The following is a 231706-nucleotide window of genomic DNA, read 5'->3' on the forward strand; positions in this document are numbered from 1 at the left end:
TGATAGTAAAATAAGGCACTCTTCTCTTCTTTTTTTAAAAATTTTATTTAATTAATTTATTTATTTGAGAGACAGAGAGCATGAGAGGGAGAAGCAGAACCCCCGCCGAGCAGGGAGCCCGATGCGGGACTCGATCCAGGGACTCCAGGATCATGACCTAAGCCGAAGGCAGTCATTTAACCAACTGAGCCACCCAGGCGCCCCAGGCACTCTTCTCTTCTTCAGGGGAGAAGGACATCAACACAAATGAAGTTCTATTGAGTGAAAGACCCAGGAGTTCAACCAGCGGGGCCAGGCAAGTGCCTGGATCTTCTGACTTGGTTTCAGCATAGCTGGTTTTTCAAATCTGAATATTGTAGCTGGCTGGTCTTACTCCTAGTCGTCGCTAGGTTTCCCAGATAGCATTTCCGCAGCCACGCTATTCTGCCCATCGCAGTTTCCTGCATCTGTGAACAGTCCCATGACAGCATGTCCTCAAAGTGTGTGCGTTGCTCCAGGAATGACTCAGTTAATACTCCTGTGACTTTTAGTAGCTCACACAACTGTGTAATGATTGAACCAAGTCCACATTTGGGGTGTTTTACTTCAATGACTGTGAAGTCATGACATGCTCGGAACAGGAAAGGGTCACAGAAGGCATCTGACCTAGTCCTCTCATCTTGCAGATAAGTAAACATTCCCAATGAAAATGGGAAAGCTTTCGAGCTGCATCCTTCAGCATTTCAAATGGACACATTTGGAAGAAAAATTAAGTCACTAAGTACTTGGGAAGAACCGGCCTATTTATGAGATATGAGTTATATGGGGAGGCAAGATCACAAATGGTGAAAATAAAAGTAACAATAAATGATTTAAATAGTAACTTATTTTTTTATTATAATTTTTTTAAGTAATCTCTACCCCCAATAGGAGGCTCGAACTTATGACCAGAAGTAGGCCAGGTAGGCCAGGTGCCCCAACTTAAATAGTAGTTTAAAACCAAATTAGAAGCAATAGAACAAAATAGTTTGTGATTAATTACATACAAATATAAGATCTTTTTTTGTGATTTTGCACGACACCAATAATTATATAAATAGTTTACCATTGGACATCCTTCTATTACCCATATAATGAGCCATCTTTTATCACAGGAGAATGTTTATGCTTCAACTTTAATTCCAAAAAACGTGATTGCTTCCCGTGCTGCCATTATAAGCAAATAATATAGATATATGATGTCTTTTCACTTGGGGAGGAGGTAGAAGTATATTTTATCAGTATATAAGAGTATATGTAAATATGTTCCTATTATGGAAGCCTTCTTTAAGCTAGCAGATGATAATAAAAAGAACAACAGATACTGTTTTAATTGGTTACTATGGGTTACACACAATGCTTAATGCTCATATGTATATGGTTGTGTATGTATGTGTCAATATTATAACAATTCAACCACATATATACATATAAATACATGTGCATTTACATACATATGTGGGTACATAGTTTAATGTTTATGAAAACACTTTTTTCTTATCCCCTTTTCAAAATTTAAGCTCAGAGAGAAACTTGCTCAAAGCCAAACAATCTCTATATAGTCAAGACAGACTTTGAAACCGTGTTGTTTCAGCCTCCTAAAAGTCTTTGCTTCTGACCATCATACAAACATGGTACCAATTTTTTCCATCCTACCATCAGACATATAGGTCGGACTGAGTCTGTTTTGCTTATGCTGCTTGTTTTTTAAATATGTTCGAAGTTTAACATTCTGAATTCCCAAATCCCAGAAAATAACAGGATATGGTAAAAACTGGCAGACTGGATTTTTTTAAGGCACAATATTGGTAACTTAAAGTATCTTATAATATTGAAGATGTCCGTGGAATAGAACAGATGTAAACTTTATTATACTGATTTTATAAATGGAAAACGCAAGCAAATAAAGAGGCCTAACACACATTTACTTCTAGCCGATGCCCTCAAAATTGGAAACATAGGTCGGTTGAAAAATAAGCACACAGAAATTATGGTAGAAGTTTAACTCCAATGATCTGGAGTGGCAACAACAATTAGTAGAGATTATGCAGAAATTTTGGGGAAGCTTGGAGTAAGAGCTATTCTTCTGGGACTCCAGCTAAAAGATCAACCTCTCTTCAAACAATAGCATCGTGGTTAAGAGTTGTGGGCTTCATTTTCTGACATACTATCAGAATCCGTATCAGGGGACGCCTGGGTGGCTCAGTTGGTTGAGCGTCTGCCTGGGATGGAGTCCCACATCGGGCTCCTTGCTAAGCAGGGAGCATGCTTCTCCTTCTCCCTCTGCTGCTCCCCTTGCTTGTACTCATGCTCTTCTCTCTCTGACAAATAAATAAGATATATTTTTTTTAAAAACCCGTATCAGTGGTACCATGTGAAAGAACTGTGGTGTCCTCAGATGTTGACGTCAACAGCAAATTGCCTATAAGAAAGTGTTAGAGCAAGCACATTTTGTGTGTTGTTTGTGTTCCTCTCCCCCTCTTCTTGTTTCTATTTGGTCTTTTGTTTCAACAGCTAGAAAAGTGGGGCAGGGTGGAGAGACAGGTCCATGTGGGAATTAGAGGGCACAGACAAAAGTAGGTGCACGCCCGTGGACCAGGTGGGATGATGACATGGAGTGAGGCAATTCTCCAGATGCCGTCCTAGGTGCACAAACCTTTCTCACAGCTGGTGTCCCACCAGGGCAGGTGGCATGATGGCTGGATGGAGTCACTCTCTGTCCCTTTACAATGAGCAAAAGCTGTTGAAGGAACAGATGCTGTGAATCAGTGGACACTGGATGAAGTTTATTAATTTTATGACTTCAACTGGGATTACTAAAAGGGTAGAATTTCTCCAACCTCAGTACAATATACCAAAACAACATGTCATCACTGGTAATGAGTTTATTAAAAGCACAATATCCAAGATTATAGAAAAGATCATACAAAGAGAATTAACTTAAATCCATAAATCCTTCTTCATGGCCCTGGGCAATTGGATACAGCGTGTTAAGAATTTGCCACGATTTTTTTTTTAAGATTTTATTTATTTATTTGAGAGAGAGAGAATGAGAGACAGAGAGCAAGAGAGGGAAGAGGGTCAGAGGGAGAAGCAGACCCCCCGCCGAGCAGGGAGCCCGACGTGGGACTCAATCCCGGGACTCCAGGATCATGACCTGAGCTGAAGGCAGTTGCTTAACCAACTGAGCCACCCAGGCGCCCCACGATTGTTTTTAATATATGTATATACCTCTAATGAATTGTATTGGCCTATTTTCTTCTTCTAATTGATTCCAATATAAAACTGGCTACCTACCATTCAACATATGAAACCGGCTGCTATTAAAATGCCAACATGTGTATGGTGAACAATTTTGTGATCAGAAACGCATCGACAGTCTGTCAAATTTGAAGCTATTAATTTTGTAATTTACATATGAGTCTAATATAAAACCATTCCACTTAAAGAAAAATAAGCAGCTCTAAGTTTGCCTTATATTTCAGCTTTATGTACAGTTGCTAACCATAATACATAAACTAACAAACTCAGGAGACTTAATGACAATATTGCTTTATTAGATTTGCTTTAGAGAATTATCTGGAATTCTGCTGTCAAATGAGAACGAATAGCCAGAAGGCTGGCCAAAAACTGAAGTTATTAACAGTGATCTGTAGAGTGGCAGTCGTACAAAGGACAAGAGGACTTTAAATGGAATGATGTTTATGTTAAAGTAATATAAAATTCACATCCATCAAAGATTAAGTCGACCCTAAACACAAAACTGTAGCAATAAAAACGAAGCAAAAAAAATTTAAACGGGACCACCATGCCCCTGGCACATAGAAGGCCTAACTCAGAAATAATGGCCTTTTCCACAGGGGAATGGTATCCTCTGTCTAGCAGGTCTCCGTGGTATCGAAGTGAATACAGAAAAATCAGGTGATTCTAGGCCAGCAGTTGCAGAGGTAAGGGGGAAAAAATCACTGTTTTCTTTAAGGCTCTGGAGAATCCTCTTCCAAGGAGAGAGTGGAAAAATCAATGCCAGATGGCTTTCAAGGAGATGCTGCTAATGCTTCTGCTATGCAAGTCCTCTGTGAAAAAAAATTCCCTCACGGTGAATCAATGCAGCAATGCAGCAGTGGAAGCCTCATAGCTCGGGGCACCCCCCACTTCCCTAGTGGAGGACGGCGCCTTCCTCGGTGTCCCCGCTACAGGCTGAGCAAAGATTGTTTCTCACGGTGTCAGTGATTTATGACTTGGTTCAGACAAAGCAGGAGAAAATGTTCCCCTTTTCACTTCTTATTTGTTGTTGAAATGCTGTTTTAACCACTTAAAGAAAATTTATAAATAATATTAGATGCTACTTATAAGGTACTTACTGTGGGCCAGTAAAGTGCGAAGGGCATTACTTTTGTTATTGAAGTTTAACTGACATACGACAATTTATGACACGGGGCTTGAACTCACAATCCTGAGATCAAGACTTGGGCTGAAGAGTCAGACGCTTAACTGACTGAGCCCCAATGACACCTTCTTTATCCATTCATCCATCAGTGGACAGACACTGAGGTTGTTTCCATATCTTGGCCATGGTGAATAATGCTGCAGTGAACACAGACGTGCTTATACCTTTTCGAATAAGTGTTTTCTTTTTCTTCGGATAAATACCCAAAAGTGGAATTGCTGGATCTTATAGTAGCTCTATTTTTAATTTTTTCAGGAACTTCCATCCTGTTTTCCATAGTGGTTGCCCTGGTTTGCATTCCCACCAACAGGGCACAAAGGTTCCTTTTCCTCCACATCCTCACCAACACTTGTTATATCTTGTCCCTTTGATAATAGCCATTCAGACAGGTGTGAGGTGATATTTCATTGTGGGTTTTGATTTGCATGTCCTTGATGACTGATGCTGAGCATTTTTTTGTAATGTTTTTCTTTTTTTAATTTTTTTCTTTCTTCTTTTTTTTTTTTAAGATTTTATTTATTTGAGAGAGAATGAGAGAGAGAGAGCATGAGAGGGAAGAGGGCAGAGGGAGAAGCAGACACCCCGCTGAGCAGGGAGCCCGATGTGGGACTCGATCCCGGGACTCCAGGATCATGACCTGAGCCAAAGGCAGTCGCTTAACCAACTGAGCCACCCAGGTGCCCGATGCTGAGCATTTTTGATGCGTCTGTTGGCCATCTGGATGTCTCCTTTGGAAAAATGTCTATTCAGATCCTCTGCCCATTTTTAAAATTGGATTTGTTTGTTTTCTTGTTATTGGAACTCATTTAGCCTTCACTCTTAGACAGGTATTACTTTCTCCATTTGAACTGAATGAAGTAACTTGCACGAGGCCATGCGGCCTATACGTGCTGGAGCTGGGATGTAGACATACGCTTGTGTGGCCTGGTTTCTAACCGCCACACTATATATTCTGTTTTAAAATACAAAATTGAGAAGAATAATTTCATAAATAATCCCATAGCCCTGGGAAAACAGTTTTCATTTTCTCATAGTCCCTTTCTTTGTGGTTCATGTGAATATTGCCGCAAACGTCTTTTCGGTTTATCGTTGCCCCGCCCACTCTCTCCTTTCGGTTCAGCAAGAGTAACTGCTTTCCTAGATGTGACCTTGTACCCGACACACCTCCCCCAGCCACCAGTCACCGTTTATTAGCTTAAGGGTGGCTACCTGATCCAAGCTGGGCTCGGAAGTTTGTTCCGTAGGAGTTTTGAAATTTGGGTGGAGAGACTTCACAAGCTAGAGGAGGGAGAAATGGCGGGAGGAGAGGAAAGGAGTCCATTTCTCTCTGCGTTAGCTAGAGCATGGAAGCTTCAGAAGCTATGTGTAGTCATGATCTTCCTCGTGGCCTGCAGGAGAGAGAAGAAAGCCTTTGCGCGGTGAGAAAAAGGCAGAGGCCCCCGAGAGAGATGGAGAATGAGGACCCTTGGACTCTGCACAGTGTTTTGGGCTTTGCCTTATTCACTAGACCCTGCGGTGACTCTGTCCTTGGGTTCTGTGAAATGCGTCGATTTTCCGAAAAGGTCTCTCTCTTGCTTAAGACAGTTATAGTCGGCTCTTGTCACTTGCTACACGCGTCTGAACTAGTATTTTATAACAACAACAACAAAATAACAATAAAAGCTCTAAGCATTTCCCCAGTTGTCTGTCTCAGAAACACGTCGATGGGTGTGGAGGGGAGGCAGTGTGAGTGAAGTCCACAGATGCCCCTGCGATCCGCTGTGAGCAAGGACAATCCGACTCTCACACCTGCTGGACGGGGAAGGAGACTTCCCGGCTCCTGCAGCCACAGGCCCAGAGCAAGTGCAGGCCTCTGGGCTGAGTTAATCCGGAGGCAGCAGCACCATTTCCTTCTGCCTTGCCTCCTCCATGCCCATCTTCTTCCTAGGCCAGTAGCGAGACAACTGCCACCTGTGACTTAAGGAGGCCTTCCTACTGTCCCCAGTGCATTTTCATGGCTCTCAGTTCTTGCTACGATTCCTGTGGCCAGGGCGGTGCATGTGCTCAGGGGAGGCCCGAGTTCCTCAACCAACTTCTGGAATGTTGGAGGCAGGATGGAGATTATGAAAATCATGGCTGCTCCCGTAGGGCAGGCGTAGAACAGACGAGGGAGTTTCTTCCACAGTGTCTGCCCAAGGTGCCTGGGGCTCGACTAGCATCCTTAAACGCGCACCTTCTTCTTCCCTGCTGAGAAGCAATGGGTATGAACAACACTGGCTGTAGAGACGAGACTGCCTGGGATTTTTCTGATTTCTGGCTTTCCTCTGAGTCTTCTTCCTGTCTTCAGCAGCAGCTGCCCCTGTCACATTCTTTGCTTAAAGAAAGCCCTGGAGTCTTTGGTCTGCACTGAGGGGCCTTGATATGGCAGATGATCGCCCCTTCTGAGACAGCCAGGGAGGCCAGGGAGGAGCCAGGCGGCTCCTGGAGTCGGTAATCCTTGTGGCCATGTGCAAGCTGAGCCCGCTGTCGAGCTTTATCTGGGGTGATCTGCTTCTTGTGGCAACTTGCTATTTTTCTTGGCCCTGAATTTCTCAGCAGTGGTCCTGGGTCTGGAGATGGTTGGCACACAGTAAGTACTACCCAAGGGGTTGAGAGGCAGAACAGAACTCTCAAAACAGAATGGCTAGGCTTGGATCCCAGCTTGGACACTTACCAGCTGTGTGACCTTGGACAGCCTACTGAACCTCTCTGTGCCCCATTCTCTTCATCCGTAAGACAGGGTTAATGATGGGTCATGAGAATTAAGTGAGTTAATGTATGTGAATCATTTTGAAGAGTGACGGGTACATAGTAAGCCCTAAGTATTTCCTAAGATTCTCATTATCATTTATTATCGGAGGTTGAATTCCCAGGAAGTAGACTCTGAGATAGGAATTTAGGTACAGTCAGGTTATGGGGCAGTACTTTGAAGTCAACCACTGTGAGTGAGATTGGGATTGGGCAGAGGGAGGAGTTGAGCTGTGATGCAGTTGTAACAGAGCCCAAAGGGAGAGGTGGGCAGGGCATTGTCCTTCCTTGAAGACTTTGTGCCGCCCCTCACTCCACCTCCCTACCCCCTGTGAAGAATGTTGGCTGCAGGCTTCCCCTGAGGACAGGTGTGACACGGAGGCAGGACAATTTCTAGGGTGAGACCTGGCTGTAAGCCACTAGAAGTCATCGCTCCTGGTATGAGTGCTTCGGTCATGGAGGGGAGATCTGTGCAGTGCACTGAAGCATCCCCCACGTATGTCTTCCTACGGGACCCACTTAAGAGAGGACTCAACCCAAAGACTCTGAGTTGTGGTATCAGCAGCAGCTTCAGCAAGCCGGGCATTGTGCTGTCCTCTTTACTGATTCCAGCTATAGGTCCTCAGGAGGCCTGTGTCTGAATGATAAATCACCCCCAACACCCCAGTATACAAAGAACATGACAACTGATTAAAAAGTTGTAAAATGGGAGGCTGGGCAGCAAGACACAGTTCCAAACACATATCCAGGGCAGGAATAGCAAGAGCTCCCTGCCATGCAGAGGGGGCGAGGTCCTTGCTTAACCACATTGGCAGCCTGAGGCTGTGCCCCCAAGAGGATTGCCCTTTCTATTGTGTTTGTGGAGCCCTTGTTCTGTCCTCTGGGAGGATCTCTTCTATCCAATGTCCCCTGTGGCCATATCTGGGGTGAACATCTGCACAGAAATCTCCTCCTAGGGGCTATATCTATTAAGCCACCTGTTTCTGGATGGTGAGTTTTCCAGGTCATAGAATTACTTGGAGGTTGAATGGTCATAAGATATCAAAAAACACTTCCCCAAAAGCCCCACAACAAACTTCCCTTATTGGCTTGAATTCAGTCACACTTAAAGCAAGAATGCTCTAAATAACTTAGGCCTGGGACCCTGAATTAGTATTTGGGAAAGGGGCTAGGTCTCTCAGGTTGGGTATGCCACTACAGAGGCCACCAACGTCTCCACCCCTGGGCTGCTATCCAATGGAAGAGTGAAGTAATCCATGTTGGGCAGTGATCCATATATTGCCCCATTAGCAATTTAATTGGATCAACTGGTTGAAGAGGCAAGATATATAAACCGCTAATGAATGTTGAAAAATTTGCAGGCTAATCTCCTCTAGTCACACTCAAGAATCCACCAGCTGTACTTTTAGCCTAAAAAAATTGCTTCAGGGAGATAATCTATTCTAGAGTAAGGCTGAGGTAAAGGCTTAGCAGGGGATTATATCAGCAGCTTAGAGGAACAATTAGCAAATTGATTATTTGGCCTTACTTATATCACTATTATATGATGGCTCATTGTTCATTTCAGAAATACCGATTTTGAAATCGTTAATGACAAGGGTTACCTAAAATGCAATTATCAAATGCCTTGTTTGTCTCCCAATTAGGGACCTGATCTCATTCAACCTTACAGACCTAACATCTAGCAGGTCTTAAACACGGTAAGAACAAGGAGAAGTTCCTTGTATCTAGCCACTCACGGGTAGTCCATATTTACTGATACTTTTAAAAATGAGCTCTGCTTGGGGCGCCTGGGTGGCTCAGTGGTTAAACGTTTGCCTTCGGCTCAGGTCATGATCCCAGGGTCCTGGGACCGAGCCCCGCATGGGGCTCCCTGCTCGGCAGGAAGCCTGCTTCTCCCTCTCCCACTCCCCCTGCTTGTGTTCCCTCTCTCGCTGTGTCTCTCCCTGTCAAATAAATAAATGAAATCTTATAAATAAATAAATAAATAAATAAATAAATAAATAAATAAAATGAGCTCTGCTTGGAATGCAACCTTTTCTTCTCTCATCCATCTACAGACTTAGCACAAAATGCAGGAATACAGTGAGTTTTTGAGAAATGGAATCATAATACTAATGTGAACATACCTTTATAAGCAAACGAAGTCTTCTAAATTATTTGAAAGTGATGGAAAACAGTTTGCTTTTTTAGGTGTATGAATAGGTCAGCTATGTTGTGTAGTGAAAACTGTTCATTTTGGGAAAAGTAAAAACGTGTCAAGTTTTCCGAAGACTTATCTGTTTATAAGCACATGGAAACATATTAACAATTTCACTGATTCTCAGCCCTGCAATCAGTGAGGCGGGAGCTCTCCCCCCCCCTTCCTCTATGAGCATCAGGGCTTCTGGGGGTTATCGTGAGGTTTCCCACATATGCTTGCAGCAGTCTGTCCCCATGGGGAGCTGTCACTGGTGCACAATACCTTCTTCCTCGGATTGTACCACCCTTTGCTGGCTGCTGCTGTATAGCCTTGCAGGGCTGCTCCGATTCTCTGTCTAACACAGGGTTGTTTGCCTGATATCCTTAGCTACTCATTCATTCATTCATTCATTCATTCGAGAGAGAGAGTGAGAGCGTGCAAGCCGGTGTTGGGGGCGGGGGTGGGAAGAGGGAGAAGGAGAGAGATAATCCCAAACAGGATCCACGCTCAGTGTGGAGCCCGATGCTGAGCTGTATCTCATGACCCTGAGATCATGACCTGAGCCGAAATCCAGAGTCAGATGCTTAACTGACCGAGTCACCCAGGCGCCCCTTACCTACACTCTTAATAGGCACCCCTGTCTCTGTTGGTTACTATCACTGTTTCTATATTAATACATATAATTATATAGAATATTTTCATTTGCTCATATTGTTATTTATGGACACATGAGAATTTATATAGTTTCACTGACTATTTTCATGGCATTTTATGCATGTAGCATAACAGATTTAACGAATCCCCTATTACTGGACATTAGGTTATTTTCTTTTTTGCTATTATAAATACTGCTGCAATGAATATCCTTGCAGTCAAACTTGTACCTTTCCTTAATTTTTGTTTTAAGATCATAATAGCTAATTTAATCTGTTTTACATGCTTCTTAAAAACAAGGAAATGATTTCGTAAGTAGTTCAAGGACTGAACAGTTTTCAGAATTTAGAAGAGCCACTGACAAAAATAGAAAACACTAACAATCGTACCATGTATACCAGCTTAATTACCAGCTACAACAATTCAAGGAAGAGCTGTCCAGTGGCCTAGAGCAACTATCTTCCTGGCGACTTTGGTTTTTGTGTAGAAACTGCTTACCATCAAGTAAACAATGTGGTTTTGAAGTAATTTTCAGATGTTTTATTGTTTTTGCTTTCAATCTGTAATTAAGCCACTTGAATCTAAAGAAAAGCACAATTGAATAAGAACTAAAGGAGCTCCTTTACTTTTACCATTTTTATCTGTTTAAGTAGTATAAACATTTAAACAGGAGAGTAGAATTTATAGAAGAGCACATTCTGGAGAAACTAATAATGGGAAATCTAGTGAGGGCAAAGAAAGGACTTCAGGAAATTTCTAAAGCAGAGCCGGCTGTTTGATTTGCTAGGACCATAGGAAAACTAGCTGAAAAATGGAAATTAGGAAGGAGACCACCGGTCTCACCATTTATGTTAGTTCTACTTTTTTCCTTCTGTTGGTTTTCTCACTATCAACCAGAACCTAAATCTGCTTTGCCAGGGGCAAATCCCAGGTCAACTATCTACCTCTTACTCCAGTGTTCTCTCCTTTTCCATAGTGGTTTTGTGCACCATAACCCTTACTCACTGATAGGAAATGTCTCGATTATATCCAGATAGATCTCCCAGTCATGACCACTACATTGGGTGACTTACAAATTACCTGTCTGCCTAAAATAATAATAGCTATTATTTATATGTACCACATGCTGGAGTAAGGTCTTTACTTTCATAATTTGATTTTACCCTCTTAATAAACCTAGGTTGCTGTAGTCAGCAAGTAACAGACATCTGGCTCAAGCCTGCTTAAACAAGAAGAAGTTGTACTAGTTCATATTTTAAAAACTGTAAAAGTAGTATTGGCTTCAGGCAAGGTTTGATCAGGGTTCTGTTTCCATTCCTCTGTAATTCTGTTCAATTGTATATGTCTGCTGTGTTCTGAAGCTCAATTCCCTGGTTATATGGAATGGGTGCTGGTGGTAGTGGGGGCTACTTATATGCTTTTTGAAACATTGTGGGGTAGGGCTTCAACATATGAATTTTGTGGGGACACATTTCAGTCCACAGTCTTTCATATCTCCTTAGCCATCATCCCTGGCCCAATCATTAGCAAGGAGAATGGGATTCTTATGATTGTCTTAGGTGGATCAGCTGAGGTAAAAAGAATTTGGGGAAGTCAACCACAAAGCACATGGTAAAGTTGGTACATTTTCCAAATAAGGAAACTGAATCTGAGATATGTTAAGTGAACAGCCAAGGCCATGTGTATAATGAGTGGGAGAGTCAAGATTTTAAACTCAGTTGACTCTAAAGCCCTTGTTCTTTGCACTCCATGACACTAGTATCTATTTGCTTTTCTAGTTTGCAGTTTATCTGTTCCTTCTAATTTTAGGCTGTGTTCTTTTTTTTTTTTTTAAGATTTTATTTATTTATTTGACAGAGCGAGAGAGATAGTGAGAGCAGGAACACAAGCAGGGGGAGTGGGAGAGGGAGAAGCAGGCTTCCGGCCAAGCAGGGAGCCCGATGCAGGGCTCGATCCCAGGACCCTGGGATCATGACCTGAGCTGAAGGCAGACGCTTAACGACTGCGCCACCCAGATGCCCCGCTGTGTTCTCTTTCGATAGCAGATAACTTGCCCTGGCCTTGCAACCTGAGTGGACAACCCAGGACGCTGAGCTCCATGCCCCACCTTGGGCTGCAGGCATGGAGGGCCAGGCCCAACACGAGAAAGGCTCCCCAGCATTCCTTGGGCTGCTACTTAAAAATTTTTTACAAAGTCCTTACTTTCTAAAGGCCTTTTAAATGCTTCTTACTTAACTTCTTTGGTGGGATGCCACCCTCTACTTTCTTGAAATTTCCACTCCACTTTTAGACCTCCTAGCACTTGTTCACACTGTTCAACCTGACTGGAGGCCTCTGACTGAATTTGGGGCCCTCCTGATGGAAAAAGTAGAAATGTTGAGGTAAGATAGCCATGATACTGTGATTTATAACGGGAAATATAGATTTGGTCTTCATCCTTGCTTCCATTTCACAGACCTCCAAAAACTCTTGGCATTTCCTAAGTGATAGGAGCACTGGGAGCATCTTTTGTTATAGCACATGGTCTTTTATTCTGGGTTCCTGAAACAGCTCCAGAGCCATAAAACTGAAAGGAATGTCTTGTTATTCATAACAAGCCCCTTTCGACCACACATGAGCTTATGTTATTGAGGTGACATCAATATTTATATTGTTATTCTAGGGATGGGGGCTGGTTGCCAGAGGAACCAACCATGGTTACAGGATGGAACTTTTGGTCCCACCCTCCAACCTCCAGTAAGGGGAGAGGGGCTGCAGGCTGAATCAGTTGCCAGGGGCCAATGATTTAATCCATCATGCCTATGTCATGACATCTCCACAAAAGCTTAAAAGGACAGGGTTTGGAGAGCCTTCGGGTTGGTAAACACATGGAGGTTTGGGGATAGTGGCATGTCCAGAGAGGGCAGGGAAGCTCTAAGTCCTTTCCCACATACCTTGCCCCATGCATCTCTTCCATCCGGCTGTTCATGAGTTATATCTTTTTGAAATAAACCAGTAATCTAGTAAATAAATTGTTTTCCTGAGTTCTGTGAGCTGTTCTGGCAAATTAACCCAAACTGAGGAGGGGTTGTGGAAACCTCCAATTTGTAGCTGGTCAGTCAGAAGCAAAGTAGCAAGCTGGACTTGTGATTGGCAAGGGAAGTGGGGGTGGGGGGCAGTCTTATGGGACTGAGACCTGTTGAAATAAATGGCTGGGCCCAAGATGGAGCCGCTCCGGCCTGGGGTGCCAGATCAGCAAACTAAAACTTAGATATCGCATCCCTGTAAATGCTTGCTTGTCCGGAATCACCGTATATCCAGCCAGCCAATTCTCAACTGCCAAGAAACTGTAATTATTTCCTTGTTCTAAATAAGGGCAGATATGCAACCTCAGCCAATCAACTTAAGCCAAATACTTTTTCCCTATTCTGATTGACCTGCTAGTCTTATAAGGAAATCCCCGACCTCCTAGCCAATCATGCCCTGTTTCCACGTTGCCTCTCCTGACATTTTCTAAAAATCGCCCTTTCCCAAACAGCCCTGGGGAAGAGCGCTCCACCGCTTGGGAGGCACTGGACTCCCCCAACCATGGAATGCTTTCCAGTGCATAAAGGGCATCAAACTTGTTACTAAATTGTTTTATTTTTGTCATTTGACAGCCCTTACTTAACCCGTGGGATCTGACACTATTCCCAGGTTGATACTGTCAGAATGGAGTAAAATTGTGGGACACCCAGGTGGTGTCCCAGAATTGGTGGGTGTATGGAAAGCCCACATGTCTGGTGTCAGGTGTATTGAGAGTAGGGGTGACACAGAAGGAGTAGGTTTTGTTTTTTGTTTTTTTCCTTTACAGACACATGGGTTCAAGCTTTCTCTTCTGTTTCCTGGCTGAGTAACTGAGAACAAGTTCCTTAAACCTTCTGATCCTCAGTTTCCTCCTTTGTAGATTCTGATACTAATACCCATTTCATAAGGTTGTTCTGAGACATTAGAATCCATACGTGAAAATGTCTGACAAGAAATAAGTCCTTAAGGATTGGGGTGTCCTACTTCATAAGTTTTCTTTCATCTCAACCTGAACTGGTTACTCTCTCTGAACTGTCATAAAGACCACAGCTGGGGCGCCTGGGTGGCTCAGTCGTTAGGCGTCTGCCTTCGGCTCAGGTCATGATCCCAGGGTCCTGGGATCGAGCCCCGCGTCAGGCTCCCTGCTCAGCGGGAAGCCTGCTTCTCCCTCTCCCACTCCCACTGCTTGTGTTCCCTCTCTCGCTGTGTCTCTCTCTGTCAAGTAAATAAAGAAAATCTTTAAAAAAAAAAAAGAGCACAGCTAACACAACTGTTTTGACTATTAGCTGGGCACTATGTTGTGATAACTGTTTTGTTGCTTAGACTTCCATTTAAAACTCATAACTAGTTAACTTTCCAATTAGATTACAAGCAACTTGTAATCTCTGTATTATGTAGCACAGGGTCTTGCCCATAGATTTGGGAAGAATACCCAGTGCAAAACTTTCTCTTCTTCAGGCATAGTTAACACTACTTTAATATGTTAAATACCAGTCATTCTCAGCTATGAGGCTGACAGTAGAAACATGATGTAGAAAGACTATGTCCACCTGCATTTTGAAGGATGGCAGTGGTCATTGTGAATAAGGACACGGACTGTTATAGCTATTCTGATGTGGATGTGGTTCCTACTGACTCAGATTCCCAGTAACCTCAAGAGCAGTCTGCTTAAGCCCCCACAGGTGGTCCTGGGCCACAGTTTCCATTTCAGGCCTCCCTTTATCCCAATTTTTAAAGATTGCTTCTGCCGTGGTTCCTGTTGCAAAAGTTGTTTTCCTGGTATCCTTCCAAGCATTCCATGCCAAGAATGACATGATTTATTGTCCTAAGTAGGAACCTACTGGGGACGAAAGGGGATGCTATTTATATTTATATTAAGACAACAGGCCTCATACAGTACTACTCTAGACTAACTACCCATCCTTCTCCTGGGACTGGAGCTTGGCCTTATGTTTGCTTATTCTTTCCTTGAGGACCAAGAGCCTGCCGCTGACATCCAGGCTGGTTGGTGAGTAGAGGTCAGCACCAAACAACAGATATCCTACACACGGAGTGCCTTACCTGAGGACACTGTCCTTTGCCCTTCTGGCTGGACTCCTGTTGTCAGCTGAGTCAGAATCTCCCACCCCCTTCCCAGAGGAGTGAGTTGGGCCACGTCCCAAGATTAGTGCCTGTTTTACTCTGAGAAAATAGCCACGTTTCCATGCGATAGGGCAAATGCTGCTATTAACCAGTTATCTGGTTAAAGTACAAACAGTCCAGGCCCTGGGTGGCTCAGTCATTAAGCGTCTGCCTTTGGCTCAGGTCATGATCCCAAAGGTCCTGGGATCGAGTCCCACATCAGGCTCCCTGCTCGGCGGGAAGCCTGCTTATCTCTCTCCCACTCCCCCTGCTTGTGTTCCCTCTCTCGCTGTGTCTCTCTCTGTCAAATAAAAAAAAATAATAATAAATAAATCTTTAAAAAAAAAAAAAGATCTTCCTTGAAGTAAGTTTAGTCCCCTTTCTTGGTCTATATCGCTCTTCGGTGATCTCTCTGCTTCTGGAAATTCAAATAATCTCAATTCAGTAAGCATTTATTGAGGCCAACTTTGTTCATGGTATTATAATAGGCACGGTGATACCAAGAAGAATGAGACATAGTCCTGGCCTTCAAGAAACTCAAAACCTGGGGCGCCTGGCTGGCTCAGTCATTGGGCATCTGCATTCGGCTCAGGTCCCTGGGATCAAGCCCTGCATCGGGCTCCCTGCTCGGTGGGAAGCCTGCTTCTCCCTCTCCCACTCCCCCTGCTTGTGTTCCCTCTCTAGCTGTCTTTCTCTCTGTCAAATAAATAAATAAAACCTTAAAAAAAAAAAGAAAGAAACTCAAAACCTGGGGACACCTGGGTGGCTCAGCTGGTTAAGTGGCTGCCTTCAGCTCGGTCATGATCCTAAGATCCTGGGATCAAGTTCTGCATCGGGCTCCTTGCTCAGCTGGAAGCCTGCTTCTCCCTCTGTCTGCCGCTCCCCCTGCTTGTGCTCTCTCTCTCTCTCTGATTAAAAGAAAGAAGAAAGAAAGAAAGAAAGAATGAAAGAAAGAAAGAAAGAAAGAAAGAAAGAAAGAAAGAAAGAAAGAAAGAAAGAAAAAGAAAGAAAGAAAAAAGAAAGAAAGAAAGAAAGAAGAAAGAAAGAAAGAAAGAAAGAAAGAAAGAAAGAAAGAAAGAAAGAAAGAAAGAAAGAAACTCAAAACCTGGTGGACCATTTGAGAGAACTATGTATCCCATAAAAATTATTATCTGCCCTCATTGTCAAAACTTCAGCACCCACGTTTTTTGTTTTTTTAATATTTATTTATTTGAGAGAGAGAGTGTGAGAGAGAGAGCACAAGATTGAGGGGCAGAGAAAACCTCAAAGCAGATTCCATGCTGAGCACAGAGCCCGACATGGGGCTCGATCTCACAACCATGAGATCATGACCTGAGCAGAAACCAAGAGTTGAACACTTAACCAACTGTGCCATGCAGGCGCCACACCATGTTTTTATTTCCTTTCCACTAAAAATGATCTACAACCCAAGGGTACCTACCGAAAAAGAACAGATTATACCTGCCTCTTTTAAGAAAAAATTCTCATTAGGTTGCAAATGCATTCTAATTCTCTGTCTTTTTTTTTTTTTTTTTTTTGGTTATTGAGTCTCTGTATAAAGTAGATTAAGTACAACTAGATTCACATTTATAGTAAATCCTAATGCATAATTCCTTCCCACCTGAAGGAGCCAGAGAAAAGACAAAGACGGTGGAAAGAAATATCACAGCTACCTCCATAAAGCTGAAAAGCTGCAACCTGCATGGGTGATGTGCTCACTCTGGTTTTCTTCAAAAGACACATGGGTCTGGGTAGGCACCTATGGGCACATTCAGAAGGAACGTTAGCAAAGGTCTTCTAATTACTAAGTTTCCTAAAAACAGGAAGAGGTTCCATGAAGCAATGAGTTCCTTTTCACTGGCTTTAAACAAAGTTGAAGCTAGACAACCTGTTGAAAAGGGTGCTATAAAGATGAAGATGCCTATATATATATATATTTTTTTTTTTTTTAAGATTTTATTTATTTATTCATAAGAGACAGAGAGAGAGAGAGAGAGGCAGAGGGAGAAGCAGGCTCCCCGCCAAGCAGGGAGCCCGATGCGGGACTCGATCCCAGGACCCTGGGATCATGACCTGAGCCGAAGGCAGACGCTTAACCATCTGAACCAGGCACCCGATGCCTATATATTTTTTAATGAGGCATCTGTGGGCTGCACTCTAGGGAGGGAGGGACCTGTGGAGGATGCTAGGCCAGTTTGAACCGTACTGAAGATTTTGAAAGCCAACTTTTTTGCTGTCCTCTAAATTATGAGTATGGCATATTTACTGAAAGAACCTCTTCTCTTGGGAGTGGAGGGAACCTGATAAAACACAATATTATCTACAGGATTACGCAGGTTTGGAAACTCTCAAGGAAACTAGGATCACTGACTGGGTCCGCAGGTTTTGGCAACTTAGAAACTCACATCTGTTGGAGGAGTGACTCACTTTAGGCTGAAAGGCTGTTGCTTTAAAAAAGAGACAGAATGAGGGGTGGGAGGGATGGGGTGGCTGGTGATGGACGTTGGGGAGGGTATCTACTATGGTGAACGCTGTGAATTGTATAAGACTGATGAATCACAGACCTGTACCCCTGAAACAAATAATACATTATATGTTAATTAAAAAATTTAAAAAAATTAAAAAATAAAAGAAAGAGACAGAATCTGGGACATTATTCAAGCATTTAGAACAAAGTTTAAACCCAAACTGGGATCAGTGCCTGGGTATTCATCAACTTTGCAAATGAAAGCAAAGTAAGGGGCGTCTGGGTGGCTCAGTCAGTTAAACGTCTGCCTTCAGCTCAGGTCGTGATCTGGGAGTCTCAAGTCCAGCTCCCTGTTCAGTGGGGAGTCTGCTTCTCCCTCTGCTCCTCACCCTTCACCCCACTCGTGCTCTCTCTCTCTTTCAAATAAATAAATGAAATCTTAAAAAAACAAAACAAAATTGAAAACAACCATAGGTACATTTGCCTGTTTGTGAAGATGTACTTTTAATAATGTTGTTGCTTGTAATGTGCCATAGATACATTGATTGTATCTAAATTGATGTGCTAATTTAGATACGAGTTTTAAACCAATTGCACATTTTCTTCACAACTGTTTTAAATAGGACTGTATCATTAATTTAAAAAACTGGTCACTGTGATTTTGTGATTTATAGTAAGAAATAAATATTTGTTCTTTATCCCCTTTGCTTGCACAGAGTTCCTTAAACGCTTGAGATTTTCTAAGTGATGAGAACAATTAAAGTGCCTTTTGTTATGTTAATGAAGTGACTTTGAAAAGCACCCGAGGAAGCTAGCTGGTTGCCACTCCCAACCTTGGGGAAGACGAGAGAAGCTGGAAGTTGAATACACCACCACGGGCCATTCAGTTCATTAGTAATGTCTATGTAGGACTAAACCTTTAACCTGTGGGATCTGATGCTATCTCCTTGAGATAAGTCAGAATTGAGTTGACATCCAGTTGGTGTCCCAAGAATTGCCTGTTGGTGTGGGGAACCACCCCTCCGCCAACACTGGAATGAGTATCAGAAGCTATTTTAGATACTGTAATAGCCTCTCAAGTAACTATTTGCTTGGTTCGTTGTCTGGAAAACTAGCATTCTTGCAGTCCATCCCAGCATCATTTATAGAGTTGATTCATCTATGTAACAACTGTTCTTTTATGTTTCCTAAAAAAGAAATTCAAAATAATAGCTTATACTTACCCATATTCTGGGCCAGGCATTGTTCTTTACATGTATTAAGTCACTTAAGAAAATCTACTTTCCAGGTTAACAATCTTAAGGAGAAAAATACACCTTTTTCTTTTAAAAGCAGTCCATATGTCAGTGATAAATATAGCAGAAATGATCTTTGGTTTTCTGTTTTTGTTTTGTCTTTGTGTGTGTGTTTGTTTCTCAAGGGGATTGTCATGCTTCCCTTTTCTTGAGCCTTATTTCAGAAGCTTCAGAAAAGGGAACTGATTCCAAGACTCCTAAGACTCACGGTATCAGAATCTCTGCCCACAGGGTTTGTTTGTTTGTTTTTAGCAATTTAAACATTTTAAAGAGTGCCCCTGATGATTCTTGTGGATATTAAAGTTTGAAAACCCGCAGCTGCTCTCCCTCTTGAATTTCCCCAAACACCGGTAGCCCCCCCCCCCACCTTTCGGAGCTCCCCCCCTCAGGGTAGTCCTGCTCTTCAGCAGTTTCTTGGTTTTTCTCTATCACCCATGCTTCTACTCGGTTGCAGGCAAAATGGACAACCTGTATTATCCTGAGAAAATATATTTGGAGCTCTCTTCCTGTATTTTTTTGTAATGCCGTAGGTTGGGGGAAGAGATAGAATAGAGAACACATGCCCTAGGCAGAGATGGTTCTTGTTAATAAGGTCAATCACGGGGCGCCTGGGTGGCTCAGCCGTTAAGCGTCTGCCTTCGGCTCAGGTCATGATCCCAGGGTCCTGGGATTGGGCTCCCTGCCCAGTGGGGAGCCTGCTTCTCCCTCTCCCACTCCCCCTGCTTGTGTTCCCTCTCTCGCTGTGTCTCTGTCTGTCAAATAAATAAATAAAATCTTTAAAAAAAAAAATAAGGTCAATCACTATAACACATACATACGCCTTCAAGATTTGAACCTAGAGGGCGCCTGGGTGGCTCAGATGGTTAAGCTTCTGCCTTCGGCTCTGGTCATGATCCCAGGCTCCTGGGATGGAGTCCTGCATCAAGTTCCGCATCGGGCTCCCTGCTCAGCGGGGAGCCAGCTTCTCCCTCTGCCTCTCTCTCTATCTCTTATGAGTAAATAAATAAAATCTTAAAAAAAAAAAAAAGATTTGAACTTAGAGGTATCCTTTTATTTCCCATAGATACCATCACTAGCAGTGGCTTACAAAAGCAACACTAAGTTTCTTGGTTTTTCAGATTTTCTCATCTCTCATTATTTATCCAGCTAGTAGTGTATTATTGTTTTGAAAAAGTGATACATGTTTATGGTAAAAACAATTAAAACAGTACAAAAGGATACACAGTGAAAAATAAGGGTATCCCCACAGTAACACCCACCAATGACATACAACTGTGGCCAGTTTATGGGGTGTTTTCACATCAAACATATAGATGTACATATAAACCCTTTTTGTATACAAATGGGAACATGCTGTAGACAATATTCTATGTCTTCTTTTATTCATTGAATAGATCCTCTTTTTTCACTTCATGGGTCAAAAGATGATACTAAGGTCTCTTTGATACTATGCTCATTCTGTTTCCAGGTTTTCTGAATTATACTTCCTGGGTGCCTGGGTGGGCATGATTCTGGAGTCTTGGAATCGAGTCCCACATCGGGCTCCTTACTCAGTGGGGAGTCTGCTTCTCCCTCTGCCCTTCACCCTGCTCTCGCTCACTCTCTCTTTCAAATAAATAAAATCTTAAAAAAAATGAATTATGCTTCCTTCAAGGTATGCTTCGGTATAACCATAATGAAATGGCTGAAGATTATCTAACCCCACTCGATTATTTGGATCCATCCCAGGTAAATCTTTGATTCAGTCAACAATATTGCAGCTTACAGGTAAGAGGAAGCTAAAAAGGATACAGAGGAGGAGAAATGACTAAATCACACACCAGTACTTATTAGGGCAGAAGTTTACAACTATAGATTGTGACCCACAGGTAGGTTGTGAAATCCATTTACTGGGTTTCAAAATCCAGGATTCATGGGAATGCAAGAAAAGCAGGATAGAAAATAGGCACAGCACCTATAGAAGAGCTAAGTATTGTCTTATAAACATTCCTGTCAGTGTTACATTCACAAGTATGTGTGTCCTGGTTTCCGACACGAAATCTATCCCCCTACCTGAAGTCACAGAAAAAAAAAAAAATTGAAAACCATTGTCCCTGAGTGTACTCCTTGGGAAATTAAGTCCATTAAATCTTCAGAAAAAGTTAGAGGTTCGTGGCCAAATACATTTGACAATGTCTGAGAACCAATTTGCTTTTTGGAGTTTCAAAACTCTTATTAGTATAGAAGTCTTGCAGTGAAGCTCATTTAACCAAACATTTCCCAAAGACTGGCTGCAGAACTTTTCTCTGTGTTCCAGAGATAGCATGAACCTCCTCCAGCGCTGGTTCAGGGAGAAGCGCGATTTCATCTGTGTTGTCAGGGCCTCGTTTCTACCCGCAAGCTGTCTTCTTTGAGAGTGCTAAGTCCTGTTCCCAATTTTGAGCCCCTTTTGTCTAGCCCTGAATAGTACAAAGAGGGCTAAGACCTTTTCTCAAGATTCCTCCAATCCGGACATGCTAAGGTAACTAGTCTGGGGCCAGAATGCAAGAACCCAGGGCCTTTCCTTTTTTTTTTTTTTTTTTTTAAGATTTTATTTATTTATTTGAGAGAGAGAGCATGAGAGGGGGGAGGGTCAGAGGGAGAAGCAGGCTCCCCGCCGAGCAGGGAGTCCGATGCGGAGCCCGATGCGGGACTCGATCCCGGGACTCCAGGATCATGACCTGAGCCGAAGGCAGTCGCTTAACCAACTGAGCCACCCAGGCGCCCCCCAGGGCCTTTCCTTAATAATTCCTTTTGCGGCTCGGCTGGTATTGGGTAAGGGGCAATGGCTTAAGAGCCGAGGCCTAACATGGAGGGGTGGTGCAGTAACTAACTAGACTAGGATCTGTCACCCTGGACAAATTACTTAACTCCTCCGTGTCTCCAGTTATGATATCTATAAGGAGATTGGATGCTGATTTTGAAAGTCCCATTTTGCACCAGTATTTGGGTCTTTATCTGCTGTTCTTAATCTTCACAGTAATCCTGAAACTTCTCTCCAGCCTTTCTTCCCTTCCTTCTTTCTTGACTTACTTTCCAAAGTTTTTTTGAGAGTCTGCTCTTTGCCAAGCACTGTATCGACTGCTGGAGATATGATGGTGAACAAATAATTTTTATATCCCGTTCCCAGCAATCACCTGCTTGGACAAAATGGTGCTTCCTTAACTCTGTCCAATCTTGGCCCAAGGGAATTTTGAGAAGGATATTCTCGCACCTGATCCCTATCATTACTACAGAAAACATTTCTTCATTTTACTGAAACATCTACTCTGCTCAAAAATAAATAAGTAAATCTATCTCTCATATTTACATTAGAAAATGGATCATGCCGGGGCACCGGGGTGGCTCAGTCGTTAAAGAGTCCGCCTTTGGCTTGGGTTGTGATCCTGGGGTCCTGGGATCAAGCCCCGTATTGGGCTCCCTGCTCAGTAGGAAACCTGCTTCTCCCTTTCCCACTCCCCCTGCTTGTGTTTCCCCTCTCCCTGTCTCTCTGTCAAATAAATAAATAAAATCTTACAAAAAAAAAAAAAAAGAAAATGGATCATGCCAGTTTTCTATTGGGGATGCTTCCCCAATAATATCCCCCTTGTTCCCTTGGAGAAGGCCCATGATATCTATAGGTGTTGCCACCATACAGTAGCTGGTCTCAGTTCTTATTATATTCATGCTCTGAATAAGTCCTACCCAGTGGAATTTTGTGCAGGCAAGAATCACTTCTGAGCAGCTGACAGACTGACTTAAAATTAAGTGAAAGTGCTTACCAATGCTAATGCAACCATTCCTTAAAAAGGGTGTAATACCCATGTTAAACATAAATATCAAATATACTGAGAAGGTGGACACAAAATTAGATGTCCCATAAACTTTAACTGTATATTCTGCAAGTTTTCTTTAAAATACACATACAGGGGCACCTGGGTGGCTCAGTCATTAAGCGTCTGCCTTCGGCTCAGGTCATGATCCCAGGGTCCTGGGATCGAGCCCCACATCGGGCTTCCTGCTCAGCAGAGAGCCTGCTTCTCCCTCTCCCACTCCCCCTGCTTGTGTTCCCGCTCTTGCTCTCTCTCTCTGTCAAATAAATAAATAAATAATCTTAAAAAAAAAATACACATACACACACAAACAAAAAAACAAAATAAGCAAAATATGCTGGCTATTCTTTTTTTTCTTTTTTTTAAGATTTTATTTATTTATTTGACAGGGAGAGAGAGCGAGAGCGGGAACACAAGCAGGGGGAGTGGGAGAGAGAGAAGCAGGCTTCCCACTGAGCAGGGAGCCCGATGTGGGGCTCGATCCCAGGACCCTGGGATCATGACCTGAGCCGAAGGCAGACGCTTAACGACTGAGCCACCCAGGCGCCCCAATGCTGGCTAGGCTTTTAACAACATTCAGAAATACTTTTGGAGTGCTTGCAACATACATGACAGTCGCTATAAAAAATTCCTACATATTAAATGACATTAAAAAGGTATACTCTCCAGGGGTGTGTGGCTGATTCAGTCAGAGGAGTATGTGACTCTTAATCTCGGGGTTGTGAGTTTGAGACCCATGTTGAGGGTAGAGGTTACTAAAAAAAAACCCCAAACTTTAAAAATACATAAAAAATGAAGTATACTCTCCAAATGATGGAAGATAATCATTGTGTTATACTTTATACTGATCAGATCACATCTGGAATGCTGTTCAATTCTAACACTGCATTTTTAGGGCAATACAGACAAATGGAAGTGTTCTCAGAGAAATGAGGGGAAAATGGAAAAGGAACTTAAAACCATGCCTAAATGGAACTATAAATAGGTGTACATTTTTAGTTTAGAGAAGAGCAGATTATAAGGGCACACAGTAGCTAGCTGGCTCTCTTTGCATATGTAAAAGGAGATAGTATTTTTGCTATATATTGCTCTGGAAAGCAAAATCCAGACAAAGGGTAGAAGTCATGAGGAGGCATGTTTCAGCTCAAGCTAAGATGTGGATTAGACTTTTGCTTTGGTACTCGATCATCAGAGGCAACCAAGCAGAGGCTAAACTATCACCTGGCTGGAATTCTGTAGCTTTTAATTCTATTTTGAAAATTAGATTTTTAGGTCCCTTCTTGCCCTTTGATCGGTCAGTGTGAAAACCAGAATCCGATGAAGGAATGAGGCCACACTGCGCAATTCTACGATACATTTGAAAAGCTTTAGCTGGTACAAGTTGATACAGAACCTCTGGCTATTGTTTGGAAACATGTTACTCACAGCTCTAAACCGACTGCAATGCTGTGCGTGGTCTCATTCATATTTCTGATGTCTATTTCCAAGCATAAGTAGGATAAAATATCTCTTCTTATGACCTCAAGGACATAATTTCAAGATATGTATAACTTGCACAGCCAGAAATATAGTCTTTTGGCTTTTTAAGAATCGAAACTTTAAGAGAATTTTCTTAAGATAGATTGAGTTCAACTTGCCCTGCAATTTTCTGCAAGAAAACCTGTTATCAATTTTCAGAGAATCATCCTGGAAAGTGCTCTCTGACTTTCAGAAGGAGGATGAGAATCGCATCTCATGTGTATCACATCCTGTGTGTGGGCAGAGTGGCTCAATAAAGTGTCCCTCGTGGATGCATGCCCTGAGTGAGGGGGTGGGGAGTAGGTGACAGGGCAAAGCCAGTGAGGGCATATGACATAAGGGGGGGGCATGATAGGAGGGTGGAGCTCTGCAGAAGGAGACAGGAAGGACTGGCAGGGCCTCTGCAAGCAAGGGGTTCAGCATTCAGCAGAGCAGTGAGATTAAGCACAGATCCATGCAAGGAGACTGGAAAGAGTAAGGGTCCTTTCCTTTCCAGAAGGCATTTAGATGCACAAAAGGAGAACTGTATATTCTCAGATTTCAGTCCATTGGTATTGAGAATAGAGAAGCCTACAGATTCTGATGGTAAAAATACTACTTTATATTTGAATACTACCTTTGAAATACTATTTTGAATTGTGTGGTATTTTGAATAGTATTTGAAATACTATTTTTCAAAGTTCTTTGTCATTTAATGGGACCAGTTTTAACACTGTAGAAACTTTAATAGTCTTGAAATTTTTGGAATCCCAAACCTGATTAATGACTGCAAAACTCAGGGTATCAAATGTCTTCGTAAGGCCAGTGAATTTAATGGGTATCAGTAATAACCTCTGCATTTTATTTTTGTAGTAACTTGTATAAAGATCATGTCCCTAACTTCACCATTCTGGCCCACTGCATATTTTGGAAGGTTAGAGTTAGTTTTGTGGTAGCAAAATACTGTCCAGAGGGAAACTGGGCCAGGACATTGACTCAGTTGCTTAAAAGCATGAACAGCGGGCGCCTGGGTGGCTCAGTCGTTAAGCGTCTGCCTTCGGCTCAGGTCATGATCCCAGGGTCCTGGGATCGAGTCCCACATCGGGCTCCCTGCTCGGCAGGAAGCCTGCTTCTCCCTCTCCCACTCCCCCTGCTTGTGTTCCTGCTCTCGCTATCTCTCTCTCTGTCAAATAAATAAATAAAAATCTTTAATAAATTTAAAAAAAAATGCATGAACAGCAAGTCCAAGATGTATTTTATAAGTTTATTCTGGTGTATTCTAATAAACCTTTGTTCTTACGGTTTTAAAGCTTGTGCCAGTATTCCTCAAACTAAAGCAGAAATGCTGAGTATTATTTTTAAATCAATATTCTTCATACCTTGTAGTATTACTTAGAAAATGCCAACTCTATTTAATTTTTCAAAGACATTATTATTAAGAATTCTAGGGGCGCCTGGGTGGCTCAGTCAGTTAAGCATCCAACTCTTGATTTCAGCTCAGGTCATGATCTCAGGGTGGTGAGATAAAGCCCTGTGTGGGGCTCCATGCTGAGTGTGGAGCCTGCTTAAGATTCTCTCTCCCTCTGCCTTCCCCCTCCCCCACTAGCACTTTCTCTCACTAAAAAAAAAAAAAAAAAAAATTCTATTCAGATTCATTTATTGAGTATTATTGAGGAGAAACTTGAAATACAAGTTATGATATTATAAAGATTCAGGGCAACAGAAGGGGTATAGCACATAGTAGATAATAGTGTGGAGTCAGAGTCTGTCAGAGATTAGATTCCAACCCTACCACTTACTACATGGGACTTCTTGGGTGAGTCAGTTTCTCTGTGACTTGGTTTCCTCAGTTGTGAAGTCAGGATAATAATAGGACCCACTTCTTAGAACTGTTGCAAATTTTCAATGGACTAATGCATGTAGAACACTCTGAACAGTGTCTAGCCTTCGGTAAGTGGGAGCTATCATTATTCAGAGATTTCTACTTGGAATTCTAAGAGTTCAAGCAAAAGTTTCCTTAATCTTACCATATATTTTGAAGTATTGGGAAAGGATTTTAGATCTTTGGACCTTTGGGAATGCCCTACTGAAAGAATTTCATTTTAAAAAATGAGAGAATTTAGGTATATGTAGACTAAGGGACTTGCTCAAGATTCTAAAGACAAAAACAATATCAGGAATTCAGTCTTCTTATAATCTTTAGAGCATTGCATAAATATGCAAGCAATCATATGCAAGCAAAAGTAAATAAGTACCCAGAGCCAACTTTGGATCACACAATCTATTAACACTTGTACCCTTTGGTGTTTTTATGTACACAGCTTTATTTATTTTTTAAAAAAATTATTATTATGCTTTGTTGTTGTTGTTATTGTTGTTTTGAGACAGAGAGAGACAGTGGTGGGGTGGAGGGGCAAAGGGAGAGAGAGAATCTTAAGCAGGCTCCATGTGGGGCTCCATCTCACAACCTTGAGATCATGACCTGAGCCGAAATCAAGAGTTGGATGCTTAACCAACTGAGCCACCCAGGTGCCCCTGTACACAACTTTAAATGCAAGATGAGTTATTCCAAGGTGAGTTTAAATGAGTGACCTGAGTCATCTTACCTTCTGGAAAATGTACTCATTTGTTTTTCCATGCTAGCAACCTTAAGACAATTATCTATACATAGGCAAGGTAGAAGGATTCATTGGGGAAAGCAAACCATATAATTCAAACCAAATGACCCTTTTGGTCTGAACTGTCCAAATAACTCTGACTAACTTGGTTGTGTTTTATTTTGTTTGCTTCATTTTGGAAACTGTGGGATCAGCAAGAAAAGTGGATGAAGAAAGAACTGAATTTTCCAAACAATTGTCTCAATTTTCTACAGTGTTAGAAACAATCAGTGTTTGACCCTTAAAATAGATAATAGAAGTGCTATTAAAGTGTTTTACCTCAAAATAAGGGCCCCCCAGATCTGTCATTTCACTATTATACAAAATTTCCATTTAAATTTTATGTCTGAAGAGCATTTTTTTTTTTTTAAGATTTTATTTATTTATTTGACAGAGAGACACAGCGAGAGAGGGAACACGAGCAGGGGGAGTGGGAGAGGGAGAAGCAGGCTTCCCACTGAGCAGGGAGCCCAATGTGGGGCTCGATCCCAGGACCCTGGGATCGTGACCTGAGCTGAAGGCAGACGCTTAACAACTGAGCCACCCAGGCGTCACTGAAAAGTATTGTTATTCTTAAGATGTTTACTCTAAGCTGCTATCAGCCAAAACTTGAGAGTGCAGCGTCACTACTGCCCATCAGCAGAAAGCAAGGCTAGCACATTGATTTCTAAATATTTGTCTCAGAGGAGAAAAGGTCTTAGACATGGGGACCCAATTTTCCAACATGCATGCCTTGGATTTAGTCCAAAATATAAACCCTAAAATCACCTATCAGTATGAAATTAATTGAGTTATTACACATAGAAATGAAAAAGTGTAGAGCAAAATTAATTATTAGTTGCCACTATTTAAAAATACTAGAAACCTCTTAAAAGTATTTGTCACCATAGTTGGTGTGAACTAAACTATCAACTACCTTAACTGATATTGACAGAACTCTACACCTAACAACTATAGAGTTGTTCTCTTTGCTTGCACCTTTCAAATTTCTTTTCAAATTCATGTTTACTCATGAATATTGACTCAAAGATGTTGACTCATTAAAAAATATCTAGTGAGTCAATCATAATCATGTAGAAAATGCTATTTGACTACAGCAATATTAAATTAGAAATCACAAACAAGAGATCTTGGTATATTAGGTTGCTCAGGCTGCTACAACAAAATACCACAGAATAGGTGGTTTAAAGATTAAGGTGCCATGGGACGCCTGGGTGGCTCAGTCGGTTGAGTGTCTGCCTTTGGCTCAGGTCATGATCCTGGAGTCCTGGGATCGAGTTCCACGTCGGGCTCCCTGCTCATTGGGGAGTCTGCTTCTCCCTCTGCCCTTCACTCTGCTCATGCTCTCTCTCACTCTCTCTCTCCCTCAAATAAATAAATAAAATCTTAAAAAAAAAAAAAAGATTAAGGTGCCAGCAAATTTAGTTTCTGGTGAGTCCTCTCTTCTTGGCTTGTACATAGCCAACTTCGTGCTATGTCCTCACATGGGTGCATGAGAAGAGAGAGGAGAGGTGAGAGGGCTCTCTGAAGTCTCTTCTTAGAAGGACATGCTAATTCTATTGGATCAGCGCCCCGCCCTTATGACCTCACATAACTTTTTTTTTTTTTAAATCTTCTTTACCTTAATTACTTTCTTAGAGTCCCATCTTCAAATATAGCTACACTGGGGGTTAGGGCTTCAACATATGAATTTTGGAAGGACACAAATGTTCAATCCATAATACTTGGAAAACCTCAAATATTTAGAAGTTAAAAAACAAACTTCTAAGTAATCCATAGATCAAATAAGAAATGACAGGGGGAAATTGGAAAAATATTTCAAACTGAGTAACAATGAAAATATAGGATATCCATTCTGGGGAGGATGCAACTAAGGCAGTGCTCAGAGAAACATTTATAGCTTTAAATTCTTTATTTTTTTTTTCTAAAGTTTTATTTTTTGAGAGAGAGAGAGCATGCACAAACAGGGAGGGGGCAGAGGGAGAGAAGAGAGAGAATCTCCAGCAGACTTACTGCTGAGCATGGAGCCCCATTGCCAGGCTGAATGTGGGGCTCGATCTCACAACCCTGAAATCACGACTCCATTGAAATCAAGAGCTGGACGCTCAACCGACTGAGCCACCCAGGCACCCCTATAGCTTTAAATTCTAATGTTAAATAGAAGAAAGGTCTGGGGCACCTGGGTGGCTCAGTTGGTAGAGCATGCAACTCTTGATCTCCAGGTGATAAGTTCGAGTCCCATGATGGGCGTAGAGTTTACTTAAAAAAAAATTAATAAATAGAAGAAAGGTCTAAAATCAATGATCTAAGATTCCACCTTAACAAGCTTAAAAACAGAAGAGCAAAGCAAACCCTAAAAGTGTAGAAGGCAGAAAATAAAGCAAAAAGTAGAAATCAATGTAATAGGAAACCTCAAACAATAGAAAAAGTTAATAAATGTACGAGCTGATTTTACATTATTCACTAGTAATGCTAAAAAGATTAGCATAATTAGTCAAGCCTTAGAAAAGTAATCAAGGGAAAAAAATAAATACATTACCACCAATAATAAGAATGATACAAGAATTATTACCATAGATCCTATAGACATTAAAGTAACAATAAAAAGATACTATTAAAACATTTTACCAATACATTTGATGCATTATATAAAATGAAAAAGTTCCTAGAAAAATAAAACTTACCAAAACTGACGAAGATGGAATAATATTTGAATACCGCTATACAGTAGTCCCCCCTATCTGCAGGGCATATGTTCCAAAACACACAGTGGCTGCCCGAAACTGAAGACAGTACCAAACTCTCTGTATCTTATGTTTTTTCGATACATACACACCTATGATAAAGTTTAATTCATAAATTAGGCACAGTAAGATATTAACAGCAAGAGCTAATAAAATAGAACAATTACACTAACAGTGTAATAAAAATTATATGAATGAGGTTTCTCTCTCTTTCTCAAAATATCTTATTATATTGTATTCACCCTTCTTATGATGATGTGAGATGATAAAATGCCTATGTGATGAGATGAAGCGAGATGAGTGATGTAAGCGTTGTGACATAACATTGGGCTACTATTAACCTTCTGACATATGGTCAGAGGATCATCTGCTTCCAGACTGCAATGGACTGCAGGTAACTGACACCATGGAAAGCAAAACCAAAGATAAGGGAGAACTACTGTATCTATTAAAGAAATTGACTTTTTCATCAAAAACCTTTCCATGAAGGAAAGCCCCAGTTTCATTTGTGAATATTCAAATATTCAAGAAAAAACATCACTCTTACATAAATTCTTTTAGAAATAGATGAAGAAAGGGGCGCCTGGGTGGCTCAGTTGGTTAAGCGACTGCCTTCGGCTCAGGTCATGATCCTGGAGTCCCTGGATCGAGTCCCGCATCAGGCTCCCTGCTCAGCAGGGAGTCTGCTTCTCCCTCTGATCCTCCCCCTCTCATGCTCTCTGTCTTCCATTCTCTCTCTCAGATAAATAAATAAAAAATCTTAAAAAAAAAAAAAAAGAAATAGATGAAGAAAGAACAGTTACCAATTTGTTTTATGTGGCCAGTATAACCACAAACCAGACAAATATAAAAAATAAATAAAATTAAAGACTAACATCCTTCATAAACACATACTCAAAAATTCTTTTTTTTTTTTTTAAAGATTTTGTTTATTTGACAGAGAGAGAGACAGGGAGAGAGGGAACACAAGCAGGGGGAGTGGGAGAGGGAGAAGTAGGCTTCCTGCTGAGCAGGGAGCCCAATGCGGGGCTCGATCCCAGGACCCTGGGATCATGATCTGAGCCGAAGGCAGACGCTTAACGACTGAGCCACCCAGGCGCCCCCATACTCAAAAATTCTTAATAATTAGTCAATGAAAGCCAACAATATACAAAAAGGATAATACATCATGATCAAGTAGAGTTCTACCCTGGAATGCAAAATTGGTGTCACATTTGAAAATCAGTATAATTCACCATATTAACTGAATAGAGAATAACACTAACATCATTTCAATAGATGCAGAAAAAAAACCTCAATACCAGAAAAAAAATCTCAATACCCATTCATGATTCATTTAACATCTGAATCATGAATACAATCAATGGTGAAATATTGAATGTTTTCCTTCTAAAGTTCAGGACCAAGTAAAGGACACTCTTCTTCATTACTTCTATTCAACCTTGTGATGGAAGTCTTAGTCATTGTATTACGGAAAGAAAAATAAATATAAAACATGAATATCAGGGATGAATAATGCTATCTTTGTTGATGACATGATTATTTACTTATAAAATGCTAAAGAACACGTGCTAGAAATAAAGGAGTTTAGGGATGCCTGGATGGCTCGGTCATTGAGCGTCTGCCTTTGGCTCAGGTCATGATCCCGGGGTCCTGGGATCGAGTCCCACATGGGGCTCCTTGCTCAGCAGGGAGCCTGCTTCTCCCTCTGCCTGCAGGTCCCCCTGCTTGTGTTCTCTCTCTCTCTGACAAATAAATAAATAAAATCTTAAAAAAAAGAAAAGCTATATACCAATGAATTAAAAAAAAAAGTTTAGCAAGGTCATGAGGTAAAAGGTCAATATACAAAAGTCAATTATATATACATATTTTTAAAGATTTTATTTATTTTTTGACAGAGAGAGAGAGACAGCTTGTTGAGCAGGGAACCCTGAGATCATGACGTGAGCCAAAGTAAGGCGTTCAACCAACTGAGCCTCCAGGCACCCCTTTGATACAAATTTTAGAATCAGTTTTACTAAATTTTCTATTTCTGCAAAAAACTTGCTTTAACATGCAAAGAATTGTCATCTTTAAAATATGGAGTTCTCAAATCCATGAAGATAGCACAACCTTGATTTATTTGAGTCTTTAATTTTTCTCTGTGATGTTTTGTTATTTTCTGATTATAGTTCTTGGATATCTTTCGTTAATTTTTTCCTTAAGTATTTGATGTCTTTTGATGCAATTGAGTGTTACACTGTTTTAACATTTTATTATTTAATTTTTTAGATTGTATTATGTCGTCTTTTCTCTAGGATGTAGAAATATATGTGATATTTATTTATTTATTTATTTATTTATTTATTTGAGAGAGAATGAGAGAGAGCACATGAGAGGGGGGAGGGTCAGAGGGAGAAGCAGACTCCCTGCTGAGCAGGGAGCCCGATGCGGGACTCGATCCAGGGACTCCAGGATCATGACCTGAGCCGAAGGCAGTCGCTTAACCAACTGAGCCACCCAGGCGCCCAGTGATTTTTATTTATTTTTATTTATTTTTTATTTTTTTAAAAGATTTTATTTATTTATTTGACAGAGAGAAACACAGCGAGAGAGGGAACACAAGCAGGGGGAGCGGGAGAGAGAGAAGCAGGCTTCCCACCGAGCAGGGAGCCCGATGCGGGGCTCGATCCCAGGACCCTGGGATCATGACCTGAGCCGAAGGCAGAGGCTTAACCGACTGAGCCACCCAGGTGCCCCGAAATATACGTGATTTTTATATAAACTGTCCTTATATCCAGTAACCTTGCTAAAATCACTTATTGAATCTACTGGTTGATGCAAAGTTCTGATTTTCATGTGTACAATTATATCATCTGTGAATAATGACAGTTTTATCTCTTTCTTTCCATTCTTTGTGGATTTTACTTGTTTTTCTTGTTAATTGCATAGTTTATATCAAGTAAAATGTTGAATAAAAGTGGCGATAGTGGACATCCTTTTCTTTCTCTTAGAAGACTGAGTATTTCATCACCAAATATATTTTCTGTAGGAGTTTGGTAGATACCTCTTATCAGATAGAGTATATCCTTTTTCCTTATTTGCTGAGAGTTTTTAGCATCAATAGGTATTTTCATATGAAGAGATATTAAATTTTACCAAATGCTTTTTGGGATCGATTGAAATTATTGAATGATTCTCTCCTTTGTTTTGTTATTGTGGTAGATTATAATGATTGGTTTTATAAATGTTAAATGAACTTTACACTCCTTGGAATAAACCCAATTTGGTCATTGTGTCAACACCTATATCCATATGAATTTAATTTGTTAGTATTTTATTTATAATTTTTGCACCTATGTTTATGAATAAACCAGAATTTCCTTGTTTTTGTAATTGACTGTCAGGTTTTGATAACAATGTTATGGTGGTTAGGTAAAATGAGTTGGGAAGTGTTCTCTCTTTCTCACTTATCTGGAAGAGTTTAGGATACATTTTTTTGAACATGTTTGATAGTATTTACTAATAATGCCACTAGGGACTGAAGTTTGCTCTGTGAGAATTTTTTTTTTTAAGATTTTATTTATTTATTCTTAAGAGACAGAGAGAGAGAGAGGCAGGCTCCCTGCTCAGCGGGGACTCGATCCCAGGACCCTGGGATTATGACCTGAGCCGAAGGCAGACGCTTAACCATCTGAGCCACCCAGGCACCCTGTGAGAATTTTTTTAAATTACAGATGCAATTTCTTCAATAGTATAATATTATATACATATTCTGTTTCTTTTGGTTTCCATTTTGTAAGGGATTTACTAGTTTCATCTAAATATTCAAATGTATTGACACAATTAATTCATTCTCTCCTTATCCTTTTAATGTCTTTCACATCCTTTTGTCTGCTTTTTCATGCCTATATTTGCACCTTCTTTTTTCTTGTTAAATTTTGCAAAGGGTTTTGTTTTCTTTTAAAGATTTTATTTATTTATTTGAGAGAGAGAGTGCACGCGCGTGCTTCTGCGCACAAGCGGGGGAGGGGCAGGCAGAGGGAGAGGGAGACGTAGACTTCCCGCTGAGCAGGGAGCCTGATGAAATGCTGAGATGCGTGCACAGTGGGGCTCAATCCCAGGGCTGAGATCACGACCGGAGCCAAAGGCAGATGCTTAACCTTAACCGACTGAGCCACCCAGGCAACCCTGCAAAAGATTTAATAAAAACTTCAAAGATAAACATTTTGCCTTGTTGAATTATCCCAATTTGTTTTCTATTTTTTTATTTCTGATCTTATCTGTATTGGTTCCTTATTTTCTTTAATTTGCTAATTTTCTTTTAGCTTCTTTAAATAGTTGACTGCCAGCATTTCTTTTTATTTGTAAATATTTAAGTCTTTTTTTTTTAAGATTGTATTTATTTATCTGACAGAGACACAGCGAGAGAGAGAGAGAGAGAGAGAGAGAGAGAGAGCACAAGCAGGGGGAGTGGGAGAGGGAGAGGCAGGCTTCCCGTGGAGCAGGGAGCCTGATGTGGGGCTCAATCCCAGGACCCTGGGATCATGACCTGAGCCAAAGGCAGATGCTTTAACGACTGAGCCACCCAGGTGCCCTAAATAGTTAAGTCTTAAATTTCCCTCTAAGCACTACTTTAGCTGAGTTCCATAACTTTGAAATGATATATTTTCATTAGCATTTAGCTCAGAATATTTTTATTTCATTCTGATTTCTTATTTGGCCAGGAGTTATTTAGAAGTATGAAATTTCCATGCATTTGTGGATTCACTAGTTACCTTTCTGTTATTTATTTCTAGCTTAATTTCTTTGTAGTCAGAGAACATACTCTCTATGATTGTAATCTTTGATATTTGATTTTTTAAAAGGATTTTATTTATTTATTTGACAGAGAGAGTATGAGCAGGGGAGAGGAGCAAGGGGAGAGGAGAAGGAGGCTTCCCCCTGAGCAGGGTGCCTGATGCGGGACTCCATCCCAGGACCCTGGGATCATGAGCTGAGCTGAAGGCAGATACTTAACCGACTGAGCCCCTAGGCACCCAATATTTGATTTCTTGATTTCTCACAAGCATATGATTTATTTGAATAATTTTTCCATGTGCATTTGAAAAGAATGTGTATTCTACAGTTGTTGGACTATATTTTATTGTACTATATTTTGTGTAATGATTAGGTCAATTTTGTTAATTGCCTTATTCAAATATTAAATAACCTTATTGACCCTTTTCTGCTTGTTTTATCAATTATTAAAAAGATTTGTCTGTTTTTCCCCTAATCCTTCAAATATTAGCTTTGTATATTTTGAGGTTGTATTATTAGGCAAACAACTTCATTTTTATTCCATTTTTAAATTAAATTAAATTTTATTTTATTTTAAGAGATCTGTCCTCTTAACAAATGTTTAAGTGTGCAATATATTATTGATGACCGTATGTGCAGCAAATCTCTAGGGCATATTCATCTTGCTTGGCTGAAACTTTATGCCCATTTATTAGTAACTCCCCATTTCTTCCTCCCTTCCACCCCTGTCAACCACCACTTCACTCTTTGCTTCTATGAATTTTTAGATAACTCATGTAAGAGAAATCATACAGTATTTATCTTTCTGTGGTTGGCTTATTTCATTTAACAAAATGTCCTCAAGATTCATCCATGTTGTTGTATGTTGAAGAATTTTCTTCTTTTTAAGGCTGAATTATATTCCACTCTATGTATATACAATATTTTCTTTATTCATTCATCAGTCAGTGGACATTTAGTTTATTTCCACACTTAGCTATTGTGAATAGAGCTATGTGGGACATTAATGTGCTAACATTTCTTCAAGATCCTAACTTTAATCTCTTTGTATAATTTCCCAGAAGTGGGATCGCTGGATCATGTTGCAATTCTGTTTTTAATTTTTTGAGGAACTTCCATACTGTTTTCCATTGTAGCTGCACCATTTTGCATTTCCAGCAACAATGTACAGAGTTCTACCTTCTTCATATCCTTGCTGACACTTGTTTTTTTGTTTTTCTGATAATAGCCATCCTGACAGGTATGAGGTGTTACCTCATTTTGGTTTTGATTTGCATTTCCTTGATGATTTGTAACATTCAGCACATTTTCATATGCCTGTTGATCATTTATATATATTTTTGAGAAATGTCTATTCAAGTCCTTAGCCCATCTTATTAGTTATTAGTTTCTTTGCTTTTGAGTTGTAGTATATATTAGATATATGGTTTGCAAATATGTTCTCCCATCTCATTTGTTGTCTTTTCACTCTATTGGTTCCTTTGCATTGATTCCTTTATAGTGGAATTTTGCAGCTGAAACTATTTGAAAATAATCTCAAAATAAATCTGTTTTCTACCTGAATCTCTAAGTGATTATGCCTTTGTAATAATCTCTCTTCATCTGTCTTTTACATTTCTTTTCTTATTGCCTCCTCTTTCCTACTCTGCTTCACATCTCTGAGGAAAGATTACACAGGAGATATTAGTGAACTAGACTTGTGTCTTGATGGTCAAGTATAGTTCAGAACCATGGAGAGCAGCCCATATGGTTCAAACTTTCAGTAGTCAGGATATGATTATAGAAGGATTGTTGGCCTTATTCTAAACCAATCTGTGCAGGACTATGAACACTTCCATAGCTCTTGATACATGCCACTAAACTGCTTTTCAAAAGTGGGACATTAATTTACAGAGCTGCCAAGTAAAACTTCCATGATTTCTCTCTTTATAGCCTTCTCTCATTTATCTTACATGGGTGATGAAATGAGTGCCTACTTTGTACTTGCTCTCAAAAAACTAAAAATTTAGATGGGGGAACAAGTAAGAAAACAAATAATTATATTACAATGAGATAGATTCTATATTAAAGTATGCTATGAGACATGTAGAAGTACACATTATTGCTAAACTTGAAAGTCAGAATTGTATCTCATGAGAAGGTGAAATTTGAGCAGAATGCATTTGAGGGGCAAGAGACTGGTGGGAGGACAAAGGTGAGGTCAAAATATATCCTAATATGTTATGCCAGCGATTTGGCCTATGGGGAGTCACTGACAATTTTTATGAAAGTGAATAACATGTTTAGATATGCATTTTAGAGAGTTTACTCTAGAGGATGTAATTGAAGCTGGGCAAGACTGGAGGGTGAAAGAGCAATTAATGAGCTATTGAAAAATTGAGGTGAGGTGTAATGAAACAGGAAAGTGAGGCAATAACTGAGGATGGAAAGAAGTGGGACTGATTTGAGATATGCATAAGAACAAAAAGATAGAAAAACATTTATCATAAATATAACAAAAAGCAAATATGTTTCTCACTGAAAGGCTTCATAGAAACTATACATGAGGAACATGTTTGCTTTTTTTTTTTAATATTTATTTATTTATTTTAGAGAGGGGTGGAGAGGGGCAGAGGGAAAAGGAGAGAGAAACCCAAGCCAACTCCGTACTCAGCACGGAACCTGACGTGGGGCTTGATCCACAACTCATGCAATCATGACCTGAGCCAAAAGTCTGATGCTCAACTGACTACACTAACCAGGCACCCCAAAACATATTTGTTTTTTATTATGTTTATGATAAATCTTTCTTTCTGTCATGTTATTTTCTGAATATTACATTTTTTGCTAAATAATAGTTTTAAATTTGAAGTAGTAAAATTTACTGATTTCTTCTTTTGTGATTCCTCATATTCTTAATTTTAGAATTGAATTTACAGGTTAATTTGGGAAGAACTGTCATTTTCACAGTGTTGAGTCCATAAAGTATATCTATTTACTTAAGTATTCTTTTAAATTATTTAGCCTTTAAAAAAAATTAGTTTTTCTTTTTTTTTTTTTAAAGGTTTTATTTATTTGACAGAGAGACACAGTGAGAGAGAGGGAACACAAGCAGGGGGAGTGGGAGAGGGAGAAGCAGGCTTCCCACAGAGCAGGGAGCCCGATGTGGGGCTCGATCCCAGGACCCTGGGACCACGACCTGAGCCGAAGGCAGACGCTTAACGGCTGAGCCACCCAGGCGCCCCAAAAAATTAGTTTTTCAATAAAGTTTTGTAGTTTTCTTCACAAAATACTTCCATGTTTTAAAAATTATATGTGTCATACACATAAATATATATTATATATATATATTCCAATAAGGTCAAATATTTAATTGCTATTGAAAAATGTATCTTTTCAAATGTCTATTTTCTAGGGATCTGTTGTTGATATGTAAAAGCAAAATTGATTTTTTGATCTTTTATCTAGCAAACCTGTAGAACTCTTTCTGTTGTAAATAATTTTTCTATGATAATAAAAAAAAATTTTCTCTCTAAATAATATCATCGGGGTGCCTGGGTGGCTCAGATGGTTAAGTGTCTGCCTTCGGTTCAGGTCATGATCCCGGGGTCCTGGGATCGAGTCCTGTATCAGGCTCCCTGCTCCTTGGGAAGCCTGCTTCTCCCTCTGCCTCTCTCTCTGTCTCTCATGAATAAATAAATAAAATCTTAAAAAAAAATAATATCATTGGCCAAATAATGATTTATTTTACTTTTCTTTCTGATCCATAAACCATATATTTCTTTCTTTCCTTACTATGCTAACAAGACCTTCAGTATTATGCTGAATAGGAGCAATGATAGTGTACATTCTTAACAAAGAAGCCTATTTATCAAGAGGACTTACAATACCAAATGTTAATGCACCAAATAGAGAGCTTCAAATACATAAAGCAAAAACTGGTAGAACTGAAATGAGGAATGGACCAACCCACTATTACAGTCAGAGATTTTCAGATTTCTCTCGCAATAATAATAGATGTACACCAAAAAATCCACTTTAAGGCTAAAGAAACAGAGGACAGATGTAAGATATAAGAATAGATATAAGGACAGTGTTGTGGATTCAAATGCATCATGAAAGAGATGTGTTGAAGTCCTAACCTCTATACTTATAAATGTGACCTTATTTGAAAATAGGATCTTCACAGATGTAATCAAGTTAGATGAGGTCATATTGGATTACAGTGGGCCCTAAATTCAATAAGTCGTGTCTTTATAAGGAGAGAGAGATTTGAAGACACAGAGACATAGGGAAGCAATTCAAGTGATAACAGAGTCAGAGACTAGAGTTGCCACAAGCCAAGGAATGCCAAGGATTGTCAGTATCCAACATAAGCTAGAAAAGGGAAGAGGAAGAGGATTCTGCTTTAGAGCCTTCCAAGGGAGAATGGCCCTGCTGACACCTTGATTTTGGACTTCTAGACTCCAAAGCTGTGAGAAAATAAATTTCCGTTGTTTTAAGTCACTCAGTTTGTGACAATTTTTTTGTTATAGCAGCCCTAAGAATAAACAGATAATAATAAGATAACAGATAAATGTAACAGATAGATATAAGAATACAAGCCAAAGATATAGAAGACTTGAAGAACATGACCAAATCAATGTTACCTAATTAACGTTTAGAAAACATCCTCCCAACAAAAGCAGAAAACATAATTTTTTTCAAGTATGCACAGAACATTTACCAAGACAGACCATATTCTGAGCCTTAAACCAACTCTCAATAATTTAAAATCATTCATTCATACAATGTTCTGACCACAATGGCATTAAATTATGAATCAATACTAGAAACAGATCCAAAAAATCCCAAATATCTGAAAAATAACTGAAATTTTCACTAATTGAGCTAACCTTCTAATTCAGGAGTATGGATTTGAATGTGATACCTTTTTAAAAAAAATTTTTTCTAATTAGGTTAGTCTTGTTCATTGCTATTGATTTTATGAATTTAGGACCCTTTCTTGAATACTTTTACTAATTCTCATGGTTTTTTTTCAGTAAAATTTGTCTAGGTTTTCTGAGTATATAACAACCTGTTTTTCTTTCCCAATGTTTACACTATTTATTTTTATTTCATTTGCCCAAATTTTCAGAACAATATTAAATATTAATAGTAATTAACAGTGCTTTGTTCCTGATTCACAGAATGCTCCTGATGTTTATCAACTTCTCAAAGAGATCTGTGATCCTAAAAGTTAAGAACCATTGTTTAGAATCATGAGTTACTAGCATTGATACAATCCTTAATCTATAGGAGATGATTCTTGAGATCATAAAGGTTAAGTGACTAGTGTTCCAAGATCTTACAACTAGACACTGGAAGAACCATGACTAGAATTTCTTTCCATTTATGGTTTTGTTGTTACCAGACTTTATAACAGAAATTGTAATGCTTTTCCTCATCTCTCTTTTTTTTAATTGCAAATTATTGCAGGTGCACTTTTTAAAGTAACAAGTGTATTAACCTATAATTCACGTAACATACAATTCACCCACTTAAATTACACAAAGCAGTGGCTTTTTAGCATATTCACAGAGTTATGCATCATCATCACAATTATCTTAGAATATTTGTATTATCCCAAAAAGAAGCCTGGCAGTCCTTGGCCAAAACCTTCCAACTCTTCCACTCCTCCTCCCCTCTCTGCCCCCAGCCCTAACCTATTTTCTATCTTAATAGATGTACCTATTCTGGATATTTCATATAAATGGAATCATATGTGGTCCTTTATGACTGGCTTCTTCCATGTAGCATGTTTTCAAGGTTCATCCTTGTTGTAACATGTATCAGTAATATTAATAATAATATTCTGTTACATGATATATACTTATTCACTCATCAGTTGATGAACATTTGGACTGTTTCCACTCTTTGGCTATTGTAAATAATACCATTATGAATGTTCATATACAAGTTTTTATGTGGACATACATTTTCATTTCTCCTAGGAGTAAAAGTGCTGCATCATATGGTAACTCTATATTTAGTAGTTGAGAAACTCTATGTTTAAGGAGCTGTTGTCCAGACCACGGTACCACTTTAACCTTCTCGCCAGCAGTATAAGAAGCTCGAATTTCTTTCTTTCTTTCTTTCTTTTTAAGATTTTATTTATTTATTTGACAGAGAGAGACACAGTGAGAGAGGGAACACAAGCAGGGGGAGTGGGAGAGTGGAAGCAGGCTCCCTGCTCGGCGGGGAGCTCAATCCCAGGACCCCGGGATTACAACTCAAGCCGAAGGCAGACGCTTAACGACTGAGCCACCCGGGCACCCCAGAAGGCTCATATTTCTCCATATCGTTGTCTTACTTGTTATTCTTTGTTCTTTGATTATAGCTATCCTACTGGGCGTGAAGTGGTGTTTTAGTATGGTTTGATTAATGATGATTAATGATGTTGAACATCTTTCCATGTGCTTATTGCCTATTTATTATCTTTCTTTGGAGAACCATCTATTCATATCCTTTGCCCATTTTTTTAACTTTGAGAATATTTAAATGTTTATTGACAGTTCAAGTTTCCTCTTTTGTGAAATGACTTTCTGTCACTTGTCTATTTTTCCATTGTAGTTTCCTTTTTTTCTTATTAATCATAGTTCTTTAGTGTAAATATGTATCTTTTCACATTTGTAGCTTGTATTTTTGCTATCTTTGTGGTCTTTTGATGAAAAGAAGTTCTTAGATTCAATTATCAATCTTTTCTGTTAGGATGTCCACTTTTGGAATCTTGTTTTAGAAATCTGCCCTTCCCAGGGGTGCTTGGGTGACTGTTGCTTAAGCATTCAACTCTTGATTTCGGCTCAGGTCATGATCTTGGGGTCATGAGATAGAGCCCTGCATGGGGCTCCATGCTTGGCATGGAGTTTGCTTGAGCTTCTTTCTCTTCCTCTCCCTCTGCCCTTCACCCTGCTCTCTAATTAAACAAATAAAATCTTAAAAAAAAAAAGATGTGCAGTATAGCGTATCAGTGTACAGCATATTAAAACAGATTCAAGAGGCAGATTACCTAAGTTCAAATCACAGCTCTGAGACAATTTAACTAACCTCTTTTGCCTCAGTTTCCTCATTTATAAAATGGATGATATTAACCATGTCTACTACTTAGGGCTGTTAGGAGGAAGAAGAGTTGGCGTATGTAAAATGCTTAAAACTATAGCAGGCATGTAATAAACATCAAGTAAGGTTTCCTATTATTATTTGCATCTTTTCTCTACCTGATCTGATTTTTTGAATGAATTGGGTTTTTTTTCCAGAGATAACCAATTATTAAAGCACCATTTTTCGAATAATTCATCTGTTCTTCCTTGCTTTGTTCATGTTTCAATTTGGTCTATCTTGCGGCTCTCTATTCTATTCCATTGGCCTACTCAACTATGCCTGTCTTTTAATAACTGTGTTATAACCTTAGTATGTCTGGCTTGCTGGAAGAATAAATCCCTTGGTATTTGCCTTCAAAATTATATAACTATTCTAGACCTTTGCTCTTAAATATGGATTTTAGGATTTGTTTGTCAAATTCCATAAAAACTCTGTGGGTATTTTGATTGAAATTGCATTGAACCTGTAGATTAATTTTGGTAGAATTGACATCTTTATGGTGCCTCTGCCACTACCAATGAGAGCATAAATTAAAGTTCTCCAAAAACATGTTTTCTCACACAATACACTTTCAGATAGAATTCTTGCAAGTATATGTCTAGCTGACCAAAACCAAGTCAAATGATGATGCCTTAAGTCTAAGAGCTAAAAATAGGAGTTCTGCCTTCTTCTGGGAAAGCAAATGAAGAGATGAATAGCCACATATATATGATGAAGGTACCTATATATTTAGTTCACTATATCATTCCCAAATGAGTATACTTTTTAAAAAAGATTTTATTCATTTATTTGAGAGGGAGTGGAGCACAAGCAGGGGGAGGGGGAGAGGGAGAGGGAGAGGGAGAGGGAGAAGCAGACTCCCCCCTGAGCAGTGAGCCCAGTGACACAGGGCTTGATCCCAGGACCCTGGAATCATGACCTGAGCAAAAGTGAGACCCTTAACCGACTAAGCCATCCAAGCACCCCTAAAATGAGCAAAATTTTGTTTCCTCCTTTTGTTTTTGTTTTAAGATTTATTTATTTATTTTAGAGAGAGAGAGCAAGCTAGTGCAGGGAAGGGCAGAGGGAGAGGGAGAGAGAAATTTTAGCAGACTCCTCACTGAGCTTGGGGCCTGCCTTGGGGCTCAATCTCACGACCCTGAGATCATGACCTGAGCCAAAACCAAGAGTTGGAAGCTTAACTGATTGCACCACCCAGGGGCCCCTTATTTCTTCCTTTTGAAATCCTCTAAATTTTGCTTATTTTTTTCTCTTTAGCTGCTCTTATAGAAAGCTAGAAAAGTATTGAATAGAAACAGTGATAACAGACATCTTTGTTTTATCCTGATTTTAAAGTAAATGATTCTTATATTTCACCATTGAGTATAATATGGATTTTTGCTACATTTTTATCCAGTTTTTGGAAGTACTAATATATCATTTAAAAGCAAATAGTAAAAAAAAAGCAAACATTAATATTATCTCTTATTTTAGAAGCATAAGGGAGAAAAATATTTATAAAAGATTTTTACCTGCAGATTTAATTAGAGAAGACTTATATGGAGCTTAAAAACCTCTAAGTATAAAATAGAATTACGGGCTTTGGAGTACAACACTGTAATTATGATTCATCCTTAAAATAATCAGGAAATGGATGTCATGTTAATTTTAGAACGTTAATAAATAATCTTAAAACATCCAGTGCAGTAAATAAAATAAAAAATGTGGGCCAATATATGGGTTATATATTTAAGTCGTTTTCCCCCCTAAGGTTTTAAAGTAACATAATGTAAAATCTTTGAGCTTAAAAAACTTTTAATGTATAAATATGCTGGGCATCCCCTGACCTCTAATGCTCTGATACACAGGTAGGTATTACCTATGTGATGACTATGCACTCAGTAATTAGAGTGGTTTTTACTGGGTTTTAAAACCAATACTCAATAGCGCCATCTATTGTTGACACAGTGAAATGTAATAATAGTGGAAAGAAAATAGATTCTCAGATCTTCACATTGAAACAAATACAAGATATCTTCTAGCCCCAACTTTCTAAGCTTACTGATAAAGAATGTGAGGCTCAGAAAAGATAAGGGACTTGTCAAAAGCCACAGATTTCTTGCTAAAACTATGTATGCTGTTGCAAACTAAAACTTCTGGAGGTGATTTCAAAGGAAGGAAACATGGAAAAGCAATTTATCCTAGTGATCAAGTCTCAAGGGTTAAACTGTGCTGGTTTTGTTCCTGGCTCCAGTGCTGATTATCTTTGGGCAAATTAATTAACTGATCTGTGCTTCAGTTTCTACATCTGAAAATTGGCGATGCATGTACTTCTCAGGGTTTGTATCAGAAGCAGAAGCAGTAGAGAACATCAAGCATTGTGCTTGGTAGACAGTGACCAATAAAGGTGATATTATTTCTATTCACAAGTGGTAGCACTACTTTTGAACCCCCTCTATGACTTCAGCATCTGTGTTCTTTAAACTTGACTTCACTAGCCATCAGAAGAGACTGGAAATACCATACATACAAAATAAAACAATCAATGTATGCTTGATATCACAGTATAGATATAAATATAAGCCCATTGGCTTAGCAGAAGTTTTACAGCATTCTTTTATTTTGGGGAGAGAAGGAAGCTGGTTCTCATATTTGATATTGGAAAAGAGGTCCTTAGTTGTTTGTGTTATTGTTACTGTTTTGTCCAACAAGTTGCCTCTTGTGATAGACCCTATCCTCTTGACTTTGAGGGCGGGCACATGGCCAAAGCCTGCACAATCAAAGCATCTAATTTTTCGTGGACACAGTGAATAGTCCAGAGGATGTGTGATGAAAATGGGCCAGTGTCCAGAGGAATCAGAGAAACGAGAGATGTGTGGTATCATGGACCCCACACAAATACATTCCGTAGGATACCTCATTCCTAATAAAGTGTGGTAGACACCCTTGACTATTTATTTATTTAAATATTTTATTTATTTATTTGACAGAGAGAGGCACAGCGAGAGATGGAACACAAGCAGGGGGAGTGGGAGAGGGAGAAGCAGGCTTCTCGCCGAACAGGGAGCCCGACGTGGGGCTCAATCCCGGGACCCTGGGATCACGACCTGAGCCGAAGGCAGATGCTTAACGACTGAGGCACCCAGGTGCCCCACCCTTGACTTTATAAATAATATTCCCTCTCCTCCTCTTCAGGAGAAGCCTATGTTTTGCAGTCTCTGTTGGAGATATATGTGATCGTGAGACTCACTGAGGCCAGTGGGATGTGAGTGAAATTTTTGAATGCCACTAATACAATTTGATCCTAAACCATTAATCATGTGCTTTTCCATTCTCTTTTCTCCATTCCTGCAGCCTGGAAAGCAGATGTGGCAGTGACTCTGCATTAACCTTTAGATGAGGACAACACTTTAGAAGATGAACATCTTAGAAGACCAGGAGAGAATGGGAAGAAATAGTTTTTTACAGTGAGTTACTTACTGGAAACACTATGTGTGAATGTGGTGTTAGACTGTAAAGTCAATGCATAAGACAAAAAGCCATTTAGGGTCAGCCATAAAAAGGAATGAAATACTGATACATGAAAGAACCTTGAAAACATTATGCTAAGTGAAGAAGTCAGACACAAAATGATTCCATCTATATGTAATGTTCAGAATAAATAAATCTATAAAGACAGAAAGTAGATTAGTGATTGCCCGGGGCTGGTAGGGGTGAGGGGTAGACAGGGACTGCTAATGTGTACCAAGCTTCTTTTTAGGGTGATGACAATGTCCTGGAATTAGATAGAAGCAATGGTTGTGCCACTTCAAATATACTAGAAGCCACTGAAATGTACACTTTAAAGGGGTGAATTTTATGGAATGCAACTATCTAAAAAAATTCATTCAGGCTAAATTACTCTTGAAAGTTCTTCTCAGAGAGCCTAATACAACTAGTTTTAACTTTAGTGTAAAAAATATATTGCCTTTTTAACTTTTACTTTGAGCTGAGTGCTAAATAAAGTAGTATGCTTGCACTGAGGAGCCCTCTTAACCAAAAAATATATATATATATATGTAATATATATGTTAATATATATATGTAATATATATATGTAAATATATATATGTAATATATATATGTAAATATATATATGTAATATATATATGTAAATATATATATATATATAACTTGAGTCATACTCACTCGTACGGATTCTCACATAAGGGATTGAGATCTTAAGTATCAAAAGGAAATGTGTGCTCCTGGAGATACAAGAAGAATTTCCAAGAGGTGCTCTGGCACAAATAGTTTTAAAATGAATTTCCTGATCCTCAACTTGCACGTTATCTTTTCTAAACTGATTTGTGGCTTAGCTGTCAAGTCCTTATGTCTTTTTGTCCTTTCTTACCTCCCACCTTTCAATTTACAGGAGGAAGGCATACACCTCTTGCTTGTTATAAATTCTTATGACGGTAAAAACCCCAAGGCGCCAAACAATCCGACAATTTGAGGTACTCGTGTTGGGAAAGCCTCCTTTAAGTCAGGGTACCATAAAATCGCTATAGAGCGTTGTATTTTTCCTTGCTTTATATTTTTGGCAAACAATTCAGAAGGAATTCAAGCCATTCCGTGACACGATAGTAGAATCCCTTTCATTCACTTCCACTTATGTAAAAGAACAATCTATAAAAAGGAACGCTAAGAACGGAAGCCAGTTTAAGACTCCATTTGGTAAGGAATTACTGGCTTCTCACCTCTGCGGCTGCGAAGAAAACCTCCCGGCACAGTGAAATAAAGCACGCGGCTGCGGACGGAAGACTCAGACGTTTGCAAGCATACTCCTTCCCTGCGACCAACAAAAACGCGGTAGCGCGAGCTTTCCGTTACACTCGCGTTAATTGCAGCACATACATTTCTGCTCACTGGTTAAGTCCACGTTCGCTCGGTAGCCCGCTTCTAAAAGCATGGTTGTGTTCAAGCGATACCAGGCCGGCGCCACGGGAACCACTCTTCCGCGAGCAGGTGCCCCATGCCGTTCTGCCGGGAGCTCGGGAAGCAGAGCGAACAGCCACATTATTTCCCTATTGTTTCTAGGGAGAGGCTTTGGGGCTCCAAGCAGACCCGGCTCGCGTGCAAGGCGAGCGAGCGCCCGTCCACCACTGTGACAGACGGATCTCGAACGCCGACCTGTACGCTCGCCCCGAGCAGCTCTCTCGGCGTTGCCAAGGGCCCGCCTGAAAACCAGGCCTAAAGTCGCGCGTCTCCTGTTCGGCTCCGCCCACCAAGTTGGTAGCCCCGCCCCTCCCCGTAGGGGCCCACCCACCCCACCATTTCCGGCACCAGTCTTCCCACCGGCCTCCGTCGCTCTTCACTTCCCTCTCCTCGCCCTTTCCCCCCGCCCCCATCGCCTCCTTTAATACCGTCACGTGAGGGGCGAGCGCGGGGCCTGCCGGGACGGGCACTGCCGGTGGGTCAGGGTTCGGCCTCAATATGGCGGTTCCGGTCGGGCAGTGACCAAGGTTTTGCCGTCGGGAGGATTAACTGGCGATTGTCGGCGTCTCCACTTATCGGGGTGGAATGCGAGGACGCCGGGGCGAGCCCTGAGGAGCGGCGGTGCCGGGGAGGGGTCGGTGTTGTGTGCCCGAGAGCCGAGGCAGCGGCGTCTGTTCCTTCTATTGGTCTCAAGGCTTCGGTGTGGGGCCCCGCCCGGCCGGGCTAGGCCGGCGGGCGGCGGCAGTAGCTGCTGCAGCCGCAGGATCGGCCTCTGAGAGTGGGCCGGAGGGCGCGCGCCGCCGCTGCTTCTGCCGCGGCGATGGCCCAGTGTGTACAATCAGTGCAGGAGCTAATCCCGGACTCCTTCGTCCCCTGTGTCGCCGCTCTGTGCAGCGACGAAGCCGAGCGGCTCACTCGTCTCAATCACCTTAGCTTCGCGGAGTTGCTTAAGCCCTTCTCTCGCCTCACTTCGGAGGGTATGTGGTCTCCTCCCTTTTTCACTGTGCTCCCTCAAAGCCGGGCTGGGAGAAGGAAGTTGGGAGCGGGCAGGGAAGAAAAGGGCGATGTTTACATCTTGGAGCCGGTAGAGTGGCGTCTGGGGCTGGGGCCCCGCGGTGTCTCCGGCGGCGGCTGGGGGAGGGGCCATGAGTGAGGTTGTCAAGACAGCGCGGTCCTATCCTCCGGTTCTTCTGGGCACTTTCCTTCTTCCCGGGACAAGCCGAGCTGCTTGGTAATGAGAGGAAAGAAAAACATGAGCCCCAGAGAAGGGCATTGAGACGGTTTTCAACGGCCATGGGGAGGGAATTGGAAAGTTGCAAGGCGGGTAAGGGTAGGAAGATTGCTGCCTAAGTAAAGAAGACGAATCATCTTCCTCTGGGTGTTAAACTGGACTTTGAAAGTTGTCTTGAATATTACATTCTTCGGGTAATGGGGTCTGTCTCTTTCTAAGCTTCTGTTTAGTTATTTCATGTATTTTCCTTGAAAATATAAACATTTTAGTAGGTATATAATATTTTATTTAACCTCTTCCCAAAAAATGTTATGAAAGCCTTTTGCTTGATGGACGAGGAAGTAAGGACAAGTTGTAATTAATCTAGATAGTTGGATTTGAATAGATTTATAGGAATGGAAACCCCTAAAATTTAGCTTTTCAGATAAAAGTTTAATTAACAGGAGAAATGTGTCTTTTATTTAAGAGCTACCTGTTTTCTCCACCTTTAGGTTCTTTATTAGGGAGAAATAAGCATAGTAAAACTCCCGACTATTTAACCAATAATATATCTGCCTTTGTGAACAGAACATAAAGTATAGGTGAAGTTCTTTGTTAAGGGCTGTATAAAATGAAGGGTTCTATAACAAGGCTGTGTCAGGCGAACGACTATGATGTTTATTTGGTTATGATGATTTCTCCACAAAAAGTGCTGTGCCATAAATTTATGTATTTACATGCCACAGGTGTGTATTCTTTGGGAGAATAGCTCCGTAAGTTCACTTTATTATTTAAAGGAGAGCAGGAGCTGTCCAAAAAAAGTTTGGGAACTCTTGGATTTCTTCAGCTTGTACCTTAGTGATCAATCTCAGCTCCTCCAGTGTTATACTAAATCAACAAGAACAACAAAGTGCCCTACATTCTTAAAGTCTTTTAAAAAATGTGAGAATCTGTTTGACTTTGATGTGTATGCCCTTTCCTGCTTTTTAATAAAGAATAATACTAATACCTGATACCTGCTGTATTTAGCTTTTCTCTTTTAGTTCTCATTGAATAATATGAGGTAGCTAACTTACCACCATTTTAAATTTGAGGACATTGAAGCATAGAGATGTTAACTTGTCCACAGTCTTCCATGTGGGAAAGATTTAAAAACAGGCAGTGTGACTCAGGGTGTTCTTAGCTCATCTTATCTCCTGGCAATAGAATTGTTTATTCACACTAGAGAGCAGTGCTATCTAGTAGAAATAAAATGGGAGTCACATACACAATTTTAAATTATTTAGTAGTCACATTATAAAAAAAGTTAAACAGGTGAAATTAGTTTTAATATTTCCAAAATGTTAGCATTTCAACATGTAATCATTATAAAACATCTTTGTATTTTACATTCTTTTTCTGTTGCCAAGTCTTTGAACTTTGGTGCGCATTTAGACATTTATATTTTAGTTTGGACTAGACATTTCAATTGCCCATTGACCACATCTGGCTTCTGCCTTCTACATTGAATGGTGCAGTGAATAGGGGCTCACTTCAGTATTCTGATTTCCTTCTGTAAACTGCAAAAGATTTAGGGAAGAAATACAATGAATTGGACTTTCATCCTTGAGTAGACAGTTGGTGGAAAGGAAAAGTGCCAGCATTCCCTGTTGAGGAGGGGTGAGGTTAGAATGGCATGGGCAAAAGGTGTAAATTATGGTTGAGTGGTTGGGGAACAGTGAGGAAACTGTCCCTATCAGAGTACAGTATAGTAAGGGAAGATGCCTAGATGAGGGAGGGTCTTGAATTCTAGGAAAGGGATTTTGGATTTCATATCTATTGGTTAAGTGTATAGCAGTCATAGATTCTTGAGCAAGGGTATCAAATTGGGGAGATGAGAATTGTTTGGTTTATAAGGGTAGATAGTAGTTGATAACAATTTCAAAGTTCAAGAGAATTAGGGCATAGACTTTGGTGGTGGCATTAGAAATTTGGTGAAAAGGACTTAATTTTTCTGTGGTTTAATTTTTTGGCTGGTAAATAAATTTTGGGGTTCTTTGCCATCCAGAAAAGCCTACTTTTTTTTTTTGTCTCAAGTGTGGGGATTCCTCGAAGTTAGCTTATCTTTAGGCAGTGAGGCATGAGAATATAACTTCAGGCACATAATTTAAAAATACAACTAACCAAAACAGCTAAAATTTCCTTAGAAGGAGAAAGGAATGTTTAAAAAATGATTGGACTGCATTTCTGGCCTGCAGGTATTTGAGGTCAAAACTTGCTTTGACTACTGAGGTATCAATGTACACTGTTGAGTATTTCCAGGGGACTTTTTTTTTTTTTTTTTAGATGTCAGTAGAGAAACACATGGTTTAAAACTGTACTGGGAGGGTTGAGAAAACAAATTTGAATACCATCCATGTGTAGTGCCTTACAAATACAGTTTAGACCTGAGGTATTAGGCAGTGGAGAACCATTCTAGATTCCTTGGATACATTTTTTTAAACGCAAGTATTTATTTATATTAAATAACAGCAATTAGATATATTTTTATGATCGTTATGCTAGATATATGTTTGAAACTTAAAGAATATATATTTGTCATTTCAACACAAAGTTTGTAATCATAATACTGCTTGAGAAATTTCCACTGGCCATCCATTCAAAGAGTAGTGGTGGTAGTATTACTTAACCAAACCTCACTGTTTTGCTGCAATCGTGATAGTTCTTTAATAATTCTAAGCAGTTTTCAACACATCATTTAGACATTTATAAGACTTAAGAAAATTTAACTTAAACACCAACTTTTGAAAGTACTTGGTTTTTACTTTCAAAAGGTATATATTACTATTTTTAAATGGATTAAATTTAAGGGTTTAAAAAGAATAGAATGTAATTTTTATGTAAATCTTGAATATTTTCTGAAGGACCTTTGAAGGATACTTACTGCCTCTTGTTTTCTTAAGTTTCTTTTAAAAAGTATTTCATCAAGTTTTTTCATCAAGCTTAACTACTTCAAGTACCAAACTGGGTAAATTCAAGTCAAGTTTTCAAAATTTAGATATATATGTTGTTTGTGTCATTTTTGTACAAGTTATGATTTTTACCCAGCAATTGAGGTTTGCTTTATACAGTAAAGTTTCTTGTGCTAGGTAAAAACATAAAAAATACCATTATTACATTTTTCAAAATATGTTCCATAGAACACCCGATGTATTATCCGTTCTCTGGAAATGAATTTTGTGATCCAATAAGTTACCTTAAAATAGATGTGTTTGGGAGAATTACAGTGTCATTTAGCACATTAAAGGCTCTCGGAAGACCTGGTATAAAGAGACCTTTTAAAAACTTAATCCTATATTTCTCAAATTTACTTAAACCTGGAATTGATTTTTCTAAAACAACTCTTAACTAGCTTGAGGAAAAAGTATTCCATGGAACTGCACATACTAGGAAATGTTACTTCATAATAACAGTATTCAAGAAATTATATGGTAACTTATAAAAGTAAGACAGTGGTAGAGCTGAATTTTATTTTGAAATTGAGATGTTATGTGATATATAAAGTCAGCTTTTGTGATGTTGTACTCTTAATTAAGCTGAGCTTTTGAATTTTTTGTGTGTGATTTTTTTTTTTTTTTTTTTAAAGAGAGAGATTTCTTTTTTTTTTTTTTTTTTTTTTAAAGATTTTATTTATTTATTTGAGAGAGAGAGAGAATGAGAGAAAGCACATGAGAGGGGTTAGAGTCAGAGGGAGAAGCAGACTCCCTGCCGAGCAGGGAGCCCGATGCGGGACTCGATCCAGGGACTCCAGGATCATGACCTGAGCCGAAGGCAGTCGCTTAACCGACTGAGCCACCCAGGCGCCCTGTGTGTGATTTTTTAAGAGCATATCTCTTAATCATTCTTAGTTCTTACCTTCCTTTTTATTAGGTTAGTTTTGTGATACTCCCGTGTTTTACTTATCTATTGTTGTATAACAGATTACTCCAAAATTTAGCACCTTGGGGGGAAAAAAAAAAAAGCATTTATTTAAAATCTTTCAGTTTCTCAGGAATCTGGGAGTAGCTTAGCTGGGTGGTTCTGGCTCAGGGTCTCTCTTGAGGTTGCAGTGGAACTGTCGGCAGAGACTATAGTCATCAGGGGCTGGAGGATCTGCTTCCAAGCTCACTCATGGGATTGTTGGCAAGTCTCATTTCCTCACTAGAAGTTGTCCCGAGACCTCTGTTCTGTGCCATGTAGGCCTCTCCACAGACTCCCTGAGTGTCCCCATGGCGAGGCAGTTAGATTCTGTCAAAGGGAGGGATGAAAGAGAGAACCCAAGGTAAGAGCTGTACTCTTACAATGTTATTTCAGAAGTAATAATGCCCTTGCTTTTGCTGTGTTCTACTGGTCACATATGCCAACGCTGGGATGTGGGAAGGGACTACACAAGAGTATGTATAACACAAAATATTGCATCATTGGGGACCATTTCAGAAGCTGGCTGCCACATCTGTTAACTCATTTCTGGATTTATTAGTAGGATTATCTAATAAATCACCTCTGAACATAGAATGTCTTTTTTTTTTTTTTTAAGTACCTTTACCTTCAGCGAGCGGCTCTAACTCACAACCTCCCTCCCCAAACCAAAAGTCAGTGCTCTGTGGACTGAGCCAGGCAGGCACCCCTAGAATGTCTTTTTTTGTGTTAACACTTAGGAATACTAAAAGATAATTAGCCAATTTAAAATTTTGAGAGACGTTTAATACACACATGGCTACTTCTGTTATTTAGCAATTATAGACCAACTTTAGGGAGAATACTTAATATTTTCTTAAAATATCAGAAATACAACATGGTATTTTCATTTTTTTCATTTGCTCTATTTCATAGACCAGCTGAGAAGTTTACTTAGAGAGGCTTGTGTGTGTTTATTTAAATTAGAAAACAATGAATTCAGAGAAGCGAATTTCCTACTACCCAGCTCCCCACTATGCAGAACCAACTAATATTAATCTTTATGTCATATTTACATTGTATTTTTTCCTTTAACAAGAAATCAAACATTATACGATTGAAGTCCCCTTTCCTACCTTCTTTCATTGTGGGCAATCATAATGGAATTTGCATGTATACTTTCTATATATGTATTTATTCTTATAAGTACACATATTTATACCATATATACTATTTTTAAAAGATTATTGTCTATTTTTAAAAGGAGGTATTGGGGTGGGAGAAGGGATCTGGGCGTTATGGGTTTTTTGTTTTGTTTTGTTTTTTTAAGTAGACTTTATTTTTTAGAGCAGTTTTATGTTCATAGTGAAATTGAGCAGAGAATACAGTTTCCATATACCTCATGTTCTAGCACATACACAGCATACCTACTATCAACATCCTGCACCGGGGTGGGCACTGACTTTTTTGATGGTGGAATAGGGCTGAGAATGCAGGCAGTACACTAGGAGAAGCAGAGGAAGCCCACATGCAGCACTTAATTTCCCTTTCTTCCCCTTTACTGTTTTCAGCAGTGATACCACAGATCTCACAGGTCACACTGCCCTGCACTGGTCTGAGGGTGAGGTGAGAATTAGGGTTTTGGTATGGATGGGGATTGGTCCCTGGCAGGTCCAAACATAGGGGGAAGGAAAGGACCTACAAATAGGAAAATTGGGAGCAGTAGCATTGTGGGAGGTTAGACTGTCTAGCTAGCCCTTTTGGTGTATAAGGAAGTATTCTAAGTCAGTTGTATTTCTGGAAGACTGTTCCATTTGGAATTTCTGCTTTTTTCTTTTTTTTAAGATTTTATTTATTTGACAGAGAGAACAAGCAGGGGGAACAGCAGGCAGAGGGAGAGGGAGAAAGCAGGCTCCCTGTTGAGCAGGGAGCCCAATGTGGGGCTTGGTCCCAGGACCCTGGGATCATGACCTGAGCCGAAGGCAGATGCTCAACTGACTGAGCTACCCAGGCGACCCCCCTTTTTAAAAAAAAAAATTTTTTTTTTTTAAGATTTTATTTATTTATTTGGCAGAGAGGGCGCACAAGCAAGGGCAGCAGCAAGCAGAGGGAGAGGGAGAAGCAGGCTCTGACGTGGGGCTCGATCCCAGGACCCCGGGATCATGACCTGAGCCGAAGGCAGATGCTTAACTGACTGGGCCAACTAGGTGCCCCCCAAATATTTATTTATTTATTTATTTATTTGACAGAAAGAGCACGACCAGGGGGGAGGGGCTGAGGGAGAGGGAGCTCCCCGCTGAGCAAGGAGTTGGATATGGGACTTGATCGTAGGACCATGGGATCATGCCCTGAGCCTAAGGCAGATGGCAGATGCGTAACTGACTGAGCCACCCAGGTGCCCCCTCTGTTTTCTGATTTGAGCATTCTTTTTGTGAAGTATTAACCCAATTGTTTATTGTTGTTGTTATAGTTGGGTTGTTAATGCATTGTGTAGAATTAATTTCAAGTTTTTTTCCTTTTTTTTTTTTTTTAAAGTTCATATGAGAGATCCTAATAATCAGCTTCATGTAATCAAAAATCTGAAGATAGCAGTAAGCAACATTATCACCCAACCACCTCAGCCTGGAGCCATTCGGAAGCTTTTGAATGATGTTGTTTCTGGCAGTCAGCCTGCGGAAGGATTAGTAGCTAATGTGATTACAGCAGGAGATTATGACCTCAACATCAGTGGTATGTAATAAGTTTTATTATTTAAGTAAAGTTTTCTTTTGTTAGAAAAAGCAGTTCTGTATCTTGGAAATCATTCAACAAACACTTAAATGCCTACTGGGTGCTAGGGGCTGGGAATACAGTTGTGGAAAAAACAGTTCTTGTTTTTATGGAGGTTACAGTCAAGTAGACAGCCAACTATGAACTTCATGATTTCATTTTATATTTTTATAATGAAAATGTTTTTGTAGTTCTCCTTGTAAAGTTAATAGAAAGCTCCATGAGGGCAGGAACTTAGGCTCTTTATTTTCTTTCCAGTGCTTAAAGTAATGTCTAAAACATAAGCATAATAATTTTTTTTTTTTTTAAAGACTTTATTCATTTATTTGACACAGAGAGAGAGAGAGAGAGAGCAGCAGGCAGAGGGAGAGGGAGAAGCAGCCTCCCTGGCTGAGCAGGGAGCCCGATGTGGGGCTCGATCTCAGGACCCTGGCATCATGACCTGAGCCGAAGGCAGACGCTTAACAACTGAGCCACCCAGGCGCCCCAATAAATATTTCTTGAATGAAAGAACTAGCAGTAGACAAAAAACATTTTTTTTGTGACATAAGTAATACTAAAATAAAGAACATTAAGTTTATTTTACTTTTTATCCAGCTTAGTGTTAAGTTGAAGAAATTTTTATAACATATGAGTATATATTTAATCTTTTTAAAGTGTTTATTAATCTGATTTAAATGGTTTATGTTTTCTTAATAAGATTGGTAGGTGAAATATATTAATATGTAAAATGAGTTGGCAATGTTTGGTGTGACTCTTTTCTAGTATGAAAAAGGCCAGAGAAATGGAATAGACTTTTAGAGGGAAAAGATTAAAAGTACATCATCTAATCAGGATATTTCAGCAACCTAATAAAATAATCTTTTTAGGTTGGTATAATTTATAATCTAATTATTTTAGCACCTGCTTGCATTTCCTTAAACATTCAAAGAGAATTTAAGTGGTATCTTTTAGGTCGTAAAGTTAGTTGGTCGCACTTGTATAGCTAGAAACGTTTGTAGAATTATTTTGTTTAGATATCTTTCTATGTTATTAGCTTTAATTCCAGCAAAAGTTAATTTGATTATTTTAAGTTTAGAATATTATGGTTATCTTTTACATGTTAAAAGAATCTGAATTTCAGGTTATGTATTTGAGCAGTTCCTGGCATAATATGTTTTAACACAAGACAAATTTTTGGATATTTCTGGGAGTAAGTGTTGGAATTTGAACTATTGTTTCCCTGTCACCATGGAAAATTCATGTTGAAATGTGAAGGACAATAAATGCCAGAGTGTCCAAGTTTTTATACTACTGTAGTCATTAGTTAATTGGATAATTTGAAGAAGTCACTTATTCAGACTTGGTTTCATTTTTTGATAACAAGAGAATTTATTTAGATTCTTTCTTAAGGCCTTTCCTAGAACTTTAATCCTGTGATTCTGTTTCATGGGGTCTTTAACACTTTCGTGATTCTTGCAACAAATATTTATTGATTTCCTACTATATGCCTTGCTTCGCAATAATAGAGATGAATAAGACGTTATATGAGTTCATAATCTGGTGGGGAGATAAACATCTAAATCAGTAATCATAATACATTCTTTTTTTTTTTTTTTAAAGATTTTATTTATTTTTTAACAGACAGAGAAACAGCGAGAGAGGGAACACAAGCAGGGGGAGTGGGAGAGGGAGAAGCAGGCTTCCCGCTGAGCAGGGAGCCTGATGCGGAACTCCATCCCAGGTCCCTGGGATCATGACCTGAGCCGAAGGCAGACGCTTAACGACTGAGCCACCCAGGCGCCCCAATCATAATACATTCTAATTTACAGTATCTTATAATCATAATACATTATGACAGGGATGTGGCATATCTGATATGCCAGAGTGCTAAGGGGGCACAGAGCGGGATTAACTATCATATTTAAAAAACAAAAATTTTTTTTTAATACTGCAAGTATCTTCCTAACCTCTAAAGGTACACAGTACCTTTTACTTTAAAAAAAATTATCAAAATGATATGTGCACATAGATAAAATGCTGAAAAGACTTGTGCTCCCTGAGTCTCTGCCCCACCAATTCTTTTTTTAAAGATTTTATTATTTGTTTGACAGAGAGAGCACAAGCAGGGGGAGCTGCAGGCAGAGGGAGAGGGAGGAGCAGGCTCCCCACTGAGCAGGGTGCCTGATGCGGAACTCCATCCCAGGACCCTGGGATCATGACCTGAGCTGAAGGCAGATGTTTAACCGACTGAGCCACCCAGGTGTCCCTGCCCCACCAGTTCTTTTAGTGGTTTCCTCGGGTATTTAGTTAAGCGTTTTTTGTTTTGTTTTGTTTTTAAGATTTATTTATTTAAGAGAGAGAGAGTGAGCGAGCAGGGGAAGGGGCAGAGGGGGAGGGAGAGAGAATCTCAAGCAGGTTCCACACCCAGTGCAGAGCCCAGTGTGGTGCTCAATGCAGGGCTTGATCTCACAAACCCTGAAAGCATGACCTGAGCTGAAATCAAGAGTTGGACGCTTAACCGACTGAGCCACCCAAGTGTCCCTTTGTTTAGTGTTTTTAGGTACTATCTCTATATGGCTGGCTATGGCTTAATCAATTTTAAATTTTATTTATTGATTTCTCATTATAATTGATGAAGATTTTTTTTTAAGTTTTTGTTTTTTTTTTTTAAAAGATTTTAGTTATTTTTGCAAGAGAGATTGAGAGAGAGAAAAAGAGGGAGAGAGAGCACGAGTGTGGGGAGGGACAGAGGGAGAAGCAGACTGCCCACTGAGCAGGGAGCCTGACACGGACTCGATCCCAGGACCCTGGGATCATGACCTGAACCGAAGGCAGACGCTTAACCATCTGAGCCACCCAGGCGCCCTATAATTGATGAAGATTTAGCTTAATTATCCCCTCTTGTCCTTTCCCCATCTTCCTAATGTAGTTTTCAAAATTTTTGGTTAAGAATGCTGCAGTCTCGGGTCAAAATGGCGAGCGGGCCTGCTGTTGTAGCATCAAGCCGATGGCTGGAGGGTATTCGAAAGTGGTACTACAGTGCTGCGGGGTTCAATAAACTGGGGTTAATGAGAGATGATACAATATATGAGAATGATGATGTGAAAGAGGCCATAAGAAGGCTTCCTGAGAACCTTTAGAACGACAGGATGTTTCACATTAAGAGGGCACTGGACCTGACCATGAGGCATCAGATCTTGCCTAAAGAGCAGTGGACAAAATATGAGGAGGATAAATTTTACCTTAAACCATATCTGAAAGAAGTTATTTGGGAAGGAAAAGAGAAAGAAGAATGGGCAAAGAAATAACATGGAGTTGAAATCTGTGGTTGCAGCTGCCCTCAAATATTTTTAAGAAGTTGAATGAACCTGAAATATACAATTTAGAACTAAAGGGGCTGCAAATGTATTACTTTAAATAAATGTCTATTGTGATTATTAAAACAAGCATTTGGTTAATATTCACTGTTTACAATATTAAGATTAAACATTATTCGCTTCTTTATTTCAAAGCCAAATATTGGGCTCAGTTTGTTCTTATCACTTTGTTTTTTTAGGACTTAGTAATTGCCTTTTTTTTTTTTTTTTTTAAGTAAACTAGGCCCAACGTGGGGCTTGAACTTAGACCCTGAGATCAAGAGTCACGTGCTCTACAGACAGAGCCAGCCAGGTACCCATAATTATTATTTATTAGAGAGAGAGAGAGCATAAGCAGGGGTAATGGCAGGCAGAGGGAGAGGGAGAAACAGGTTCCCTGCTGAGCAGGCAGTCCGAATGGGGAGCTCAATCCCAGGATCCTGGGATCATGACCTGAGCTGAAGGCGGATGCTTAACTGACTGAGCCATCCTGCTCAGCGGGGAGCCTGTTTCTCCCTCTGTTCGCGTGCTTGTTCTCTCTCTCAGGGTCATAAAGTGGAGCCATGCTCAGGGTGCAGTCTGCCAGGATGCAGTCTGCTTGGGATTCTCTCTCTCCCTCTCCCTCCCTGCTCTGCACATGCTCTCTTTCTCTCTCTCAAATAAAAATAAATATATGAAATCTTAACAAACACACACACACACACCGGAGAGCACCTCATAGTAATATATAAAGATTTTCTCCCTTCTTATACAGCTGCATGGTACATCCTTTAATGGATGTGCCATATTTTATTTCACCAGTCCCCTCCTGATGAGCATATGGGATTTCTAGTCTTTTATTACAGATAGTGTTTCACTGAATAGCCATTTTGGAACATTTAATTTGTTTATTCAGAACTCCTCAAAAAACCCCAGAAACTCCTCAACCTCATCATGAAACAAACACCTTTTTATATATCTACAACTTACCTATTATTTGTTAATTTGAAGCAGCAGCGAAGCAGCAAAGTAACTAAAAAAATAAAGTAGATAGAGAACATTTCCGTGTATCTGTAAAGATTCCTTCCTATTTAACCAAATTTTCTTGTCCTTGGTGCTGAGTGAAAATATACAATAATTTTCTAGACAGACTAATTTTCACTGATTTGGGGGGGAAGATACAGGATATTGGTTGGTTAGAAAATTGGTTTTTGTAACAGACTAGTATTGTCATTTATTCTCCAATTTTTGCCACTTTTCATATAGATTATAATATTTCTGGGAATGCTTTTTCTCTCATAGCAGTGAACATGAAATGGTTACAGTGATAGCCCTCCTAAACAATATATGAGTTATTCTCATAAGGTATTTGTTGGAGTGAAAATTATATATATATATATATATGGCACCAGGTTAGATATTACTATTTGGTCAAGATGAATGGTTCTTTTTCCCCTTTACCTTCCAGTTGGTTAATGTAGTATTATAATGTGAACAAAGTATATTTGCTGTTTTCAATGATTAAGATGAAAGGTTTGGTAATCAGCATAAATAGCTGGGAATGGAGTGTCTTTATTTGTTTATTTTTTGAAGGTTTTATTTATTTATTTGACAGAGAGAGACATAGCGAGAGAGGGAACACAAGCAGGGGGAGTGGGAGAGGGAGAAGTAGGCTTCCCGCGGAGCAGGGAGCCTGATGCGGGGCTTGATCCCAGGACCCTGGGACCATGACCTGAGCCGAAGGCAGACGCTTAATGACTGAGCCACCCAGGGGCCCGGAATGGAGTGTCTTTTAGTAAAATTGATTTAGATAATCTTTTTAAACCTTGTGAAATGACCAGTCTAATGACTTAACTTTAAGTAAGTTTAAAAAAAAAAATCGTAGAATGCTTAGCATGGAACAAGGGAGGTTTGACATTTTAAGGATTGCATTATATACATTTATTAAAAAGTGAAAATACACCTCTTTATATTTGATTATATAAGGTAAGTATAGTTTGAAATTTCATTTAAAGAGGTTTTGTTATTGTTATACTCAAGTAATCAAATTATAAGGTAGAGGTTGTCAATCTTAACCACTATTGACATTCTGAACCAAATAATTCTTTTTTGTGGGGAGCTGTCTTGGTCTTTTCATTGTAGGATGTTTTGCATCATTTCTGATGTATTTCCCTAGAAGCCAGTAGCACCTGTCTCCATCCCTAGTTGTGACAACCCAAAATATCTCTAGACATTGTCAGATATTTCCTGGGGGTCAAAATCACTCTTGGTTGAGAAAACATTGCTTTGAAATGATATTTATGAAGAAGAGCCACTTGTGACAACGTGACTAGTGGCAGAGGCACAAAACTTTATTCTAGGATCTTTTTACTCATATAGGTAATATTTAACGGATGAATAGGTAAGTAGGTTCTGGGATCATTGTACAGGTTTAGGAATAAGTCAGTTTTATTTTTGCAAATATGTATATATGTAAACCTTAAAGAAGAGGTGAAATCTTAAAGAAGAGGTGAAAAATTTTTATCTTTAAGTACAAGTGAAAAGTACTTATTTACTGCTGGGAATTATCTTTCACACCTTTTACGAGTATGGACTTAAAATATTGTCTGTTGTAGATTGAGAATTTTAACTATTTTATTTTAGCTACTACTCCATGGTTTGAGTCTTATAGAGAGACCTTTCTTCAGTCGATGCCAGCATCAGATCATGAATTTCTGAACCACTATTTAGCCTGTATCCTTTGACCTTTGCGTTTTCTTAAAATGAAATGTTTTGGAAGTTATCAATCTCAGAAATAGTTCTATGAAGGCAAAATTATTGAGAGGATATGGAGAATGGAGAAATTATTTTTTATTGATGATGCTTCAAGATTTTGTCATTGTTGTTTTGTTAAATGGCACTTTAGATACAAGACTGGTTGCAAGAAGTTAATTTTTTAGTACAAAGTAAGAATACTTTTCTCCAGCTCAAATATTCCACATTTAATAAGTTTCTAAGCCATTTTACAAAGAGGAAAGGTAAACTGTCAGTGTTAACTGCTTTTGCTGATTGCCTCAAAATTAATTGCTTATGCAGAAACTCATATTTAAAGATAGTTTTCCATTTTTTTAGTAACCTGTTTTATAGCTGTTAACCTCTTCTGACCATTATGGCTTTTTAGTTTTCTTAATGAAGTTGCAGAGAGAAGTTAAGAGGTAGGATAGATATGAAATTGCAGTGAGATGGATTGGGGGAGGAACAGGATTCAGCAGAGTTGTTGAGGATGTTGATGTATAATTTTGATACTGTTTATTTTTATGTTCATGGATTCCCTTATATATGTAAATGACCTAAAAATTGTTAACAAAAAACTAAGATTTAAAACCTTGAATTATTTGGAAATGTTGGAGGAATTATTTTGTGTTTGCAGTGAAAATCTATGAAATCAGACTTTTTTTAGCTTGAAAAATAAAGTTTTATTTTAATAGGATAAATATCCTATTAAGGATAAGTGATAATTACCTTAATTAAGTGATAATTACCTTAATATGGTTTATAAGGTATGTTGGTAGCATCATCTAGTGAAGCTGAACCTGTGGAACAGTTTTCAAAGTTATCACAAGAACAGCATCGAATTCAGCACAACAGTGACTATTCCTACCCCAAGTGGTTTATACCAAATACCCTTAAATATTATGTACTTTTACATGATGTAAGTGCAGGAGATGAACAGAGGTAAGCTTTATTTTTTTAATTTAAAATTTTCCCTGTTAAATGACTAAACATTAGTTTGGACATGGCTTGTTTAAATTTTAGATGTATTTTTTATCTAAGAAAGTAAAAGCTTATTAATAAAACATTTAACTATATCTTTTATTCCAGAGTTATATTTGACAACAGAGTCATTTTATGTTAGATTTCATGTGCATATCCAAACTTCCCTTTCACTATATATCTCTGTTACTACAATGTTTGTACAAAAGTGCCTGCCATTTTACACCTATAGGTCTTATCTGTTATTTCTTACTTTAAATTATTTCCAGTGTTTTTCTTTTCTCCTTCCCAGATTTTCTCTTACTTTTCACTTCTTGACTGTTTTTTAAAGACACTTCTTTTTTCACTCTTCACCCTATTGTCACTTTATATTTTTAGCCGTGATATTTTCACAGTCTCAGAAACATTGAGACATTTCTTTCTTAACGTGCCCTTTAATAATCATTATTAGTGAGTTGCCATAGTCCTTTTATCTTTGGAACAAATGATTAACTTATCTTTAAAAATAAGTCTTGACAAATAAGAAAACATAAAATGCAGTTTTATTTTTATGGTTTTGGAGTTTATTTTGACTTTTGATTCAAGATGTGGATCAAATTAATTTTTTGTTTCAAACTGTCACTGTGATTTCTCAATGCCATTTAGGAAATGCAGTCAAATAATTGTTTCTTGCCATTGTTCTGAGCACATACCATTATCTTTTAAATAAATATTCCTTTCTTTTTATTTTTTAAAGATTTTATTTTATTTTATTTATTTTATTTTTTTTTTTTTATTTTATTTTATTTATTTTTTATTTTTTTTTTTAAAGATTTTATTTATTCATTTGAGACACAGAGATACAGAGAGAGAGAGAGAGAGCATGAGCAGTGGGAGAGGCAGAGGGAGAGGAAGAAGCAGACTCCCCACTGAGTCAGGAGCCCGATGTGGGACTCGATCCCAGGACCCTGAGATCATGACCTGAGCTGAAGGCAGACGCTTAACCATCTGAGCCACCCAGGCGCCCCTATTTATTTTATTTTTTTTAAAGATTTTATTTATTTGACAGAGAGAGACACAGTGAAAGAGGGAACACAAGCAGGGGGAGTGGGAGAGGGAGAAGCAGGCTTCCCGCAGAGCAGGGAGCCCGATGCGAGGCTCGATCCCAGGACCCTGGGATCATGACCTGAGCCGAAGGCAGACGCTTAATGACTGAGCCACCCAGGCGCCCCTAAAGATTTTATTTTTAAGTAATCTCTACACCCAGTGTGGGGCTTGAACTTACAACCCTGAGATCAAGAGTCCCATGCTCCGGGGCACCTGGGTGGCTCAGTCGGTTAAGCATCTGCCTTACACTCAGGTCATGATCCCAGGGTCCTGGGATTGAGCCCCACATCAGGCTCCCTGCTCAGTGAGGAGTCTGCTTCTCCCTCCTCGCTCTGCTGCTCCCTCTGCTTGTGCTCTCTCTCTGTCAAATAAATAAATAAAATCTTAAAAAAAAAAAAAAGTTGCCTGCTCTACTGAACCAGCCAGGCACCCCATAAATTTTCCTATATAACCAAAAAATTTTTCTGAGGAATAATTATTAGTTGGGATTTTTTTTGAAATCATAGTCTGTAGCCTGTGGATAAGGTATACCGTATAAATAGAAATAATTTGAACTGGCTATTAAAATTAATTTCTATCAGTTGAATATGGTATATATCTTTCATACTGAATATTTGTAACTGGGATATTTAAGTAATCCAGGTATTAGATCAGTCGTTAGTATGTTTAGCAGTATCATTGGTAAAGTGAGCAGTTTATTGTACTTAAGTGTATATACATACATACACATACTTGTATCTGTTTATACAAATTTATAACTTTTATTTATCCAGTCTTTTTTTTTTTAACATTTTATTTATTTATTTGATAGAGAGAGACACAGTGAGAGGGAACATAAGCGGGGGGAATGGGAGAGGGAGAAGCAGGCTTCCTGCTGAGCAGGGAGCCCGATGCGAGGCTCGATCCCAGGACCCTGGGATCATGACCTGAGCCGAAGGCAGATGCCCAACGACTGAGCCACCCAGGTGCCCCTGTTTATCCAGTCTTAATTTTATAGTGTATAAATATGAATTAATAGTTTGTCACGCCTGCTATTTGTGTGGTACTATTTTTTACATTTGAATACGATATAAGATTTCTGGGTTTGGGTTTTTTTTTTTTTTGCACTAGGTGGCCAATTAACTAAAAAGATACTGTTTAAATTAGGTTAGCTCTATGTACTAAAATGTCATTTTTCATCAGAATATGATGTTTGGTTCTTAGGCTGTCTTATCACTTGAATTATCTTTTTACCTACCAACTAGCGTGGTTTAGTTAAAGTATGGAAATAAAAATGCTTTTTGTTGCATCTGAGATGTAACACATGGATCTGGCTATTATAAATTTTGCAAGAAAAAAGGGTGGATTTTATGCAATAAAACCTTGGCTGCTCTTCAATTTTCTCTCTTTTTCTTCCTTTGAACTGTGTCCCTTTGAAGACAAGGGAAGGGTAAACTGTGGCAGTGAAAGATGTTTTTGAAGTTTTGGGGTGCTATACTTTTCTGTTTAGCCCTTACTTTTTTTTATAAATGTTATTTAAGATGGAATTTCCAAAAGTTTACTTCCCAAAGCCTGGTTGTCATAGTTGAAAGAGTTCCTGATCTGTAAGTTTGTAGCCATTCTTTGGAAATTCATAGCGGACATTATTTGCAAATGGAAGGCTTGGACGTGGTCTCCTGGCTTTGTTTACTGTGGTTCTCCAACTAGTTTGACTACCAGTACCCTCTCTTTGAATAATGTAGGAGTATCTTGCAAAATTTTATTCCATGAAGCACATTTTGGTAACTCTGTTTTTTTTTTTTAAAGATTTTATTTATTTGAGAGAGAGAGAGAGAGAATGAGAGAGAGCACAAGAGCAGGGAGGGTCAGAGGGAGAAGCAGACTCCCTATGAGGGACTCGATCCCAGGACTCCAGGATCATGACTTGAGCCAAAGGCAGTCGCTTAACCAATGAGCCACCCAGGCGCCCTTGGTAGCTCTGTTTTAAGGTGATATCCAAGCTAGCTAAATTTCAGTTAGGATCATGATCTTTGTTTTAATTTTTTTACTACTTTATCTCTGATTTTCTGTTCTGCCTTTTTTGGGGATTATTTTTACATTTTACTATCTATTATTGCTTAAGGTATGCTCTCCATTTACTACAAACTTTTTTTCCATTTTTTATTTTAGAGCTGAATCAATTTATGAAGAAATGAAACAGAAATATGGAACTCAGGGTTGCTATTTACTTAAAATTAATTCTCGAACATCTAATCGAGCATCAGATGAACAGATACCAGATCCTTGGAGTCAGTATCTCCAGAAAAATAGTATTCAAAACCAGGTATATGTAAAAAACAACAATGAAGCAAACCACAAAAGCTGTATTTCAGTTTTATGATCTAATGATATCACTGTAGAATTTTTTTTTATGTCTTCATCTAACTAGTAGAATTGTTAATATTTATTTTGTGGAATCTGGCTAGTTCTGATCCATCAGCATGTGAGCTCTTAATTCAATGGTTTAACACTGTTTTAACTAATACGTAATCCCTTATGCATACTCCTTTCAGGTATATAACATCAGTGTTACTTGATCTTTTCTTAAAAGATGAAAAGTAAATTACCTAAGAATTGAATTAGATTGGCTAGACATGTAGCGAATAGAATTTTTTACTTGTACATTTAATTCCTTATGAATGCTTACAGTCAATTCTTTATTATCCACATGCTCTGGGGTTGCCTTCCTTCATTTTCAACATGCTGTTCTTATGGCCACCTTTTGGAGCTCATACTTTTTAGGTGGGTGGGCTTTTTTCCCTAACTTTCCTTTGATTTCCTTTCCTTCTGAATTTTCAGGAAGTGTTGTTTCTTCCTAATTTGCTCCTTTCTTAATCTAGAATTCTACACTAATGTTAATTGTTGTCTATGGGTTGAAGTGGGTAGGTATAAATTTTCATGGTCTGTCAAACTTTTTAGATAGAATTGTATGCCACTTGGTAGTAGTCAGGTGCCAGTTTCCCATGCTTAGTTCAGATAATCAAGAGTTGACTGTTTTCTGTATAGAAGGGGGATTTCGTAAGTAAATGGAAAATGTATTTGTATTTTGTACATTTAAACTACATGTGTACTTTGTGATATTTTTAAAAATATCAATTATAGTTTATGTAATTTTGGATGTCCTAATATAAATATTGTTTAATCTGTTTATTTGCCTTATTTTTCTATTTTACATATGGAATTTTTGATCCAGATATAGTGCTATGCTGATATTTACTTTAAGATAATGCTGGGGGAAAGTGAGGAAAAAAAGAACCAGTTGAATAGGAAGGAGTTTTATTTTAAAATATGGTCTTTCCAGGCCACACTCAGAATAGGAACAATATTGAAAAAAGGAATTTAGATAGAGTCCAGTCATCCTAAGGAAGGGAAGCATAAGTCAGATTGTCCAATTTGAGAACTTTTAACAGAAGACAGAAGTATCAGAAATTCTACCGCTAGAAGCCTGGGATTGGAGGATAGTTTTAAAGCTTATCAGATCTAACCCCCTAATCTAATACTTTTAATTTCCTTTACCTAATGAATAACCTCATCTAGTACTCACTCTCTTAAGTGACCTGTTCCATGTCTGAACAGCTGGAGGATCAACCAAAAATCATCTCCCTTTGCTTGTACTCATTGGTCCTTTGGGACCAGTTTTTCATTTAGTCAACTTTCAAAATATAGTTCCCATGTCCTCTTTTATATTTTTTCTAGGCTAACTATACCTAGTTTTTTCAACTCTTTCTTGAATGGTGGTTTCAGACTGTTTCTTGTCCTAATCACTTTTATCCTGTTAAGTTCCAGCTTATTATATATTTCTCTAAAAGCAAGACACTCAGAATAGTACCTCAGATTTACTACTCTCACAGAGTAGTCTGGGTATTTATTTATTTATTTATTTTTCGTCAGCTGGGTATTTTTATTTTAAGTTTTTTTGTTGACTGAGAAACCAGCGCCTTTGTACAAATATCGCTTTGGATATTTTAACACACTATGATGTATTCAGAATTACTCCAGCCTATTAACACTGTATCCATGACCCAGGAGATTCCATACCATCCCTCTTATTTTCCCCTTCCTGACTAGTAGTCCATCTCTCTTCGCATTTATTTACTTCAGACACTTGTACAGGTATTAGTTTGGGCATGTACTTACCATATGTAAACGGGAAAACTGAGATAGAGATCATTTGAAGTCAGAAGAATTAGGGTAGTAGATTGAATGTGAAAAGGAAGTTAGGAATATAGGAGGTGTGGATTGGAATGATAAGATAGATGGAAGAAGTTAAGAATTTGGAGGACTGGAAAGAAAGTGTCTTGCTAAAACAAATAAATGAGGCTTACAGTTAGCAGAAGTTGTTGATGGATTTGGTGGTATCTTAAACATGATTAATTAACTATGACTGCTAATGCTTTTTTATTTTATTTTGATAGGAATCATATGAAGATGGCCCTTGTACTATAACTTCAAATAAGAGTTCTGATAGTAACTTGCTTTCATTGGATGGATTAGATAACGAAGTCAAAGGTCTTGATATACTTTCTCTAAGTTTCTCTTTTGATTGGAAATATGCACTGTTCTCAAAGCATGCTAATCCTTACAGATAAAAGATGAGGGAAATTTTCATAATAAAAAAAATGAGCAGATTAGCTTTTCCTTTGAAGAATTTTTTGGATCATTTGAGTTTGACTTTTTTTGACATTTAAAAATTTGTAAGAGGGCGCCTGGGTGGCTCAGTTGGTTAAGCGACTGCCTTCGGCTCAGGTCATGATCCTGGAGTCCTGGGATCGAGTCCCGCATCAGGCTCCCTGCTCAGCAGGGAGTCTGCTTCTCCTTCTGACCCTCCCCCCTCTCATGCTCTCTCTCTATCTCATTCTCTCTCTCAAATAAATAAATAAAATCTTAAAAATAAATAAATAAATAAATAAAAATTTGTAAGAGTAATATAACGTATTTCTTTTATTTTTTTTATTTATTTTTATTCTTTATTTTTTTAAAGATTTTATTTATTTATTTGACAGAGACATAGCGAGAGAGGGAACACGAGCAGGGGGAGTGGGAGAGGGAGAAGCAGGCTTCCCGCTGAGCAGGGAGCCCGATGGGCGGCTCAATCCCAGGACCCTGGGATCATGACCTGAGCCGAAGGCAGATGCTTAACGACTGAGCCACCCAGGCGCCCCTCATATTTCTTTTAAATAATTTGTAGAAAGCAAGGGGGAAGATACTGTGTGCAGCATTAATTATTCCCAAAGTTGACATGATTTTGAGAGCTTTATTTCTGTATTTTAAATAGTTTTGATAGTGACAGCTCTAAAATTTGTTAAAAATTTTTATTAGCTGTGTTATTTTAAAATGACTCTATTATTTTAACACTGTATTTTTCTTTTATTTACATGAATCTTTAAATTTCTATTATGTGTAACAAGTATTAACCCAAGTTCTATAATTTTAGGAGGGAAAATGTTAATGTTATTGTATCTTAGACTTATATACAGAAAGATAAAGGGTTCCAACATTGTTCTTTTTTTTCTTTAGCAGTATGGTAGTAATATCACAATTTTCTGTTGCATTCTGAGAGTAAAAGAAAGATCTGTTTTTCAGTAGATGGCTTACCAAATAACTTTAGAGCTCACCCACTTCAGTTGGACTCATCCAGTGACCCTTCTAACAGCATTGATGGCCCAGATCATGTAAAATCTGCTTCATCATTACATGAAACAAAGAAAGCAAATACTGGAATTATTCATGGTGCATGTTTAACTCTTACTGATCATGATAGAATTCGACAGTTTATACAAGAGTTCACGTTTCGGGGCCTTTTGCCCCATATAGAGAAAACAATTCGGCAATTAAATGATCAGGTAAGCTTTAATTGTTCGGATTAGTATTTTTAAAATTTCAGCGAAGAGTTAACTTGGGAATATAGTAGTGTAAGGTATTTACTAGGATTTATTGGTGTCACTGTTAGTGATGAAATTTTGTTAAATCCTGGAAGGTACCTATTCATTTACATTAGGGATTTTGCTAGCATATTGAACAATTTTCTTTAAATTGATGTTGTTAAAATGAATATTTGCTCACTTTTAAAGCTTTTTAGTTATTTAGAATTCTTTTGTATGTAAAAGTAAACTTAAATTCTCATATTTGTAATAATCTTTTTTGGTAGCTAATATCAAGAAAAGGTTTAAGTCGATCTCTATTTTCTGCAACTAAAAAATGGTTTAGTGGCAGTAAAGTTCCAGAAAAAAGCATTAACGAGCTGAAAAATACATCTGGATTGCTGTGAGTAAAATATTATTGTTTTTTGTTTTTCCTGTGTTTAACTCTGACTGGTGTTTGACTCTGTGATGTACGGCAAAAAATGATTATGTTTTTAGATTTTTAGTTTCATATTGGTTAAAACTGAAGTAGATAAGAACAGTGATTGTAAGTTAATTATAGTAAAAAGTTTTTTTAAACCATTAGGTAGATATCTAAAAATAAATAAGAACTGGGAAGGTCCCTTACTTTGGGTTTCTTTCCCTATTTGTAAAAAGATGGAGTTAGATTAATCCATTAATAACTCATCTAAATTAAAATATGGTCTAGTGATTCGGAGTCATGGCATACATTTAGACAGTTTTCATTAATATAAAATCTTATTTTAAGGGAAAATAAAATTCATTTTGGGTTTTTATGTTTTTCTTGGTTATATATAAAGTTAGTCACCTAGAATTAACCATTTGCTTCATAATTTGACTATGGAGAAAATGCTTGCCTGCTGTTGAGAAGTTCTCAGTATAGGGCTATAAATTATATAAATATAATTGTTTCCAAATATCTCTGAGAAATGACGGTCTCTCGTTGGAGATAGAATTCTTTTTTTTTTTTTAAAGATTTTATTTATTATTTGAGAGAGAGAGAATGAGAGAGAGCACATGAGAGGGGGGAGGGTCAGAGGGAGAAGCAGACTCCCTGCCGAGCAGGGAGCCTGATGCGGGTCCGGGACTCGATCCCGGGACTCCAGGATCATGACTGAGCCGAAGGCAGTCGCTCAACCAACTGAGCCACCCAGGTGTCCTTTTTTTTCCTTTTTTCTTCTTTTTTTCTTTTTGTTTTTTTATTGTTATGTTAATCCCCATACATTACATCATTAGTTTTAGATGTAGTGTTCCATGATTCATTGTTTGTGCATAACACCCAGTGCTCCATGCAGAACGTGCCCTCCTCAATACCCATCACCAGGCTAACCCATCCTCCCACCCCCCCCTTCCCTCTAGAACCCTCAGTTTGTTTTTCAGAGTCCATCGTCTCTCATGGTTCGTCTACCGCTCCGATTTCCCCCGCTTCATTCTTCCCCTCCCGCTACCTTCTTCTTCTTCTTTTTTTTTTCTTAACATATATTGCATTATTTGTTTCAGAGGTACAGATTTGAGATTCAACAGTCCTGCACAATTCACAGCGCTTACCAGAGCACATACCCTCCCCAGTGTCTATCACCCAGTCACCCCATCCCTCCCACCCCACCCCCCACTCCAGCAACCCTCAGTTTGTTTCCTGCGATTAAGGATTCCTCATATCAGTGAGATCATATGATACATGTCTTTCTCTGTTTGACTTATTTCACTCAACATAATACCCTCCAGTTCCATCCACGTCGTTGCAAATGGCAAGATCTCATTCCCTTTGATGGCTGCATAATATTCCATTGTGTATATATACCCCATCTTCTTTAGGAGATAGAATTCTTATAAGACCAGATTCGTTTTCCTAATGTTTTAGACAGTTGAACAGCTTGTTAGACATTTTATAATATTTAATGGTTTAGGGGTCGTAAATTACAAATTACTTTTTAAATTTATTTTATATTTACAGGTATCCACCAGAAGCACCAGAGCTTCAAATCCGAAAAATGGCTGACTTATGCTTTTTGGTGCAGCATTATGATTTGGCTTACAGCTGCTATCATACTGCCAAGAAAGATTTTCTTAATGATCAAGCAATGCTTTATGCAGCTGGTGCCTTGGTTGGTATTCTATAATACTGTAATTTCTTACTTCTGTTGTCATAAATGATTTAGAAATTTCTGTTTATGAAACGGCAAGCAAAATACCTAGGGATGAAGTTGTACTCAAGGAGGATATAATGCTTTATAGGTTTTGAATTAGTTTATGCTGAATTGATGGATTTTCCTGAAACTAGTATATTTAAGTATATCATATATGAGAATTGATGTCTTAGCTTTGGCTAGTACATTCTAATTTTTGTGTATGCAAAATTTAATTTGAATTTCAGTTATTATATTGAGTGTAACTTTTTTTTAGCAGATGCTTTTAGACCTATTGAAAAATCTTTTAAAATTGCTTAAATTCTTTTTTTTTTTTGACGTATGACTATATATATCAGTTAAGAACATGTACTTTGGTGTGAGACAGACTGTCATCTGAGGCAAATATTGAACATCCCTAAGCCTCAATTTTTTTGCCTGTTAAATGTGAATCCTAATGGCATAAGGTTAGATAAGGTATAAGGCCTGTGCTGTGTCTAGCACACTGCTTTGTATATAAAGAACTGTAAGCATCAACTATGTTAGTTTTTATAATTGATATGTAAACCTTGGTGTGGCAGTATTTTTTTTTTTTTTTTTAGAGAGCGAAAATGAGTGGGGGGGAGGGGTAGAGGGAAGAGGGGGAAAGAGAATCTTAAGCAGGTTCCATACCCAGCAGGGAGCCCGATGTGGGGCACCATCTCATGTCCCTGAGATCATGACCTGAGCCGATATTCAAGAGTTAGATGCTTAACCGACTGAGTCACCCAGGTGCCCCCAGAAAGAATTTTCTATACTTGTTTGCCTTATAACATATTTTTTAAAAGTTGTCATACATAAATGCATAATCTGCTTTCTGTGTGTAGAAAAGAGTAAAATTAACACTGTTCCTTTCTACATAATCACTTTAAAAATATATAAGCTTGTAAACAAAAGTGTGAAGAACAAAAATGTATAAGAATAAATATTTCATTGGAAATTATCATGTAGACACTCGTTTAATAATTGCCATTTATTTTGCATTTGTTTTAATATTATGTATGTATAAAACTAAAATAGGTAACTTAATGTAAAGCTAAAATAGCAAAATTATATTTTTCTTTTTATTTCTGTAACATTTTTAATGAAACACGTCTGCTAACTTTTGAAAACCTTGTTCAGGAACTGAAATCTTTATGAGTTGAAGTGCTTAAAAACTTATATGATTTGTCCTTGGCTAGGCATTCTGTAATCTCATCTAAAATAATGACTGTATGAATATGAAATCATAAATACTTAATGTTATTTCATAAATACTTTACAACATAGGTATGAATTGATAACAGGTATATTATATAACTGCTAATTGAATATTTGTATATAGGTAGAATTTTATAAAGGTAGGGCAAAAGATTTCTGTGGTTTTATGGTATGTAAGCTTTTTCATTTTTATCTACAATCTGTTAAATACCATATTTAAATCATTTAGGTAGAGGTATTAGTAGCAACTATATGAGAGAAAATAGTTTCACCCTGGAAAATAAAGTCGTATCTCCTATAACATAATATATGAATACCTGAAAATTCTTGTAGTCTATAAAAACTGCCCTAAAAATAACAGGCTTTGGAGAAAAATAAGGTTGGGACAGATCTTAAAACCTGTATATGTATCTTTGAAACCAGACTACAAACAAAAACATAAAATGTGTTTGTTCCTTGCGAGGTGATCTATGTAATGTAGTCAGGCTACTCCAGCATGGCTAGAAGTTACCTCAAGGAATAAAAAACATACACAAAACCAACATGTAAATACTAGCTGGAAGTAGAGGTGGAGGAGAGTAGCCTAACCAGTGGACATGCCATAAAATAGAACATGGAGGGAAGTGCAGCTGCCTTGAGCCAAGAACTGTGCAAATACACTGGGTGTGTACTTCTCTGGAGAGAGGATCTGTGTGCACCGAAGTGTAGGTGGTCATTTTCTGTTTTCTTAAAATACAGATGAAAAGAGCTCCTGCCTGTGCAACAGCTGAGGTCAGGGCTTATTCCTTTCCTGCCAAAGGTTATAATTTTATATTTGCTATTTTTGAACCCCTTGTCTAAGAAAAATTGTTTATAAATGAACACAAATTTTATTTGTACTGCTACCACTTTCCTATTTACCATTCACGTATTAGCTAATTGATAAGGTCAGAATGTATCATAGTAGAACAGACCATACTGCCTGCCTTTTTAGCTAAAAATTGAAGATATTTAGTTATGGTAACTTTAAGTTAAATATCATAGCAAAACTAGTAATAGGAACTTTTTTTTTTTAAGATTTTATTTATTTATTTGACAGAGAGAGACAGCGAGAGAGGGAACACAAGCAGGGGGAGTGGGAGAGGGAGAAGCAGGCTTCCCGCAGAGCAGGGAGCCTGATGCGGGGCTCGATCCCAGGACCCCGGGATCACAACCTGAGCCGAAGGCAGACGCTTAACGACTGAGCCACCCAGGCGCCCCTAGGACCTTTTTTTTTTAAGAGGGGGAGCATGCATGCATGTGCAAGTGGGGGGGGGAAGAGGAGAGGGAGACGGAGAGAGAGCATCTTAAATAGACTCCACGGTGAGCACAGAGCTTGATCTCACAACCCTGAGATCATGACCTGAGCCAAAATCAAGAGTTAGACACTTAACCGACTGAACCACCCAGGTGCCCCAGTAATAGGAATTCTTAAGGAAATATTGGTTTGTTTGTTTTTTTTTGTAGTTTAATCTGTCATAACTACCTTAACTAACTGAAGGCTAAGTAGATCACTCCTTGATGAAAATCTTTGTAAAAAGTATTAATCCACATCAAAGACTATGGGACATGATTTAATGGATTATTGAACATCACATGGTAACTTCGGGTGATCATTTTGAATGTTCTCACCAGATCTGTAGAAATTATGTCAGTTTTGTTTGATGTATATTGATTTAATATTTCTTGCAGAATTAAGTTAGAACATAACTTAGAATTTGGGGGCATATTTTTTTCTTCTACAATTTTTTCTTAGTACCCTTTCATGAATGTATTGATATATAATATATATAATTTGTATATAGTAAATATGTGTTTCTGTACAATATAACATTCTACCATATATTCAATACGTATTTGCTTTTTTGTATAATAGAAGCATATGTATATTCATTATGTATATTAGTTAAATTATAAAGTAGCTAAAACATGCTTCAGAGCTGTAGTATATTTTGTCACATGGATATAATATATTTTCATTCAGCTTATTCATTAAATTTTGGAACAAATACTACTGGACACCAAGGATAGAAATCCATTCTGAAACAGATACAGTTTATATTATCATGGAACCTATAGTCTGTCGGGTTAAAGGTTTTAATCATTCTCCCAATTTTTAGATAATTTTTTGTTTTTTTCTATTTAAAAAAATGTTGTAGAGAAATACATTTATTCATTCTAAAAGTGGATTGGCATTAACAGTCCCCCCCCCATTTCTGAAAGTTTCATTTATTTCTAGTTAAATTTTTATTGAAACTTAGTCTATAAGAGGACATAGTAGTGTAACGAAGGCCAAAACCCCGTAATTTAGTCTTCATTTCTAAATTCCTTAGCACCATTGTGTATTATTTGCGTTATTAACTAAAAGCATAGACGTCAACAACAGAATGGCTTTTAAAAGTGAAATAAAAAGTCCTAGAAAATTGACAGTAATATAGATCTAAGAAATGGTCTTTTGTGCCTTTTGTATGGTATAGGATATAGAATGTGTAAGTAGCTAAAATATATATGGTGCAAGTTGTGAGCTCTGCTATCATGCTAGTAATTAGAAAGAGATGTACTTTACCTTATCTCTCTCTGTATGGTCCTATCATCAGTCTGTTTACTCATTGAGGGATAAGGAAGAATAGGGAGGAGGTGGTAGCGGAATCTTAAACTAGGTACACCTTGTAGTTGTATATACCATAACTCAATGTGTTTATCAGGTCTTCTTGAAAAATCTTATTTAAATACTGAATGACAGACTTTGGTATTTGACTAGAGAATTTAAAAACTAAAAGCATATAAATATATTTTTCAAGTCTGCATTAATCCATGAAATTTATACATGTGCATACATAAAAAGCTCCAACAAACTTCAGTCCAATTTGTAGGCTTCCAAATGCTTAATAATAAATATTTCTCCTTTTGAAGTAGTATAAATAATGTCTTTTTCTTTAGGAAATGGCAGCAGTGTCCGCTTTTCTTCAACCAGGAGCACCTAGGCCATACCCTGCGCATTACATGGATACAGCAATCCAGACATATAGGGATATCTGCAAGTAGGTGACTAGAATGTTTATGTTCTATCCATTTAGAGGTAAATTTAACACTAATATTGTTATTAGGTATAAATGGTTCTTTGTTTTTCATGCTTTAAATTCAAACAAGCTCCCGAATCAAGTTAATATACTCAGAGACAAGATGAGGTGATTTTTTAAAACTAGTGTTTTATTACGTCCTTTCTCTTCCTATTTTGTTTGGATTTGTGGTTAGGCATTTGTTATATGTAATGTTGAGGTTATATGTTACAGTGAGGGTGATTTTATTGTGGGGACATTTCTAACCTAAACTACTCTTAAGCCAGGGGGTAGCCATTCTGAACTTTTCTTGTTAAATAGGCAGAACACAAAGAGTTAAATAAGAGTCCAGGGAAGAAAATGAGAAGTGTTTTGTACACATAATGAGCTCTGTCAGAACTCCATAGGAGTTAGAACTTGCCACCTGTGAGGAGACTGAACTGATCCAGAAAGTGGTCAGAGAGGTTTCATAGGATTTTTGAGGAATGGATCTGAAAGAAAGGTGGTTGGGATTTGACAGCCATGAAGACATTTCAGGAATTGTGATTGGCAGAAATATTGTTTTGGATGCGTCATCACTGGTGAAAGGGAATAGAATCCTGGCTAGGTTAGAGGATGTATATGAAAAGGTGTTTTGAAAGGTATTGGTGTGGGGAGCCTTCATTCTCATTTATCATTGTTATTGTTAAGCTGTAGTTAAAATTTATGTAGTTGCAAATGGAGAGTTCTTGAATATTCTGTAGAGGCTTGACATAATAAGTTATTTTTTAGAAAGATTGATCTGACTGTTCTATGTAGAATGGGTGGGTTGGAAGACAGATATAGAGGTAATTCCGTCTCTTATAATATTATTTAAGGAGTAGTGATAGTAGTAAAGCAGTGCGTTTACAACACAGCACTAATAATCATTAACATTTTTTTGTGTGCCCGGCATTTGCCACTATGCCAAAATAATTTACACACTCATTGAATCTTCATAACAAATCTGTGAAATACAGATGAGGAGAATGAAACTTAAAGAGTTTAACTTGCCTTAGGGCTACAGCTAATAAGTGGTGGAGCCAGTTTTGGATCCCACCTCTTAAACTTTACAATCTATTCTAGAATGTATTTAGAGATTCTGGCAGCAGATACAGCCCTCTGTGAGAACACATAGTTACTGTGATGTAACAAGGTATTACTGTAGTGCTAATTATATTTTTCTTGTCTTTTTTTTTCTTTAGGAATATGGTATTGGCTGAGAGATGTGTATTGCTTAGTGCTGAAATCTTAAAAAGCCAAAGCAAATATTCAGAGGCTGCAGCTCTTCTAATACGGTTGACTAGTGAGGTACTGAAAATGTGTAGTATTTATTTACTTCAGTAACATTTCATAAATTTTAAAAAATGTTTCTTTTTTTTGAGAGGGTGTGCAAAACATGAAAGTAGAGGGAAATTTCTTTTTGGGAGTTTACAATATGGCTACTTATTTGTTGAATTAATTTTAAATGTATTTTAAAAATATTTTATGAATTTATTTTATTTCTATATTTTAAGTCTACATTATTAACTACCAACATGTACATCTTTTATGAATTAGATTTTGACTTATGCATAGCAATATTGATTTATTTAGGATCTTTTTTTGTTTTTTAATTTTTTACTTTGAGTATAGTTGACATACAATGTTACATTAGTTTCAAACGTACAACATAGTGATTCAACTTCTCTATACTTTAGGTTCTGCTCACTACAGGTGTAGTTACTCTCTGTCACATACAACAGTATTATAGCATCATTGAGTATATTCCCTATGCTGCCTTTTATTCCTGTGACTTATTCATTCCATAACTGGAAACCTGTATCTCCCACTCCCCTTCACTTGTTTTGCCCCTTTCCTTATTCCCTTCCCTCTGGCAACCTTCAGTTTGTTCTCTGTATTTATAGGTCTGATTCTGCTTTTTTTTAATTAATTTGTTTTTAAGTTTCCACATATGAATGAAGTCATATGGTCTTTGTCTTTCTCAGTCTGACTTGTTTCACTTAGTATAATACCCTCTAGGACCATCTATATGTTGTTGCAAATGGCAAGAGTTCATTCTTTTTTACGGCTGTGAATGTTATATTGTATATATATAAACCACATCTTTCTTATCCATTTGTCTATCTGTGGACACTTGGGTTGCTTCCATATTTTGGCTATTGTAAATAATGCTGCAACAAACATAAGGGTCCCTATAGTTCTTTGAATCAGTGGTTTCATTTTCTTTGGGTAAAAACCCACTAGTGGAGTTATTGGATCATATGATATTTCTATTTTTAGTTTTTTAGAGGAACTTCCATACTGTTTTCCACAGTGGCCATAACAATTTGCATTCCCAGCGGGGCATGAGGGTTCCTTTCTCTCCACATCCTCGCCAATATTTGTTATTTCTTTTCGTTTTTATTTTAGTCATTCTGACAGGTGTAAGGTGATATCTCATTGTGGTTTTGATTTGCATTTCCCCGATGATGAGTAATGTTGAGTGTCTTTTCATGAGTTTGTTGGCCATCTGTATGTCTTCTTTGGAAAAATGTCTATTCAGGTCCTCTTCCCACTTTTTAATGGGATTGTTTATGTTTTGGCGTTGAGTTGTTAAGTTCTTTATATATTTTGGATATTAATCCCTTATTGGGTATATCATTTGCAAGTATCTTCTCCCAATCATTAGGTTGCCTTTTTTGTTTTGATGGTTTCTTTTCACTATGCAAAAGCTTTTTATTTTGATGTAGTCCCAATAGTTTATTTTTGCTTTTGTTTCCTTTGCCTTAGGAGACATATCTAGAAAAATGTTGCTACAGTCAATGTCAGAGAAATTACTGCATTATCTTCTAGGATTTTTATGACATCAGGTCTCACATTTAGGTCTTTAATCTATCTTGAGCTTATTTTTGTGTATGGTGTAAGAAAGTGATCCAGTTTCATTCTTTTCCATATAGTTGTCCAGTTTTCCCATCACCATTTATTGAAGAGACTTCCCCTGTTGTATATTCTTGCCTCCTTTGTCATAGATGGATTGATCATATAAGGATGAATTTATTTTTGGACTGTCTACTCTGTTCCATTGGTCAAAGTGACTCATTTTTATGCCAGCACCAGGCTGTTTTGATTTTTAGAGCTTTGTAGTGTGTCTTATAATCTGGAATTCTGATATCTCTAGCTTTGTTCTTTTTTCTCAAGGTTGCTTTGGGGTCTTTGTGGTTCCATACAAATTTTAGTATTATTTGTCCTATTTCTGTGAAAAATGCAGTTGGTATTTTGGTGGGGATTGTATTGAATCTGTAGATTGCTTTGGAAGTATGGTAATTTTAATAATAGTAATTCTTCCAGTACATGATCATGGAATATCTTTCCATTTATTTGTGTCATCTTCAATTTCTTTTTTTTAATCTTTTTTATTATTATGTTAATCACCATACATCATTAGTTTTTGATGTAGTGTTCCATGATTCATTGTTTGCATATAACACCCAGTACTCCATGCAGAACGTACCTTCTTTAATACCCATCACCAGGCTAACCCCATCCCCCACCCCCTTCCCCTCTAGAACCCTGAGTTTGTTTCTCAGAGCCCATAGTCTCTCATGGTTGGTCTCCCTCTCCGATTTCCCCCCCTTCATTCTTCCCCTCCTGCTATCTTCTTTTTTCTTCTTTTTTTAACATATAATGTATTATTTGTTTCAGACATACAGGTCTGTGATTCAACAGTCTTACACAATTCACAGCGCTCACCATAGCACCCAATGTCTATCACCCAGCCTCCCACCCCCCACCACTCCAGCAACCCTCAGTTTGTTTCCTGAGATTAAGAATTCCTCATATCGGTGAGGTCATATGATACATGTCTTTCTCTGATTGACTTATTTCGCTCAGCATAATACCCTCCAGCTCCATTCCTTTTGATGGCTGCATAATATTCCATTGTATATATATGTATGTGTGTGTATATATATACCACATCTTCTTTATCCATTCATCTGTCCATCTGTCGATGGACATCTTGGCTCTTTCCACAGTTTGGCTATTGTGGACATTGTTGCTATAAACATCAGGGTGCACGTACCCCTTCAGATCACTACATTTATATCTTTGGGGTAAATACCCAGTAGTGCAATTGCTGGGTCTTATGGTAGCTCTATTTTCAACTTTTTGAGGAACCTCCATACTGTTTTCCAGAGTGGCTGCACCAGCTTGCATTCCCACCAACAGTGTAGGAGGGTTCCCCTTTCTCTGCAGCCTCTCCAACATCTGTCGTTTCCTGACTTGTTAATTTTAGCCATTCTGACTGGTGTGAGGTAGTATCTCATTGAGGTTTTGATTTGGATTTCCCTGATGCTGAGCGATGTTGAGCACTTTTTCATGTGTGTGTTGGTCATTTGGATGTCTTCTTTGGAAAAATGTCTGTTCATGTCTTCTGCCCATTTCTTGATTGGATCATTTGTTCTTTGGGTGTTGAGTTTAATAAGTTCTTTATAGATTTTGGATACTAGCCCTTTATCTGATAAGTCATTTGCAAATATCTTCTTCCATTCTGTCAGTTGTCTTTTGGTTTTGTTGACCGTTTCTTTTGCTGTGCAAAAGCTTTTTATATCGATGAAGTCCCAATAGTTCATTTTTGCCCTTGCTTCCCTTGCCTTTGGTGATGTTTCTAGGAAGAAGTTGCTGTGGCTGAGGTCAAAGAGGTTGCTGCCTGTGTTCTCCTTTAGGATTTTGATGGACTCTGTCTCACATTGAGGTCTTTCAACCATTTGGAGTCTCTTTTTGTGTGTGGCGTAAGGAAATGGTCCAGTTTCATTCTTCTGCATGTGGCTGTCCAATTTTCCCAACACATTTGTTGAAGAGACTGTCTTTTTTCCATTGGACATTCTTTCCTGCTTTGTCGAAGACCATAGAGTTGAGGGTCCATTTCTGGGCTCTCTAGATTCTGTTCCATTGATCTATGTGTCTGTTTTTGTGCCAGTACCATACTGTCTTGATGATGACAGCTTTGTAATAGAGCTGGAAGTCCGGAATTGTGATGCCGACAGCTTTGCTTTTCTTTTGCAACATTCCTCTGGCTATGCGGGGTCTTTTCTGGTTCCATACAAATTTTAGGATTATTTGTTCCATTTCTTTGAAAAAAGTGGATGATATTTTGATAGGGATTGCATTGAATGTGTAGATTGCTGTAGGTAGCATTGACATCTTCACAATATTTGTTCTTCCAATCCATGAGCATGGAATGTTTTTCCATTTCTTTGTGTCTTCCTCAATTTCTTTCATGAGTATTTTATAGTTTTCTGAGTACAGATCCTTTGCCTCTTTGGTTAGATTTATTCCTACGTATCTTATGGTTTTGGGTGCAATTGTAAATGGGATCGACTCCTTAATTTCTCTTTCTTCTGTCTTGTTGTTGGTGTATAGGAATGCCACTGATTTCTGTGCATTGATTTTATATCCTGCCACTTTACTGAATTCCTGTATGAGTTCTAGCAGTTTTGGGGTGGAGTCTGTGGGGTTTTCCACATAAAGTATCATATCATCTGCAAAGAGTGAGAGTTTGACTTCTTCCTTGCCGATTTGGATACCTTTTATTTCTTTTTGTTGTCTGATTGCTGTGGCTAGGATCATCTTCAGTTTCTTTTATCAGCATTTTATAGTTTTCAGAGTACAGCTCTGTCACCTCCTTGGTTAAGTTTATTCCTAGGTATTTTATTCTTTTTGGTGCAGTTGTAAATGGAATTACTTTCTTATGCATAACAATATTTAAAGCAACATGCATGTGCATCATTCTAATATAAAATTGATACTTAAAATGAGTAATTACTGAGGAATTTTTAATCTTAGTTTCACTAGTATGAACTTGTAAAAACATTGTCTTAAGCATTCAAAATTATCTATATTATGAATATTTCAGAAGAGGAGAAAGCAATCCATTTATATAGTTGCTATTGAAAGTTTAAAGCAGGTATTATTTTTATTATTTTTCATGTATTACCTTTCTACCCCATCTCCAAACTGGCCAACAGTATTTGCATATTTGCCTTAATCTCAAAGAATAAACATCTAATGTCAGCATGCCAGGCATCTGCTGCAGGTGGCTTAAGGTCAGATGTTTCTGACCATATAAGTTCAAAGGTCTGTAGTTAAGGGGAAGGGTTGTATGCTAGGGCTCAGTTTCAAAGCTACTTTTACAGCATCTGACTTACTCTCTTCCTACTTTGAATCTGATTGGTAATAAAAGCATCTAATAGATAAAATTTGATAGGTAATACATTAATATTAAACAAGGGTAAAAGAGTGTGTTTTTTAAAGATTTATTTAATTTAGGAAGAGAGCATGTGGGAGGGGCAGAGAGAATGAGGGAGGGAGAGAATCTCAAGCAGACTCTTCACTGAGCATGGAGCCTGACATGGGGCCTGATCTCACAACCCTAAGATCATGACCTGAGCTGAAATCAAAAGTCAGACCCTTAACTGACTGAGCCACCCAGGTGCCCCAAAGACTGTGTGTAGTTGGAAAGTTCCAGAAGAGCCACCAGCGCTGCCACCTCCTCTTCCTCCTCCTCCTCCTCCTTTTTAAAATTTAAATTCAAGTTAACATATAATGTAGTGTTGGTTTCAGGAGTAGAATTTAGAGATTCATTACTTACATACAACACCCAGTGCTCATCCCAACAAGTGCCCTCCTTAATGCCCATCACCCATTTAGCCTATCCCCCCACCCACCACCCCTCCAGCAACCCTCAGTTTGTTCTGTGTAGTTGAGTCTCTTATGGTTTGCCTCCCTCTCTGTTTTTATCTTATTTTTTCTTCCCTTCCCCTGTGTTCATATGTTTTGTTTCTTAAGTTTCACATATGAGTGAAATCATATATTTGTCTTTTTCTGACTGACTTACTTCGTTTAGCATAACACACTCTAGTTTCATCCATGTTTTTGCAAATGGCAGGATTTCATTCTTTTTGATGGCTGAGTAATATTCCATTGTGTGTGTGTATGTGTGTGTGTGTGTGTGTGTGTGTGTACACACAGCAGATATTATTAAGTTGCATTGACTCCGGGCTTGTAAAGAATGGTAATGATTTTTTTTTATAAGTATGGCTAAAGACAGATTTTTTAGATGAATGCTCAAGAACAAAAGAACGAAATCAAACACTTCCTTTGTTTGCCTTTTAAATATTACTACACCCTATGGTTTTAATCCTTGGATCACTGTACTTTTTACTGTACACATTTTTTGGGTGATCAGTTCTTAGTGATGATTTTCACTCTTAAATCTGACTGACTTCTCTTTGAGCTTTAGATTTGTAACGCCAGCTGCCTTTTTTTTTTTTTTTTTAAGATTTTATTTATTTATTTGAGAGAGAGAGAATGAGAGAGAACACATGAGAGGGGGGAGGGTCAGAGGGAGAAGCAGACTCCCTGCCGAGCAGGGAACCCGATGTGGGACTCCATCCAGGGACTCCAGGATCATGACCTGAGCTGAAGGCAGTCGCTTAACCAACTGAGCCACCCAGGCGCCCCAGCTGCCTTTTAGACTTACCTACTTGGGTGCTTCCAAAGCAACTTAACAACATATCTATACTAAAGTCATAAACTTGCTTACCTTATTGCTCATGATTTAAAATTACGTTATAACCAGCTAGTTCCTCATCTACTCAAGGCAGAAACTGAGATGTGCCTGTAGTCTCCTATCCTATCAGTAATCCATTTTTTTAATTTCTTTTTTTTTTTTTTAAGATTTTATTTATTTATTTGACAGAGAGAGACACAGCAAGAGAGGGAACACAAGCAGGGGGAGTGGGAGAGGGAGAAGCAGGCTTCCCGCAGAGCAGGGAGCCCGATGCGGGACTCGATCCCAGGACACTGGGATCATGACCCGAGCCGAAGGCAGACACTTAATGACTGAGCCGCCCAGGCACCCCTTTTTTTAAAGTTCTTAAACATAATTTACTTCCCTCCCCCCGCTTTAAATTCCTCTTCCTGCTTTCCTGGTTCATGTCCGTAATGTCCTTCTGGACTATGGCCCTTTTCCTCTTTGTTCCCTTGTCTACTAGTCCTTGTATCAGTCATGTCCTTCAGATAGTCATCTGCAATACCCCAGTTATCCTAAGTGTCTCTATCCTCCCCTCTCATATAATGCTGTAAGACCTGACTTGTCATATTATATTAGAAATTTAAGTTCTTGAGGGTAGGGAATTGTGTTGTCTTCTACATATTTATCTTCTGTGCCTGACTCTAGCCTTGGCACCTGGTATATAATTTACATATGTTTGTTGAACTGAACATTAATTATTCTAAAAAGGTTTCTGTAAGATATAACTAATTAGGTTAAGGGATGATATTAACAATGTCGAATAATTGATATTGCATGGACACTGGCCAATATGAACAGTTGCTAGACATAAACTATTTAGTAGAACTGAATATAGATTCTTGAGTGTGTTGATGTTTTGTATTGTCATAAATAATCTTAACTTGGGTTTGAATATGTTGCTGTTTTTCAGTCTAGGTGAATGTAAAGGGAATTTTATGGTTTTAGGAGCTTGAATAAAAATTATTTGGACCAAATTCTTCTGTCTGCATTACAACCTTGTTATTTTCTGTCATTATTCTTTCTTCTTTTCCAAGTTTGTTTTCACCTTTTCAAACCTGGATGATTTGTTTTGTCATCAAATTTGAAGAAACTTATCATAGTCATTGTTTTGGGGTGAGAGGTGGGATGAGTGGTGGTACCTTTCCCCAGAAATTGTCATTCCCAGTGTTTTTTTTGTGCTATACCTTTCAGATATTTCTTTGAAAGCAAAGACTACTAGGCATAGTGTGCATAAAGTTATGTTAAATTTTAAGTACTAACTGTATTTATTGTGTGCATTCTGTTAATTAAAAAGGTTTATAATACGTGAAAAGTGCACTTGTTTTGAGGATAGAGAACAACAGAGTTATATACTCTTCACATTAGTGAATTAGGTTTCCTAGATTTTTGCTAGCACTGTTTTGGAAAAGACAGCTGTGAGGCCTGGGTGGAAAGAGTTGTACTTTGGCTTTATTTTTTGGACTGCAAATTTATGGGCAAGTGGATTTTATTCTTGTTATGGATTCTCAGGATGACAGAGCAAAGCCAGGTAATGATAAAACATGCCACAGTTACCACCTCATAGGACGGTATGTCTGAATTTGGTGCTTAAGATGTGATGCTTTTTCCCTACTGTGTCTGTGTTTCTGTGCTGAACATTTATTCTGGTCTTAATAGCCCCTTTGTCTGTTACTGCATTTAAACACAGTAAGTCAGGGTTTTTACCATCAGCGATAGTAGTAACAGTTTTTACCAGTTTCTCCACCTTGGGAGAAACTGTTCCCGTGGTAAACTGATCAGCTCATAGCACCTTTCCTACTAACCTGTTACACAAGGAAAAAATCTGAAAGCCGTACTTGAGATTTGATTTATTTAAGTCTGTGCAACCAGTGCCCACATCCATTGTGTTTTTATGGAAGCGTTTATTGAATCCTCTACCTCAGATGATCCCCCCCCCATATTTATCCTCATATTTTAAGTTAATGTTGCAGTTTTTAAAATTATCTCTTGGGTTATGGGCAAAGTTCATAGGCTGGAATTCCTGTTGAAATAGTATCACAGATTTTTTTTTTCTTAGTTCCTTGTAGAGCATATGTAATACTTGTCATATTGTAGGTATGAACCACCACTAAGATAAAACTTTATTCTTCAACTCATTAAAAGCCTCTGCTTTCTAGATAAAACTATCACCTTGTGAAATTCTTTCATTTTTCTTCCATCAACACTGAGGGCAGTTGTCATTTTTTTTCAGGACTATTTTTTGGTTTAAAGTAATCTATTTTCTACTTTAGGTGTCACTTTAAGAGACAGGGACTACAGAAGAACAAAGTTGCAGTGAGTCATGGGAGTAGGGCATTCAGTTCAGCAGATCAGTTCTTTCTCAGACAACTGCCATACTGGATGCAAGAGCGAAAAATACATGCCATGGACCTCCTGGTCTCTCCTAAATTGGTCAGCCCTTGAGTATTAAATTTGACAATGCTGAGGGTTTACTGTGCTGGTCTCGATTGGATTGTACATTAGAATAATTTACACACCCTCAAAGTTATCTAGGGAATGTTCCTTATCTTAATTTGAATGTCCAGGATTGCTGCCCTTCCAGGTTTCTAGCTTAATGAAGCCTCACAGGCAATTAAAAAAATATGTATTTATGCTTTATGTCTGCATGTGACTGCATGTGTTTGTGTGTACATACTAGGAATAAGTTTATAGCACTTAAAGACTGTGAAATACTATTGAAAAGCCTAAATAAAATTCTGAAATGGAAGAAGTAATTAGAGGTAATTGCCTGTTCCAGATATTAAGATGTATTATAAAGCTACAGAAATTGAAACTGTTTACAGTGATAAGAAAGAGTAACGGAGTAGAATGAGAATTTAAATATAACATATGATTAGGTGTCATTTAAAATTAGTAGGGAATGTTAGGTTATTCACTAAATGGTATTGTGACATCTAGCTGTTTGGGGTTGGATTCCTATCTTACTCGCTATGTGATGATAATAGCTTGATTAAGTTATAATATGAAAAAATGAAACATATATAGTAGAATATATAGGAAAGGATTTTTTTTTTAAATCTAGGAATAACATCCTTTCTTAGTTTGACGCAATATCTTGAAGCCATAGAGGCAAAAGTTAGTATGCTTGACTAGTAAAGAATAAACTCTTTCATGTCAAAACTGGGAAATACTACTTGCAAATGTATGACAAAGGCCTAATATTGATTAAGTGTACAAAGGGCTCTTACAAACCACATAATCACAAAAACCCATTCACAAAAGAGTATAAATGAGCAATTCACAGAAAAAATACAAAGACCCTTAAACATATGAAAAGATTACCAGCCTTACTATTAAATGTATGTTGAGGAGCAAAGTGTCTTTTTTTTTTTTTTTAATTAAAGAGGTAAAAATTTTTTAAAATAATTTTTGGCTGAATAGAGTGGAAAACCTACACTCTAATTCTCTGTTGATGAGATTATATGTTGGTACTACTTTTTTTTGTAGCAGTTTGGCTCTGTCGATTAGAATTTGAACTATATACATAGCTTTCATTAACTCAGTGGTTCTACTTCCAGAAGTGTGTCTAATAAAAATATATAATTACTCAAAAATGGTTTTATAAATATGTTTATCAAAGCACTTTTTTGTAGTAACAAAAGTAATAAAAGTATGAAGCAGTGTTAGTCAATTGGAGACTGTATTAATAAATTGTGGTATATTTATATAATAGAATACAATGTAACTTTAAAAGAAATAAGAGATGTAGATGTCTTAGAAAGATGTCCATGATACTATATTAAGTCCAAAAATGAGATAAAGAATATTTTGTATAATACCATTTATGTATGAAAAAGTATGTGTATTTTTAGAAAACTGTATATATTTAACATAAAAGCACAGATATAGAGAGGAAGAAATGACAGATAACAACACCAGCCTGGTAACTGTAGTTACCTATGTATGGCAAGTCAGATGAGGCATGGAATGGGGAAGAAAAATGTTCACTTTTTTTTTTGAAACATTTATTCTTTAAGGAAAAAAAAAAGTATTTTTTAAAGAAGAAAGCATTTTCCTAAAAATTAAAAATGCACTCCCTAGCTCCCCTAAGTAATTCTTATGTAAACCTTTGGATAAGAACTGTGTGTCAATTGTACATTCCTGATTTTCCCACTTACTAGCTTTTGGATCTTACTTGGACAGAAACATTTGATCATTAGTTTTTGTCACAAGGGGGTTGAAATAGGTAATAATATCTACCATTTACTGAATGCTTTCTAGATTGTTTCCTCAGATCTGTTTCCACTCTAATTTTGTAATTGCTGCAGAGATAGTTATAATAATCAATGATCTATGAGCACTTTTTTGATGTAACTATAATTTGTTGACATTATTGCATTTAAAGTAAATGTTTTCTGTTTTCAACTCTCCCTGGGGAAAATAATGGCAGCAGAACACATGGAAGGGCATGGTAAGTTCAGCTTGAGAATAGCTGAAAACGTAGAGAAAGTTTTGGTGAAAATGTTGTTGATACTTGATCAGCATCCTTCACTACTTTCTCTGTTATTTGTAAAGTGATGATGGCTCTTTCATTTGAAAGGTTATCATTATGGGTGAGGATGTAAATGTGGTATGTGGTTTTTGTAGATACTGATGTAGGAGTCCATTGAAGTGGAAACTAATTTGAGTTGTACCATTTACTAATAATGCTAATAGCTGGTGATAATCTTTGAAGGGGAAACCTTCTAAACTTTTTAATGAAAAGCAGTCATTTTGGTATCTTGAATTAAGCAAAAATTGAGAATTGCTTTTAGATACAGTAAACTTAATAGAGGATAAAGCAGTAGATTAGATTATTTCATAATTACACACATTCTCTTTTATCTTTCCTTTTTTTCTTGGATAAATGGAAATATGCTATTGGATATCTCAGATCAATTTCCTGAAGAAATTAGATTAGTGTGAGTCTGTTGTTTTCTGTGCTCTCCTTTCTGGTTTATCTGTAATCGGTATACCTGTATTAAATTCTCAGGTTATATACTTTTTTTTTTTTTTTTGCCATTTAAAAAGGGATTGTATTTCTTCAGATTTATTACATGCTGCATATCATAACCAGACATTTGGCTTTATGAAAAGCAAAAGAAAATATTTCATAGTAGGGAATTTTTTGAAGGGTTTTGAGAAAAATTTGTGCTTATTCGAAGAAAGAATCGTCAAGATTGGATTGCCCCTTGATCTCTGCCCTCAGATACTCTTACATTAAACAGTGAATATGCTATAGATTATTTTTAGAAAGTGAATTTTTTTTTGAAAGTAAATGTTGAACTGTTATCTTTTTACTTTTAATTTTGTGAAACTAACCTTATTTTCTTTTAAACATTCAATAGGATTCTGATCTTCGAAGTGCACTTCTTTTGGAACAGGCAGCACATTGCTTTATAAACATGAAGAGTCCCATGGTTAGAAAATACGCGTTTCACATGATATTGGCAGGCCATCGGTTTAGTAAAGCCGGGCAGGTGAGTGCATTTTCTTAAAAAAAAAAAAAAAAAAAATTTGTAATAATTTAATTTTTGTTATAATTTGTTATAATTCTGTTATTTTATAAATGTATGTCATTTGTATGGCATTTCTCCAGCCCCAGTTGCCCCTTTTAGTATTAGTTGGAGGGAGAATTGCTAGAGGCAGAGTGGTAGCAGAACTAAGTGGTGGTTTACTATAAATATAGATAAATGTGGTTTGAAGAATCATCTCTGTATTCCTGGGACTGTACAAGGAGCTTAGCATGTACCCATAAAACCATGGTCTTATTTCTTAAAGAGCTTTTTATATGGTAGGGGACTATGAGGCCTTAAAAAAATTTGGTTAATAATAAATTTTTATGAACATACTTATATTTTTCAGTCTGTGCTAACCAAACATGTCAGTGTTTTAAATTGTATGTTATTACAAAGGTGCAAAGAAAGAAGTGTTCAAAAATTACTCTCAATTTCATGTAAAAATGCCATGGGTTTTTTTTTTTTTTTAGTTTTTTTTTTTTAATTTATTTGACAGAGGGGGACATAGCGAGAGAAGGAATACAAGCAGGGGGAGTGGGAGAGGGAGAAGCAGGCTTCCCGTAGAGCAGGGAGCCCGATGTAGGGCTCGATCCCAGGACCCTGGAATCATGACCTGAGCCGAAGGCAGATGCTTAATGACTGAGCCACCCTAGTGCCCCCAAAATGCCATGATTTTTAGAAGACAAGTATTTCAAGATTGGGTTCCTCCCTCTATTTTTGGAAACTGGCAAGTTAGAAAATAGGTGAACTTACTTTATATTAGATGCAAAACTGTAAAAATATTTATAAAATTATATATCTTTTTATAATAATTGATACACTCCATCAACTAGAATTTCTCAGGTTCTAAAGTGGAACATAATTTTAAACTATCATTTTTCACCTCCTTCCATAGTAAATGCAAATGCATCTGAAACATGTTATCCCATTGTTTATTGCCGTTTAAAAGTGTTTTATTTAGAAATTAACAAAACGTAATAAGCATGTGGTTCCCTTTGCTTGGGAGGAAAATTAAATACCCCATTAGGAATGGTCCATTGTCTCTTATTAAAAGTAAGTAATCTTTTTCCACATCTTTGTCCACATTTGTGAATAGTTTCATTTATGAACATGATGATGTCACTGGAACTGGAAATAGCTGCTCATATTTCATCTTCTGAAATTATAGGGCATGTTGCTTCTAGGAAATGCATGCAAATTAAAAATGCTACATTTGTAGTAGGTTGACATACATTTACTATCTGGCTTATTAATCATCTTTTTCTTTTTTTTTTTTTTTAAGATTTTATTTATTTATTTGAGAGAGAGAATGAGATAGGGAGAGAGAGCATGAGGTGGGGAGGGTCAGAGGGAGAAGCAGACTCCCTGCTGAGCAGGGAGCCTGATGTGGGACTCAATCCTGGGACTCCAGGATCATGACCTGAGCCGAAGGCAGTTGCTTAACCAACTGAGCCACCCAGGCGCCCTCATCTTTTTCTTTTTAATAAGATTTTATTTATTCATTTGAGAGACAGAGCACAAGCAGGGGGAGAGGCAGAGGGAGAGGGAGAAGCAGGCTCCCTGCTGAGCTGGGAGCCGGACACGGGGCTCAATCCCAGGACCTGGAGATCATGACCCAAGTCAAAGGCAGACACTTAACCATCTGAGCCACCCAGGCACCCTCTTATTAATCATCTTTAACTGTAGTTATCGCGTGGTGTTAATGATTCCAGGGTACCCAGTTTTGTATTTTGTGACCACTCTATATATACCCTGCATCCAGAAAATCTCTTTCTCAGACAGTATGTAGAAACTGAAAGTATAACTAGAAATGCTTTTCTATTGAAAAAACAAATATATGTCCTATTGTAGCTGGTCAAGAATAGTATCTTCCTTGGAAGGTGGGACATAGAACACAAATAGTTGTGACTGAGGGCAAGTTATTTCTGAGACACACCAACTTTTCATGACATTTCCATTAAAATGTGTGTTGTTGGCAGGGATGAGAGGACGCTAGAGAAGATCATATGTGTATATAGAAAGGCCATTTCTCAGTCCTTTCTGACTGAGAGCTCATGCTGAATCGCTTATCTTGTCCCCAGCATTTTTAATAGTTCCTTTTTTTTTTTACCATTAGTTTTCCATTAAGAATTATCAACAAGTAAAAGGCATTTAAAAAAAAGAACTGGCGGGGCACCTGGGTGGCTCAGTTGTTAAGCGTCTGCCTTCGGCTCAGGTCATGATCCCAGGGTCCTGGGATCGAGCCCCGCATCGGGCTCCCCGCTCTGCGGGAAGCCTGCTTCTCCCTCTCCCACTCCCCCTGCTTGTGTTCCCTCTCTCGCTGTGTCTCTCTCTGTCAAATAAATAAAATCTTTAAAAAAAACCAAAAAAACAAAAAACTGGCATTACCAAAGATTAAAATTAGTAAAAAATTTTAAGAAAGTGCTAGAGAAGGGTGTGTTTGTGTCCAGTATACCCTGGGACAGTGTTTCAATTTTTACTTTAAAAGGCAGATTTTATTTTTTTTATTTATTTTTATTTTTTTAAAGATTTTATTTATTTATTTGAGCGAGAGAAAATGAGATAGAGAGAGCATGAGAGAGGGGAGGGTCGGGGAGAAGCAGACTCCCTGCTGAGCAGGGAGCCTGATGTGGGACTTGATCCCAGGACTCCAGGATCACGACCTGAGCTGAAGGCAGTCGCTCAACCAACTGAGCCACCCAGGCGCCCTTAAAAGGCAGATTTTAAATCCTTGTTACCTTTTAAATCTCTTTAGATGCTTTTCCAAGAAATCCTAAAAAATGCACTTGAACTCAACATTTTGACATATTGTTTCTTTGTATCTTAGTTTTTTTTTTTTTTTTTAAGATTTTATTTATTTATTTGACAGAGACGCAGCGAGAGAGGGAACACAAGCAGGGGGAGCGGGAGCGGGAGAGGGAGAAGCAGGCTTCCTGCAGAGCAGGGAGCCTGATGCGGGGCTCGATCCTGACCCGAGCGGAAGGCAGACGCTCAACGACTGAGCCACCCAGGCGCCCCTGTATCTTAGTTTTTAAGACTCAGTGTTTGTGTTCCTTTTTACTAAATGCAATATGGAGATTGGGAGTGTTTTTTCAAGAAACATCACTTAAAAATTATTTTGAAACAATCTCAAACTTATAAAGAACTTACAAGTACAGTTCAGAAACTTGACCTGAGTGATTTGATGGTTGTCTACCTGGTGCCTCATTACCCACAAATACTTTAGGACATATTCCCCGTTTCCTGGAAACAAGACTTTTTCTCCTGTATAACCATAATACAACAATCAAATCAAGAACTCAATACAGTACCGCTAGCTAATCCTCCGACCTTATGCAGGTTTTGACAGTTGTCCCATAAATGTCTTTTATAGCATAAGGATCCTGTTCAGAAGGATCCTTTGACTTTATGACCTTGATACTTTTGAAGATTACAGGCCAATTATTTTTATAGAGTGTCCCTCAATTTGTTTGGTGTATGTTTGGTGTTTCCTCATGTTGAGATTCAAATTGGGTATCTTTGTAGGAATATCACAGAAGAGAGACTGAGTTCTTAAACTGCATGCTATTAAGTGGCAGATGATTTTGATTTGCTTTAATTATTTACCAAGAAAACATTTCTTTAAAAAACAAGCAGTCCTGGATATACATGGTACAAAGTTTGTAATCCACCCTCGAGAGGGGAGTAGGTACAAGAGTATACTCTGAAGTAGAAGGTTTAGTGGAGTGAAGCCTCTTCCTTGGTACCAAATCCCAGGTTTAAGATAGAGGTTGTCTGACTTCAGAGGGTAGCAGTGATAGGTAATTAATGGCCAAACATATGCTCACAGGTGTGGCAGGATGCAGCAGTGGGCAAAAGAAAAGAATATACCATACTCTTTTTAAATTTTTTTATTGTTATGTTAATCCCCATACATTACATCATTAGTTTTAGATGTAGTGTTCCATGATTCATTGTGCATAACACCCAGTGCTCCATGCAGAACGTGCCCTCCTCAATACCCATCACCAGGCTAACCCATCCTCCCACCCCCTCCCAATATACCATACTCTTAACCAAACGAAACAGTGGTTTAGTTAGCCTTCAGCCCAGTGCAGTGGTATAGAGATGACCATAAGAAAATTAGTAAGATAGTTCCCAGTTATAAAATAACAACCTGACTAATTCACGACTCTGTATGCTACTGCTCTGAAAACTCCCGGATGGTTTTTCATAAAGTCATGATTATTTTTGACTTCTTAGACTTCCTGCCCTTGGACAAAGCAGTCACTTGCCTGCTTTAGGACCTCTTGTTTTTTAGTAATAATTGCAAAGGGGTCTTCATAAATGTTAGTTTCATTTTCTCATCATTCTAGTCTCTTTTAGAAGAAACACCAATTACCACGTTCGTGATTATGTGTGTGTGTTTATTTTTTCTAGTCCAAGAGAAATTTGGATTTTAATACTTCGTTTTGTTTATTTTCTTTCAGAAAAAGCATGCTTTACGCTGTTATTGTCAAGCCATGCAAGTTTACAAGGGAAAAGGCTGGTCTCTTGCAGAAGATCACATTAACTTTACTATTGGGCGCCAGTCGTATACCCTTAGGCAACTGGACAATGCTGTGTCTGCTTTTAGGCATATTTTAATCAATGAAAGTAAACAATCTGCTGCTCAACAAGGGGCCTTCCTCAGAGAGTATCTTTATGTTTACAAGGTGAATACTTATTTTCAGTAGTAGATATTAAAATTTAAGTCATTATTTTTAGTAAAAAAAAAAAAACTCCTTTAGTAGTTGTTTAATAAAATGGTTTTCTTAAAATTTATGTAATTATCTGTCATAATAAAGTGTGGCAGTATGCCCTTTGGTCATAGATGTGAGTTGCATTGCCCTTCTACAGATCTTTAAAAGGGAATTTTAATATTCCAGTAAACATTTGATCTGTGCCTGTTCTTGGAACTTAAAAAAAAAAAAGAGAAGACGAGATGCCACAAACTTTCTGGACTGCTTCTTCTTTATTATTATTTTTTTTGCATCATAACTGATTTTATAATATACTGGGTCCTCATACCATCCTTTGGAAAAAGTGCATAACTTTCTTTTACCTATGAAAGATGAAAAGGTATGTGTCTGTGGGAAGTGGACATATTATTATGGTCTAACCCAGAAAATAGGAAGGAAAAATACCTCACTGAGACAGGAGGTTAGAAAATATAAAACATTGTTTTACGGAAAAATTTATTTTTCAAATTTTAAAAATTTTTCCTCAAGACTTGTCAATAAATGAATATTTTATCTATCCTGCAGAAAATACCCTTTCATACTTTATAAATTTGAGATCATATGGGTTAGAATTTTGACAGATAGGATGCTGTAATGAGTCACAGAAAATAAAGTGCATAGCAAAATAATATTTGGAAATTTCCACATCCAAAGAGACCTAATTAGCTGAGGAACTTTAGAAAGATTCTCTTGGCCAGGATAAATGTTATTTAAAATTTTAAGGCTGATAAATTAAGTAAAACTAGTAATTCTTTATCTTAATATTCTTGCTTAACATATTTTTAATACCTTGCATGTTAAAAAATGAGGCAAATATAAAGAAAGTAGAATTTTCTCAAAAAGTTCTTTTTCTTCTGTATTTCTCCTAGAATGTAAGTCAGCTATCACCAGATGGTCCTTTACCACAGCTACCTTTACCGTATATTAACAGTTCAGCAACACGGGTTTTCTTTGGCCACGACAGACGACCGGCAGATGGTTCGTAAAATTTTATTTGGCCTTGTTACCTAGTGACTATTTTTTTAAGTGTTTTTTTTTCTTTATTTAAGAAATGATGTTGTAATTGTTAAAGAATATTTGAAAATAAATAACTCTGTACCGAATCACTTAACCATCCTACCACTACTTCAGTGGTGTACCTTCCAGCTCTACAAGCTAAAAATAACAACAAAAAAGCTATAATTATAATGGGTTTTTTCACATAGTATAAAGAATGCTCATGTTATTACGTAGTCTTATTAAGCATTTTTAATGTCAGTAAAATACTCTATTCAGTACATATAAATAAAGTACTTTAATATTTGCTTGTTATATAGTTGGACTATTTCCTTCTTTCCTTACATAAAATTATGTTGTGATGACATTTTTGTGGATAAAACTTTTCTTAAGTTTTTATTTTGGAAATTTCAAATATTCTTAGAAGCAGAGAACAGTTGCCAATATTCTGCTGTTCTTGTAAGACTTTTTAAAATATAGGCCTATTTTCTTAGGATTGAGCCTTAGAATGGCAGTACTGGGCCAAGAGTATAAATATGTTAAAGTAAACTTTGTAATTCTAAGCATTCTTATATTTGAACTTATTAATATGTTTCTCCTTGAGATTTAATTTAGTATTTTATTTAAAAATATTTATCAATGGGTGCCTGGGTGGTGCAGTTGGTTAAGTGTCCAACTCTTGGTTTCGGCTTGAGTTGTGGTCTCAGTGTCCTGGGATCAGGCCCTGCATTGGGCTCCATGCTTAACGCGGAGTCGTCTTGAGACTCTCTCTGCCCTTCCTTGCTCCTCTCTCTCTCTCTTTCTCAAATAAATAAGTAAATCTTAAAAAAAAAAAAAATGTATATATATAGATTTATCAAAATGATTATGGCAGCATTGGTTTTAATAGCAAAAAAAGTAAAATGATTGAGGAGATGATAAATTTTGGCATATTTATATAATGGATTCATGCTGTAGGACATGAGTGAAATTGTTCTACATGTTTCAATATGAATAATACACCATAATGTTCAGTGAAAAAAGTTACAGAATGATCAATCAAACGTAATTCCATTTATATAAATTTCAAGCATACAAACCAATTTATACAATGCATACATTGTTTATGTATACACTAATATGTGGTAAAGTAAAAAATACGGATGAGAACACTATATTTCAGCTTTGGAATAGCTCTGGGAATAAGTGCTAGTGGAGATGAAGGAGAGTAATAGGATTTGGGAGGGTTACAGAGAGGACAGTAATTATTTGTAACATTTATCTTATAAAGAATATTTTGGGTCTTATGACAAATGTTGACATTTGTTAAATTTCAGTATATAAATATTGTTATTCTCCATGTGTTTCTGTATGTTTGAGGTATTTCATATAAAATTGTTTGTGCAATATTAGGGAAAATATATTCTTTCAGAGTTAAGGAGAAAAGAACATCAATATTATAAGTCAAGTTCCAGTTAGACTAGGGTTATAAGAGGATATTTTTCTCTCAGATAATTAGAGGCAAGAGTGAGTATGTATATATACTTATTTGGCTACTTTGGATTTTTATTTAAAATGTGTTTCATTTGAGGGCAGGTGCTAATAAATGTGTGCTTAATTGTGACTTTTTTTTTTTTTAGGTGAAAAGCAAGCAGCTACTCACGTAAGTCTTGATCAAGAATATGATTCTGAATCCTCTCAGCAGTGGCGAGAACTTGAAGAACAGGTTGTAGCTGTGGTTAACAGAGGAGTAATTCCATCCAGTTTCCACCCCACACAGTACTGTTTGAACAGTTATTCAGATAACTCAAGATTTCCACTGGCAGTTGTAGAAGGTGATGTACTTGAATTTTTATTCATGGTTTTTTGTTTGGTTTACTTACAGCAGATACAAGATCATTTTCTATGGGCCAAAAATCACTGGAAGCCGGGCATGAAAAAATAAATTAGGAAACATAACTTAGTGAGCTGCATCTATAAAACCAGGCCTTGTGGGCTCTAATACTGGTATATACAGTATGCTATTGGAATATAGAAGAGAGAATGACATTTGTTAGTACAAAGAAATTGGGGGGAAATCTTTTTTTTTTTTTTTTTTTTAAGATTTTATTTATTTATTTGAGAAAGAGAGAATGAGAGACAGAGAGCATGAGAGGGAGGAGGGTCAGAGGGAGAAGCAGACTCCCCGCCGAGCAGGGAGCCCGATGCGGGACTCGATCCAGGGACTCCAGGATCATGACCTGAGCTGAAGGCAGTCGTTTAACCAACTGAGCCACCCAGGCGCCCCAAGGGGGGAAATCTTTTAGAGGAAGTCTTTTTTTTTAAGATTTTATTTATTTATTTGAGAGAGAGTACAGAGTGACAGTGAGAGGGAGAAGCAGATTCCCCGCTAACCGGAGAGCCCGATGCGCAGCTCAATCCCAGGACGCTGAGATCATGACCCGAGCCTAGGCAGCCGCTTAACTGGCTGAGCCACCCAGGTGCCCCTAGAGGAAGTCATTTTAAAACTAAATCCTGAATAAATGGACATGTACAAGGTGATAAAAGATAGTCTAGGCAGAAATGAAGAGCTGTGAAAGTAAGATGTGTTTAGAAAATTGAAGAATAGGGTTTAGAGGTTTAGGTATAGGTTTAGAGAATCGAAGCGTAGGTGGGGTTTATTAAAGTTATTAATTTAGGCCTTTCTTTTGTAGAACCAGTAACAGTGGAAGTGGCTTTTAGAAATCCTTTGAAGGTTCCACTTTTGTTGACTGATTTGTCATTGCTGTGGAAGTTTCAACCCAAAGATAGTAGTGGAAAGGATAACGAAGAAGTTAAAGAACTAGTAAGTTATTAAAAGGTATTTGTAATAAGCATGTTTCAGTAATAGCCTTAACAGATGCATAACATTTCAATTTTTTCTGTTCAGTGAGCTATACTTATTCTTTTTTATGCTTATTTGCCCTAGTTATAAAAAGTATGACATATGCTTATTGTTGAAAATGAGTATACAAAAAACATAAGGAATAAAAATAAAACTGTCTTCTCAGTATTTAGAAGTAACCACTTTAACACTTTTCTGTATCTTTCTAGTCATTTCCATTTGTATGTTTGCTCTCATATTTGGGATTCTATTATATTGTGTATGTTGGTTTTTTTCATTCTGTGTTGATTCATATGCATATTTTGATATTAAAATGTCTCAGTATTTCATTTCTTTATAATATTCCATCATGGATGACCTGTAAGCACTTCTAATATCTCTCCACTGATAGTAGTTTTAGAAGTTTCCATTTGTTTACTATCATCATAATACAGTGGTGGAAATTTGGGTGTATAGTTTTTTATCCTGATAAATTCTGTAGTAAAGATTCCTGGGCATGAAGTTAAAACATTTTAGGGAAAAGTATTTTGCTACTCTATTAGTTTCCCCAAAGTCATACCAACAAGCTTTTCACTAACAGCACGTGGGATTGCATATCATCTTTGCAGCATTAAGTATTCTTATTTATTAAAAAAAAAAACCTTACTGATTTGATAGGTAAGAAAAATGCTATTTTTATTATTTTCCATGTCATTAATTTCTGGTGAAGTTGAAGTTCTTGTATTTCCTTTTTTTGTGGATTGTCTTTATATATATGTATCTTTTTCTTTTCTTATTCACGTCTGTAGAAAGCTCTTTATCTAGGATAGTTATTTTTGAAGCGGGAATGACTTGAACAAATAATTTTTGTTACCAAGCTGATTGTAGCAGAAAGAACTGGGATAGTACATTTTTTACCCATTTATATGTTATTCACCAATATCTACTCTATAACTTTAGCTTTTTTATACCACCTAACTATATGTTTTAGAAATGTGGTAAATATTATTTTGGAACTGGGAAATACCCCAACATTTTGGCACTGATTTATGGAAGGAGAACTTGAAAGAAGATGTATGTCATACTAACTTTAGTATAAATTATTTTTCTTGAAGTGTTTTGATTTTTAAAGATTGCCTTATTTAAAGTCTTGTCAGTTAAGTCCATTAAAGACATTTTGTGATTATTTACACTCATTGTGAATAGTTTGAAAGATTGAGATTTTGTAGGCTCTATTCTGACTGGAATTTTAGCAACTTTATGAATTTCTCTAATGTTTTTTAGATGTCTGGAATACAAATTAGAAGCATATAAACTGTTTACTCTTGGGAAAGTTTTTTTTAAAGATCCATTAGCTTTTTAAAATATATTAGTCTGTTTAATATATTAGATTTTAAAGGAGGTTTATTAAAGTTGAGTGAAAATTTTCATTGTGTATAAATTACACTTTTTGCTGTAAATTTCAAACTCTTTGGATTTCTTCATAAGCTTCTGCTGATGGATTAAGATGCTGAAATGGAACTTAGGGAAATGTAATTTTTATATATTGTGTGAAATAACTAACTTCATGGTAAAAGTAAAACAGTGTTTATGAGGACCAGCTTTACCCCAAGTGTAAGTCAGTTAACTCTGCTTTGTTACATGACCAGAGATTGTTACAGAAGTCCTTGATTTGGAGGCCACAGGCCTTTTTTTGCTCTCTCTTACTGCCCTTATTATCCACCAGTCTTTTATGCATCTTGCTTAGGTGCCATTACTTTGGCCAATTTGGAAAGAGAGGCTAGTCAGAGTACAAAATGGGGAAATTTGCTCTGATTGTAAGATTAAATGGCCATTTTGGCCATTGTTGAGCATTAGTAACTGAACTTTATCTCTTGAAGTTTTATCCTCTTGGCTGCAACTTAGAGTAGGTCACTTACCCCCCTCACTTGAATTGGACTGAATGAAATGAAAAAATGTATATATCATGCATTCTGCTACTTGCGTGGCTTTACTCCAGGTGTGAAAGTAAAACACTTTGCATCTTGCTTAGCACATAGTAAGAACCTAGTAAATACTAACTATAATTATTGTTATTGTTCTTAAGTACTGACGTATAGGAATGTTAATATACTGATACTTTATTCATTAGAATGTATGTTTTACAAAATAACTTATTTTTCAGGTAACAGGTGAACCTGAAATGATTGGAACTGAAGTTATTTCAGAATTTTTAATTAATAGTGAAGAATCTAAAGTGGTAACTATTTTATTTTTTTTTGTCTTAAGCCTTTCAAAAAGTAAGATGCAAACAAATTTTAAAAATCAATTTATTCAGTTTGTTTTATATTCTAGTTTTCTTAAAAGGTAAAATTTGGAAGATTGGGAAACAGGAATTGCACAAGAGGAAATTGGTGGGAAGAGTAGATTTGCAGTGGTCTTTGGTTTGTTAATTTCCAAAGAAGCCTGGTGAAAAGTTTTTGCTTTTTTGAAGGCGGTCGGTGTGATAATTTCATATAATATTTGCTTGACCAGAATATTTTGGTTTTTGTTGACTTAGAAGTGTTAATGAAGATCCAGGCCTGTTTACAGATTTTCTTTTGAAGAAAATGCTTTCCCATATAAGAAATTAATTGATTATTCAAAAGTTTAGGTCATGAGTTTATATTTTTGCAGTATTACAAAATTTAGGTATTGCGCTATTTAAGATATTATGAAAACAGGTAATAAGAGTGACTTAAATGTCTCCACAGGCAAGACTAAAGCTCTTTCCCCATCACATAGGGGAGCTGCATATTCTGGGAGTTGTTTATAATCTTGGCACTATTCAGGGCTGCGTGACAGTAGATGGCATTGATGCTCTTCCTAGATGTCACACAGGTAAAACTATAGCATTGCTAAACAGATAACAAAACTAATAATTAAATCTCCATAGAATAAATGAATGAAAATGAGGTGTTTTTAAAATAGGTTTAATGTGCCTTAACAAAGGCATTTAGTCAGATTATTTGGGTTATTTTAAACTCTGCCATTGCTTCAAAAATAAACTTTATTCCCTTCTAATGTATTTTGTATCTGCAAAATAAGTAAATCCTAATGAGAAATTAATCAGCATACAGTAGATGTGGTTAAACATAAAAATAAAGTACTCTTAATTCTTTGATTAACCATGCTACTCAATAATTATTTAGGATTTTTCTAGAAATAATCTGAAAGTTACAGTATTCAAGTTAAATTGATGTCATTTAACATATCAAATTACTTTAGGGCATTGACTGTTTTTTGTTTCAGGAAAACATTCCTTGAGTATGTCAGTCCGAGGGAGACAGGATTTAGAAATTCAAGGTCCTCGACTTAACAATACAAAAGAAGAGAAAACATCTATTAAATATGGTCCTGATCGGCGTTTAGATCCAATTATCACGGAGGAAATGCCACTATTGGAGGTATTTCACTTTTTAAAATTTCATGGATTAGTAAATTGTCTATAAGGTCAGATAATATTTTCAATAAAGTAATCTTAGACTTTGAAGTTACTGATATTACATTGAACCATACTTTTTATTATTAAGCTAGGTTTAATAGATCTAATTCACAAAGATAAATCACAGCCAGGTTATAAAATATAAACCTCAAAATATTAATGGAAATTGAGAAAATACATTTAAAGGACACTTTGTTTAATAAAATCAATGACTTTGTTTATTAAAATCAATGGCTTTTTTTTGATAAGGTACAAAAATAATATGGGAATTAATGCTTATAAAAAGTTTGAGCAAAATAGATAAATATATGATTAAAAAACAATATTCCCTTCATTCTCTCTGTTTCCCACCTCACCCTACTTTCATGCCTCTAAGTTGAAACTTTTTTAGTTACAGAAGATAGAAACTGATGGCTAGGTGTAGCATAAGCCAGAAAAGAGAAAATGTTTATTATTTAGTTGAAGGTTATTGGAACATCTCTGAGAAACTGAAATATTATAGAACAATAAATCTTAAAGAAGAAAAAGGACTTGGCACCTCCAGGAAATGTAGCAGCAAATGTTTGTAAGCCTTTAGAAGGCATTACTTTTGATATGACTTTAGTCAAACAACTTTCCTAGTCTTTGTGCCACTTTATTACAAATTTCACGTTTCTGGGAGAGAAATCTGGCCTATCTTGGATCAGTTGTCTACCTGAGAGGCAAACTAATGGCAGGGTCATGCAGTGTTACAAACACTGGCAGGAGGTCTGTCTTCCTGCATCCTCAAGTTTTCCTTCTAAAAGTGCTGGTGATATTAAATTGGTGTTTCTCTTTTCAGGCCTTTCATTGTACACTCATAGAGTTTTAGTAATTATAAATGGAATCATACTGCACATTTTACCCTTACTTGCTTGGTCTTTGTTTTCATTCAGTAAAAATTCTTTTTTTTACAGCCTCATATGGCATTCTTTATTTAGATATATCATAATGTATTTTAACCATTTATCTGTTGCTGAGTGTAGTTCTGGTTTTTCATTACTGACAGTTCTTCAGTAAGTCACATTATGTATATATGTTGTCCAAGTTGTAGTTTAGATCAAAATGGAGTTGCTGGGTCAAAGGGTTTATAAATAAAACATTTTGCAACATACTACAAAATTACCTTCAGCAAGGCTATAGCAATTTGCACTTTGCTTGAGAATGGGAATCCTTTGCCTCACATCTATGCCATATTGGATATGATCTTTTTTTTTTTTTTTTTTTTAACTTTCGTGAATTAGGTTGGTGAAAAACATTTTTTTTTTTTGGAAGATTTTATTTATTTATTTGACAGAGACACAGCGAGAGAAGGAACACAAGCAGGGGGAGTGGGAGAGGGAGAAGCAGGCTTTCCGCTGAGCAGAGAGCCCGATGCAGGGCTCAATCCCAGGACCCTGGGATCATGACCTGAGCTGAAGGCAGACGCTTAACGACTGAGGCACCCAGGCGCCCCAAAACTTTTTTTTTTTTAAAGATTTTATTTATTTATTTGACAGAGACACAGCGAGAGAGGGAACACAAGCAGGGGGGGTGGGAGAGAGGGAGAAGCAGGCCTCCCGCAGAGCAGGGAGCCCTATGTGTGTCTCAATCCCAGGACCTTGTGATCATGACCTGAGCCTAAGGCAGATGCTTAACAACTGAGCCATCCAGGCGCCGCATAAAAATGACATTCTTTATTTACATTTCTCTAATGTCTGCTAAAATGATCAGTCTTTGTGTTTTTAGTTCATATGATTTTTTTCCTTCCATATGTCTATATGATTACCTGTTGATATCCTTTGAATTGGCTATCATTTCCCTTTTCTCATTGGATGATTTTTATGGGCACTAATCCTATACCTATAGTGGGGGCAGGGTAGGTATATTCATGAAAAGGTGGCGTGTGTGTGTGTATTGAGGCGAGGTTATTGTATTCTGCCCAAGTTTTACACTTGCTTAATTATGTTTCATTTAAAGAGTTGTGTAGGGCAAATAGAAGACTTATAGACTGACTTCAGTGCTAGTTTCTGGTTGATAAATATTTCACACATATTGATTTGGTGTCTTTCACCCTGTTAAGATTTTTGACATACATGAAGTCCTATCTGATTGTCCTTTGTTGCTTCTGAATTTTAGACTTACAGAGACTTCTGTAGTCAAAACTTTTATAGTTTTATTTTTTAATGTCTGTGTTCTTTTTTAAATCCAAGGGAATAATACTCTTCTGAATGTCTAGGGGTAGGGAATCAAACTTTATCTGTTCCTGGTCCTAATTACCATTAATTGAATATTGGCAACTCACTATACCTTCTTTCTAATACACTATTAAATATCCTGAAAGTATGCATACCTGTTTTTTGGTTTTGGGGTTTTCTTTGGATGATAACCTATTCTGCTTGATCATAGTTCCTCATCTCTCTGTGTCAATGCTATATTCTTTTTTTTTAAAGATTTTTTTTTTATTATTTATTTATTCATGAAACACAGAGAGAGAGAGTGGCAGAGGGAGAAGCAGGCTCCCAAGGAGCAGGGAGCCCGATGTGGGACTCGATCCCAGGATCCTGGGATCATGACCTGAGCCGAAGGCAGACGCTTAACCATCTGAGCCACCCAGGCGCCCTCAATGCTATATTCTTGCTTTATCATTTTTCTTAACCAAATCTTTCTCATAATCTTTTTTTTTTTCTTAATACTTGCACCATTTTATCCAGACTTGTCAAGTTCCCATAGTAATGCATGGGATTTTTATTATGATTTGCATTGCTACACCTAGGAGTTCTAAGGCTGAAGATGGATTGAAATGAGTTGGGATCCAAATTTTATTTTAGGTTTAGTCATCATTTTAGGTTAGAAATCACTAATTGATAAACAGTTTGCTTGGAATTCTATACGTAAGAATTTGCTAGAGCTTACTTTCAAAAGAGAAGATTCTGGCTACTCTGGTTAAATTGAGATCAGTCAGTACAGGACACCAAAATACTCCGTTTTTATGATTTTACTAGCTTATAATTTTCATTGTACCGTATTACGATGGTCTTTGTAAGATTGGTAAAAGTAGGGGCGCCTGGGTGGCTCAGTCGTTAAGCGTCTGCCTTCGGCTCAGGTCATGATCCCAGGGTCCTGGGATTGAGCCCCGCATCGGGCTCCTTGCTCAGCGGGAAGCCTGCTTCTCCCTCTCCCACTCCCCCTGCTTGTGTTCCCTCTCTCGCTGTGTCTCTCTCCCTTAAATAAATAAATAAAATCTTAAAAAAAAAAAAAAAAAGATTGGTAAAAGTACAAATGGTTTTTAAGTGCAGTACTTCTCAGATGACATATTATGTATAGAGGCTTACTTTTAGACTTCTTTCTAAGCCCCGTCTCTAATTATCTGACCTTGGAAAGTTTCTTTTCTTATGAAATGGGGTAAGTTGAACCAGATGATGTATGATTTTAAATCTATTTAACTCAGTAGTTTTAAAATTTGTTTTTTATACTGCTAGTTCTGTACTTAATTTTTCTTCTTGTATACCATAATGAGTTTTTAAAAAACTTTAAAGATTTTTTTTTTTTTTTTTTGAGAGAGAGAACGAGATAGAGAGCATGAGAGGAGGGAGGTTCAGAGAGAGAAGCAGACTCCCTGCCGAGCAGGGAGCCCGATGCGGGACTCGATCCTGGGACTCCAGGATCATGACCTGAGCCGAAGGCAGTCGCTTAACCAACTGAGCCACCCAGGCACCCGAGCCGTTAAAAAACTTTATTGTTATAGATGCAGTTCTCCTTGAAGAGGGTATTTTAACAGAGGACCTCTTACTCTACATAATAACTGGTGTTTTGTTGATTAAACAAAAAAGCTTGTAAAGTGAATAACAAAAAAACCACAATAGGTCCATACCCTAAATATTTTACCTTAAGAAAACATACAAATGTACACATTTATTCACTATTTTGAAGGGGGGGTGGATTTAGGTCAGAGGCCTTTTCTGTGAGTTCTTTGTATTGGTACAGGTTTCCTAATATGAATTATTCACCCACATCCATAAGTTGTCATTTTAAGTTTCCAGTTTTGGTTTCATTAGAGTGAGAATCTAAAGATCGTTGTTAAGCAGTTTAAGTACAATATATATCTAGAGTAGAGTTTATTTAAAAATGAAAGCAGTACTTTCAGGCAAAGATAGAAGCAGTTTACATAATAATTTAATTAAGCAAGTTTGGGAATAAATAGTAACTCTTGATAAGGAGAAGAAGGAGGGCATAGTAGAAAGCCTCAAGTCACTAATGCTCACTTCCTTAAACATTACTCAGTATTTTCTACTAAGATGCTAGAGAAATTGGTTAATCCAACAAACCACAGTATGAAGTCAGTTAAAAAGACCTTTTATTATATTTGGGTCAACAATGGTAGACATTAATATTGGTAAGAGATTTCATGGAATATTCCTATTTCTAATATCTTATGTCAGAAGTATTTTATACAATTCAAAGTGTTTAAGGGAGTAGTGAAAGAAGTGACCAGTCTAGTGTCTGATGAAATAATCTCTTAAGATGTGTTTACCAAGACAAGAGTGAGGATGAAGGTCTACACATGGTGCGTCACTGTTCTGCTAATTCCAGCACCCTTCCCATTTTATCAATGCCTTAGCCTTCTTGATGGTATTCAGGTGTCTGTGTATTTTAGTGTGTCTTTTTGGTACTCTTTCAACTGTTTTTGACATATCATCTCAAAATTTATATTCCTTCACAAATTTTAACTTATTTGACTAAGTTTATTTGACACTGGCTAATCAGTACATACTCAGTGTCTTTAATATAATCCTATGCCTGTTTTTCTTCTAACCTGTTTTAGATTTCTACATTAATTCCTTATTTTCTCATACCTGTTTTTAAAGCTTCTGATGTCCACAGAATTTATCTTCTTCCGTAAGACTATGGCCATAGTGAATTTCCATTTAAATTTAGATTAAGAAACATAGGTATTTCCAGTGGTGGCTCAGTCGGTTAGGCATCTACCTTCTTTTCAGATGATGGTCCCGGGGTCGTGGGATCAAGCCCCAAGTCAGGCTCCCTTCTCCCTCTCCCCGCCCCCTACTCGTGCTCTCTCACTCTCTCTCAAACAAACAAATAAATAAATAAAATCTTAAAAAAGAAAGAAACATAAGTATTTCCACTGGATTTTAATAACTCCTGTGGGACTGCCAGCCATAACTTTATTAGAACCTTTTTTTCCTCATACTTGTACCTTTATATTCCTCCTTTCTTAGGTACTGTGCGTGTACCTCTGACATTTACACTTAAGCATCTTTTAAATGCAAATAACTTACTAGGTGATTTTGTTAGCCCATGTTTCTACCTCTCTAGTACAGCTTCACATTCACTTATCTGAAATCCTGAGGCCAGATGTGTGTTGAAAATCATTTTTTTATCCTTAATTTTTAGAAAGTGTGTGTATGTGTGTGTTTATATCCAAAGTGTTATGTAACCCCTTTTGGGTTTGTGGTAGCATCTGGAAATCAAGCACATTAATATTGCGTGAGTGAACCACATGAATGTCTTACTAAATGGGAAAGGGTATAAAACGCCTTTGTTAGATCAGGTTTCATTCCCATGTGAGTTACTAAAAGTTTGAGGTTGTTCAGAGCTTTTTGGGTTTTAAAATTATGGATATGGAATCATGGATCTGTGCATTCTTCCCTTTTAAGATCTCTGGTGTATCTTTGCATCTTAATGATGTATAAAAAATAGTTGAATTATTTTTCAAGTTGACATTGATAAGGGCTTTTCAACTGATAATCATTTAATTTACATAGCCATGTTAAATTACTTGTAACTTGTCCATAGTCTACACAGTTGTCAAAGTTTTGTTGATAGCTCACTTGTCACTGATGTTTTATTTTTAATTCATAACTCTGCAATCTGCTACTGAATAACATTGGTCTCTGTCTCATCTTTTCTAAAATGGAGTTGTTAATTGCCATATATTCAGGGAGATATCAAAGAGAATTAATAATTGTAAACCTTTCATAAAGAAATACAGCATCTTAAATTGTTTTTCACTAGAGGTTCAGAATTTTTAACAGACAGTATAATAATATTTTTTCCCTCCAATGCAGGTGTTCTTTATACATTTTCCTACAGGGCTCCTCTGTGGAGAAATCCGAAAAGCATATGTAGAATTTGTCAATGTCAGCAAATGTCCTCTTACTGGATTGAAGGTTGTTTCTAAACGTCCAGAATTCTTTACTTTTGGTGGTAACACAGCTGTTCTAACACCACTAAGTCCCTCAGCTTCTGAGAACTGTAGTGCTTACAAGACTGTTGTGACAGATTCTACCTCTGTATGTACAGCACTCATATCGTCAGCTTCCTCTGTAGACTTTGGCATTGGCATAGGGAGTCAGCCAGAGGTGATTCCTGTTCCCCTTCCTGACACCGTTCTTCTGCCTGGAGCTTCAGTTCAGCTACCAATGTGGTTACGTGGGCCAGATGAAGAAGGTGTCCATGAAATTAACTTTTTGTTTTACTATGAAAGTGTGAAAAAGCAGCCTAAAATACGGTGAGTATTATAAAACTTTCTTGATTTAACCTCTGTGTTTAATGTATGTGCACAAATTCAAATAAACATTTTGATATTTGTTAACACATGTCATTGTTTCTTAAGAAATTATGCCCTTCCAAATTATACATGATGTTTATATTTGAGCTTGTCCCTAATATAAGGTCTGAGTAGCCAAAAGTAGAAAAAATGAGGCTACCTTAATCTTTTTAGTGGCTTCTATCTATAAACTTCGTGATTCTTTGATACAACTAAGTACTCTGGCCAAAGTTACCACATAATAATGAAATTCACAGGTACCATTTGTATATGAAGACAACCTGCTATAGTCATCCTGTTTCAAGAAAATTATTTTGTTTTACCTTTCCTTTTCTCTTGTGCCCTCTCGTGACCCCTGAGAATGTATGGGGGAAAAGGTATATATTTGTAGAATAGATGATTAGGGTAGTGTTATAATGAGGGTCACTGAAGAAATCAAACCTTGGTGCTCACGAGGGTTGGTGGCCTATATATTATGAAACAACATATTATTTTATTTATGATAATGCCGTTGTCATTTTTATAAAATGAACTAGGAATAATTGTGTTACTCCATTTATTAATGGAATATTTAAAATATCTTCTAAGACTTACTGTGAGGACAAAATGATACAGTACTTATAAGCATGGGGACATTTTAGATGCTCAATAAATATTAATTCTTCAGAAGACAATAGAGCATACTCTGACCAAGCAGTCAGGGAAGGCTTTGTGGAATATAGTAGTGGTGAAATGAGCTTCCAAAGAAAGTAAAGATTTCAGAATTTGGATATCAAGGGGGATAGGCAAGAAAGTAGTGGGTATTTCAGGGAGTAACTATATATAAATGAAGATTTGTAAATTAGGAAATATAAACTGAATATAGTTAGTTTGGTCACAGTGTAAAATATGTGTAAAAGAAGTAAAGGGGAAACTATTAGAACTAATAAATGAATTCAGTAGAGTTGTAGGATACAAAATTAACATATAGAGATCGATTGCATTTCTATAGTTCTATAATGAACTATCAGAGAAATTAAGAAAACAGTCCTATTTACAGTTGCATAAAAAAGAATACCTAGGAATAACTTTAACCAAGGAGGTCTTTTACATTGATGAAAGAAATTGAGATGACACAAAGAAATGGAAAGATATACTGTGTTCATGGATTGGAAGAATTAATATTGTTAAAATGTTCATACTACCCAAAGCACTCTACAGATTCAATGTAGTCCCCATCAGAATACCAATGGCATGTTTTACAGAACTAGAACAAAGAATCCTAAAATTTGTGTTCAACCACAAAAGACCCCAAATAGTCAAAGTAATCTTGAGGAAGAAGAATAAAGCTGGAGCTATCATGCTCCCTGATTTCAAACTGTACTACAAAGCTATAGTAATCACTGCAGTATGATACTGGCACAAAAATAGACACAGATCAATGGTACAGAATAGAGAGCCCATAAATAAATGTATGTGTATGTGGTCAATTAAATCTATGACAAAAGAAGCAAGAATATACAGTGGAGAAGATCATTTCTTCAATAAATGATATTGGGAAAACTGGACAGCTGCATGCAAAAGAATGAAACTGGACCATTATCTTATACCATACACAAAAATTCAAAATGGATTAAAGACTTGAATGTAAGACTTGATACCATAAAACTTCTAGAAGAAAACATAGGCAGTGAGCTCTTTGACATTCATTGATCTTACCAGTATTTGGGGGGATCTTCTCAGGCAAGGGCAACAAAAACTAAAACGGGATCACATCAAACTAGAAAGCTTTTGCACAGTGAAGGAGACCATCAGCAAAACAAAAAGACATCCTACTGAATGGGAGAAGGTATTTGCAAATCATGCATCAAAAATATATAGAGAACTTACACAATTTAATATAAAAAATTAAAAAATGGACAGGGGATCTAAATCCACATTTTTCAAAAGACCTACAGATGACCAACAGGCACATGAAAGGATGCTCAGCATCACTAATCAGGGAAATGCAAATCAAAACTACAATGAGATATTACCTCAAATTTGTCAGATTGGCTATTATCAAAGACAAAATAATAAGTGTTGGTGAGGTAGTAGAGAAAAAGGAACCCACATACACTTGGTGGAAATGTGAATTGGTACAGCCACTTTATGGAAAACAGTGTACAAGTTCCTCAAAAAACTAAATAGAACTACCATACGATCCAGCAGTTCCAATTCTGGGTATTTACCTGAAGAAAACAAAACCACCATATACACTCCTATGTTCATTGCAGTAGTGTTTACAATAGCCAAGATATGGAGGCAACCTAGGTGTCCCATCTATCAGGAAAAAGAAAATGCGGCATGTGTGTGCACAGGCACACACACACAAATGTTACTCAGCCATAAAAAAGAATGAAATTGTGCCATTTGTGATAACACAGATGGACCTAGAGGGTATTATGCTAAGTAAAATAAGACACAGAAAGACCATATTTTTTCACCTATACGTGGAATCTGAAAAAACAAAACAGAAACAGACTCATAGACACAAGGGAGAAGCTGCTGGTTATCAGAGTGGGGAGGGGGTTGGGGGTGCGGGTGAAACAGGTGAAGGGGATTAAGAGGTACAAACTTTCTAAAGTAAGTCATAGGGATGTAATCTATAGCATAGGGAATATAGTCAGTAATATTACAATAGCTTTTTATGACGACACGGTAACTAGATTTATCAAAGGGATCATTTCATAGTGTATACAAATACTGAGTCAATATGATTTATCCCTGAAACTCCTCGGACATTGTATTTCAGTTGTACTTAAAAAAAAAAAAAAGAAAGAAATTTAAGAGGTAATATTAAAAAAGAGTAGTAGTAAAGGGGACTTAACATTGAAATGTAAAAAGCTCTATTGTGGAGGGCCTTCAGTGCCTGGTGAAAGTTTGGGGTTTACTTGATAGGGGATCAGTTGCTTTGAAACCACTGTCAGAGAAGGGGCATAATCAGGACATTGCTACCTGAAAATTATTTTCATGTGCTATACTGATGAGTTTGGTGAGCAGACATGCCTAGAGTCTGAGAGACCGTTAGTTTCCTTCCAAACTGAGAAGAAAGAATTTGAAATGAAGTTATGCTAACTAGATAATTTTACTGCATTGTATTCTTTGTTTTTGTTTTAGAGTACAAATGGTCACGAGAGCAATTAGGTTTTAAAAGCTTTGTTTGGAATTAGAGAATCATAACACATGGAGAGGTTCTTCCATTAAATTTGCAATTTTGTATTTCTTCAGTCACAGAATATTGAGACACACTGCAGTTATTTGTACCAGCCGATCTTTGAATGTACGAGCTACTGTCTGCAGAAGTAATTCTCTTGAAGATGAGGAGGGCCGAGGGGGCAATATGCTAGTCTTTGTGGATGTGGAAAATACCAATACAGTAAGTTGGTTTAAAACTAAATTTTATTTTTAATTATATTAAAGTGTTTCCTTTGTTTTTAGGGAAGGATTTTTTCCCCCACAAGTTAGCGTAAGGTAGGAATTTAGGAATGTTCATCTACAACAGTGTGAAAACATCTTAATTTTCCATTAACTTTGTAATTTTTTTTATGTATATATATTTAAGATTTTATTTATTTATTTGTCATATAGAGGGGGTGCACAAGCAGGGGGAGCAGCAGGCCAAGGGAGAGGGACAAGCAGGCTCCCCACTGAGCAGGGGGAGCCCGATGTGGGACTCGATCCCAGGACCCTGAGATCATGACCTGAGCCGAAGGCAGACACTTAACTATCTGAGCCACCCAGGCATCCCTAACTTCGTAATTTTAAGTCTAAAAGGGACCTGGTGGCATTAATATATTCGTATGATATATAGCTCCATATGTGAGTAATTCAGTACCACAGAGATCTAATAAAGTGCTTTCTAGTCTCACCATTGAGAATCTATTGATATAACTAAATTTACAAAGTTGTGTTAGGATTTCACATTCCATATTAACTTGATAACCTTCATTTACACATTTCTGAGAGTATCATTTTCTTCATATAAAGCATTTCAAACATTTTACCATTCCTGTATAAATACTCTAAATATAAAAATGAATATTAAAGAAGGGAATTGAGATCTCATGATTAAAATAAGATCTTAGCTTCAGGTTGACTTAGTTCAAATACTTACTTGAAGTGTTATTCTGAATGTCCTTTGCTTTTGGCTTCATAAACTTGTAAGGTTGCTTCTTTTTAAGATATTTGGGGTTTATATGCTAATACTTTGCTGATCTTCAACGAAAGTAACATTTGTAAAAATAAGATTTTAAGATTTTATTATTATTTAAAGATTTTATTTATTTGTCAGAGAGAGAGAGCACACAAGCAGGGGGAGCTGCAGGCAGAGCGAGAAGCAGGCTCCCCGCTGAGCAAGGAGCCCGATGTGGGACTCGATCCCAGGATCCTGGGATCATGACCTGAGCCGAAGGCAGATGCTTAACCAACTGAGCCACCTAGGCGTCCCTAAAATTTTAAGATTTTAATAATTTCAGGAGAATAAAAAATTATGTACAGTTTAACTTTATGTGCATTGGCTGTATATTGGGATTCTGATTTGTTTTTGTTGTTTGTTTTTGCCTTAGTGAGAATGAGATATCTCAGAAAGATTAGAAGAAATGAAAATGCTACAGTTTTGATTCAAAATTGACAACAAGGGGTGCCTGGGTGGTGCAGTCGGTTAAGCCTCTGACTCTTGATTTAGGCTCAGGCTCTGCTCTCAGGCTCCAAGCTCAGGGCAGAGTCTGCTTAAGTTTCTCTTTCTCTCTCTCTGCCCCTCCCCTCCGTGCTTGCACACGCACTCTCTGTCTCTTCTCTCTAAAAATAGATAAAAAAAAAATGGATAACAAATACTGTTTGGTCTAGTAAATACCACCAGTAACTCATTATGATAGGTTCTAATAACTGAATACCTTTCAGTATTTTAAAATTTGCCACTGGTGGACATTATAGTTAGATACAGTTTTTGGATAGAATGTTGACTTCTGTGTTTTAAGAACGTTTAAGGAGAGGGTGCCTGGATGGCTCAGTCAGTTAAATGTCTGACTCTTGATCTCAGCTCAGGTCTTGATCTCAGGTGGTGAGCTCAAGCCTGGCATTGGGCTCCATGCTGGGTGTGGAGCCTACTTAAAAGAAAAAAAAAAGAATGTTTAAGGAAGGATTTAAATAACTTAAGCTTTCTGAAATGTATATTGTTTATTTCAAAATAAAAATTTCATCTTATGTTAGTCAGTACTTTGGTAGCAGTGTCAGAATATTGTTTTCATTAGAACACTCTACGTTTGTGCTCCTAAATCCTGAACGACTCTTCTTTCTTTTCGATAGAGTGAAGCAGGTGTTAAGGAATTTCATATAGTACAAGTATCAAGTAGTAGCAAGCACTGGAAGTTACAGAAATCTGTAAATCTCTCTGAAAACAAAGGTTTGTGACTTTTTCCTTCTTCATAGTGAATTCTCACGTCTTCATTGCTTGATTTTTTTTTTCAGAGTAGTACTATAATATCATAAGATTGTTGGCACCTTTTTAATAATTAACTTTAAAGCATTCAATTGTGTTTTCATTAGTGTATTTGTGAATCAAATTACCTTTCTTAATTCATTCTTTCCCATTTTTTATTTCCTTCCACATCTTTCTGTCTGCATTTTCTTTAATCAATTGGAAAATCAGTGCCTGAGTACAGGATCACTTTCAAAATTTCAAACAATGCAGAAACACATAGACTAGAATATGGAAGGTTCTTTTTGTTTTCTTTGCTGTTTTTCTGTGTATAATGATACCTCTGTAGTGACTGACTTCTCCATGTATTTCCATACCTAGATAACGCTCAAACAGAAGAATATACATACTTGTGATATATATTGACAAATTGGTTTCCAGAATATTTCTATCAATTTATTATCCTGGCAGTAATATGAGAATGCCAAGTGTTTGTAAGAGTGTAATGAAGCTAGCAAAATGATATTTGCTCTTTCTGGAGGATTGTACAGTATATTTCAAAAAATATAAAAATGTTTAATCTCTTCTTTAGTTTTGGTAATCCTTATTTTTGGAATTTATACAAAGGAATTAATTCAGAATACATGAAAATCCATACATTGAAAACAGAGCAGTGTATTGCAAGTTATGTTTAGTACGGAAAAATTCAGTGTGGATTTAATGTAAATTATAACTCAGACTATTTTTTAGTCATTAAAATATGTTAACATTTTTAAAATGTTTACAATACTGAGAAAATGCATCATAGACAGTATGTGCATATAATATTGATATAAATCATACATACGAAAAAATACTGAAAGGAAATGAAGAAATGATAGAGTGGTGGGATTGTGGGCTCCCTGGTTCCCAGGTTCTGATCTTTTAAACTTTTCTGTTTATCTGTAATGTCACACACACATACCCCAACATGTATTTCAAGAAAATTGAATTTCATCCTTTTTAAGAGCTAAAATTTGCTTTATGGAGATGAAAAGAAAGATTTTTTCATTAAACATTATTTATAATTGTGAATTATTTTTCAGTTTGACTAAGGAAGCTTGAATGAGTAAGGTTTTACCGTGTCATAAGCAGCTAAGAAAGATCTTTGAAATTTTTTAATTTCTTTCTAGATGCCAAACTTGCCAGTAGAGAGAAGGGAAAATTTTGCTTCAAGGCAATACGATGTAAGGAAAAAGAAGGTAAATTCATTTTATTTTCACACTTTCCTAAGGGTCATTTTATATTTCATGCCAATGATATTGATTAGTTTGTTTTCCTGTTTTTCAGTTGCCACACAGTTCTCAGAAAAATATACCTTTGCAGATATCATCTTTGGAAATGAACAGGTATGCAAATGAGCACAGTAGCATTTGATTTTAAAAGTCACAGTTTTAGAATATCTGACTATTTTGGCAAAACTATTGATTTAGTAATCCCCAGAATCTTTTGTGGATGAACATGTCAACTTTGTTGGGTTTTGCAACTTATCTTCATGTTTCAAAACAGAGCAGAAATGCTATATGGATTATACCATTTAAATTAGTAAACTAACTTCCTTTTGAGAGTATCACAGGTAAAAAGTATAATCCTTGGGATTAAAAAGTGAAACCGGATTATACAAGGGAACCTATTTATTAGGGAAAGTGGTCACAGTGGAACATAAAGATGATAATCGTCTGGATTTTGGTGTATCATATGGTTCTGACATCCAAATAATAAACTTTTTTGTGATTTTAAATATGTTGTCTAGGACAGTGATAATCCAACTTAATTATTTGTAAGAATCACCTAGAGCAGTGGTTTTCAAACTTTCAGAGACTGTACATATGAGTATCTGGGGCAAGAGCAGATTCTAATTCAGTAGGCCTGGGATGGGACCTGAGAGTCTAAATTGCTGTAAGTTGGGGCACCTGGCTGGTGCAGTCAGTAGAACATGTGATTCTTGATCTTGGGGTCATGAATTAAAGCCCACATTGGGCACAGAGTTTACTTAATAAAAAATATGCATAATAAATTGTTATAAGCTCCTAGATGATGTTGAGGTTATCAGTCTGCAGACCCTATTTTTGATCTAGAAAATTTTGTAAAAATGAAGGCTTTGTCTCCTCAACTCTAAAAATTATGGCTCATTACGTCTTGGGTGGGGTTTAGGAATGTACATTTTCAACCAGCTCTGCACATAATCAGAAGAGGTGATCTGGTGATCTGCTTTGAGAAATACTGGACCAAGGGTGTAAAATTCCATGTAGTTGTGCCCTGTTACTGTTATTATTGCTACTGTTTCAGTTACTGTTTCTTCTTTGTGTTTTTTTCTTTGATAATCCTAGACATTCTTACACTTTTGTATTTCTCTTATCATTTGCCTTCATCAGACACATTCTTTGTGGCTGTCTTTTGACTACTTGAAGAAATAGTTACTTAGAATATCTCAGTGTACCAAAAGCCCAGTAATTCCCAAACAATGTGACTTTTGGCAGCACTGTGCCTCTTGAGTGATTGAATTTAGGTTTCATGATTTCAGTTGTTTGTTCTGTTCATTTCTTTTTGAAACTTAAAATCTTTAGAGACATAATTAAGACCCTTAAGTTATATTAAGATTGTAATTTTTATTGTATTTGTTGCCAAATAATTTTGCATAGGAGTACTGAAGAAGGCAGAAACAAAGACATTTTCCCTTTTGACGAATCTGGTTGAATAAATAGAACTCACCAAGCACTACAGGTTACTGAGAAACCTATAGGGACAATTGTTTACCAGAAAATAGTTCACTCTTAAAGGAGAAAACATCTATTTATTAATATTTAATAATTAACTTGAAACTTAGCATCTATGTAATATAGCCTATAATGCAGGGAATCTTAAGTATAGAGATTTTACTATGAAACACAGTATTCTGTGAAAGGAAATCCTGTAGTTCTGATTCCATTTAAAATTTTTTTAAAAATTCTTTTTTCATGTTCTCTCCCTTCAAGTATAAAAACCATATTAAGACCAGTAATTCCATTTGCATTCTGTTTCATTGGACGTTGTCTAGGGTTCTAAGTATTTGAATGAGAAATACTTCTGTTATTTTAATAGTACAAAGAATATTACTTTTCAATAATTTATTTTTTATGCATTTTCTTAGAACTACCCATTATCCTCCCTTGATACTTGGAAGGTCAAACCTAATGTCATGGCAGTGTAGTTTAATTACTTTGAGATAGTAGCTTTAAGATTCAGGGTAATGTGTACCAAATATTTTAGGTGTTTAACTGTCTTCGTGTGTTTTACAGCCTCCCTGTACTGACAAATTGACAAGAAATTATTGAATAAGCCTTTTGGTTATATAGAAATATAGAGAGAAATATAAATTTTGGTAGGGTATATTTAGTTGAAAACATTTATATAGATAAATGATTTTCTTTTAACAGATAATAAGTTCAGCAAGTCCATGTGCAGACTTCTTTTATCGAAGTTTATCTTCTGAATTAAAGAAACCACAAGCCCAGCCATCTGTGCATGCAGAAAAACAGTCAATAGAGGATGCTGTGAGATTAATTCAGAAGTGCAGTGAGGTGGATTTGAATATTGTTGTATTATGGAAGGTATGTGTTATTAAATTATTTCAGCAAGCCTTGCTTGTAGATTCTTCAGCCTTAAGCTAAAGAACAAATGTAAGCTGGTATTATATTTTTTCTGTGTAAAATTTTCGGTTTCAATATTTAAATTATTTTATAACTTTTTTTAACAATTCCATAATGACTTTTTAAATCTTTTTTTTTTAAGATTTTATTGATTTATTTGAGGGAGCGAGAAAGAGTGTACGTGCATAAGCGGGAGGAAGGGCAGAGGGAGAGAGACAAGCAGACTCCCCACTGTGCAGGGATCCTCATGCAGGGCTTGATCCCAGCACCCTGAGATCATGACCTGAGCTGAAGTCAGACACTTAACTGACTGAGCCACCCAGGCGCCCCCCAAAATGACTTTTTTTACTTAGAGAAAGAATTCATTCAAATTAGATAACTTTCTTCTTTGTTACTACTGTTAGTTCTTAGTGGTACTGAGAACATTGTAGATATAGTAAGCTCCATGAAAACAAGTATCATTATTAAACTCTTTATTATGGGCATTTTCAAACACCAGAAAGAGAAAAAATAGCACTGTGAACCTTCAGGTACCCATTACTCAGGCTCCATAGTCATTAATATGTTGCTTTTCATTTTTCATCTAATCCAGTAGCCCCTCTCCTTTGTTTTATTTTTACCTTCCTTTATTTTTTGCTGTAGTATTTTTTTAATAACATAATATTTTATCTGTAAATGCTTCTGTATTTACTTCTAGCAGATGAGGACTCTCTTATATAACATAACCCCAGAGTATTTTTTATCTCACCCAACCAAATAACAATAATTTTGAATTATTATCTCTTTGTTGGTTTGTTTTCAGTTTTTCCAGAGTATTTGAAAATATTTTAAGTTTTTATTTTTTTTAAAGATTTTATTTATTTGAGAGAGAGAGAGAGACAGAGCACAACAGGGAAGGGCAGAGGGAGAGGGAGAAGTGGACTCAACTCTGAGCAGGGAGTCTGATTCGGGACTCGATCCCAGGACCCTGAGATCATGACCTGAGCTGAAGGCAGAGGCTCCACAGACTGAGCTACCCAGGCACCCTGAAAATATTTTAAGTTTTTAAAAATCACATCCAGATAAGATCCACACATGGCAGACCAGAATGAAATGGTTTAGACTTTAGTCTTCCTTAAAGTTATTTACTATAATACAGAGGAGGCTTGTTTCTCACAGTGCACCCTTTTGTATTTTATGCATGTATTATAAGAATTTGTAATTATATATAAATTATGTTACCTATAATATATAATAAAATTACATATTATTTTTTAAAAGACAGTTCTACAGTGCAATTAAGGATCTTGCCCTAGGATATTCACCTGAACAGGGTGGAAAGGTTTGATTTTATGTTGTTTGAAACAAGGGCTCACATAGAGATATGCCCATAGTAGATGATCAGTACACGTATTTTTAAATTGGTTCAGATACTCTATTCTTTTTTACTACATCACACATTTTCTAATAAACCTTTTTAAAACCAAGGTGGCATGAGTTTTTTTTTTCTTTTTTGCATGAGTTTCAATAAAATTTAAACAAAATGGTACTTTAATTGATTTAGGTGTATAATAATAAAAAGATCAGTTTCCCATTTTTAGCTTGAAATCAAATCTTCTTGAAGCTTAGGAGCAAGAGGCTTCTATTTTCAGGCTCAGTGGTATTGCCCCTTAATGCAAGCCAACCACTCATTAAATGTATACTAGACCCTTGAAGTATGTGGCTGCATTCCAGATTTCTGCCATGTAACAATTTGAAATATTTCTGAGACAAGATTTTGAGTAATGTATCTGTACTCTGTATTAATTGTTAAGTCCGCAGTTTGGCTGGGGGGAAAACAGCCCTGAATAGCAGCCCACTCCTACTAGTATTGCTGATTACATGAAGAAGAAAACTAAGCTATGATGCTCCTTGGCTAGAAAATGGAAGTTTGAATAGAATAAAGAATAGGATATTAAGTTGATTGTGGCTAGTATCTAAGATAAGTTTAGCACATACTCATTTGAGAAAGTGGTAGATTTTCTTTAGTGAAGTGTCTAGATAATGCAAAAAAGCACTGCATGAAAGGAAACTTGAAAAGTCATTTAAGTTGTGGAGTAGGAAACAGGAAGCATTAGGAGTCTTTCAGTAAAATAGGATGCAGGAGAAAAACGAAGAGCTCAGACAACGTTTTTGTGAAAAATAATTGGAAAAGGGGCACAGAACAATTCCTAACCAGTCTTAACCAAATGTAAAGGTTTGTTTTAAAAAGTTAAGTCTTTGTGCAGAGAGAAGAATACATTATAGAATTTGACAAGGCTATGGATGATTTTTGTTCAATCCCATGAGACCATTGGAAAAAACATAAGACGTGTCTCAGAACTTTACCCTGTCAGCACTCATCCTCTCAGCTGAAGGCCCACCCCAGCAGGTGTTTAACTACAGCATCACTGGACTGTGTAGTAATGCACACTGAGCAGGTCCCGGCTGTCCTGTGTCTTTGTGCAGCACTGCTCCAGGTGTGATATATGGGTGGCAAAACTAGCCATGATAAAATAAGTACACAGATTGAAAATATGAAATGAAAACATTTAGAAACTTTTATAGCATTTTGCCTGAGAAATGTTATGTCTGTTGAATCTAATAGTAAAAAAATTGGGCTTGTCAAAAAATTTTTAAGCCTTTGTATTTGCATAATGTGATGATAACAGTATATCAGAGCCATTTACATATAACATTTTCTCTGGGGCAGAAGCAATTCAAGAGGGTGATGAGTTATATGCTGGAACCAGTGTTTTGATATAGATGAAATCAGCCTTTTTTTTTTTTTTTTTAAGTGTATGTACTTACGGTTAAGATATCCAAGGGTGTGACATTTTCACTTACAAGATTAATGATTGTACTCACTGATTTTGTTCTACTAGGTGATAAACCCTGAGGCATTTCAGAAGCAAGACTATGAGAAAAAATGTTTTGCCTGTGTATCGTCAGTCCAGTAACAAAAAGGCTTGTGTTAGAGCACTGCTCTTTTGGACTAGTTTCTTAAGAGCTCTAGAGAACATTGAAAAAGATTTTAAGATGTGTCCCTTAAATATTCAGGTCAACTGTGTTAAATTGAAGCAAAACAAATTTTGACAGATTCTCTGTTGATTGAATGAATAAATAAAAGTAGAAATTCTGACGCATCCATAGTGTTGATAATTGTTAAGTAGCCATTATATTTCTCCCTTCCATCAAATATTGCATTCGTTACTTTTGAGGTTACTGCCAAGAAAGGTAACATTTTTGTGCTTTGTATGTTTAGGCTTATGTAGTGGAAGATAGTAAGCAGCTTATTTTGGAAGGTCAGCATCATGTTATTCTTCACACTATAGGAAAAGAAGCCTTTTCATGTCCTCAGAAACAGGTAATAACAGAGTTTTCTTTGGGTCTTCTTGTGAACTGTGGAGTTTTTTTGTTTGGTTGGTTTTGGGGCTTTTAAAGGGGTCTGGCTCGTGCAGGCTTTTATATTGAGATTGGAGTGGGGGGGTTGGTGGCAGAAGACTAATTTAAATGAGAAATGAACATAAATTAAAATTTATTAGCATCTCGTAAGAGTATGAAGATACACTTGTGATCTTGAGGTTTCTAATAAATATTCTATACTGAATCTAGAATTCGTAGTATAAAAAGAATTAATTTGCTTGAGAGGAAGGGAAACAAGCCTATACCACTGCCGAACTCCAGGGAGGGCAAAGCATAAAATGTGAAGGATGCTCCATGGAGTGGTGCAGCAGCTGGTAATAGTGTTTAATGTGTTTTCTGATTTCTCATAAAATACTGTTTCATCTTACCAAAAAGTTCTCATAGTATATATGAACAAAATTTAAGCACATCCAGTAATTCAAGCAGTGACCTTGTATTGTGTTTATAAATACTGGATCTTAATTTCCAGCTTTCTCATTATTTTTGAAAACTTTTATTTTGAAATAATTTTCAAACTTGCAGAAAAGCTGCAAGTATAGTATAAAGGACTCTCTCATACTTTTCACCAAGGCTCACCAGTGGTTAGCATTTTACCTTCTTTGCTTTATCATTTTTTTCTCTATTTATGTATACATTGATTTTTTTTTTCTTAATTTACTCCCAAGTAAATTGCAGACATCCTTCTCTACCCCCATTTAGTTCACGAGTATTCCTAAGAATAAGGACAATCTCTTATATAATCACAGACACCATTATTAAATTCAGGAAGTTTAACATTGATGCAGTACTCATATTAGTCCATATTCAGATGTCATCAGAGGTCTCCATTATATGCTTGACAGTTTTTTTTTTCCTACCCAGGCCAGTCCAGGATCATGAGTTGCATTTGCTTGTCATGTCTCTTTAGTCTCCTTTAATCTGGGACAGTTTCTGAGCCTTGATCTGTCATTATGTCATTGACATCTTTGAGGAGCATGGGCCATTTATTTTAATGTAGAATAATACCTCTTTGGGTTTTTCTTGTGTTTCTTCATGATTAGATTAAGGTTATACATTTTTTGGCAGGAATACCACAGAAGTGATGTTTATGTCCTTGTCAGTGTATTATATCAAAAAGCACTTGATATTAATTTGTTTCATTATCAGTGAGGGATCATTTGATTAAGATGGTCTCCACCATATTTTTCTACAGTAAAGTTACTGTTTTTCCTTTCGTTTTCTAATAAGTAATTTGTGGGGAGATAATTTGGACCTATGTAAATGTCTGATTTCTTATCAAGCCTATGTCCACTAGTTTTAGCATCCATTGCCAATTCTATGACTTGAATCCGTTTTTACTTCAAAGGTTACAAATGGCAATATTCCACTAGTTTTAATGAAGATATCAAATTTAACCCCAAATCTATTTCTTAATTAAAAAATTGTTTCTTCACCTTTGATTAATACAGAAGTCCCAAGTTTTAGTTGTATATAAACTTTTGATAATTTGGATCTCAAACATTGGCAAAATTAGCACTTAGAAAATGAAGAAGTGATTTCTATAAAAGTTATTCATGTTATATTTTCATTTTACATACCATGAATGGCATATCATTTTTATTTCTCTGTATTTCACCTTTGAAATATTTTTTATTCTCTTTATATGATTAACTGAGCTTGGGAGATAAGGCAGTTTCATAATACTGTGAATAATAGATTTGGAGCCCAAAGACTTTGAGATTGATGACCAAATTACTTGCATAACTTGATGATCCTTAGCTTACTACTCACTTACAAGACAAAGATAATAGTTCTTTACTCCTTGCCTCTCTTGTGTGGAACTGTCATAAGGTATGAATCAGATCCTTATTGTCAAATTACTGGACAAATATTTAGCGCTGGTTGTGAAAATACTTTTTGCTACTTTTAAGCTGGGAGAAGGGGAAACTCTTTTAAATATTCTCTCAGTAAATTAGCTCAGGCCTTTGGTATCCTTTTATGGCTGTTGTTCGTGTGTTTTCTACCTAAGTGGCATATGGAAATTTATTTAGTATAGTTTAGAAGTCTCAAACAATAGCTTGGTTTTTTTGATGTTTAGAATATATTAAACAATAATACATTTTTTGGACTTTCTATTAAAGTGTAAGATAAATACAGAATAGTTGAATAGCTCATTGAATTTCACAAATTGAAGAACACTTCAGTATAACCAGGACCCAGATCAAGAAATAGAACATAAGTAGCACCCCAGAAGTTCTGCTTCTCTTCTCTTCTTTCCTCCAGAGTAAACCTTTAGTTACTTTTCTCTGACTTCTAAATCAAAAGCAAATTTAGTTCTTGCTTTTACAGCTGTATACATCAGGGATCAACAAACCTTTTCTGTCAGTAGCCAGATGATAATATTTTAGGCTGTGCTGGCCAGAAGGTCTTTGTCTTAATTACTCATCTCTGTTGTTGGAGTCCAAAAGCAACCATAAACAGTATGTAGACAAATGGATATGGCTGTTTCAATAAAACTTTCTTTACAAAAACAGGAAGCAGGCTGGGTTTGGCCCGTGGGCTATAGTTTGCCAATCCCTAGTGCAGATCAAAATCCCAACTAGGCTAGCAGGAAATTAAAAATCAAAATTTCCCTGGATGGTAAAGAAAAATGGAGAAAAATGGTTAAAAAAGATAATAATAGTAGAAAGGGGGTGATATTCTCTGTTTTCATTTAGGTGATAATGATATTTATTGAAATGTTTACAGTGTGCCTGGCACTGGCTATACTGAGACTTTTACATGCATGATTAACCTTCAGTTAATACAGATGAAGTACTGTAATCTATAATAAACACAGCAGTCTATTTTCAAAATGAAATTTTAAAGCAATTTCAGTTCTTCAACTAGTAAAACAGGTGCTATACAATTCAATGTCTATGGCTTAAGTACTAAGTAACAACCACAACAGATTTTGAAATTATTATGAACCCCTTTTTATAAATAAGGAAATTCAGTCTTAAAGTATTAAATACCTTATGTGAAGTGGCTGGAACTTAAGTCTAACTCCAGCACATAATAAATAGGGAATGAATAAATGATTCTGATCCTAGATTGTTTATCCTCAATTGTATCGCAGATGATTCTGTTAGTTTAAATAACAGCAGAAAAAGTATTGTTCTTGCTTTCCTTTATCTCAACTGGTTTTAACTTCTTTTATTTGTATATGCTATGTTTTAACAAGACAGTGTTTTTATTGTCATATATGTTTTTTTCTTTCCTCAGGAGCCACCAGAAATGGAACTATTAAAATTTTTCAGGCCAGAAAACACTACAGTTCCTTTAAGACCATCCGTAGAGCAGCTTTCTAATCTCATTAAAATGAGTCTTCACTATCCAGAATCATTTAATCATCCATTTCATCAAAAAAGGTCTGAGGTTTATTTTTGTTAAAATTTTTCTACAGTGCACATGTGCGTATATACGCACACACTCTTATTTATTTATTTTAACAATGGCATTAACCCCAGTATTGAAGAAGAAATTTAGAATAATATTGAGTCTATGGAAATTGCTCTTAAATAATTTACCCTGTACCATGATTACTATATGCTGCAGCTGTGGTTAGAGGTAGATAATTGCCTTCGACACCTCAGTTGCTGCAAGTTTCCTTTTGGTGAGCATGTTTATCATTAAGTCAAAACCAAGAAAAAATTTAATTTTGGTTTTGTTTTAGACACAAATTAAATGTAAGAAATGACTATAGTATAGACTCATCAAACAGTTCAAATTTAGACAGCATTATGAAGCTTTACTAAGTGCTAAATGCTAACTTCTTGGAGAATGATGTTCAGTTGACCCTTGAACAGTGTGGTTCCCTCTATGTGGGTCTACTTATACATGATCTTTTTTGATAAATACAGTATTGTAAATGTGTTTTCTCTTAAGGATTTTCTTGATAACATTTTCTTTTCTCCAGCTTACTTTATTGTAAGAATATAAAATATAATTCATGTAACATACCAAATATGTGTTACTCGACAGTTTGTGTTATTGGTGAGGCTTTGAGTCAGCAGTAGGCTATTAGTAGTTAAGTTTCTGGGTAGTCAGAAGGTATACACAGATTTTTGGCTGTGTGGGGGTTAGCACCTCTAACCCCTTTGTTCAGGGGGCATCTGTATTTGTAATTTTGGTAAGTAGCTTGATTATATAAACTTAAAATGACACTTCAAAAAGTTGCTAGTTTGCAGGTATAAGAAAAGATGGAGAGACGTCTATTAGAACCAGTCTATAAGTAATAAGTGAAGGTATGAATTTTGGTGAAAAATTCACCCTGGATAAGGGTGGCGATGGGGTGGGATAGAACAAAAAGAGAACAGTGACCTGCAGAACAATGACATCTGAGAGAAAAGCTAAAGAAAAAGGAATCCACAAAGAAGACTAGTTGAGAAGTAATTAGGAAGAAAAGACCAATGAGGAGAAAGTGGTATCTCAAAAATTGAGTGAGAACAGTTCAAGGAAAAAGAATGGTTTAATTGTTTAAAATGCTGCAGAAATGTCAAGTAGTAAATGGACCAGAAAATTATTTATTGGATCTGACAAGAGGTCATTAATGGTTTTTTAGAAGAATGTTACTATATAATGGGAGTGCAATCAGGGTATAATAGGTTGAGGAGAGATTGGGAGGTAAGTAAGTCAAGTGTAGTCTACTAGTGTAGACCACCCTTTCAGAAAGCTGGGCTATGAACAGGGATCCAGGAATATCCATTCAGTATTGTTTTCTTACTAGGTAAGATATGGTTATGTTTATGGTCTTGAAGGAAATGATGGGATATAGGGAGAATAACAGAATCCTTAATAGATGGAAAGATACACAGTCCAAAGAATCACAGGATTAGCTTTGGACTGCAGAAGGGATCTCCTTACTATTGAAACAGGGAGAGAAGAAAGTAGGGAGAAATTTTAACGTATTCACACATTATGGAGTGCCTCCATTTTAGGGAATATTTCTAGGAGCAAAGTAATATAGGAGATAAGAGAATAAAGGATAGAACATTTGAGAAGTAAAATTTGAGGGTAACTTCTGAGAGGAATGAGAAGAAGCTGGCTAAGGACACACAGATTGCTGGGCAAAATTAAGACCTTGACAGAGACTTAACATCAGACATATTTAAAAAGTAACTTAAATGGTGCTAACCACTTTTAAACCTTCTCTTTATTAAATATAACACACAGAAATGTGCTCAAAAACAACATGTATGACCACGGTGATTTTTTTTTTTCCCACAGAGTTAACACCCAAATAACCACTTCTGTGCTACTGCTAGCATCACAGAAGCCCCCTGTGTATTCCCTCCCAGGCACTACCCCGTGTGCCCCCAGTATTGGTAGTCACTTCTTTGCTTCTCTTTATAATTTTTCCAACTAGGTATACAACTCTATATTTTGATTTGCTTGGGGCATTTTTTGAACTTCTTATAGAAGTGGAATTATAGAGTATATTCTTTTTATGTCTGGCTTCTTTCATTTAATATTATGTTAGTAATTGTTAACTATTGCACGAAGCAATAGAATTTTCATTGCCTTATGAATGTTTGAACATACCGGAACAGTTTATCTATTTATCTACTCTACTGTTGATGGACTTTTGGATTATTTTCATGTTTGAGCTATTTTGAATTCTTCTGTGAATAATCTTGTGTATAATCTCCTGGTGTATGTGTGCTTGCCTTTTTTTCCAAATTCTTCCAAAGTAGTTTAACCAACTTGTACATCCCACTTAGCGGTATATGGGAATTCCCTTTGCGCCATACCTTTACCAACACTGTTGTCAGATTTTTAAAAATTTTAACCATTTAAGTTATTTATAAAACTTTTTTGTCTAGGTCTTAATGTTGCTCTAAAGTGCAGCCATAGTTGAGGAAAAAAATTTTATGTTTTATCCCTGTTGAACCTGTTTTGACCTCATGTACTTTCATGGGCAGTTTTGATTCCCTGATGTTTCTTTTTAAGCAGTTGTTCTACTTCGTTTATCAGACCCATCCTGCTTCACGTACTTCCTGAATATCTTAGATTCCACAGTGCTTCTTTTTAACCTTAGAGGTTAAAACCTTGGCTGTGCTTTAGAGGCAAGGATATTTAGGAGTTTTCCACATGATTTTATTGGGGTTAAAAAGACTCATAGAATCTAGGCAGTGTAGGGAAGTATGTGAAGCAAGACAGGTTTGATCATCACTTCACCTCCCATTCATCTTACACATCTGTGAAGCAGGGGCACACCACCTAAATGATCAAGCTAAAGTAGAATAGTGGGTTAAAAGCAAAACATCATAGTTAAATAAAACTGTGCATGGAAGTATGTGGAAACAAGACAAGTTAGATAAGGATAAAATGCGGCCTTTTTTTTTTCCAACCCTGGCTGCACAGAATTACCTGGGGAATTTTTGAAAATCCAAATGCTCAATGCCACTTTAATCAGAATCTCTGGGAATAGAACCCAGGCATCTGTATTTTTTAAATGTCCTCACATGATACCAGCGTGTGTCCGTATCAGTCATGGTTGCCACAGTAATGCTTCATAACAAACCACTCCAGAATTCAGTAGCCTACAAGGCATTCTCACACTCATGGATCTGCAGGTCAGCTACCATTTGGCTTGAAGCTCATCTTCAAGCTGTGGGTTGGTTGGGTTCCTGTCTGTACCACATATATTTTGGGCTCAGTCCAAATGGGCAGCAGCTACTTGGATATGTCCTTCTCAGTGAGTATCTCTGGAGTACAAATGTGAACCATATTGTGAGAGCACATTTAAGACTTCTGTTTGCATCAAAGACATGAATATTCCATTGGCCAATTAGCCTCACCTTCACAATCAACAGGGATGATCCACAGTCCCCCGGTGGGAAGGGTGAAGGGAGTGAGTAACTGCTACACAGTAGTTATAGTTATACCACACTAACTGAGATTGAGAAACACTGAAATAGAGAGCCCCAAATTGATTGGTCATCCCTGTGACACTAAGAGTAGAAGTATAATTGAGTGAGAAAGCTAGAGAGATGGGAGATAATTGTCAGAGAGTGGAGTGACAGAGTATTATTTCAGAGGTAGCTATTTTAGGTCACTAAAAAAAAATCACAGTATGGTCACGGAAAGTAGATGGCTGAGTTTTGAATAGTACTAAATTTGAGAAGATGTTGAATGGGTCGTCTACTTAGTAAAGTTGTCCACATGATGACAAGACTCGGGATTAAAGAGAAGAAAGCAAATTCATGCCGAAGCTTTTAATAATTGAAGCGAATAGATGATACGGAAGAGATGCGTAGAGCAGTGGTATGCCCCTGCTTCACAGACGCAGGAGATGAATGCGAGGTGAAGCGGTGTTTCCCTCATCTTTACCTAAGATATTTCAAAATACTCATCCTTTCCCCTTCCCCCAAAGAATCTGCTGTACTGAGTTACTGTTGCTGGGTTTAGTATGTCAGTATGAGGACATAAAAAAAGATGAAAAACTGTGGAGTAGTTTATTACAAATAAATGGGTGTTTTGACAGAGGAGATAGGAAGAAATCATCAAGGAGTGGTATTGGAACTACATTAATGATACATTCTGACCGGAGATGTGGAAGATGTTGGAAGAACAGCATCTCTTGTCAAGAGGGCTATAGAGGAAGCTGTGTACTCAGCCAAATTTCAGTTCAAGTAAGATATAGAAACATAAAGAGAAGAGATTGAGGACCTGGAGGAGTGTTCTTCATGTAATACAGAAATGTGGGAGGGGATGCGTCATGAAGAGGTTTGATTACAGCACGTAGCACACGGACCATACAGGAATAAGAAGGTGAGAAAGAATATGTGACCAGACATAACAAAGATGTGAAACATACTGAGTTTAACTGCCATAGCTTTCAAAATAAGAAGTCACATTAGACATGTTTGTGGAGCTTTTGAACATGTGCTAGGCATTATTCTCAGCACTTAGCGTATTTGATCCTACCTAATCACTATCATGAGCCCAAGATGTAGGTACAATTATTGTTCCTAGTTTACAGTTGAGAAAACTAAGATATGGAATTGTTGAGCTAATATTTAAACTTTAGTCTAACTGTAGAACCCATGCCTTTAATAATGCTAAATTTGGTGGCCGGGGGATAGTTCTCAGCAGTTTGGTCTCTGTGTGGCTCATCAGATTAGCATTTTTGAAAGACTGTTATATAAAGTGGTTTTTAAAACGTGGTCTCGGACCGTGCCCTCAGCATTATCTGGGAACTTGTTAGAATGCAAATCCTTGGGCCATTCCCCAGACCTGCTGAACCAAAACTGGGAGTGGGGCCCAGTAGTCTTTTTTTTAACATGCCCACCAGGTAATTCTGGTTCATGTTCAAGTGTGGGAAACACAGGTCAGATATGAGAAACACCCCATGTAAAGAATGGATTGTATCAGAGTGCTTATCCAGAGGCTGTTGCAGTACACCAAAAGACAAGATGCCTTGAACTTGTAAGGAAAAAAGATTAAGTAACCAGGTTTCAGAGTGTGTGGGAGAAAGAATTGACAGGAATTTGTGAAGAATAATAGAAAATTGGGAATGGGGACTAGTGAGGCAGGAGCTCCCATTCCCAAGTAAGAAACACTTAGTATGATGCCTAAGGTTTGCTGGGATAGATGGGGGTGCTATCCACTGAAACAGTGAGTGGAGGAAGAGAAGGAGTGAAGATAATGAGTCTGGTTTGGGGCTAGGAAATACCCAGATGTTCACATTTCTAGAGGCATTTAGATAAGGCCTGGAACATTTGAAATTTGAGGATCAGATGGGAACAGAATAGCAAAAGTTCCTGAGGTTTTGCTTTGTGTTACAAATTAAGTAGTTGGATTTAATTTAAGGAGGCACTTCAGACTGGAAACCTGTCTTTATTATCCTCCTTTCCTTGTGAGAAGTTTGTGGGGGAGGTAAGGGCATAGCACGGCACAGCTGGAGGGTATGTTTTTGAAATTATCTGAGCTTTTTGGTTGAGGGAAATCTGTTATTTGCAGTATTGTTTGGAAAATATTTCTCAGTAAGAGGATCTAAAATTTCTGAAAGCATTAAATACATTGAGCAGAATTTTAAAGTTATTTTGTGTGAACTTATAAGGTTACTGCATTTTGTTTTTTACTATCTCTTTATTCTTTGTGTTTATAGAGTAAAATATTAACAATAGTATGTAACCAACCTTCATTTGTGCCTAGGTTATGTTTATTATGTTCTTGATTTGAAATTTATACCAGTCTGTTCATATGTCCTCTTCTGTCACTGCCTGTCCATTCTATGCTTTATTAAATGCTTTAGTAATTTATTAATTATAAAGCAATATCAGAAACTGGATTACCTGAGTAAATGTGTCCACTTAAAAAGGCTTTCCTCGTAATTTGTTTTATAGAAATAATTTTCATATTCTCTAAAACATGGTGGTTTTTATGCAGATTTGGTAGAAAAGCAAATGTCAATCAAGGCCAAGTTCTCAAAATAAAGTAATTTTCAAGAAACAAAGAGAACAGGATTAGTTGTTGGCATTTTCACGATTTATTTTTTCTTCATTGATCTTTCCTAGTTGAGATTATTTATAAATTTTTGTTTTTCATTTTGAGAAATAACCACCAAGAAACACTTCAGTTATTTTTTAAGAGTAGCTCTAATAAATGGAAACAAAATGGTTTTGTGGACGTGTATATTCTGATATTTAGCATTCAGGCATCGTAGGAACATATTTTCCTTCTTATTTACACAAATAATGTGTCTTTTTGAATTTTGGAACTCAGTTTTTTCCCTTACTTGAATCTAATTGTCTTTTTTAAGGAGCTTGTTAGGTATTCGTTAAGTGTTATTTTCAAGAAAGTTGATTTTAAAAAGAAAATGCACAGCTTAACCTCTCTATTTTCCTTCCACAGCCTTTGTTTAGTACCAGTCACCCTTTTACTGTCTAATTGTTCTAAGGCTGATGTTGATGTAATAGTTGATCTTCGGCATAAAACAACAAGGTAAAGATTCACTTGGTGCAAGATTATTTTGTAGCTTAGGATTGATGTGAGAACAGTTTAGCATTTTGAATTATGCACATAATGACCTAACACGGATAGAGAAAGTTTACTCAGGTGTGCCCTGGATTTGTGTTTGACATTACAGAAGTGTTATAGAGGAGTTACAGAGGATTGTCTCTGCATCATAGTGGTGACAGAATGACAAGCGATTTCCAAAAGAAGCAAATTGTTTTGATCAGAGACAAAAATTTTTATGAAAGTTTGTTGGTGATAAAGAACTCTAAAATTGAAAATCAGCAAGTTTGCAATAGAAGGGTTTTTTTTTTTGTAATTATAAAATAATACTTAAAAAAATACAGGTCCATACTCCCATATCTGATATCTCAAGAGCTAGATGCTTTTTGGAATTCAGAAATTTTTGGATTTTTAGAAAAGTAATGTGAAGTGTATACGGATTATTAGTATATAACACCCCGAATAGGATCTGGAGCAGCTCTCTGGAATCCAGACACGTTCTGTGTATGATTGATTATGTGTGTCATAAATAACGCCTTATTGGTAGATTCTGGGTTGCTTCCCATTTTTCAGCATTATAAACAGTTTCAGTATTATAAGCATTCCTGTATACAAATTGTTTTTATGTTATGGATAACCAGTTGGTTAAAAGCTGAGGTTTGAAATCAGGTTCCATAATTTACTAGCTGCTGTTGTGAGCATTAATTGAGATAACACTTGTGCTTAGAACATAGTACCTGGTAACAAGTGTTAGCTATTATAGCAGTAGTAATACTACCTATTGCCTTTATTGTCATTATTAATAAATAGTTGGCTTCATGAAATAGTTTCTAGAAGTAGAATCTCTTTTTTTTTTTTTTTTTTTTTTTTTTTTAAAGATTTTATTTATTTATTAGAGAGAGAGAGAATGAGAGACAGAGAGCATGAGAGGGAGGAGGGTCAGAGGGAGAAGCAGACTCCCCGCCGAGCAGGGAGCCTGATGCGGGACTCGATCCCAGGACTCCAGGATCATGACCTGAGCCGAAGGCAGTCGCTTAACCAACTGAGCCACCCAGGCGCCCTAGAAGTAGAATCTCTAGGTGAAAGGGATCTGTTACTAGAAGTTCAGGAAAAAATTTATAAAGAAAAACCCTCCAACTTACCATTTTCCTTCTCCCACATAGTCCAGAAGCATTGGAAATCCATGGATCATTTACATGGCTTGGACAAACACAATATAAACTTCAGCTTAAAAGCCAGGAGATTCACAGTTTGCAGCTGAAAGCATGCTTTGTTCATACAGGTGTTTATAACCTTGGAACGCCTAGGGTATTTGCCAAGTTATCGGACCAAGTTACAGTGTTTGAAACAAGTCAGCAGAACTCCATGCCTGCCCTGATCATCATCAATAATGTGTGACAACTTGCACATTTGTACTGAAATCCACAAGAATCAGTTTTATCTTACTGAATGGGTTTTAACAGCAGTATTTGAAGTACCTGACTTGTTATGGAGGTTGGTGTCGGATTACTGCAAAATACTTTCGACTTGTCAATGTGTTGATGATGCAAAGCACGTTGGACTGAGAATACTTACGTTCTTTTTTTGTATTTCTTTAAACCCTGATAATAATTTACATACTCATAATACAGAGTTTCAACATATCCACGCACCTTATTAAGCCCCGTCTTAAAAACCAATGTCTAAGTCTGCTGTTACAACTTACTGATGGTATCTGAATATTACCAGATGATTCTGAGGAAGGAAAGGCCTTGTTGGCAGTACTCCCGTTAAGCCATTAGTCTATAAATTCCAGCTTTACTGTGAAGTTCTGTAGAGTGTTAAATACAAGTTTTCCTGTCTTGCATCACACAATTCTCTAAAATCAGTTTTGAACTTTGGTTATAGAGTCTTCATACTTCAGTATCTGGTGGTTCCTATGGCTTATACATAACTTTGTAAAAAAAAAAAAATTTTTTTTCTGATGCTTTGAATATAGTTTTGAAAGGAGTTTGACTTTTTTTTCCCTCATTCATCTCAGCATAGGGTGCACTATTTCACAATATGAAAATTTTTTGTCATTTAAATTATCATATTCTTTATTATGTAACTTTAACAATTGAGTTGATCTGTTTAAAATATAAATCTACTCAAGTTAATTAAAAATAAGCTTTTCAAAAATGTATTATATTTATAACAAATGTAAATAGAATAAAGACATGCTATTCACTGTATAGATTTATTAGATGCTTTCATTTTTTAATTCAAAGGGTTTAACATATTCTTTATTTAAAATGAATGCCAACCATATTAATTACAGCAGGCCAAACCAATTGTTTCCAAACATGAAATACAATTTTTGTTCCTACAGTCCTTGGTGGCTATGTTTTACACAAGCAAATTAATTTTGTCTTTAAATGTGTCATGTCTGATGCCCAGTTACAAATCTGGATAATTGTTTTATATCCTGGGAAAAAGGAAGATCATGCTTATTAAACTATTGAAAGTAACCACATTACAGACTGTGATGCTGGGTATGGTAGATGAGGTGATTTAGCCTTCCTGCTGAAGAAAAGTAGAGTCTAAAAATGAGAAGAAGACATCTTACTAAAAACAAAGTGTTAACAATATAGTCAGTTATTAGTGGACCAAAATCTTGGAGAAGTAGAGAAAAGAGACCACCATTTGGGGCTACTTTGCCTTGGGAGTGTTTATCTACTTAGGAAGAAGCAAGTGAAAGGCAGAGCCTTACATTTGATGCACTCTGAAACAGGAAATACAGGTCAGGAGAAATCATTTAAGCTGAAGCAAGGAGACAAAAGTTTGGAAGATAGGCACAAGAAGGTAAGGGACCTACTGGGTTCAGTGGGAAAGTTTTATGTTTATTTGGAGTCCCAGAAAGAGGGGAGACAGGGTAGTGCGGAGATGGTATTTGAAGTGAATCTCTGAGAATTTCCAAGATGGACATCAAGTTACAGATTCAAGTGGTTTGGTAAATCCCAACAACATAAATACAAAGAAACAATATCCGGATGCCACATAGTGAACCTGCTGGGAATTTTAAAAAGGGGGGAATACAGTCTTGAATACAGAAGACAAGTGGTAGCACAACTGATAGCAGACTTCTCGACAGAAATCATGGAAAACAGAAAATGGGTCTGGGGGTTGAGGGGGTTATCTTCAAAGCGTTGAAAGAAACAAACTACTAAGCCAGAATTCTAAACTCAGCAAGAATACCTTTTAAGAAGGAAATGAAACAAAGATATTTTCAGACAAATAAAACCGGAGAGTTTATTTCGAGGTGGCCCTAGGATAATGGTGTCTACCTAAGTCTTAATCCTTCCATTCGTTCTGCAATTAAATATACAAATCAAAAAATAAAAAAAAAACCAAGTGAAGCCATACCTAACTCATACTTAGGACATAACTACACAGAGAATACTCCTCTAACTTCAAATTAGCTGTAAGTAGAGAATTTAGCACTGAATTCCAACAAGCTGTCTCAAGCATCTACTTAACAAGCCTTTGTAGAAAGCAGAGGTGGGGAAGACAGGAATCCAGAAGGAATTGTGGAGAGGAAACAAGAGAACTCAGGGTTTAAGGGCGAGCTGAAGTCACTCTGACACAAAGCAAGTCTCTCCCCTAACTGTGAAAGTACTCAACAAGATCTGGCGGCTAGAGCTCTGATGACAGTCTTTGTAGTGGGGCTTTAGGAGCAACAAGGGACAGGATCTATTCCTCAGGCAACTAAGGAAATGCCTCCTAACTGGGGTAATCTCATAAATTGGCTACTTAGAAGAGTACTGAGTATTTTGAAGCTTGTGCTGCCCAAGAACTTTCAATCTCAACTGAAATTTTTCCATTAAGATTCATAGCCCTAGGCCTGATTTCCAGAAGACTCCCATTAAAATGCAAATACCTGTTAAGTACCCTGATAACCTACCATAATCGATATGATGTGCCCTGCAGCTTGTGAGAGCAAGGCTTTACTTGGAATGGGATGCCAGTACAGTACTTAGAAGGGAGGTGAGGAGTGCAGGTGGGAGGAGCAGGAATGGGGGCAGGGGGCTGAAGGAGCCAAAGAAAAACTTAGCCGTTACAGACTTTTTGCTTAGGGTCAACCCTGTTTGATAATATTCTATTGTTCGTTCCCAGGATGAATGGGCTATGGTATTTGGCCTCAGGAGAGGAGATTGCACGTCATGTGTTCCCCTTTCTTCCCTATGTTTCTATTTTGATTTGTAAGCTGTGATAGAAGTCAGCTTTCCTAACTTCAACATTTCTTCCCTTCCTTAGTGATTGAATTAATTATGCTGTAATTGGTGGCAGAAAGGGACACATCTGAGAATTAGATATTTTTGTGAAAGGCAAAAAAAAAAAAAGTGTTCTTTTTTGCATTTGAATAGTATGTCTTGGTTCAGTAAACATTCCAGGAGGATTATCCATTGAAGACTATTACTATCTGTTGATTAGAAAGTCTGATTTCAAGATAACTTTTTAACCAGAGAAGGGGCATTTGGCTGGGAGAGGCAAATCTAATTTTACTACAGAACCTTGGTACTTGCAGATGAAGGAAGAGGAGAAGGTGTTTCCAAGGGAGGCCGCTGTAATTGAAGGAGGAGGACAGGCTCAGCCAAGTCTGGAACAGGTGGAGCCCCAGCCCCGGTGCCTTCCTTGGCTGCCACAGTTTAGTCTGCCTCCCAGCAACCCTCTAGGGGGAACTGCACAAAAGTAAGGAGAAACTCAAAAGACCTCATTTTCCAGATTCAAAAACTGAAGATTCCAAACCTGGGTGCAGAACAACTCTTGTTAAGAGCAGGGTTGCGCACCTCTCTGCCACAGCTGCTTGCACTTCTGGGTCTTTTGCTACTGTCCCCAACTCTGCATTCAATGACGTCTTGCTCTGGCAAAGCTTGAAACTGCCCATAGTGGAATATTTACCCTAGGGGCATCAAATGCTACCTATTAGGGCTTGATGTATTGATTTTTGCTGTTTACTCTAGATCTCCGAAAGCAATGGAGAAAATGTTAATAATGCAGATTCAGTTTAGAAGTGTTGCATGAAGGTAGCTTTCACATTATGAATAGCACAAATATTTGAAGAAATATTCATCCAGTACCTGAAAACGATTATCCAGATCAGCAAAGACGTTGCTCCTGTCATTGATGAACAACATCAGGTGAGGATTAGCATATCTTCTCACTTTCCTCTTCCCCCTTAACATAAACAAAAATATCAATCAAGATTCGTACTGGAATTGTTCTCATTTGTTAATTGCAAGATAGGTCGGTTGCTCAAGAGCTTGGCAAAACTTAACAAAGGCCCTCTGTGAGGATCACTGGGCTATATGGTATTTGCAATATAGAATTCTGCATATTTTATTATTATTTATAAGTTGTGCGCTATGAAGACTTTATATCTGCTTAAAAAGCTTTTTTAGCCTGTAATTTGATGCGTATTTACCAGCATACCTCTGGGTATGGGCATAGACCATAAAGAAAAGTTAATATTCTGACTGACATCGGCATTGCAGTTAGCCAGGAGCTGAAGTGTCTTATAGAATATTCCAGGCTTTCGGACTCAATAGGGAAATGGTTCTCAAAATGTATGGGCATAATCATTTGCTACTAAAAATGTAATTTCAGAGGCTACTTCCCCAGAAATGGATGGTCTACCTGCCTAGACCAATTTTGTTGGTCTGGTTTGAGTATGGAATCTTGTTTTTGTTGTCGAGGTTTGTTTGTTGTTTTTTTTAAATCTTGTGGTTTTAACAAGCCCTGATGCTGAATGGGGGACCTGTATACCACGCTTTTGGAAACACGGCCTTAGGGAGCCTGAGAAGCACTGTTTCTGGCTGCAGATTTTTATTAAATTTGTTACTATCTAGTTTTTAGTCACATCATGGAAATGTTACTCTTCTTCAAAAGTTCTAGGTGACTAGGCCAGTGTTTTAAACATAAGCCCCTAAAATGTGACAAATTGTTCAAAGATTAATTTTCTATTTAAGGATATTGAAAGAAAAATTCAGTTTACAATAGCTCATTTGCTCAGTTGGTTAAAGTAAACAATTAGGCTGCAGCTGATGTTCAATCCCAGCTTGCCTGTGGCTTTATTATTTCTTGGCTGCTGATCATAAGTAACTATCAAATCTTACTAGCTTTTGGTATTGTCAGTTTTGCTGTTCACAATAATTGGATTCTTTTGGGCAGGTATTTGTCCTCTCTGCTAGGTATAGGTAGATGAGAGCTGTAGATAGGGTGACCACATAAGTTTTCACCCCAAATGAGATAACTTGAGAGTGAAAGGAGGCGCTATTAATAATTACAGTGGGACAAACAGGCATAAACTGGGTCTGTTCCAGGCACAGTGGGATATGTGTTCATATTAGCTTAGGCTTTCCTTCCTCTCAGGCTATTTGCTGACTGGTACATTACAATGAATTCTGCTACATGTCCAGATACTGCACATTCATAAAGCAGCCATAAGGCGCATTCCCAGATGCTTAGAGAAGTTCTAGTTCCCTACTTTTTTGGCAGAAATGTTTACTCAATTCAGATGTGATGATGAGTGGCAAGATTCAGCTAATCTTTAAGTTGGAATCAGGTGAAAGAATTCTTTGATACTTAGTGACCTGAACCAGGACTGAATTTTAGCCCTAGGCCAAGAATGCCACTCCCACTGGGTATGGGCTACTGGCCTATCTAGATTCTTAAACCCTCTCCATGTAATTGTGGAAGAACTTGTACATATTTAATATTTCTAGCCAATATACATATCTTGAACACCACTTATATCACCTTTATGTTGTTAAAACTCTCTATTGCTAAGTGAGACAGCTAATATTTGAAAGGTTTTGATAGCCATTTTTTGGATTCTGGACTGATGAGATTTTCAATGGCTAAATAACCACCCCTGGGTTAGGTACTTCAGATGCTTTTTTAACTACTCCTAGGTGGTTAAAACAAAATTTATATATCACCCTGTCTTTGGTGAGCTATTTTTTTTTTTTTTAAAGATTTTATAGAGAGAGTGGTGGGAAGGGGAGAGGGAGAGAGAGAATCTCAAGCAGACTCCCTGCTGAGCGCAGAGCTGTTGCAGGGGTTGATCCCGTGACCGCAAGATCATGACCTGAGTGGAAGTCAAGAGTTGGATGCTTATGGGATGACTGGGTGGCTCAGTTGGTTAAGCGTCTGCCTCCGGCTCAGGTCATGATCCCAGGGTCCTGAGACCGAGCCCCACGTCGGGCTCCCTGCTCAGTGGGGAACCTGCTTCTCTCTCTCCCTCTGCCTGCAGCTCCCCCTACTTGTACGCTCTCTCTGACAAAAAAAATCTTAAAAAAAAAAAAAAAAGTCGGACCCTTAACCAACTGAGCCACCCAGGCACCCCTGGTGAACTATTTTATTTTTATTTTTATATTTTTAAGATTTTATTTATTTATTTGAGAGAGAGAATGAGAGATAGAGAGCATGAGAGGGAGGAGGGTGAGAGGGCAGGGAACCCAATGTGGGACTCCATCCCAGGACTCCAGGATCATGACCTGAGCTGAAGGCAGTCGCTTAACCAACTAAGCCACCCAGGCGCCCTGTATGTAAATCTGTCTTAAATCTGTTTAAAGTAAATTATACTCAATATAACATTTGGTTGTAACTTAAGTAAATGGCTATAGATGTACCAAGATGGAATATTTCCTCTGAGGTTGATAAGAACTGTAATAATAAGACTTAAGTCTTTAAGCACAATATTATAAAATAGTATTTCCCAAAATGTTTTCCACGGAATAGGAGGAAGTTAATAGATATTAGGTGAAAAAAAAGATTTCCCTGACTAAACAAAATTAGAGGTTTCTTTACACTCGTGTGCATTCATGGGAGTTTCCTAAACATATTCAACTAGGGATCAGCCCTCCCTTGTCAAGCATTTTTCAGAACTAGTGATATGCTCATAGACTAAAGATTGGTAAGCTTTTTCTGTAAAGTATCAGACAGTAAACCTTTCAGGTCTATGGGGGTACATACAATCTCTGGCTGCCAAACACAGTATGTAAATGAATGGGTGTGACTGTTTTTGTAAATAAACACCTGTTTCTGTAAGTAAGAGAATAATAACAATGTTATTCGTTTTAACACTGAGTGACATCATTAGGACATCTTGGGAACCTGGGCAAGACCAGAGAATAAAGGAGGAGAAAGGAGAGAGGACAGAACATAGGGAGAAGGAATGTCTCATTCCTCTATGGCGGGTTTCACTAAGATGTGGCAAGTGATTCTCAAAACCAACTATATTGGGCGCGTGGGTGGCTCAGTCGGTTAAGTGACTGCCTTCGGCTCAGGTCATGATCCTGGAGTCCCGGGATCGAGTCCCGCATCGGGCTCCCTGCTCAGCGGGGAGTCTGCTCCTCCCTCTCCCGCTCCCCCCTCTTGTGCTCTCTCTCTCTCTCTCTCTCTCTCAAATAAATAAATAAATAAAATCTTTAAAAAAAAAAAAAACAAAACCAACTATATCCACTAGAGGGCACCAGGAATGCAATTTTACATGGGTGCCGTGCTTACCATTTGCCTTTAAAATGTGGAAATTAGCATTTGATGAGGTAGCGCTTAGTGGAGTTTGGCTTAGCATTTTTCTTCTGCTACAGAGAATTAGAATCAGGCAAGTTAATGATAATTCACCAACCTAACATATTAACAATATTAACCCAGGAAATAGTTCGTAATTAAAACAATTATTGGCAGATCATCCAGTAGCGGCGGCCAGGAAGGAGACGAGGGCACCGCGGCACGACGCCATGCCTTTCTTTGATGTGCAGAAAAGGCTGGGCCTTAACTTAGGTCATCGGATGACGATCCAAAGTGCCGAGCAGCCTCACAAGATTCCAGGTCGATGCCATGCTTTTGAAAAAGAATGGATAGAATGTGCGCATGGAATTGGTGGTACCTGTGCAGAGAAAGAGCGCAAGATAGAATTTGATGATTTCGTAGAATGTCTGCTTCAGGAGAAAACGATGAAACGTCTGAGTGACATCAGGAGGCAGTGAGATAAACTAATAAAGAAGGGAAGTACACACCTCCACCTCACCACTTGGGCAAGGAGGATCCTAGGCCCTGAGTGGAGCTGCTGCTGATGGCTGGAGGCTGATTTTCATGTTCTCTCTTCTCCACTGGAAAGTTCATTTACTGAAAACCTCTTTGTGAAAGTGTCTAAAAATAAAAGATTGCTCTATCCTAAAAAAAAAAAAAAAAAAAAAAAAGATTATGGACTTTTTAGTAGCCTTTACATCATCCAGAGAATCAGGATGATGGATTTTCTTGAAACTTTTAATATCTTTTTTTTATTGGGCGGGGGGGTGGGCGGGGTGCAAAGGGAGAGAAAGATTTTTTTTTTAAGATTTTATTTATTTATTTGACAGAGACAGCAAGAGAGGGAACACAAGCAGGGGGCAGTGGGAGAGGGAGAAGCAGGCTTCCCGTGGAGCAGGGAGCCCGATGCGGGGCTTGATCCATCCCAGGACTCTGAGAGCATGACCTGAGCCGAAGGCAGACACTTAACGACTGAGCTGCCCAGGCGTCCTGGAGAGAAAAATTCTTAAGCAGGCTCGACAGGGGGCTTGATCTTATGACCCTGAGATCATGACCTGAGCCAAAATCAAGAGTCTGAGGCTTAACCAACTGAGCCACCCAGGCACCCGAGGTTTTATTTTTTTTATTTTTTTATTTATTTGAGAAAGAGAAAGAGCACAAGCAGAGGAGGGGCAGAAAGAGAAGCAGACTCATGGGGCTTGATCCCAGGACCCTGGGATCATGACCTGAGCCGAGGGCAGATACTTAACTGACTAAGCCACCCAGGCACCTGAAACTTTTAATATCTTAAGACCCTGTAAAGTTTTACTGATCAGAAAGTCATTTTAATTTGTCATAGTGCAATCTAAAATGGAGGCTAAAATGGGAAATTGTTAAGCCAACAAAACCTCTGTTAAAAGATGAGGGTAAGAAGAACTCAATCTGGGGGTGCCTGGCTGAGACTTGATTTCCAGGTTGTGAGTTCAAGCCCCACATTGGATGTAGAAATTACTTAAAATCGGGCGCCTGGGTGGCTCAGTTGGTTAAGAGACTGCCTTCGGCTTAGGTCCTGATCCTGGAGTCCTGGGATCAAGTCCCACATCAGGCTCCCTGCTCAGCAGGGAGTCTGCTTCTCCCTCTGACCCTCCTCCCTCTCATGCTCTCAGTCTCATTCTCTCTCTCGCAAATAAATAAAATCTTAAAAAAAAAAATTACTGGGGCGCCTGGGTGGCTCAGTTGGTTAAGCGACTGCCTTCGGCTCAGGTCATGATCCTGGAGTCCCGGGATCGAGTCCCGCATCGGGCTCCCTGCTCGGCAGGGAGTCTGCTTCTCCCGCTGACCCTCCCCCCTCTCATGCTCTCTCTATCTCATTCTCTCTCAAATAAATGAATAAAATCTTAAAAAAAAAAAAAATTACTTAAAATCTTTTTTTAAAGAAAGAATTCTTCCAACCCCACTTGTTGGCTGTGGACAAATCTCTTAACCTTTTTACTTCTATATATATATGGAAGATTTTATTTATTTATCTGACAGCACAATCAGAGGGATCAGCAGGCAGAGGCAGAGGGAGAAGTAGGCTCCTGCTGAGTAGAGAGCCCGATGTGGGGCTCAATCCCAGGATCTGAGCCTCGTGACCTGAGCCACAGCCGCTCAACCACAGGACTGAGCCCCCCAGGTGTCCCTCTTTACTTCCTTATAATGCAGGATTCTTTTATGGTATATATTAAGTGAGAAAATGGGTTTTAAATGGGACATGGTTGGTGTCCAATACATATTGGCTAAATCATACATGGGTAGGCTGTATGTTTGGGTTTCAACGTACCTGCAGAATTCCTCCTAGTGAGATATATTAGAGCAAGATGACTGAAGCCAGAAGGGACCCCCGGCTGCTGGGGAGAATAGGAAAACTTACCAGCTTGATTCAGTCATTTGGACAGCTTTCTGAAGTATCTCACAGTTACCTAAAAGTCAAAATCTGGCACTCGTTAGAAGTTGGCATAAATAATCTTAAAATTTTTTAAGGCAGAAGTTGCAGTACTATAAACTAAAATCTTGATTTCAAGATCAATGCCAGGATTGAGGTATCAAGTGTACTACTTGAATACTTACGGTATTTAAAAGGAGATTATAATATTTTGTAAGCAGTAAAGTAAGGGTCTATAATTTGGGGCTTTTGAATTTCCTTGTGGATAATAGGCTAGAATCTCTGCAAACAAGACTGCCTTGGAAGATCTACTGTGAATGGCTCCCCTATCAGACTACCTGGGTTTGAATCCATAGCTTTAGTCCTTACCAAACATGAGACCTTGAAGAAGTAAAGTAACTGAACTAGCCATGTTAGTTTTCTCATCAGTAGAGTGTGGCAACCACAGTTCTCATCTCACTGGGTCATTGTGAAGATCAAATGACTTAAGTCCATAAATGTCTTAGTTCAGTGACTGACAGGTAGTAATTAATAAGTGTTTTAAAATACGATTTACTTAAATTCCCTTTGAGAATGCCCTTTCATAAGGCTCTCTAACAGATGCAGTTTGAAATGGCTATATAAACCATAAACCCATAATCTACTCTATCTATAGCAACCATTACACTATTTTAAGTTTCCAATGTTGTTCAAGATTATAGGCTTTATTTTGATTGCAGGCTTGGGCCTCATGCACATTAACTATGAGATTTGCTTCCTTCATATCATCTCCTAATACCTATAGCAGTGCAGGATGCACCATAGAAATGCTTTTGACTTGAAGAATTGATTAAATTACCTTTTGTCTATTATACAACCTGAGTGAATTTCATGATTAGCAGTGCCCATATACAACAACTCTTCAATGGCTTTAATATAACATGTATGGAATGCTTTGTAAATAATAATAATCACAATCCTGGCATTTAGTTTACTAAAAATAAGCTTTCAAAACTGAATTCATATAATTGCGTGCAACCGGGCCTTTTACCCATGACCAAAAGTTTAAGGGATTTAGGAAAGTGGAAACATTGGATTTGATTCTGTATTGTGCTTTCTTGCCAACATTGTCATTCAAAGTGATTGCAAGTATAGAAGTGATAATGTGTCATTTATCCAACAAATACTAATAGATAGAATTCTAAATATTAATTCTCTGGCACTATTCTAAGGGCTAGAAACACTATCCTGGGCATTAGTTGCAGGGATATCTAATGTTAACTTAAGAGATTAATTTTTAGCTTAGCAGAGATAGCAGTCTTTAGACAACAACTGTATGAATGCTGCATTTGTGAAGAACCAGAATTTCATTTTGAAAGATGCAGGAAAATGTTCTGCTACGTACATTTACTAGACCAAGCAGTGAGATCTTTCGTTCACATTTTTCTGGTTATTACATTTAAATTTTTTTGTTCACTTTACTTACATACTGTGAAGTTAATTGCTCTTTGTGTATCCTTTTGAGTTTTGACAAACATACGTAGTCCTGTGACTACCATCAGTCCAGACACACAGCAGTGCCACCACCTCCCCGAATTCCCTCCTGCGGCCCCTTTACTTCAGTTTGCCGGGGCTGCCGTGACAAGGTACCACAACCTGGCTGGATCACACAACAGACGTTTATTGTCACAGTTTTGGAGGCTGGAAGTTCAAGATCAAGGTGTTGGCAGCGTTGGTTTCCTCTGTGAGTGAGAATCTGTTCCATGCTCCTCCCCCTGGCGATTTGCTGGCAATCTTTGGTTGTTCCTTGGTGTGCAGAAGCATCACCCTGTCTCTGCCCTCATCTTCCCGTGGTGTTCTCTCTGTGTGCACGTCTGTGTCCCAGTTTCCCCTTTTTATAAGGACACCAGTCGTTTGGGATTGGGGGCCCACCCTACTCCAGTATGACCTCATCTTAGCTAATGACACCAGCAATGGCCCTATTTATAAATAAGGTCACCTTCTGAGGTACTGAGGGGTCAGGACTTCAACACTGAATTTTGGGGACACAATTCAACCTGTAACAGTGGTCAACCGCTCCCCTAACCCTCAGCCTCTGGCTGCCACAGACCTGTTCTGTATTCTAAGTGTTCCTTTTCCAGAATGTCATACAAATAGAATTATACAGTATATATACCCTTGTCTCTGGCTTCTTTCACTTAGCATACTGCATTTGAGATCCATACACATTGTGTTTTTGGTTTGTTTTTTTAAAGATTTTATTTATTTATTTGATACACAGAGAGAGAACAAGCAGAGAGAATGGCAGGCAGAGGGAGAAACAGGCTCCCCGCTGATGCGGGGCTCGATCCCAGGACCCTGGGATCATGACCTGAGCTGAAGGCAGACACTTAACCAACTGAGCCACCCAGGCGCCCCCATACACATTGTTTTATGTATGTATCAGTAGTTTCTTTTTATTGTTGAGGAGTATTCCAGGATGTACCAAGTTTGTTTATCCGTTCACCAGTTGAAGGACATTTGAATGATTACCAGTTTCTGGAGATCATAAATAAACTTGTTATAAACACTCACATTCATGTTTTTATGTGAAAACAGTTTTGATTTCTTTCTGGTGAATTCCTAGGAGTAGGGTTACTGTGTCATGAATGTGCAGGTAGTGTATGTTTAACTTAGTAAGAAACTCAAATTATTTTCTAAAGTAGCTGTACCAGTTTACATTCTCACCAGCAATGAATGAGAGTTCTTACTGCTCTTCATCCTTGCTAGCAACTAGTATTGTCAGATTTTTATTAATCTTTAAAAACCCAGTTTTTTAATTAATGCTTAAAAATTCCAGTATAGTTCACATACTGTATGATATTAGTTTTGGGTGTACAATATAGTGATTCAACACTTCCATACATCACCCAGTGCTCATCACAAGTTCACTCCTTAGTCCCCATCTCCTATTTAACCCCCCCCCCACCCACTGTCCCTCTGGTAACCAGCAGTTTGTTCTCTATAATTAAGAGTCTGTTTCTTGGTTTGCCTCTCTCTCTTTTTTTCCCCTTTTCTCATTTGTTTTGTTTCTTAAATTGCACATATGAGTAAAATCATATGGTATTTGTCTTTCTCTGACTGACATATTTCATTTAGCAGAATACTCTTCAGTTCCATCCATGTTGTTGCAAATGGCAAGATTCTTTATAGATTTTGGATACTAGCCCTTTATCTGATAAGACATTTGCAAATATCTTATCCCATTCTGTCAATTGTCTTTTGGTTTTGTTGGCTGTTTTCCTTTGCTGTGCAAAAGTTTTTATCTTGATGAAGTCCCAATAGTTCATGTTTGCCTTTGTTTCCCTTGCCTTTGAAGTTATGTCTAGCAAGAAGTTGCTGTGGCTGAAGTCACATATGTTGCTGCCTGTGTTCTCCTGTAGGATTTTGATGGATTCCTGTCTCACATTTAGGTCTTTCATCCATTTTGAGTCTATTTTTGTGTATGGTGTAAGAAAATGATCCAGTTTCATTCTAATGCATGCTGTCCAATTTTCCCAATACAATTTGTTGAAGAGACTGTCTTTTTTTCATTGGATATTCTTAACTGCTTTGTCGAAGATGAGTTGACCATAATGTTGAAGGTCAATTTCTGGGTTCTTCATTCTGTTCCATTGATCTATGTGTCTGTTTTTGTGCCAATACCATACTGTCTTGATGATGACAGCTTTGTAATAGAGCTTGAAGTCCAGAATTGTGATGCTGCCAGCTTTGGTTTTCTTTTTCAACATTCCCCTGGCTATTCAGGGTCTTTTCTTGTTCCATACAAATTTTAGGATTATTTGTTTCAGCTCTGTGAAAAGAAGTTGATGGTATTTTGATAGAGATTGCATTGAATATGTAGATTGCACCTGACTTGGAGTGAACCTGTGTGGCTAGATCCCCTAAACCAATATTTATTGGGCTTACAAAATATGTATGAACATGCTGGCTTATAAATATTTGCTTAATAAGTGTTAAGATATGTGCTCCAAGGTTGCTTTCATTAAAACCTACTAGAAGGGCGCCTGGGTGGCTCAGTCGTTAAGCGTCTGCCTTCGGCTCAGGTCATGATCCCAGGGTCCTGGGATCGAGTCCCACATCAGGCTCCCTGCTCGTCAGGAAGCCTGCTTCTCGCTCTCCCACTCCCCCTGCTTGTGTTCCTGCTCTCGCTATCTCTCTCTCTGTCAAATAAATAAAATAAAAATAAAATCTTTAAAACCTACTAGAAAAGTTGTGTCAAAGAGCTGACCCTCACCTGCCTCTAACCCTTTGAGGGCAATTGTTATCTATTAAACCTACCCAAGACATTTGTTCAAAATGAGCCTCACTTGTCATCACCTAAAGGGATAATAAACAGTAAACTGTAAACTTAAAAAAAAAAAAAAAAAGACATTTGTTCTTCCAATCTATGAGCATGGAATGTTTTTCCATTTCTTTGTGTCTTCCTCAATTTCTTTTATGAGTGTTCTATAGTTTTCTGAGTACAGACCGTTTGCCTCTTTGGTTAGGTTTATTCCTAGGTATCTATGGTTTTGGGTGCAATTGTAAATGGGATCAATTCCTTAATTTCTCTTTCTTCTGTCTCGTTAGTGTGTAGAAATGCAACTGTTTCCTATGCATTGATTTTATACCCTGCCACTTTGCTGAATTACTGTATGAGTTCTAGTAATTTGGGGGTGGAATGTTTTGGGTTTTCCACATCGAGTATCATGTCATCTGCTTCTTTGCTGATTTGAATGCCTTTTATTTCTTTTTGTTGTCTGATTGCTGAGGCTAGGACTTCCAATACTATGTTGAATAGCAGTGGTGATAGTGGACATCCCTGCCGTGTTCCTGACCTTCAGGAAAAGCTCTCAGTTTTTCCCCATTGAGAATGATATTCACTGTGGGCTTTCTGTATATGGCTTTTATGATATTGAAGTATGTACCCTCTATCTTACACTGTGGAGAGTTTTAATCAAGAAAGGATGCTGTACTTTGTCAAATGCTTTTTCTGCATCTATTGAGAGGATCATGTGGTTCTTGTCCTTTCTTTTATTAATGTATTGTATCACATTGATTGATTTATGGATGTTGAACAAGCCTTGCAGCCCAGGGATAAATCCCAGATCATGTGGTTCTTGTCCTTTCTTTTATTAATGTATTGTATCACATTGATTGATTTATGGATGTTGAACCAGCCTTGCAGTCGTGGTGAATAATCCTTTTAATGTACTGTTGAATCCTATTGGCTAGTATCTTGGTGAGGATTTTTGCACCATGTTCACCAGGGATATTGGTCTGTAATTCTCTTTTTTGGTGGGGTCTTCGTCTGGTTTTGGGATCAAGATAATTCTGGCCTCATAGAGTTTGGAAGTTTTCCTTCCATTTCTATTTTTTGAAATAGCTTCAGAAGAATAGATATTAATTCTTCTTTAAATGTTTGGTAGAATTCCCCTGGGAAGCCATCCAGCCCTGGACTCTTGTTTATTGGGAGATTTTTGATTACTGCTTCAGTTTCCTTGCTGGGTATGGGTCTGTTCAGGTTTTCTATTTCTTCTTGGTTTCAGTTTTGGTAGTTTATACATCTCTAGGAATGCATCCATTTCTTCCAGATTGCCTAATTTGTTGGCATATAGTTTCTCATAATATGTTCATATAATTGTTTGTATTTCTTTGGTGTTAGTTGTGATCTCTCCTCTTTCATTCATGATTTTATTTATTTGGATCCTTTCTCTTTTCTTTTTGTAAGTCTGGCCAGGGGTTTATCAATCTTACTAATTCTTTCAATGAACCAGCTCCAGTTTTGTTGATCTGTTCTGCTGTTCTTTGGGTTTCTATTTCATTGATTTCTGCTCCAGTCTTTATTAATTCTCTTCTCCTGCTGGGTTTAGGCTTTATTTGCTGTTCTTTCTCCAGCTCCTTTAGGTGTAGGGTTAGGTTGTGTATTTGAGACCTTTCTTGTTTCTTGAGAAAGGCTTGTATTGCTATATACTTTTCTCTTAGAACTGCCTTTACTTCATCCCAAAGGTTTTGAACAGTTGTGTTTTCATTTTCATTTGTTTCCATGAATTTTAAAAATTTTTCTTTAATTTCCTGGTTGACCCATTCATTCTTTAGCAGGATGCTCTTTAGCTTCCATGTATTTGAGTTCTTTCCAAATTTCCTCTTGTGATTGAGTTTCAGTTTCAAAGCACTGTGGTCTGAAAATACGCAGGGAATGATCCCAGTCTTTTTGTACTGGTTGAGACCTGATTTGTGACCCAGGATGTGATCTATTCTGGGGAATGTTCCATGTGCACTCAAGAAGAATGTGTATTCTTGGGCGCCTGGGTGGCTCAGTTGTTTAAGCGACTGCCTTTGGCTCAGGTCATGATCCTCGAGTCCTGGGATTGAGTCCCGCATCGGGCTCCCTGCTCAGCGGGGAGTCTGCTTCTCCCTCTGACTCTCCCCTGTCTCGTGCTCTCTATCATTATCTCTCTCAATAAATAAATAAAAATCTTTAAAAAAAAAAAAAAAGAATGTGTATTCTGTTGTTTTAGGATGGAATGTTCTGAATATATCTCTGAAGTTGATTTGGCCCAGTGTGTCATTCAAAGCCCTTGTTTCCTTGTTGATTGTCTGCTTAGATGATCTGTCCATTGCAGTGAGGTGGGGTGTTTCGTTATTAATTGTTTCATTTAATTGGCTGCTCCCATGTTAGGGGCATAAATATTTGTAATTCTTAGATCTTGTTGGATAGACCCTTTAATATAGTGTCCTTCCTCATCTCTTATTACAGTCTTTGGTTTAAAATCTAATTTGTCTGATATAAGGATTGCCACCCCAGCTTTCTTTTGATGTTCATTAGCATGGTAAATGGTTTTCCACCTGCTCACTTTAAATCTGGAGGTGTCATTGGGTCTAAAAGAGTCTCTTGCGGACAGCATATCAATGGGTCTTGCTTTTTTATCTGATCTGATCTTTTGATTGGGGCATTTAGTCCATTTACATTCAGAGTCACTATTGAAAGATATGAATTTAGTGCCATTGTATTACCTGTAAAATCACTGTTTCTGTATATTGTCTCTCTTCCTTTCTGATCTATGTTACTTTTGGGGCTCTCTCTTTGCTTAAAGGATTCCTTTTAATATTTCTTGTAGGGCTGGTTTAGTGATCACAAATTCTTTTAGTTTCTGTCTGTCCTGGAAGGTTTTATCTCTCCTTCTATTTGCAATGACAGCCTAGCTGGATAAAGTATTCTTGGCTGCATATTTTTCTCTTTTAGTACCCTGAATGTATCATGCCAGTCCTTTCTGGCCTGCCAGGTCTCTGTGGATAGGTCTCCTGCCAGTCTAATGTTTCTACCGTTGTAGGTTACAGACCTTTTGTCCCAACCTGCTTTCAGGATTTTCTCTTTGTCTCTGAGATTTGCAAGTTTCACTATTATATGTTGGGCTGTTGATCTATTTTTATTGATTTTGAGGGGGATTCTGTGTGCCTCCTGGACTTGAATGCCTGTTTCCTTCTCCAGATTAGGGAACTTCTCTGCCATAATTTGCTCCAATATACCTTTTGCCCCTTCTGTCTTTCCTCTTCTAGGATCCTAATTATTCTGATATTGTTTTACTTTATGGTATCACTTATCTCTCCGATACTCCCCTCATGATCCAGTAGTTGTTTATCTCTCTTTTTCTCAGATTATTCTCCATCATTTTGTCTTCTATATTACTAACTCTCTTCTGTCTCATTTATCCTAGCAATTAGAGCCCCCATTTTTTATTGCGTCTCATTAATAACCTTTTTGATTTTGACTTGATTAGATTTTAGTCCTTTTATTTGATTAGATTTTAGTTCTTTTATTTCTCCAGTAAGGGACTCTCTAGTGTCTTCTATGCTTTTTTCTTTTTTTTCAAAGATTTTATTTATTTGACAGAGAAAGACACAGCGAGAGAGGGAACACAAGCTGGGGGAGTGGGAGAGGCAGAAGCAGGCTTCCCGCTGAGCAGGGAGCCCAATGCAGGGCTTGATCCCAGGACCCTGGGACCATGACCTGAGCCGAAGGCAGACACTTAATGACTGAGCCACCCAGGCGCCCCTTCTATGATTTTTTCAAGCCCAGCTAGTATCTTCATAATTATTATTCTGAACTTTAGTTCCGACATCTTACTTATATCCATTAGGTCCCTGGCAGTCATTACTGCCTCTTGTTCTCTTTTTTGAGGTGAGTTTTTCTGTCTTGTCATTCTATCCAGAGAAGAATAGATAAACAAGAGAGCAAAACACTAAAATGGCAACAAAAACCCCAGAGAAATATACACTAAACAAATCAGAAGAGACCTGAAATTAAAAAAAAAAAATTTTTTTTAAATTAATTTAAAAAATAAAAAAAAAAGAGAATATAATCAGACAGGTGAACAGAACAGAGCAATACACTGGATCCTGTGTATATTTTGTTCTGTTTGTTAGAAAACTAGATCCCAGAATTGTAAAGAAAGAAAAACTTATATATGTACAAAAATAAAATTAAATACAATGAAAGGACAGCACCTAACTGTAAAAATGAAAATTAAAAGACTTTTAAAAAAGAGTTGGTAAAATAAGAGATTGATTCGAAAAGGAAAGAGAAAAAAATTAAAATTGAAAGACTAAAGAATCATGGGGAAAAACCCATGAATTCTATATACTATTTTCCCCTAGTGCTGCAGTTTTGCAGTTCTCATTGATCAGTAAACTTGGTCTTAGCTGGATGTTCTTGCTGATCTTTTGGGGGAGGGGCCTATTGCACTGATTATCAGGTGTCTTTGCACAGCCCTTGCCACGGGGCCAGGCTAAGTAATCTGCTCAGGTTGGCTCTCTGTGGCTTTGTTTCCTGAAGGCTTTCCACACAGCTTTAGAGGATGAGAATGAAAATGGCAGCCTCCCAATCTCTGGCCCCAGCCGAGAGCTCGTGGCCCCGCTCCTCTGTGAGCCCTCAGAGAAAAGCAGTCAATCACTTCTGTCTCCCTTTTCCCCATCCGCACTCCGTGCTTACCCAGCCTATGACCCAGCATTCCTATCTCAGGCACATGACCCCGTTTGGAGTCTCCAAAGCCTGCAGACTCCTGTGGTGCATACCCGCTGGAGGCTCTCTCCCCACAAGGTTTATCTTCCTATATATCACCTCAGATTCACTTCTCTGCATGAAACAAAGCTCAATTCCAAACATTATGCCAGATATTTTAATTAAGCAGATCTGAGTAGGGAATCACAAATTTACATATTTAACAACAAAAATGTTCATTTCTTAGTTTCCTCAGGAATGTGACATTTTTATGAATGTAATGATAAGATTTAGAATTATCTCCTGAATGAATGCATGGTATCAGTATTTACCATCTGTCACTGGTAATTACCATAATCTTCACATTAACTAAAACAATCAACAATCTAGTTTTTGCCTCTAAATGACATTTTTGGATCCATTCCCCTTGATAACAAAGAACTGGAGTATTCTCACAGAGATTCTCAGGAAATTAATTAAGTGAAATATAATTGACATGTGTACAACATATTGATTCAATATTGGGGAGTGGGAGGTACAGGCTTCCAGTTAAGGAATGAATAAGTCACAGGGATGAACAGTACAGCATGAGGAATATAGTCAATGATATTGGAATAGAGTTGTATGGTCACACTTGTGAGTGCAGCATAATGCATAGACTTGTCTGCCAAATCATTATGTTGTACACCTGAAACTAATGTAACATTGTGTGTCAACTATATTTCAATAAAAAAAATTTGTATACATTGCAAAATGATCACCATAGTAAGTCTACTTACCATCTGTCACCATACAAAGTTATAAAAATTTTTTCTTGGGATGAGAACTTTTAAGATGTACTTTTTTAGCAACTTTCAAATATGCTCTATAATATTACTGACTATAGTCACCATGCTGTATATTACATCCCCGTGACTTATTTATTTGATAACTGAAAGTTTGTTATCTCTTGATCCCCTTCACTCATTTCACCCACCCTAACCTCCCCCCTCTGGCAACCACCCAACTATTCTCTGTATCTATGAATTCTGTGTCTCAGGATTATTTTACATTACTCATCTAAAACTTACGGACAAAACATGTCCCATTTCCTCATGCAATGCCCAATTGTTTCACTTTCTAAAGTGCCGATGATCCAAACTCTGTGTTTCACAGACACTCAAAGTTGTGTGGCAATGGAGGGTTGTTATACTGGAGCACAACACAATGGCAGGTGACATCCAGGCAGCAGTCTGTTGAGGACCTTTACCCCAGGCATCATTTTCTACTTACCTACTTTCCCACTTCCCATCTCATCATCTGGCTACCAAACCTTGCTCTCCCTTTCCATCTGCCTCCTGAAATGCAATATCCACGTCTTAGGGACTTACAGACTCGTAGGATGCTGCAGAAAACAATTCTGTTTCTTTTCCTTCCCCTCCCCAGTACACACACACTGAAACCCACCCAGGTGAATTGAATGAAATTTGGGGCCATAATACTTTCAGTCAATACCCTCCAGTCACCTTAAATCTCAAGAACAGCCTCAATTTCAATAATTAAAATTTCCAGGTCACCTAGCTGGCTCAGTCAGTAGAGCATGCGACTCTTGATCTCAGTCTCTTGATCTCAGGGTAGTGAGTTCGAGCCCTACTTTGAGTACAGAACCTACTTAAAATAAAAAAAAAAGCGGCGCCTGGGTGGCTCAGTTGTTAAGCGGCTGCCTTCGGCTCAGGTCATGATCCCAGGGTCCTGGGATCAAGCCCCGCATCGGGCTCCCTGCTCAGCTGGGGAGCTTGCTTCTCCCTCTCCCACTCCCCCTGCTTGTGTTCCCTCTCTCGCTGTGTCTCTCTCTGTCAAATAAATAAAATCTTTAAAAAAAAAAAAATTAAAAAAAAAAAAAGAACCACACAACTGTCTTGGTAAACCCAGCCTTAAAAAAAAAAATAATTAAAATTTTCAAGCACCTTATTTATTTTAATTAAGTTTTTAATTTTAATTCCAGTATAGTTAACATAGTGTTATATTAGTTTCAGAGGTATGATATGGTGATTCAACACTTCTATTCCAAGCACTTTAACAACCAGCATTCTGAGTTTCATAAAGTTAAACCTTTGTTTCTCTACTAGGAAGCCTTAAAATGGAGAGGAGCATGGCCAACTTGCCCCTTTTTCTTTCATGTCTCCTCCCCTTCTGTCTTGGTATACCTGGCTGCCTCCAAATCTTCCAGAATTTGGTGAGAGAACTAAGTAGGAGAAGCAAGGGTTAAGAAAGGTCTCACCTCGCTGGTACCGTGGCAATCTGACATTGATGTTCTCCAGGCTCTCTGGTCTTCGCTATTGTTTAACATTGACTCTATCAGGGAATGTTTTGTGTTTTTGGGAAAACTGCCGTTGCTAGAGTTTTCTCGCCTAATGTGGGCACACCTCCTTGGGTGGCTGTTGATGGCTCCCGTTTCCCTCTAGGTGAATCCCTTTCTAAAAAAAAGATTTTATTTATTTATTTGACAGAGAGAGAGCACAAGCAGGGGGAGCGGTAGGCAGAGGGAGAGGAAGAAGCAGGCTCCCCGCTGAGCAGGGAGCCCAATGCAGGGCTTGATCCCAGGACCCTGGGATCATGACTTGAGCTGAAGGCAGATGCTTCACTGACTGAGCCACCCAGGTGCCCCCTGGCAGCTGGATTTAAAAAGGGGTTCACCTAGGGGCTCCTGGGTGGCCCACATCTGGTACTTAGTGCCAACAAACTGCAAATGCAGAGTATTCCCAATGAAGCCACCTCTCTCCTTGCTCTTCTATTGGAGGAATTAGCCAGTTTCTTGCCTTTCAGCTTTTCCGTCCATGGGCCTGATCTTTACCTCTCTTCCCTACGGTCTCCATGAGATCCAGGTCACAGTGTCTGAGAAGTTCCCCCGAAGCCCACCATACCCTTTTTTTCATACCCTTGAGGGGCATTTTGAGTCAACTGGATGTTGACCATCTCCTCTGTGCATCTTGCACAAGACTGTTTAGTGACTGCCTTTGGAATATGGGAGTACTTTCCACCTTTTGTGTTATTCTTGGGATTTGGGATATCAGTGAAAATGAAAACAGGAGTCCCATTTCAGTCATTATGCAGAACAATTTAGGTTTCTTCATGTCATTATTATTGTATATTGGCCATTTCCTGACGGTAATACAACCAAAATGACCCAGCAGAAATTTTTTTTTTTTAATTTATTTGACAGGGAGAGAGAGACAGCGAGAGAGGGAACACAAGCAGGGGGAGCAGGAGAGGGAGAAGCAGGCTTCCCGCCGAGCAGGGAGCCCAATGTGGGGCTCGATCCCAGGACCCTGAGATCACGACCCGAGCCAAAGGCAGATGCCCAACCAACTGAGCCACCCAGGTGCCCCTACCCAGCAGAATTTTTGAGGCTGTTATACTCTTCATAAGGAATTTTACTCTGTTCATTTCCGTTTGCTTTCTCTTGGTTTTTTCAATTTTGTTCTCAGTATCCCTGTATTTTCAGCAGTATCTCATTTTTGTGCTGCTTCCAATATAGGCTTCACTTGTATATTTTTATTTTCCACTTTTGTTCATGTCCTTCTCATCTTGTTCTTGTGCTCTTATATCTCTTGGCCTCATGCTCTTGTTATGTAGAGGGGACTGCTTCATTAAGTGTTTTTTAATTTGATGGGTGTATCTTTGGTCACATACTCTGTCTGCTCTATGGCAACATTATTCAGGTATTTTTCTTGTTTTTCCTTTTTCCTTCTAGTATTTTTTATGTATATTCTAGTCTGGTTTCTAACGTCATCCTCAAAAGAAATGAGTTCCTTTATCAACTAGGTTACAAGAGGTTCATGGAGAGATGGTTGTGTATGTTTGTTAATGCTGTGTGGCAACAATTTTGTGTGCATGTGTGTGTGTTGCAATAATTGTCCTTATAATCGAGGGTTATATATATGAATAATTTTAGCCTTTGCTATTTTGTAGCCAAGAATAATAGCTGTGGAAGTTACTTGTGAATGTTTTGCCTCCACTCTGCCTCATTGCAAGACTTTTTTCTTACAGAAAAGGCTTGTCAGTGTAATTTCTTGTCTAGCCCTACCTTCTCTGTTTTTCTTACATTCAAACTCAAACAAGAGAGACTTTCATGACAGAACACCCTTCTGGTTATCCTTCAATACGTTTGATGCTCGTTATGAGACTCCTTTTTAAGCTCATTTTTCTTTATTCAACCATCAACAGTTGGGTCTAATCTTTATTAACGAGTAGACTGGTTTGGGCACAAAATGACATTTCAATTAAAAGGAGAGGCTTGATTCTACTCCTATTTTTAATTTCCATGCTTGCATGGAATCTTGGGCTAGTAATCATAGATAATCATAGGGAAAATGACATTTCTCCTGAATTTTAAGGATGCATAATTAAGCACTTAAAAATTAACAGTGCTCAGGACTAGATGAATTAATAAAAAAACAACACAGAAATAGCTTTATAATAAAAAAATTCCAGAGTAACAAGATAAAATAAATTTTAAAAATATTCTTCTATAATAAATGAGAGGTAAGCCTGATGCTATTCTCTAGAAAGCTATTCCTCTATTATGAAAAATAGAATTGTCGACTCAAGGAAAGTTAATTAAAATCTAGAAAATGTCTGTTAGCCTAAAATGAATTATCGTTTGGGGAGATTCAAAACTCCTTGTTAAGTTTAATATTTTATAAATTAGTACTGTCTGCCTAGTAAATTTTTTATGCAGCATATTTCACATTAATGTATTGAATCAATCAGAAAATGGTTAATTGCAAGTCAGGTATCACATGTAAAATAAATTATTGGGGCACCTGGGTGGCTTAGTCATTAAATGTCTGCCTTTGGCTCAGGTCATGATCCCAGGGTCCTGGGATCAAACCCCGCATCGGGCTCCCTGCTCAGTGGGAAGCCTGCTTCTCCCTTTCCCACTCATCTGCTTGTGTTCCTTCTCTTGCTGTGTCTCTCTCTGTCAAATAAATAAGTAAAATCTTATAAATAAATAAATAAATAAATAAATAAATAAATAAATAAATAAATAAATAAATAAAATAGATTATTATTGCTAATGTAATAATGTAACTAATGTAATAATTCTTATGTTCTTATATATAGAAAGTTGGAAATAGCTACTTTACATAAACACTCATCTACCTATTATAATTATTTTAAAATGTAAATTTAAGTCTACTGTATAGGAATTTGGAATTGGATACTTGTCACAAACTCACATTTGTCAGTTATAATTATTTTTATTTATTTTTTTAAAGATTTATTTATTTAGAGAGAGAGAGAGAACGCAAGCACCAATGGAGGATGCAGAAGGAGAGAGAGAGAGAAATCTCCAGCAGATTCCCCACTTGAGCACAGAGCAAAATGCGGGGCTTGATCCCATAACCCTGAGATCATAATCTGAGCCAAAATCAAGAGTCGGATGCTCAACCAACTGAGTAACCCAGGTGCCCCAGTTACAATTATTTTTATAGGTGAGCTTAGATCCACCATTTTGAACAAGATGATCAATTACAAATTTATATCTCCAACCAAAATTTCTCTCTGAGCTTTAGCCCATTCAAACTCAGCATGTTCTGAGCTATCCCACCTTCCCGTACCTTGATGCTCCTACCTTATCTCATTTATGGCACTATGCTTCAGCCACACACCAAAGCCAAGACGCAGAGACTTGTCCCTAACTTCTTCCTCTCCCGCATTCTCCACAGGCAATAAACTGTCATGTCTTGTTAAAACTATCTCTGATCACATGAATTTGTCTACTTTACTCCTTTTCCATTGCTATTCCCAGACTCCAGGCTTCTGTGATGACTAGACCGGTTTACAAAAGTTACCTAATGGGTCTACTCTCCTCATGTTACCCCGCCTCCAATCTAGTTTCCAAATTATGGCCAGAGTTTTCTTCTAACGTGCAAATCTGATCAAGTAATTGTAAGTGTTCTGTGCATCATCTGGGAAACGTCCTTCAAGGGATGGGATGTGCCTTCCTTCTCTCCTTACTCTTGCTGAAGGCCAGGATGCAGACTAGGATGGCTGGGGCTAGAGCAGCCATCTTTAGCAATGAGTGGAAGCCATGTATTGAGAATGGATCAACTAGTTAGTAGCAGCCCATAGTCCTAATGATTGCAGCATCTACATAGTAGCCTAGAATTCTTTACTTGGACTTTTGTGAAAAAAAAAAAATAAACTTTATTTTTATTTAAGCCATTGATATTTTTTACTGACTATAACCCTAATAAAACTGTATAGCCATTACCAGTAAGTCTGTTTGGTGTGCCATAATATATTGTTTATGCCCAGTTTCTAATACAGCAGTTAATTTGGTTGGGTTTAGCATTGCCGTTGTACACCAATTATCCCCCCAAATTCTCCACCTTCCATACTCGTTGTTTAAAGTCTCATCTTTGACCAGGTCCCCTCCACTATCTCCAAGGATGCTTTTCTACTATAAGGCCGTTCTGGCTGTGCTTGTCTGGACAGCTGCTGCTCTCACTTCTGGGAACACGTCTGTCACTGGGCAAGTAATACTTCTCTTTGGCTGCAGCTTCTCCCATGCCACTGGGCCTAAGTGTGGGCCAACCCACGTCCTTCCTTAAGGCCCCAAAGCACAGCTGATACTAAGCTATAGCACTGGAACAAGAATTAACTGAAGGCTCGCAGTTAACAAGAACACAAGCTAGAATCTAAACAGCTAAAATTGCCAAATACCCCATTTTCCTAATTTAAACGAAAGCGTGAAGTTCGGTCTTCGCCGATCCATTTGTCTCAGTGGGCTTTTACTGGTTGACAGTGGGGCAACATGGATTCAAACTGCTGTTTATAAAATATTTACATCTTTTGCAATGGGCTGCAAGCACACCCACCTTACCTTCACTGCACATGGGGACATCCGCTTTGTTCTCCTGGATGCTAGCTTCCAAGGCTGCTCACTATGCAACTATTCTGGAAGACTGTGGTCTGACACAAAAGGTCAGGTAATGTTCACAAGACATGCAGAAATGCAAGACACATGGAGAACTTCTCCCAACAGAAGGCCATTATGTCCCCTGTGGGGTACGCCAAACATTTAAGATGCTCTCTTGGGTAATATTAAGAATGTACTCTACCTGGAAAATTATCCATAGCATATAGTCTTAAAGAGAAAAGTGTTATATCAAGGAATTGTTAGGATTGCCAGCCAAGAACCTGGGAATAGGGATAGCCTTAGAAACCTTATTTGTAACCTCTCGTGTTAAATAACATCTGTGCTAGACATTTATTTCTTGGCATCACAACGCTATTGATGATAATCAGAAGTTCTTTGCAGATGAAGACAATTGTTCTGTAGTTTGTATGTGCTCAAATGACAGGTAAGGCTTCCCAAATTTCACACGAACCTTTCCATTTGGGGAGGCTCACACCTGGTCTGTAGCTTGTTATTTCCTTTTTCTTATTTCCTATTTTGGCTTTGTATGTGTCCAAAATGTTCTATATTTAGTGTGACTCTCCCCCCATGTGAGATGGTATGATATTATAGAGAATTTTTAATTCTTGCCGGCTGAAGTAACTTTACCTTTAGTCCCTTATTTATGGTGGAAATACCACAACTCTCATAATTTATTTTTTATTTATTTATTTTTAAAGATTTTATTTATTTATTTGACAGAGACACAGCGAGAGAGGGAACACAAGCAGGGGGAGTGGGAGAGGGAGAAGCAGGCTTCCCGCCGAGCAGAGAGCCCGATGCAGGGCTCCATCCCAGGACCCTGGGATCATGACCTGAGCCGAAGGTGGACGCTTAACGACTGAGCCACCCAGGTGCTCCCCAATCTTTAAATTTATTTTTAAAGAAACTGTTGTTACAGTGTGATAAGAAGTGACACTTTAAAACCCAGCTGAGGTTGGGTTTTTAAGGCACTCCATGGAATCACCACAACCCAGAGCTGATTTTTAGCTTTATAGACATATTGGCAACTTGATTATGAATACCCCAGAAATATGTAGTCTCTAGTGGAAATGACTCATGTTATTCAAATTCACAAACGATAGATATATTAACTAAAATACTAATTTATTACTTTTTAATGACGGATATTAGTTTCTAGTGTTAATAATATTCAAGACCACTATAGTAACAAATTACCCAAATTTTTGTTACAATAGAAAGTTATTATAATGGTTTTTGTGGGTCAGGACTTCAGATAAAAGAGAGGAGATGGCTTGTCTCTGCTTCATGATGGCTGGTTACCTCAGCTGAAAGATTGAGGGCTGGGGGCTAGACTCACCGAAGGCTCATTCTCTCACAGGTCTGTCTTCCGGTTGACCCTGGGTGTTGTTTGAGACCTTAACTGGGCTGTTGACTGCAACATCTATATGTGACCTCTTTGTGTGGCCTGGGCTTCCTCACAGTATGGGTGGCTGAGGGACCCGAAAAATCAGCACACAGGGAAACTGAATTATTAATCAGAATAATGCTTAGTTTTTTATGCCTTTAGTGAGTGAAGTACATTTTTATAACTTTTAGAGATAAAGTAGGTCATCATTTGCCATCTGGAAGATAAATCGATGGTATACATGCCACCATTACACCATCCGTGCTCATGGTGAATGTTGTGCTAACTCCAGAATCCTTCACAGTGCAGTGTTTCAGGTAACCACGACCAGTAATCAGGGTTAAACATACATGTTAAAACCTGTCTGCCATCCTCATGAAGGATTAGTTTTCCTTAGGTTTTGGCCCAAGTCAAACAAATTGCCCTGCTTCAGAAGAAAGAACTTCGTGCTGAAGATGTTTGCCCACTTATTCTGGAGTCATCTCTACCATCTTTATGTTCCCGTATAAGATGTATATACACATGTATTACAGTGTTTAACTAATTCTGCACTACTCTAACTTACTTAAACCTTTAGCATAAACCTAGCTGCGTTAATTTCTTTTAGCTAAGGATACTGCAGCATGCTTGTGTTAAATTTCCAAATACATTGGTAAAATTACATTTCCCAGAAGACATATCTTGATCCTTTGGATAGATATGTAATTTGTCACATGTCCTCAACCACTCACTTTTTAAAAACTTTCTATAGATTAGTCATTTTTCCAGCAGACTAAACTCACTCATGGTAATGGATTTTAGTAGTTTGATTTTCAAAGGTTAACCTTATTTCCCAGTTCCAGGAAACTCTTGACAACACGAATTCGCTGGCAAAATAAAAAAATAAAAAAAAAAAACAAACTTTAATTTTAGAGACAATGTTTGGCTATCCCTTCATCTGAGCTTGCTACATTTCTGATTATTCCACTAAAGGTTTAAATAGCTCTTTTTTTTTTTTATAGTGAAATAAACCTGAACTATATTTTATGATAGACTAAACCCTATTCCAACTCACAAAGATGCTATTCTTATTGTACTTACTGGAATTTATGTATATTAATAAATGAGCCATTGACTTATGTCAGGAAATCTTTGCTATTCTGAAATTTCCCAGTAATGCCATTAACCAAGTTTTATATTCTATTGCTTAAAATGAAATACTTGAATATTTTGGGTTAATCCAAGTATTTTTATAGATCAGATAGAGCTAAAGGTATTCATCTGTTTCAGAAAAAAAAAATGCTATCAGAATAAAAATTGATGTATTAGATGATAGCTATTTGACATATTAATTCATTCACCTTTGACCTCTGAATGGCATTTATGAACACTAACAGCCCTACTTCACTGGGGTTGTTAGAATTATTTAATTTGACTTCATATGTTTTATTATTTTACATATATATTTGAAAATTAAAATATGTAACATATTTGATATAGGCCCTGATACATGTTAAGCTCTTATTATATAGTAGCTATTGTTTATTATTATATTATTATTATGAAATGACCCTTAGAGTTAAGTGTCCAAGGTCACATAAGTTGTCAGTGGCCCACCCACGTTTGGAATTCAGATCTACTGATTCTTTCCCCTTAACATGATAACTTTCTGTCATTCCTGGGACAAGCCCCAGCTCCACCTGAGGGGGAGAGTGACCATCATAGAATATGAGTACCACCCCAGCCTCGGTGGGGCTGAGGGCTCTGTGTATGCACTGCTATAGGGACAGAACAAAATGGCAAATGGACAAGACCACTATTAGTCCAGAATTTTAATTTTGTTGCTGGTAGTTATCGAGCCCCTTCTCCCCGGTTGTCTGGAAGAGTTGTCAAGGTTACCTGAAGGTGTTTGAGACCCCTGTGGCATGCAGATTTTTAGATTCTAACCATAGAAAGATGCTTCTAGCACCAGGGAACAAAGCTGTGTTCAAAAGCCCATCCCAGAGATGAAAGAGGACATAGAAACTAAGAATTTTCTTATGACTATGTGTCTTTTCTGGATTGTTACCTTCTTTCTTTCAGAACATCACACATGTCCCCAGGCAAATCATGGGATTTTTGGGTGTTTCATGCAACCCCATATTTCAAAATTTATTTGAGTCATGTGGATTTGGCTGAGATTGAGGATTTTGATACTATTAGAAAGTGGCGGGCGCCTGGGTGGCTCAGATGGTTGGGCGTCTGCCTTCGGCTCAGGTCATGATCTCAGGGTCCTGGGATCGAGTCCCGCATCGGGTTTCCTGCTCCTTGGGAGCCTGCTTCTCCCTCTGCCTCTCTCTCTCTCTCTCTCTCTCTGTCTCTCATGAATAAATGGATAAAATCTTTAAAAAAAAAAAAGAAAGTGGCAAGACCCAACAGATGCAGCAGAAGTATTCTAAAGCAATTAGCTGGGACAGCAGAAGCTACATTAGCATAGTCATTATGCAAATCCAGGGCCATTAAATGCTGGTCTTCCTGGCAAAAAGAATGTCAAAACCTGCCTGAGACCCAAAGGAAGGGAAGATAAGTGCATCATGTTTTTCTTCAGCACAGTTCACCACATTCAGGCCCAGGCTGTCCTCACATCAGGCTGACAAACTGCTTCACAGCGCAGACCTGCAGATGACTTCTGAGGGAAACGATGTGCATTTAGCGTGCTGCTTTGGTCTCCTTTCAGTATCTCCTCCACTTTGCAGTTTTTTCCCCTAAGTTTCAGGGTCAAGGAGACTCAAGAAAATAAGCAAGGAAAATCAGCAAGCAAGGAAGACCCTGAGGGCAAAGCACGGCCTGGTGGGCACGAAAACTGCCCCCTCAGCGGTAAGGGCTGCCTGGAGCCAGCAAGACCCCGCCCGTGCTGGAGTCCAAGGTCACCCCAGGACCGGGATGGAGTCGACCTTCACTGCCCACCTGCGCGGACCCACCCTCCTTTGCCCCAGCTCTTCCTTATAGAAACCTGGAAGCATTTTTGGCCCCTTGGAGTTAAGTCTTTGAGACGCTAGTCTGCTAGTCCGCTGTCTTCCTGGTGTCCTCCCTGGAAGAAGTTCCTTTCCTGTTTCACCGAAGTCTCTCTGCCCTTGGATTCTGTCAGCGGGGAGTGGCCAGCTGAGCCCGGTCTGTCTGGGACCCCCGGAGTCATGTGTGCTTGCACCCCTGTGCCCTGGCTTCTCTTGCCTGTAGACTCCTCGCTAAAAGAGGAAAGAAACAGGAATGCAAGCTGGTGCAGCCACTCTGGAAAACAGGATGGAGGTTCCTCCAAAAGTTGAAAATAGAGCTACCATACAATCCAGCAATTGCACTACTGGGTATTTACCCCAAAGATATAAATGTAGGGATCCGAAGGGGTACGTGCACCCCAATGTTTATAGCAGCAATGTCCACAATAGCCAAACTGTGGAAAGAGCCAAGATGTCCATCGACAGATGAATGGATAAAGAAGATGTGGTATACACACACACACACACACACACACACAATGGAATATTATGCAGCCATCAAAAGGAAGGAGATCTTGCCATTTGCAATGACGTGGATGGAACTAGAGGCTATTGTACTAAGTGAAATAAGTCAATCAGAGAAAGACAATTATATGACCTCACTGATATGTGGAATTTGAGAAACAAGACAGAGGATCATAGCGGAAGGGAGGGAAAAAATGAAACAAGATGAAACCAGAGAGGGAGACAAACCATAAGAGACTCTTAATCTCAGGAAACAAACTGAGGGTTGCTGGACTGGTGGGGGGTAGGAAGGATGGGGTGGCTCGGTGATGGACACTGGGGAGGGTATGTGCTATGGTGAGCGCTGTGAATTGTGTAAGACTGTTGAATCACAGACCTGTACCTCTGAAATAAATAATACATTATATGTTAATAAAAAAAATAAATAAAAATTAAAAAAAAAGAGGAAAGAAATATGTACACCTGAAACCAATGTTAACAGTGTGCCTCCACTACACTTCAATTGAAAAACAAAAACGAAATGAAAACAAGGACAATGGTATACTTGATATTATTTTGAAATGTCATACGGTGGCATAAACCATTTTATGCAGCAGTTCTAGAGTCTCTGTAATTATATGTATAAAAACAACTAAAGAGACAAGTAACAGGTGCTGTCGTTCTGTCGTTCGTTAGTGCCCAAATAGAAAAGCCCAAGGCAAAGAGTGCTCGCATCACAAGGCGGGAGGGGAGAGGACAATGCCATTGTGATGTTGCTCTGTACTCGCCATAAGGATCCAGGTACAGCAGCAGGGGGAGCTGCGCCGAACTAGGAGGAATGCAAGGGGGAAGGATCCAGAAGCAAGCAGGAAAGAGAAATGACAAGCTGAGGCTTGACAAAAAGGGCAGATCTGGTGAGACAAGCATTGGTTTTGGACCAACGATCCTAGGGGGGAGGTTTCCTAGGCTTGGAGCCTGAAGATCGGGTTTTTCCATCAGTTCCGGCGCTTTAGCGGTGAGATGGCAACAGATGAGCCGCCAGTGGAATTCTCTGAACCGTAAAGCAGAAGCCAGATAAATGTGAGGTCTCAAGAGTGTTAAAGATACATTGGGCATATTAAACTTTTAAGAGTTTATTTGAGCAAAATTGATTGGAATCAGGCAGCGCTGAACTGGGAGGGTTAGGAGCCCTCCACCGATGGGAGCCAAGGGAAAGGAAGCAAAGGAAGGAAATTATTTGATTGCTATCGCTTAAAGCCCACATTGTGATCGGCTCTCCTTAGTGTTTTGATTTTGTAACCCTGAGACATTTACAAGGTTCCATTTTGGTTTGCTCACGGTCGGCCGCCATCAGAGCCCCCTCCATCCAATGGCCTCCTTGTTCAATTTAGCAAGTCATGTGCCGAAGAGGGCCTAGACCCGGCCCACCTGGGAATTTCCTCTGCAATCTTCTTGTTTTTCCAGTCTGCATCCCTGATATTCTGGAAGCCACAGCTTCTAGAATGTACTTTCTGATGAGACTGACTGAGTCTCTCAGAGTCAGTGTTTCTTCTTCGTGCCTGAGCCCTGACACATCCCTTCTCATTATCAATCCCCACTTCTCCCCTTCTATGCAGACAACATCCTCTGCTCACCTGTCCTGCCATCGGTACATCCACAGCCGTGATAAAGCTAGTTTCCTTTGCCTCCAACCAATTATTACTTGCCTTCTGCTGTCTTTCCATTTATGGCCTGGGAGAAAGCCCAACCTCTAACGTAACTCTTGAACAGCGATGAATCACCATCTGTTATGTTGTAATTTACTGGTCTAACACTCAGGGGTTAACATGTACTCCTTCTTGAAATGTATTGGGGGATATTTCACAGTTATGTCCATATATACGGCACTGTCAGAAGTGGGACTGTCAAGAAAGGTGGGTTTTTGGACTTTGGGGCCTGTTGACGATTGTGATCGCCATTCTCAGCAAGGGCAGCATGGGGGGACTTTCCCTCCGAAAAGAATACATGTTTCTACTGTCAATTATCCTGAGGTAAGATGGGATGGGGGTTGGGGGACATCCTCTGGCATGGCTGGGTCTGGACTCAACCTCAGTCTTGTGGGGTGCCTTGAGATGCTTGGGGTTGCAATGGGAAGTGGAGCTGGCTCCCCTGTGTGATGGTATGTGGCAGTGTGCTGTGTGCTCAGGACTTCTTGAGGTTAACCCAGTATTCTCTGCACCATTTTCTTTTTTTTTTCTTTTAAAGATTTTATTTATTTTTTGACAGAGAGAGACAGCGAAAGAGGGAACACAAGCAGGGGGAGTGGGAGAGGGAGAAGCAGGCTTCGCGCTGAGCTGGGAGCCCGATGCGGGGCTCGATCCCAGGACCCTGAGATCATGACCCGAGCCGAAGGCAGATGCTTAATGACTGAGCCACCCAGGCGCCCCTCTGCACCATTTTCTGATTCCTACTGTACTAAAAATTGATAAAAACCACTGTTTGGTCTCACCTGTCCTCTGGGCAATTAGTGGCCACGGAACACCCCAACTGAGGACAGAGCAGGAGCCTCAGAGTGGTCATCATGGGGACAGTGGACCCCACCAGGGGGCTAGTTCACAAGGCTCATCAGAAGACACAGCGGGACTCCTGCGGCAGGTCCTCGGGACGCCTGCCAAGAGGCCGGCAGGCACTTTGAAGGGAGTAGCCCGTGGGTGTCAGAGCCAGAATAAGGTGAATACACAAAGAGGATGTGAGCCCATTCGGAGGTCACAGCTGCATGCCACTGGCAACAGGAATTACAGCAGTGTCTTTCAGTATCTTTCAATATTCCCCACTTCCCTTTCTTCTAAAACCGTGCTCACCAAACATTTGCCAACAGGGAGAGAATATACCGGTGGTGGCGGTGTGAAAATGTCCTTGTCTTCTTGTCTTCCGCATACTTAATTCTACACTGATAATTAATTTCTTTCTCTCCCAAGCTCAGACAGAGAAATGCTTTTTCCCTTGTCCCAGGTAAATTCCTCCACCTGAGCCTGAAGTCATATTCCTTCCTCTGAGACATGCTTCTCTGAGTTATTCCCTGCCTTCAAATTCTTCCTCTTATTGGCTCTTTCCAGCTTTGGAAGCCCCCGGAGCCCAGTTATGTCAACAGCCACCCCGTTGAACGAGCTCTTCATGGCTGACACATCACACAAGCCTGGAAAGCGGCATCCCGATATATTAATATATAGTAACAAGCACAGCTTCCGAGGAAACCAACCAGTCCTTACTGTTCCTTTGAGACAAAGTTTAAATCTCTTCTATGAGGCCTTTTCTGCTTTTGTTTAGCTTTCCTTGGGCACTCAGCATATGCTATTTACTGTATGTTGTTACTGTCATATATATTACTGTCCTGTGACACCCAACTAGACTGAAGTTCCCTTGAGAACAGAGATCATATCCAACCTTACTTTATTTGCCTGGCCTACCATTTTGCACACAGCAATTGCACATAAGGAATTTGCTTGATTATTTCAGCACTTTTCTCATCCGGCAAAAATTTATTAGCTGTTACTATGTGTCACACATTGTTCTAGACTTGCGGAGTGAGTAGGTATAAAACAATGAATCCAATCACATAGAGCCCATGTTCTAGCAGAAGGAGATGAACAATTAGGAAATGTATGTCAGGTTACAATATGAACCATAAGGCAAAATAATGCAGAGGACAGTGTTAGGGACTTGAGGGGGGATGCATTATTTTACAGAAAGGGGTCAGAGACAGCTCTGAGAAGGTGACATTTGGTGGAGACCTGAGTGAAGTGAGGGAACAGAGGCCTGGCTTTATCAGCACGAATGTTTATGAAGCTGCTGGCTTAGGATATGACATCACCAATCAGTCGCATAATTTTTCCCCCTAATATCTTACTACAAAAAAAAATTGGAAAAACTGAAAGAATTTAAAATGAACACCGAATACCACCACCTAGACGCTACTGTAAGCATTTTACTTTAACACACATCTCTCTACCCATCCTCTATTCATCCATCTTATTTTTTTGATGCATTTCGGAGTAAATTGAAGACACTGGAATACTTTCCCCTAGGGGCGCCTGGGTGGCTCAGTCCGTTAAGCATCTGACTCTTGGTTTGGGCTCAGGTTGTGATCTCAGGATCCTGGGATCAAGCCCCACATGGAGCCCGCATCGGGCTTAGTGCTCAGTGGGGAGTCTGCTTGGGATTTTCTCTCTCCCTCTGCCCTGCCCCCACTTTCTCTCAAATGAATAAATAAATAAATCTTTTTTTTTTTTTAAGATTTTATTTATTTATTTGACAGAGAGAGACACAGCGAGAGCAGGAACACAAGCAGGGGGAGTGGGAGAGGGAGAAGCAGGCTCCCTGCAGAGCAGGGAGCCCGATGCGGAACTCGATCCCAGGACCCTGGGATCATGACCTGAGCCGAAGGCAGTCGCTTAACCAACTGAGCCACCCAGGCGCCCAATAAATAAATCTTAAAAAAAAAAAAAGGAAGAATCCTTTCCTCTAAATACTTTAGTATACATAAATTCAATTTTTTTAGTTTTATTTTTCCTGTAGGTCAAATGCAATGCACAAATGTTAAGTGTACATTTGCTGATTTTTTGACAAAGGTATGTGTCTGTATAACCCAAATTTGATCAAAATATAGAATATTACCACCACCCCAGAAAATTCCCTCATGTTTCATCCCATCAACCCCTGTACCACTCCCTTACAGGTAACCACTGTTTCCCTCCCCCCCCAACAATAGATTACTTTTGCCTGTTCTAGAATGGTCATATAAATGGAATCATACATTATGTGCCCTGTCACGCAAGGCTTTGTTCACTCACAATGTTTTTGAGATATGTCCACATTGTTGCATGTATTAGTGACTTTACTACAAATAAAACTATAGTCCAGTGGGTCTCAATCCAGGGCAATTTTGCGTCCAGGGGACATTTAACAATGTCTGGAGACATTTTTAGTTGTCACAACTGAGTGGGTTGTTGCAGTCATGTAGTAGTTAGAGGACAGATGTGATGCTAAACATATTCTTGTGCAGCGAGAGGACAGCTCCCTTCCTGCTCCTGTCTACAAAGAATTATCCAGTTCAATGTCGATAGTAGTGAGGTTGAGAAACCCTGCTTTGGCCAGATGTAGAATGTTATTCGTCTTTCCATCCAATCAATGTCTTCTGTCAGCTATCACTGGTCAACTAAGGCATTAAATATGGATCATTTGTTTAGTTTAGTCTTCTTGGGAGTGTTTTTATTTTGTTCTGTTTTGTTTTTATTTTTATTTTTTGTTTTACATTTTAAAAAGGACCTTGTTTTAGCCAAAATAGTTTTTTCTTTAATAGTAGAAAATTCATTCATCAATAGCAGACCCATGTAGGAGGAAATTTATGTATGGTTCTTTCCTGGGATTCATCACATTTTATCGCATTCAGATTTCTTGAAAAATTCAGGCTGTGCTCAAACCACACTAGCTTCTAGGGATTACCAAAGAAAATGCAAAGATTAGGGGTGCCTGGGTGGTTCAGTCATTAAGCATCTGCCTTGGGCTCAGGTCATGATCCCAGGGTCCTGGGATTGAGCCCCACGTCGGGCTCCCTGCTTAGCGGGAAGCCTGCTTCTCCCTCTCCCACTCCCCCTGCTTGTGTTGCCTCTCTCACTGTGTCTCTCTGTCAAATAAATGAATAAAATCTTAAAAAAAAAGAGAAAATGCAAGATTAGAAAATTTCACTTTATTTTTTCACTATCCTTATGAGTGTGGGGAATGACTAAGTGGCCACTTGATTTAGAGAAGGGGTTTTATTTGTTGCCTTTCAGATCCATAATTCAAGAATACATATAAGCTGGGAGGTGGGTGGAAGTGGCAGGTACTTTGAAAAGTTCTGTTATATTTTTCAAACAAAAGTCATTGACTGATACAAAGAAAATGAGATTCACAGAAGTGTACTGAAAAGAAGTTACATTAAGTGTCTCATAAATTTAATGGCTATTGTTTTGAACTACCTGATAGATTTTCTGGTGTTGAGACTGTCATGAGGCTGAATTTCTTGTTTCAAAGAGAGCCAGGGTTAGCATTCAGATGGCTCCCAGGCACTGCTGAGAGTGGAATTAAACACAGAGTAGAACATTGTTTTCAAAAGCCAGCTGCCACGAAGCTCCCCATTTATGATGTGTTTACTATTCTCATCCATGTAAGTTGTTTAATTTTAATAGTTGTATCTGTTTTAGCTAATTATTTTAAACATTAAAGAGCAAAATTAATGGGTGTAAAAGCCTTTTTTTGTAAATTTAAATCTTTATTTTTATTTCTTTGACTTTTCATGTTATAAACACAATGCAATTTAACTTTTGATAATCTAATTTTTCATTAGTTTAAATTTAAATTTAATTTAATTTTAGTTTTTTTTACATCAATGTATGTCGAACTACAAACAAGTAACATAATATAATGTTGTATGAAATACAGAGGAGAACAAATCACGTTAAAACTTAGCTAGTATTGGGGTGCCTGGCTGGCTCAGTTGGTAGAGTGTGAAACTCTTGATTACAGGGCCACGAGTTTGAACCCCACATTGGGTGTAGAGATTACTAAAAAAAAAAAAAGACTTAAAAAAATTAAACTCTTAAAAAAATACTTAGCTAGTATTATCTCTCTAACATTCACACTCACATCGTTAAAAAATAACTTTCTTAAAAATATGTTTCTTCCTGGGGCCCCTGGGTGGCCCAGTTGGTTAAGCAGCTGACTCTTGATTTTGGCTCAGGTCATGATCTCAGGGTCGTGAGATCGAGCCCTGTGTTGGGCTCCATGGTGGGTGGGGGAGTCTGCTTGAGAGTCTCTCTCTCCCTCTTCCTCTGTCCCTCCCCATCTCCCTTCCCCCCCAACTCATGCTCTTGCTCTCTCTCTTTAAAATAAGTAAATAAATCTTTAAAAACAAAATATGTTTCTTCCTAAGTCAAAGTTCTGTCAGCTGGTATGCTCTCCCATCTCTATTTTCCAGTGCCTTTTCCCTGGCAGACTCTTGAGAAACTCCTAACACAACCAGACAATCAGCTCTTGCTCACTGACATACTTTTCTTTATAACTTAAAGTGTTGTTTAATCTCCGCAAGCCAAATATATTCTTTTTGTCACATTTAGCTTCCTACCCTGAGTGGTTCAAGTGATTCTTTCAAAAAATGCCATTACTAGTCATGGGCACCTGGGTGGCTCAGTCGGTTAAGCGTCTGCCTTCGGCTCAGGTCATGATCCCAGGGTTCCGGGATCTAGCCCCGCAACGGGCTCCCTGCTCCACAGGGAGCCTGCTTCTCCCTTTCCCTCTGCCTGCCACTCTCCCTGCTTGTGCTCTCTCTCTCTCTCTATCACATAAATAAATAAAATCTTAAAAAAAAAAAACCCATTACTAGTCATAAGTTCTAGGTGAGAATATTGTCTCTCTACTACACAATAGTGTTGTACTCATTTGCTAGGGCTGCCGTAATAAAGGATCACAGTGTGGCTCAGAACAAAAGTTTGTTGTTTCACAGTTCTGGAGCTAGTAATCTGAAATCAACGTGTTGGCAGGGTTACTTCTTTCTGAGGTCCCTGAGGGAAGAATCTGTTCTTGGCCTTTCTCCTTGGTTTGTAGATGGCTGGCTGTCTTCGTGTCACATGGCCTTCTCTCTGTGCATGTACTTGACTTCAAATTGCTCCTTTTTTTAAAAAAAAGATTTTATTTATTTATTTGAGAAGGGGGGAAGAGAGAGAGAGAGAAAGAATGAGCAGGGGGAGGGGCAGCGGGAGAGGCAGAAGCAGACTCCCTGCTGAGCATGGAACCTGATGACATGGGGCTCAATCTCAGGACCCTGGGATCAGGACCTGAGCGGAAGGCAGATGCTTAACTGACTGAGCCACCCAGGTGCCCTCCTTTTTTTTTTTTTTTTAAGATTTTATTTAAATTCAAGTTGGTTAACATATAGTATATTATTAGTTTCAGGAGTAGAATTTAGTGATTCGTCAGTTACATATGACACCCAGTGCTCATTACATCAAGTGCCCTCCTTCGTGCCCATTATGCAATTACCCCCCACTTTCCCTCTAGCAATCCTCAGTTTGTTCCTTATAGTTAAGAGTCTCTTATGGTTTGCCTCCCTCTGTTTTTATCTTATTTTATTTTTCCCTCCCTTCCCCTATATTCATCATTTTGTTTCTTAAATTCCACATATAGAGTGAAATCATATGGTATTTGTCTTTCTCTGACTGACTTATTTCACTTAGCATAATACACTCTAGCTCCATCCACGTTGTTGCAAATGGCAAGATTTCATTCTTTTTGATGGCTGAGTAATAAGTCCATTGTGTATATATACCACATCTTCTTTATTCATTTATCAGTCAATGGATGTATGGGCTCTTTCCATATTTTGGCTATTGTGGACATTGCTGCTATAAACACTGGGGTGCATGTGCCCCTTCAAATCACTGTTTTTGTATCCTTTGGATAAATACCTAATAGTGCAATTGCTGAGTCATAGGGTAGTTCTATTTTTAACTTTTTGACTAACGTCCATACTGTTTTCCAGAGTGGTTACTTATAAAGACACTGGTCATACTGGATTAGGGCCCAACTTAATGACCTCATTTTAACTTGATTACCTCTGTAAAGACCCTATCTACAAAGCTGACATTCTGAGGTACCGGGGTTAGGATTTTGACATATAAATGGGGGGGGGGGCACAATTCAACTGATAACAAGTGTTATTTTCCAAACTTCCTGAGAACTCTTACAGAGCCCCAAACAAATTATATATATAAAACACACACACACACATATATATACATAAAGTTTATGTTTAAAGTGTATAATTTGATGCTTTGACTGTGACATATGTCTACACTCATGAAACTATCACCAAAATCAAGATAATGAACATATCTTTTACGCCTTCCACCAAGATTGGCTCCATTGTCAATTCTCCTTCCTGTTCCTCCTCAACCCATCTAACCCCAAGGCAACCACTGATCTGTTTTCTGCCACTGTAATTAGTTTTCATTTCCTATAATGTTATACAAGTGGAATCCTAAGTATGTACTCCTGTTTGTCTGGCTTCTTTGACTCGACAGAATTGTACTGATATTCACCCATGTTGTAATCTGTATCAATAGTTCATTTCTTCTTATTGCTGGATAATCTTCCAATTTTTGGATATACTACAGTTTATCCATGTACCTGTAGATGGACATTTAGGTCATTTCCAGGTTTGGCTATCATTATGTAGGTATCTATTAGCTATGAACTTTTGTGTATAAGTCTTTCTATGGACATATGCTTTCATCTCTCTTAGTAAAGTGCCTAAGAGGAGAACGGCTGCATCATATAGTAGGTATAAATTTAACCACTTAAGAAATGGCCAAAGGGTTTTCCAAAGTGTCTGCGCCATTTTATATTGCCACTAGCAGTGGATGAGAGGTCTGATTCCTTTACATCCTCACCAACACTCAGTATGGACAGTTTTTTAAATTTAACCATTCCGATTGGTGGGGAGTAGTGACTCATCATGGATTTAAGTTGTATTTCCTTCATGCATAATGACTTTGAACATCTTTTCAGGTGCCTTTTGGTCATTCATTTAGAAAAGCTGATTACGAAACAAAATTTCTTAGACAAACTCAATCTTGAGTTTATGTTCAAACTCATAAATTTGCTCAGGACAAGGAGCCAGTGAAGTTCAAAAGAGAGAGGGAGACAGAGAGGGAGGGAGAATGGAAGTATTAAATAGGTGGGAAAGAGGGAGCGCCTGGGTGGCTCAGTCGTTAAGCGTCTGCCTTCGGCTCAGGTCATGATCCCAGGGTCCTGGGATCGAGCCCCGCATCGGGCTCTCTGCTCTGCCGGGAGCCTGCTTCTCCCTCTCCCACTCCCCCTGCTTGCGTTCGCTCTCTCTCTGTGTCTCTCTCTGTCAAATAAATAAAATCTTTAAAAAAAAAATAGGTGGGAAAGAGAATGATTACATACATAGCTAATGTTTTTCAAAGTAAAAAAAAGTTTGCAATTTCATTTCACATCATGACCCTGTCAGTAGCTACAAAAAAAAAGCCTGGGACAATGTGATCCCAGATGCCAGATGCATTGTCTGCCAGACAAGAAGGAAAAACCATCTCCAAGCAAACGATGAAGGTACATCTGTGGTGCTCATCACTGGAATAACAAAATTTCATCCCCCAGTGGAGGTGCTGATTAGTCCAATTAACCTGAAAAGGTGAAATGGGTCAGCCAGAGAGCAGAAGCAGAGCACCAGGGAGTGCAGCTGAATGTGAAACAGGCTATTGCCTGCAATGATTGTTTTTCCAGGATCCAAATGAAGCCGCAGAATACACAGTTCTTCTATTTCTGGATTTGGGGACTATTTTTTTCCCCTTGATGCCATCAAAGAGTATGGGAGAGTTTAATTGTTTTAAATAATCAAGTGAGGGATGTTGAGTTGCTGTGGATTGTCAGGGGGAAGGATGCCTCCTCTGCAAAGAGAATGGCATTGGGAGAATGAGGCAGGTGAACAGCGTGACAAGGTAGCGGAAAGATTTTTAAGAACAGGTCCCGTTTAATTTTAAGCTTTTGGCATTGCTGTCTTGTCAATACCTCTGTCGACCCCAAATGCCAGTAAACTCTGTTATACACACGAATGCCTTGTTTCAGTGTGTGTGTGTGTGTGTGTAAACCACGAGCAAGAAGCTGAATCTGTCATCTAGCCTGGCACACAGGAGGTATCTTTGAGAGTCATGAGTCCTGCCAGAGCAGGAACCATGAGCCAGAATTGCCCATGAGAAGAAAAACCCTGGAGAATCTGCAGGAACTCTTGGAGACCATTAGACCTCCCACAAATGTGGGATGTAAATTTCAGCTAATTTTGTCTAAATCTTTAAAAACAGAGTGATATTTGGCTTTTATGATTATTGTGCCATGATAGTCTTGTGTTGGTGTCAATTCTTAGTGTGATAAGTTTGTTTTTTTAATGTAACCTCTCTATGCTCAATGTGGGGCTTGAACTCATGATCCCAAGATCAAGAATCACATGCTCTACCAATGGAGCTAGCCAGGTGCCCCTATTTTAAAGAACATTAAGAAGCATATTGTTGAAGATGCAACTTTTTTTGGGCATGTAAATCCTGCAACAGTCATAATCATTAGTCTCTGATTTACTTAAACTCCTGTGCTAGGAAGGGTAGCCCCAGCTTTGGATCATTTTTCCTCCCTCCCCTCCAAGAGCATCAAAGGACCTGGGCTGCGGTCCATCCACTGTAGTTTTCACTGGTCTGTTTGGCTGACAGGCTGGCTGCCGTTGGGGCCCACCTGCTCCCTTGGCCCCATTCTTCTACATTCCTTTCTCCTCAGGCTGAGGACCTACATGTTGACTGACTACCTGACCAGGTTCCTTTCCCTCTCTTACCATCCATTGCTTCTAGGAGAATTAAGGAATAGGTATAGGTTGAAGCGACCTTGACTGATCTGGTTGCTAGGGCTGCATGAAAAGACAAGGCCACTGTGTGATATATATCAGTCTGAGAAATACTTTATGATGATTCCATTTATCGTAATGATATTTTAAAGAAGTGATAAGGCCACAATACTGTTTTCTGTACTGCATATGTACAGTCTTTGAAACGTATAGCAGATTAAAACTTCTGTGGGTCATAAAGCATTTGATGACTGTTTATGCTGATTTTACAAAGACAACTATTCCAAGTTGAAAACACTTGATGAGCCTTTGGGTCATTGACTCTGAAATTTGGGAAATAAATAAAATCTTTCTCAAAAACAAGACCAACCATAATGAAAAGACTTGTGTTGAAAAGAAAGAAAGAGGATTTCTGCTTGTAGCTATGTTGGAGTAATTGGTACCAAATTCGCCCCCTTGCTGCAATAAATGATAAAATTGTATAAGGTAACAGTTCTAGGTACTAGGTAAGAGGTGTGCAAGACTGTGATCCCTGAGATAAGGAGAAGTCATGAGGTGAGTCCTATATGCATCTGAGGTCTCTATTCAGGGACAATTTCCAGTCTATGGCCTAGGACGGTGGAGACTTAACAGAGCATAGTGGTCTTGCTGAGTTAAGGAGGCAGAAATCAGAGTCTGGTGGCCACTAATGCAGCAGGAATTGGCAAGGCACGGCCCTGGAGAGGACAGAGCTGTGCAAAAGGGGGCCGGAAACGTGTTTGTGGGATCCCTGTGAGTCTGTCTAAAGACAGGGCTGTACATGCACCAGTTGAGAATTGGGAAGGTTTACCAGGGAGTTGCTGGTACACAGTTAAGTTTGGGACAAGGTTGTAAGAAATCAAACATTGGAATTCAGCTCCAGGCAGAGTAGAATGACACCCATCAAGACCATGTCTTAGGGGGCGCCTGGGTGGCTCAGTTCTTAAGCGACTGCCTTCAGCTCAGGTCATGATCCCAAGGTTCTGGGATCAAGCCCCGCATCGGGCTCCCGGCTCGGCGGGAAGCCTGCTTCTCTCTCTCCCACTCCCCCTGCTTGTGTTCCCTCTCTCGCTGTGTCTCTCTCTGTAAAATAAATAAATTAAAAAAAAAAAAAAAAGACCATGTCTTAGGAGTGAGGAGCATGTCCTAGAGCAAGGCCTATTCTAGATCACTCTAAAAAAAACCCATATGGGGAAGGATTATGGGACTGGGCTTCTCTTCACCTCCCCCCTCCACCCCTAATCCCCTATCCCTGGGGCTGTTTATTTAAAAAGAATAATAAAAGGATTTTTAAAAAATCCCATAAAACCAAGCCTTGTCAGGGAAGCCTGGCTGGCTTAGTCAGTAGAAGATGTGACTCTTGATCTCAGGGTTATAAGTGTGAGCCCCATATTGGGTGTGGGGATTAGAGAAAAATCTTAGGGGCACCTGCGTGGCTCAGTCGGTTAAGCGTCTGCCTTCAGTTCAGGTCGTGATTCCGGGGTCCTGGGATCGAGCCCCCCATCGGGTTCCCTGCTCAGCAGGGAGTCTGCCTGTCCCTCTCCCTCTGCCCCTCCTTCCGCCCACTTGGCGTCTCTCTCGGTCTCACTCTCTCTCTCAAATAAATAAATATAATCTTTTAAAAAAATCTTAAAAAACAAAACAAAAAGCAAGCCTTGTCAAAATCTACTGGGTAGACAGAATTTGGCATTTGAATCCTGTGTGGGCATGGTATCTTGGAACTTTCTGCAGATCTGCCCTAACAAAGCCTATACAGTTTCAAGATGGCTAATGATAATTACCAGCCTAATAAAACATACTTTAACATTGTTTGGAGAGTGAGATAACAGAATCCAGAATCTATTAAATGTCTTTCCAATAATATCCACTAGACAATAAAAGAGTTACCAAACATCCAAAGAAACAGGAAAACATGAGTAATAGTTAAGAAAAAATAGGTAATAGAAATGGACCCTGAGATAGTCCAGACATTGGATTTAACAAACACTTTAGAAGCAACTATACATATATATACAAATAGATATTCGAAGACTTAAAGTCTTAATGAATGAACAGAGAAATGGAAATTGCACTAAAAAATACAAATTATAGAATGGAAAAGAACAATAACTGAAATGAAGAATTCACTCAATAGTCTTCAAGATTTTTTTTACAGATTTATTTATTTTAGAGAGACAAAGAGAGAGCATGAGAGCACACCAGCTGGGAGAGGGGCAGAAGGAGAGAGAGAATCTCAAGCAGATTCCCTGCTGCATGCAGAGCCCAATGCCGGGTCCATCTTACGACCCTGAGATCATGTCCTGAGCCAAAATCAAGTTCAACTGACTGAGCCACCCAGGCACCCCCACTCAAGAGTCTTAATAGCAGATTAGGGTTGGTAGAAAAAAGCGTCAGTTCATATATCAGTTTTCTCTGCTGCACAGAATGGTTGTGCAACAAATTATCACAAACTTAATCATGTAGAACAACACCCATTTTATTATCTGTTTCTTTGGGTCAGAAGCCCAGGCATGGCCAGGCTGCATTTTCTGCTCATCATTTCACAAGGCTGTGATCAAGGTGAAGGTCGTGCTGTGGTTCTCAGCTGATGCTCAGGAGCCACTTTCAAGCTCATGAACGTTGTTGGCAGAACTCATTTCCTGTGAGTATTGGACTGAGGTCCCCGTTTTCCTGCTGCCTATTGCCTGGGACTACTCTTAGCTCCCAGAGGCCACCTGCAGTTCCTTGGCATTTGGCCCCTAAACCAGCCTGCTTGTTTTCTTCCTGGTAAACAGGAGCACCTCTCCCTGATTTCAAATATCTCGCTTACTCTGTCTCTCACCTGTAGATCCATATTTAAAGGGCTCATACGATTACGTCCCACTTAATGTCCTATGTTAAAGTCACTGGTAGACTCTAATGACTACTGCAAAATCCCTTCACTGTAGCACCTGGATTAGTGTTTGACTGAAGAACTGGGAGAAGGCGTGTTTACACCAGGTGTTACCAATGCACATTGCAGGAAGAGTTTGTAGCTCTCTTGATATAATGGTGCCATGGTGAAAATCTTCACTAATGACACTTGATAATTCCCTACAATTTGGAATTTCTTATTTTCTTTTTTGCTTAATTTGGCTTATCCCAGAAAGTGCTGACCTTCCTATAGTTTTTATTAGGAATTACAAATATCCTAGTCATTTCTAACCACTGTTGCTTCTGTTAATGTGATGATTTTATTTATTTATCTATCTACTTATTTATTTATTTATTTATTTGAGAGAGAGAGAAGCAGACTCTGCACTGAGCATGGAGCCCGACAAGGGGCTCCATCCCATGACCCTGAGATCATGACCTGAGCCGAAATCAAGAGTCGGATGTTTAACCAAGTGAGCCACCCAGGTGCCCCGGATTCATTCATACTCTTAAATCATCACCTGCTTTCTCTTGCTTCTGACTATTTTCAGCTCTGCTGTGGCCAAGTTCACTTCCCCACTGGTAACTGCTTGGAGCTCCTGAGCAACAGTTGGAGGAGGCTGTTCCCTCCACAGCATCCAGAGCTTCATTGAGTTTTCCCAGTAGTCCAATTGAAAAGTGGAAGAATGTAAATCCATCAAAGGTGGTCTACCTTGTAGAACCCTTCAAATCTTAACATCTCTTACCTGTCCTTGAGTTCACATCCCTTTCTGAAGGGGTCTTAAAAGCCCACACCTTTAAGAAAACTCCAATAGGGACAAGAAGATTTGGTTCTAAGTTGCCTGCTCCTTCTCATCGACCTCCATCTTGCCATCCAGAGTATACTGTGGGATGTGGTAATCAGCAGGAGAGTTCCCAAGTCAACCTAGTCCCTCTTCAGTGGCACCAGTGATGGGGTGGAGCTGAAGAATTGGAATTCGAGCAACACAAGCCAAGGTATACTCTGCAACTCTCAGCCCCACAGAACCGTCAGCTGTGGGCTTTGCCACTTCAAGTCTGGTCCCCTCTGTGGTCTGTAAGCCAGTCAGACACTGATAAAATCAGCTCTGCATCCTTCCAATGGGTAACTATGACTAGTTAGTAAAGTTACTAGAGACTAGTAAATATGTCTCTTACACACACACACACACAAACCCCATGCTCCCAAGAACAAACACTGGTTCTCACAGACTTGCCAGTATGAATCCATACACCTTTCCTATCTACAAAATACTCAGCATGCTTGTTCCAGCCTACACTAGAGTCTGAAGGAGTAAACAATGGAGGCTGCTTCCCTTTGTTCTACTTGTTATTTTTGGACTCTACCTTGGAATATATTCAAGAGCAGAGCACCTAGTTATACTCACTTATAAGCTCATCAAAGGCCCAGGAGATGCTCTAAAATGAAAGGGTGTTTTTGTTTTCCTATTTTGGGGGTCATGTCAGACGCTCATGCAATTTTTAGGGTCAGCTCTGTAAGAGCAAGAAATCTGGGGTGGGCCCCCAAAGGTGTGGGAGGGGGCTTGATTTCCACCCTCCTGTTGCAAAGTAATTTTAAAGAAATGCAGTTCTAACTGCATTTGGAAACCAACTTCCAATTCCACATCATGAAAACTCTCAGCCATTGTGACTAAGAAAATGGTCAGTTTTCCATTCTGGTCTGTATTCCTTTTTTTAAAAGATTTTATTTATTTATTTGACAGAGAGAGAGAGAGAGACAGCAAGGGAGGGAACACAAGCAGGGGGAGTGGGAGAGGGGGAAGCAGGCTTCCCACCAAGCAGGGAGCCCGATGCGGGGCTCAATCCCAGGACCCTGAGACCATGACCTGCGCTGAAGGCAGACGCTTAATGGCTGAGCCACCCAGGCGCCCCTGTATTCCTCTTTTTTGACTCTACTAATATTTTCCTGTTTCCCACATCATTCCCTACTCTCAGCTACACTAATGTATCACTTTCTTGTATTAGGTCTCTTTTTTTTTTTTAAAGATTTTATTTTATTTATTTGACAGAGAGAGAGAGAGAGAGAGAGAGAGACAGCTAGAGAGGGAACACAAGCAGGGGGAGTGAGAGAGGGAGAAGCAGGCTTCCCGCCGAGCGGGGAGCCCGATGCGGGGCTCGATCCCAGGACCCCAGGATCATGACCTGAGCTGAAGGCAGACGTTTAATGACTGAGCCACCCAGGCGCCCCTGTATTAGGTCTCTTTACTACAGAAGTAAACAATGCACTATCTGTAACTCCAGTCCAAAAAAAACCTCTTAATTTGGCTTATCCCAGAAAGAGAGAGCAAATACTTCATGCTCAGTGTGGAGTCTGCTTCTCTCTCTCTCTCTTCTGGGATAAGTCTAAGAGTTTTCTCTTCCTAGTCCACTATCTGTAACTCCAGTCCAAAAAAAAAACCTCTTAAAATGAAGCCCATTTGGCAGCAAAACTGCCCTATTCTAACCTAATTTGACTGTACAACCATGCTTGAGCACATGGGAAGCTATGCACACTCCTTACCATTTAGTGTGAATATCAGTAATAATTCACAGTAGGAGTTTTAATGTGTTTGATTATGAGCCATTGCTAGGGATCTTATTAAGAATGTTCTATATTAGTTGGGTTTTCACTGTATTCCTTTGTAAAATCTGAAAAATTCTGAATACTGAAACACAACTACCCCAAGGGTTTCAAGTAAGAGATTATGGATTTGTATTTGCAGACAGTTCTTAATCTTGACATCAGCAAATACTAACATTTACTTTAGGAACTGAATCTTTATCTTATTTTTACTAAGAAGTCTTTGCTTCTCTCCAATATGCTTTTCAAAATTCTAGTTATCTGGTTCTATATTTAAGGAGTGACTGACTGCTCAAGGTCAGTCTTCTTGTGCCTACGGACACTTTCTTCTGCTTCTAAGTCTCATTATATCTTTGTGGGGAAGAATAATTTCTGTCAAAATCTGAGGTATAAGCAGGGTTTCCTGTTGCACAAGCCCTAAATATGTCCCTGTAATGCCATTAACCCATTCTCCTAGAGTAGGAGCTGAGAGGTTTACCCTGTTGCATTCACAATGGTGTCAATACCCAAATCGGGATTCTATTAAAAATGTAAATATTTTCAAGTGTCCATCAACAGATGAATGGAAAAAGAAGCTGTGATAACACACACACACACTGGAATATTATTCAGCCATTAAAAAGAACGGAATCGGGCGCCTGGGTGGCTCAGTTGGTTAAGCGACTGCCTTCGGCTCAGGTCATGATCCTGGAGTCCCGGGATTGAGTCCCACATTGGGCTCCCTGCTCGGCAGGGAGTCTGCTTCTCCCTCTCCCACTCCCCGTTTGTGTTCCCTCTCTTGCTGTGTCCTTCTCTGTCAAATAAATAAATAAAATCTTAAAAAAAAAAAAAAAGAACGGAATCTTGCCATTGGCAACAATGTGGATGGAACTAGAGGGTCTTATGCTAAGCGAAATAAGTCAGTCAGAGAAAGACATATACCATATGATTTCACTCATATGTGGAATTTAAGAAAGAAAGAAACAAAAAACAACCAAGAAAAAGGAGAAAGAGAGAGAGAGAGAGACAAACCAAGAAACAGGCTCTTAGCTATAAAGAAAAAACTGATGGTTATCAGAGGGGAGGTGGTGGGGGGAATTGGTAAAATAGGTGATGGGGATTAAGGAGGACACTTGTCCTGCTAAGTGTTGGGTGATGTATGGGATTATACTGGGATTTAAAATTAAAAAAAAAAAAGTAAATATTGACAATCCTAAGGAGGGAGCACCTGGAAATCCAGTTTGAGGGAGACTATTAGTGCTTCAAATAAAATATTACATCATTGATGATTTTGTTTAACATTGAAATTAATTAAAAACATGTTTTTAATTAAATAAATGCCAAGCTGAAGCCATGCTGATGAAGAGGAGCATAATATACCACCCCAAAATATGCCACCTTGGCATATTGATTATTTTAAATTAAAGTTACTTGAGAAACAGCTGGTATAAGAAGGATACTCGGACTCTCCTCTGTCACCCTGACAGCAGGGAATAAATCTCCCATGTGAAGACATTCTCCCTATACCAGGAGGGTGAAAGGCATCCTTATCACCAGAGAGAGGGAATTCAAGGCTAAGAAGGCTGTATAAACAAACCTTGTTACTTTCTCATTAATTTGCTACCCCAAGCCCAAACTTCTTTGTCTTGTCAATTCTTCATAAATATATTATTTCTTTTTTTTTTTTTTTAAGATTTTATTTATTTATTTTGAGAGAGAGAGAATGAGAGACAGAGAGCACGAGAGGGAGGAGGGTCAGAGGGAGAAGCAGACTCCCTGCCGAGCAGGGAGCCCGATGCGGGACTTGATCCCGGGACTCCAGGATCATGACCTGAGCCGAAGGCAGTCGCTTAACCAACTGAGCCACCCAGGCGCCCTAATATATTATTTCTTTGTCTAAAAGGTATAAAAGCGGGTGCCTGGGTGGCTCAGTTGGTTGGGCGACTGCCTTCGGCTCAGGTCATTATCCTGGAGTCCCTGGATCGAGTCCCGCATCGGGCTCCCTGCTCAGCGGGGAGTCTGCTTCTTCCTCTGACCCTCCTCCCTCTCATGCTCTCTGTCTCTCCCTCTCTCTCTCTCAAATAAATAAATAAAATCTTTAAAATAAATAAATAAATAAATAAATAAATAAATAAATAAATAAATAAATAAAAGGTATAAAAGCTGCCTGCTTTGGTCACCTCCTTGAGTCTCATATCTTTGGGGCTCCCTTACATATGAAATTAAATTCGTTTTTTGCCCCTGTGAATCTGTCTTACATCAATTTAATTATTAGACCAACCAAAGAACCTAGAAGGGAAGAAGGGAAAAGTTTTTTCCCCTACAGTCTCGGCACCCAATTGGAGCTGTCCCCTAGCTGGACATGGCTTACTCCAGGGTTACTGTAGCTGCAAGTTTCTGGAACCCCTGACAAGAGCCAGCAGAAGGTAAGAATTGGTACCATGCCAGTCCCCTGGATCTCTGCCTGCAGTCTGATGGATGTGAGCGTGGTGAGGGTCCTTTTCTTTTTCTAAATTTAGATTAGCAGGAGAAAATATTTGTGGGAACTAGTTCTTTGGGTGTAGCAACTCTGGTAAAGATTTGTTATGAGTACTCTTGTTTTTTATTGATCCCTTTCCTCCCAGAGAGGGACATTTGTTTTCCTTTGTCTCTGACTGTTGTGTCATTTGTCATAAGGAGGAAAACCATGGGGTAGAACACAGCCATAGATCCTATAAGCCTCTTGTTCAAATTGGCCTCCCAGACGAGTTCATGGTTCTCACCAAAGTGGTGTCAGTTTAGGCAAACTTTGCTGTGGGTCCCCTATGTAAAAACCCGGTGGGATTTTCTTTTCATCTGGTTCTATGTCCTGAGAAGTTGGCTTTGTGACCAATGAGAACATTCTCTCTGGTTTCCACCACCTGGAAGGTGCATGTACTGGTGTATATCTGGTGGCCAGTTGAATAGACGGAGTTTCTGAGCCATGAAGTCGCAAGCATCATTCTCTTTGGCAGTGCCAGCTCTCAGGGAAATTTGTCATAAAGGGTCTCAATCCATAGGGGCCTTTGTTGTCTCAACCTTAGTTGTCTTATTAGTGCTGGAAAAGTTCCATTCCAACAGCACCTGCCTGGTGTCACAGAGTAGCAGCTTTGTGACTGGAGGCGTTTCACATTCCTGTGAGAGACAGGACGCACCATTTCCACTACACCTTCCTTACCACCGGTGACAATGAAGGCCCTTGTTTCTGAGGCTAAATCTGGGAGTGAACTTTCTGGGTCTTGTGAGGGTGACATCTTGTGTACTCACCTTTGGGGACTCCCCTTAAGTCCATGGTTAAGCTGTAAAAAAGCTTATTGGTTTGAGTCTCTACTGAGATTAATAGATCCTAGTTGTCAATGGCCAGATGATGGATCCTTTCCTTTTCTTTTTTTTTTTTTTCAAAGACTTTATTTATTTATTTGTCAGAGAGAGAGAGAGGGAGAGAGCCCAAGCAGGGAGAGTGGCAGGCAGAGGGAAAAACAGGCTCCCTGCTGAGCAAGGAGCCTGATGCGGTACTCAATCCCAGGACCCTGGGATTATGACCTGAGCCACCCAGGCGTCCCTGATGGATCCTTTCAACTGAAAGAGAGCTCTCATCCTGAACAATTGTCTTATTGGTATCCATGGGAAGACCAAGTTGAAAAGTGGATACAAAGGAATATGATGGCTAGCCTTAGGGACTCTTTGAACAAGGTGAAAGAACAGAAATTAAACTTAGAACAAAAATTAAAGTCCACATCCAACGTAAATTCCCCTTCTTAAAATCTGGCCCATCTCCCCAGCATACTTAATGCTCAGTACTCCTTCACCTTCCCCAGAAAATCCTTTAAACACCCAGCTGCTGGTTCTAACTTCCCTTTCCCTGCAAGATTTACAGAGGATACTCCAGCCTAATCTCTAGGTCCCGGATGTTCGAGTTACTTGTGTAAGTGCTGGAAGCCAAGAAGTGAATTTAGCAGAATCCCCTGAGACAGACAGTAAAGCTGCTTTGCTTCCTTAAGACCCCTCCTGTTTTCCAGGGCTCTCTGATGGGGCTCTGCTAGCTTCGGGCCTTTCTTTGCAATGTCTTTGCAGATGTATCCTGGGCCCCCACTGCAAACAATTCACATCCCGTGGACAGCAACAGATCTTTTACCTTATAAAGCCCCTTTCTGCCACTTTCAGAAGGCCCTACCAAATTTAAAGAGGACTTAAAATGATGAAAGGCCATTCACAACCCCACTCACAGGGATCTTGTTTGGCTGCTAAAGGCTGTTCTTCCCACCAATGATTATGCTGTAGTTATCAGACAAGCCGGATGACACCCTGGGGTGGGGTGTGGGGGGGACCCCTCACAATGGAAACAGTGGCCAGAAATTCTCCCAGGTCTTCCTGCAAATGACCAGGAAAAGGATCAACTGGAGGCCGATGGAGAGGGGCTATGGGAAACACCAGCAGAGGCTTGCCCTCTAAGGTGCACTGGGCCAAGGTTAAATGGTAGGTGCAGAAAGCAGGAGAGCATTAAAGGCCTTTGATGAACTCTCTATACAGACTTTTCAGAGGCACACCGCACGACACCATGAAGCCCCAGAACACAGACATCTTAGAATTTCCGCCTTAGTAGGAAACTTTCTCCTGAATATAAAAAGGCACGTTCAAACTAGTGTGGTTGGGTAGGCGAATCAATCTCTCAGCATTATAGCATAAGCAGCCACCCAACTCTTAAAAGAGAGCTTGCAAAAATACAAGAATTTGTATTTTTTACAATTCTTTATTTACAACTTCAATCTTTAGAGAAGCAAGAGCCTAACTCTGAGAGCAACTCGAAAGCTACCCAGACCCTTTCCTGTTTGCCTTCAGATCTTTGCAGATATTTAAAATATCAGGACATAAGGAAGTACAATTATTCTGCACTTACTAAAAAAAAGAAAACATTTAAATAGTAACTACGCTAGACTTTTTTTTTTTCCTTTCCCCCACCCACTAGACTTCTGATAATAGACAAATATATCCCCAAACTCCTAGGAGAAAACTTACATTCTTTCCCTGTCCCTTGAAGATGTAAGTCTTACCATGTCTTTAGAATGTAAACACACAGAAAGTAGCTAAAACACTGTCCCCCCTCCCTGCCAGGGACTGGAAAAGAAAAGTCAGGGGGTGGGGGGAGGAGCCTTTTAAAAATACAAACTGCTACAAAATCTCCTTTGCCCAAATTTAGTCCACACCCTCCACGAGATGACTCCTCAAGGACAAACACAAATCTTAAAAGTCTTCTCCAGCAGTATTAGTTAAAATTTTTAGTGGGTAAACTTACTTTGTCTGCCAGAGACACACTTAAAAACTAATGGGTTTTGTGTTGTATCTGACTCATGGCTAAAGTTTTAAGATGGAAGCTGTAAGGTTGCTGTTTATGTATCTATGTATGTCTATGGATGTGTGTTACATATGTGCTATTTTTCTACCTCTGGATGGCCTTACCAAAATTAATTTGTAAAACAGCTCTATTTGTTCGGTTTGAAGGGCAAGCGTTTATATGGATTGGGTATTCCAAAACTCGCAGAAACACAGAAACTAACCCACATGTTATTCAAGTTTGCATGGTCTAGGATAATTTTCAGTAAATAAAAGCTAACATGTTTGTTGGTTTAATTAACACAGGCATGTCTTTAGAATTATCAACATTAAGTATAATACATTTATTCTATCTAGATTTACTAAAAGTCAAATAAGGTCATGTTATCTCCGTTACAAAATCTGTCAGCAAGAAAAATAATTTAAAATGATGGCTAACTGCTTTAATGTCTCATGAACTTTTCATGAGGAATCTAAGTATGACTGTTAAGAACAACTGAATTTGGGGCCCCTGGGTGCCTCAGTCGGTGGAGCATCCTACTCCTGGTTTGGGCTCACATCCTGATCTCAGGGTTGTGGGATTGTGCACCAAGTAGGGCTCTGTGCTCAGCTGGGAGTCTGTTTGTCCCTCCCCCGCCCCCCCCCGTCCCTCCCCTCTGCTTGCACTCATGTGTATGCACTCTCTGATAAATAAATAAAATGTTTTTTTTAAAAAAACAAGTAAATAAAATAGATGTAAGTAGGATAAGAGTTCTTGGGTGAACTTTTCAGCAATGATTGTTTTATGACATTAAGTAGTTTCCCAGATCTCTTTGTAACTTACACCCTTAGGGTTTTGCTGAGTTAAATTTCGGGGAATTCACTGAATATCTACATCATTTCCAAATAAGATAAAACACAGAAACATTGTCATTAAACATGAGTTTATCTACTTTTGGCTTCTTATTACAGAGGAACTAAAGATACTTGGATCTGTCAGTAAACAGGTCTTGTGTCACATTAAAAAAGATGGTGCAGTGAGAAAGTGTATGCTTCTCGAAGTTATGAAATGTATTCATAAATTTGCCAACCTAAAGCACGCTAGCATAACAGTTCACAATTGCTTAGTTTTTACTAGAAATTAAGATTTCTAAGGTTTAAGAACTAATTAATATATGTAATTAAAGCTACTAGAAATAATAAGGGAGACAACTGTATGCAAAGAAATAAAATGTGGTTTTCGCTGATAAAAGTTATGAAGTACGGAGATGCATTTTTGTTAAGGGAAAAGAAACCATTCTTGTCTTAAGGGACAGGTAGTTATTTCAGAATGGGAAACATGAAAATAAAGGACCAACCATGGACATAGAAAGTTGCGAGAGGGAGAAAATGTTACCTTGTATAATTAAGCTGGCTAAAATGGAATGGTTATGATAAGGGTTTTAAAAATAAGCTTTAACATCAGTAGTGTACTTACGTAACACTGAAACTTAATTCTCTTTCATTGCTGAAAGGACAAAGCTTTCTTGGACGATTGATCTGCTCCTGATACGATATTTGATTACTTTTAAGTCATCTGCCTAGAAAATGAAGATTCTATGTTTTATCAAAATAATTGCCTTTGCTTCTTTGTCTTTAATAGCTCCTAGATTACTTAGGAAAACTGAGTCTTCTCTATTAAGAGAGCCAAGGTGTTTTGGGTTGTTTTATTTTTTCCCAAATATGTAACTTTCTGTATTTGCCTGAAGTCTTTGTCACTTTGGTTAAATGGGTAACTAAGTATTGTTTCACAGTGACCCATAATCCTATCTAATCAAATGTTTTAAAAACCTTGTTGAGGGGCGCCTGGGTGGCTCAGTTGTTAAGCGTCTGCCTTGGGCTCAGGTCATGATCCCAGGGTCCTGGGATTGAGCCCCGCATCGGGCTCCCTGCTCGGCGGGAAGCCTGCTTCTCCCTCTCCCACTTCCCCCTGCTTGTGTTCCCTCTCGCTCTGTCCCTCTCTGTCAAATAAATAAATAAAATCTTAAAAACAAAACAACAACAACAAAAAAACCTTGTTGATATTTTTGACAAACGTTCCCAAATCGAATTCTAATCTTTTTGACCTGGAAATATCCTTAATTGTGAAGACCACAGGTAGTTTGCAATGGCTGGGGCAGGGAGTGCCTTTGGAGATGTGTTGGCAGATAGGCCCAAAGGTCATAAGACCTCAGATCAGGAGGAACCTTTGTCATTCAGGTGGAAAACCATTTAAAGATTTAAACATGGGGGAAAATGTGATCAGATTCCTTAATAAGATAATTGCCTTGGCTCCAGGAAGGAGGACAGACCAAGAAGAGGCAATGTTATCTCCCTCATGGGGCCGTGAGAATCACTCTTTAATAAATGCTAGAAAAGGCACTGTGTTTTTCACAACATTCCAATTGCCAATACCTCAACAGAAGGGTTATGGTAAAAGTGAGAAATCAATATTAGGGAAAAATCAAAGCAAAACAAAAGAAAACAAAATATATCCTTCTAGCCCAAACAGTGCTAATATTTGTAGACAACAAATTTCTAATGAAAGTCAATGCTCTAAGAATCAATCTTAGTCTGATGTTGGAAACTCCTATATCTCTATGAAAAGATTTTATTTCTTTTCACTAAAGCTTAAAGAGGACCTAGGGGTTCATATGATTCATTCAGAAGCAGCCCACTACAGGAATGTTTTAGGGTAATGGAAAGTGAAGCCTGTATCATTTGGCTCCATTTACAGCAAGCAGTGCACATGGGGAGGGGGGTTACACAGCCTGATGCTGTGACCCACTTTGTAGTGGAAGCGCTCCATTGTCCTGGGAGCAAGGTTATTTTTGTTTCCTCTCATCTCGTAGAGATATACATGGAACACAAGCATCTGCTGCTCCTGAAAACATTTGGATAGTCCTAGGGCAAGATGGGCTTCAAGGTTATTTAATTTAACCTCTTAAAACCTCAGACACTTTTTTCCCCAAGTCAAATATCATGAAGTGTACAGAATGTTTTACCTTTTACCCAATTTCTCCTAACCATGACTTTTTTTTTTTTAAAGAAAATAATCCAAAGCCTAAGTGGCTGGCTGGCTTTTGTGTTCCTAGATATAATTTTTGTTTTGTTTTCCTGAAAGATTACACTAAAATATGCTTTTTCTTGGGATATGTATGCTAACTTAAAAAAATTATAATTTTAAAAAAGCTTCAATAACATTTCCTTAGGAAAACAACTGGGAGCATATCATCATGGTATCCTTGGAGAAGGTTATGTCCATCCCTTTTAATATCTAGGGATTGGTTGATTTTTAGGATTGCTGGATTAGTCTGGTTTTAATTTTCTCCAGCTCGTTTAGAAGAAGTCACCATGCTTTTTTTTTTTTTAAGATTTTGTTTATTTTTTCATAAGAGACAGAGAGAGAGGCAGAGGGAGAAGCAGGCTCCCCGCTGAGCAGGGAGCCCGATGCGGGATTCGATCCCAGGACTCTGGGATCATGACCTGAGCCGAAGGCAGACGCTTAACCATCTGAGCCACCCAGGTGCCCACCATGCTTGTTTTAAAAGGAATCCTTCTCATATCTCAGGCAGTCATCGTGTGGGAGTTTATTCACATCACTTTTGTGTTTGATTTGATGTGAAGGTCTGTGGTTCATCTAGCAGCATGAGGCTATGCAGCGTTGCCTGGTATTTCTGCAGTAGGGAGTCTTTTTCTTTCTCTCATAATATGTAGTTGATAATGATAAACTTTACCTGGGTATTTCTATTGATAAGGAAAATCTGTGTCCTAAGATGGCCGACCGAGCCAGCAAAAGGGTCCCAGTCCTTGCCCCGGGGCTCTTCCGGGTCCTTCTCCCTGCCCCGCTTCGCGCATGCACCAGAAGTGCCAAGTATGCGGAAGTAGAAGTGTATAAATTGTCCCCTTTGCGCTTGGGGCTCAGACCTTTGGAGGTCCCTCTCCTCTGAGCCCGCCAGTGTTAAATAAACCTCCTATTCTCCAAGAGGTCTGGGTGCTGCTTGGGGTTCTTCCGTTGGGCAATCCAGTCCAGGTTCCGTAACACTATAATAACACACTAAAATAACGGTATAGACCACAAGTAGTAAGGAACAAACTTTAGAACAAGACGCATCCGTGTTCAAATCCTAACTCTACCACCACCAACTTACACGCTATCAGGCAAGTAACCCTTGGGCTTTTCATCTGAAAAATGGCGTGATTTCTGGGGTGCCTGGGTGGCTCAGTCATTAAGCATCTGCCTTCGGCTCAGGTCATGATCCCAGGGTCCTGGGATCAAGCCCCGCATCGGGCTCCCTGCTCCGTGGGAAGCCTGCTTCTCCCTCTCCCACTCCGCCTGCTTATGTGCCCTCTCTCGCTGTGTCCCTCTCTGTCAAATAAATAAATAAAATCTTTGGAAGGAAAAAAAAATAGTGTGATTCCCGCTGCAAATGTTTGTTTTGAATTATTAACAAAATAAAATACCAAATGAGGCACCTAGAATGGCATCTACTAATGATAGGATTTCTTTTTAAAAATTTTTTTTAAAGGTTTTACTTATTTATTTGAGAGAGAGAGCATGAGCTGGGGTGGGGGTGGGGGAGGGTCACAGGGAGAGGGAGAAGCAGATTCCCCACTGCGCAGGGAACCTGACATGGGGTTCAATCCCAGGACCCAGAGATCACAACCCGAGCAGAAGGCAGACGCTTAACTGACTGAGCTACCCAGGCACCCTTCCCAATAACTTTCTAGTTTGCAACTGGATTTTGTCCAACCTTTACAATGTTGATTCTATTTTGATATTTTGGCTACTATTTCCTTTCAAATACTGAGTCCTTCCTTTCTGGTCTTGACCTGTTATTTTGATTTTTCTCTAATGATTTCACTGTTTGGATATAAGAATCATACTTTATTTCGTCCATTTTATTCTCCTTTCTATTTTAAGTCTCTTTTTCTTCTTGACTGGTTATGCTGATACCTGTGATCAAAGTTTCTAACTTTAGACATCAAATTTCACCACTTTCCCGGTCAGGGCCTCTCAGGGTGAACTAGAATCAACCACTAGCTTTATTACAAGTGTTCTTTTCTTTTTTTTTGGTAAAATATATTTGACCTCACATGTTTTTATTGAAGGATGACTTCAGATGATTTGCAATCTTTACCTTTTTTTTTTAACTTTTTATTTTTAATTTTAAAATATTTTTCTGTAGATGTCTTTTTTTTGGTCCCTCATATTCAGTATGATTGTTTTTCTCGTGTGTTATATTCCCCCCAGCTTCACTGAGGTATAATTGACAAATAAAATGGTCAGATATTTATTTATCTATTTATTAAGATTTTATTTATTTATTTATTTAGAGAGAGCGAGAGCAGGGGGATGGGCAGAGGGAGAGGGGGAGAGAGTTTCAAACAGACTCTGTGTGGAACCTGACACGGGGCTTGACCCCACGACCCTGAGATCATGACCTGAGCCAAAACCAAGAGTTGGATGCTTAACCGACTGAGCCACCCAGGCAACCCAACTGTTAGATATTTAAAGCATACAGCGTGATGGTTTGATACACAGCTAGGCTGTGAGAGGATTCTCCCCATCAAATTAATGAACACATCCATCACCTCACGTATTGACTTTTTGGTGAGTACATTTAAGTTCTACTCTCATCAGCATTATCAGCTATATAGTCACTATGTGATCCTCAGACCTTATCCATCTTGTAACTGAAAGCTTGTACTCTTTTCGAACCTCTGCCTATTCCCCACCCCTCACCGGCGCCCCCAGCCCCTGGCCCCTGTCTTACTCTGTTTCTATGAATCTGACTTTTCTTTTTGAGGTTCCACATATAAGTGATAGGATCCAACATTTGTCTTTGTCTGGCTTTTTCCACTTAGCAAAATGCCCTACAGGTTCATCCATGTTGTTACTGTTTTTAAAAGACAATCACCACCTAAACATTTCCTGGCATCTGGAAATTAGAGCCCGGCAGGTGGGACCTAAATGTCCTGGTCCCTTGTGAGGCCAGTCTCTGAATGGTTATGCATATAAAGGAAACACAGATGGGGCTCTCTGCAGGTCTTTACCAAACATCTCTTGAGAATTTGGAAGCAGGAAATTTATATTGTGTTTTAATATAACTGCATTTAATTTTAATATAATTGTATTTAATTTAAATACTAATACTAGTATTTAAATAACTCCCCACTCCCCAAGTTCCAAGCTCCACATAAGCTCTCCTACTCACTCCCTCCCTTCTCCTTCTCTCTAATCTGTGTGCTACCCCTAGGCCACTAATCTGGTTCTCCCTTTGACTCCCCAGTACCCACTTTGCTAAGCTCTTCCCACTTGCCCGTATTTCTCCATGGGTATCTCCATGCCCTTGAAGAACTAGGTTTTGGTGCCAGAAAGAGGAGAGGCTCATATGACTATTCTAGGGAGAATGGAATGACCTTAAGAAAAGCATCAAGCTTCAATACATTATGTGACAAATAATTATTAAGTGTACCAGGCACCAACAATGGAAGATGTCTCATCCTTTTTTCTCAAGGTTCATTAAGAGGTGAACATTGTTAGGGATCATTATACTTCTCAAGAAACTTGCAGTCTGATTTCAACTGCATGTCTGTTTTAGTTGTTATGGTCTGAAATTACAGCAGGGTTCATGAGAAAGAATTTACAACTAACTCTCTGGCTCCACATTATCGTCCTTTGTGCCACTGAATTATAAAATGTCATAGAGCAATTATTGTGGGATCTAATAATGAACTTCATTTGTAATGGAGACACTTCTTAATGACTGATATGTTGCAGTCGGTCTTGCTGATGATTCTGGAGGCTTATAAGCCTTGAAAATTACTTGAGAAATAGCATCGACTTACTTTAGATAAAAATATACTTCTCTTCTTGCCTGCACATACAGAATTTATGCTATATTTGCAAAATTGAACTATGGTATGAAATGCTGTATAACGTGTTTTTATTCTACGAGAACAGACTGCTCTTCTCAGTCACTTACGGACAGAATTTGTGTCTTGTCAGCAGATGATGTGAAATTGATAAAATGTGTTTCAATCATACAACCCAAATCAGTGTAAGAGAGACTACTAGATTCCATCTGTTTTATTACACAGGTTACTCTGCCAAGAGGAAGGAAAGTAGTGAAGAAATTTGGGGGAGAGTGCATACCAGAAAATATTAATTCAAGGACATAGTGTGAAGGCTCTGTAGAGGGAAATGAGGGGGGATAGGTGCACAAGAGGGCAGAAAATATAGCGATCATGCAAATTGGGAAATGTCTGTGCGCTAAAAGAAGTAAGTGAAGAAGATAGAGGAGGCGCTACCCAAGGGAAATAAGACATTATGTCCTAAAGGGAGTTTGCATGGAACAGGGGTGCAGCTCTGAAAAGTAAAGGGAATCCTCTGAATCATCAGGCTGGTCAAGGGGCAGCCAGGGTGATTGAGAGTGCCAAGAATCTACTCTCGCTGGACCAGAGTGGGAGGCCCACAAGATCACAGAGCTCCCCAGGGTGACAAACTCTGAGCAAGTCCTATGCAGTGAGCTGAACTAAGCTATCAGCCACCCAGCCCTCTGATGCAATGGCCAGCTTTAATTCCCATGCTCCATCAGCTTTCTCTCCCTTGAAAATGTCCCTTTTCACTTCTGCAACCAGACATACCCAATCCCCCCAGCTCAATTTGCCCCCCAAAGAGTGGTGGATATGGCACCTGGAATTATTCCTTGAGCAACAGATGGTTTTGATAGAGCATGGGCAGGAGGGGGTGAAGAGATTTTAGTGTGATTGGGGAGGTAGTCAGTAAACTCCCAAGCTTTTAGGTCACCCCGTAATCTGCAGACTATCAATCCTCACCCCAGCCCTGAGCCCCAAACTATTGCTGATTTGTATCCCTGGGGTGGGGATCAGTGATGGGGTGAGGAGTGAGGTCCTGATGGAATTAGGGAAGGAGCTACAGATACTGATGGGTCAGAGAGAGGAATAAGGGCCACAGCTGGGATAGGACTGATCCCAATTTGTTGAAGATTAGGTGTGGACTGGGGGCCGGGAATGCTTGGTAAAGTTCTGTACTTAGCATGGAGCAATTTTTTAAAAAAGTGATTTTATGTTTCAGCAGGAACCTCTGATCTGGCAAAATGGCAAAATGTATCCTTTGGCAAAATATCTGCAAGCAAGGTCACATTTTGGGGGCAAATCTTGTGGCAATTTCGAGAGGGACTGAAAGAGGGAAAAGACAGACTCATTAGAAATATCCAGATGTGAAGTGATTGGAGTTGAACTGGAGATCCTACAGACGGTGTGATAATAATGTGTCTAAATGATCATTAAAAATATAGAAGATGCAGAAACCAGACCTGGCAACTCCCCAGTGCTGATTCGGGGCTCAGTTGGATCATTGAATAATACAGATTCCTGGGCTCCATACCAGAAATCCTGATTCAGAGGTCTGGGGAGGGGCCTCGCTGGTGGTCCTGATGGATGCTCAAGTTTAGGAGCCAGTTAGCAGCAGCTCAGAGGTCCCCATCCTGGCTTCACGTTACAACCACCTGATGAAGTTTAGATGAATGTTGCTGTTGAAACTCCACCCTATACCATTTAAATCAGAATCTCTGGGAGGCGCTCAGGCATGGGTATGTTAAAAAAAAATCTCCCAGGTGATTTTAATACATAACCCAGATTGAGAACCATTGCTCTAGACCATAGTGTGGTTGTACTTCAGACTTGATGCTCTGAGAGCCTAGGCAAGAGGCAAGAAGAAGCATCCTCCCAAATAATCATCTGGCTGATGATAAGCTACAGTAAAATATCTGGCATTTATTACTATTATTTTTAGGAAGAACATAAAACAGATTGGGAAAAAAAAGTAGTTGAATACCTAATTCAAGATATCAGGGTAGTGACATCTAGTGTTGAATTTAGATGCTTATTCAGAATTTCAATAATCTCCCCTCCCCACCTTGGCTAATATCATTTAAGGTAAGTACAAAGAAATAATTTCCAGTAGTCTTTTAATCCAGTCTTTAGGGCAAAAGTAGATGATTTGGTGATTGAATTGGAGTGGGGGGTGGTGAGTGGGGGTGTGCCGATTCAAGAAATATAATTATTCTTCTTGCCTTCTAGTAAATTTGAAACAAAACAAAACAAAACACCAAAGCAGATACAGGAATTAATTGAGGCTTACAGAACAATATCAAATAATTATCCCCAAATAATTATCTGGTATGCTGAGTTGGAGTAGGTCTTTTTTTTTTTTTTTTTTAATCTTTATTTATTTAACAGAGAGAGAGAGCGTAAGTAGGCAGAGCGGCAGACAGAGGGAGAGGGAGAAGCAGGCTCTCCACCGAGCAGGGAGCCTGATGTGGGGCTCGATCCCAGGACCCTGGGAGCATGACCCGAGCCGAAGGCAGTCGTTTAACCGACTGAGCCACCCAGGCGCCCCTGGAGTAGGTCTTCTTATACTCGATTTGATGCCAAATCTAGAGCTTTCTCACCTACTGCCCTGACTGAAGGTGTAGATACTCACCTCTGCAGGAAGACAGATTCCCAGCTTGTCACACAACCTGGGCACTGCAGACCAGAGTTTGTTGGCCCCCAGGCCCGCCTCCAACAGCAGGTCTAAAGCCCTCCCTGGTGCATTCATTGCTGGCTGTTCATGCTCACCAGCGAACTGAAGGAGAAATGGAGAACCTTCAGGAAGACTGAGAAAGAACCACAGGTGAGCCCATTCTTTGCCCCCACCAATTCCAAATAGGTAAGTCTGTCCTTGTTTCAAGGCAAGCAGGGAATTAGAGGCAGGGGCAGAGGCTAGAAGACTTCTTCAGTACCTTTCCTTTCTCTTTAAGGAAATCAGAGCAGCAAGAAAATACACATTCCCTTTCCCCCAACTGCACTTTGATATTTTTCTGAGCAAAAGGTGTCATTTCTGAAAAATAATCTCCTCTATATTTAAATGATGAGAAAATAATAAACGCAAACTCTTTTTTGCATTTTTCTGGACTCTCGAAAAGCTGTTGCAAATTGTGGAAATGTGTATAGAGAGTATACAATAGAAGGCCTTAATGAAAATGTATTCTAGGGGCACCCGGGTGGCTCAGTCGGTTCAGCATCTGACTCGTGATTTCGGCTCAGGTCATGATCTCAGGGTGGTGAGATTGAGGGCCCCCCGCCCCGTGTCTCGCCCCATGTGGGGCATGGAGCCTGCTTAAGAGTCTCTCCCCCTCCCTCTGCCTCGCCCAACCCCCAGCTTGTGCGTGCTCTCTCTGTCTCTCTCTCTAAAAAAAAAAAAAAAAAAAGTATTCTATTAAACGTGAGATTCCTATAATGGGGGGGGGGGGGGAGGCAATTTGAGAATAAAGGTCCAAGAAGGAACAGCTCCATTTCAAGTAGGATGTAGGCTCCCTATTACAGAGAAAGAGTGAGGGCCACATGGAGATTACAGTTTACGGGTAGAAATTTCAAACTTCCAATGGTCTTTATTTTTAACAATGATTGTTTGAGTTGGTGATCAACAAATTCTCCATTTTACTTAACTTGTAACAGAGATAAGCCATAATGAAATAACTTGGATCTTAATTTTTTATGCTGAGGAATAGAACATTTTGCTAATTCTATAATCATATCAACAAACAAATTAGTGTTTATTCAATTTGTTACAAAATTTGGGATCTCACTTGAGCAGCTAGCTGGCTGTCTTTGCTTGCCAAATTAATTGTAACGGATGCTCTAATTTCCTAGGTAAATGAATTTGAAAAAAAATCTTGGATTAAATAGCTTTGTGATTAAGAGGCAGAATTATTAGGTTACCCTGTTTCAGGTACCTGGGAAATCCCATATGGGTACTGGAGCTCCATTAACAAATACCACTTTATAACGAGACCTTCTTTGGTCATCAGTCAGCTCCTAAGATTAGCTGGGTGAGGCAATTTGAGTATGATAGCCGTTTGAATTTGAGGACCAATGCCACATTTGATAAGTTAACATGGGACTGGATTTTCAGTTCCTATTTTTAAAGGATTGGAAGGTTAGGCATGTCCTGGCAGCTCAGGTCCTGAATGCCTGGCCAGCCCACTTCTGATCATATTCAGCTGTTCCCATAAATAAAGAAAGCCCAGTGGCCTTTCTGGCACAGCCCCCCTAGGGTAATATAACATGGCCATCACACGTGCTACCCTTACCTGTTGAAGAATCAGAACCTACTTATAAGCAAAATAGAAAAAGATATCAAAAGGGCTATTTTTAATAACGATATTAGAAATAAGACCGTCTGATGTCAGTAGTGAATAGAATCTAAGAACCCTCATTTTGGGGCCAAGTTTACTAACAGTTTCAAATCTGCCCGTTCCATGGCCTTTCACTAGCACGTGCTGCTCCCAGATAGTCTCTGTAGGCACGAGCTCTCCATCTGAGTCCCAGGTTTGAGGATATAAACCCTTCCCAGGGAGTCCACAGCATGCCTTCCGACCCAGGGCCTCACCATGCCTTCCAGATAGCAGCCACTCCTTCCAGAAATCCTCAAGGCATATGAAAATGGAGCGTGACCATTTCTTTCCTGTTCTGGCCAGTAACTAGTTCTTTGAGATGAGAACAAATCACTAGCAATGCAACTATTCCATCAGGAGACTTCTAAAAACTGCCATCTAGGGGGAAAAAGGCAGTGTTGATAGGTGATCAAATAAACATCTTCCCCATGACCACTGAATATCCTCTGAAGAAGCAATAACAGAGCAGAACATTATAGCACAGCTGAAGCTAACAAAGTCCTCAACTGCAGACAATAAACCACAAAGAAGATTTTCCAGATGAAGTGTGATCTGAACTAAAATGAAAGAAGACTCCAGACAGTAAGTGGAACTAATATTGAAGTCCCAGCTAATTCCTTGAAGCTTACGGGGCAAGGGCTGGATGCCTGGATAGGTTTTGGCAAAGATAGATAGGAACTCCCCTGAAGTTTTTTTCCCTTTCCTTTCCTCTTTCTTCTTTCTTTCCCTCCTTCCTTCTTTCCTTCCTTCCTTCCTTCTTTTTCATTTTTGAGAGAGAGAGAGAGAGAGAGATGGGGGGAGGGAGGGGTGGAGGGAGAGGGAGAGAGAATCTTAAGCAGGTTCCACACTGAGCGTGGATCCTGATGTGGGGCTCGATCTCACAACCTTGAGATCATGACCTGAGCTGAAACAAAAGTCAGATGCTTAACTGACTGAGCCACCCAGGCACCCCCTTTCTTTCTCTTCCTTTCTTCCTTTTCCTTTTCTTTTTCTTTCTTTCTTTCTTTCTTTCTTTCTTTCTTTCTTTCTTTCTTTCTTTCTTTCCTTCTTTCTTTCTTTCTTTCTTTCTTTCTTTCTTTCTTTCTTTCTTTCTTTCTTTCTTCTTTCTTTTTCTTTCTTTCTTTCTTTCTTTCTTTCTTTCTTTCTTTCTTTCTTTCTTTCTTTCTTTCTTTCTTTCTTTCTTTCTTTCTTTCTTTCGCACTAGGGTTTATTAAGCTGTGCCTAAGTACAGGCACTGGGGCTTACCCATGGGGCTCTTGATATTTAAAAAAAAATTTTCCCCTGAAGTTTTCTTCATGACAGATTGCCAAGAATAACAGAATTGGAAGATAAACATTTTTTCCAGTTTTAATGAGGGATAATTGACAAGTAAAATTAGAATAGATTTAATGTATACAATGTGATTTGATATATATATACACTGTGAAAGGATTTGGAGAGTAAATTTGTCCACCAGACAGTGTTGGAAGTAAAAAGGGCTCCTTAGCCAAGCTAGGTCAATCTTTTCTTTTCCTTTAAACCAAGGGAACAGTCAGAAAGAAATGCCCAAAGACTTGAGGAACACCAATCAAAGTCAATAGCCCCCAGAGAATGCTTGGAGTGACCACCTGCAGGGGACAGGTAGTGTGAGAAGAGAAGGGAACAGGGAAAACCAATCTATATGACATCTGAGCAAACCCCCATGAGTTACTAGCACCCTTGGAACTCTTGGTGGTTCTCAAACTCTGTGTCACATGGGAATCATCTGGAGAAACTGTTTAAAATACATGTTCCTGGGGCACCTGGGTGGCTCAGTTGGTTAAGCGACTGCCTTCGGCTCAGGTCATGATCCTGGAGTCCCGGGATCGAGTCCCGCATCGGGCTACCTGCTCAGCAGGGAGTCTGCTTCTCCCTCTCCCGCTCCCCCCTCTTGTGCTCTTTCTCTCTCTCACTCTCTCTCTCAAATAAATAAATAAAATCTTAAAAAAAAAATACATGTTCCTGGCCCCCATCCGAAGAGGATGTTGATCAATACTGAAGCCTTACAAATATGCTTTTTTGTTTTTTAACCAAGCGCCTGATGTTCTACCAGCCACACTTGGGAAACACTTGACTGTTTATTTATTAAAATGGGCAATATGTGAAAAATAATGAGATATTTGAGCAGGACTAGCCATCGGAGGAGATGAAGCTAGACAGAGCCAATGGCCACCAAAGGACCAATTTTGGAATCTAGAAAATGAACAACCCCAAAAGTATGTTTTAAAAGACAGGGAATGGAGACTTTGGGAGGTGAGATAATTTGTTTAAGGTCATAATGCTAATACTGGGGCCAGAATTCCAGCCAGATTCATGAATCTGGAGGGGACAGAGATTCCAGTTGTCCTCTGCAATGGGAGTAAAAGGGATGAGACTGCAAGCAGCAGAGAAGAAGCCGGAATCACCCAAGTCCAGCAGAGAGGGGAGGCATCCAGTCAGCACCACTCTGTTGCTGACCCCAGGGGGCACCATTGGCATGGGAGAGGTGCTCCCCACACAGAATGTAATACATGGGGGTGGGGATGGGGAGGTGGGCGGGGAAGAGGGAGCTGTTTTCAGTAGGAAATTAAGGAGGTGAACTCCTGAACGAGACACCCATGTCTAGGTAAGAGATGCTTATATGTCAGATGTCGGTAAGTCAAAAACTGCTTTACAAACTTAAACACACACACACACTCACAAAGTTCTCCATATGTTACTACATATATGTGTATATACATATACTATATATATACTATATATATATTAGAATATAGAGTAGGATTATTTGGCTTCATGCTTTTTCATAGACCAAATTGTGTTAGGTCAAGTGATAGTCTCTCCCCAGAAGTACATTTTGGACCCATCATTCTGGTTTCATTGTGGACAAATGCAGAGAAAGGCAAGCCTGGAGACAGGAAGGATAATTAGGAAGGGGCTGAAACAATGATGTTCAGGCCTGATCTAGGGCTGGAGGATTTGACAATATTTAGGTAGTGAAATTGGACAGACTTGAGACATTGGATATGAAGGCGACGAGGGAGAAGAGTATAGGATGCTTACTGGCATCTGGTTAAGCAGGTGATAGGGAACACTGATGAAGGAAAACTTTTGGAGGAACAATGGTGAGTTCACTGTTAGACATGTTGAATCTGATGCAACCAGGGAAGATCCAGCAAGCCTGGAGGTCAGTGGAGAGCCCAGAGTTGGAGATAGGGACCCAGGTGTCACCAGCATACAGGTGAGACTACACAAGGAGAGTGCAAGGAACCAGTGTTAAGAGTTAATAGAGCACACAGTGTCTAGGAAAGAACCTTGAAGATGAGTAGCCTTTAATGGTCAGATAGAGAAGATCCAGTGACAGTTTATGTACTGGAAAATCAAAGGGTGTGTCTTTCCCTGGATTTACAAAGTACCTAAACCCATCTGCTCCTGGCTACTTAATACTGTTCCATGGTGACTGTACAATGAACATAAAATAAATTGCTTCTTCCTCTTTTAAATCCTTATTGCACTATGTCCTCGTGTAATAAGTTGTGAAGAATTTAACATCAATCAAAACAAGATTAAATAAATAGTCTTTGGTGACTTTTTAGAGAAAGCTTTTACAGGTTATGAATATTTGCATTGATTTAAAATTTTTTTATTGCACAACAACAAACTTCAGCCAATTTTATTGTTTTAGTTAACCTTAGTAACATCGTTAAACTTTTCATATTTTGAAATTGTCAATAATGGGAATGCCATCATTTTCTAATGATGCCCTCTAATGCCATCATTTTCTAATTTTTTCAGAAAAAAATACATCTTAGTTTTTAAAAAAGAAATTAGTTGGAAGCAAATGTGAAAAATATTTTTTACAGTGATTCCAAACAGTTTAATGTAATTCCAAGATAAAGTGTGATTACATTTCTACACATATACAATATGCATATGTGAGTTTACAAATTTTAATTAATAACTCATTTCACCTCAGAGACCAAAAAAATGATCAAAAAGGAACTGTGAGTAACAAGCTATAACGTAGTTCACCACAATGGGAACCCCTTTCTCACCCTACAGTTAGTAATATTACAATTAAAATAACTATATTCTTCTATAATTTTTTCTGTTAAAATCACCTCATAAATTTACAATGCTATTATTAGTTTCCAAGACCAATATAAATTCACTCCATTTTTCTACAACGAAAATGATTATTAATTTAGAAGCACACGGCATCGTGATGAAAAACACAAACATTTTAGTAGCAAGGACATGATCAGTTAAGAATTACTTTTCTTGTAAAACATTCTAAAGCCAAGTAAAATATCCATTCTTATACCTATGAGACTGTGTAGTGGTAGAAACGTGTTTGTTGTATTGTTAAATTATATATTTAAATTTTGAAAAAGTAAGAAGTTTAAAAAACTGTTTATTTTCCATTTTTCATGATTCAGCTACAGCCTGCAGTAAGAACGTGGGGTTAAAAAGTCCTGTTTGGGTCCATTTTGTGTGTGCCCGAATTTAAAATCCAACCCCATGATTATTATGTAATTGATTGATATGTCAGAGGCTACACTCACAAATATAAATGAATAGTGATTCTACCATTTTATTCTCTAGTTTTCTATCTTTGATCACAATTGAGTAATAAAGTATCAGTGTTTCATTAGTGACTGAAGATCTACTCTCCACTCTGAATATGTGTGAATTGTTTCTGAGCGATCTCAGTACAGCTGTGGTTCGTTCAAGCTCCGACTCTTCCTGCTGAAATAGCTACTGACTATTGCGTTCCAGTGTTGTGGGAACCTCCGCTCCCAGCTGAAGTGAGGGCTTGTGGCCAGGGGAGAACCAGCCTGCCAGCAGCCTTTTCAGGCCTGCGCTGATGATGGAGGTTGGCCGGGGAGGGGTTCACCACTGTCACGTCAAGTTCTCTAAGTGGCCTCTAGAGGGCAGAGAAGTCACAAGCCCGCGAGCAATTCCGGGCAAACAGCGACCCAGGATTCTGTATCCTTTCTTTCATAATGTGTGCCCTTTGATTTCATTTCAGGTTGATTTGTTTTCAGGATCTATGGTACCAAACCGCAGAGTGAGAGAAGGGTAGTGTTATTCCCCAGAAACAGCCAAAAGAACCCTCTATACCCTTACAGAGATAGTTTATGTGCATGAGTGCGTGGGTTTACCTGACTTCCTCCCTCCTTTTATCCAAGTGGTAGCATCTGAACACCCTATTCTGTGTCTTGAATTTTTTTCAGTGCATATTATCTTGGTTAAAATCCAATGTAAGAATATAGAGAGCTTTCTTGTTGAGGCTGCAAATTATTCTAGCTATGGGTGTGCCATAATTTTTCAAGCAATACTTTGGTAAAGGGCAGTTAGTTGTTTCTGCAGTATCATGGGGCCTTGTATGTGCATAATTTCACTTAGGCACTGATTACATCTGTAGGTGAAAAACAGGGATTGCCTCATACAATTATGGGGGCTGGTAAGTGTGAAATCCGTAAGGCAGGCTGGCGGGCTGGGAACTCAGGCAGTGGCTGATGTTGTAGTTCTGAGTTTGAGATTTGTAGAGTAGGCTGGCAGGCTGCGAACTCAGGAAGGATTTTTAAAAAATTATATGGCTAATTTATTCATACATTCATTATTAATTCAGCCAACAAATAGTTAATATGTTCCAGGCTCTGTGCTAGGCATGGGGTACATAATGTGAACAAACACAGACTTGGGCCCTGTTCTTGAGGAGCTTTCGTATACTTTTGACAAATCTGTCACATTTCTGGTAGTTGCTGTGTTTTCCTTCCCTGAATCAAAGAGACACTTGCTTTCTCTCTCCTCATCCTCCTCCACCCTTATGACCCCAAATTGTTTCCCACTACTTTACTCTGGCCAGCAATCCTCTTCAGAACAGTTTAGGTGTGTGTGTCTCCTTCCCCACCCCGCCTTACTCTATCTCCCCAGCTTTCATAGATGGACAGGGCTGCTGGATGGGTTCTCCCCTCAGAGGCTTCTGCCAACAGGAATGCAGTCTGCCAAGATCTGAGTACTCAGTCTCATAAGCCCCGCCCCCTTCTCTGTCTCTACCTCACCTCCAGTGGTCCAGCCCTGCAGATTCCCCCCAAGTGATCCCGTGAGGTGAGACCCAAGTGGGCCTCCCGGGAAGGGTCCTGCAATGTTGGGGAAGTTGGATGCCCACCTTGGGCTCCCTTTTTCCCACTGGAGAACATACACTGAGGGGACCCTCTTGGTGTGGCGCTATGCTGGCCTAGGGGAGGGGCCGTATGGTCAAAGTGAAATTGCACCTCTTGCCCTTCTATTATGGTCCTTCTCAGTCTCTGTGGTCCATGGTGGTGCTTCAGCCTCACTCACCCCTAGGTTCTGGGATTTTCACAATGTTGTCTTGCCTATGGGTAGTTGCTGGTTGGGGTTTTTCGTGAGGGGGTCTAAAATCAAGAATGACCTATATTGCCCTCTTGATGACATCACTCCCCAGGAAGGATTTCTATGTTAACAGTCTTGAAGCAGAATTCATTCTACTCTGGAAAACCTCAGTTTTTGCCCTTAAAGTCTTAACTGATTAGATGAATTCCACCCCATTATCAAGGGCAATCTCTTGAAGTAAACTGATTGTAGGTGTTAATCATGTCTACAAAATACCTTCGCTGCAACATCTAGATGAATGTTTGACCAGATAACTGGGCACCGTAGCCTAGCCAAGTTAACACTTAAAATGTACGCATCGTATCAAGTTACTCTCCACGGAGACTGGATAGATTTACTCTCCTACCTAGAATATTTGAGAACAGCATGCCCAAGGTAGCATTAGAAGATATTTATCAAAGCATTTTGAAAGAAGTTCTGGTTTGCTACTTAAACCACCTTGTGCTATTATGCTAGTAACAGCAGTAGCTAAATATTATGATAGCTATGATATTGAACTGGAATTTTTTTTTTTTTTTGGTTCCCTTTAAACTTTAAATTCCCTCTGAAAACAATGTCTTTCTCAAAGAAATCTTTCCCTCTAGGACACTGCTTCCTCTGCAGGTTTCTCAAGGAGAGTGCTAAGTATCTTCTTTGAGGTCCTTTGTTTCTTCAGATGATTTTACCTCCTCCCTAAACACCCACTCTTGAATACCACGTCACCAGGCTTTTCAATCACTTCTCTTCCATGTTGGTGTTCATTACCAACCCCCAGATCGCATTCCCTCATTTCTCTGTGTTTTTCAGTTCCTGGATCACTGTTTGTCTCTTTTATCCTAGTCAACTCTATCTCTGTCTATAGGTCTACATTTTGATATCTACATAGGAGAAGCTTTCACATTCTGCTCTGGTTGAACTGGATTTGTAGGGGTAAATATCCAGGCGAACAAGGTGGGAAAGATCATTTTAGCTAGAAAGAGGAGCTTATATAGAAGCAAGAATGTGAAATTAAGGTTTGTGCATAGAGAACTACCAAGTGAGATTCTAGTTAAGTAGGGGCAGATTGTGACCGAGCGTAATGATCATAATTTATTTAGACTATTGAGTAGGTGATGAGAGTCATGAAAGATTCTAAGGGTAGGAGTAACAAGCTAAAATGTGTGTTTGTAAAGATAACTCCCATAGTCATGTAGGTAGGTGGGAGGGAACTGTTACCAGAGATTCTATCAGGCTTTAAAAAGGTGTATCTCTTGGTGGCATATTGTTTCTTAGATTGTTTATTTCTTCATTGTGCCACATCCTGGATTTGGGAGACGGAGAAAACTCTTCCTGGTTGGCATTGTCACCACTGTCTCCGGGGCTAGAGTTATGCTCCCTGGTGAAACATCTCCAGGGGACCCAAAAGAAGTTAGGTAGCTCCGTGGGTCCTCTCCTTTAAACTGAGTAGGACTAGGGGAGAATTTCATTTGAATTAATTTGAAGATAGGGGTTGAAAAATATAATGTAGTGTGTAAGTGTGTAGTTTCGGAGCTGGAAAGCCTGCGTTTGAATATGAGGTTTGTTTCTTGTTGGCTGTATGATTTCGAGGAGCCACTGACTCTCTCTATGCCCTTTTTCCTCATATAAAATATAAAAATGGGAATAAACATTGCACCATTGCCACAGTGTTATCATCTGAAGTACACTTAAAGCAGGGCCCAGCATATACTAAATATTACTGAGTGCTAGTACTGTTACCTTTGTTTATATTACTTTGTGGTAAGACTAATGCTTTGGGGAAAATCCTTTGTTTAGTATTTCAAACTCCCATTTGTAAAGCATGATTGAAAAAAATCATTTTAGTAGGTTGCTATAAAAATTAAACGAAGAAGAGGTAGAATATAATGTTGCAATAACAAAATCACATTTATATTAGCTTTGTTGCTTTTTAACTTCATATAGAGTAAAATGTTTGTTTCCCTTGTGCGAGTGAGTGTGTGTGTGTGTGTGCGTGCGTGTGCGCGTGCGTGCCAGTAAAATGCATTTTTACTCTAGCTCACATTAAGAAAAATTTTAAAACACTGTTGCAAAAGAAGCAGTGAGGCTAAAAACCCCAGACACTGTCAAAACAGGAGATTCCCAAATGTTGCAACTTGTTTGAGCCAGGGCGGAAGAGGACAATTCTTAATACCTATGTCTCTACCATTTTGCTGTAGGACCTTCCTGGGATCCTTGACTGATAAGTAGAATGTGAAAGGAAGATCTTTCACTTGCATCGCTATCAGCTCTATTATTCCCACACCTGAATTCCCAAGAGTTGTACCAACAGAAAGGCCAGGATTTATCTCCAGCAGATTTGGGAGTCTCAATGCTTAGAATTTCTAAAAGCCCTCCCTCCTCCTTCTGTCCTCATTCCTGAGCGTCCTACTTCTTGCGGCAGGCTATGCCTTCTGCAGTCCTGGACGTCTGACCTGTCACTCCCCGAGCGCGTATGCTCTTTGTTACCTAGCAACTTTGACTGCCAAGCGCGAGACTCGCTGATGACCAGTCAGCAGCATTATTATTATTCTTGGTACAATACCAGAATGAATACAGTGAGAAATTTTCCTCAAAAGAGAAAACATACTTGCTATATTGTTTCAAGTCCAGTGTATGCTGATTTTGGGGTAAGAACAAATATTTGTTGTTTAAATATTTTATTTTGGTAAGTGTACATTTGCTACCATAATATGGATCTGGAAAAGAGTCTGGAAGTAGCTTGTGAGGCCATCTGATCTTTAAACCTTTCGTTTCCACGTAACCCTTTTATTTCTATGTCAAATCAGCCAACACATAAGCTCATAGACTCTATTGTTATCAACTCTGATGTCTTTTTAAATGCAAGAGGCTGATGTTTTAAATCTCGTCAAAAGAGTTCCTTGGGGCACCTGGCGGGCTCAGTTGAAGAGTGTGCAACTCTTGATCTTGGGGTTGTGAGTTCAAGTGCCATGTATGGGTATAGAGATTACTAAAAAAATAAACTTAGAAAAAAAAGAATTCCTTGAGAAAATAATTTTTTTACATTGCGTTCCCTGGTCAAATATGGACAAGCGTTTTAGAGATTAATAGAGAAAGTTACTTCCAAAATGATTTTAAATCTGAGTGTCTCTAATGAGAGTCAAATGTCTATAATAATAATTCATTCACCCAGCTATAACCTAATAAGGATGAATTGTTTAGTTATAAGAATATTCATTGATTTACAACATGATGCTGAGCATATGCTCTCATCCTGTGCATCATATGTTGATTGAACGTGATATCAAGCCTGAAGTGTCTGAAGTGGGTACCTTTCAATCAACTGTCATGATTCAGGAATATTATAACGTTCAGTATCTTAATAGCTCATAGAAAGGATTAAACATGAGACACGTACTAAAATGGACAGATGGTGCTATAACTCCTCTACTTGTTTTGGAAATTCACTTGAGTAGTTGTTATTTCTTAGAACTGAATGAATCTCTTCTGGTAGCACACGAATGTTCTACGTAATTGTGGATGTGTGACGGCTTGGGCACCTTCAAGGAATTGCTCTCAATAGCAAAGAACTTAAGGAGCTGGGTGCAGAGGTGGCTCAGCTTCTGCCACCACCTCCTGGCATTCAGTTGGGGCAGAGTAGCTGTCTCTCCTTGGCAGCCCAACAGCCTAGGTGTGTGGTTTCTCCCCACTTCCTCTCCTTCTCCAGCAGTAACCCGTCTCTGACCCTGTTCACTGCATTGCAGCCCTTGGGATCAGACCAAGTGCAGAGCTACTCATTTTTGTTACTGTGAAGAAATTCCAGAGTATGAGCTCGGTGGTTGAGGTAAATTACAGGTATAGGATCTCATTACTCCCAGTTTAACAACAGTTTTGAGCACAAAACATTCTTTCAGGCATTCTCTGTCATCACTCTCATTACCAGTCCCAAAGCCAATTTCTGAACTATTTTGCTTCTATCACCCACTTCTGAAGTCTCTCTCAGACCCCTAAGTATCTGGGGACTTGGGGTCTTTTGAACTCTGGGTCCCAGGTCTGCCCCTTCTTCAGCTTCCTAGTTACTTGGTGGCTTAGAAAGCTGTGAGTCAACAGAGTGGTAATTGGTTAACCATACTTTGGATGAGAAATTCTTAGAAGCTCTTTGTCTCAGTTTCTTTCTTTCTCTTTCTGTCTCTGTCTTATGTTGTTCCCACCCTCTTTCACTTATAGCACTGAACAGTTGAATGAGCATTATAATTGGAACCCAGAAGACCTGAGTTTGGATTCTTAGTTTGCCATTTACTAGCAGGTTGGCCTGGAAAGGTTAAGTCTCTGAGCCTCAGTTTTCTTATTGACAAAATGGGGAGGCTCTTTGCCTTTCTTACTTTACGGGGTTATCATGAGGATCAAATAGCATAATGAAGGCCACAGTCACATGCAGCTTGATATTTGCTTTAGGGGACTGTGATTCCATCTAAAAAGACGGTTCTAAAGGTGATGGAGATTTGGCTAAGAACTGAAACACTACCCAGAGGCAGGTGAATTAATTATGATCAATGGTTCCTAAGTATTAATGAATATTAAGATTTATTGGAGCCAGAGGGGGGCGTCTAGGTGGCTCAGTTGGTTAAGTGTCTGACTCTTGATTTTGGCTCAGGTCATGAACTCAGGGTCAGGAGATCAAGCCCTACATCAGGCTCCACACTCAGTGGGGAGTCTGCTTTTCTCTCTCTCTTTCCCTCTCCCTTTATCTCCCCACTCGAGTTTTTGCTCTCTCTCTCAAATAAATAAATAAATAATCTTTAAAAAAAAGAATTATTGGAGCCAGAAAAACAGTATTTTTAAAAAAGATTTTATTTTAGAGAGAGAGAGGAAGGGGCAAGGGGCAAGGGGCAGAGGGAGAGAGAGAACCTCAAACTGACTCCCAACTGTGTGGAGCCCAACACGGGGCTCAATCTCATGACCCTGAGATCATGACCTGGGCTGAAATCAAGAGTTGGACACTCAACCGACTGAACCACCCAGGCACCCCAATACTATTTTTATAATAAGGCCATAGGTATAGGATTTTCAGATACAATCCATATTGCATGGCATATGGGACATACTTCTGCTAAAAAAATTATTCATTGTTTACCTGAAACTGAAATTTAACTGAGAATTTTGTATTTTTACTTGCTAATACTGGTAGTCCTACACAGGTAATTCTCATGTGCAACTCCTTTAGAAACTACTGACCCAGATCCTGAGTGGGGCCTGCCATTAAATGAGGGAAATGAGCTGACTGCCTATAAGGCAGGATTTTAGATGCTCTAGGGAGATGATGATGGTCTTTTCCTATGAGAATAAGAAATCCTGCCTTACCATCTCTTCTAGGCTTGACATTTCATTCTTAGAATTTTACTTTATTTTATTATTTTTTAAACAATATTTTATTTATTTATTTGTCAAAGAGAGAGGGAGAGAGAGAGTGAGCACAAGCAGGGGGAGTGGCAGGCAGAGGGAGAAGCAGGCCCTCTGCTGAGCAAGGAACCTGATGTGGGACTGGATCCCAGGACCCCGGGATCATGACCTGAGCCAAAGGCAGATGCTTAATCTACTGAGCCACCCAGGCATCCCTCACTCTTAGAATTTTATACATTATAAATGTAAACATCCTAGGGAAGGATAGAAACTTCAGGTACGTATCCATTATTTATACGCTACTGTATTTGAACCATCTAACCATAAGTTTTTGAGAGTGAATAAAGAGGATATGAGGCTCTGACCTTTGTGGAAAGGGGAGGATAGTGGCCTGACTTACAGTTCCAGAGCTGGGGTGTGGAAGAGGCTAAGGACACACTTTGCCTACTCCCCAGGCCTGTCCTGGATCTGACTTGTTCTCAGTTACAGTGATGCCCAGCCAGATGAGTGGCCTTTGCGGCCTCTCTCTGTTCAGGTGGATGAGAAGTGGTAGAAATGGGCCTGGGGGGAACAGTTAACTTTAGCACTGCAGTACCAGTTGGTGAATCATGAAAGGTGACAGAAAAATAGCCCGGATTTTCCTATTGTTCTAGTTCAGTGCTGTTCAATAGAACGTTCTAGAATGGAAATGCTCTGCACTGTCCATTACAGTGCCCACAAACTACATGTTCCTACTGAACACTGGAAATGTTGCTAGTTCAACTGAAGAACTGACGTTTAAGTTTTAATTTTAATTAAAATTAAAATTAAAATAGCTGCATGTGGCTATTGGCTACCATATTGGACATGTGGTTTATGGGCCAACATCAGCGTATACTATAGTCATTCACCAGCCAGCAGCTTGTGGGCCACATAGACGCATTTAGTTTGCACAGTTAGAAAAACAAAAAGACCTGATTTAGTTGCTAACATTTAATAACTGGCAGATTTTAAGTGAAAACCTAAATTTCTGGCTTCTTTGGAAGATAACAAAAACCTGGCAAACAAGCCAACAGTCCTCAAGGCACTAATTAACTTGAGCTTATCCGTGGTTATTTTGCTTTTGTTTTACTTTATACACCACCACCTGCTTTCAATATCTGCCTAGTTGCCACAGGCATTTGATTTTGGGATCCCTGTTTGAAAAACAATGATGAGGGGCGCCTGGGTGGCTCAGTCGTTAGGCGTCTGCCTTCGGCTCGGGTCATGGTCCCAGGGTCCTGGGATCGAGTCCCACATCCGGCTCCCTGCTCCGCGGGAAGCCTGCCTCTCCCTCTCCCTCTCCCACTGCTTGTGTTCCCTCTCTTGCTGTGTCTTTCTGACAAATAAATAAAATCTTTTTAAAAAAATTTTAAAAAAAAGAAAACAACAATGAAGTTTCACCTTTATGAAAATAAATTAATTAAATTCCTAACTCCGAGATGCTTTTTGAAAATATTAATTAGAAGGTGCCTCTGATGAAAGAAGAGGCCCACGTATAGGAAAGTGGGGGCTTCAAAGTCTGAGAGCAGGACCACATGCTGGAATCATTATGTTCTAAGCAGACAACTTTGGTCCCATCCTTTTGTCTCTGAGAAATTCTGTTTACCCGTCTGTAACAAAAGCTAATTAGAGTACTTACCTTATAGTAGCATTATGTGGCTTTACCACAATGAAGTATATAAAGCACTTAAGATCTATGCTCAGTAATAAATTAAAAGATTTTAAAAATAACACTTTCCTCTGAGTTATAATTTTTATATTTAGATAAGAATGTCAATTTTTAAAGAATCTGGGGAGACCTAAACAGTGCTTGGAAACAATGCACTTTTTTGTTAACAAATAAAAAATAAAGTTCTGCAGCCTATATAGAGGAAATAAAAGTTTCTTTTAATATGTTTTCAGGCTTACACTCATTGATCATAATCTAATATACCCTACAAGAAAATAACTGCATTTTGAGCCTGTCAAGATGAAATTGACTCATTAACACACTTTCCCTGCTTAGTGGCATAGTTAATTTGGAATTGGAAAGGAGTCAAAAATAGACAAAGAAATCAAATTTAGATGAAACATAACATCACCAAAAGCCCCTAAAAATAGGGCAATGAGGGGCGCCTGGGTGGCTCAGTCGGTTAAGCGACTGCCGTCGGCTCACGTCATGATCTCAGGGTCCTGGGATCGGGCCCTGCATTGGGCTCCCTGCTCAGTGGGAGGCCTGTTTCTCCCTCTCCCACTCCCCCTGCTTGTGTTCCCTCTCTCGCTGTCTCTCTCTCTGTCAAATAAATAAATAAAATCTTTTAAAATAAAAAAAGTAGGGCAATGAATGCAAATTTGAGTGTAACAAAGGGAATTAGGAAGGAGAAAGGGAAAGTGATTTTCTTTAAAGATACTACGTCAGGAAAGCAAAAGGAAAGAGGATGTACCATAGAGCTACAAAAACAATGGCAATGTCAAACTATTGCAGAAATCCAATGGTAAATAAGAAAAAGACTTTATGCTATAGTTTATGTCTACATCATCAGTTGAAGTGATGGCCAACAGAAGGTGTATTATGACTTTTAATGTTACTGATTTTGGAAAATGGCAGGAGTTTAAACTTAAGTGACTATAATCCTCTTAGGGTATCTGGTTATGAGAAAAATGCTTAGGAAACAAACATTCCAGCATGGAGAGCTAAATGCAATGGGAACAACCAATCAGGGCTCTGCTCTCAAAGAGTTATCATCAAGTTGGGGAGATGTAGGAGAGAACAGAGGCTAATGTGGGAGATAAGTGATGACTGGTAAATTTGGAGATGCATTATATAGTCTTTACTTTTTAATAATCCCATTTCTTTCATTTTGAAATGGGTTTTGAAAGATAACTAGATGAATAAGAGTTTACCTGGTGGACAAGAGGTTCAGAAAGTGATTCTAAGCATAAGGTTCTGCATGTTCAAAGGCTCAGAGACAAAACAGTATAAAAAGATGGAAAAAATTTTATTTTCCAGACTATGGTACACAGAGAGAGTTTGTGGATGGCTTACATCAGTAGCAGAGTTGTATATTAAACATTTTGGAATTTTGGAAAGGAGAGGGTAACATGAGGGAAAAAACTGAACATGACAGTGAAATTGTGCTTTATGTGTGTGATCTTTTCTCTGTATTACCCCCAAACTTTAGTAGTCTTCCTAGGCTTAAAGATGCTTGATATTTGGGAGTTATTTGTGGATACCAGTCTTGGGGAAGCTGATACCATGGGACCAGGGGCAAGAGGACAGACAAAAAGAACCACCAAGACCACTGCTGATGTTATATCATTTTTGCATGAATTTTAAAAAGATATCTCTTTGGGACTGGGTAGTTCATTTGTGAAAAAAAAAAAAAGAAGCCTTGCATCACCAAGGCAATTGGGGATCTCCTTTTGATCCTCCCACAGCAGGATGCAAAGCTTTGAGGGCAGAGTGCTGCTGGATTGCAGTCCTCACTTGTATCTCCTTGGCTGGATGACCTGCAATACACAGCCTGCACAACTTGATATGGCAGCCCCAACCATGAGGAACTCTGTATGGGATGGGAATTCACAGGATATATGGGGGGGTGGGGTGGGGCTGACTATTATAGGTCATAAAAGTAGGTTTAGGCCAACATCACCTGATCTCTAAAGGATATGGGGACTATATTATGTGTACATCGTACAGAATGTTCAGAGAAGTCTGAGCAGATCGGTAATTTTGGAAACTACAGTTGACCCTTGAACAACAGGAGTTTGAACTGCACAGGTCCACTTATACATGGATTTCTTTTGATAAATACAGTACCATAAAAATATTTTATCTTCCTAATGATTTTCTTAATAACATTTTCTTTTCTCTAGCTACTTTACTGTAAGAATACAGTATATAATACATATAACATACACAAGATGTATTAATCAACTGTTATGTTATTAGTAAGGCTTTCAGTCAACAATAGGCTATTAGTTGTTAAGTTCTGGGAGAGTCAAAAGTTATATGCTGATTTTCAACTGCATGGGGGTCCGTATCCCTAACCCCTGTGTTGTTTAAGGGACAGTTGTGTATTTTTATTTTATTTTTTTATAAGATTTTATTTACTTATTTAGAGACCATGAGTGGGGGATGGGGTGGGGGGAGGGGCAGTAGGAGAGAGAGGGAGAGAATCTCAAGCAGACTCCTTGCTGTGTGTGGAGCCCGACATGGGGTTTGATGATCTCATGATCCCGAGATAATGACCTGAGCTGAAATCAAGAGTTGATGCTTAACCGACTGCACCACCTAGGTGCCCCAACAATTGTGTATTTTTAAAGGAGTGTATTTGTTTCCTAAGGCTGCTGTCACATATTGTCATAAACTAGATGGTTTAAAACAACAGAAACTTACTCTCTCACAGTTCTGGAGGCCACAAGTCCAGAGGTCTGAAATCAGGGTTCAGCTGGGCTTGTTCCCTGGTGGCTTGGAGGGAGTATGGATACTAGCAATACTTGGATTACAGACATGTTCAATCTTCACTTCACCATTTCCTCTGTGATAAGCACACTTGTCATTGGATTTAGAACAATGCAGATTACATTTCCAAAAACCTTTTTTGCAAATAGGTCACATTCACAAGTTCTGGGTGGACCTATCTTTTAGGAGATGAGTTGTGGTAAGACGTTAAGCCGGTGAGTAGGCAGGAACTTCCCATCTGATATTTTGAGATCACTGCATTGCTTGTTTATATCAGTTTATTGTTCACTGATATTCAAATATTTGTCACTTACTTGCTGTTTATTTCAGCCTATGCAGTCTTTCCTCATTTTATACTCGTGTGGTTTGGTTTTATCCTGACAAGGCAACTGTTTTAATCAGAAAAGCACACTTTCCCTTTACTCATTTCTTATTTCCTAAAGATGAAAAGTCCTTGAGTTGCTGTTGGTAGTCTTTGAGTTTGAGCCTAAATTTTTCTACTTGCCTAGAACTTGTTTTAAATTGTTGGTATCCTAGAGACATCATTTTCCTACTAAAGTCTTTGTGGATTGACTCACATTGAAGTATTAAAACCCTTCTATAATTAATGAATTCTCTTCAGCCCTCTGTGTTTCAGAATAACATATAGTATGTAATGCACCTTCAGTGAGAAAGGTTCCAGTGAGATGTGTATTTACTGGCTATAAATGCTCATTGTCACATATCCCGGTGCCCATGGGTTTTTAAATTAGAATAAAGAAAAGCTCTTTTTCTGAAATGGGGTTAATTACAAAATGAAATAAATTGTTCTCTCACAGAATTAAAGAATAGTAGAGGTGAAGGTTTCTATAGATTAGTCTTAATCTAGCATACACATTTTATAGGCTAGGAAGCTGATGCAGGAGAAACTGACTAGTCAAAGATCACCCAGCTAGACAGTAAAGATAGAGAATGAGGTCTAGAGCTGGTCCCATTCACCTTTATTGCTTAAAGTTAAATTTGCAACAGTTTTGAAAATTAAGTACATAGGTAGAAACCCTGATGAAATGAAAAATGTATTTAAAATAGGAGTTCCTATTTCATAATGATGCATCTAGAAGGACAAACCTAGGCTCATCTTTTTTCAGTTGCTTATTCCTAAACCAGAGGATGGCCTCTCTTCTACATTACCATCACCATTTTCCATCTTTCTAATTAAATATATTAATTGAATAAATGCATTCTTTGCTTTATGACATTATTTTGTTTTTCCTTCTGCCAATATTTCCCAGTATCTTCTACTGATCTCCTTTCTTGTCATAGTTTCCTTTATTTTTTTCAAAACTCCAATATTTTACTATTTTTCCTTCCATGGAGTAAGTGGGAAAGTCAGAGGCTGAAATGAAGAAGAAAGGGTGGGAAGAATAAAGGGAGAGAGAGAAAAATAAGATTATTTCTTTCTTTCAAATTATTTTTTATTTATTAAAAATTTTTTTTTCTTAAAAACCTTATTTGAAAGAGAGAGAGAAGAGCTAGAGAGAGAGAGAGAGAGAGAGCATGGGCTGGGGGGAGGGGCAGAGGAAGAAGCAGACTCTCCTCTGAGCAGGGAGTCCGACACAAGGCTCCATCCCAGGACCCTGGGATCATGACCTGAGCCAAAGGCAGATGCTTAACTGACTGAGCCACCCAAGCTCCCCAGATTATTTCTTCCTAACTTTCTGTTTCTTTTGTTTTCAGGTGTCAATACTTTTACAAGGTTTTGCACACACAAAAAACCAGAACTAAATGTACATCAATAAGAAAATTGTTAACTAAGTGGTTCTCAAAATTTGGTCTGTATCAGAATCTCCTCTGAACCCTCTTAAAAACATAGATGTTTGAGACATTGGGGAGGGTATGTGCTATGGTGAGTGCTGTGAATTGTCTAAGACTGTTGAATCACAGACCTGTACCTCTGAAACAAATAATACATTATATGTTAAAAAAAAAAAAAAAAAGAAGATAGCAGGAAGGGAAAAATGAAGGGGGGGAGATCGGAGGGGGAGATGAACCATGAGAGATTATGGACTCTGAGAAACAAACTGAGGGTTCTAGAGGGGAGGGGGGTGGGAGGATGGGTTAGCCTGGTGATGGGTATTAAAGAGGGCATGTACTGAATGGAGCACTGGGTGTTATACGCAAGCAACGAATCTTGGAACACTACATCAAAAACTAATGATGTAATGTATGGTGACTAACATAATAAAATAAAATAAAATAAAATATATATATAGATGTTTGAGTCCCATGCTGGGCCTTCTGAATCTAAATATGTATAAGCTGGACATTGACAGCAGGATAATTACTAAACTTCACAAGAGTGTAAGTAATGTAAACTGAAATGGGCTAATTAATGCTCTAAACTACTTCCTGATGAACCAATGTGAAGGAATGCTATATAGCTATCAAAAAGGATAATAAGGTAGAGCAATATGAATTGACATTGATAAATGTCCATAATCTGTTGAGTGAAAGGTCAGGTTAAAGCATGATCAGGTTTAAGATGATCTCATTTATTTTTTTAATATATAGCATATATGCAATGTAACATATAGCATATGTACTCCGTAGCATATTTTGTTATGTGTATGCATGTAAGTATAATATCCGAAAGAACAGTGAGCAGCATCCTAAGTTGTGTTAGAGACTTCCACTTCCACTCAATATATTTCTGTTTACAAATTTCTATAATGAGTCTATTATGAACTATGCATAATTGGGGGGAAGTATTAAAATAAGAAACTGCCTAGGAGCTCCTGTCGTTAAATGACAATGACAGGGAAGCTTCTGAGGAGGCTTAACTTAATTAATACCATTTAAATAATTTACCACTGTGAAAAATGTTTTATTCATTCCTTTCCCGAACTTACTCTTTTCAAACATTCTAAATTACAGGCAGAACATGTTTAACTTAGCTCGTAAATTAACCTCTTCATGTAGACAGGGAAGAATACAAAATTCTGTGCCTACCTTTTTCATTGTGGTAAAAGCTGTAACTCTTAGTGAGGCCAGTTGATGAACATCTATGAATGAGAAAGAAAGAAAACGATCATCTTTCAGCCAGATACCTTGTTTAGGTTCCAGGTGCTAGTGAAATATATTGCTACATTCTAATACTAGAGTGTCTTGGAACATGAGTGAATATATATATATATTTTTTAAAGATTTTATTTCTTTATTTGAGAGAGAGACACAGCGAGAGAGGGAACACAAGCAAGGGGAGTGGGAGAGGGAGAAGCAGGCTTCCCGCCGAGCAGGGAGCCCGATGCGGGGCTCGATTCCAGGACCCTGGGATCATGACCTGAGCCGAAGGCAGATGCTTAACGACTGAGCCACCCAGGCGCCCCCATGAGTGAATATTTTATTAAAGAGGGAAAAAATAGGTTCTGGTTTCCTAGGTGACATTAAATGTTAAAAAAAATAAATATAAAAATAAATCAATTAACTATTTCTCACAGATAAGGGTGTGGTTAATCGATTTGGGTCCCTTAGTAAAAAGTTCAGAAAAAGTTGACTTTCATATTTTTATTTGCAAGGAAAACAGTTTCCCAGACACTATGCTATGCAGCCACTCTTATGAAGAGAGAAAAAATATAGACAAACAGTGCCTGTTTATGTTTCTTTGCAGTTTCCTTCTTCCTTGGATCCATCTCCCTTGTATAGACCAGGGCACATGAAGAAATGTCCACTCAAAACAGATGTTTGTTGATAAGCAATTCTTGCACTTTAGGTATATCAACATGGCTAGTGTTTTAGAGTTCTCACGGAATATTCAGTAACCTTCTCTTCGCAAATTCTCCGAGTTACCTTTATGATGCTGCTGTTGTTTTTTATTCGGTCTGTTTACGTACTTTCAGCTTAGGGATACTAAGCCAAAAACAGGCTTGAGCATATGTTACTGGTTATTAATATCAACATTTCTAGAAGACATTAATGTCAGTCATAGGAATAAGGAAATATACGGAGATTCTCTTGAAGTTACATAAGGTTTTTGATAGCAAATGTGTTGTGTATAAGATCTATACATCAATATTATACATATATTATAACACATGTACAGATACATATATATACACATCTAATACATTTATATGCACATATGTGTGTATTTCCTCTGTGAACAGTGTTACGTTTTTCTATAAAGTCAGAGGAATTAGGATATGAAACTTAATGAAACCTAATATTTATTTATTGAGCATTTACTATGTTCTAGACTTGTCTGATTTAACCATTATAACTACCTGTCTAAATATAATTTTGGGGGTTCCTGGGTGGAGCAGCTGGTTGAGTGATCGACTCTTGGTTTCAGCTCAGGTCATGATCTCAGGGTCATGAGATTGAGCCCCGTGTTGGCCTCTCTGCTCAGCCCAGCACCTGCTTAAGACTCTGCCCCTCCCCTCTGCATGCGTGCTCTCTCTCAAATAAATGTCTTTTAAGCAAATAAATATAATTTTCAAGAAACTAAAAACATGATTCTCATTCCAATATAGGATGAACATATGCTAAAGATTTATTAACTCATTAATGAACAAATCGGCAACATAATAAAGTGGTTCAAAAAGTATTTTGAGGAACTGGGTGTTTAGAGACACATAAGAGGAATGTTAGAATAAGACTGATCTTGAGGGCAGTAAAAGAACATCACCTTTGGGGCTATTTTTCTACCTGATAGAAATTACTTGCTGTTCCACTGTATCTACCTTCAAGTTAACATGTAACTCCACAAAGGCTAAGATCTTAATTTATGTACAAATCATACACAATGTTCTGTATGAAAATCGAACAAAGGAATGTTACCCCAGATAATGAAATAATCCATGAATAGGCTGGTTCAACAATGCCCCAGTATGACATTGAAAGTACACTCTGCACTTTCTCTGCCTTATAGCCAAGTGTTACATACTATCTTTTTAACGTACTCTATTGTATAAGTACTTTTATTATTCTCATTAATTTGTTAGAGTTAAGAAAAAATATCAGATTCATAAATGCTGAGTCACATATATTTTACAAGGCAGTAAAAAGATCTGAGTTTGAGGTCAGCTCTCCTCTATATTCCCATCTATAAACTGAGAATAGCTATATTCATTTAGCACCATATTTATTACTTGACTTTTGTCTTATTTATCTTATTTGACTGATGTGGCATTATGCTGTATCTGTGATTTTTAAATGACAATTTTATTTTTAAATGACATTTTAAATGACATTAAATGACATTTTAAATTTATGCCAAATTCTTTTGGGAGGTGAACAGAATATTACTATAGTTATAGCTATATTTAACTTTGAATGCCTATGTACATTTTTCTATACATCTCTTATATCTCTCTCAAATTATATATTAATCACTAAACATGTGACTCTTTCCATGTCCCCCAAACTCTGGGCTACTCAGCCCAATTGATTATTGTGTGTATTGTACAAATTGATTATTGTGTGTATTGTACAAATGAGGTCTTTAGAGGTTGCTTAACTTTAATATGAAAAAACTCTTGAATGGCCATGGCCTGCATCCCTAAGCCAATTGGTTAATTCACAAATATGTATTATTGGTTAGGAGAGAGCAAAAAAGCCTACATATATGTCTTCTAAAGATGTAACCCATCATCAGTCTCAGAAAAACAAATCCAGTGTGTTTTCATATATTCTGTCAGTTTTTGTGGTCTATATACTTCAATAAATGCAATTTATTTTTTAAAAAGAAAGGAAGGAAAAGCGAATCCAAATGCCTGTTTATGAGAGTTTATATATTTGGAAAAGACATAACAAAAACTATACTAAGAATAGATACAGGACTTTCTTGAAATGAAAAAGATGTCCTATGCTCTTTTGTGAAAGATCTTGGTTTTGCTTAACCAATTCTATTATTCCTATATATCTTGAAGCCCTCTAGGTTCTTCATATTAGTAATTAATTGTAGAATTATTATGAATTATTATTATTATGTGTACCTGACAGTCTGACATATCATTTACCACAAAACTTTTCTAGGACTAGTTTTTTATATTCAGTTTTGTTGCTGTCATTAATGTTGTTTTTGCTGGAAACAGAGATAACAAAGAAGGATTAAAATTCTGGGGCTGGATACATGATTTATTAGGATAGACAAAGTCTGATTGCCTCTTCTGAATCATAACGCACTGGCTATCAATTCCCAGAATAATATTTAAACCTCTTAACCCTGCTGATATGAAAAAGAGCCAATGCAAAGCAGTTGAGCTCAGAGCTTTACATATTTCTCCATATGAATTCTTAGACATCTGCAGAATACCTGAGTCAGACCTGTCCTTGAATACATTTATTTGCTTCTCCTCGAGTTCTATATATATCACACAGCTCCCCAGGCATCCTTAGAGCTCTAGCTGTTTAGGCTCACTCGTTTCTCAAAACTGGCTTGGTCTCCGACCTCAAATATTGCGAAAATCAGCATCCCTCCTACATTACTGAAGACTTTCTAGGGGCTTATGTTTTCCCAAGTCAGATTCTGCCCCAATTTCTGGTTTAGGATGAAATGCGTTTTTGTGTGTGTGTGTGTCTGGCTAACTGTAATTCTTCTTTATTCTCAGTCCTAAAATAGCCCAAACAGGAAACAGAGTCCTATTCTTTTAATCTCTCCCACCCGCCCTAACCACATACCATAAGTACAAGCAGTGAATATAATTGGTTTTTCTGAAGGATTGAGGTAATACAAAACTGGGTATTAAGAGCTTGTTCTTAGAGTTCTGTGTCATTCTGGTCCTTTTTTTCTCCTTAGGTCTTAGCTATCTAGCATTTTCTGTGCCCTTTGTATCTCTCCTCAACTTCATCACTTCGTCACTGAGCCAGGCTCAGTCAGTAGAGCATGCACCCTTGATCTCAGGGTTGTGAGTTCGAGACCTATGTTGCGGGTAGAGCTTACTTAAAAAAAAGTTCTTCCTGCTTTCTACTTATTCCTGGGTTCCCTTACCCTCTTCAGATTACTCTTAACAGTTTCTTTTTCTCTCTCCTCTCTTTCTTCAGCCAGGATGACCTACCAAGATGCTTGCTAAACAAGAGTGTTCTCCCTAAAAGAAATTCTGCCACCAGCTAGTTTTTAAATTGAAAGAATAATATATGCGTAAGGTTACAAAACTGTCAACAGTAAAATAAAGAATGCAGAGAAAATATGATTTTTTCCCACCTCATACTGCAAAGACCCCATTCCCATGGTTGTCTTTCTCAAAGAACCCTCATACCAGATTCTTGAGTACATAAGTACAAGTATAGTAGCACTTTTCAAAACAAAGTGCTGCATATCTCCCATTTCCCTCTCCAGATCAACTCTCTACCTTTCTTTCCCTGCTCGGAGCTCCGTTATGGATCAATCCTCAGACTCGCTCACCTCTGGCTTTGTGTTGGAAGATCTAAGGGGAAGAGAGAGGTGGGGCCTTGGCCTGGCATCCTAGGTTCCCCTTGGTGGCTCTTTCCAACTACTTTCATTCCAGTTCTGGTAACTATGACTTTCTTCCATCTCTTCAGGTCTATTTGTGGTTATAATGCCTTGGATTATCTCTAGAGGTTTCTCCACCACACCCTCCCAAATTTATTAACAGTCTCCTTTGAGAACTCCTCAAGTTATCCAGTTTGAATGTGACCTGGTGGAATCCTAAAGATATAAATGGGACCACCATTTACGCAGTTTTCTGGAGCTTAGATGTCAGGATGTATCAACTCACATGAAATCTACCTTAGGCCTTTATAAGCATAGTATTGAATCACATATCACACTGCTGTAATTTATTTACCTGTACCTGAATGTTGGCAGTTAGGTTATTTCCTGTTTACAACACTGATGCAAACATATAAGCTTGTGTTTATATTTTTGCACTTATGTACAAATAGAACTGCAGAATAATTTTTTAAAAAATCGTAACCACTGTACCAAAGCCTATAGGCACTTAAAATATTAGTAAATGCCAACAATTGCCCCCTTAGAGATTTGTATTAGTTTTGTACTGCCTTTGATAATATCTTGCCAATACAGTTAATTCTTTACCAAGCCCATTAAGTGAAAGGTGATATCTCATTGCCATTTTAATTTGCATCTTAAGAATTGTGAGTGAAAGTTTAACAACTTTATATTTAAAATTATTTTTTCCCGGAAAGCTCCTTTCCCCATCTCTTATTGATATATAAGTGCTTTTATTATATATTAAGGAAATTAATTCTTTGTCTCTTTCATGCATTTCAAATACTTGTTTTCAGATTATCATTGATTTTTAACTTTGCTTAGGGAACATTTCCAATGAAGAAAGTTGTATTTGCTTAGTAACACTTCTCAACCATTTTTAAAAATGTCTTTGTTAGAAAGACCTTCCCCATCTTGAGACAATTGAAGGATTCTCCTTGTTTTCTTCAGTATTTTTATAGTTTTTACTTTCTATACTTCTATGTTTAAAACTTTGAACTCTGGAAATTTTCAGCATAAAAAATTAAGTAGATCTAGTTCCTTCCAGATGTTAGTATTTTTCCTTCTCCTTTTAATGACTAATCTTGCCCACTTCCCATGACTTCAAAAATGCCACCCCAATGCCACTTTTTTCAAGATTTTATTTTTAAGAAACCTCTACAGCCAGTGTGGGGTTTGAACTCACAACCCCCAAATCAAGAGTAGCATGTTCTATTGACTGAGCCAGCCAGCCACCCCCAAAATGCCACTTTTTATATATATTGAATTTCCATATTCATTTGAATTTAATTCTGAATTTCTACTCTGCTTTATTGTTTTGGCAGCTGAGTTTATTAGTTGTAGTAGTCTGTATTGATTCAATGGTCATAGCATTCCTCCACCATCATTTCTTCATTCAGCTCTTTGCTAGTTGAAGTTCTCTATACAGCAGATTTTTCAAGAAGGGGCTCATGGGAAGTATACTTTTTGACTTCTTCCACATTTGAAAGTATCTGTTGCCTTTATGCTATGCATATAACAGTTTCTATGGGTATAAAATTATTGCATGACATTTGTCCCTCCTGGTGATTTCTGAAAATTATTATAGAATTCAACAACTTGGTAGAGAAGTCTGGAGCCAGTTAATTTTTTCCCTGTTGTAATGATTTGACCTTTTTTGCTCACATGTCCAGAAGACTCTTTTTTGCTGTTTACTGAGTATACTGATCAGTGTTGATTAGTTCGTATTAATTTTTCTTCTGGGACATGGCATGGACTTTGAACATGTTGACTTAAGTCTTCAGCCTCCTTTAAGATGGTAGACTGAGTTCACATGACAGAGGCATCCCTTCCATTGTAAACACTTTGAAAAAATCAAAAAGAAGACTAGAAAAGCAATGTAATGGCTGAACTGAATATCAGCTGAGGCTCTAACTCAGAATGAAGCAGACTCAGAGATGAAGAGATGGAAAACTGAAAGACAAATTAAAAGACAGGCAGGGGAATGGGAAGATCCAACATATGCCAAACAGACTTCCTGAAGGAGCACATAGAAAGAACAGGGAAGTAGAATATTCAGGGAGCTAATGACTGCAAATTTTCCAGAACTTAAGAAGGACATCACATACTGAATCCCTAACAGTATAAATAAGAACATATTTCAAACACATAATAATGAAACCACAGAACATCCCCAAAGAGAGAACATTCTAATAGTGATGAAGGGAAAATTATCTACTAAAGAATGATAATCAGTCAAATAGCAACCATAGATACCATAAGACAATAACCAATACCTTCAAAGGCTGAAGGAAGAATCACTGTCAACCTATAATTCTGTGCCAAGCTAGCAATCATTTAGCAAAATAAAGTCATATTTATACACACAATGATTGACAGCTTAATACCACAGACCCTTACTGTAAGGACTCTAAAGGATATATTTAAGCAAGAAGGAACATGGACGAAGATGAAACAGCTGATGCAAGAAGCCATGGTAAGAAGGGAAATGGGTAAAATATCTCAGAAAAAAATATATAAGTATTAATCCTAAAAACAGCAACAACAATTTCTTTAAAAAAGACATTTGATGGGGTTTAAAACAATGAAAATAAAATGGTAGGCATGGCATGTTATATGGAAAGTAGGCTGTTTGGGGAGAAGTTAAATTGTTCTAGATCTTCGAGAAAGAGACACTGATAATTTTAGAATTACTTAAAAATAATAAAAAATTTAATATGTATGTTGAAAATTTGAAGGTAATCAATAAAGTTATAGAAACAGAATGTAGAAAACAGTAAAGGGGGAAACGTAATGAAATAAAACTTGATTAATCAAAATGCAAGATTTGATAGGAATAAAGAAAGCCAAAAAAAATCTATAATGGAGATATTCTTTCTTTTTAGTTTGTTCATTTATATTTTTGAATTTTTTTCTGTCGCATTTATTCTGTTTTCTTCTTCAGCAACACCAAATGTGCATGTGATGAATTCTATTGCCTGTCTTTCATATCTACTTTTCCCTTTATTATTTCACTTTGCTCAGTTTTTTTTAAGCTTGTTATCTCACATTTCTGTGTTTTCAGCAATATCTGTTATTCTGTTATTTCTGCCCTCCATATGGATATGATTTTTGTGATGGCATTATTCTTCTCTTTCATTTTTCTCCTGAGCTCTGCCAGATTATTTTGCATCTGCTTTCTTGAGCCCTTGTATCTCTCTCTCTCTATATATATCCCAGATAAATGTGTGTGTATAAAAATTCTTTGGAATTAAAAAAAAATTTATCTTGACCTCATTTATGGTATTATCTTTCTGGTATGTGGTTGTATCTACCTTTCTTTTTTTTTTTTTTTTTTTTTTAAAGATTTTATTTATTTATTTGAGAGAGAGAATGAGAGAGAGCACATGAGAGGGGGGAGGGCCAGAGGGAGAAGCAGACTCCCTGCCGAGCAGGGAGCCCGATGCGGGACTCGATCCAGGGACTCCAGGATCATGACCTGAGCCGAAGGCAGTCGCTTAACCAACTGAGCCACCCAGGCGCCCCTGTATCTACCTTTCTTACATCATGTTCTTTTTCTTCTTGATTTTCTTGTGTTTTATGGTGGCCCCTTCTTGGCTATTTCTGTTTAGAATGAAGTTGTTCCCAGTCTGGTAGGAGGTAAGGGCCAGGGAGTGCCCCCGCGGGTCAGCTGCATTATAAGACATTGCCGATGAAAGCTGTTTTACCACTTTGCCCTGTGGCTAATTCTAATGCAAGTTAGGAGAAGTTGCACTGGTTTTTCGTGAACCTCCATGTGATACAATTTTCCACGATATTTACCTTTGACTTAGCTTTCACAACCTTCAACATATACAAATTGGCAGGTTTTGCTTCCACAGGATACATTGATAGCCTGCTTCTTAGAGAAATGGTGAGCCTGTGCTTTGCTGGTTGAATACTTCCCCTGCCACATGGTCAATAGAGGGGAGAGAAGCTCCTTAGGCAGCCTAGACACCACCTCTCCTTCCAGAGGAGATGGTGACTGTTTTGCTGCTCAGAGGCCCCACCACCGAGGGAACTGGGCGCTCTGAGAGCTGTCCCAATGGACTGAGTAGGGATTCGCTTATAGCATTCTCCGTGACTGACGGACAACATTCGCAGGCTTTCTTCGTATATCATTGTTCAGAATTTTAGGTATTTTCTTGCATCATTGAGGCTTTTTCTTGTACTCCTTGTTATTTTCAGTTGATTTCAGGGAGAAGAGGTGGCAGAGCTATTTTTACTTCATTGCTTTAAACTGGAAACCACCTTTTGCCAGCCTTGCTTTTAATAACAAGTCACCTCCTGCTACATGTATACTTTTATTGTTTTAGCCCCTTTCTCTGTAGGAGTGGAGAAGGGCTTACCAGAAAGATTTTTCCTAAAAATAGGGAAAAAGTCCCTCCCATCTTACTTTAACGAGACTTCTAATTCATCAGATCAATATTCCCTCTCCACTGTATAGCCTGGTTCTTAACACATGAGGAAGGCTCCCAAGAGACTTTAATGTTATCTTACAAGCAGACCTGGAACTCAATCAAGAATATTTAAAGTTAAATATCTTTATTAATCACAATGCAATTCGTATTGGTAAAATTATTCCACTGATAACAGTTTAAAGACATATGGAGTCTGGGGATGATTGGTAAGCCACACGTGGAGGGGTCAAATTTATTTGTTATTTTGTATTATCAGTTTCACATTGAATGCCCATTGTTTTGATAAAGTGGGATTTTAGGTTAAGCTATTTTTATCATACAGCAAAAATAGGGAAATTTTTTATTGAAGTTATTCTAAGAAAACTTACAACAGGACCAGAAACAAAACCAACTCAGTAATAATTGCCAGTTGCTGCAAATGATCTGCGTGAACAAAAGTCCTATACATGCTTTTCATTTGACCAGGGATATAGCCAAGGGCTCTAGGGCTCTGAAGTCACTTCACATCCTCTCCTTAGTACCTTGGCTCTCTCAACACACTGTCGAGCCTGGAGAGACTTGAGCAATCATTCCCCACCTAGTATACCATAGTCCTGAGGAGGATGGTGTGTTCAAAGTTGTCCAGTCTTCCCTGGACACATCTATGTTCTGGGTAAGCGAAGGAGTATTACGCTTGGTGCAAGCAATAATGCTTCCACCTAGGAAGGCAAGTGTTGTTTATGAGTGCTGACTTTTTCTACCTCAGACGTTTTAGCAAACTAGTCTAGAAATACTTCCTGTTTACTTTACCTCTTCCTGAAGGAAAGACTTTCTTTATTTAAGGATAGATTAATCTGTTTTTCTCACCTTGACAGTAACCATATTTTTCATGCCTTGTCAGATGAAGAATACTAGAAATATTAATTGGCAGTGATAATAAATATTATAGTTAGGGAGTTGTCCTTTGCTTTGGAAGCAAATTTACTGCTGTGTGTCTTATCTCCAACCATCTATTTTTGGAATAAGTGATTGTAACTCTCTAACCTGGTCATTCTCCAACATTCATGGTCACAGTCAGAGAGAATCCACATCTTTATAATACTGAATTCCTCTTTCCATTTCTTAAGTCTTCTTTTTGGTCTCCATTTTTCTGGAAGCAAATTTATTTTAATAAAACACTTGATTTTGAATAGGAGTTGCGCTCATTTTCAAATTGGCCCTTATTTTAGAAGCTTTGCTTTTTTGTTTAATTAATTAATTAATTAATTAAAAAAAATTTTTTTCCGAGAGAGAGAGTGCGAGCAGGGAGGGGCAGAGGGAGAGACAGAATCCCAAGCAGGCTCCACACACAGCGTGGAGCCCAAGGTGGCCCAAACTGAGGACCCTGGGATCATGACCTGAGCCAAAATCAAGTCAGACGCTTAACTGACTGAGCCACCCAGGTGCCCCTTTTGTTTATTTTTTTTAGAACAGTTTCAGGTTCACAGAAAAATTGAAGGGAAGGTACAGAGATTCCCCCATATACCCCTGCCCCCACCTGCATAGCTTCTCCCATTGTCAACATCCCCCACCACAGTGGTACATTTGTTACAACTGATGCACCTACAATTGACACATCATTATCACCCAAAGTCCATAGTTTTTACATTAGGGTTTGCTCTTGGTGTTGCATATTCTATGAGTTCGGGCAAATATATAATGACATATATCCATCATTCTAGCATCGTATAGAGTATTTTCACTGCCCTAAAAATCCTCTGTGCTCTGCCTATTCATCCCCTTCCCCCTCCCAACCCCTGGCAAATACTGGTCTTTTTACTATTTTCATAGTTTGGCCTTTCCAGAATAATCATATAATTGGAATCATACAGTCAGTAGCCTTTTCAGATTGGCTCTTTCACTAGGTAATATTCACTTAGTAATGCATTAAGGTTTCTCTATGTCTTTTCATGGTTTGACTGCTCATTTCTTTTCAGTCTGGGATAATATATTCCATTGTCTATGGGCTGGTTTTTGTGTGGACCTGTTTTCAACTCCCTTGGATAAATATCAAGGAGGATGACTACTGGATTGTACGATAGGAGTATGTTTAGTTTTAGTTTTTGCTTTTTAGAGAGGGAGAGAGAGGGGAGGGGGAGGGGCAGAGGGAGAGGGAGAGAGAGAATCTTAAGCAGACTCCACCCCCAATGCAGAGTCGGACATGGGGCTCAACCTGAGTTAAAATCAAGAGTTGGATGCTCAACCGACTGAGCCACCCAGGTGCCCCTGGATTTTGGCCATTCTGATAGGTGTGTGGTATCTTGTTTTAATTTGCATTTCCCTAATGACATATGCTGTGGAGCATTTTGCATATCCTTATTTGCTATTTGTATATCTTCTTTGGAGAGGTGTCTGCTAAGGTCTTTAATACATTTTTTAATTGAGTTTTCTGTTTTCATATTATTGAGTTTCAGGAATTCTTTGTAAAATTTGGGTAACAGTCCTTTATCAGATGTATCTTTTGCAAATATTTTCTCCCAGCCTGTGGCTTGTCTTCTCACTCTCTTGACATTGCCTTTCACAGTGAAGAAGTTTTTAAATTTTAATGAAGTACAGTTTATCCATTATTTCTTTCATGGATCATGCCCGTAGTGTTCTAAGAAGTCATCACCATACCCAGGGCATCTAGGTTTTCTCCTATGTTATTTTATAGGAGTTTTATAGTTTTGCCTTTTACATTTAGGTCTCTGATCCATTTTGAGTTAATTTTTGTGAAGAGTATAAGGTCTGTGTCTACATTTTTTTTTTTTTTTGCATGTGTATGTCTACTTGTTCCAGCACCATTTGTTAAAGACCATCTTTGCTCCATTCTATTGCCTTTTCTCCTTTGTCAAATATCAGTTGACCATATCTATGTGCGTCTATTTCTGAGCTCTTTATTCTGTTCCACTGATCCAGTTGTCTCTTCTTTTGCCAATATCAAACTGTCTTGATTACTTATGGTAAGTCTTGAAGTTGGGTAGTGTGGGCTTTCCAACTTTCTTCTTCTTCTCCTTTAATATTGTGTTGGCTATTCTGGGTCTTTTACCTCTTCATATAAAGTTTAGAATCAGTTTGCCAATATCCATAAAATAACCTGCTGGGATTTTGACTGGGATTGCACTGAATCTATAGATCAAGTTGGGAACTTGGTAGATCAACTGAGATCTTAGGCTGGATGTGGGTATTTCTCTTCTCCCACGTGGAAGGCTAGAGCTGACTGGCGTTGGGAATTTCCTTTCCCCTAGGTCAGTTAGGCTCTGATAATGCCCCAGCAAGTTGGGCTGTGGTTAACTCACAGGTTAATATTTGTGTGGGATAAGTTGATTGAATTTTTCCCATTTTGTAATATAATCAGGTACATGACATTTCCCACTTGCTACTTGCCTTTATGATATTTTCAAAGATAGAATATGCTATGTGTATAACAATACATTTATATATTTAATAATCTATCATATTACCCTGTTAATAGGGTTTTTCTCTGGGTGCCGTCATATGTTAATAGGGTTATGCTCTGAGTGCCATCATATGTTTAACCCATGAGGTACTAGGGGACTACACTGCTAACAAATGTAACCAGTGAGTGATATCCCAGTCATCCTGAGATGAGTGGTTCTACAATGTACATTGTTTTCTCTGCTCTAGCTTCTCCTGAATTTTGAGTTCTGGTAAATAATTTTGACATAAATCGACTTCCAAAGTTATGGTGACACAGTGCTTTACCTACTACAAAGGAACAAGGAGGGTCAGAAGCTAAGTTAGAAGACAAATTTTCTGGTCACTTGTGATGCTTTCAAGGAAATGCTTGAGGAAGCAGAGAATAAAGAAAATTAGGAGATTGGTAGAAGTCTTTTTTTAACATTTTGAAGGATATATATATATATATATATATTTTAAAGATTTATTTATTTATTTGACAGAGAGAGACACAGCAAGAGCAGGAACACAAGCAGGGGGAGTGGGAGAGGGAGAAGCAGGCTTCCTGCTGAGCAGGGAGCATGACGTGGGGCTCAATCCCAGGACCCTGGGATCATGACCTGAGCCGAAGGCAGACACTTAATGACTGAGCCACCCAGGTGGCCCTTGAAGGATATCTTAAACATTGCTAAAAATGGAGAGGATTGAGAAATTGCTTCAGTATGATACTTAAAATACTTCCCCATGGGAACTATAGGACCTCATATAACTAAGCTCTGTTAGAGCTCTGATTCCTAGGCATGTATCTCCAGGCTAAACTGGTTAAGTGCGTGTATATTGTGTTCATTGGCTCTTTATTAATCTTCCCTATTAGATCTAACAGGTTTTCCAGTTAATGCTTTGTTTGGTGGTCACAGACCTATAAATAGCAATATTTTTTCTCACTTTCTTTTCACTGTTTTTACCTCTTCATATTCTCATCCAAGTGCATTGCCTAATTCTTGCCTGTCCATGTCTTATTCATGATTTGAATGAGGATGATTCTACATTAATCATAAGGATGCCTCCTGGTCTTTAAAAAACAAGAACAGGGGCACTTGGGTGGCTCAGCTGGTTAAATGTCCAATTGATTTCAGCTCAGGTCTTAATCTTGGGGTCCTGAGTTCAAGCCTCATGTTGGACTCCACAGTGGACAAGGAGCCTACGTAAAAAACAAACAAACAACCATATCCTCTTATCTCTATTTTATGAAAAGTTTTAACATCAGAAATTGCTTGATTGTATCAAATGCTTTTCTAGCCTTTATAGGAGATATTGTATGCCAATACATTTTGAAAAATTGGCTCAATCTTGTTGTTAGTCCTTAGGAAAGTGAATATTAAAACCAAAATGAGACACCACTATATTCAACCTGAAATGCTAATATTAATAGGGTTGATTACACCAAGTGTTGGTGAAAACGTAAGGAACTTGAACCCTTAAACACTACTGTTGGGAGTGTAAGCTGGTAAAACCATTTTGGAGAATTGGTTGCCATTATATTATTTCTGAAATCTGAGCATGCCCATATCATGAAGTCAAGAATTTTGACTAGTAGGCATATAGCCAACAGAAATGCACAAATTTTTGTTTATAATGTGTGCATTATACTAGTTTTATTTGTAACTGGATCAAACTGAAAAGCAATGTTCATTAACAAGTAACAGGATAGGTAATTAAATTGTAGTATATTTATACAATCACCTACTTGAAAATGATACTAAATTTTTTTCTTTGGCCTAATATGTTGGATTATGTTAATAATTTGCCTAATGTTGCTAGGTTCTTGCATTTTTGGGACATTCCTTCTTGGTCATGGTGAATTGGTATTATTTGTACTTTTTAGGCTGAAAAGACTGGCTTCCATCTTTCTTTTGGTTAACTCTGACATATTTAAATTTATGTTTTTATGTCCCTTATTACAGTGACTTAAATCCTTCCGGTGACTATGAACTTGTGAATTTTAGTTTAAGTCAGGATGTCAACATTCCCAAACTACCTTTTCAGACACAGAAGCACTGAAATCCTTTTATCAAATTTACCTGAGTCTTCTTTCTCACTTCAATATTTAGCCATTTAAACTCTAAAACTAGTTACCCCGCCCCCTCCCCGCCCAGGGTGATTTAGTCATTAAAAGAATAGATGGAGAAAATCCTCTGAGCCTTGTGATGTTAAACAGGATAAAAAAAATGGATAGACAATTACCTACTAATGTCCTTCATTAAAGGTTATTCCGTATTTTAAATTCTATTTTTTTATTGCTTTTGGCTGCCACAGGTATAAGATTCTTGATACGATAGAAGAACACTTTAATAGTACACTATTTTTTATCTATGCATTTTATCTTCTACTTTTATGATTCATTCACCTATGAAGATGGCTCTTTTGATAAAATGCTCTGGGTAAGTTAAGGTGAACCAACTTGTACTCCTTGTTACACTACCCAGAGGAATATATGTAATTATGTAAAAGGTTAAGAGTGTGTTGATTTATTCATTCAATAATTATTTAATGCCTTGTTTTTATACAAGGTTCTGGGCTACTACTGTATATCAACAAAATAGAATAATGTTCAGGAAATGATTTTTTCAAAAATTAAATGGCTGAGGATGAGCTATTTTGACTACAAAAAGCAGAATCTTTTTAACTGTGTCAAGTAACAGGAGTGGTTTTCTTTTTCTTTCTTTTTAACATGGATGTGTGTTATCAGTAAGAAAGGTATCTCTCAGAGTTACTCAGGACTGACTGTGGTTTAGAATTCAAGGCAGCTCTGGGGATGTGGGTATTGTTTTGTCTGTTTAGTAGCCAGGTTTAAGGACTCTCTCGAGGGCTGGGTTGCTCAGCTGGTATGTAGAAGGCCCACATGTCCTATGCATCTGGTTTATATGTGTGCTGATACTTGGATTTCCCTCAGCTTTCAGGGGGCTGCATGGGACCTGGGAGATGGAAACCTCAAGCAGGAAGAGGAAGCCTCCTACGTCTACCCTGATGGGTGCTGAAATCACATCCCTTTCCATGGAAGGCACCAGGCGCTACCATGTATGTGACTCAGCTGCTCCTTCAATCTCCTGTCTTGGCTTTTCATTGTCTGTTCCCCAACCTTTAATATCCGGTTTTCCCAACAGAATCTAATTCCATCTGCCATGGGCAGAGGATTTTCTCCATCCATACTTAGCCTGGGGGCTAAGTCAGGGGCATGGCCTGGAAGCTCAGAGTCTCTTTAAGGCAAAACTAGCCATCTGTTGAATAAATCAACATTATGCTGAGAAAAAGAAGGGATAAAGCAAACACAATCTATTAATTTTTCATTGTGACTTATCAGTTGCTTGAGCCAGACAGAGGGGCCTTATGTACCACATAGTACAATCAATATACTTTGTGACACAGATGTCGGAGACAAAATCAGTAAAGATAGTTTGAAAGATGGAGAGCACCTATTTATTTCTAGAAAACTTTGCCCTAATAGGCAAAGCAATCCCTGTGAAGACGGGAGCTGGTGTGGTTTGTGGAAGGGACACTGGAAGGCTGCTAACATCTCAGCTCTCTTTTCCCAGCTCTGCTGCTACCTCATTACCATGTGAACTCAGGCCACACACTGTACCTGACAGAGCTGTAGTTCCCTCATCACAAGTGACATAATAATACTTGCTAAATGTATGCCAAAGGGATTTTGTGAAAATGATGGGAAGGTGGTTTGAATATGCTATAATGCATTCTTATGATGAGAAAGAATGATTTTGGATTTCAGATGCAAGGGTTATGCAGTCTGAGAGGAGTATGAAATTGGGGCAACTGCTGAAGTAGGGATTCTTATCACTCCAGTGGTTTTCTTTTTAAATTTTAACCACAATACAGTATTATTATAAAGTTTATATTATTTCATATACATATGATTATTAAAGTCTGGCTTTAAAGTGATTATGTTTGCTCTCAAATGTAAGACATTCATTTTAAAGTTTCTTTATTATAACCTAAATAAGATATAGGGACTAATGTTTTTTTCTCAGCAGAACTCTAATTATATTTATCATGGAAATCAGTGGGAAATGGGCTTTATTTAAGGGAAGTTTCTGGGGGCATCTGGGTGGCTCAGTCAGTTAAGCATCTTGATATTAGCTTGATATTAGCTCAGGTCTTGATATGAAGGAGGTGAATTCAAGCCCCATGTTGGGCTCAAAGAAAAAAAAAGTTTCTGTGCCACAATAATATTTTGGAATATTTATTCCATTTTATAGCTCATGCCAATGTCTAACTCTTATACAATTTACATTTCAATTACATAAGTAAAAAAAAATTCAACTGTCTAAGCACAATTCATCAACCCAACAATTTTCTTTAAATGAATCTCAGTTGCTGAGACCCTGTGCTTAAATATATAAAATTACTATATTTAATCAGTGATTGTAATATGGAGGTCTGAACCCTAACTAACCTTAAAAGTGAGGTTTAATGTGCTTTCTTTCATTCCTTCCCCCCCCCCAATTTATAGGGAAAAAAAACTTACTGATTTTTATACTACCAAGGTTGTGAGCAAATCCAAAACACTTCATGGATATTGTTTATCCTCACTCAGCACGGACCAAGTATAATGTCATCCACCTCATCAAACAAGTACATTTTTCTTTTTTGTTGTAATCACAATCTCAGTAATATATTTCTGATTAACATAAATAGAAAACCATTAGTTAAAACTTAACTTACTCAATTTGATACTGAAATATTCAAGAGCATGGGGGCTCTCGTAGACAGAAAACAGTAAAAGGAATACATGATAGTAATAAATACAGAACACAGCAATTAAATGAAATTCACTTGTGTCTTACTATTGTATGTTTTGTCTTATTATAAGTTTAAAGTCTTGTTGATATTATTATTATTGTTATTTTTTAAAGATTTTATTTATCTGATAGAGAGAGACACAGCGAGAGAGGGAACACAAGCAGGGGGAGTAGGAGCAGGAGAAGCAGGCCTCCCGCGGAGCAGGGAGCCCAATGCAGGGCTCGATCCAAGGACCCTGGGACCATGACCTGAGCTTAAGGCAGATGCTTAACGACTGAGCCACCCAGGCGCCCCAGTCTTGTTGATATTATAAAACTAAACTTTGATGTTATAAAATGAAACTTTCTGCAAGGCCATTCCTCTGCTATGGACTTTACCTGGCTCCTGAGGAAGTATCAGTTGATAATCTGGTTTGGAAAGATTTGGTTAGCGTTCCTTGAGCTCTGAGTATTTCATGGATTTTGGCTTTACAAATGGGCTGAGATCCTGAGGCATCCTTCAGACAGCTAGAAACTTCATGGGTGACCCAGTAGGAAATTTGGTTTTTAAACAGAAAGAGACCAGCATCACCCTTAGTGTTGGCAGAGTGTGATCTAAAAGAGAGATTAAAAAAAATTAACAAATATTTGAATTGTGCTTACTAGGTACCAGGCTCCCCCAAACTCTTTAGAGGCATTAACTCATTTAATTTAACACTTACAACAACCTTAATAGGTAGTATGATTATCTTTGAGGTCACTTGATCAGAGAGTGATTGGGATTCAACCTCAGGCTCCCTGGCACCAAAGGCTTGGCTGCTCTGTGACTAGTGATAAGAGTGCTAATGGGTGTGCCAACTGAGCTGGTTTTCTGGTACACTGCTTTACTCCAGGGGAGAGCCAACCAGTCTTTTTCTTTT

At 38.5% G+C, this 231706-nt stretch overlaps 1 protein-coding gene, 1 long non-coding RNA gene and 2 pseudogenes across 5 annotated transcripts; 3 read left to right on the forward strand and 1 right to left on the reverse strand.

Annotated features, from left to right (window-relative positions):
* Window positions 1–850: 850 nt before the first annotated feature.
* On the reverse strand, window positions 851–47012 carry LOC135362501 (uncharacterized). Its single transcript, XR_010407273.1, has 3 exons — window positions 46340–47012; window positions 29664–29815; window positions 851–2758 (listed from the first exon to the last, which is right to left on the reverse strand). It is a non-coding gene; the product is annotated as an uncharacterized LOC135362501 (long non-coding RNA).
* Window positions 47013–47078: 66 nt separating this feature from the next.
* Window positions 47079–131433, forward strand: TRAPPC8 (trafficking protein particle complex subunit 8). Of its 4 annotated transcripts, XR_010407272.1 has the most exons (30): window positions 47079–47554; window positions 54238–54432; window positions 60432–60521; window positions 61328–61502; window positions 64776–64929; window positions 67061–67154; window positions 68229–68488; window positions 68794–68909; window positions 70482–70632; window positions 74851–74951; window positions 76193–76298; window positions 87930–88061; window positions 92570–92794; window positions 93730–93838; window positions 95476–95670; window positions 96529–96659; window positions 98842–98916; window positions 99410–99536; window positions 99948–100102; window positions 106227–106669; window positions 109958–110105; window positions 112034–112130; window positions 113318–113386; window positions 113475–113533; window positions 115601–115774; window positions 119076–119177; window positions 122480–122625; window positions 126744–127030; window positions 129116–129205; window positions 130384–130420. XR_010407272.1 is itself a non-coding variant. In XM_064577779.1 (29 exons), the coding sequence occupies exons 1-29, from the start codon at window positions 47398–47400 to the stop codon at window positions 130616–130618; spliced, it is 4311 nt and encodes a 1436-aa protein (XP_064433849.1). In that variant the 5' UTR covers window positions 47081–47397; the 3' UTR covers window positions 130619–131433. The 4 variants fall into 4 exon arrangements, 3 of the variants coding, with proteins under 3 accessions (XP_064433849.1, XP_064433850.1, XP_064433851.1); XM_064577779.1 differs by lacking the exon at window positions 126744–127030 and having other exon boundaries at window positions 47081–47554; window positions 130384–131433; XM_064577780.1 differs by lacking the exon at window positions 126744–127030 and having other exon boundaries at window positions 47081–47554; window positions 68232–68488; window positions 130384–131433.
* On the forward strand, window positions 54440–58035 carry LOC123852670 (cytochrome b-c1 complex subunit 7-like; annotated as a pseudogene).
* A 141-nt stretch (window positions 131434–131574) lies between the features above and the next one.
* Window positions 131575–138513, forward strand: LOC123852352 (NADH dehydrogenase [ubiquinone] iron-sulfur protein 5-like; annotated as a pseudogene).
* Window positions 138514–231706: the final 93193 nt, after the last annotated feature.

Source organism: Mirounga angustirostris, unplaced genomic scaffold, assembly GCF_029215605.1.
Source record: "Mirounga angustirostris isolate CCGP_5_RB_7025 unplaced genomic scaffold, mMirAng1.0.hap1 SCAF_14, whole genome shotgun sequence".
Lineage (NCBI taxonomy): Eukaryota > Metazoa > Chordata > Mammalia > Carnivora > Phocidae > Mirounga > Mirounga angustirostris.

What these genes read in the sequence shown, in the direction of transcription:
- TRAPPC8 (XM_064577779.1), top strand. Translation starts at nt 47,398, where the DNA reads ATGGCCCAGTGTGTACAATCAGTGCAGGAGCTAATCCCGGACTCCTTC. An exon ending in TCTGAACCACTATTTAGCCT is followed by an intron (nt 60,522 to 61,327) that starts GTATCCTTTGAC and finishes ATGGTTTATAAG; the next exon opens with GTATGTTGGTAGCATCATCT. An exon ending in AGTGCAGGAGATGAACAGAG is followed by an intron (nt 61,503 to 64,775) that starts GTAAGCTTTATT and finishes TTTTTATTTTAG; the next exon opens with AGCTGAATCAATTTATGAAG.